At 40.2% G+C, this 243793-nt stretch overlaps 1 protein-coding gene across 1 annotated transcript; it reads right to left on the bottom strand.

The window, feature by feature from the left end:
• Positions 1-5428: 5428 nt before the first annotated feature.
• Positions 5429-178002, bottom strand: KATNAL2 (katanin catalytic subunit A1 like 2). Its single transcript, XM_053701085.1, has 16 exons — positions 177902-178002; positions 131915-131985; positions 113367-113533; positions 110545-110590; positions 109111-109240; positions 106946-107038; positions 65201-65299; positions 62892-62969; positions 61904-62002; positions 61492-61555; positions 60661-60779; positions 50733-50824; positions 21825-21935; positions 19919-20081; positions 6544-6646; positions 5429-5972 (listed from the first exon to the last, which is right to left on the bottom strand). The coding sequence occupies exons 1-16, from the start codon at positions 177950-177952 to the stop codon at positions 5833-5835; spliced, it is 1626 nt and encodes a 541-aa protein (XP_053557060.1). The 5' UTR covers positions 177953-178002; the 3' UTR covers positions 5429-5832.
• Positions 178003-243793: the final 65791 nt, after the last annotated feature.

Below are 243793 nucleotides of genomic sequence, written 5' to 3'. Positions count from 1 at the left end.
CTATCACTGCATTTAAGGCTTTACTTACATTAATCCGGTATCAGCAGTATTTTCTAGCAAATTCCATCCCTAGAAAAATATAACTGCACATACCTTATTGCAGGAAAACCTGCACGCCATTCCCCCTCTGAAGTCACCTCACTCCTCAGAATATGTGAGAACAGCCATGGATCTTAGTTACTTCTGCTAAGATCATAGAAAACGCAGGCAGATTCTTCTTCTAAATACTGCCTGAGATAAACAGTACACTCCGGTACCATTTAAAAATAACAAACTTTTGATTGTAGAAATAAACTAAGTATAAAACACCACACTCCTCTCACGACCTCCATCTTTGTTGAGAGTTGCAAGAGAATGACTGGATATGGCAGTTAGGGGAGGAGCTATATAGCAGCTCTGCTGTGGGTGATACTCTTGCAACTTCCTGTTGGGAAGGAGAATATCCCACAAGTAATGGATGATCCGTGGACTGGATACACTTAACAAGAGAAAAGGTCAGATGTCATCACATTTTGAATGGTCCTTGTGTGTAAAGGAAAGCTCACATATAGCAAGAGGTACGAACATATAAACTACACCTACTATCCAGTCCTGGTAATATATGGTTCTGTTACTTCATAATTACATAATAGATTTGTCATTGGTGTTTTCCCCATTCATTTCTATTCACATTATAAAATCTAGTGATTCCCTAGGCAGCTGCATGCTTTATGGAAAGGGACAATATGAGGCTAAACTCATTGCTCCCGTCATTCCATATTTTGTCCAGCTGCTGTACAGAGATTGTGTGTTAACTAATATATTTACTAGCTAAGAATACTGTAGTGTGTGCTTTTCATTCCACACTAATAAGGGATATTGATACAATTTATACATAAACTTTCATGAGTCTGAGTGTATAATTTAAAATTAAAAAAAATGTATTAGGTTTACATGGACACAGCACTAACCCCAGTCCTATCTTGAAGGGAAGCTACCCATTAAATGAATTCATTTTCTTCAGAGCACCCTCTTCACCTCCCAGTTACAGAGGCAAATAATGACTGGGGGAGTATGGGTAGTGGGAGGATACTTAACCCCTTAAGGACCACAGAACTTTTCCATTTTCTGACCGTTTGGGACCAGGGCTATTTTTACATTTCTGCAGTGTTTGTGTTTAGCTGTAATTTTCCTCTTACTCATTAACTGTACCCACTTTCTAACTCTCCCCCCACTCACTATTTGCTGCCATTTTGGGTGCTGGTTACCCACTTTTGAATAAATTTGCCCATTATATATATATATATATATCTTTTTTTTCTGTAGTGTAGCTGCTCCCACCCTCAATTATCTACCTCCTCCCAGACCCAGATCCATTTTTCATAATCATTTACCCCCTCCCACCATTCTTATATGCTCATATGAGCAGATCGCGTGCACGCGCACCTGTCCCGCATACACCGGCGAGTGAATTCACACTGCCTGCCGGAAGTTCACCATCGATGGTCGCCTCCCTGCAATGGCTACCACCCAATGATCGCGACCATCGATGGCCGATGCATCAGATGGCTAAAAAATGTTATGGGCGTGAAACGCGTCAGCTGTGAACAGTGTTGTGTGTGCTATGCCCTAATGTTGGACTTTTAACTGCTTATACGAATAAAGTTTACATTTTATTTTTCAAAGTCCTGGATTTCCTGATGTTCTATTTTCACCAGACACCCTGAATACTGTCATCTAATAATTTGCAATTTGTTATACGGAGGTCGAGGGGGAACCTTGACAGTTGGAGGTGAAAGCGGAAGCTGATTGGATACGATCGGCGCAAGGGAGAGGTAGTACGCAGCAGTATCTACACGCATTGTGTGCGCATACGGAGCACGGAGACCGCTTACGACTCACATGGTATGAGAACCTTCTGTGAGAGAGAGTGAGTGTCTCGAGTGTGTGGTGATACTAGCGGTAAGTCGTCTATATTCTTTCCTTTAATTGTGATGTTATGCTGGATGTTCTATTACTACAGTGGGACACGTTGAAACACACAGGAGACATATATATATACATATTCTGTTAAAAGGCAACAGACACAGTTAGCAGTTGCTTGAAGTGATCCTACTTAAAGACGGGATAATTGCTGAATTTATGCAAACCCTATTCTGTTAAAAAGTGAAAAATTTTATTGCAGGATGCCTCGATATCGAGGCATCACTGCATTAACATGAAAGTGGCTGGAAGCGACCACTTAAAAACACAGACGACGTACAGGGTACGTCCTTGGTCGCTAACGACCGTTTTTTGTAGGACGTACCCTGTACGTCGTTGGTCGTTAAGGGGTTAACCCCTTAATGACCACAGCACTTTTCCATTTTCTGTCCGTTTGGGACCAAGGCTATTTTTACATTTTTGCTGTGTTTGTGTTTAGCTGTAATTTTCCTCTTACTCATTTACTGTACCCACACATATTATATACCGTTTTTCTCGCCATTAAATGGCCTTTCTAAAGATACCATTATTTTCATCATAACTTATAATTTACTATAAATTTTTTTTATAAAATATGAGGAAGAAATGGAAAAAAACACACTTTTTCTAACTTAGACCCCCAAAATCTGTTACAGATTTACAACCACCAAAAAACACCCATGCTAAATAGTTTCTAAATTTTGTCCTGAGTTTAGAAATACCCAATGTTTACATGTTCTTTGCTTTTTTTGCAAGTTATAGGGCCATAAATACAAGTAGCACTTTGCTATTTCCAAACCATTTTTTTTTTTTCCAAAATTAGCGCTAGTTACATTAGAACACTAATATCTTTCAGGAATCCCTGAATATCCCTTGACATGTATATATTTTTTTTAGTAGACATCCCAAAGTATTGATCTAGGCCAATTTTGGTATATTTCATGCCACCATTTCACTGCCAAATGAGATCAAATACAAAAAATTGTTCACTTTTTCACAAATTTTTTCACAAACTTTCGGTTTCTCAGTGAAATTATTTACAAACAGCTTGTGCAATTATGGCATAAATGGTTGTAAATTCTTCTCTGGGATCCCCTTTGCTCAGAAATAGCAGACATATATGGCTTTGGCGTTGCTTTTTGGTAATTAGAAGGCCGCTAAATTCCACTGTGCACCACAGTGTATTATGCCCAGCAGTGAAGGGGTTAATTAGGGAGCATGTAGGGAGCTTTTTAGGGTAATTTTAGCTTTAGTTTAGTGTAGTAGACAACCCCAAGTATTGATCTAGGCCCATTTTGGTATATTTCATGCCACCATTTCACCGCCAAATGCGATCAAATTAAAAAAAACGTTAAATTTTTCACAATTTTAGGTTTTTCACTGAAATCATTTACAAACAGCTTGTGCAATTATGGCACAAATGGTTTGTAAATGCTTCTCTGAGATCCCCTTTGTTCAGAAGTAACAGACATATATGGCTTTGGCATTGCTTTTTGGTAATTAGAAGGCCGCTAAATGCCGCTGCCCACCACACGTGTATTATGCCCAGCAGTGCAGGGGTTAATTAGGGAGCTTGTATGGTTAATTTTAGCTTTAGTGTAGTAGAAAACCCAAAATATTGATCTAGGCCCATTTTGGTATATTTCATGCCACCATTTTACCGTCAAATGCGATCAAATTAAAAAAAAAACGTTACATTTTTCACAATTTTAGGTTTCTCACTGAAATTATTTACAAACAGCTTGTGCAATTATGGCACAAATGGTTGTAAATGCCTCTCTGGGATCCCCTTTGTTCAGAAATAGCAGACATATATGACTTTGGCGATGCTTTCTGGTAATTAGAAGGCCACTAAATGCTGCTGCGCCTCACACGTGTATTATGGCTAGCAGTGAAGGGGTTAATTAGGGAGTTTGTAGGGAGCTTGCAGGGTTAATTTTAGCTTTAGTGTAGAGATCAGCTTCCCATCTGACACATCCCACCCCCTGATCCCTCCCAAACAGCTCCCTTCCCTCCCCCACCCCACAATTGTCCCCGCCATCTTAAGTACTGGCAGAAAGTCTGCCAGTACTAAAATAAAAGTTTTTTTTTTTAAAAAAAGAATTATTTTTTATAGCATATTTACATATGCTACTGTGTAGGATCCCCCCCTTAGCCCCCAACCTCCCTGATCCCCCCAAAAACGCTCTCTAACCCTCCCCCTCTGCCTTATTGGGGGCCATCCTTGGGTACTGGCAGCTTTCTGCCAGTACCCAGTTTGCAAAAAAAAAAGTTTTTTTTGCCGGTTTTTCTGTAGTGTAGCTCCCCCCCCCTCCCCCACAGACCAACCCCCACCACCTAACTGATGGTTGTTTTTTTAATTATTTGTTTATTTTTCTAATCTTTTTTTTCATTTTTATACACTTTTTTCTGTAGTGTAGCGGTTCCCACCCGCTCCCTCCTTGTGCACGCGCCCGCCCCGTGCGCATGTCCGTGCGCGCCTCCGGCCATCCCCGCCCACGATCCCGACCCCCCTCCAGATCAGCAGGGCCATCGATGGCCGCCACCCGCCCTCCCATACCGGCTCCCACCCACCAACGAAAAGAGCCAACGATCTCCGGTGCAGAGAGGGCCACAGAGTGGCTCTCTCTGCACCGGATGGCTAAAAAATGTTATTGCAGGATGCCTCAATATCGAGGCATCCTGCAATAACCGGAAAGCAGCTGGAAGTGATTAGGATCGCTTCCAGCTGCTTTCCAGACCGAGGACGTGCAGGGTACATCCTTGGTCGTTAACTGACTTTTTTTTTGAGGACGTACCCTGCACGTCCTTGGTTGTTAAGGGGTTAAAGGAACATTAAACCCAATTTTTGTTCTTTCATGATTCAGACAGATAATTCAATTTTAAACAACTTTCTCATTTACTTCTATTATCTAATTTGTTTAATTCTTTAGATATGCTTTGTTGAAGAAATATCAATGCACATAGGTGAGCCAATCACACGAGGCATCTATGTCCAACTACCAATTAGCAGCTACTGAGCCTATTTAGATATGCTTTTCAGCAAAGGAAATCAAGAGAATGAAGCAAATTAGATAATAGAAGTAAATTAGAAAGTTGTTTAAAATTGCATGTTCTTTCTAAATTATCAAAGAAAAAAATGTGGGTTTCATGTCCCTTTAAGCTCTAGCTGGGGTGTTATTTGCCTCCTCCTGGTGGCCAGGCGGTTCCCAACAGTAATGAATGGAATCTTGGACTCTTCATGCCATTGGAAAGAAAAAAAATGTATTTACCCCTTTTTTGGTATCATTTTTTGCAACTTTCCATGAGAGCATACTGCGCACTATATGTACAACATTGTTACAAACATGCAGGCATTGCTGCCATATAGTGCACAAAACACGTGCACACTTCTGAGCCTACCTCTGAATGCTATCATGGAAAGAAGAAACAAAATGATGCTATGAGAAACAGGTACATTTGAATGGTTTTTACATTGTACGCACAATCTGAACCATAAAACTTTATTTTGACGTTCACATTATTTTAAAACAACTGGAGTATGGGGTTTCCTAGTGATATCCAATAGTGCTCATAAACACATGATTTGCAAAAGAAGATATTTTACCGTCAGTCATGAAAACATTCTTTAGTTTGTGACATTTTCTGAATATTTTTATAACCCCAGGACTGTCTCCGTAATCACAGTAACATTCTGCTAGAAAATGCTCAACCCCCTCATTTTCTGCCAGCGCAAAGCACTAAAAACATATTTTAGTATTTAATCTTATAAAAATATAATTTACTAGCTTTCTAATAACATTAAAAAAAGTCTTTGGTTGTAATTGCTCAAGAGATGGCAGTTTTTCTTTCATTCTTGCAGCAGCTCCACCATAAACACCCCAAAGCCTCTCACACAGACTCAAATTCCTTCTGCCAAGCGGTATATTTCTGAATCAGGTTCTTAGCGGAGGGCTTGGTGTGTGCAATGACTTCCATAAAGTCAGATGTGGTGACTGTGTCCAGACGGATAACCGGCAAGTCCTTGCTGCCTGAGGAAAGCATATACAGATTATAGGTGAAATATTTATGGTTATGTAGGAGGTTTTGTAGTGCAAAAATGGCATGCTATAATTTATTACTAATCAAATCAAATAAAGCGAGTAACTGTGATATATGTCAATCAAGTCCAAAGCTAAATCAAACACATTTTGTCATATGTCATATTAGAGACATGTTAATGAATAACGATAACTAGTGTTGAACTTCTTTATCTGATACATTAATCAAAATTGGTGAAAGATTCCAAGCTTATCAAATGAACACTACAATATTATAATGTAATTAAACTATCCTTTGGCTTTTACGCAGTGTTAGACAATTCCCACAGACAATCACAAGCATAACAACTTTTTTCCTTTGTTTTCAGCACAGAAACAAACCTTTTTTTTCTTAATATCAAAATTGTATTTAAAATACCTTGAATGTGATGCAACAAAACAAATGACAAAGTTATATAATCTATTCTGGCTAACAAGGTCCAGAACAGCAACATTCAGCTATTTTGACTGTGCGTCTGTGGTATATTCCATTGTTTTTAAATAACTATCTCCACCTTCTTACCCGGTTGGTGATTTTCAAGTGCATTAAAGATTTTCCTCACGGGTCTCATTGCTGCCTCTTTGCACACCAATTTTATGTCAGAACCGGAATATCCTTCTGTTTCCTAACATACACAAACAAAATTTATGCTTATCTCCTGGCCACTAAGAGGAGGTAAAGATTTCCAAAGCTCTAAGAGGACTTAATCCCTCCCACAAATTAATGTTCTAAAGAGTAGAAATTGTTTGTAGATATTGGATATATCCTAAATAAGGCTCTGATGATTGAAAGTGCCACGAAGGCAGCAAGATATTCAAAAGGGATCCGTTGCCATGTCGAGAAAAAGGCAGCTTTGTTGAGAGGCATTTTACTATACATCGCAATAGGTGTCGATGCTGGCAAAATATTCCAAACAAGCATTGCCACCTACATTGACAATGTAAAGTAAAGGATACCTTTTAAATATATCACCAATCCTAATAAACATACCTATTAACCCCTAAACTGCAAACTATCCCTACATTACTTAACCCCCTACCCACCATTACCCACTGCAAACTACCCCCAACATATTAACCCCCTAACCGCCAATACTCCACTGCAAACTATCCCTACACTACTTAACTGCCAAACATATCCCTTTTACAGTGTATACAGTATAACAGAGGGTAAAAGGTTACATGGAGTTGAAAGTCCAAGGTGAATTCGCTAAATAGAAATAGCAGCTATTACCACATAATAAAGTTTCTATAATTACTAGTCTAAGTAATAAAAGTGGAATTAGTCTGTAAGATGTGTATGTCCCATGTTTATGATGCACCTCAAAATTGGTGTACCTACTAATAGCCTGTGGGCTATGTGAGTGCAGGAAATGCCTGCACTTTAAGGGATAGTAAACACCAAAAATTTTATTGTTTAAAAAATAGAAAATCCCTTTATTTACCATTCCCCAGTTTTGCATAACCAACACTATTAATACACTTGTTACCTCTGATTTCCTTGTATCTAAGCTTCTGCTGACTGCCCCCTTATATTGGATCTTTTGACAGACTTGCATTTTAGGCAATTAGTGCTGACTCTTAAATAACTTCACATGCATGAGCACAGTGTTATCTATATGAAACACATGAACTAAACTAGCTGTGAAAGTACAAAAATACCATCAGAAATATTCATATTTTCATGTCGGGTTAGGGCACTTGAGAATATGTGATCTGTGCTCGAGTAGGGTGTTAGGTTCTCCCCATCCCCCCCCCTTTTTTTGCTCCATTGAATTCTATCAGGGAAAATGTTAACATGATCACAATATATGAAGTTTGGCTTTTTGCGCGCAAGTGAAAATTATTTACTTCTAGCAGAGTAAGTGCGCCAGTGAGAGCATTAAATACTGCTCCACTTGTCTTCTGGCCCAAAATGTTTAATTTAAGAAAATAAAACAATATTACAATATACTTTCATTATTATTTTGCCTGCTTTTATTGCAAAATACATATAACTTATTATTTCAGCCCCAATCCACAATCTAGAGTGCCTCTATTATACTTAAGTATGGTGACATTTATCAATATCTGCAACATCTTACACAGTGATAGGTTATCTCAGAGCACATGCTCAGACGAGATATTCTAAGAAGTCTCATCAGAACGGCAAGGCCCTTAAAAAAAATTTAGAAACACAAATTGTATCTTGAGAAATGTTTATGTTGCTTTGTAGGGTTCTTTATGTGAAACAGAGACTCCTACAATACAAGGTCTAAAAAAAAATTCAGAAACATTTTGTGGATTTCTCTCTATGCCTGCAAGGTTTTGAATATCAGATCCCCTAACACAGTAAATATGCCAGGATCATTAGCTTTATTAGTGACATTATACATTGTCATTGACTGCATTGTGTATGATCTCTCAATGACATAATCAGTGGCATCATCAATGAACATAATTTTAATTTCAAATTCTGAACCTTGGATGGGTTGAAACATATTTCTATCCTAAGAATATGGTAAGTCCACGGCATCCTCAATTACTGTTGGGACTATCACTCCTGGCCAGCAGGAGGAGGCAAAGAGCACCACAGCTAAGCTGATAAGTATCACTCCCCTTCCCACAAACCCCAGTCATTCTCTTTGCCTTCGGTGCAAGGAGGAGGTGAAGTTTTGGTGTCTGAAGAAGATTGGATTTATTTACACTTCAATCAAGATTTTATTATTTTGAAAGCCAGAGTAGGTTTACTCTGATCATTCTTTTCAAGATGGGTTAAGCGGTACTCCATGTTAGTCTCTTCAGTAGGGCGGGTGGTGGCTTTTAAGCAGTTAGAAACTTGTGGGTGTGTGCCTCACTGCAATTTCCTAACATTTTGCTGCCCTTGTGTAGAAAGAGCTGAAAAAAACAAAGACAGCGCATCCCATCTAAGAGTAACAGTTTTATTTAAACAGTGATAGCGCTTGCTAAAATAACACTTACAAGATAATAAGGGTAATCAGGCATTCAAAAAGAACATAGACAACCGCTCTGAGCCGTGCCGTGAGCGTATTACCAGACCGGACTGGGAGGTAGGTGGTAGCAGTCCCAAACGAGGTAGGCGCCAAAGTCTCTCGTGGGCTCTCCTGTCAGGATTAATTGGTTCAAGTGCGTGCGTGACGTCAGAGCGTTGATGACCTCAACGCGTTTCGTCCTATAACGTTAGGACTTTCTCAAGAGGGTGGATGTTAGAGGCTGCCGGGTGCACGCGCATATAGCTGGAGGTTACACCTGATTGGCTGGTGCTACAATTTGACCTTTGAACTGAAATACAATGTTCTCCGCTATATGCGACTGTACCCGGATAAATAAAATCCATAACAATAATAAAACACAAGTGGGTAAAATAGTACTAGTAAGCATAAAAAGAAATAATATATATGCACATATTGTCTAAAACGTACTTAAAATTCATCACATTGATCCTAAAAAACACAATATGTTGAATAAGTACCATACAACATAAAATATAATACATAAATACAATTCATCATTTGGAAATATATAGATAAAAATAAATATATATATATGTAATAAATACTGGGGACATAAAGTCAAGGGTGACCTAGAATTTATAAATATAAAATCTGATGTGTATGAAACCATAAAATAGATATTTTCACAAAAAGATGTTTTTACATAAAAGCATTCAAATCTAAGTCAATGTTTAACCCATTGGGTGTAAGTGTATTTAATTCGTGAATCCAGAATGTCTCTCTTTGACGGAGAGTTCTGAGTCTGTTCACGTGCTTGCTTGACGGTATCCCCTCAATAATTTTTACTTTTAGGCTATCTGGATTGGACCCATGATAGGTTTTGAAATGATAGGATACACTATGTGTCTCAAGCTCATGAGTGATGTTGTATTATGTTCGCTAAACCTCTTTCTCATAGTTCTCTTAGTACGTCCAATATAAATTAAATTACAACTAAGCATGTACACAATGTATGTAGAACTGCATGAGAATCTATTCTTAATTGAATATTTCTTCTCATTTTTGGAGTCGTGGAAGTAGTCTTGTTTACAAATATGAGAACACATTCCACACCTGGCTACTCCACATCTTCTAGTGCCTTTAAAATTACCTAACCAATTATTGCTCATACTATTATTTGATGGTGTCTGGGTGATAGGTCTAAGTTTCGAGGGGGGCCAAGATATTCTTAAGATCCCTACTTTTCTTGTAGGTAAAGATAGGTCTATTTGGAAGGGACTTTCCTAAAATAGGGTCTGCTTTAAGAATATCCCAATGGAAATTGATTATTTTTTCTATTGCTTTACTACCTTGATTGTAGGTAGTGATAAATCTAATATTATCATCTTTGTTTGTATCTTTTAATACTGGTTTAAGCATTTTGTGTCTGTCCATATTTTCTACCTGTATTTTTGCTTTCTCTAAAAGTCCTGGGTTGTAACCGTTTTCCTTAAATCTCTCGTCTAGAATGCAAACTTCTCTGTTAAAATCTGATTGTAGTGTGCAGTTTCTTTTAATACGTTGATACTGTCCTAAGGGTATATTCGGTTTCCATCTCGCAAGATGCCCACTATTGGTATTCAAAACCCATTTTTGTCAGTAGCTTTTCTAAAAAATGTAACCCGCTATTTTGTTATTAGTTGTTTTGAAAAGTGTGAGGTCTAGGAAATCGATATGCTCCTTTTGTGTGTTATGAGTGAACTTCAAGTTAAGGTTATTGTTATTAATGTGTTCAATGAAACAGTTGATCTGTGACTCTTCCCCTTTCCAAATAATAATTACATCATCAATATAGCGATGGTAATGGATGATGTTATTTCGGAATGGATTGTTCTGCCAAATATAGTTAGATTCAAATTTGCCCATATAGATGTTAGCCTATGATGGCGCAAAAGTAGTACCCATCGCGGTACCCTGGGTTTGTAAATAAAAGTTTTTTTCAAATTCAAAATAGTTATGATCTAATATGAATTTAATGCAGGACAGCAGGAATTAAAGTTGTTCAAACATCATTTCACTTATCATTAGACTGTCCCTGATGGCCTGTAGGCCCAGTTGGTGAGGGATGCAGGTATAAAGGGCAGTCACGTCACAAGTGAGCCAAATGAAGTTCTCCTCCCAATCTATTCCTTCAAATGTATTAATTACATGGGTAGTGTCTCTAATGAAGGAGGGGATATTTCTGACTATGGGCTGTAAAAAAAAGTCAATGTATGTGGACAAATTGCTGGTAAGGGAATTTATTCCAGGGATGATGGGCCTCCCTGGGGGGTCTGTGAGAGATTTATGGACCTTAGGAAGGTGATAGAATAGAGGGATACTGGGGTGTGGTTCGAAAAGGAAGTTGAATTCCTCCTTAGTAATGATGTTTTCCATTTTGGCCATTTTTAAGATTATTGAAAAGTTTTTTCGTAAAGGTCTCAGTAGGTTGAAGCTAAGTCTTTTGTATGTTGTTGTGTCATTTAGAATGTTAAAGGCTTCTTTGATATAATCAGACCTATTTTGAATAACCACCCCATTCCCCTTATCTGCGGCCCCTTATCACAATACTAGTGTCCGATTTAAGTTTAGAAAGAGTAAACTCTTTCCTAGCGGGTAAGGTTGTCATTAAATTTATTAACCCACTTTCCTTTGTTGTGTTCCCATAGTTTAGAAAAATCTTCATTAACTAGCTTGTTGAATATACTAATAAATTCACCTTTTGCACCTACAGGGTAGAAGGAAGATTTTCTTTTAAAATTTGTTGTGATAATCTTAACCTTATCTTCATGTATACTCCACTCCAAATCAGGCTCAGGGGAGATATCTGTGTGGGGCATTGAAGAACTAATAAGTGGGGGGGTGTTAGTAGGACTGTTATTTGGTCCCAAAAAGGGAGTTAGATTTGTTGTTTGATCCGACTCTATATTGTTAGATTTTCTATACTGAGTTGTATTACTAGAGTGTGGCGGATTTTTGATGAAATAGCGTTTCAATGTGAGTTTCCTAATTCAGCCCTTTGGCCAGAAGATTGGCTTCACATGTCTAATTTTCTATCAGATAAATTGTAAATATTATCTCTGTTGATCTTATTTTGTTTCCTCTTAGTTTTTATTGTCTGTAGTTTTCTTCCTGCTCTTGTTCCTCGCTTATTCTTTTTCTTTTTTGGTTTTGAGCTGGATTTGGGATCTGCTTTCTCCCTTGTTCTCTGATATATTTGGTGGTCTATTAGGGGGGGAATGTCCCTCTCTCTCCCTAAAAAATGTTGCTCATGCTGATTGTTATCGTTATATTGGTTGGGATTTCTATCCTGGTGAATATAATGTGGGACTCTTGGTCTTGCTCCCTGTTGGTCACAATGTGTATCGTGTTCTCTCTGGTATGAATGATGTTCATATCTATTATGAGCATAAGCACTGGTCTGAAAATTGATTTACCCTATTATATGGATGATATGAGTTATGATAAACTTGACCTCTAGGTGCTCTATTAGTACTAGTTGAATCATGCCTTAAATGAGATGGTCTGTGGGGTTCCAAATAGTTATTGTGAGGAAGTCGTGTTTGATTCTCATTCATTCTATTGCTAGAAATAACCCCTCCTCTATTGTCATGTACTCCTTTGTCTAGGGGTATGGGTAACCTATCTTTGTTCAATGTAATATGTTGTCTATTATTCTTGTAATTGTTATTCCTGGGAGTATGAGGATTAACATTAAGAGAGTTTGGTTTGTTAATTATGTTTATATGGCTAGAATCTACTGACCTTACCACAATTTGATGGACCAAAACGATAATCTGGAGACAATCTTTTGATATGGTACTGTGCCATTGTCACTGTGCATATTTCATATCATTTCATGGCTTATCTCATCACCTCTTGAATCATCAGCTATATCTGTATATCATTTGACCAAGACTGTCACTTTTTGTCCTGACTTGGGAAGCGCTGAATACTTTTTGTTTGTTTGCTTTTATGTCCCCTGTGTAGAAAGCCAGAGTAGGTTTACTCTATACTTTCTTTTTTCCACAGGTCTCTGTGAGGAGTGGCTTCCTCTAATGCCAGGTGCACGGTCTTCCTGCGAGACAGCTAGAGGTGCTGGTAAGTGCCACGATTTATCTTTTGTGTAGAGTCCAACTCCGTTGGTCTGAGGAAGGAGGTAGGCGCCTCAACTATACGCTGAGGTGTAAAGGGCTTGATGTATTACGGTTGTTTCTTTGCATAGTTAATTTGCAGACACTTTCCTGTTCTTTTTCACAAAATTGGGTATTAGTGTTACGCCTACTGAATGGGGTTAGGAGTACACAGAGTGTCCCTGGGGAGCGCAATTCTTACAGGGACAGTAATGTTTAATAAAATGTTTGCGTTTCAATATGGATCAGGAAATTTCCCCTATAGCTCAATGCAAACTTTGCTTAGATAGCTAGGTTGAACCTCCCCTGCCTTTCTGTTCCTCATGCATAGAGGACTCTACTACATAAGGATAGTATTTTTGCCTCTGAGCCACATTCTCCTCATAATGCTCTTCAGGCAATGCCGCAGCAGTCTCCTCCATCATCCCAAGCCTTAACGGCATCACAGGCAGTGCCCTGCGGTTCCTCTGAATCTCTGTGAGGAGTTTATATGAAAGCAGAAATTCCTGCCCAGGTATCTTCTGCAGTATCTACGGCATTAGCAGCTATTCCCTTGCTTCAGGGAAAACGCAAGAGGAAATTTAGAGATTCAGATGGGTTTCTGAGGTTACCCAAGTTGTTCTTTCTCATAAGTCTGATGAGGAAGATACGTCGGTAGACTCTGAGGGTGAACTCTCAGATTCAGACAGTGTAATTCCCTCATCTGATGCTGAAGTTGTATCCTTCAGATTTAAACTTGAACACCTCCATGTCTTGTTAAAGGAGGTTTTGGCTACCTTGGACACCTCTGATACTCCTGTTGGTGTCAACCCTAGGAAAGTATTTTGATGTTCCTTCCTCTGTGGAGGTGTTCCCTGTTCCAGACCGTGCTACGGAAATGATGGGAGAGACCTGGGATCCCTTTTTCACCATCTCCGATCTTAAAAAGATGTTTCCTGTGGCAGACTCCATAAAGGAGTCGTGGTAAACGGTGCCCAAAGTGGAAGGTGCGATTTCTTCTTTAGCTAAGAGAACTACTATTCCTATTGAGGATAGCTGCTCCTTTAAAGATCCAATGGATAAAAAGCTGGAGGCTTATTTAAAAAGGATGTTTGTCCATCAAGGTCTCCAATGGCAACCTGCGTTGCGCATTGCTACTGTGACAAGTGCGGCAGCCTATTGGTTCAACGCATTATCTGAGTCCCTTCAGGTAGAGACTCCCTTGGAAGAGATCCAAGATAGGATTAAGGCTCTTAAATTAGCCAATTCCTTTATTACTGATGCTTCATTGCAGGTAATTAAGTTAGGAGCCAAAATATCTGGCTTTGCTGTTTTAGCACGCAGAGCATTATGGCTGAAATATTGTACAGCGGCTGTTTCATCTAAGTCCAATCTTTTGGAGATTCCTTACAAGGGTAAGACCTTGTTTGGTCCTGGTCTGGCACAAATAATTTCCTATATTATGGGTGGTAAAGGGTCTTTTCTGCCACAAGATAAGAAGAATAGAATGAAAGGACGTCATAGTTATTTTCGTTCCTTTCCTAATTTCAGAGGAACGTCTTCCAAGCAGGAACAACCCAAGCCTTCTTGGAAACCCAATCAGTCTTGGAAAAAAGGGGAAACAATCAAAGAAACCCAATACTGAATCCAAATCAACATAAAGGGTTTGCCCCCGATCCGGGATTGGATCAAGTGGGGGGCAGACTTTCTCGGTTCTCTCAAGCCTGGATACGAGACGTCCCAGATCCTTGGGTCGCGGACATAGTATCCAAAGGTTACAAATTAGAATTCAATACCTTCCCTCCCAGGGGCAGATTCCACCTCTCAAGATTATCTGCAGACCAGACAAAAAAAAAAAGAGGCGTTCTTGAAATATGTTCAGGATCTTTCCTCACTGGGAATGATAGTTCCAGTTCAAGTACAGGAACAGGGTCTAGGATTCTATTCAAATCTGTTCGTGGTTCCCAAAAAAGATCTAAAGTGTCTAAACAAGATTCTCAGAGTACCATCCTTCAAGATGGAAACTATATGTTCCATTCTTCCTTTGGTGCAAGAAGGTCAGTTCATGACGACCATAGACCTGAAGGATGTGTACCTTCATGTTCCCATTCACAGGGATCATCACAAATGTCTGAGATATGCCTTTCTGAACACACACTTTCAGTTTGTGGCTCTTCCATTTGGCCTTGCCACAGCTCCCAGAATTTTCTCAAAGGTTCTGGGAGCTCTCTTGGCAGTAATTCGGTCTCTGGGAATTGCTGTGGCGCCCTATCTGGACGACATTCTGATTCAGGCGCCATCTTTTCAACAGGCAAAATCTCACACAGAGATCTTGTTGTCTTTTCTACGTTATCATGGATGGAAAGTGAATCTGGAAAAGAGTTCCCTTGTTCCACCCACAAGGGTAGTTTTCTTAGGAACCATAATAGATTCCCTATCGATGAAAATATTTCTGACGGAAGTCAGAAAAACCAAGATTATTTCTTCTTACCTCTCTCTCTATAGTCTAATGTTCGGCCATCAGTGGCTCAATGTATGGAGGTAATTGGTCTGATGGTAGTTTCCTTGGAAATCATTCCCTTTGCTCGATTCCATTTGAGAGCTCTGCAATTGTGCATGCTCGGGCAATGGAACAGGGACTATGCAGATCTGTCTCAGAGGATAGATCTAGATCAGTCGACAAGAGACTCTCTCCTGTGGTGGCTTTCCCAGGAACATCTTTCTCAGGGAACATGCTTTCAGAGACCTTCCTGGGTGATTGTGACTATGGACGCCAGCCTGCTGGGCTGGGGAGCAGTCTAGGACTCGTTAAAGGCGCAGGGACTCTGTACTCGGGAGGAGTCTGCTCTCCCCATAAACATCTTGGAGTTCAGAGCGATCTTCAATGCTCTAATGGCTTGGCCTCAGTTGTCCTTAGCCCGGTTTATCAGGTTCCAGTCAGACAACATAACCTCAGTGGCTTACATCAACCACCAAGGAGGAACTCTGAGTTCCTTAGCCATGAAAGAGGTGGCTTGGATTATTCAGTGGGCGGAAGCTCACAATTGCTGTCTACCTGCCATCCATATTCCAGGAGTGGACAACAGGGAAGCGGATTTTCTGAGCAGACAGACCTTTCATCCTAGGGAGCTAGAGCTCCATCCGGAGGTGTTCTCCAGCTTGACCCTCAGATGGGGGATGCCAGAGTTGGATCTCATGGTGTCTCGGCAGGATGCCAAGCTCCTGAGGTACGGTTCAAGGTCAAGGGATCCGCAGGTCACTCTGATAGATGCTCTTGCAGGCCCTTGGGAGTTCAGGTTGGCATACCAGTTTCCTCTGTTCGCTCTCCTTTCACGAGTCATTGCTAGTATCAAGCAGGAGAGGGCGTCAGTGATTCTAATAGCTCCTGCGTGGCCTCACAGTATTTGGTATGCAGACCAAGTGGAAATGTGGTCTCTTCCACCTTGGAGACTGTCTCTGAGGGATGACCTTCTACTTCAGGGTCCCTTCCTTCATCCAAATCTCGTTTCTCTGAAGCTGAATGCTTGGAGATTGAACGCTTAGTTCTGTCTAACAGTGGGTTTTCTGAATCGGTCATTGAGGCCATGATCCAGGCTCCCAAGCCTGACTAGGAAGATTTACCATAAGATATGGCATAAATATCTTTATTGGTGTGAATCCAAGGGCTACGCTTGGAGTAGGGTCAGGATTCCGTCTTTTCTCCAGGAAGGTCTGGAGAAGGGTTTGTCGGTCAGTACCCTGAAGGGTCACATTTCTGCCCTATCTGTTTTGCTACATAAGCGTCTGGCGGATGTGCAATCCTTTTGTCAGGCCTTGGTCAGAATCAGGCCTGTGTTTAAGTCCATGGCTCCTCCTTGGAGCCTTAACCTTGTTCTTAGAGTTTTGCAGCAGGCTCTGTTTGAGCCTATGCATTCCATAGACATTAAGTTGTTGTCTTGGAAGGTTTTGTTTCTTATTGCTATTTCTTTTGCTATGAGAGTCTCTGAACTCTCGGCTTTGCAATGTGATCCGCCTTACCTTATATTTCATTCCGATAAGGCGATTCTGCGTACTAAGTTTGGTTTTCTTCCTAAAGTAGTTTCGGATAGAAATATTAATCAGGAAATTGTTGTTCCTTCTCTATGTCCTAATCCTTATTCTCATAAGGAACGTTTGTTGTACCACCTGGATGTTGTGTGTGCCTTAAAATTCTACCTACAGGCGACTAAGGATTTTTGCCAGTCTTCTGCCCTGTTTGTCTGTTTCCCTGGGAAACGTAAAGGTCAGAAAGCTACCGCTACTTCTCTTTCTCTCTGGCTGAGAAGTATAATCCGTTTGGCTTATGAGACTGCTAGACAGCAGCCTCCTGAGAGAATTACAGTTCATTCTACTAGGGCTGTCTCCTCTTCTTGGGATTTCAAAAATGAAGCTTTTGTGGAATGGATTTGCAAGGCCGCAACCTGGTCTTCTCTACATACTTTTAGGTCTACCTGTCTTGTCCCTCCCTACTCCTCTGTGTACTCTGGCTTGGGTATTGGTTCCCAACAGTAATTGACTACGCTGTGCGTCACTTCTTTTTTCTCCATTTACCTTTGGTCGAATGACTGGGGTTTGTGGGAAGGGGAGTGATACTTAACAGCTTAGCCATGGTGCTCTTTGCCTCCTACAGCTGGCCAGGAGTAATATTCCCAACAGTAATTGAGGACGCCGTGGACTCGCCATATCCAGAGATAAATACATTTATCAGGTACGCATACATTTTGTTTTTCTGCTTTTTTTAAGTTGCATTTTTGGCTGTTTGGTTTACATTTGTTAATGTTCCTGTGGATGCTAAATTCATATACGTTTTTGTTACAAAGGAAAGTTTAAATCACACCTTGAAAGTATTTGTACATCACCTAAGCATTAATTTCTGATTGCAATAAAGTGTTTGAGATTTAAACGTTAATTAATCCAAACAATTTGAAATTATTATTTGCACACATCATAAATTAATATTCAGCGAGATTACAAGTTTTGCACTATAATGGGTACGTAAATAACGCAAAAAAATGACATTATCACACTTTCGATAGTGCTGCCATTACAAGTTAAGCCAAAACCTTCTTTTGTTGTTCGGTATGGTGCGATAAGCTCCATACCGCACAAAAGCCAAGGCCTGACTTTCAGTGCTCGTGCACACTTCCCCCCATAGACATTAATGGAGCGTATTAGAAAAAAAACAACTAACACCTGTGATCGCGGAATGGCGATCGCCGTAACGCAACCCCATTAATGTCTATGGGGAAAAGAAAGTTATGTAAAAAAAAAAAACACCCTAACAAAAACCCCTAGTCTAAATAACCCTAATCCGCCTTTCCCCGACACTAAATAAAGTGATTAACCCCATAATCCGCCGCCCACGACATCGCTGAAACTAAATAAACCTATTAACCCCTAAACTGCCAGCCCCAACATTGCTACTAATAAAATAAACCTATTAACCCCTAAACAGCCGACTCCCCACATCGCTACTAATAAAATAAACCTATTAACCCCTAAATGGCCGGCCCCCCACATCGCAGCCTTCTATAATAAACATATTAACCTCTAAATCACCGGCTCCCCCACATCGCAACACACTAAATTAAACTATTAACCCCTAAACCTAACCCCCTAATTATAAATACATTTTACAATATAACTATCTTCAAATAAATAAAAACTTACCTGTGAAATAAAAAAAAACTAAGTTTAAATTATAAAGTAACCTAACATTACTATTTTAAAACTCTAAAATTACGAAAAATAAAAAACAAAGATTACAAAAAAGTAAACAAAATTTTCCAAAATAATAAAAAATTACACCTTATCTAATAGCCCTATAAAAACAAAAACGCCCCCCAAAATAAAAACACCCCCTAACCTAACCAACTACAATTAGCCTTTAAAAGGGCATTTTGTAGGGCATTGCCCTAAGTTAAACGGCTCTTTTACCTAAAAAATACTAAATCCCCCTAAAGTAACCCCCCCACCCCAGCCATTTGTTTCTCAAAATCCATAACTACTGGTCTCAGATTGCAGAATGGATCAGGGCGGTATAGGCTATAACGCTAGCATTTTAGCCGGACCGCAGAACCTGTAATATGGCGTTATGGAAATCCCACACTCAAACGTAATTTTTTGAGTGCGGAATGGATCAATGTGTTAAGGCTAAAATGCTTGCGATATAGTTATACCGCAGCATCTTGTAATACGGGAGACCTGCCATTCCACGCGCAATTAGCCAATTTTTCAGCGGCGTAGCCGTACCGCATCATACGGCAAAACCTGTAATCTCACTGATTATTTGCTATGGAAACAGAAACACCTAAATTCAGACATATTAGGCAGTTATCATTAGCTTTAAATTAATCGTCTATCATGTTTTAGTTTTGCTTTCACTTCATTTAGCTTTTGCTTCCATGAAGTTCATTGCTGTGTGGCCTCTTAAATATGTAAATGTATTGTCTGTGGCCCTGCAGAGTAAACAAATGACACGAGAGCTGAAGAAGATGATTTCACATGTTGTAGGCAGCCTCACAACATAAAGAGGCATGAGATCTTGATGTGCTATTCTACATTAATGTGGACGGTAGCTTTTAATTGTTGGTAATAGTTTTGAAAGAAGGGGGAAAAAAAAGGAAAAGACGGTAAGCAGAAACAGGGGTCATAAAGCAATAGACTATGTATCTTATTGGACAGATCATTACCTTTAATAATGTAAGTGATATTATTTGACTTTAGTACCCCTTTAAGTTAGTAGTTGGGTGATGTATGTGAACCGATTCAAAGAGAGACTTCCCTCTGCACTTACCTCTCCGAGCTTAGTGTATTCCAGGTCTGTTCTTAGCTCCACTCCTCCGCTGTTACTTACAGGAGGCAGCCAGTGTTGGATCATTGCCTGCCGCGCTTCTTTACTGGGCAAGTCCACCAGTATCCTCTTCTCTAAACGTCTCAACATGGCATAATCTAGCTCCCTAGGGCAAGAAGCATATAAAGGTTAAGTGCCTTAAAGGGACATGAAAACCAACATTTTTCATTCCTGATTCAGACAAAAACGTGCAATTTTTTTTTAACAACTTTCCAATTTAATTTTAATCTAATTTGCCTGATTTTCTTAGTATACTTTGTTGAAAAGATTACCTTTGTTTTGCTTAGGAATGGCAATGAACTAATGGGTGGCTGCATATAAAATGCCTCGTTATTGGCTCACCAGTAGTGCATTACTTCTCCTTCAACAAAGGATACTAAGGGACAAAGCAAATTTAATAATAAAAGTAAATTGGAAAGCTATTAAAGATTGTACACTCTAACTGAATCGTGAATGAATACTTTAGTGTTTCATGCCCCTTTAAATCTCAGTATTATCAAAACGTTGCATCTCTGTGTGACTCCAAAAAATGTGCTTGTTAAGGATACACGTCTTTACTGAGTGATTAAATCAATTTTATATCTGTAAATTACAATTTGCCTTAAAGAAGCAGATTATGACAGACTTTGCATCACATCTGCAGATAATTGTTAGTACTAATGGTGCTGTTCAATTCTAAACTCCTTTCTGGACAAATTCTTATTTTGTCTCTTTTTGAATATGAACTCACAAAAGCTGTCCATATAAGTCAGTGCTACAGTAAAGCTTTAGTCAATGAAAAGCCCATATGAGTAAAAATATAGTTATATAGTTTTGCAGATCAAAGTATAAATCAAGCCATAGTTCATTCCTTTTTTTTTTTTTTTTAACTATTTATTTCTTTTTATTTAAATACTGTATAGGAAAAATGGGATAATTTGTGAAATGGTTAAATTGTGGACTTTTACAATAAAGATTGACAATGTTGATATTAAAATAAGACACATATAAATGATTTACCAATCAGTATTTTATTGCTTTGTAACTGGAGTATTATCTTTATTAAAAAATAACACTCTTTAAAGATACTATCCTTTTAAATATGGGCAGTAATCATACGTAAAAATCCACAATTTACGCTTCAGTTTAAGACATATTCCATCTTGAAAATCAAACAAATATCTTTGAGAGAGCGCAGTCTGTTAATTATAGATTTTTTTTAGAAAGAGAAAATTCAAGACTAAGTTGGAATGTCAGATAACTATTTGTAAAAATTATCATTATTTTAATGTGAAATCAGAGTCTTTAGAAAGCAAGGTATTGTAAATAATAAAATGAAAATACAACTGCATATGAATAAGCTGATGGTTTTATTTATCTCAGACTTAGTGTTTTTGTTGGTAAGAAGTACATAATATGAAGATTATACCGAGATCAATATTGTCAAAGTTCTTATGTGATGCAGTAAAAGATCAGCCATCTTTCCAACATATGCACTTTCCCTTAAACCAGATTAAAGCGTCAGTAGAAGCCATCACTAAATGTAGACAATGCTTTTCGGTGCTGGAAGGTTTAAGTACTTTATAGTTGAAAGTTAAAACCCTTCTTAGCTAAACCATAGTAAATAACTTGGCTATAAACGGAAAGAGAACATTTTAAATATTGGCATATGGTGGCTTTGAGTTTATTAAAGATTATTTTTTTTGACCCTGAGAAAAAAAAAGTGAAACAGTCAAAGGAGAAAGCTCACAATTAATCTTTAAATGCTTTAAGTAAAAGTGAGGCCTTTTCTCCTGTAGGCTAAATAAAATCTTTATCTGTGCTTAGAGGATCGTGGACATGTATTCACATAGCATTCGTCATCTCTTACCATGGCAAATTGGAAGCAGCTAAAACAAACACAAGATCATCAGATCGGGCCAAGCCATCCATCTGCACCAGTAATTCCGTTTTCATCCGTCGGCTGCCCTCATGTTCGCCCCTGATGGGATTTAGAAGAACGTATTTCTTTATGTATTAAAAAGAGGGCCTTTTTTTTTATTAAACACAATTTAACTGTGGCTACAAAACACATTTGGCTAGCTTACGAGTTTTTGTCGGTAATAGTGTGCGGTGCTAACGAGCCTTTTTTTCTTACCGCTCACTTAAGACAACGCTGGTATTACGAGTTTTCTGCAAGCCGGCGTTAGCTTCAGAAAAGTGAGCGTTGAGCAAAATTTAGCTCCACATCTTACCTCAATACCAGCGTTGCTTACGGTAGCGGTAAGCTGGCTGAACGTGCTTGAGCACGATTTCCCCATAGGAAACAATGGGGCTGAGCTGGCTGAAAAAAAAACCTAACACCTGCAAAAAAGCAGCGTTCAAAAAAAAAAAAAAAAAAAATTATGTCTACACCTAACATGAACCCAGAGTCTAAACACCCCTAATATTACACTTATTAACCCCTAATCTGCCGACCCCGACATCGCTCGCTACCTGCATTTTATTATTAACCCCTAATCTGCCGCTCCGGACACCGCCGCCACCTACATTATCCCTATAAACCCCTAATTTTACACTTATTAACCCCTAATCTGACACCCCCGACATTGTCGCCACCTGCATAATATTATTAACCCCTAATCTCCCCCCAACGTGGCTGCCACTATATTAAATTTATTAACCCCTAAATCTAACCCTAACACCCCCTAACTTAAATATAATTTAAATACATCTAAATAAATTTACCATAATTAAATAAATTATTCCTATTTAAAACTAAATACTTATCTATAAAATAAGCCCTAAGCTACCTACAATATAACTAATAGTTACATTGTAGCCATCTTAGGGTTTTTATTTATTTTACAGGCAACTTTTGTATTTATTTTAACTAGGTACAATAGTTATTAAATAGTTATTAACTATTTAATAGCTACCTAGTTAAAATAAGTACAAATTTACCTGTAAAATAAACCCTAACCTAAGTTACAATTACACCTAACACTACACTATAATTAAATTAATTACCTAAACTACCTACAATTAATTACAATTAAATTAAATAAACTAAATTATGAAAAAAACACTAAATTACAGAAAATAAAAAAGAAATTACAAATTTTTAAACTAATTACACCTAATCTAATACCCTTAATAAAATAAAAAAGCCCCCAAAATAAAAAATTCCCTACCCTATACTAAATTACAAATAGCCCTTAAAAGGGCTTTTTGCGGGGCATTGCCCCAAAGTAATCAGCTCTTTTACCTGTAAAAAAAAAAAAAAATACAATACCCCCCCAACATTAAAACCCACCACCCACACACCCAACCCTACTCTAAAACCCACCCAATCCCCCCTTAATAAAACCTAACACTATTAATAGCCCTATCAAAATAAAAACAGAATTTATGCTTACCTGATAAATTACTTTCTCCAACGGTGTGTCCGGTCCACGGCGTCATCCTTACTTGTGGGATATCTCTTCCCCAACAGTAAATGGCAAAGGGTCCCAGCAAAGCTGGCCATATAGTCCCTCCTAGGCTCCGCCCACCCCAGTCATTCGACCGACGGACAGGAGGAAATATATATAGGAGAAACCATATGGTACCGTGGTGATTGTAGTTAGAGAAAATAATTCATCAGACCTGATTAAAAAACCAGGGTGGGCCGTGGACCGGACACACCGTTGGAGAAAGTAATTTATCAGGTAAGCATAAATTCTGTTTTCTCCAACATTGGTGTGTCCGGTCCACGGCGTCATCCTTACTTGTGGGAACCAATACCAAAGCTTTAGGACACGGATGAAGGGAGGGAGCAAATCAGGTTACCTAAACGGAAGGCACCACAGCTTGCAAAACCTTTCTCCCAAAAATAGCCTCCGAAGAAGCAAAAGTATCAAATTTATAAGATTTGGCAAAAGTGTGCAGTGAAGACCAAGTCGCTGCCTTACATATCTGGTCAACAGAAGCCTCGTTCTTGAAGGCCCATGTGGAAGCCACAGCCCTAGTGGAGTGAGCTGTGATTCTTTCAGGAGGCTGCCGTCCGGCAGTCTCATAAGCCAATCGGATGATGCTTTTAAGCCAAAAGGAAAGAGCGGTAGAAGTCGCTTTTTGACCTCTCCTTTTACCAGAATAAACAACAAACAAGGAAGATGTTTGTCTGAAATCTTTTGTAGCCTCTAAATAGAATTTTAGAGCACGGACTACGTCCAAATTGTGTAACAAACGTTCCTTCTTTGAAACTGGATTCAGACATAAAGAAGGTACAACTATCTCCTGGTTAATATTTTTGTTAGAAACAACCTTAGGAAGAAAACCAGGCTTAGTACGCAAAACCACCTTATCTTCATGGAACAGCAGATAGGGCGGAGAACACTGCAGAGCAGATAACTCTGAAACTCTACTAGCAGAAGAAATTGCAACCAAAAACAAAACTTTCCAAGATAGTAACTTAATATCTATGGAATGTAAAGGTTCAAACGGAACCCCTTGAAGAACTGAAAGAACTAGATTTAGACTCCATGGAGGAGTCAAAGGTCTGTAAACAGGCTTGATCCTAACCAGAGCCTGAACAAATGCTTGAACATCTGGCACAGCTGCCAGTCTTTTGTGTAGTAAGACAGATAAAGCAGAGATCTGTCCCTTTAGAGAACTTGCAGATAATCCTTTCTCCAAACCTTCTTGTAGAAAGGAGAGAATCTTAGGAATTTTTATCTTATTCCATGGGAATCCTTTGGATTCACACCAACAGATATATCTTTTCCATATTTTATGGTAAATCTTTCTAGTTACCGGTTTTCTGGCCTGAACCAGAGTATCTATCACAGAATCTGAAAACCCACGCTTCGATAAAATCAAGCGTTCAATCTCCAAGCCGTCAGCTGGAGGGAGACCAGATTTGGATGTTCGAATGGACCCTGAACAAGAAGGTCCTGTCTCAAAGGTAGCTTCCATGGTGGAACCGATGACATATTCACCAGGTCTGCATACCAAGTCCTGCGTGGCCACGCAGGAGCTATCAAGATCACCGAGGCCCTCTCCTGATTGATCCTGGCTACCAGCCTGGGAATGAGAGGAAACGGTGGAAATACATAAGCTAGGTTGAAGGTCCAAGGTGCTACTAGTGCATCTACTAGAGTCGCCTTGGGATCCCTGGATCTGGACCCGTAGCAAGGAACCTTGAAGTTCTGACGAGACGCCATCAGATCCATGTCTGGAATGCCCCATAATTGAGTTATTTGGGCAAAGATCTCCGGATGGAGTTCCCACTCCCCCGGTGGATGGAATGTCTGACGACTCAGAAAATCCGCCTCCCAGTTTTCCACACCTGGGATGTGGATCGCAGACAGGTGGCAGGAGTGATCCTCCGCCCATTGAATTATTTTGGTCACTTCTTTCATCGCCAGGGAACTCCTTGTTCCCCCCCTGATGATTGATATACGCAACGGTCGTCATGTTGTCTGATTGGAACCTTATGAATCTGGCCTTTGCTAGTTGAGGCCAAGCCCTGAGAGCATTGAATATCGCTCTCAGTTCCAGAATGTTTATCGGGAGAAGAGACTCTTCCCGAGACCATAGTCCCTGAGCTTTCAGGAATTCCCAGACCGCGCCCCAGCCCACTAGACTGGCGTCGGTCGTGACAATGACCCACTCTGGTCTGCGGAAGCTCATTCCCTGGGACAGATGGTCCAGGGTCAGCCACCAACGGAGTGAATCTCTGGTCTTCTGATCTACTTGAATCATTGGAGACAAGTCTGAATAGTCCCCATTCCACTGTTTGAGAATGCACAGTTGTAATGGTCTTAGATGAATTCGTGCAAAATGAACTATGTCCATTGCTGCAACCATCAACCCTACTACTTCCATGCACTGCGCTATGGAAGGACGAGGAACAGAATGAAGAACTTGACAAGTGCTTAGAAGTTTTGACTTTCTGACCTCTGTCAGAAAAATCCTCATTTCTAAGGAATCTATTATTGTTCCCAAGAAGGGAACTCTTGTCGACGGAGACAGAGAACTTTTTTCTATGTTCACCTTCCATCCGTGTGATCTGAGAAAGGCCAGAACGATGTCTGTATGAGCCTTTGCTTTTGACAGGGACGACGCTTGTATTAGAATGTCGTCCAAGTAAGGTACTACTGCAATGCCCCTCGGTCTTAGAACCGCTAGAAGGGACCCTAGTACCTTTGTGAAAATCCTTGGAGCAGTGGCTAACCCGAATGGGAGGGCCACAAACTGGTAATGCTTGTCCAGAAAAGCGAACCTTAGGAACTGATGATGTTCTTTGTGGATAGGAATATGTAGGTACGCATCCTTTAGATCCACGGTAGTCATAAATTGACTTTCCTGAATAGTGGGTAGAATCGTTCGAATGGTTTCCATCTTGAACGATGGTACCCTAAGAAATTTGTTTAGGATCTTCAAATCCAAAATTGGTCTGAAAGTTCCCTCTTTTTTGGGAACTACGAACAGATTGGAATAAAATCCCATTCCTTGTTCCTTTATTGGAACTGGGTGTATCACTCCCATCTTTAACAGGTCTTCTACACAATGTAAGAACGCCTGTCTCTTTATTTGGTTTGAGGATAAGTGAGACATGTGGAACCTTCCCCTTGGGGGTAGTTCCCTGAATTCCAGGAGATAACCCTGAGAAACTATTTCTAGCGCCCAGGGATCCTGAACATCTCTTGCCCAAGCCTGAGCAAAGAGAGAGAGTCTGCCCCCCACTAGATCCGGTCCCGGATCGGGGGCTACTCCTTCATGCTGTTTTGTTAGCAGCGGCAGGCTTCTTGGCCTGCTTACCCTTGTTCCAGCCTTGCATCGGTTTCCAGGCTGGTTTGGGTTGTGAGGCATTACCCTCTTGCTTAGAGGATGCAGAATTAGAGGCCGGTCCGTTCCTGAAATTGCGAAAGGAACGAAAATTAGACTTATTTTTGGCCTTGAAAAGGCCTATCTTGTGGAAGGGCGTGGCCCTTTCCCCCAGTGATGTCTGAAATAATCTCTTTCAATTCTGGTCCAAATAGAGTTTTACCTTTGAAAGGGATGTTAAGCAATTTTGTCTTGGATGACACATCCGCTGACCAAGACTTTAGCCAAAGCGCTCTGCGCGCCACGATAGCAAACCCTGAATTTTTCGCCGCTAATCTAGCTAATTGCAAAGCGGCATCTAAAATAAAAGAGTTAGCCAACTTAAGTGCGTGAACTCTGTCCATAACCTCCTCATATGGAGTCTCTCTACTAAGCGAGTTTTCTAGTTCCTCGAACCAGAACCACGCTGCTGTAGTGACAGGAACAATGCACGAAATGGGTTGTAGAAGGTAACCTTGCTGTACAAAAATCTTTTTAAGCAAACCCTCCAATTTTTTATCCATAGGATCTTTGAAAGCACAACTATCTTCGATAGGAATAGTAGTGCGTTTGTTTAGAGTAGAAACTGCCCCCTCGACCTTAGGGACTGTCTGCCATAAGTCCTTTCTGGGGTCGACCATAGGAAATAATTTCTTAAATATAGGGGGGGAACAAAAGGTATGCCGGGCTTTTCCCACTCCTTAGTTACTATGTCCACCACCCGCTTGGGTATAGGAAAAGCGTCGGGGTGCACCGGAACCTCTAGGAACTTGTCCATCTTGCATAATTTCTCTGGAATGACCAAGTTGTCACAATCATCCAGAGTAGATAACACCTCCTTAAGCAGTGCGCGGAGATGTTCTAATTTAAATTTAAAATGTCACAACATCAGGTTCAGCTTGTTGAGAAATTTTTCCTGAATCTGAAATTTCCCCATCTGACAAAACCTCCCTCATGTCCCCTTCAGATTGGTGTGAGGGTATGACAGAACAATTATCATCAGCGCCCTCCTGCTCTTCAGTGTTTAAAACAGAGCAATCACGCTTTCTCTGATAAGTAGGCATTTTGGATAAAATATTTGTTATGGAGTTATCCATTACAGTCGTTAATTGTTGCATGGTAATAAGCATTGGCGCACTAGATGTACTAGGGGCCTCCTGTGTGGGCAAAACTGGTGTAGACACAGTAGGAGATGATGTAGTATCATGTTTACTCCCCTCATCTGAGGAATCATCTTGGGCAATTTCATTATCTGTGGCAGTACTGTCCTTACTTTGTTTGGACGCTATGGCACAATTATCACATAAATTTAAATGGGGAGACACATTGGCTTTCATACATATAGAACATAGCTTATCCGAAGGCACAGACATGTTAAACAGGCTTAAACTTGTGAACAAAGCACAAAAAACGTTTTAAAACAAAACCGTTACTGTCTCTTTAAATTTTAAACAGAAAACACTTTATTACTGAATATGTGAAAAAGTATGAAGGAATTGTTCAAAAATTACCAAAATTTCACCACAGTGTCTTAAAGCATTAAGAGTATTGCACACCAAATTTCAGAGCTTTAACCCTTAAAATAACGGAACCGGAGCCGTTTACAAATTTAACCCCTATACAGTCCCAGCTATAGCATTTGCTGAGACCTAACCAAGCCCAGAGGGGAATACGATACCAATTGACGCCTTCTAGAAGCTTTTCCAGCAAATTTCAGATCCTCACACATGCATCTGCATGCCCTGCTCTCAAAAAACAACTGCGCAGTAATGGCGCGAAAATGAGGCTCAGTCTACAACTAGGAAGGCCCCCTGACTGGAAAAGGTGTCTAACACAGTGCCTGCCGTTTAATAAAGTTCCCCAAGTTTATAAATGTGAATTGTCAGCATAAATATGAATAAAATGCCCAAATAAAGCAATCGATTTAGCCCATAAAAATGTCTACCTGTTTTTTAGCCCATATTAAGCCCTTTATTCTGTTTGTTTGACTAAGAAAATGGCTTACCGGTCCCCATGAGGGGAAATGACAGCCTTCCAGCATTACATGGTCTTGTTAGAAATATGGCTAGTCATACCTTAAGCAGAAAAGTCTGCTAACTGTTTCCCCCAACTGAAGTTACTTCATCTCAACAGTCCTATGTGGAAACAGCAATCGATTTTAGTTACTGTCTGCTAAAATCATCTTCCTCTCACAAACAGAAATCTTCATCCTTTTCTGTTTCAGAGTAAATAGTACATACCAGCACTATTTTAAAATAACAAACACTTGATAGAAGAATAAAAACTACATTTAAACACCAAAAAACTCTTAACCATCTCCGTGGAGATGTTGCCTGTGCAACGGCAAAGAGAATGACTGGGGTGGGCGGAGCCTAGGAGGGACTATATGGCCAGCTTTGCTGGGACTCTTTGCCATTTCCTGTTGGGGAAGAGATATCCCACAAGTAAGGATGACGCCGGACACACCAATGTTGGAGAAAAAATACAAACAACCCCCCAACAGTAAAACCCACCACACACACAACCAACCCCCCAAATAAAATATTAACTAAGCTCCCCATTGCCCTGAAAATGGCATTTAGATGGGCATTGCCCTTAAAAGGGCATTTAGCTCTAGTGCAGCCCAAAGCCCTAACCTAAAAATACACCCACCCAATACATCCTTAAAAAAAACCTAACCCTCTGAAGATCGACTTACTGTTCTGAAGACCGGACATCCATCCTCAAGGAAGCGGCAGAGGTCTTCATCCAACCGGCCGAAGTCCTCAACGAAGCCGGGAGAAGTCTTCATCCAAGCCGGGCGAAGTGGTTTTTTTGTAATTTAACTAATTTAATTTATTTAATTGTAGTGTAGTGTTAGGTGTTAGTGTAACTTAGGTTAGGTTTTATTTTACAGGTCAATTTGTATTTATTTTAGCTAGGTAGTTATTAAAACATAATTTATGTAAGAACTTACCTGATAAATTCATTTCTTTCATATTAGCAAGAGTCCATGAGCTAGTGACGTATGGGATATACATTCCTACCAGGAGGGGCAAAGTTTCCCAAACCTTAAAATGCCTATAAATACACCCCTCACCACACCCACAAATCAGTTTAACGCATAGCCAAGAAGTGGGGTGATAAGAAAAAAGTGTGAAAGCATAAAAAATAAGGAATTGTAATAATTGTGCTTTATACAAAAAAATCATAACCACCACAAAAAGGGTGGGCCTCATGGACTCTTGCTAATATGAAAGAAATGAATTTATCAGGTAAGTTCTTACATAAATTATGTTTTCTTTCATGTAATTAGCAAGAGTCCATGAGCTAGTGACGTATGGGATAATGACTACACAAGATGTGGATCTTCCACGCAAGAGTCACTAGAGAGGGAGGGATAAAATAAAGACAGCCAATTCCGCTGAAAATAATCCACACCCAAAATAAAGTTTAAATCTTATAATGAAAAAAACTGAAATTATAAGCAGAAGAATCAAACTGAAACAGCTGCCTGAAGTACTTTTCTACCAAAAACTGCTTCAGAAGAAGAAATACATCAAAATGGTAGAATTTAGTAAAAGTATGCAAAGAAGACCAAGTTGCTGCTTTGCAAATCTGATCAACCGAAGCTTCATTCCTAAACGCCCAGGAAGTAGAAACTGACCTAGTAGAATGAGCTGTAATCCTTTGAGGCGGAGTTTTACCCGACTCGACATAAGCATGATGAATTCAAGATTTCAACCAAGATGCCAAAGAAATGGCAGAGGCCTTCTGACCTTTCCTAGAACCGGAAAAGATAACAAATAGACTAGAAGTCTTTCGGACATTCTTAGTAGCTTCAACATAATATTTCAAAGCTCTAACTACATCCAAAGAATGCAATGATTTCTCCTTAGAATTCTTAGGATTAGGACATAATGAAGGAACCACAATTTCTCTACTAATGTTGTTAGAATTCACAACCTTAGGTAAAAATTGAAAAGAAGTTCGCAACACCACCTTATCCTGATGAAAAATCAGAAAAAGGAGACTCACAAGAAAGAGCAGATCATTCGGAAACTCTTCTAGCAGAAGAGATGGCCAAAAGAAACAAAACTTTCCAAGAAAGTAATTTAATGTCCAATGAATGCATAGGTTCAAATGGAGGAGCTTGAAGAGCCCCCAGAACCAAATTCAAACTCCAAGGAGGAGAAATTGACTTAATGACAGGTTTTATACGAACCAAAGCTTGTACAAAACAATGAATATCAGGAAGATTAGCAATCTTTCTGTGAAAAAGAACAGAAAGAGCAGAGATTTGTCCTTTCAATGAACTTGCAGACAAACCTTTATCCAAACCATCCTGAAGAAACTGTAAAATTCTTGGAATTCTAAAAGAATGCCAGGAAAAATGATGAGAAAGACACCAAGAAATGTAAGTCTTCCAGACTCTATAATATATCTTCCTAGATACAGATTTACGAGCCTGTAACATAGTATTAATCACAGAGTCAGAGAAACCTCTTTGACTAAGAATCAAGCGTTCAATCCCCATACCTTTAAATTTAAGGATTTGAGATCCTGATGGAAAAAAGGACCTTGCGACAGAAGGTCTGGTCTTAACGGAAGAGTCCACGGTTGGCAAGAGGCCATCCGGACAAGATCCGCATACCAAAACCTGTGAGGCCATGCTGGAGCCACCAGCAGAACAAACGAGCATTCCTTCAGAATCTTGGAGATTACTCTTGGAAGAAGAACTAGAGGCGGAAAGATATAGGCAGGATGATACTTCCAAGGAAGTGACAATGCATCCACTGCTTCCGCTTGAGGATCCCTGGATCTGGACAGATACCTGGGAAGTTTCTTGTTTAGATGAGAAGCCATCAGATCTATTTCTGGAAGTCCCCACATTTGAACAATCTGAAGAAATACCTCTGGGTGAAGAGACCATTCGCCCGGATGTAACGTTTGGCGACTGAGATAATCCGCTTCCCAATTGTCTATACCTGGGATATGAACCGCAGAAACTAGACAGGAGCTGGATTCCGCCCATACCAGTATTCGAGATACTTCTTTCATAGCCAGAGGACTGTGAGTCCCTCCTTGATGATTGATGTATGCCACAGTTGTGACATTGTCTGTCTGAAAACAAATGAACGATTCTCTCTTTAGAAGAGGCCATGACTGAAGAGCTCTGAAACTTTGCACGGAGTTCCAAAATATTGATTGGTAATCTCACCTCCTGAGATTCCCAAACCCCTTGTGCTGTCAGAGACCCCCAAACAGCTCCCCAACCTGTCAGACTTGCATCTGTTGAAATTACAGTCCAGGTCGGAAGAACAAAAGAAGCCCCCTGAACTAAACGATGGTGATCTGTCCACCACGTCAGAGAGTGTCGTACAATCGGTTTTAAAGATATTAATTGAGATATCTTTGTGTAATCCCTGCACCACTGGTTCAGCATACAGAGCTGAAGAGGTCGCATGTGAAAACGAGCAAAGGGGATCGCGTCCGATGCAGCAGTCATAAGACCTAGAATTTCCATGCATAAGGCTACCGAAGGGAATGATTGTGATTGAAGGTTCCGACAAGCTGAGATCAATTTTAGACGTCTCTTGTCTGTCAAAGACAGAGTCATGGACACTGAATCTATCTGGAAACCTAAAAAGGTTACCCTTGTCTGAGGAATTAATGAACTTTTCGGTAAATTGATCCTCCAACCATGATCTTGAAGAAACAACACAAGTCGATTCGTATGAGATTCTGCTAAATGTGAAGACTGAGCAAGTACCAAGATATCGTCCAAATAAGGAAATACCACAATACCCTGTTCTCTGATTACAGACAGAAGGGCACCGAGAACCTTTGTAAAAATCCTTGGAGCTGTTGCTAGGCCAAACGGCAGAGCCACAAACTGGTAATGTCAAGTCAAATAAATGTTTGAATACATATATTTAGAACTTTTATATAAAAGTGCCCAACCATAGCTTAGAGTGTCACAGAAAATAAGACTTACTTACCCCAGGACACTCATCTACATGTAGTAGAAAGCCAAACCAGTACTGAAACTAGAATCAGTAGAGGTAATGGTATATATAAGAGTATATCGTCGATCTGAAAAGGGAGGTAAGAGATGAATCTCTACGACCGATAACAGAGAACCTATGAAATAGACCCCGTAGAAGGAGATCATTGAATTCAAATAGGCAATACTCTCCTCACATCCCTCTGACATTCACTGCACGCTGAGAGGAAAACCAGGCTCCAACCTGCTGCGGAGCGCATATCAACGTAGAATCTAGCACAAACTTACTTTACTTGTAAAACTGATTTGTGGGTGTGGTGAGGGGTGTATTTATAGGCATTTTAAGGTTTGGGAAACTTTGCCCCTCCTGGTAGGAATGTATATCCCATACGTCACTAGCTCATGGACTCTTGCTAATTACATGAAAGAAATAGTTAATAACTATTTAATAACTATTCTACCTAGTTAAAATAAATACAAACTTGTCTGTAAAATAAAAATAAACCCTAAATAGTTAATTATAGTAATTTTCTTTAAATTGATTTAAATTATATTTAAGTTAGGGGGTGTTAGGGTTAGACTTAGATTTAGGGGTTAATACATTTAATATAGTGGCGGCGATGTTAGGGGCGGCAGATTAGGGGTTAATAATATTTAACTAGTGTTTGCGAGGTGAGAGTGCGGCGGTTTAGGGGTTAATATGTTTATTCTAGTGGCGGCGATGTCCGTAGCGGCAGATTAGGGGTTAAAAATTTTATTATAGTGTTTGCGATGTGGGAGGGAGTTTATGGGTGTTAGTGTACTTTTTAGCACTTTAGTTATAAGTTTATGCTACAGCGTTGTACTGTAAAACTCATAACTACTGACTTTAGAATGCGTTATGGATCTTGGAGGTAGAGGATGTACCACTCACTTTTTGGCCTCCCAGGACAGACTTGTAATACCAGCGCTATGGAAGTCCCATAGAAAAAACAAAATTTATGCTTACCTGATAAATTTCTTTCTCTTGTGGTTCATCCGTTACTTGTGGGATATTCTCCTTCCCAACAGGAAGCTGCAAGAGGACACCCACAGCAGAGCTGTCTATATAGCTCCTCCCTTAACTGCCACCCCCAGTCATTCGACCGAAGACAAGCAAGAAAAAGGAGAAACTATAGGGTGCAGTGGTGACTGTAGTTTACACCTGGATAAAAACACCTGGATACACCACAAAAGAAAGAAATTTATCTGGTAAGGTGTATCCAGTCCACGGATTCATCCATTACTTGTGGGATACCAATACCAAAGCTTTAGGACACGGATGAAGGGAGGGACAAGGCAGGCACTTAAACGGAAGGCACCACTGCCTGCAAGACCTTTCTCCCAAAAATAGCCTCCGAGGAAGCAAAAGTATCAAATTTGTAGAATTTAGAAAAAGTATGAAGCGAAGACCAAGTCGCCGCCTTACAAATCTGTTCAACAGAGGCCTCATGTTTAAAAGCCCATGTGGAAGCTACCGCTCTAGTAGAATGAGCTGTAATTCTTTGAGGAGGCTGCTGGCCAGCAGTCTCATAAGCTAAACGGATTATGCTTCTCAGCCAAAAAGAAAGAGAAGTTGCCGAAGCCTTTTGGCCTCTCCTCTTTCCAGAGTAGACGACAAACAATGCAGATGTTTGACGAAAATCCTTAGTAGCTTGCAAATAAAACTTTAAAGCATGAACCACGTCAAGATTGTGTAACAGACGTTCCTTCTTTGAAGAAGGATTAGGACACAGTGACGGAACAACAATTTCCTGATTGATATTCCTATTAAATACTACCTTAGGAAGAAACCCAGGTCTGGTACGCAAAACTACCTTATCTGCATGGAAGATCAGATAAGTGGAATCACACTGCAAAGCAGATAACTTTGAAACTCTTCGAGCTGAAGAGATAGCTACTAAAAACAGAACTTTCCAAGATAAAAGCTTGATATCTATGGAATGCAAGGGTTCAAACGGAACCCCTTGAAGAACTTTAAGAACTAAATTTAAAATCCATGGCGGAGCAACAGGTTTAAACACAGGCCTGATTCTAACCAAAGCCTGACAAAACGCCTGAACGTCTGGAACATCAGCCAGGCGCTTGTGCAAAAGAATAGACAGAGCAGAAATCTGTCCCTTTAAGGAACTAGCCGATAATCCCTTTTCCAATCCTTCTTGGAGAAAAGATAGTATCCTAGGAATCATGACCTTACTCCACGACTAACCCTTGGATTCACACCAATGAAGATATTTACACCATATCTTATGATAGATTTTCTTGGTGACAGGCTTTCAAGCCTGAATCAAGGTATCAATGACCGACTCGGAGAAACCACGTTTTGATAAAATCAAGCGTTCAATCTCCAAGCAGTCAGACGCAGAGAAAACAAAATTTATGCTTACCTGATAAATTCCTTTCTCCTGTAGTGTAGTCAGTCCACGGGTCATCCATTACTTATGGGATTATATCTCCTTCCTAACAGGAAGTGCAAGAGGATCACCCAAGCAGAGCTGCTATATAGCTCCTCCCCCCTACGTCATATCCAGTCATTCGACCGAAACCAAACGAGAAAGGAGAAACTATAGGGTGCAGTGGTGACTGGAGTATAATTTAAAATTTAGACCTGCCATAAAAAACAGGGCGGGCCGTGGACTGACTACACTACAGGAGAAAGGAATTTATCAGGTAAGCATAAATTTTGTTTTCTCCTGTTAAGTGTAGTCAGTCCACGGGTCATCCATTACTTATGGGATACCAATACCAAAGCTAAAAGTACACGGATGACGGGAGGGACAGGCAGGATCTTTATACGGAAGGAACCACTGCCTGAAGAACCTTTCTCCCAAAAACAGCCTCCGAAGAAGCAAAAGTGTCAAATTTGTAAAATTTGGAAAAAGTGTGAAGTGAAGACCAAGTCGCAGCCTTGCAAATCTGTTCAACAGAGGCCTCATTTTTAAAGGCCCAAGTGGAAGCCACAGCTCTGGTAGAATGAGCTGTAATTCTTTCAGGAGGCTGCTGTCCAGCAGTCTCATAGGCTAAACATATTATACTACGAAGCCAGAAGGAGAGAGAGGTAGCCGAAGCCTTTTGACCTCTCCTCTGTCCAGAATAGACGACAAACAGGGAAGAAGTTTGTCGAAAATCTTTAGTTGCCTGCAAATAAAATTTCAGGGCACGGACAACGTCCAGATTGTGCAGAAGTCGTTCCTTCTTTGAGGAAGGATTAGGGCACAATGAAGGAACAACAATCTCTTGATTGATATTCCTGTTAGTGACTACCTCAGGTAAGAACCCAGGTTTAGTACGCAGAACTACCTTGTCTGAATGAAAAATCAGATAAGGAGAATCACAATGTAAGGCAGATAACTCAGAGACTCTTCGAGCCGAGGAAATAGCCATTAAAAACAGAACTTTCCAAGATAACAGCTTGATATCAATGGAATGAAGGGGTTCAAACGGAACACCCTGTAAAACGTTAAGAACTAAGTTTAAGCTCCATGGCGGAGCAACAGTTTTAAACACAGGCTTAATCCTGGCCAAAGCCTGACAAAAAGCCTGAACGTCTGGAACTTCTGACAGACGTTTGTGTAAAAGGATGGACAAAGCTGAGATCTGTCCCTTTAACGAACTAGTGGATAAACCCTTTTCTAAACCTTCTTGTAGAAAAGACAATATCCTAGGAATCCTAACCTTACTCCATGAGTAACTCTTGGATTCGCACCAATGCAAGTATTTGTGCCATATTTTATGGTAAATTTTCCTGGTAACAGGCTTCCTAGCCTGTATCAAGGTATCAATCACTGACTCCGAGAATCCACGCTTTGATAGAATCAAGCGTTCAATCTCCATGCAGTCAGCCTCAGAGAAATTAGATTTGGATGTTTGAAAGGACCCTGCACCAGAAGGTCCTGTCTCAGAGGTAGAGACCATGGTGGACAGGACGACATGTCCACTAGGTCTGCATACCAGGTCCTGCGTGGCCACGCAGGCGCTATTAGAATCACCGATGCTCTCTCCTGTTTGATCCTGGCAATCAATCGAGGAAGCATCGGGAAGGGTGGAAACACATAAGCCATGTTGAAGACCCAAGGTGCTGTCAGAGCATCTATCAGAACCGCTCCCGGGTCTCTGGACCTGGATCCGTAATAAGGAAGTTTGGCGTTCTGACGAGACGCCATGAGATCCAGATCTGGTTTGCCCCAACGCCGAAGTATTTGGGCAAAGACCTCCGGATGAAGTTCCCACTCCCCCGGATGAAAAGTCTGGCGACTTAGATAATCCGCTTCCCAGTTATCCACGCCTGGGATGTGGATCGCTGATAGGTGGCAAGAGTGAGACTCTGCCCAGTGAATTATCTTTGAGACTTCCATCATTGCTAGGGAACTCCTTGTCCCTCCCTGATGGTTGATGTAAGCCACAGTCGTGATGTTGTCCGACTGAAACCTGATGAACCTCAGAGTTGCTAACTGAGGCCAAGCCAGAAGGGCATTGAAAACTGCTCTTAATTCCAGAATATTTATGGGAAGGAGACTCTCCTCCTGAGTCCAAGATCCCTGAGTCTTCATGGAATTCCAGACAGCGCCCCAAACTATCAGGCTGGCGTCTGTTGTTACAATCGTCCAATCTGGCCTGCTGAAGGGCATCCCCTTGGATAGGTGTGGCCGAGAGAGCCACCATAGAAGAGAGTTTCTGGTCTCTTGATCCAGATTCAGCATAGGGGACAAATCTGAGTAATCCCCATTCCACTGACTTAGCATGCACAATTGCAGTGGTCTGAGATGCAGGCGTGCAAAGGGTACTATGTCCATTGCCGCTACCATTAAGCCGATTACCTCCATGCATTGAGCCACTGACGGGTGTGGAATGGAATGAAGGACCCGGCAAGCATTTAGAAGTTTTGTTAACCTGACCTCTGTCAGATAAATCTTCATTTCTACAGAATCTATAAGAGTCCCTAGGAAGGGAATTCTTGTGAGTGGCGATAGAGAACTCTTTTCTTCGTTCACTTTCCACCCATGTGACCTTAGAAATGCCAGTACTAACTCTGTATGAGACTTGGCAGTTTGGAAACTTGACGCTTGTATCAGAATGTCGTCTAGGTACGGAGCTACCGATATTCCTCGCGGTCTTAGTACCGCCAGAAGAGAACCCAGAACCTTTGTAAAGATTCTTGGAGCAGTAGCTAATTCGAAGGGAAGAGCTACAAACTGGTAATGCCTGTCTAGGAAGGCAAACCTTAGATACCGGTAATGATCTTTGTGAATCGGTATGTGAAGGTAGGCATCCTTTAAATCCACTGTGGTCATGTACTGACCCTTTTGGATCATGGGTAAGATTGTCCGAATAGTTTCCATTTTGAACGATGGAACTCTTAGGAATTTGTTTAGGATCTTTAAATCCAAGATTGGTCTGAAGGTTCCTTCTTTCTTGGGAACCACAAACAGATTTGAGTAAAACCCTTGTCCGTGTTCCGACCGCGGAACCGGGTGGATCACTCCCATTAGTAAAAGATCTTGTACACAGCGTAGAAACGCCTCTTTCTTTATCTGGTTTGTTGACAACCTTGAAAGATGAAATCTCCCTTTTGGAGGAGAAGTTTTGAAGTCCAGAAGATATCCCTGAGATATGATCTCCAACGCCCAGGGATCCTGAACATCTCTTGCCCAAGCCTGGGCGAAGAGAGAAAGTCTGCCCCCTACTAGATCCGTTTCCGGATTGGGGGCCCTCACTTCATGCTGTCTTAGGGGCAGCAGCAGGTTTTCTGGCCTGCTTGCCCTTGTTCCAGGTCTGGTTAGGTTTCCAGCCCTGTCTGTAGCGGGCAACAGTTCCTTCCTGTTTTGGAGCAGAGGAAGTTGATGCTGCTCCTGCATTGAAGTTACGAAAGGCACGAAAATTAGACTGTCTAGCTCTTGGTTTGGCTCTGTCTTGAGGCAGGGCATGGCCCTTACCTCCAGTAATGTCAGCGATAATTTCTTTCAAACCGGGCCCGAATAATGTCTGCCCTTTGAAAGGTATGTTAAGCAATTTAGATTTAGAAGTCACATCAGCTGACCATGATTTTAGCCACAGCGCTCTGCGCGCCTGAATGGCGAATCCGGAATTCTTAGCCGTAAGTTTAGTTAAATGTACTACGGCATCAGAAATAAATGAATTAGCTAGCTTAAGGGCTTTAAGCTTGTGTGTAATCTCATCCAATGGAGCTGTGTCAAGGGTCTCTTCCAGAGACTCAAACCAGAATGCCGCCGCATCCGTGACAGGCGCAATGCATGCAAGGGGTTGCAATATAAAACCTTGTTGAACAAACATTTTCTTAAGGTAACCCTCTAACTTTTTATCCATTGGATCTGAAAAAGCACAGCTATCCTCCACCGGGATAGTGGTACGCTTAGCTAAAGTAGAAACTGCTCCCTCCACCTTAGGGACCGTTTGCAATAAGTCCCGTGTGGTGGCGTCTATTGGAAACATTTTTCTGAATATAGGAGGGGGTGAGAAAGGCACACCGGGTCTATCCCACTCCTTGTTAACAATTTCAGTAAGTCTTTTAGGTATAGGAAAAACGTCAGTACACGTCGGTACCGCAAAATATTTATCCAACCTACATATTTTCTCTGGGATTGCAACCGTGTTACAATCATTCAGAGCCGCTAACACCTCCCCTAGTAATACACGGAGGTTCTCAAGCTTAAATTTAAAATTTGAAATGTCTGAATCCAGTTTATTTGGATCAGATCCGTCACCCACAGAATGAAGCTCTCCGTCTTCATGTTCTGCAAATTGTGACGCAGTATCAGACATGGCCCTAGCATTATCAGCGCACTCTGTTCTCACCCCAGAGTGGTCTCGTTTACCCCTAAGTTCTGGCAATTTAGATAAAACTTCAGTCATAACATTAGCCATGTCTTGTAAAGTGATTTGTAATGGCCGCCCTGATGTACTTGGCGTTACAATATCACGCACCTCCTGAGCGGGAGATGCAGGTACTGACACGTGAGGCAAGTTAGTCGGCATAACTTCCCCCTCGTTGTCTGGTGAATTTTGCTTAACATGTACAGATTGGCTTTTATTTAAAGTAGCATCAATGCAATTAGTACATAAATTTCTATTGGGCTCCACATTGGCCTTTGAACATATTGCACAAAGAGATTCCTCTGTGTCAGACATGTTTAAACAAACTAGCAATTAGACTAGCAAGCTTGGAAAATACTTTTCAAATGAATTTACAAGCAATATAAAAAACGTTACTGTGCCTTTAAGAAGCACACAAAAAAACTGTCACAGAGATAACAATGAACCGGTTTAGTTATAGCAATCAATTTTTCACATGAAATGCATTAATTTAGCAAAGGATTGCACCCATTAGCAAATGGATTATTAACCCCTTAATACCAAAAAACGAATAACAAATAAAATATATATGTTTTTATCACAGTCAAAGCACAGTCTCACAGGTCTGCTGTGAGTGATTACCTCCCTCAAACTAGTTTTGGAGACCCCTGAGCTCTGTAGAGACGTCCTGGATCATGCAGGGAGAATAAGGAAGACTGTGACTGAATTTTTAATGCGTAGTAAAAGCGCCAAAATAGGCCCCTCCCACTCAAAATACAGCAGTGGGGAAGCTCAGTAAACTGATTTTATTCAAAATAAACGACAGCCAAGTGGAAAATAATGCCCATAAATTTTTCACCAAGTACCTCAGAGAGAAAAACGATTAACCTGCCAGTAAACGTTTTAAATATATGAAATGATAATAAAAGCCTGTTGCTAGTCGCTATCACTGCAGAAAGGCTATAAGTTATATGTATACAGTATTTTCTTAGTGAAGTGCCATTCCCCAGAAATACTTTAGTGCCAACATACATACATAACAGCCTGATACCAGTTGTTACTACTGCATTTAAGGCTGTACTTACATTATATTGGTATTAGCAGTATTTTCTCAGTCAATTCCATTCCTTAGAAAATAATATACTGCAACATACCTCTTTGCAGGTGAACCCTGCCCGCTGTCCCCTGTTCTGAAGTTACCTCGCTCCTCAGAATGGCCGAGAACAGCAAATGGATCTTAGTTACGTCCGCTAAGATCATACACAAACTCAGGTAGATTCTTCTTCTAATACTGCCTGAGAAGAAACAACACACTCCGGTGCTGTTTAAAACAACAAACTTTTGATTGAAGAAATAAAAACTAAATTTAATAACCACACTCCTCTCACACATCCTATCTATTAGTTAGGTGCAAGAGAATGACTGGATATGACGTAGGGGGGAGGAGCTATATAGCAGCTCTGCTTGGGTGATCCTCTTGCACTTCCTGTTAGGGAGGAGATATAATCCCATAAGTAATGGATGACCCGTGGACTGACTACACTTAACAGGAGAAATTAGATTTGGATGTTTGAATGGACCTTGGAGTAGAAGGTCCTGCCTCAGCGGCAGAGTCCATGGTGGAGAGGATGAAATGTCCACCAGATCCGCATACCAAGTCCTGCGTTGCCCCGCAGGTGCTATCAAAATCACGAAGCTCTCTCCTGCTTGATCTTGGCAATCAGACGAGGACGGAGAGGAAACGGTGGAAACACATAAGCCAGGTTGAAGGACCAGGGCACTGCTAGAGCATCTATCAGCGCTGCCTGGGGATCCCTTGACCTGGACCCGTAACAAGGATGCTTGGCGTTCTGACGAGACGCCATCAGATCCAGTTCTGGTTTGCCCCAAAGTTGAATCAGCTGGGCAAATACCTCCGGATGGAGCTCCCACTCCCCCGGATGAAAAGTCTGCCGACTTAGAAAATCCGCCTCCCAGTTCTCTACTCCTGGGATATGGATAGCTGAGAGATGGCAAGAGTGAACCTCTGCCCATAGAATTATCTTGGAAACCTCCATCATTGCCAGGGGACTCCTTGTTCCCCCCTGATGGTCGATATAGGCTACAGTCGTGATATTGTCCGACTGAAATCTGATGAACTTGGCCGCAGCTAGTTGAGGCCAAGCCTGAAGAGCATTGAATATCGCTCTTAGTTCCAGAATGTTTATCGGAAGGAGGCCTTCCTCCTGAGTCCACAAACCCTGAGCCTTCAGGGAGTTCCAGACTGTCATTATAGTCCACTCTGGCCTGCGGAAACTCATTCCCCTGGACAGATGGACCCGAGATAACCACCAGAGAAGAGAATCCCTAGTCTCTTGATCCAGATTTAACAGAGGAGACAAATCTGTGTAGTCCCCATTCCACTGGTTGAGCATGCAAAGTTGCAGTGGTCTGAGATGTAGGCGGGCAAACGGAACTATGTCCATTGCCGCTACCATTAGGCCGATCATTTCCATACACTGAGCCACTGATAGCCGAGAAGTGGAATGAAGAGCACGGCAAGAAGTTAGAAGTTTTGATATCCTGACTTCTGTCAGAAAAATTTTCATTTCTACTGAATCTATCAGAGTTCCTAGGAAGGAAACTCTTGTGAGAGGAGAGAGAGAACTCTTTTCTATGTTCACTTTCCACCCGTGAGACCTCAGAAAGGCCAGAAAAATGTCCGTATGGGACTTGGCGATTTGAAAAGTCGACGCCTGAATCAGTATGTCGTCTAGGTAAGGGGCTACCGCTATGCCCCGCGGCCTTAGAGCCGCCAGAAGGGACCCTAGAACCTTCGTAAAGATTCTTGGTGCCATGGCTAACCCGAAGGGAAGAGCCACAAACTGGTAATGCCTGTCTAGGAAGGCGAACCTGAGGAACTGATGATGATCTCTGTGAATCGGAATATGGACATAAGCATCCTTTAAGTCCACGGTAGTCATATATTGACCCTCCTGGATCATAGGGAGGATGGTTCGGATTGTCTCCATCTTGAAGGATGGGACCCTGAGAAATTTGTTTAAGATCTTGAGATCCGAGATAGGTCTGAAAGTTACCTCTTTTTTGGGAACTATAAACAGGTTTGAATAAAAACCCAGCCCCTGTTCCTCTCTTGGAACTGGGTGGATCACTCCCATAACCAGTAGGTCTTGAACACAACGTAAGAATGCCTCTCTTTTTATCTGGTTTACAGATAGTTGTGAGAGATGAAATCTCCCCTTTGGAGATGAACCTTTGAATTAAAGAAGATATCCCTGGGAAACAATCTCTAGTGCCCAGGGATCCTGGACGTCTCTTGCCCAAGCCTGGGCGATGAGAGAAAGTCTGCCCCCTACTAGATCCGGTCCCGGATCGGGGGCTACTCCTTCATGCTGTCTTAGAGGCAGCCGCAGGTTTCTTGGCCTGTTTCCCCTTGTTCCAAGCCTGGTTAGGTCTCCAGACTGGTTTGGGCTGGGAAAAATTACCCTCTTGTTTTGCATTAGAATAAACTGAGGCTGCGCCACTCTTGAAGTTTCAAAAGGAACGAAAATTATTCTGTTTGGTCCTCTTATTGGACCTATCCTGAGGAAGGGCGTGACCTTTTCCTCCAGTAATATCAGAAATGATCTCCTTCAGACCGGGCCCGAATAGGGTCTGTCCCTTGAAGGGGATGTTAAGAAGCTTAGACTTTGAAATAACGTCTGCTGACCAGGACTTAAGCCATAGCGCCCTACGCGCCAAAATGGCAAAACCTGAATTCTTAGCCGTTAGTTTGGTTAACTGAAAAACGGCGTCAGAAATAAAGGAATTAGCTAACTTAAGAGCTTTAATCCTGTCTAGAATGTCATCTAGCGGAGTCTCCACCTGCAGAGCCTCCTCAAGAGACTCGAACCAAAAAGCCGCTGCAGCAGTAACTGGGGCTATGCATGCAAGAGGCTGGAGAATAAAACCTTGATGAATAAAAATTTTCTTAAGGAGACCCTCCAATTTTTCATCCATAGGATCTAGCAAAGCACAACTGTCCTTGACGGGGATAGTTGTACGCTTAGCTAGGGTAGAGACTGCTCCCTCCACCTTAGGGACCGTCTGCCACGAGTCCCGTACGGCGGCATCTATGGGAAACATCTTTTTGAAAGCAGGAGGGGGAGAGAACGGCACACCTGGTCTAACCCATTCCTTAGTAATAATTTCCGAAAACCTCTTAGGGACTGGAAAAACATCAGTGTGAACAGGCACTGCAAAGTATTTGTCCATTTTACACAATTTCTCTGGAACCACAATGGGGTCACAATCATCCAGAGTCGCTAAAACCTCCCTAAGCAATAAGCGGAGGTGTTCAAGCTTAAATTTAACGCTGTCATTTCAGAATCAGACTGAAGCAACTCCTTCCCCGAGTCTGAAATGTCACCCACAGATAGAAGCTCACCTGCCTCGGCTTCTGAGTATTGTGAGGGTATATCGGACACAGGCATTAAAGCGTCAGAAAGCTCTGTATTAGATCTAGCCCCAGAGCTGTCTCGCTTTCCTTGTAACCCTGGCAGTTTGGAAAATACCTCTGTGAGGGTAGCATTCATAACTACCGCCATGTCCTGTAAGGTAAAAGAATTAGACGCGCTAGATGTACTTTGCGTCACTTGAGCGGGAGTTATAGGTTCTGACACATGGGGAGAGCTAGATGGCATAATCTCCCTTTTTTCAGTCAGAGAATCCCCTGGAGATAAATCTTTAAGCGCCATAATATGGTCTTTATAGTTTATAGAGATTTCAGTACATTTGGTACACATTCTAAGAGGGGGTTCCACCATGGCTTCTAAACATATTGAACAAGGAGTTTCCTCTATGTCAGACATGTTTAACAGACTAGTAATGAGATAAGTAAGCTTGGAAAACACTTTAATAAAGGTGAAACAGCAATTAAACAAAAACGTTAATGTGCCTTTAAGAGAAAAAAAACTAACACTTAAACTGCAAAACAGTGTAAAAATATAGTAAAGTCTTTTAAATTGTTACAGTGTGTGTAAGGGACTAAAGCAACATTGCACCCACTTGCAAATGGATGATTAACCCCTTAGGCCCCAAACCGGATTTAAAAACGTTAAAAAACGTTACAAGACAGTTAAGCACCCTGCCACAGCTCTGCTGAGGCTCCTACCTGCCCTCAAGTACGATTTTGTGCAGAAATAAACCCCTTATAATGGTCTTCAGGTGCCAGAGGACTACTCCAGGGAAGCTGGATGTCTCAGTCTGAATTAAAACTGCGCATTTAGAGCGCTAAAATAGGCCCCTCCCACCATGTACTGGATGCCAGAGGGGCCTTAAGAAAATACTCCTAGGAGTATCTGATTAGCCATGTGGAAACTAGGCCCCTAATAAAGAGTTATCTCCCTCAGAGAAAAAACGTCCTATTTTTGAATTCATGTAAATGTTTAACTGTCACTAAGTAATAAGAGTATTACCCTGTTTTGTAAGCATGATCCCAGTCACTGTTAAATCACTGCATCAGGCTTACCTCAAATACACAAGGCTCTGTCAGCATTTTCTAGCATAGAATTCATCTCTCTAGAAATAAATATACTGAACATACCTCAAAGCAGGTAAACTGCAGACCGTTCCCCCAACTGAAGTTGTCCCATACTCTTCAGTTATGTGTGAGAACAGCAATGGACCTTAGTTACAAACCGCTAAGATCATCAACCTCCAGGCAGAACTCTTCTTCTAATTTCTGCCTGAGAGTAAAACAGTACAACGCCGGTACCGTTTAAAAACAACAAACTTTTGATTGAAGGTAAAACTACACTAAGTCACCACATATCTCTTGATACTTCCTATCTTGTCGAGAGCTGCAAGAGAATGACTGGGGGTGGCAGTTAGGGGAGGAGCTATATAGACAGCTCTGCTGTGGGTCTCCTCTTGCAGCTTCCTGTTGGGAAGGAGAATATCCCACAAGTAATGGATGAACCTGTGGACTGGATACACCTTACAAGAGAAAAGGGTGTACGAAGTTTACGTAAGTCGGTTTGCGGTAAGGCCAAAGAAGTGTGCGGTGCCCCTAAACCTGCAAGACTTGTAATAGCAGCAGTAGTGAAAAAGCAGAGTTAGGACCTGTTAACGCTGCTTTTTCAGCTTAACGCAAAACTCGAAATCTAGCCGAGTGTTTGTTAAAGGGAAGGTAAATACAAAATTAAATATATATACTAATAATATATACAGCAGAATTGCATAATCAACAAATGCATCATAAATAGACTATGCAATAACATTTACTTTTTTCGAACACATTTCAAATTTTCCTTCAACTTCCTTGTCCCTTTTGTCATGTGAGAGCCATCAGTCAATTACAGACTCCAACTTAAACTATGAAACTTGTGTATATATATATATATATATATATATATATATATATATATATATATATATATATATATATATATATATATATATATATATATATATATATAGTAAATGCAATCAATTGTTTATGATCACAATTAAAGTGTCAATCACAATATATCAGCTATCGGCTCCCGAAAATACTGGTTGAATTTGGAGCTGAGTTTTTCAAGTGATCACAATGCTATATTGCATAATTTTTTTTTAAACCCTGTTGCCACAAACAAATTTCCAGAAGAAAAGTTCCCGAAAAGGACTTTGAATACACTCAGGTTAAATTAAATTTTCATGATTCAGATACAGCATGTAATTTTCAACAACTTTCCAATTTACTTCCATTAAAAAAATGTGCACAGTCTTTTATATTTACAATTTTTGAGTCACCAGATCCTACTGAGCATGTGCAAGAATTCACAGACTATACGTATATGCATTTGTGATTGGCTGATTGCTATCTCATGGTACAAGGGGAGTGGAAATATACATAACTTTGAAATTTGTTATAAAAAATTCTACTACTCATTTGAAGTTCAGACTAAGTGCTATTGCATTGTCTTGTTATCTTGCATGTATTGATTATGCAAATCTAATGTGTTGACTGGTCCTTTAACAAACAATCTTTGAAATGGAAACTGAGAGCTCTTCCGAAAAGGACACATGCAATAGCCTATAATACAGCAAAGCTCTATTCATGTAAACCCTTTATTCACTCAACAAGGAAAATACTAATTTACATGTGTGACATTCACCTAATGAGGCCCATTTATCAAGCTCCGTATGGAGCTTGAAGGGCTGTGTTTCTGGCGAGTCGAAACACAAGTTATGGAGCAGTGGGCTAAAGACCGCTGCTCCATAACCCTGTCCGCCTGCTCTGATGAGGCGGACAGGAATCGCCGCAATTCAACCCGATCGAATACGATCGGGTTGATTGACACCTCTCTGCTGGCGGCCTGCAGGGGGTGGCGTTGCACCAGCAGCTCTTGTGAGCTGCTGGTGCAATGCTGAATACGGAGAGCGTATTGCTCTCCGCATTCAGCGATGTCTGTCGGACCTGATCCGCACTGTCGGATCAGGTCCAACAGACATATGATGAATTGGCCTCATTATCTTAACAATGCATCCTCAACACGTATCTTAGCAGGATGGGCATACTTCTATAGACACTTGAAGACAAAAACCATCTACAAAATGACGATTTTATTTTTCATATTTGATTATATTTCTCACTGGCAGGATTGTCACTAACAGTACAGGCGTTATGAAAATTAGGTTTTGAAAGGAATCCTGTTTCCATCCTCACCTCTGCTAACCAATCTAAATCTTGTAGGTTATCTGGATGGGCAGACTGCACTGTTTATCTATTGCTAAATAGGCGTTTGACAACTTTCACAAGGATTCTTTTCAACTATATTTATTTCTCTAGTTTGTTAAAGGCCCGGTTCCATTTTGTCATGAACAGTTAAATAGATGGGGGATACCAGTTTATATGCAAAAGACTTATACATTTATTTTTTATTATTTTACAGGATTTTCATTTAAACATGATTGCACAATTGTGAATGTGTTTTTATAAGGGACAAACCTCCATGCACGCCAAGTCAAAACTCGTTCACGGCAGTGCATATATTGTTGAATTTGTAATCTTGAACGAGCATTCGTGACCATGAGTTTAATAATATATGCACTGTAGTGAATGAGTTTGGACATAGCGGACCTGGAGGCTTGTCCCTAATAAAAACCCGCTCACGATTCTGCAATCTCATTTAAGGGTCTCTTAGAAAAATACAAAGCAGCAAGGAAGCAGGGTCACGAATTACAGGTTTTAAGAAGTAAAAATTCTGGAAAAAAAAACAACAAAATAAAAGTTGTCTTTTCCACCATAGAAGCATATCTACCATATTGTTTACAGTTCACAACAAAATGAAACAGGACCTTAACAAGAAAACGAAATATAGTTTAAAAAAATCCTTGTCAAAATGTTAACACCTATATATGATAGCAAAATAGTGGACTTTCTGACCATCCAAATAGCCTAAAATATACATTTAGATGGGTTAGCAGTGGTGAGAATGGGAACAGATTGCATTAGTTTACTATGAAAGCTGCGACTTGGCGATCTCTTTTAAAAACAAGATTTTCATAACCCCTGTAATGTTTGTGATAACCAACACAGGGCTTGTTTCCACTGAGCCGTAATTAGGTTTGTGTGCGCTCGCAAACCGTTAAATATACTGTCAGAAGCAATATTGTTCACCGACTGCTTCCAACGGCACTTTATAACAACTCCGGCTGCCAAAAACATTTTCGTGTCCCATAAAAAGTATCAGAACCCGCAAATCCTTAAATAATATCAAGTTTCCAATGACAGCGGAAACCGTTAATACACTGTCAGAGGCTGCCGATATATTAACAAAAATTACAACCAGCTCAACTTGGTGTAAAATAGGAAAAAGGAGCTTTTTAAAACCTTTCCATTCCCCCACATCGCAAATAACAATAAAATGTATTAACCTCTAAACTGCCACTCCCCCACATTGCAAAGTACCTATTTAAACTATTATCCCCTAATCCGCCATTCCCCTACATCGCAAATAACTGATCTAATCACTTAGCCCCTAACCTAACACCCCCTAAATTAACGATGAATACAAGGAAACAGCCGCACCACTTGTAATATCCAACTCCTTTATTCCATGTCAAAGAATAAAAAAATCCTAAATTACAATTAAAAAAAATCCTAATATTGCTTTAAAAATAAAACCTAAGATTAAAATAAAATAAATCTTAAAAGTGTGCGGTGACGATCATACGAAGAGGATTCTCCACGCTGGATGGCTCCGTGGTTGCCGGTTCTGTTCCACGGTTACCTCCGCTCTGGATGAAGATAGAAGAGATCCCCGCATGGAAGAAGACCTTCAGCGCCTGGAAGAAGACCTCCGCCGAACTTCAGGAACTGTAAGTACCTATTTGGGGGTTAGACTTAGGTTTTATTTTTTGGGTGGGTTTTGTTTTTAGATTATGGATTTTTTTTATTTTTTTTTAATGGGCTGCAAAAGAGCGGATTGTCCTTTTAAGGGCAGTGCCCATACAAATGCCCCTTTAGGGGCAATGGGTAACTTAGTTTTTTGGTGTTAGGTTTTTTATTTTGGGGGGTTTGGTGGGTTGGGGGATTTACTGTTAGGGGTTAATTTGTATTTTTAGGTAAAAGAGATGATTGCTTTAGGGCAATGCCCTACAAAAGGCCCATTTAAGGACTATTGGTAGTTTAGTCTTAGATTAGGGGTGTTTTTATTTTGGGGGGTATTAGATTAGGTTTAAAAAATATATATTTTTGATAATTTGGTTTATTTTTTTCTGAAATTTTAGACACAATCAAATATGAAATCACACAATTTATAGATGTAGGTGGTCTGAAGTGAGTTTTCCTGCAGATCCCCATAGCTGTATATGATATCACGTAGTCTTGACATTTATAAGTCTCTATACATGTAAAATATGTGCCCTGTTGACTGCATACAGTCTCTCCAATAGGGATGAATGGAGCTTTAATAAATCAGTACCACTGAGACTCTAGAATGTCTCCAGTGGCCATTTCAGAGTGTTTGGTGCAAGCTAAAAGACGGTTTGGAAATGGCTGTGAAAAACAGGTGCCCTAAAAGCCCCTCTAAGGACTCATCAAATGTATAGAGGTGCCGAATTTGATAAGCCAAAACTAGAGATGAAAAGTAGTTGAAAAGCAAGACCAAAATATATTGAGGTAGCAGAGTAGTTTTTGGCTCCATATGGTAAATAGAGTTTTTTTCTAGCAATAGAAAACCTGTCTGGTAGTGCGAGAATCTACCAAAATCATGCTATTGTGATTGTGACAAATCGAAAAGTAGCCTTTTTCACCCAAAAAAACTACTGAAAACGTGTCTCCGACAGACCGTGATTGTGACAAATCGAAAAGTAGCCTTTTTCACCCAAAAAAAACTACTGAAAACGTGTCTCCGACAGACCGTGATTGAGGCCCTAAAGGAACAGGAAACCCCAACATTTTCTTTCGGGATTTGGATAAAACACAATTTTAAACAACTTTCCAATTTACTTTGATTATCTAATTTGATTAATTCTCTTGGTATCCTGAAATAACAGCAATGCACTACAGGCAACGAGCTGAACACTTTTAGTTAGCCAATCACAAGAGACAAATGTGTGCAGGCACCAATCAGCAGCTAGCTCCCACTTGTGTATAGTATATGTGCGTATTCTTTATCAATAAGAGATATCAAAAGAATGAAGCACATTTGAAAATAGAAGTAAATGTAAAAGTGTTTTAAAATTAAATCATGCAAGTTTCAATTTGACTTTCCCATCCCTTTAATGTTTTGAGGATTCAATATTTTAATAGTTATCAAAATATGGAACTAATTATCTGTCAAATCGTTCTACCTTTTGGCCACGTATCTTTGTGAAGGTTATTACAAATAAATAACAAACAACCTGGGAAAGACAAAAAGAAATGAAACCCAGGACATTTTGGTCAGTTGGATCATGTTAGGATCATGCAGGTACTTAGCCGACAACAACTTATTCTGCATTTAGTGAAATAGATAAAAATTGATTTTGGATAAATTGCAGAGAGTTGGGTGTTTTTATACAGCTGTGGAACCATAACTGTGCGATTCATGCTTCATTTATCTTCCAATTGTATTTTGGTATTTTTATCAACACAGACAACTAAGGTAAAAAACAAACTGCTCTTACCCAGGGCCAGTTCCCCTCTGACTCATCACAGACTCTAATTCATCCAGGAAAATGGTGGAGGGTGCATGATATCTAGCAAGCTCAAATAACACCTGGGTACAGAGAATCAGATAAATACAGTTACAAAGCTAGTAGACCCGTTGCAGCCTTATTCCTGTACAATAATGTATACAAAAACCGGCTTACTGGTTTACACAGTGTTCTCTCCAGGGCCCATTTAATGGACACACATCCGGCTGATTTTACTGACCAACCATCAAAAACGTAATACTGAGCTAAAATTAGCTGATGTAAAATGTTTTAAATGTTTGTTGCTCAAACTATCATTAAATCAATTTATGTTAAATTATGCAATTAATGTGTGCTTTGCATAGCTTAAAGTGAAGGTCAATTTTGATGAATTAGTGCCCGGTTTGTAATAATCCTATTAAAAACATGGGCACTTTAATTAATCAAAATTGACATTCACTTGTTTTCTTCAAAAACTTACCTTTTAATCCTGGCAGCCGCTCTAGCGATTCCCCTGGCCGTCGGAAGCCTCTGCAGACGTCAGAAATGACGAATCCGGCTTCCACCAATCACGGCTTTTCCCCCCCCGGGGGAATCTTGGCCTGATGCAACACCGTGATTGGAGGAAGCCGGATTCGTCATTTTGGACCCGCGAAGACGGCTTGCGACGGGCGGAGGAAGGAGCGACTGCCAGGATTAAAAGGTACGTTTTTGAAGTCAACAAGTGAAATGTCAATTTTGATTAATTAAAGTGCCCTTTTTTTTTAATAGGATTATTAAAAACCGGACACTTATTCATCAAAATTGATCTTCACTTTAAGTAACATTTATAAATAGAAAAATAGATTATAAAATTACGTAGTATTACACTGTCCCCACCCAGCTACTTCATAACACCACCTGGCTGGAAAACACTGCTTTGTATGAGGGCTCATGAGCTTGATCTACCTACAATATAGAACTTAAACAAACTAAGAACCTAAATTGTTGCCCTACAATTTTATTAAAGGAACACAAAACCCTATTTTTTCATTCATGATTCAGATAGACCATGTGATTTTAAACAACTTTCCAATTTATTTATATTATCACATTTGTTTTGTTCTCTTGATATCATTTGTTGAAAACATAGGTAGGCTCAGGAGCTGCCGATTGGTGGCTGCACATATATGTCTCATGTTATTGGCTCACCCAATGTATTCAGCTAGGGCCCAGTAGTGCATTGCTGCTTCGTCAACAAAGGATACCAAGAGAATGAAGCAAATTAGGTCATAAAACTGTAAAGTTTAAAATTGCATTCTCAATCTTAATCATGGAAATAAAAAACAAAATTTATGCTTACCTGATCAATTATTTTCTTTCCCGGCATGGAGAGTCCACAAATCCATTCTAATTACTAGTGGGAATTCAACTCCTGGCCACCAGGAGGAGGCAAAGAACACCCCAGCAGAGCTGTTAAATTTTTAAATTGCTTAACCTTAAAGGGACATTAAACCCACATTTTTTCTTTCATGATTCAGATAGAGAATACAATTTTAAACAACTTTCTAATTTACTTCTATTGTTTAATTTGCTTAATTATTTTAATATTCTTTCCTGAAAAGCATATCTAGATAGGCTCAGTAGCTGCTGATTGGTGGCTGCACATAGATACCTTGTGTGATTGGCTGACTCATGTGCATTGCTATTTCTTCAACAAAGGATATCTAAAGAAAGAAGCAAATTAGATAATAGAGGTAAATTGGAATGTTGTCTAAAATTGTATTCTCTGTCTGGATCATGAAAGAAAAATTTGGGGTTTAATGTCCCTTTAAAGGACCAGGGCTATTTTTACATTTCTGCAGTGTTTGTGTTTAGCTGCAATTTTCCTTTTAAGCATTTACTGTACCCACACATATTATACACCGTTTTTCTCGCCATTAAATGGACTTTCTGAAGATACCATTATTTTCATCATTTCTTATAATTTACTATAAAAAATTATAAAATTTGAAAAAAAAAAAAAAACACTTTTTCTAACTTTGACCCCCAAAATCTGTTACACATCTACAACCACCAAAAAACACCCATGCTAAATAGTTTCTAAATTTTGTCCAGAGTTTAGAAATACCCAATGTTTACGTGTTCTTTGCTTTGTTTGCAAGTTATAGGGCAATAAGAACAAGTAGCACTTTGATATTTCCAAACCATTTTCTTTTTTCAAAATTAGCAATAGTTACATTGTAACACTAATATCTAGGCCCATTTTGGTACATTTAATGTCACCATTTTACTGGCAAATGCTATCAAATAAAAAAAATTGTTAACTTTTTCACTAACTTCACAAAGTTAAGGTTTCTCACTGAAATTATTTGCAAACAGCTTGTGCTATTATGGTAAAAATGCCGCTGCACACCACACTTGTATTATGCTCAGCAATGAAGGGGTTAATTAGGGAGCTTGTAGGGTTAATTTTAGCTTTAGTGTAGAGGTCAGCCTCCCACCTGACACATCCCACCCCCTGATCCCTCCCTGACCCCTCTCAAACAGCTCTCTTCCCTCCCCCACTTCACAATTGTCACTGCCATCTTAAGTACTGGCAGAAAGTCTGCCAGTATAAAAATAAAGGTGTTTTGTTTTTCAAAAATTTTTTTATATATATTTTTTTCTGAGGTGTAAGATACCCCATAACCCCCCAACCTCCCTGATTCCCCCCAAACAGCTCTCTAAGCGTCCCCCTCAACCTATTGGCCACCATCTTAGGTACTGTCTGCCAGTACCCAGTTTACAAAAAATGGGCCCCTGTTTTCTGAAAAAAAAAAAAAAAAAAAAACATTTTCTGTAGTGTAGCTTCCCCCCCCCCCTCTCCCTCCCGGATCCCTTTCCAAATTTTTTTTTCCTTTTCCCGACTCCCTCCTTTGGCTGAATATTCAATTTGATGTGACCGTGCACGCACACACGCGAGCGCGCTATTGAGCCCTGCCCCCCCCCCCTGTGCACTATCACGGACAGGATCAGGAAGTTGCTCCGGCGATGGGCCGTCCACCCGCCTCCCTGCTATAGCTCCCACCCACCAATGATTGGCACCACCACTGTAACCCTGCAAATCTATTTCTGCAGTGCCCCATTCGTGAGGCATGTAGAAATAGCGCAATCTCGTAATTTTGAGCAAGATCGCAGCAGATAGAAGCCCAGGACTGCAGTGACTTACAGGGTACATTGCTGGTCCTTAAGAGCATAACGGCCAGCGTCATACAGGGTACGCCGCTGGTCGTTAAGGGGTTAGGTATCACTCCTACTACCCATAAGCCCCCAGTCATTCAGCCAAAGGAATATGGAAAGAGAAGCTGACACAAGGGTATGGAGGTGCCTGAGGTTTATACAAAAAGCCGTCTTAAATCAAATTAAGGGCGGGTCGTGGACTCTCCATGCCAGAAAAGAAAAGAATTTATCATCAGATAAGCATAATTTTTTTTTTCTTTCCAATGGCATGGAGTCCACAAATCCATTCTAATTTCTAGTGGGAACCAATACCCAAGCTAGAGGACACAGAAAGAATGGAAGGGTGGGAGAACAAGACAGGCAGACCTAAACAGAAGGCACCACCGCTCAGTGGCGTAGCGTGGGGGGGGGGGGGCACAGGGGCGGTTGCTCCGGGCACATAATTCTTAGGGGCGTAGAATTTCAAAAGAAATTTACGCCCCTAAGGAATTTTGTTATAAAAATCGCAAGTGGGGGTTGCTTGTGAGGAAGTCACCTGCCAATTGCATCATGTATTTGTGTATCAGTATGGGGGGGGATCTGTGCAGGCTGAGGCTAGCTGCTGGTAAGCTGAAAGAGCCATCTCCTTATGAGGTGCGCTCCGCCGCTCTCACTGTCTCACATGCAGGGCCGGCGATCAGCATCAGCTCATTGCATCCAGCAAGCATCAGCTGACAGCCAATTGCCGGCTGGAAACCTCCACTCCGCGATGATTGATTGCTATTAACACTGCATGTAAGATGTTTCCATACAACGTTAAGCCAAATTGGAAACACGCCTCCCTTTCCATGCACCCAATCAGCTGCTAGTTGCTGCCAGCCAATGGCTGTGCTGTACAGTTTAGCTTGCAACCAGTGGCACAGTTTAGCTTCAGCCAATGGCTGTAGCCTGACTGTAGTTTAGTGAGGTTGAAACTCAGGCAGTGAGGCGACAAGGTGTGCTGACTGCCTTGCTTGAGAAGAAGATTAGTGCTACTGCTGCCTGTAATAAAAAATATATGTGTTTGGTAAGTGACAGTCTAAATTTGACTTTGTACTTTGAAATGACTTTGAAATTGTGCTGCAGTAAAATTATTCAAAATACACAGGAAACAACTTCATGAATCAACTTCATGCTCATGACGTTTGGTTCTAGTCTACTTTATTTGTAAATTTAAGATCTGTTAATTTTGTCGTAAAAATAAAGCTTTGTTTGTTTAAAAAAAAAACAAAAAAAACTGTCTCCTAAGTTGTTTACCTGGCTCCTAGATTCAAAGCAAATTTGCCAATCCTACTGTACTGGTGGAAGAGACTCAGTCAGTGCTAATGGGTTAGGGGGCGCAATACTTGCCTTGCCCTGGGCACTGACAACCCACGCTACGCCACTGCCACCGCTTGAAGAACTTTCCCAAAAGAAGCCGAAGCAAAAGTATTAAATTTGTAGAATTCGGAAAAGGTATGCAAAAAGGACCAAGTTGCCGCCTTGCAGATTTGTTCCACACAAGCTTCATTTTTGAAGGTCCAGGAAGAAAAGACAGCTTTAGTAGAATGAGCCGTAATTCTCTCAGGAGGCTGTTGTCCAGCTGTCTCATAAGCTAACCGGATAACACTTCTCAACCAGAGAAAGAGTTCAGACACCATCTTCCATTTCCTCCTAATGTATAAGGCAAATAATGACTGGGGGCTTATGGGAAGTTGGAGTGATACTCAACAGCTCTGCTGGGATGTTTTTTGCCTCCTCCTGGTGGCCAGTAGTTGAATTCTCACTAGTAATTAGAAAGAAAGAAATGTGGGTTTCATGTCCTTTGAAGGTTTTTATTGTAACTGGCTAATGCCTGTACTTTTGTGAGACCTGACCAAAATCCAGTACTATATCATTAGTCTTAAAAAGGGCACACGCACACACACACATTAGCTTATCATTAAACACTGAATAAACTGTCCTAAATTCTTTTTATGCACCCCCAGGGTATAATTAGGATAACTTGAGTGCTAAATTATAAAAGAAACACAATTTATTAATAGCAAACAAATAATAAAAATTATAGGAAATAATCAGCAACAATAAAACAGTAATTATGACAAATCTTTGGACAGCATCAGAATGTAACGAGTGTAATAATACAATTAGCAACCCGTTTCCTAAAGAAAGATAATACAACAAAAACTATTAGTATCAGAACTTGTAATATGCAAAGCAAATATAGAATCATATTTGCAATAGTTTTATAAAAAATACCAAGCAAAACAATAACATGTACAAGGGTCTATGTACTTAGGAAATTAAGATATATTTAGAAGTGAATCATTGCTTCATTCATTTCTATAATTTGCTATATGAAATATTTTTTTTTAAGTGTATTGTGTGTATCCTCTTGATATGAGAAACTTGTATGTAATTGTTAGTCTCATTTTTTGAACTATTCAAAAATATTATCTTGTAAAAATGATGTTCTAACCAACACATAATCTGTAAAGCAATATGGCAATATTATCCAATACACAATTATGATGAATCCTTTGTTTATAATTAATGGTAACTTTTTATTTCCAGAGTAACATCTGACATCTGGGGCTGTTAGTTTGGGTATTTGGGCTGAAGAAAAAATGTAGAACTTTAAACCACAGCCAAGATCTTACTATCCAATAAGAAATACCATCTGGTCTAAGGTTCTTGGATGATGAAGAGTCTCTATCACTGGTAAAAGTAGGTCAGCTATGACTTAGGGGAGAATTTATGAGTATCAAAGCTCACCAAACCAAATTGAAAAATATGAACTTAAAGAAAATATTAGAGGAAATTGAAAACTTAGAAGGAAACCTCCTAAGAGACCCTAGCAACCCCACCATAAAAGAGAACTTAGAAATACAAACAAACAAAATCAAAACCCTCCTAACATATGAATATAAATCCCAAGCGCTTAAATTACAACAAACATATTATGACGGGGATAATAAATGTAGTCGCTTATTCGCACGCAAACTGAAAGGTAAAACATATAAATCCTTTGTGCTAGACATTAAAGGCAAAGATAAAAAAAAAATATTCCACAACCGAACAAATAGCCGAAGCCTTCAGAACATACTATGAATCGTTATATAACCTGACACTCTCAGACACTATGGCAGGAATTGACCCTCCCCAGATTAAACAGCAGCAAATAGACACCTACCTAGACAAACTTAAATTCCCCCAAATCTCTAAAGACCAATCTGATTCCTTGGATAATCCCTTTACCTGTGAGGAGCTGGAGAGGGTCATTAAAGACCTTCCGTCTGGTAAGGCCCCCGGACCAGACGGGTTCACCAATTATTATTACAAAAAATTTAAAGAACACCTGATCCCTCACCTCTTACCAATCTTTAATTCCATCTCAGAGACCAACCCATTCCCCAAACTAGCACTTGAGGCCCACATAACAGTCATCCCAAAACCCAGAAAAAGCTCTGATAAGGTAGAAAACAATAGACCAATATCCCTACTGAACTCTGATGTGAAAATTTACACAAAACTTCTTGCTGTCCGTTTGAACCACATTCTCCCAGATATCATAGTAAATGACCAAGTAGGATTCATACCCACCAGAGAAGCCAGGGATAACACTATCAGGGCCCTCCATATTATCGATCAAGCATCATCTAACCAAAACCCCCTAACCATAGTGTCAACGGACGCGGAGAAAGCTTTCGACCGCGTCTGTTGGCACTTCCTCAAGTCTGTACTGTTTAGATTCGGACTAAGCGAATTCGTAATCTCTAAAATATTTGCCCTATATGTCAACCCAGGTGCTAGGGTTAGGGTGAATGGATCCCTCTCCCATTTGTTTACTATCTCAAACGGCACCAGACAAGGATGCCCCCTATCCCTGTTACTTTTCGCATGCCTGGTAGAAGCATTTGCTATACGGATACGTGCCCAACAAGATATTAAGGGAATACAGATTAAAAACACTACCCATAAGATAATGTTATACACAGATGACATTTTATTTTTTCTCACAAACTCATCCACCTCCATATTCCTCCACTCTTGGACGCCTTTACTGAATTCAGAGTAGTTTCCAATATTCTAATTAATGAATCCAAGTCGGAAATCCTTAACATCTCAATCCCATTTGAGGAAATACAACTGATTAAACGAATATGCCCCTTTAAGTGGCAAACAAAAAAATTGAAATACCTGGGTATTTTTCTAACACCTTCCTTAAATGACATCTTTGAGACCAATTTTAAAACACTACAAAAAACCCTGATAGCTGACATGTCCTTGTGGCGCTCTCGTAATATATCATGGTTAGGGAGAATAAATGCCTTTAAAATGAACATACTACCAAAAATTCTTTATCTTCTACAAACACTACCAATCCCCCTGCCTCCCCTCGTTCCTTAACACCCTCCAGAATCAAATTCTAGACTACATATGGAATTAAAAGCCTGCAAGAATTAATAGACACATCATGAGTTTAACCTTTAGCCAGGGAGGTCTAGGAGTCCCTAACCTAATTAGATACAGACAGTCTATCTTCTTACAGAGGATATTGGACTGGTTCTCTAACTATAACCAAAAAGCCTTGGTTAGCCTGGAGCACGACTTAGCAGGATACACACATCTAGGTGCCTTATGCTTGGGACCAAAAACCAATAAACTAACTACCCTACAGAAAAACGTAATCATACAAGAAACTTATAATATGTGGGAAAATATGCTAAAAGAATACCCCCTCCTCTCTAGTAAACCGTCCCCTCTGACCCCTCTTACCGATAACCCAGACTTTACCCCTGGGATAGGACAAATAGGACACGCAAAAAAACAAACCATAGGTCCTTAATGGCATACCAATTAGGCAACGAACAAAGATGGTTCACTGTTGATGAGTTAAGAGAAAAAGGGCTTACCTTCCTACAAGACTGGTTCAAACTCTACCAGTGCCACTCATACATAAACAACCACCCAGATAAGAGAAACATAATGAGACCACTCACCCAATTCGAATCATTATGCAGCAAACATACCCCAATAAATCATGCTTTATCACATATGTACGCCCTTTTGCAAAATCAATATGTTGGCCAATCTCCTTACTATATAGACAGGTGGGAACATGAACTCGGAATAGTTATCCCCCCGTCAGAAATTAAATGGATATTTTCCAACATTACCAAGACCTCCATCTCTAGCAGAACGCTCGAAATGAACATTAAACTAATGCACAGATGGTATCTTACCCCAGCCAGATGCCACAAATTATTTAACACAACGAGTAATCTATGCTGGAGATGTCACTCCCAGACGGGAACAATGTCACATATATGGTGGCAATGCCCAGATATCGCCTCCTTCTGGTCAGAAGTAAAAAAAGGAAACTACCTCCATCTTAGGCCCCAAAATCACTGATGACCCCCTTTTGTGGCTATTTAATCTCACTCCTAAAAAACTCACCATCTGTCAATCTAAACTCCTACATATTCTGATTAATAGTGCAAAAACACTGATTGTCAAGAATTGGAAAACACCCACAACCCCTTCCTTGGCCCAATAGATTGCCCAATGTGAAAATGCCTTAAACTTAGAAGAGTACCACTACATGAAAATTAAACACAAAGACGTATATTTAGAAATTCATGTACACATTTATAAATGTCTCTTCTGCAAATATTGTGGTGTCTAATTTCATGGTATTCCTGTATCTATGTTGTTTGATGTGGCAACGATGAACACTATTGTCAACTTCTGTTATTTCATTTGTTGATTTACTGTTTGTTTTGTTGATTAATGCTGTACGATGTATTTTCAAAATCAATAAAAACAGATTATAAAAAATAAAAAAAAAAGTAGATCAGCTATGAATGCATTTAACTCTTACTGCTTATAATACATGAGTATAAATTAATAACAATACATGTGCATATGTATGTGCATATATAGGTATATAATGGACAAAAACACAACATACATGATATCATATGCATTACATCAATATACAAACAGCTGTTCTCAGATTTTTAACCCTATAATTCTGCAATAGTGCTCATGCCTGAGCCTCTCATTGAAAGGAGATAGAAAAAGAACAAAAGTAAGTAAATTTGATAGTTTATCCCCATTGAACTTCCATGGTTCAGCCTTTTACAATTTTGACTGCCATCTACCTTAAAGGGTTATCCTGTTGTATATCTCAAAAGTGTAAAATGTTTCTAATCCGCCTTGACACTTAAAAGGCTATAATACAAAATAAAAATGGTGTTCTATCTAAAATAAAACGTTTCAAAATGTATTACAGTGCTTTGTTTTTTTTTTAAAAAACAGAGTCTGTGCTGAAACCAACTTTTTCTCTGTGAGATTTTCCTATCAACCAATGAGCAGTGGAGTCCGAGGACTCATACAAAACCATTTTTAAGATGTTTAACTGATACTCTTTCATATAGCCAATAGACAAAAATGTTGAGTACCATGTCATTTTAATAGTGATAAGAGCCTGTATGGTTGAAGATGTCCTCCATTGCGGTCTGGCTTGGCTTACACCTGCTGTACACACTCCTGTAGACCAGGTCATATTATTTCAGAATCAAACGGATACCAATTCCTTTTAGTTTAATTTTAACTACCAAACAGACAAGATAGTATTTGTCCCCAGGTTTAATAATTATGTTAATTTTGATAATAATGTTAAAATGAATCATGTTTTTATGAAAAGCATTCCTACCCGCACAAGTTTCTCTGAATCCCCTCTCCACTTGCTGACAATAGTAGAGGCTGAAATGTTAAAGAAAGTGGTGTCGCATTCCGTGGCCACAGCCTTTGCAAGTAATGTCTTTCCAGTACCTGGAAGGCAGAATTAAGCTGCATAATTACAATTTGAAGACTTTACGCTCTATATAAAACTACCAGTTAGCTAAAAAGCTGCTTAACCCTAGAGGGTCAATAACAAGGCCTACAGTGATTGCTCGCAGTAAATATTTAGTTACTAGATTACACCAACAAATTACATTTCATTATTTAAATTGACTAAAACCCACTGTAAATGTAAAGGGAGTGTATATAAAAAAAAGTATCTGTAAACTGATAATACACAAATATTCTGCTGGCTCCTGATTTGAAATACATTTCACAAAATATAAAATCACAATTACATTACAAATAAACAGTGCTTTTTTGTGTTTTGTAAAACATAATCACATATACATTATTAATGTTAAATGTGTAGATACTGTAGGTCAATGAGCAGTGTGTTTTATATGCAGATGCTTAAAAGATTAATTCAAAATTACATTCCTCATAAAACATTTCATTAGGAGTAGCTAAAAAGAAATTTGTAATGAGCATTCATAATTTATTTTGCCTGCTTTTCCTGTAATTTAGTGTTAAATTTGTGCTCCTTAATCAATGGTCGTAGCATCTAGTTTGTGGGCATTTAAATAAAATCTGACAAGAAAGATGACATTTTCCAAAGCCCTCTGGTTTGGCAAGATTATCTTAGAAGTCTCGTCAGTATTGCAAAGTCCCTCACATTTTAGAAAGGCAAATTTCTGGTTACCTGGTGGTCCATATAGCAAGAGCCCCTTCCAAGGAGATAATATTCCTGTGAACAGCTGAGGATACTGTAAAGCAAACAAATAACTACATTTAAATTAGTTTATTTCCAGTAGGAAAGAAGATTTCAGTTATACATCTATATCCATTATGCAATATAAATACGCCTGTGTAAAGGGAACAGTGTAGTAGTAAATGTGAGTTATATAAATCATTTTCAGATAAATCACATGTAGTCTTTGTTTTCAATGCCATTTTCTTTCTTGTGAACAAACCATTCTTTTCAACTACTTTTATGAACCACAAGGTATATATTGAACACTAATGAAATAAGGATTATTGATATTGGGACTCCAAAGAGAAAATTGTTCTCAGTAGACTGTGATACCTTATATTACTATAGTATTGGTCCTTACCCTAATAGGATACACAACAGCTTCCTTCACCAGTCGCTTTGCTTCATCAAGCCCTATGATATCGTCCCACCTCACATTGGGGTTCTGGAGATAAATATCCTATAACAACATTAAAAGGGACATTGTACACTAGATTTGTCTTTGCGTAAATGTTTTGTAAATTATCCATTTATATAGCCCATCTGGGAATGTTTTGTAACAATGTATAGTTTTGCTTATTTTTTTATAACATTGTGCTGATTTTAAGACTCCTAACCAAGCCCCAAAGTATCAGATGTATACCCAGGTCTACTGATTTCTGCTGCTATTGTTTGTGTAATCTGTCTTTTCATATACAGGGAAGGGGGGAGTGTTTGCTCTTCCTGATTTCTCAGTGGGTGTCCCAGCCTAACCTCATTAACAGTGCTAAACTGGTAGCTCTAAGTAAGTTTTTAAAAGGTTTTATACTGGATGTTTAGATCAGCATCTATGCATAATTCTTATTTATAGTAGTGTCTATTACATGCAGCTATATGAAAATTGGTGTACACTGTCCCTTTAATAAATTACTTCTACATACGATCATGTCTCATAGGATTAAATGTTCTTATATAAACAATTTCTTAAAAATTTAAAGGGGCATGAACCCCCAAAAATTTTCTTTCTTGATTCAGATAGAGCATGCAATTTAAAAAAAACAAAACAACTTAATAATTTACTTTTGTTATAAAATTTGCTTACTTTTCTTAGTATACTTTGTTGAAGGAGCAGCAATGCACACGTGGGAGCTAGCTGGACACATAGGGTGAGCCATAGGGTTAGCAGCTAGCTCATAGCAGTGCAGTGCTGCTCCTGGGCCTACCTAGGAATGCTCTTTCTGAATCATAATCTTGACTTTACGGTCTCTCACTTCTTCAGCTGCAGGTTTGCATAGCAATATCGAGTAGGGGTTTGCACTGAAAACATTTAATATTAAATCATTTGCAAGCTATAATGCAGAGAATCTTACCCGGCTAATGACTGCAGCTAGTTCTCTCATCTCGCTGTTTGCGCCAACAAATGCGCTAACAGGTTTTATTAACCTCTCCTGGTAACAGAAAAAAACAGATGTTAGAAACAGAATAATTGATATAGTCATAGAAGAATGAGGAGTAGTGAGGTACAGTAATGATGCCCATTCTTACCTCAGATTTGTATTATGATTTATTAAAGGGTCATAATACCCAAATGTTTAAACACTTGAAAGTGATGCAGCATAGCTGTAAAAAGCTGACTAGAAAATATCACCTGAACATCTCTACGTAAAAAAGAAAGATATTTTACCTCAAAAGTTCCTCAGTAGCCACATCCCATTGTAAAGGACTTCTAAGCCACATATTAGTATGTCTGTCCTGGGAAAGCTAAGGGGATGAGCCTCGTGCACTCTCATATTATTTTCCTATTCAGGTTAAAGGAAGCTTACTATGAAATCTCATGAGAGTTAAGTCAAATCTCATGAGATCACAGTAAAAGAGTTCATTTTTTTTTTTACCTGCAGCTGGGCAGCAGCTGAGTATAACATTTTACACAGAACTTACTCTGCTGAGCTGAGGAGATTGTGAGGTAAAATATCTTCCTTTTTTTAGATAGAGATGCTCAGGTGATATTTTCCTGTCAGCTTTTTACAGTTATACTGCATCAGTTTCAAGTGATTTAGCATATGAGTATTATGTCCCTTTAATACAAAAAGGGCTCCATTGATCTAGCTGCATATTAAGCTTTGGAGCACCTTTGGTGCTGGCATATTAAATTCACCTCAGACAAGTCCGAATAGGGTGATTGACAGCCCCTGCTCTCGCTCGATTCGCCTCACATGAGCAGGGGGTGGCATTGCACAAGCAGCTGCTTGTGCAAAATTACATGCGAGCAGCATACTGCTGCCCACGATGCCAGAAGGACAGGTTTGCAGAAGTGAACCTTGTCCGTCCGGCAATTGTTAAATAGGGCCCTTAATGTTTAGAAATACAGAAAAATTAACAGGTCTGTTTGTTGATACCAGTATAATAGTCAGTGGTTCAAAGCATGAACTGTAGAGATTTGCTAATAATTTTCCAAATATAAAAGTGGAAAATATCAGAAGGAAGTTAGCTCAAAATCCAAAAATAAAATAAAAAATCAACTCTTGATCAGTTAGTGGAGTATATACAATTAGTAGATATATTTATTGTGAAACCAAAATGTATACAATAATACAGATTTCTAGGAAAATGCAGATATTATTTATATTGTATGTGTTAGGACATTAAACTGCTGGGTACAACTACAGTAGTACGGTTACTGCTCACTGTGAGACTGTTTTTCTTCCTGTGTCTGCAGCTACTCTTATTTTAGCCTCTGGCAGGTGCTGGTTAGGGAAGATCCACATCTTTATACAGGGTACCGCCATCTTGGAGCTTAGTTCTTCTCGCACCCAGTGACAGAAGTGCTGCGTATTCACAGATTAGTGACATTAGAACAGTTTGACGAGAGTTGCAGGAACATAAGAATAAACAATAGTACTGTAGTGCTAATCCTGCTATATCATTATGCCCAGCAGTTTAATGTCCCGTTAAACTCAAACATATGAAAAAGCACAATTTAAACATTTTGGAGCACAATTGATAGCGTAGGGTATATTACTAGTGGATGGTTAAAAACATGTAACCAGAGCATCTTAACGTAGCCAAAGCTTTTTTAGCGCACCCTATCATTTTAACGGATAGTGCAGGGAGTGTTATTAGCTCACTCAATGCGCTTGCATTACAAGTGGTGAGTTAAGTGTTGAGCTTGAGTGCAATCCAAAATACAGCTATAAAATGTAGCACTTTTTGAGACCTGAAGTAAACCATTTTTATTTATAGTATAGCACTGATCTACATAAAGAACGCCGTTTCTTGCACCCCATACACTCATCCGAGTGCAAAAATAGAAGCACTATTGATTGCAATGTGATGTTAACTCACAATATTAATTTATTTTTGTGCTCCACTTGTAATCTTGGCCTTTTTTTTTATGTAAATTTTTCTTATAAAGTGTTGACATATTTTTTAGACTAAATGAGAGAAGCTTACTGGCTAATAAGGCCAACTCCCACAGAGGATAGGGAATTCCATTGGGAAGAAAATAAAATGCAAAGAAAAACTACTTTGAGTGGCTCCTTAACGAATATAGAGTTAAAAAATATCAAACATAATTTAAATCTTTAAAAAATAAAAAAAAGTCAAAGGACATAAGAACAACACACAGCAAAGTTTCTTTGCTGTAGAATTATCGACAGTGAAGGGCTTAGATGTAACTTACAGAAGGGTTAGGGTTGCAGCTCAGACTATTCAATGCTATTTCATTTGATGCTCCTTTTATTGCATCTTGGATCATCCCACGAAAGTCAATTATTTGCCCCTAAAAAGATAAACAAACGTGTTATTTAGCTAAGGAAACCCCCCAGTCATACAGCACTCATGTATATACTGTATCACATGAACAGATCAATTTAAAGGAAAAAGAAATCAGAAAACAAACACACATTTTAAATGTAATAAATTCACAGATGGTTATCACAGATCTCTGTGTATAGAAGTAATGGTTCTATTAAAGGAACATGAATCCGAAAATGTTTCTTTCATGATTTATACAGAGCATACAATTTTAAACAACTTTTCAATTTACATCTATTATTTAATTTACTTCCTTCTCTTGTTATCCTTTGCTGAATGGTTTATCTAGGCAAGCTCAGGAGCAGCAAATAATCTAGGTTCTAGCTGCTGATTGGTAGCTGCATATATATACCGATTGTCATTGGCTCACCTATGTGTCCAGTTTGAAACCAGTAGTGCATTGCTGCTCCTTCAACAAATAATACCAAGAGAATGAAACAAATTAGATTATAGAAGTAAATTAGAAAGTTGTTTAAAATTGTATTCTCTATCTGAATTATGAAAGAAACATGTTTGTGTTTCATGTCCCTTTAAGTCTGGAGATCTTTGTACTGAAGAGCCTATTTGGAGCATAGTGTATAATATTTTTTGGAAAACCGTTTGAAAAAACATAATTTTAACTTACTTACCTGATAAATTCATTTTTTTCATATTAGCAAGAGTCCATGAGCTAGTGACATATGGGATATACAATCCTACCAGGAGGGGCAAAGTTTCCCAAACCTCAAAATGCCTATAAATACACCCCTCACCACACCCACAATTCAGTTTAACAAATAGCCAAGAAGTGGGGTGATAAAGAAAGGAGTAGAAAGCATCAACAAAGGAAATTTGGAAATAATTGTGCTTTATACAAAAAATCATAACCACCATAAAAAGGGTGGGTCTCATGGACTCTTGCCAATATGAAAGAAATGAATTTATCAGGTAAGTTCTTACATAAATTATGTTTTCTTTCATGTAATTGGCAAGAGTCCATGAGCTAGTGCCGTATGGGATAGCAATACCCAAGATGTGGAGTCTTCCACTCAAGAGTCACTAGAGAGGGAGGGATAAAATAAAAACAGCCATTTTTTGCTGAAAAATGAAATCCCCAACCAAAAGAATACATTTTTCTTATAATTGAAAAGAAAAAAAAAAAAAAAACTTAAAACATAAGCAGAGGAATCAAACTGAAACAGCTGCCTGAAGAACTTTTCTACCAAAAACTGCTTCCAAAGAGGCAAATACATAAAAATGGTAGAATTTAGTAAATGTATGCAAAGAAGACCAAGTTGCTGCTTTGCAAATCTGATCAACTGAAGCTTCATTCTTAAAAGCCCACGAAGTGGAGACTGATCTAGTAGAATGAGCTGTGATTCTGAGGCGGGGCCTGGTCAGACTCCACATAAGCCTTATGAATCAAAAGCTTTAACCAAGATGCCAAGGAAAGGGCAGAAGCTTTCTGACCTTTCCTAGAACCAGAAAAGACAACAAATAGACTAGAAGACTTCCTGAAATATTTAGTAGCTTCAACATAATATTTCAAAGCTCTTACCACATCTAGAGAATGTAAGGATCTCTCTCTAGGATTAGGACACAAAGAGGGGACAACAATTTCCCTATTAATGTTGTTAGAATTCATAACTTTAGGTAAAAATTTAAATGAAGTCCGCAAAACTGCCTTATCTTGATGAAAAATCAGAAAAGAAGACTCACAAGAAAGAGCAGATAATTCAGAAACTCTTCTAGCAGAAGAGATAGCCATAAGGAACAACACTTTCCAAAAAAGTACTTTAATATCCAAAGAATGCAGAGGCTCAAACGGAAGAGCCTGTAAAGCTCTCAAGACCAAATTAAGACTCCAAGGAGGAGAGATTTATTAAATGACAGGCTTAATACGGACCAAAAGATAAGAGGATAAAAAGGGCGACTCCTGGTGCAGATCATTGATGCTTTTAGAGCCCAATATTGACCCAAGTATATAAGGGTACTCACATTTATCAAAGCACCCAATGGTGCATATGACACCTACTGGACTATTTTAGTGGCCCAGTGCACATAAACTTCGGTATCCTTGGTGTACTATTCCAAAGCGCCTCCAGTGATCATAGGTGGTAGGTAGAACAAAGAGACTCATAAAAAGTGCTTAATTAATAAAAAATGGAGTTTATATTAAAAAAAGCATAACAATGTAACATAAAAACAGAAGTACTATTTGCTACGCAATTCTCTGCGTCTACTGCGCCGTTTCCTCAGGCATATAGTACTCACAGCACTTTGAGTCTCAAATATACAATAACCCTACCAATCGTAAACAAGTACCCTCCCCAGTTAACAGGTGTCTAATTAACAAGCAGTATTCACAGCATAGATCAGAACCAAATACACAATGTGATGTTGTCTGAACAGTCCAATCCATATAAACAAAAGCATTACACATATTGTGATCCTAGTAAGTAAATGGGAAACCGCTTATAATCTGTTTGTAATAGAATCACCTACTTGATTAAAGCTGGACCTAATATAAGATCTAAAGTCTAGACTCTACAAAAATGTTTGTATCAATAATTGCAAATGATAATTCGAGCCTGTTATACAAAATAACACTTTGTGCCCATATTACTCGAGGACAATAGCATATTAAGCAGAAACAATATATATACAAACTTTCATTTCCAATAGAGTTAGCGATAAACAATACAATGTGATTAAATGCACTAATGATATGGTAGTAATAGATGACGTGTGTGAGACCCTCCCGCCCAAGTGGATGACATCGTCTCCATACGAAACAGTAGGGACGGAGCCAAAACAACCAATAGCGTCTCTCCCTTGCAATATACATCCACCAGGATGACTGGGCAGCACACCGCTATATAATTGAATAGAACAGCACCTGTTGAAACGGTCAGCGCTTCCTATAACACTATATGTGATTCTAATATACACACACAGTTGTTAACTACGATCATTGAGTCAGATCTAGTTGTATGTTTTGAAGGAGATATCTCGATAAACTCACATTGTGTCGAGACAGTTCCAAAAAAATTTGATTTAACAATTTAGACTGTAATATAAGAAATATAATAATACGATTTACACCATTAGTCTGATTACTAACCAGAAAACAATATAAGCCCGCAGTGTATGCTGCATCACTAATGTGTGATTGCATGTAGACCTGTCATAAATCTAACATAGATTAGATTCAATAATATAAATGTAATTTAAATAAATACTATATAGAATGTATAAAGAATTAAATGAAGTGATGACTATAGCAATTAACCACTTAAGGACATATGACGGAATTTTTCCGTCATAAAACAATTGAGCAAACTGAAAGCTGTGTCCTTAAAGGGTTAATATTAATATATAGTGAAGTGGTGAAAAGTCTAAAGATGTGTTATTAATGTTTAAGTGATCAGGATCAATAATTTGAAAAATGTTGTGATAAGAGGTATTATGTGATATTATATCTGTATTAATACGAACCAAAGCCTGAACAAAACAGTGAATATCAGGAAGATTAGCAATCTTTCTGTGAAATAAAACAGAAAGAGCAGAGATTTGTCCCTTCAAGGAACTCGCAGACAAACCTTTATCCAAACCATCCTGAAGAAACTGTAAAATTCTATGAATTCTAAAAGAATGCCAGAATTTATGAAAAGAACACCATGAAATGTAAGTCTTCCAAACTCGATAATAAATCTTCCTAGAAACAGATTTACGAGCCTGTAACATAGTATCAATCACTGAGTCAGAGAAACCTCTATGACTAAGCACTAAGCGTTGAATTTCCATACCTTCAAATTTAATGATTTGAGATCCTGATGGAAAACCGGTCCATGAGACAGAAGATCTGGTCTTAAAGGAAGTGGCCAAGGTTGACAACTGGACATCCGGACAACGTCCACATACCAGAACCTGTGAGGCCATGCTGGTGCTACCGGAAACACAAACGAATGTTCCATGATGATCTTGGAGATCACAATGCAAACAGCATAGCCCTCTGAGCATAGAAAAAGGCAAGAGGCATATAAGAAGTGGGGTTTAAATAATAAAATTATTTGGCGGCAAGTATGACGCACAACGCAAAACAACATCAGGAAATGACGCAACTCGCGTCATGGCAGACGCAACCTTGTGCAAGGAAACCTGGCGTCAACTAAGACGCCGGAAATGGAGAATTTGCGTCACTGAATGTACCTTCGCACCAAAAAAATACTCACGCCAAGAATGACGCAATAAATATCAGCATTTTGCGGCCTCGCAAGCCTAAATTTTGCCCACGAAAATGAATGAAAACAGTCAATTTTGAAGAAAAGACCCCAGGTAAGAAAAAATAACTTCCTAAATATGTTTTTCCCAATTTGAAACGGATAGTCTGCAAAAGGAAAACATAATTTATGCTTACCTGATAAATTCCTTTCTTCTGTTGTGTGATCAGTCCACGGGTCATCATTACTTCTGGGATATAACTCCTCCCCAACAGGAAATGCAAGAGGATTCACCCAGCAGAGCTGCACATAGCTCCTCCCCTCTACGTCAGTCCCAGTCATTCGACCAAGAATCAACGAGAAAGGAGTAACCAAGGGTGAAGTGGTGACTGGAGTATAATTTAAAAGATATTTACCTGCCTTAAAACAGGGCGGGCCGTGGACTGATCACACAACAGAAGAAAGGAATTTATCAGGTAAGCATAAATTATGTTTTCTTCTGTTATGTGTGATCAGTCCACGGGTCATCATTACTTCTGGGATACCAATACCAAAGCAAAAGTACACAGATGACGGGAGGGATAGGCAGGCTCATTATACAGAAGGAACCACTGCCTGAAGAACCTTTCTCCCAAAAATAGCCTCCGAAGAAGCAAAAGTATCAAATTTGTAAAATTTGGAAAAAGTATGAAGCGAAGACCAAGTTGCAGCCTTGCAAATCTGTTCAACAGAGGCCTCATTCTTAAAAGCCCAAGTGGAAGCCACAGCTCTAGTGGAGTGAGCTGTAATTCTTTCAGGAGGCTGCTGTCCAGTAGTCTCATAGGCTAAGCGTATTATGCTACGAAGCCAAAAAGAGAAAGAGGTAGCGGAAGCTTTTTGACCTCTCCTCTGTCCAGAATAAACGACAAACAGGGAAGAAGTTTGGCGAAAATCTTTAGTTGCCTGCAAGTAGAACTTGAGAGCACGAACTACATCTAGATTGTGTAGAAGACGTTCCTTCTTTGAAGAAGGATTTGGACACAAGGATGGAACAACAATCTCTTGATTGATATTCCTGTTAGTGACTACCTTAGGTAAGAACCCAGGTTTAGTACGCAGAACAACCTTGTCTGAGTGAAAAATCAGATAAGGAGAATCACAATGTAAGGCTGATAACTCAGAGACTCTTCGAGCCGAGGAAATAGCCATTAAAAACAGAACTTTCCAAGATAACAATTTTATATCAATGGAATGAAGGGGTTCAAACGGAACACCCTGTAAAACGTTAAGAACTAAGTTTAAACTCCATGGCGGAGCAACAGCTTTAAACACAGGCTTGATCCTAGCTAAAGCCTGACAAAAAGCCTGGACGTCTGGATTTTCTGACAGACGCCTGTGTAATAAGATGGACAGAGCTGAAATCTGTCCCTTTAATGAACTAGCTGATAAACCCTTTTCTAACCCTTCTTGTAGAAAAGACAATATCCTAGGGATCCTAACCTTACTCCAGGAGTAACGTTTGGATTCGCACCAGTATAGGTATTTACGCCATATTTTATGGTAAATTTTTCTGGTAACAGGCTTCCTAGCCTGTATCAGGGTATCAATAACTGACTCAGAAAAACCACGTTTTGATAAAATCAAGCGTTCAATTTCCAAGCAGTCAGCTTCAGAGAAGTTAGATTTTGATGTTTGAATGGACCCTGTATCAGAAGGTCCTGTCTTAGAGGTAGAGACCAAGGCGGACAGGATGACATGTCCACTAGATCTGCATACCAAGTCCTGCGTGGCCATGCAGGCGCTATTAGAATCACTGATGCTCTTTCCTGTTTGATTTTGGCAATCAATCGAGGAAGCAGCGGGAAGGGTGGAAACACATAAGCCATCCCGAATTTCCAAGGTGCTGTCAAAGCATCTATCAGAACCGCTCCCGGATCCCTGGATCTGGACCCGTAGCGAGGAAGTTTGGCGTTCTGGCGAGACGCCATGAGATCTATCTCTGGTTTGCCCCAACGTCGAAGTATTTGGGCAAAGACCTCCGGATGAAGTTCCCACTCCCCCGGATGAAAAGTCTGGCGGCTCAAGAAATCCGCCTCCCAGTTCTCCACTCCCGGGATGTGGATTGCTGACAGGTGGCAAGAGTGTGACTCTGCCCAGCGAATTATCTTTGATACTTCCACCATTGCTAGGGAGCTTCTTGTCCCTCCCTGATGGTTGATGTAAGCTACAGTCGTGATGTTGTCCGACTGAAACCTGATGAACCCCCGAGTTGTTAATTGGGGCCAAGCCAGAAGGGCATTGAGAACTGCTCTCAATTCCAGAATGTTTATTGGAAGGAGACTCTCCTCCTGATTCCATAGTCCCTGAGCCTTCAGAGAATTCCAGACAGCGCCCCAACCTAGTAGGCTGGCGTCTGTTGTTACAATTGTCCAGTCTGGCCTGCTGAATGGCATCCCCCTGGACAGGTGTGGCCGATGAAGCCACCATAGAAGAGAATTTCTGGTCTCTTGATTCAGATTCAGAGTAGGGGACAAATCTGAGTAATCCCCATTCCACTGACCTAGCATGCACAATTGCAGCGGTCTGAGGTGTAGGCGTGCAAAAGGTACTATGTCCATTGCCGCTACCATTAAGCCGATCACCTCCATACATTGAGCTACTGACGGGTGTTGAATGGAATGAAGGGCACGGCATGCATCTTGAAGCTTTGTTAACCTGTCCTCTGTCAGGTAAATCTTCATTTCTACAGAATCTATAAGAGTCCCCAAGAATGGAACTCTTGTGAGAGGAAAAAGAGAACTCTTCTTTTCGTTCACTTTCCATCCATGCGACCTTAGAAATGCCAGAACTAACTCTGTATGAGACTTGGCAGTTTGAAAGCTTGAAGCTTGAATTAGAATGTCGTCTAGGTATGGAGCTACCGAAATCCCTCGCGGCCTTAGTACCGCCAGAAGGGCACCCAGAACCTTTGTGAAGATTCTTGGAGCCGTAGCCAATCCGAATGGGAGAGCTACAAACTGGTAGTGCCTGTCTAAGAAGGCAAACCTTAGATACCGGTGATGATCCTTGTGGATCGGTATGTGAAGGTAAGCATCCTTTAAATCCACTGTGGTCATGTACTGACCCTCTTGGATCATGGGTAGGATTGTCCGAATAGTTTCCATTTTGAACGATGGAACTCTTAGGAATTTGTTTAGAATCTTTAAATCTAAGATTGGCCTGAAAGTTCCCTCTTTTTTGGGAACCACGAACAGGTTTGAGTAGAACCCTTGTCCTAGTTCCGACCGCGGAACCGGATGGATCACTCCCATTGTTAACAGATCTTGTACGCAGCGTAGAAACGCTTCTTTCTTTATCTGGTTTGTTGACAACCTTGACAGATGAAATCTCCCTCTTGGGGGAGATAATTTGAAGTCTAGAAGGTATCCCTGAGATATGATCTCTAGTGCCCAGGGATCCTGAACATCTCTTGCCCAGGCCTGGGCGAAGAGAGAGAGTCTGCCCCCCACTAGATCCGGTCCCGGATCGGGGGCTCTCGGTTCATGCTGTCTTTGGGGCAGCAGCAGGTTTCCTGGCCTGCTTGCTCTTGTTCCAGGACTGGTTAGGCTTCCAGCCTTGCCTGTAACGAGCAACAGCTCCTTCCTGTTTTGGTGCAGTGGAGGTTGATGCTGCTCCTGTTTTGAAATTCCGAAAGGGACGAAAATTAGACTGTCTAGCCTTAACTTTGGCCTTGTCCTGAGGTAGGGCGTGGCCCTTACCTCCCGTAATGTCAGCGATAATTTCTTTCAAACCGGGCCCGAATAAGGACTGCCCCTTGAAAGGTATATTAAGTAATTTGGACTTAGAAGTAACATCAGCTGACCAGGATTTTAGCCACAGCGCCCTGCGTGCCTGTATGGCGAATCCTGAGTTCTTAGCCGTAAGTTTGGTTAAATGTACTACGGCCTCCGAAATGAAAGAATTAGCTAGTTTAAGGACTCTAAGCCTGTCCGTAATGTCGTCTAGCGTAGAGGAACTAAGGTTCTCTTCAAGCGACTCAATCCAAAATGCTGCCGCAGCCGTAATCGGCGCGATACATGCAAGGGGTTGTAATATAAAACCTTGTTGAACAAACATTTTCTTAAGGTAACCCTCTAATTTTTTATCCATTGGATCTGAGAAAGCACAGCTATCCTCCACCGGGATAGTGGTACGCTTAGCTAAAGTAGAAACTGCTCCCTCCACCTTGGGGACCGTTTGCCATAAGTCCCTAGTGGTGGCGTCTATTGGAAACATCTTTCTAAATATTGGAGGGGGTGAGAACGGCACACCGGGTCTATCCCACTCCTTAGTAACAATTTCAGTTAGTCTCTTAGGTATAGGAAAAACGTCAGTACTCGCCGGTACCGCAAAGTATTTATCCAACCTACACAGTTTCTCTGGTATTGCAACGGTGTTACAATCGTTGAGAGCTGCTAAGACCTCCCCTAGTAGTACACGGAGGTTCTCCAATTTAAATTTAAAATTTGAAATATCTGAGTCCAATCTGTTTGGATCAGAACCGTCACCCACAGAATGAAGCTCTCCGTCCTCATGCTCTGCGAGCTGTGACGCAGTATCAGACATGGCCCTAGCATTGTCAGCGCACTCTGTTCTCACCCCAGAGTGATCACGCTTGCCTCTTAGTTCTGGTAATTTAGACAAAACTTCAGTCATAACAGTAGCCATATCTTGTAATGTTATCTGTAATGGCCGCCCAGATGTACTAGGCGCCAAAATATCACGCACCTCCCGGGCGGGAGATGCAGGTACTGCCGCGTGAGGCGAGTTAGTCGGCATAACTCTCCCCTCGCAGTTTGGTGAAATTTGTTCACATTGTACAGATTGACTTTTATTTAAAGTAGCATCAATACAGTTAGTACATAAATTTCTATTGGGCTCCACCTTGGCATTGGAACAAATGACACAGATATCTTCCTCTGAGTCAGACATGTTTAACACACTAGCAAAAAAACTTACAACTTGGTTATAATCTTTTTTAGCAAAAAAACGCACTGTGCCTCAAAGAGGTACTAACGATTAAATGACAGTTGAAATAATGAACTGAAAAACTGTTATAGCATCAAACTTTAAAACAACACAACACTAATTAAATTTGTACATAAGAAAATAAAACAACGTTTTTATTCACAGTCACTATAAGGATTCTCACAGCTCTGCTGAGAGAATTTACCTCCCTTCAAAGAAGTTTGAAGACCCCTGAGATCTGTCAGAGATGAACCGGATCATGCAGGAAATATAAAAGTAACTGACTGGAATTTTTTGATGCGTAGCAAAGAGCGCCAAAAACGGCCCCTCCCTCTCCCACACAGCAGTGAAGAGAAACGAAACTGTCACAATTAAAGCAAAAAAACTGCCAAGTGGAAAATAATGCCCAAATATTTATTCACACAGTACCTCAGCAAAGTTAAACGATTCTACATTCCAGCAAAAACGTTTAACATGAGAATAGTTATTAAAAGGATTAATGACCTTTAACAGAGTAGTTCCGGTGAAATACCATCCCCAGAATACTGAAGTGTATACATACATGTCATTTTAACGGTATGGCAGGCTTTTCTCATCAATTCCATTCAGAAAATAAAAACTGCCACATACCTCAATGCAGATTCATCTGCCCGCTGTCCCCTGATCTGAAGCCTTTACCTCCCTCAGATGGTCGAGAACAGCAATATGATCTTAACGACTCCGGTTAAAATCATAGTAAAAATCTCTGTCAGATTCTTCCTCAAACTCTGCCAGAGAAGTAATAACACGCTCCGGTGCTATTTTAAAATAACAAACTTTTGATTGAAGTCATAAAAACTAAGTATAATCACCATAGTCCTCTCACACATCCTATCTAGTCGTTGGGTGCAAGAGAATGACTGGGACTGACGTAGAGGGGAGGAGCTATGTGCAGCTCTGCTGGGTGAATCCTCTTGCATTTCCTGTTGGGGAGGAGTTATATCCCAGAAGTAATGATGACCCGTGGACTGATCACACATAACAGAAGAAATATACATAAAACTGATTTATGGCCAATATAAGTACAATACATATATTTAATACTTTACATTAATAAAGTGCCAAACCATAGCTGAGAGTGTCTTTAAGAAATAAAAACATACTTACCGAAAGACACCCATCCACATATAGCAGATGGCCAAACCAGTACTGAAACAGTTATCAGTAGAGGTAATGGAATATGAGAGTATATTGTCAATCTGAAAAGGGAGGTAAGAGATGAATCTCTACGACCTATAACAGAGAACCTATGAAAAGAATTCAAGCGAGGAAAACCATGGAATTCAATAGGTGATACTCGCTTCACGTCCCTCTGACATTCACTATACTCTGAGAGGAATCAGGCTTCAAAATGCTGAGAAGCGCATATCACAGAAGAAAATCAAGCACAAACTTACTTCACCACCTCCATAGGAGGCAAAGTTTGCAAAACTGAATTGTGGGTGTGGTGAGGGGTGTATTTATAGGCATTTTGAGGTTTGGGAAACTTTGCCCCTCCTGGTAGGATTGTATATCCCATATGTCACTAGCTCATGGACTCTTGCCAATTACATGAAAAAAAATATAGATTAATTTCCTTTATTCCAATCAACACCAGGAAAGTTTGTATGGGGAGGCAGGGAGGCTAATATAAAGATAAATTTCCTTTATTCCAATCAACACCAGAAAAGCTTGTATGGAGAGGCAGGGAGGCTATTATGCAGTCCCTATCTCCTCCTTTGTTTTACTTAAAGAGAGATTAGACCCCACATATGAAAGCAGGAAATTCCCTCTTTTGAATGAGGTGTGCACATTACACTTTACTTTGCAAGTGGTTACTGCACTAATGCTGATCACATGCCCAATGAGCTTTCCAATGTGGTGTCTCATACCCTTGTCATTAAAAGGGGAGCTAAATAAAAATGGCAATAACCTACATAATGTATCTACTATAGGGGTAGAGGCTATAAAGAGGCCCTTGCCAATAATACAGCACACTCACAATTTCTCTCAAATGAAGGGTCTCATACCCCTCTAGATAGCAGGTGATTGATATAGACTATCACTCATCTACTACCTGACTTTAAGTTTCCTCTGAGCACATAAAGAGAGCTAAGCACCCCATATATGCACTAAAACTTTTTTAAGAAAGATATGAGGCCCCTCTTTCAAATGAGCAGTCATGTGTTCAGGTGGCTATCAGGTGATCACTTTATGCCCCTAAAATACACAGTGGGATATAAAAGATGTAATCCTGCTCTAATAAGTGGCTCTATGTCCATCCAGCTTCCAGGTGTTTGTTGTTTTCAAGGTTCACAGATCCCTCTTTCTTCAAGCTAATAAAAGAATGCAGGAATATAGATTAACAGGAGAACTGAGTGTTTAGTTTTTTTCTAGAAAGGCTGATGTTTGGTAAATAATAATAATAATAATAAATATATATATTTATTATATTTATTATTTTTATGTGAATATGAATAGGAGTAGGAGCATACTGCATTATCATCCCTCTGTGAAATGTATTAATTTAAATTTTGTTGGTAGATCTTTAATTTCTACTTTGTTAAACTGTAAGATTATGCAAAAAAGAAAATTTATGCTTACCTGATACATTTATTTCTTTTATGACACGATGAGTCCACGGATCATCTTAATTACTAATAAGACACTCACCCCCCAGTCAGCAGGAGGAGGCAAAGAGCACCACAGCAGAGCTGCCAAATAGCTCCTCCCCTCCCTCCCACTCCAGTCATTCGACCGAAGTTAGGAAGAGAAAGGAAAAGCCAAGGTGCAGAGGTGTCTGAAGTTTACAATAACCCACAGCCTGTCTAAAAGAATAGGGCGGGCCGTGGACTCATTGTGTCAAAAAAGAAATACATTTATCAGGTAAGCATAAATTTTCTTTTTTAAGACACGATGAGTCCACGGATCATCTTAATTACTAATGAGAATCAATACCCAAGCTAGAGTACACAGATGATATGGGAGGGACAAGACAGGTAACCTAAATGGAAGGCACCACTGCTTGAAGAACCTTTCTCCCAAAAGCGTCCTCAGCCGAAATAAAAATATCAAATTTAAAGAACTTTAAAAAAGTGTGAAGAGAGGACCAAGTTGCAGTCTTGCAAATCTGTTCCACAGAAGCTTCATTCGTTAATGCCCATGAGGAAGCAACAGCCCTCGTGGAATGAGCCTTAACTCTCTGTCCAGCAGTCTCATATGCAAAACGTATGTAATGGTACTCATTTTATCGACCTTGGAAGGATGAAGGGCTGAGTCAGCCCAGCTGGGACCTTTGGACAGGCTTTTGTAGTCAGGGTATTTTACCAACGGAGCCACCTGACTGGATATACTCTTCAGTCAAAAAGAAGAGAAGTAGCCGTAGTCTTCTGTCCCTTACATTTTCCTGAGAAAACAACAAAGAAAAAAACTGACGAAAATCCTCAGTCGTCAGCAGGAGAAAACTTTAAAGCATGGACCACGTCCAGATTGTACAGAGTCGTTCCTTCTGAGAAGAAGGATCAGGACACAAGGAAGGAACAACAATCTCCTGATTAATGTTCCGATCGGAAGTAACCATAGGAAAAAATCCTAATGTAGTACATACTGCAATGTCGAGAGTTCTGCCACTCTACAAGCAGAGGAAATATCAACAAGAAATAAATCTATCCAAGATAACAACTCAATATCTAAGGAATGCATAGGCTCAAACGGAGCCCCTTAAATAACCTTAAGAACTAATTTCAGACTCAATAGAGGAGTAACCGATCTGTACACAGGCCTGATCTTGACCAAGGCCTGACAAAATGATTGTACATCTGGAACATCCGCCAGACACTTGTGAAATAAAATAGACAAAGCCGAGATTTGACCCTTTAGGGAACTTATCGATAAACATTTCTCCAATCTTGGAGAAAAGACAAAAAATATATGAACCCTAACTCTACTCTATGATTAGCCCTTGGAGTCATACCAATAAAGATTTTTACGCCATATTATATGGTAAATCTTTCTAGTTACAGGCTTACGAGCCTGAATCATAGTCTCTATGACCGAATCAGAAAAACCTCGCTTGGATAGAATTAAGCGTTCAATCTCCAAACAGTCAGCTTCAGAGAAACTAAATTTAGGAGAAGTAAGGACCCTTGAATTAGAAGGTCCTTCCTCAACGGAAGTCTCCAAGGTGGCAGAGAAGACATTTCTCCAGATCTGCACACCAAATCCTGCTAAACCAAGCAGGGGCTGAATCAGCGATGTCCTCTCTTGCTTGGTTCAAGTAATGACCCGAGGAAGAAGCGCAAACGGAAGAGACAGGAATGCTATACTGAAAATCCAAGGAACCACCCAGGGGTCCCTGGACCCTGCCCCGTATCTCGGGAACTTGGCATTCTGTCAAAATGCCAGGAGATCTAATTCCGGCTGACTCCACTCGAGAATCAGGCTGGAGGACACTTCCGGATGGAGTTCTCCCTCGGATGAAAGGTCTGCCTGCTCAGGAAGTCCGCCTCCCAGTTGACCACCACTAGGGTGTGGATTGCCGACAGGTAGCAAGAATGGGCCTCCGCCCACTGAATTATCTTGGTAACCTCTGTCATTGCCAAGGAACTCCTCGTTCCTCCCTGATGAGTGACGTAAGCCACTGAAGGTATTGTCCGACTGGAACCTAACAAACTGGAGCCAGGCCAGAAGAGCATTGAAGATCATTCTCAGTTCCAGGATGTTTTAGGAAGAACTGACTCTGACTGAGTCCAAACACCCAGAGCCGTTAGGGAACCGCAGACAGCTCCCCACATGAGAAGACTGGCGTCTGTTGTCACAATCACCCGAGACGGTCTGCGAAAGCAGATTCCCTGGGATAGATGAGCCAGAGACAACCACCATTGAAGAAAGGTAAGCATAAATTCTGTTTTCTCTTACATTGGTGTATCCGGTCCACGGCTTCATCCTTACTTGTGGGAACCAATAGCAAAGCAATAGGACACGGATGAAGGGAGGGAACAAGTCAGGTAACCTAAACGGAAGGCACCACTGCTTGTAAAACCTTTCTCCCAAAAATAGCCTCAGAAGAAGCAAAAGTATCGAATTTGTAAAATTTGGCAAATGTATGCAGTGAAGACCAAGTCGCTGCCTTACAAATCTGTTCAACAGAAGCCTCATTCTTGAAAGCCCATGTGGAAGCCACAGCTCTAGTAGAATGAGCTGTAATTAGTTCAGGAGGCTGCCTTCCAGCAGTCTCATAAGCCAGTCTGATGATGCTTTTCAGCCAGAAAGAAAGAGAGCTAGCAGTTGCTTTTTGACCTCTCCTCTTGCCAGAATAGACAACAAACAAGGATGATGTTTGTCTGAAATCTTTAGTTGCTTTTAGATAGAATTTTAAAGCACAAACCACATCAAGATTGTGTAACATTAGGACACAGAGAAGGAACAACTATTTCCTGGTTAATATTCTTATTGGAAACCACTTTAGGAAGAAAACCAGGTTTGGTACACAAAACAACCTTATCTGTATGGAACACCAGATAGGGTGAGTTACACTGCAAAGCAGACAACTCAGAAACTCTTCGGGCAGAAGAAATAGCTACCAAAAACAAAACTTTCCAAGATAGTAACTTAATATCTATGGAATGCAAAGGTTCAAACGGAACCCCTTGAAGAACTGAAAGAACTAAATTTAGACTCCACGGAGGAGCCACAGGTCTGTAGACAGGCTTGATTCTAACTAGGGCCTGTACAAACGCCTGAACATCTGGCACAGCTGTCAGACACTTGTGTAACAGAATAGACAGAGCAGATATCTGTCCTTTTAAGGAACTAGCTGACAGCCCTTTCTCCAATCCTTCTTGGAGAAAAGACAATATCCTTGGAATCCTAACCTTACTCCACGAGTAACCATTGGATTCGCACCAACAAAGATATTTTCGCCATATATTATGGTAAATTTTCCTGGTGACAGGCTTTCTAGCCTGGATCAGAGTATCTATAACTGATTCAGAGAACCCACGCTTAGCTAGAATTAAGCGTTCAATCTCCAAGCAGTCAGTTGCAGAGAAACTAGATTTGGATGCTTGAATGGACCTTGGATTAGAAGGTCCTGCCTTAAAGGTAGCTTCCATGGTGGAGCCGATGACATATCCACCAGGTCTGCATACCAAGTCCTGCGTGGCCACGCAGGAGCTATAAGAATTACCGAAGCCTTCTCCTGTTTGATTCTGGCTACTAGCCGAGGGAGAAGAGGAAACGGTGGAAAGACATAAGCTAGATTGAATGACCAAGGCGCCACTAAGGCATCTATCAATGTCGCCTTGGGATCCCTGGACCTGGACCCGTAACGGGGAACTTTGGAGTTCTGGCGGGACGCCATCAGATCCAGTTCTGGAATGCCCCGTAGTTGGGTTAGCTGAACAAAGACCTCCGGGTGGAGTTCCCACTCCCCCGGATGGAAAGTCTGACGACTCAGGTAATCCGCCTCCCAGTTGTCTACTCCTGGGATGTGAATTGCAGATAGATGGCAGGAGTGATCCTCCGCCCATTTGATGATCTTGGATACCTCCCTCATCGCCAGGGAACTCTTTGTACCTCCCTGATGACTGATGTACGCTACAGTCGTGATGTTGTCCGACTAAAATCTGATGAATTTTGCCTCCGCTAGTTGAGGCCAGGCCTGGAGCGCATTGAATATCGCTCTCAATTCCAAAATGTTTATCGGGAGAAGAGATTCTTCCCGAGACCATAGACCCTGAGCTTTCAGGGAGTCCCAGACCACACCCCAGCCTAAGAGACTGGCGTCGGTTGTGACAATGTGTCAGGAATTCTGTTCCACCTTTACAGAAAGGCTGTAATCTCTCTATACCACCTTTACAAACTCAGGCCAACCCCTTACCCTATTTAAAGTTACTCTTGAGGCCAGCCAGGTGCTTAGTGATAAGAAATCAACCTAACTGAGCTCCCTGCACATGTTTTGTGCTCCAGCTATTTCAAACCTTAGAAAGTTTATTCCTAAATCTTTAACCTGAATTTCTACAAGGAAACTGGATTGCTTTCTGCCTAGGCAGAACTTGCTACTTCTGCTCCGCTACTGCTGAAGTTTATCAAGTGATTTATTGACACTACAACAGCGTGACCTGCTTGTCACAATTTGCAAGATTGATACTGTTACAATTCCCGGTAAGCTGTTTACCTCTAATTCAACTGCCAGTCTGCATTGCAAGTTTCAGCAAACACGGAGCTGCTCACAGCAAGACATTCCTAAGCAGTGACATCACAACTATTCCAGACGGCTCAGCTTACAAGCAGATTTCATATCAGCTGTTCTACCATTCTGTCTCAGCCTGTCTCACTGATTCACACACTCTGCTGCTACAGAACATTTTCCTGCTAATCTCTATATGCAGGTAGTGTGGTCTCAGTGGTTTCCTAAACATTTTGGCTGTACTTAGAATTATATTACCAGCATAAAATCTTCATTGCTATTTTTCCAGTGTGGAAATTTATACTTTATTATTTGCAAGTATAAACATAGTGAGAGATTCTTCACCTATTCACAGATTAATCCAAGTTTGTGAATTCAATATAAACTCACTTTGTGCCCTAAAATTAACATTTATCCATATGTTAATTTACAGCTAAGTGATACAAAACCTATCATCCACAGTTGTGATCCATACAAAGGATTGAATTGATACAGTGAATTAATTCATTACACAATGATCCACTCCGGTCTGCGGAAACTCATTCCCTGAGACAGGTGATCCTGAGACAACCACCAGAGGAGCGAGTCTCTGGTCTTCTGGTCCATTTGTATCTGGGGAGACAAATCTGCATAATACCCATTCCACTGTTTGAGCATGCACAGTTGCAGTGGTCTTAGATGAATTCGGGCAAAAGGGACTACGTCCATTGCCGCAACCATTAGACCAATTACCTCCATGCACTGAGCCACAGAAGGCTGAGGAATGGCATGAAGAACTCAACAAGTATTCGAAAGTTTTAACTTCCTGACCTCCGTCAGAAAGATTTTCATTTCTACCGAGTCTATTAGTGTTCCCAGGAAGGGAACCCTTGTGAGCGGGGACAGAGAACTTTTTTCTACGTTCACCTTCCACCCGTGAGACCTTAGAAAGGCCAGAACAATGTCCGTATGAGCCTTTGCTCTGTGACAGGACGACGCTTGTATTAAGATGTCGTCTAGGTAAGGTGCTACTGCAATGCCCCGCGGTCTTAGTACCGCTAGAAGGGACCCTAGCACCTTTGTGAAAATTCTGGGAGCAGTGGCCAACCCGAAGGGAAAGGCCACGAACTGGTAATGCTTGTCCAGAAAGGCGAACCTTAGGAAATGATGGTGATCTTTGTGGATAGGAATATGCAGGTACGCATCCTTTAAATCCATGGTAGTCATATATTGACCTTCCTGGATCATCGGTAAGATTGTTCGCATGGTTTCCATCTTGAATGATGGAACTCTGAGGAATTTGTTTAGGATTTTTAAATCCAGTATTGGCCTGAAAGTTCCCTCCTTTTTGGGAACTACAAACAGGTATGAGTAAAAACCCAGTCCTTGTTCTGCGGTTGGAACTGGGTGTATCACTCCCATCTTTAGAAGATCCTCTACGCAGTGTAAGAACGACGCCTGTCTCTTTGTCTGGTCTAAAGACAAGCGAGAAATATGGAACCTTCCCCTTGGAGGAGAGTCCTTGAATTCCAGAAGATACCCCTGGGCAACAATTTCCAATGCCCAGGGATCTGGAACATCTCTTGCCCAAGTCTGAGCAAAGAGACAAAGTCTGCCCCCTACTAGATCCGGTCCCGGATCGGGGGCTACCCTTTCATGCTGTCTTGGTAGCAGCAGCAGGCTTCTTGGCCTGTTTACCCTTGTTCTAGCCCTGCAAAGGTTTCCATGTGGGCTTGGGCTGGGAAGCGTTACCCTCTTACTTAGTGGCTGTAGAGGTTGAAGCAGGTCCGTTCCTGAAATTGCGAAAGGAACGAAAATTGGCCTTGTTTTTAGATTTGAAGGGTCTATCTTGTGGAAGGGCATGGCCCTTTCCTCCAGTGATATCTGCAATAATCTCTTTCAACTCTGGCCCGAATAGGGTCTTACCCTTGAAAGGAATATTAAGCAATTTTGTTTTGGACGACACGACCGCCGACCATGACTTTAGCCAAAGCGCTCTACGCGCCACGATGGCAAAACCAGAATTTTTCGCCGCTAATTTAGCTAACTGTAAAGCGGCATCTGTGATGAAAGAATTAGCCAGCTTCAGGGCGTGAATTCTATCCATGACTTCGTCATAAGAAGTCTCCTTCTGGAGCGAGTTTTCCAGTTCCCCAAACCAAAAGGCCGCTGCAGTGCTTTGCAAGTGTTGAAACTGCCCCCTCTACCTTAGGGACCGTCTGCCACGCGTCCCGTCTAGGGTCAATTATGGGGAACATTTTCTTAAATATAGGAGGGGGAACGAAGGGTACACCTGGTCTCTCCCACTCCCTAGTCACAATATCCGCCACCCTCTTAGGGATCGGAAACGCCTCAGTGTGTACCGGGATCTCTAAGAATTTGTCCATTTTACACAATTTTTCTGGGACCACCAAGGGGTCACAATCATCCAGCGTAGCTAAAACCTCCTTAAGCAGGACGCGGAGGTGTTCTAGCTTAAATTTAAACGCTATGGTATCTGGCTCTGCCTGCTGAGAAACTTTTCCTGAGTCAGAGATTTCTCCCTCAGACAGGCCATCCCTCACCGCCAAATCAGATTGTTGTGAGAGTACTACAGATAAATTATCCAACGCTTCCGATTGCTCATTTTCTGTATTTAAAACTGAGCTATCGCGCTTCCTTGGAAATACTGGCAGTTTGGATAAAAATGCTGCAAGTGAATTATCCATTACTGCCGCTAACTGTTGCAAAGTAATAGGGATCGATGCACTAGAGGTACTGGGCATCGCTTGCGCGGGCATAACTGGTGTCGACACAAGAGGAGAGGAAAGAGTACTATCCTCAATACCTTCTGCTAAAGAATCATCTAGGGCTACATTTCTCTTGTTAAGTGTATCCAGTCCACGGATCATCCATTACTTATGGAATATATTCTCCTTCCCAACAGGAAGTTGCAAGAGTCCACCCACAGCAAAGCTGCTATATAGCTCCTCCCCTAACTGCCATATTCAGTCATTCTCTTGCAAGCCTCAACATAGATAGGAGGTCGTGAGAGTCTGTGGTGATTTATACTTAGTTTATTCTTCAATCAAAAGTTTGTTATTTTTAAATGGCACCGGAGTGTGCTGTTTATCTCAGGCAGTATTTGGAAGAAGAATCTGCCTGCGTTTTTCTATGATCTTAGCAGACGTAACTGAGATCCATTTGCTGTTCTCACACATTCTGAGGAGTGAGGTACTTCAGAGGGGGAATGGTGTGCAGGTTTTCCTGCAGATAAGGTATGTGCAGTAAAATATTTTTCTAGGAATGGAATTGACTAAGAAAATACTGCTGATACCGAAGTAATGTAAGTAAAGCCTTAAATGCAGCGATAGCGACTGGTATCAGGCTTATTAATAGAGATACATACTCTTATAAAAAACATAATTTATGCTTACCTGATAAATTCCTTTCTTCTGAAGTGTGATCAGTCCACGGGTCATCATTACTTCTGGGATATTACTCCTCCCCAACAGGAAGTGCAAGAGGATTCACCCAGCAGAGCTGCATATAGCTCCTCCCCTCTACGTCACTCCCAGTCATTCGACCAAGGACCAACGAGAAAGGAAAAGCCAAGGGTGAAGTGGTGACTGGAGTATAAATTAAAAAATATTTACCTGCCTTAAAAACAGGGCGGGCCGTGGACTGATCACACTACAGAAGAAAGGAAATTATCAGGTAAGCATAAATTATGTTTTCTTCTGTTAAGTGTGATCAGTCCACGGGTCATCATTACTTCTGGGATACCAATACCAAAGCAAAAGTACACGGATGACGGGAGGGATAGGCAGGCTCTTTATACAGAAGGAACCACTGCCTGAAGAACCTTTCTCCCAAAAATAGCCTCCGATGAAGCAAAAGTGTCAAATTTGTAAAATTTGGAAAAAGTATGAAGCGAAGACCAAGTTGCAGCCTTGCAAATCTGTTCAACAGAGGCCTCATTCTTGAAGGCCCAAGTGGAAGCCACAGCTCTAGTAGAATGAGCTGTAATTCTTTCAGGAGGCTGCTGTCCAGCAGTCTCATAAGCTAAACGAATTATGCTACGAAGCCAAAAAGAAAGAGAGGTAGCGGAAGCTTTTTGACCTCTCCTCTGCCCAGAGTAAATGACAAACAGAGAAGACGTTTGTCGAAATTCCTTAGTTGCCTGTAAGTAAAATTTTAGAGCACGGACTACATCCAGGTTGTGCAGTAGACGTTCCTTCTTTGAAGAAGGATTTGGGCATAAAGAAGGAACAACAATCTCTTGATTGATATTCCTGTTAGTAACTACCTTAGGTAAGAACCCAGGTTTAGTACGCAGGACTACCTTATCCGAATGAAAAATCAAATAAGGAGAATCACAATGTAAGGCTGATAATTCAGAGACTCTTCGAGCCGAGGAAATAGCCATTAAAAATAGAACTTTCCAAGATAACAACTTTATATCAATGGAATGAAGGGGTTCAAACGGAACGCCCTGTAAAACATTAAGAACAAGGTTTAAACTCCATGGTGGAGCAACAGTTTTAAACACAGGCTTAATCCTGGCCAAAGCCTGACAAAAAGCCTGGACGTCAGGAACTTCTGACAGACGTTTGTGTAACAGAATGGACAGAGCTGAGATCTGTCCCTTTAATGAACTAGCAGATAAACCCTTTTCTAAACCTTCTTGTAGAAAAGACAATATCCTAGGAATCCTAACCTTACTCCAAGAGTAACCTTTGGATTCACACCAATATAGGTATTTACGCCATATCTTATGGTAAATCTTTCTGGTAACAGGTTTCCTAGCCTGTATTAAGGTATCAATAACTGACTCAGAAAATCCACGTCTTGATAAAATCAAGCGTTCAATTTCCAAGCAGTCAGCTTCAGAGAAGTTAGATTTTGATGTTTGAAGGGACCCTGTATCAGAAGGTCCTGTTTCAGAGGTAGAGACCAAGGTGGACAGGATGACATGTCCACCAGGTCTGCATACCAAGTCCTGCGTGGCCACGCAGGTGCTATTAGAATCACTGATGCTCTCTCTTGTTTGATTCTGGCAATCAATCGAGGAAGCAACGGGAAGGGTGGAAACACGTAAGCCATCCTGAAGTCCCAAGGTGCTGTCAGAGCATCTATCAGGACTGCTCCTGGATCCCTGGATCTGGACCCGTAACGAGGAAGCTTGGCGTTCTGTCGAGACGCCATGAGATCTATCTCTGGTTTGCCCCAACGTCGAAGTATTTGGGCAAAGACCTCCGGGTGAAGTTCCCACTCCCCCGGATGAAAAGTCTGACGACTTAAGAAATCCGCCTCCCAGTTCTCCACTCCCGGGATGTGGATTGCTGACAGGTGGCAAGAGTGAGACTCTGCCCAGCAAATTATCTTTGATACTTCCATCATAGCTAGGGAGCTTCTTGTCCCTCCCTGATGGTTGATGTAAGCTACAGTCGTGATGTTGTCCGACTGAAACCTGATGAACCCCCGAGTTGTCAACTGGGGCCAAGCCAGGAGGGCCTTGAGAACTGCTCTCAATTCCAGAATGTTTATTGGCAGGAGACTCTCCTCCTGACTCCATTGTCCCTGAGCCTTCAGAGAATTCCAGACGGCACCCCAACCTAGAAGGCTGGCGTCTGTTGTTACAATTGTCCAGTCTGGTCTGCTGAATGGCATCCCCCTGGACAGATGTGGCCGAGAAAGCCACCATAGAAGAGAATTTCTGGTCTCTTGATCCAGATTCAGAGAAGGGGATAAGTCTGAGTAATCCCCATTCCACTGACTTAGCATGCACAGTTGCAGTGGTCTGAGGTGTAAGCGTGCAAAGGGTACTATGTCCATTGCCGCTACCATTAAGCCGTTTACCTCCATGCATTGAGCCACTGACGGGTGTTGAATGGAATGAAGGGTGCGGCAAGCACTTTGAAGTCTTGTTAGCCTGTCCTCTGTCAGGTAAATCTTCATTTCTACAGAATCTATAAGAGTCCCCAGGAAGGGAACTCTTGTGAGTGGAACGAGTGAACTTTTCTTTTCGTTCACCTTCCATCCATGTGACCTTAGAAATGCCAGCACTAACTCTGTATGAGACTTGGCAGTTTGAAAGCTTGAAGCTTGTATCAGAATGTCGTCTAGGTATGGAGCTACCGAGATTCCCCGCGGTCTTAGTACCGCCAGAAGAGCACCCAGAACCTTTGTGAAGATTCTTGGAGCTGTAGCCAATCCGAATGGAAGAGCCACAAACTGGTAATGCCTGTCTAGGAAGGCAAACCTTAGGTACCGATAATGATCTTTGTGAATCGGTATGTGAAGGTAAGCATCTTTTAAATCTACAGTGGTCATGTATTGACCCTCTTGGATCATAGGTAAAATTGTCCGAATAGTCTCCATCTTGAACGATGGAACTCTTAGGAATTTGTTTAGGATCTTTAAGTCCAGGATTGGTCTGAAAGTTCCCTCTTTTTTGGGAACCACAAACAGATTTGAGTAAAACCCCTGTCCCTGTTCCGATCGTGGAACTGGATGGATTACTCCCATTAACAAGAGCTCTTGTACGCAGCGTAGAAACGCCTCTTTCTTTGTCTGGATTGTTGACAATCTTGACAGATGAAATCTCTCTCTTGGAGGAGAGTATTTGAAGTCCAGAAGGTATCCCTGAGATATTATCTCTAGCGCCCAGGGATCCTGAACATCTCTTGCCCAAGCCTGGGCGAAGAGAGAAAGTCTGCCCCCCACTAGATCCGATCCCGGATCGGGGGCCCTCAATTCATGCTGTTTTAGGGGCAGCAGCAGGTTTCCTAGTCTGCTTGCCCTTGTTCCAGGACTGGTTAGGTTTCCAGCCTTGTCTGTAGCGAGCAACAGCTCCTTCCTGTTTTGGTGCAGAGGAAGTTGATGCTGCTCCTGCTTTGAAATTACGAAAGGAACGAAAATTAGACTGTCTAGTCTTGGCTTTGGCTTTGTCCTGAGGCAGGGCATGGCCTTTACCTCCTGTAATGTCAGCGATAATCTCTTTCAACCCGGGCCCGAATAAGGTCTGCCCTTTGAAAGGTATATTAAGCAATTTAGACTTAGAAGTAACATCAGCTGACCAGGATTTTAGCCACAGCGCCCTGCGTGCCTGAATGGCGAATCCTGAATTCTTCGCCGTAAGTTTAGTAAGATGTACTACGGCCTCCGAAATGAATGAATTAGCTAGTTTAAGGACTCTAAGCCTGTCCGTAATGTCGTCCAGAGTAGCTGAACCAATGTTCTCTTCCAGAGACTCAATCCAGAATGCCGCTGCAGTCGTGATCGGCGCAATGCATGCAAGGGGTTGCAATATAAAACCTTGTTGAACAAAACATTTTCTTAAGGTAACCCTCTAACTTTTTATCCATTGGATCTGAAAAAGCACAGCTGTCCTCCACCGGGATAGTGGTACGCTTAGCTAAGGTAGAAACTGCTCCCTCCACCTTAGGGACCGTTTGCCATAAGTCCCTTGTGGTGGCGTCTATTGGAAACATTTTTCTAAATATCGGAGGGGGTGAGAACGGCACACCGGGTCTATCCCACTCCTTAGTAACAATTTCAGTAAGTCTCTTAGGTATAGGAAAAACCTCAGTACTCGTCGGTACCGCAAAATATTTATCCAACCTACACATTTTCTCTGGTATTGCAACTGTGTTACAATCATTCAGAGCCGCTAACACCTCCCCTAGTAATACACGGAGGTTTTCCAGTTTAAATTTAAAATTTGAAATATCTGAATCCAGTCTGTTTGGATCAGAACCGTCACCCACAGAATGAAGTTCTCCGTCCTCATGTTCTGCCACCTGTGACGCAGTGTCTGACATGGCCCTAATATTATCAGCGCACTCTGTTCTCACCCCAGAGTGATCACGCTTACCTCTTAGTTCTGGTAATTTAGCCAAAACCTCAGTCATAACAGTAGCCATATCCTGTAATGTGATTTGTAATGGCCGCCCAGATGTACTCGGCGCTACAATATCACGCACCTTCCTCTGAGCGGGAAATGTAGGTACTGACACGTGAGGCGAGTTAGTCGGCATAACTCTCCCCTCGTTGTTTGGTGAAATTTGTTCAATTTGTACAGATTGACTTTTATTTAAAGTAGCATCAATACAGTTAGTACATAAATTTCTATTGGGCTCCACTTTGGCATTGCAACAAATGACACAGGTATCAGCCTCTGAATCAGACATGTTTAACACACTAGCAAATAAACTTGCAACTTGGAAATACAATTCAATTAGAATAATATTAAAACGTACTGTGCCTTTAAGAAGCACAGAAGATCTATGACAGTTGAAAATTAATAAATTGAAACAGTTATAGCCTCAATCCTTGTAAACAACACAACTTTAGCAAAGGTTTAATCCCATTAGCAAAGATAACAAATTCTGAAAGCAGGAAACAAATTACAGAATAAACGTTTTTTATCTCAGTCAAACTATAATTCTCACAGCTCTGCTGAGAGAAATTACCTCCCTCAAAATAAGTTTTGAAGACCCCTGAGCTCTGTAGAGATGAACCGGATCATGCAGGGAATACAATGAGTTGCTGACTGAAATATTTGATGCATAGTAAAAGCGCCAAAAAACGGCCCCTCCCCCTCACACACAGCAGTGAGGGAGAACAGAAACTGTCAGAAAAACAGATTAAGCAACTGCCAAGTGGAAAAATAGTGCCCAAACATTTATTCACACAGTACCTCAGCAAATGAAAACGATTTTACATTCCAGCAAAAACGTTAAACATAATCTCTAGTTATTAAACAGCTTTATGTATTTCTTACAGTGTAATTCTAGTGAAGTACCATTCCCCAGAATACTGAAGTGTAAAGTATACATACATGACATTATATCGGTATGGCAGGATTTTCTCATCAATTCCATTGTCAGAAAATAAAAACTGCTACATACCTCTATGCAGATTCATCTGCCCGCTGTCCCCTGATCTGAAGTTTACCTCACTCCTCAGATGGCCGAGAACAGCAATATGATCTTAACTACTCCGGCTAAAATCATAGCAAAACTCTGGTAGATTCTTCTTCAAACTCTGCCAGAGAGGTAATAACACACTCCGGTGCTATTTTAAAATAACAAACTTTTGATTGAAGATATAAAACTAAGTATAATCACCATAGTCCTCTCACACATCCTATCTAGTCGTTGGGTGCAAGAGAATGACTGGGAGTGACGTAGAGGGGAGGAGCTATATGCAGCTCTGCTGGGTGAATCCTCTTGCACTTCCTGTTGGGGAGGAGTAATATCCCAGAAGTAATGATGACCCGTGGACTGATCACACTTAACAGAAGAAATGTGTTTTAAAACATTTGCTGGCATGTTTAATCGTTTTTTAACGTACATTGGTGATAACACTGTAATGTTGGTATAGCCTTAAATGCAGTAAAAGCGACTGGTATCAGGCTTATTAATAGAGATACATACTCTTGTAAAAATGTGTTTTAAAACGTTTGCTGGCATGTTTAATCGTTTTTTAACATATGTTTGGTGATAAAACTTATTGGGGCCTAAGTTTTTTCCACATGGCTGGCTTAAATTTTGGATAGAAACAGTTAACTGAAGCTTCCCACTATTGTAATATGAGTGGGAGGGGCCTAATTTAGCGCTTTTTTGCGCAGTTAAAATTACAAAATGAATTATCCAGATTCCCTCAGCAGTCCCATGAATACTACAGGACATTTCTAAAGGGCTAAAAAGACTTCCAAAATCGTTTTTAGGGAAGGTAATCCACAGCTCTGCTGTGGCAGTTTTGTTGTGTCTGTTTTTAAAAAAAAAAAACGTCTGTCGTTTTTTTTTTATCTGTTTTTTGCATTAAGGGGTTAATCATCCATTTGCAAGTGGGTGCAATGTTCTGTTACCTTATTACATGTACTGTAAAAATTTCGTTTGTTTTACTGCCTTTTTTCACTGTTTTTCAAATTTTGACAAAATTTGTTTCTCTTAAAGGCACAGTAACGTTTTATATAATTGCTTGTTAACTTGATTTAAAGTGTTTTCCAAGCTTATTAGTCTCATTATTAGTCTGTTCTAACATGTCTGACATAGAGGAAATTCTGTGTTCATTATGTTTTAAGGCCATGGTGGAACCCCATCTTAGAATGTGTACCAGATGTACTGATTTCATGTTAAACAATAAAGATCATTTTTTGTCTTTAAAAACATTATCACCAGAGGATTCTGTCGTGGGGGTAGTTATGCCGACTAACTCTCCCCACGTGTCAGACCTTTTGACTCCCGCTTTAGGGACTCACGCTCAAATGGCGCCAAGTACATCAAGGGCACCCATAGCGTTTATTTTACCAGGGGATTCTGTCAAGGGGAAAGTTATGCCGATTAACTCTCCCCACGTGTCAGACCCTTCGACTCCCGCTTCAGGGACTCACGCTCAAATGGCGCCAAGTACATCAAGGGCGTCCATAGCGTTTATTTTACAAGACATGGCAAAGGTGGTGAATAATACTCTGGCAGCAGTATTAGTCAGACTACCTGAAATTAAAGGAAAGCAGATAGCTCTGGGGGTAGATACAGAGCATACAGATGCTTTAAGAACCATGTATGATACTACCTCACAATATGCTTAGTCTGTGGGTGATTTTTTTTTTTTTTTTTTTTGACTCAGAGAAGATGATTTAACCTGATTCTGATATTTCTACATTTAAAATTTATGCTTGAGAACCTCCACTTGTTGCTCAGGGAGGCTTTGGCTGCTCTGAATGAATGTGTACAATCGCAGGGCCAGAGAAATTGTGTAGACTGGATAAATAATATGCAGTGCCGGTGTATACTGATGTTTTTCCAATACCTAAAGAGGTTTACGAAATTTTTTTTTAATAAGGAATGGGATAGACCAGGTGTGCCGTTCTCTTCCCCTCCTATTTTTTAGAAGAATGTTTTCTAATAGTTACCACCACGGGACTTCTGGCAGACAGTTCCTAAGGTGGAGAGAAGAGTTTCTACTCTAGCTAAGCGTACCACTACCTCTGGCGAGGACAGTTGTGCTTTTTAGATCCAATGGATAAAAAATGTTTATTCAACAGGGTTTTATCCTGCAGCCCCTTGCATACATTGCTTCTGTCACTGCTGCTGCGGCGTTCTGGGTTGAGTCTCTTGATGAGGCTTTACAGTTAGCGACTCCATTGGATGAATATATTTGACAAGCTTATGCTAAGCCAATTCCTTTGTTTTCTGATGCCTTTGTTCATTTGACTAGACTAACGGCTAAGAATTCTGTTTTTTACTATACTGGCGCGCAGAGCGCTATGGCTTATATCATGGTCAGCTGTCGTGACTTTAATAAATAAGCTACTTAACTTCCCTTCAAGGGGCAGACCCTATTCGGGCCTGGTTTGAAGGAGATTATTGCTTATATCACTGGAGGAAGAGGTCATGCCCTTCCTCAGGATAGGAATCAAGGGCCAAAAAAGGTCTAATTTTCGTGCCTTTTAAAACTTCAGGGCAGGTGTGGCATCCACTTCCTCTAAGGCAAAACAAGAGGGAACTTTTGCTCAGTCCAAGGCGGTCTGGAGACAATTGGACCTGGAACAAAGATAAGCAGGCCAAGGAGCCTGCTGCTGCCTCTAAGGCAGCATGAAGGAACGGACCCCTATCCAGTAACGGATCCTATAGGGGGCAGACTTTCATTCTTCGCCCGGGCGTGGGCAAGAGATGCCCAGGATCCCTAGGCATTGGAATTTATATCCCAGAGATAGCTTCTGGATTTCAAAGATTCCCCCCCCCCCCCAAAAAAAGGGGAGATTTCGCCTTTCACAATTATCTGCAAACCAGATAAAGAAGGAGGCATTCTTACATTGTGTACGAGATCCATCCAGTTCCAAGAGAGGAACAGGGACAGAGTTTTTACTCAAATCTGTTTGTGGTTCCCAAGGTGAGGGAACCTTCAGACCTATTTTGGATCTAAAGATCTTAAACAAATTCCTCAGAATTCCGTCATTTAAGATGGAAACTATTCGTACCATCTTAACTATGATCCAGGAGAGTCAATAGAGGACTAAAATGGATTTGAAGGATGCTTATCCTCACATTGTGATGCATAAAGATCACCTTCATTTTTCAGGTTTGCCTTTCTAGACAGGCATTACCAGTTTGTAGCTCTTTCCTTTGGGATATCTACAGCCCCAAGAATCTTTATGGAGGTTCTGGGGTCGCTTTGGCGGTCCTTAGGCCGTGGGGCATAGAAGTGGCCCCTTAGTTAGACGACATCCTGATACAGGCGTCAAACATCCAAATTGCCAAGTCTCATACGGACGTAGTACTGGCATTTCTGAGATCACATGGGTGGAAAGTGAACAAGGAAAGAGTTCTCTATCCCCAATCTCAAGGGTTTCCCTCCTAAGGACTCTGATAGATTCTGTAGAAATGAAAATTTACCTGACGGAGTCCAGGTTGTCAAAGTTTCTAAATTTCTGCCGTGTTTTTCATCCCATCCGCGCCCTTCGGTGGCTCAGTACATGAATGAAATCGGCTTAATAGGTAGCGGCAAGGGACATAGTACCGTTTGCACGTCTACATTTCAGACCGCTGCAACTATGCATGCTCAGTCAGAGGAACGGGGATTACACAGATTTGTCCCCCTGTTGATTCTGGACCAAGAGACCAGAGATTCTCTTCTCTGGTGACTATGTCGGGTCCATCTGTCCAAGGGTATGACCTTCCGCAGGTCAGCTGGGACAATTGTTACAATGGATGCCAGCCTTTTAGGTTGGGATGCAGTCTGGAACTCCCTGAAGGCTCAGGGATAGTGGACTTAGGAAGAGACCCTCCTTCTAATAACTATTCTGGGAGTGATATTCCATGCTCTTCAGACTTGGCCTCAGTTAGCAACTCTGAGGTACATCATACTCAGTCGGACAATATACACGACTGTGGCTTACATCAGCCATCAAGGGGGAACAGAAGTTCCCTAGTGATGTTAGAAGTCTTACAATAATTCACTGGACAGAGACTCACTCTTGTCTATCAGCTATCCATATCCCAGGTGTTGAGAACTGGGAGGTGGATTTTCTAAGTCGTCAGACTTTTCTTCCGGGGGAGTTTGATTTCCTCCGGAGGTCAAGACCAAGCAGGAGAGGGCTTTGGTGTTTTTGACAGTGCCTGCGTAGCCACGCAGGACCTGGTATGCAGATCTGGTGGACATGTCATCCTTTCCATCACGGTCTCTGCTTCTGAGACGGGTCCCTCTACCTCAGGGTCCTTTAAACCATCTAAATAGAATCAATCTGAGATGGACTGCCTGGAGACTGAACGCTTGATGTTATCAAAGCATGGCTTCTCCGAGTCAGTCATTGATACCTTAAATACAGACATGAAAGCCTGTCTCTAGGAAAATTGAACATAGATATGGTGTAAATATCTGATTGTTATGAATCCAAGGGTTACTCATGGAGTAAAGCCTGGATTCCCAGGATATTATTTTTTCTCCAAGATGTTTTTGAGAAAAGGGTTGTCAGCTAATTCCTTAAAAGGGACAGATTTTTACTCTGTCTATTTTTTTGCACCAGCGTCTGGCAGGTATTCTAGACGTTCAGGCATTTGGTCAGGCTTTGGTTAGATCCAAGCCTGTGTTTAAAACTGTTGCTCCACCATGGAGCTTAAACCTGGTTCTTAAGGCTCTTCAAGAAGTTCCGTTTGAACCTTTTTTGTTCCATAGATATCAATCTTTATCTTGGAAAGTTCCTTTTAGGTAGCTATTTCCTCGACTCGTAGAGTCTCCAAGTTATCTGTGTTACAATGTGATTCTCCTTATCTGGTCCTTCGTATGGATAAGGTAGTCCTGCGTACCAACCTGGGTTTTTTTCCTAAGGTGGTATCTAACAAGAACATCACTCAAGAGATAGTTGTTCCATGCTTGTATCCTAATCCTTCCTCAAAGAAGGAACGTCTATTACACAATATTGGACGTGGTTTGTGCTTAAAGTTTTACTTACAAGTTACTACAGTTTTCATCAAACGTTCACCTTGTTTGTTGTCTATTCTGGACAGAGGAGAGGTCAAAAGACTTCAGCAGCCTCTCTGTCTTTTTGGTTAAAAAGCATAATTCATTTAGCTTATGAGACTGCTGGACAGCAGCCTCCTGAAGGGATTGCAGCTCATTCTACTAGAGCTGTGGTTTTCACTTGGGCCTTTTTTAAATGTGGCTTCTGTTGAACAGATTTACAAGACGGAGTCTTGGTCTGCGCTTCATACTTTTTCAAATTTAACAAATTTGATACCTTGCTTCTTCGGAGGCTATTTTTGGGAGAAAGAGTTTTTTTACAGGCAGTGGTAACTTCCGTTTAAGTACCTGCCTTGTCCCTCCCATCATCCATGTACTTTAGCTTTGGTATTGGTATTCCATAAGTAATGGATGATCCGTGGACTGGATACACTTAACAAGAGAAAACATAATTTATGCTTACCTGATAAATTTATTTCTCTTGTAGTGTATCCAGTCCACGGCCCGCCCTGTCACTTTAAGGCAGGTAATTTTTTCATTTGAACTACAGTCACCACTGCACCCTATGGTTTTTCCTTTCTCTGCATGTTTTCGGTCGAATGACTGAATATGGCAGTTAGGGGAGGAGCTATATAGCAGCTTTGCTGTGGGTGGACTCTTGCAACTTCCTGTTGGGAAGGAGAATATATTCCATAAGTAATGGATGATCCGTGGACTGGATACACTACAAGAGAAATAAATTTATCAGGTAAGCATAAATTATGTTTTTTAAGTGTCACTGCATGGTCCTTAAAATGTTTAGATGCTATAGCACACTTTAAACATAAATGCAATGGGGGTACCGCCATGGCTTTTAAACACAAAGAACAAGGTCTATCTGAAGGCTCAGACATGTTTGACAGACTTAGACAGTACTATAATGCAAGAAAAAACACTTTTTGAAAAAACGTTACTGTGTCTTTAAATAATAAAAAGCACACACTTTTTTACCAAAACATCAAAAAACATCCGATCTTAATGAAATTTTCACCACATCATCCTAATGCTTTTAAATGATTGCACACAAATTTTCAAATCAATTAACACCTTAATGCTCAAACCGGAGCTAAAAGAAGCAGGCAACCGGTTGAAAACACTACAGCACGATGCCACAGTCTCTACTGTGGCTTTTACCTTCCTTAGGGATTATTTGAAGATGAAAATAAGCCTCTCTGAAGTCCTCACTGAAGTCTCTGGACTCTACACGTGAAGCTGCATGAACTGTCTAGTAAAACAACTGCGCAACTGAGGCGCGAAAATGAGGCCCCCTCCCTCTTCATTCCAGAGTGATGGGGCCTTCTGAGATAGATTAGGTGTCTAATAATATGCCAGGCGAATAAAAAAAAAAACAGAAAGTGTTTCATAAGTCTAAAAACGCTAGATTCAATATGAAATCATGCTAATAAGCAAACGATTTAGCCCAAAACAGAGTCAACCAGTATTTAAGCCCTTAACCTAAGCCATCCTTCTATACTGAGTCTCAGAAAATGGCTTACCTTCCCTCATGGGGATTCCTGTCAGTCTTCTAGCATTACTAGGTCTTGTTAGAAAAAATGACTGATCATACCTGAAGCAGTTAAGCCTGCAAACTGTTCCCCCCAACTGAAGTTCTCCGGTACTCAACAGTCCTGTGTGGGAACAGCAATTGATTTTAGTTACGAGTGCTAAAATCATATTCCTCTCAGCAGAAATCTTCATCACTTTCTGCCACAGAGTAAATAGTACAAACCGGCACTATTTTAAAATAACAAACTTTTGATTGAAGAAATAAAAACTACAAATCTAACACAACAAACTCTTTACCCTCCCGTGGAGATGCTACTTGTTAGAGGGGAGCTATATGGACAGCTCTGCTGTGTGCTCTCTTTGCCACTTCCTGTAGGGATTGAGAATATCCCACAAGTAAGGATGAAGACGTGGACCGGATACACCAATGTAAGAGAAATCTATAGACTACTGTCAGAAATATCTTCATTGATGGGATCTATTATTATTACTAAGAAAGAAACCCTTGTACTTGGGACTAAGGAACTCTTTCCTAAATTTACCTTTTATCCCTGAGATCTCAGGAAGGATAATACCATGTCCGTGTAGAAACTTGATTGTTGTAAGAATGGCGCCTGGACTAGTGATGTCGTCCAATTAAGGTGCCACTGCAATGCCCCGTGGCTGAAGCATCGCCAACAGCGATCCCAGAACCCTTTAAAGAAAGAGTTTTTAGTTGAACACAAGCCTCCTTACCTCCAAGGACAGCCATACATGGTACAATACAAAGTACCAGCACCTGGGGGTAGATTTGAAGAAACTTGTAATGACCCCAGTGAATAGGAACATGGAAGAACGCGTCCTCAAATCCACCATTGTCAATAAATTGACCCTCCTGGACCGAATCCAGACCCTGGTTCTAATTGGAAGAGGAATTATCACTCCCCGGTCGGAGAGGTCTCCTATGTAGAGCAAGAACGCCTCTCCTCTTGTCTGGTCTGCCGACAATCTTGAAAGCAGAAACCTGCACCTGGGAGAAAGTCTTGAACTCTAATTTGTATTCCAGGAACACAAAATTCCCAAGTGATCATGAACTCACAAACCCCAAGCTTGATCGAAGAAGGAAAAACCTGCTCCTTTACGTATCAGGCACACGCCCCTCATGCTGTCCTTGATTTAACAGCAGGAAACATGGGCTGTTTTCCCCTATTCTAAGCCTGGCTGGGGGTACCAGCAGGCTGAGACTGCTCCTGCTTGGGAGAAGGAGTGAAAGTATTTCCCCAGAAAACTCGGAAGAACTGAAATTATCTCTTCGCTTATTTCTTATTCTGTAGATGAGACAACCGCAGACCAAGATCTTGACCATAATGCTCTGCGGGTCAGTATGGTAAAGCCTGAATCCTAGTGCCCATCACTCCTCTATATTAAAGAAGATTACTCACTTAAAGGCCTTTACACTTTTCAGTCAAAGGGGAGAGTGTCTGTCCAATAGAATCAGACAACACATCAAACCAGTATTCCGCTGCACTGGAGACAGTAGCCCTACCAACCGCAGGTTATCCATTTAAACCTTCAAACTTCCCTTCATAGGGTTCTTTTCCTGCATCAGTTCCAAAAAGAACTACTATCCACTATGGGAATAGTATCTCCCTACTGCAAAGACTCTGTTATAGAGTCTACTATATAAAACATCCTAATTAATATAGGAAAGGAGAAAAAAGGTAATAACCAGATTCTTCGATTCCTCTGCAAATATCCTGATAGCCCTATCTGGTATAGGAAATACATCCACCATGAAGTGCGCGTCACAATATTAGTATAAGTAAACAGGACTCTCTAGGATAGACTACGCCGGTAGAGACGGAGTCGCCCATGGTAGCCAAAAACTTCTTTAAGTAATCAATAGAAGTAATCAAGCTACAACTGAAAGAAAAACAACCTAAGAATCAGATAGGGGAACTACCTTATCTGAGTCTAAGAATTCCCTCAGAAAAAGTAACTTCCTCTGTCAGGTTACAGGGAAAAAATCTTCGTGATAGCTACTACTAAACAATCATACGTAACTGATTGAAAATATATCCTCTTGCACTTTTCCCTACAGTGTGGGAAAAACAGAAAATGTTTGAAATGCAAGGTACCTCCAAATGGAGAGTGAAAGGAACCGCAGTGCACTGCATGTGGGCTATACATTTTTTGGTATTCTACGGGAGAAATTTGTGGCATAGCTTGACTCTTGACAATAGACTCCTAAACAGCATGAGCCTTAGAAGGAGAAAGTCTATTTTTATAAAATAATTTTCTCACCATAGATGAGAAAACATAAAGGAATGAAGGTACCATTATATATAAAGCTCAAGACAAGAAAGCCTCTTGGACCATCCTGTCTACAGGATGAGATAATCAAGTAAACAGTTTAAATTTTTAAAAGAAAAAAAATCACATAAAAATGTTACTGTTTCTTTAAATTTGAAAAATGTTACCGTTTCTTTAAATTTTAAAACACAATTTTTTATTTTCATGTGCAGCAGGAAGGTAACTTAGCACTCAGTTACTGTCAAACCTATCAACTCCTCAGCATACCCTGCTGAGGTACCTATCTGAAAACGTTACTGTTCCTTTAAATTATAAACACAAAAATAAAAAATTATGTGCAGCAGGAAGGTAACTTAGCACGCAGTTACTGCCCAACCTGTTAACACCTCAGCAAACCCTGCTGAGATACCCATCTGAACGTTACTGCTTCTTTATCCCTTTATTTTGTAAAAACGAAGCCCTTAGAGAACGATGTCAATATATTCTAACTGTCTACATCTCTAGGCATAAGAAGTCCTGAACGTAACTGTATACTTTGTCCGGCCCCCTGAAGCAGGAAAAACACTAAGTACATTGCTAAAAAGAAAAACTCCTCCTTCCGTTGCCTAAACTCGGAAGTGGAGAAGTATGCAGCCGAAATTGGCGCCACACGTAGCTCCACCCATCGTGTGCGTTACAATACAAAACTCCCGGTCGCCATTATGATAGTTAAAGCAAATAAGCCACCGGGAGCAAACTGACTATATGCGTTACTTTATGAAGTCTGGGGGCAGATAGGGCTACCGCTTGCTGGACAGCAGCTTAGCCTCTAAATGAAACCAACGTATCACTTCCCACTGAGAGTTTATCTTCCCTCAGCCCTAGTGAACATAAGGTCCCCAGATATAAAACAACTTATTTTTCTCCTCAGCCCCAGTGCCTGCTTATAATGTGCTGTCGCTGAAAAACCCCTCCTTTAGTATTTAGGAGATAAGTCCCAGATCAATAAGTGCTCCACTTCTACTGACACCCAGACCCAGAATAAAAAGTCAGCACTTACCTTTTGTATTCTGCCCGACAGCAAGGCAGCTCAGCAGGTTTAGGAGGTCCTCTCCCTCCCATAGCCCTGTGGAGAAAGATAAAGCCTGAGTAATCTTGCTTAGGCTATCAGGGTTAGGGCAGCATAAATATATGGGAGGCGCAGTGAGAATTATGTCCCACAAGTTCCCATTGCTCTAAAGCCACCATAGGCTCTACTGTAGAGACTGATATGGACTATGGCTACACCCTAGAACAAAGCAGCACACTCTGGCACTACTTTAAAAATAATAAACTCTTGATTGAAGAATCTAAAAACAGAATTTATGCTTACCTGATAAATTACTTTCTCCAACGGTGTGTCCGGTCCACGGCGTCATCCTTACTTGTGGGATATTCTCTTCCCCAACAGGAAATGGCAAAGAGTCCCAGCAAAGCTGGTCACATGATCCCTCCTAGGCTCCGCCCACCCCAGTCATTCGACCGACGGACAGGAGGAAATATATATAGGAGAAACCATATGATACCGTGGTGACTGTAGTTAGAGAAAATAATTCATCAGACCTGATTAAAAAACCAGGGCGGGCCGTGGACCGGACACACCGTTGGAGAAAGTAATTTATCAGGTAAGCATAAATTCTGTTTTCTCCAACATTGGTGTGTCCGGTCCACGGTGTCATCCTTACTTGTGGGAACCAATACCAAAGCTTTAGGACACGGATGAAGGGAGGGAGCAAATCAGGTCACCTAAATGGAAGGCACCACGGCTTGCAAAACCTTTCTCCCAAAAATAGCCTCCGAAGAAGCAAAAGTATCAAATTTGTAAAATTTGGCAAAAGTGTGCAGTGAAGACCAAGTCGCTGCCTTACATATCTGGTCAACAGAAGCCTCGTTCTTGAAGGCCCATGTGGAAGCCACAGCCCTAGTGGAGTGAGCTGTGATTCTTTCAGGAGGCTGCCGTCCGGCAGTCTCATAAGCCAATCGGATAATGCTTTTAAGCCAAAAGGAAAGAGAGGTAGAAGTCGCTTTTTGACCTCTCCTTTTACCAGAATAAACAACAAACAAGGAAGATGTTTGTCTGAAATCTTTAGTAGCCTCTAAATAGAATTTTAGAGCACGGACTACGTCCAAATTGTGTAACAAACGTTCCTTCTTTGAAACTGGATTCGGACACAAAGAAGGTACAACTATCTCCTGGTTAATATTTTTGTTGGAAACAACTTTCGGAAGAAAACCAGGCTTAGTACGCAAAACCACCTTATCTGCATGGAACACCAGATAGGGCGGAGAACACTGCAGAGCAGATAACTCTGAAACTCTTCTAGCAGAAGAAATTGCAACCAAAAACAAAACTTTCCAAGATAATAACTTAATATCTACGGAATGTAAGGGTTCAAACGGAACCCCTTGAAGAACTGAAAGAACTAGATTTAGACTCCAGGGAGGAGTCAAAGGTCTGTAAACAGGCTTGATCCTAACCAGAGCCTGAACAAATGCTTGAACATCTGGAACAGCTGCCAGTCTTTTGTGAAGTAAAACAGATAAAGCAGAGATCTGTCCCTTCAGAGAACTTGCAGATAATCCTTTCTCCAAATCTTCTTGTAGAAAGGATAGAATCTTAGGAATTTTTATCTTGTTCCATGGGAATCCTTTAGATTCACACCAACAGATATATTTTTTCCATATTTTATGGTAAATTTTTCTAGTTACAGGCTTTCTAGCCTGAATCAGAGTATCTATTACAGAATCTGAAAACCCACGCTTTGATAAAATCAAGCGTTCAATCTCCAAGCCGTCAGTTGGAGGAAAACCAGATTCGGATGTTCGAATGGACCCTGAACAAGAAGGTCCTGTCTCAAAGGTAGCTTCCATGGTGGAGCCGATGACATATTCACCAGGTCTGCATACCAAGTCCTGTGTGGCCACGCAGGAGCTATCAAGATCACCGAGGCCCTCTCCTGATTGATCCTGGCTACCAGCCTGGGAATGAGAGGAAACGGTGGGAATACATAAGCTAGGTTGAAGGTCCAAGGTGCTACTAGTGCATCAACTAGGGTCGCCTTGGGATCCCTGGATCTGGACCCGTAGCAAGGAACCTTGAAGTTCTGACGAGACGCCATCAGATCCATGTCTGGAATGCCCCATAATTGAGTTATTTGGGCAAAGATTTCCGGATGGAGTTCCCACTCCCCCGGATGGAATGTCTGACGACTCAGAAAATCCGCTTCCCAATTTTCCACTCCTGGGATGTGGATCGCAGACAAGTGGCAGGAGTGATCCTCCGCCCATTGAATTATCTTGGTCACTTCTTTCATCGCCAGGGAAGTCCTTGTTCCCCCCTGATGATTGATATATGCAACGGTCGTCATGTTGTCTGACTGAAACCTTATGAATTTGGCCTTTGCTAGTTGAGGCCAAGCTCTGAGAGCATTGAATATCGCTCTCAGTTCCAGAATGTTTATCGGGAGAAGAGACTCTTCCCGAGACCATAGACCCTGAGCTTTCAGGGATTCCCAGACCGCGCCCCAGCCCACTAGGCTGGGGTCGGTCGTGACAATGACCCACTCTGGTCTGCGGAAGCTCATTCCCTGTGACAGATTGTCCAGGGTCAGCCACCAACGGAGTGAATCTCTGGTCTTTTGATCTACTTGAATCGTCGGAGACAAGTCTGTATAATCCCCATTCCACTGTATGAGCATGCACAGTTGTAATGGTCTTAGATGAATTTGTGCAAAAGGAACTATGTCCATTGTTGCAACCATCAATCCTATTACTTCCATGCACTGCGCTATGGAAGGACGAGGAACAGAATGAAGTACTTGACAAGAGCTTAGAAGTTTTGATTTTCTGACCTCTGTCAGAAAAATCCTCATTTCTAAGGAATCTATCATTGTTCCCAAGAAGGGAACTCTTGTTGACGGGGACAGAGAACTTTTTTTTTTTTGTTCACCTTCCATCCGTGAGATCTGAGAAAGGCTAGGACGATGTCCGTATGAGCCTTTGCTTTTGACAGGGACGACGCTTGAATCAGGATGTCGTCCAAGTAAGGTACTACTGCAATGCCCCTTGGTCTTAGAACCGCTAGAAGGGACCCTAGTACCTTTGTGAAAATCCTTGGAGCAGTGGCTAATCCAAATGGAAGTGCCATAAACTGGTAATGCTTGTCCAGAAAAGCAAACCTTAGGAACTGATGATGTTCCTTGTGGATAGGAATATGTAGGTACGCATCCTTTAAATCCACGGTAGTCATAAATTGATTTTCCTGGATAGTAGGTAGGATCGTTCGAATAGTTTCCATTTTGAACGATGGTACCCTGAGAAATTTGTTTAGGATCTTTAGATCCAAAATTGGTTTGAATGTTCCCTCTTTTTTGGGAACTATGAACAGATTGGAATAAAATCCCATTCCTTGTTCTCTTATTGGAACTGGATGTATCACTCCCATCTTTAACAGGTCTTCTACACAATGTAAGAATGCCTGTCTCTTTATTTGGTTTGAAGATAATTGAGACCTGTGGAACCTTCCCCTTGGGGGTAGTTCCTTGAATTCCAGGAGATAACCTTGAGAAACTATTTCTAGCGCCCAAGGATCCTGAACATCTCTTGCCCAAGCCTGAGCAAAGAGAGAAAGTCTGCCCCCCACTAGATCCGGTCCCGGATCGGGGGCTATCCCTTCATGCTGTTTTGGTAGCAGTGGTAGGCTTCTTGGCCTGCTTACCCTTGTTCCAGCCTTGCATTGGTTTCCAGGCTGGTTTGGGTTGTGAAGTATTACCCTCTTGCTTAGAGGATACAGAATTAGAGACTGGTCCGTTTCTGCGAAAGGGACGAAAATTAGGCTTATTATTAGCCTTAAAAGACCTATCCTGTGGGAGGGCGTGGCCCTTTCCCCCAGTGATGTCTGAAATAATCTCTTTCAAATCAGGTCCAAATAATGTTTTACCTTTGAAAGGAATGTTAAGCAATTTTGTCTTGGAAGACACATCCGCTGACCAAGACTTTAGCCACGACAGAAAACCCTGAATTTTTCGCCGCTAATCTAGCTAATTGCAAAGCGGCATCTAAAACAAAAGAGTTAGCCAATTTAAGTGCTTGAACTCTGTCCATAACCTCCTCATACGAAGATTCTTTACTGAGCGATTTTTCTAGTTCCTCGAACCAGAAACACGCTGCCGTAGTGACAGGAACAATGCATGAAATTGGTTGTAGAAGGTAACCTTGCTGTACAAAAATCTTTTTAAGCAAACCCTTTAATTTCTTATCCATAGGATCTTTGAAAGCACAACTATCTTCGATAGGAATAGTAGTGCGTTTGTTTAGAGTAGAAACCGCCCCCTCGACCTTGGGGACTGTCTGCCATAAGTCCTTTCTGGGGTCGACTATAGGAAATAATTTCTTAAATATAGGGGGGGGAACAAAAGGTATGCCGGGCCTTTCCCACTCTTTATTAACTATGTCCGCCACCCGCTTGGGTATAGGAAACGCGTCGGGGGGCACCGGAACCTCTAGGAACTTGTCCATCTTACATAATTTCTCTGGAATGACCAAATTGTCACAATCATCCAGAGTAGATAACACCTCCTTAAGCAGTGCGCGGAGATGTTCTAATTTAAATTTAAATGTCACAACATCAGGTTCAGCTTGATGAGAAATTTTTCCTGAATCTGAGATTTCTCCATCAGACAAAACCTCCCTCATGGCCCCTTGAGATTGGTGTGAGGGTATGTCAGAACAGTTATCATCAGCGTCCTCTTGCTCTTCAGTGTTTAAAACAGAGCAATCGTGCTTTCTCTGATAAGTAGGCATTTTGGATAAAAGATTTGCTATGGAGTTATCCATTACAGCCGTTAATTGTTGCATGGTAATAAGTATTGGCGCACTAGATGTACTAGGGGCCTCCTGTGTGGGCATAACTGGTGTAGACACAGTAGGGGATGATGTAGTATCATGTTTACTCCCCTCATTTGAGGAATCATCTTGGGCAATATCATTATCTGTTGCATTACTGTCCTTACTTTGTTTGGACACTATGGCACAATTATCACATAAATTTAAATGGGGAGACACATTGGCTTTCATACATATAGAACATAGCTTATCTGATGGTACAGAAATGTTAAACAGGCTTAAACTTGTCAACAAAGCACAAAAAACGTTTTAAAATAAAACCGTTACTGTCACTTTAAATTTCAAACTGAAAACACTTTATTACTGAATATGTGAAAAAGTATGAAGGAATTGTTCAAAATTCACCAAAATTTCACCACAGTGTCTTAAAGCATTAAAAGTATTGCACACCAAATTTCAGAGCTTTAACCCTTACATTAACGGAACCGGAGCCGTTTTTACATTTAACCCATATACAGTCCCAGAATGAGGCTCTGTCTATAACTAGAAAGGCCCCCATCTGAAAAAGGTGTCCAACACAGTGCCTGCCGTTTTTCTAAACGTTCCCCAAGATTATAATACCAATAATTAGTTAGAATCTGCATAATATGCCTAGTAAAGCAATTGTTTTAGCCCAGAAAAATGTCTACCAGTTTTTAAGCCCTTTTTGAAGCCCTTTATTCTTTTATGTTTAACTAAGAAAATGGCTTACCGGTCCCCATGAGGGGAAATGACAGCCTTCCAGCATTACACAGTCTTGTTAGAAATATGGCTAGTCATACCTTAAGCAGAAAAGACTGCTAACTGTTTCCCCCAACTGAAGTTACTTCATCTCAACAGTCCTGTGTGGAAACAGCAATCGATTTTAGTTACTGTCTGCTAAAAATCATCTTCCTCTTACAAACAGAAATCTTCATCCTTTTCTGTTTCAGAGTAAATAGTACATACCAGCACTATTTTAAATTAACAAACACTTGATAGAAGAATAAAACTACAAAAAACTCTTAACCATCTCCGTGGAGATGTTGCCTGTGCAACGGCAAAGAGAATGACTGGGGTGGGCGGAGCCTAGGAGGGATCATGTGACCAGCTTTGCTGGGACTCTTTGCCATTTCCTGTTGGGGAAGAGAATATCCCACAAGTAAGGATGACGCCGTGGACCGGACACACCAATGTTGGAGAAACTAACACCTCACGTTACCTCTTCCTATCACTAACGTAGGCAAAGAGAATGACTGGTGTGTGAGGGATGGGTGGAGCTATTTGGCAGCTCTGCTGTTGTGCTCTTTGTCTCCTCCTGCTGACCGGGGGGTAAGTGTCCCATTAGTAATTAAGATGATTCGTGGACTCATCGTGTCTTAAAAAAAGAAATAACTATTTTCTTCAACTATTAATTTTATTGCACAACATAGGAATTTAATCCAATTTTTTACAATAACAATATGGCTTAAAAAGAAAAAAATATATATCATAATACATTGCTTAGGAATTAAAACATTAAAAGTTAAAAACTATTGTCAGAATGAGGTTTGTTTATTCACATACTGACCCTTTTTGGTTGTCCGCCTTCACCACTCTTGTTAATTGATGACACATTGAGACCAAATTCAGAGACCTCTGAGGAATTACTATATTCATTTTCCTGCAGAAAAAAATATTATATTTGAAAGAGAAATACAATAACAGAAATATAACATATACAGAATACATACAAAATAACTAAACTTGTACGAGGCATAGAAATTTAAGTGTTTGTTTTGTGTGTTTAGAAATAAAGTCATAATCTACAGTATCAGAAAAAGCAGCAGGCAAATGCCATATTTTTCTGTATATAAGGTGCATTAGAATATAAGATGCCTCAAATGGTTAAAGACTACAGATGTAAAATAAAAACCATAATGGATTTGGAACATTTTAAAATGACCATATATTGTAAGAAAATGCTTCATTAAGTTGAACTTTCTAAAGTTAACAGCAATTTCTGTAAACTGCAGACAAGGAATATAGAATGTAAATTATTTTCATGTTTTGTGGAGTTTTTGTATTATTTTTAATTAAACACACATTAACCATAATCTAAACTAGTTCTTTAAGATTGCTTATTACAAATATTTATACTCAATGCAAATGAAGTGGGAAACATTGAATGTGATTTCCACAGTTTAATAAAACACTAAAATGTTGTCTATAAAATATTTATGCATAGAAACAGTGCAGTTTACTGTCATTATTTATTTTGCCTGTTTTTAATTTTGAAATTACCGCTAAGAGTGGCTGCAGTACCTTGTGCAAAAGCACTGACCTTGCAACATTCTACTGAATAATTGCATGATCATTGCAAGAGCTCCTTTATATCTGTCCCTAACTGGCAGCAGTAAAGGAGATAAATACCAACGCACTTCCTTACACTGTCAGCCTCTCCCCTAATCTACCTTAAACGCTCCCTAAAGACATGTTTGTCCCTATGGGGAATAGGGCCCTCAATTCCTCCTGTGTTTATCAAATTTTGTCTTGTCTCTTACAAGTTTTGTAACATTGTTTTTTTTTAAGCTAATTGTACCCATGGCCAGCACTTCGGAATATGTTGGAGCTTATAAATAAAGTATAATAATAACATATTTAAACGTTTCACGCTGTTAGGACGTTCCATGCTGTCCTAAAAGCATTGGGCTTTAATGACATTAGGAAGGCATGAAACGTCCTACCTTATATGGCATCCTGCAGCCTACTCCTTTTAGGGAATGAAAAATTGGACTGGGGGACATGCCTAGCATCATAGGCAGTCCCCCATGATCTGATTGTGTGATTGCATCGACGATTGAGTGATTTCATTTTTCCAGCAAGTGTTTACATCAGAACTTCGGCATAAAAGGGTTAAGAGGCATGTCAAGAAGTATGATAATAATAATAATAATGTATATTTGGAATACTGATGTTTTGAAGGTAATATATTTAAAACCACTGCTTGAAAGGAACCTTAAGATTTATTTTTTTTTTATTTTTTTTTAAGTACCAGCCCTGTGGCCATGCGTGGCGCTAAAGATAGTTTAAATTATTAATTTGGCCCCATCAATTTTTTTAGGGTTCTAAGAGATGTAAGAAGTTGATATTCGGTTCTAAGAGATGTAAGAAGTTGATATTCTATATAGGCACTGACAAGATAAATATAAAGACAAGCATTGGACAGTGTAGACTCCCATTATGCACTTCTTGGATAAATGTCACCTTTTATTCAGTTCCAGAGTGATCACTTCACTTGGCACTCACAAGATAAATATACACTGTGTATGTCTATTGTGGTTTACAGCTCCTACCATGCACTACTACTTGGGTAAATGTCACTTCCAGTTTCTAGTATATCAAGTTTCAGAGCACTCACTCTGTTAAAGTGGCCCTTTATGGGAGAAGAACACTAGGCCAGTGGCCCCCGGATACAATGAGCTTGATACACCTGATTTAAAGGGATATAAAAGTTAAAAACGTTCATGATTCAGATAGAGCACGTATTGTTTTCTCATCGAGGGTAAACATTTCCTGCAATGACAAACAGGACACATACCTAGAACTTATACCTTTTCTCTGATGATCACATTGTTACCTGAGAAGCTCAGACAGCATTCAATAAATCTAAATAAGTTGGTTTAACTGATATTAAACTATACCCTAAGGACACCTGCAATCTGTGAAACAAATGACGTACACTAACCCATTCACCTGCTTAGGACTTTCTTTTTGAGGTGCTCTACGATGCTCTGACGATCTCGTGTTAGATGTAGACTTTGGTCTTTGCACTATACGATGTGGTCCAATTCTTGGAAGACCTTGAGATGCGTTACTACAGGTTCTGTGGCACAAAGTTTTTCTTGCATTAAAGTCAGCACAATAAAAGTGCTATCAAGTTGAGATGATAATAGAAAAACATGTCTGGTCACCAAACAAATCACTTGTCTGGAGGTTGAATAACACAATAAAATGTACAAATGATCAATGTACTGTACTAGGCACAGAATTAATGATGCATAAATGTTACTACGTACAGTAAGAATTTGTCACAAAAGCAAAACCGAGTCTGATATTTCCATACAAAGAGCAGCACATTATAAACAACAGAGCGTTAAACACACACCATTTGACTTCCAAACCTAACATTATACTACATATACAGTTAGCTAGTGAAGAAGTTATAGGTTAAGCACAAACATTCAGTTATAACCACATTTTACAAATGTTAAAACACTCGAGTTTATTAAACAAATTAGCATTTTATCATGGGCTCCTAATCACTACAAACCAAAAATATGAAGTAAATGGGTTCAGTAGTTTTTGAAATTAAGACCAAAAAAGGAGTAAACTCAGTTCAACCCCTCCGCTACAGGGACTTTCAGAGAAGAACTTTTAGCATCTTTGCTATCACTCCATTTAAACAGAAATAGAGCCTTGTTTTTTTATTTTATTTATTTACCTGTCAAAACTACATACATTTTATTAAGAAGACAACCCAAGGTATTGTTCAGAAATAGCAGCCTCAGTTTTTTGGTAATTAGAATGCCGCTAATTGCAGCTGTGCACCACACTCCTATAATTCTTAGCAGTGAAGGGATTAATCAGGTAACTTTAGTGTAGGGATTACCCTCCCACCCCCTGATCCCTACCTGATCCCTCTGAAACAGCTTTCTTACCTCCCTCACCCCCACTGGTCACCACCATCTAAAGGTACTGGCAGGAAGCCTGCCAGTATGTAGTTAGGTTGTTTTTTTTTTTATTGGTTTATCAATTGGAATTACATTACATCGTATATATGTTTGATGCACTGACTTGATGGAGCACATGCACTCGCAGGGGATTTATTATCTTACATCAGGCTTTACCCACAGCTGCTTGGGTAATATCCGTTTTCCCCAGGTAATCCAAGGATTACCCAAAATCTGACTTTACCCATAACACACACACACACTTCCATTACCAGGAGAGAAAAAATAAATAAAAATTATATATATATATATATATATATATATATATATATATATATATATATATATATATATATATATATATATATATATGTGTGTGTGTGTGTGTGTGTGTGTGTGTGTATGTAAATTAATCTATTATCACTTTGGTTGGTAAGGAGTGCAGTACAAGCATTACCTTCTTAGTTTTCCTCCACTGTGAGGCTTGTACTGAAGTCTGTTATCTAAAAGAAAATAGAATTACATTTAGAAAGCAGAGATGCATTTTTCCCCCTTTTTTTCTGTGTGATATGCAGGTGAAGTCCCGTATAAAGTATACAGCATGCCTATATTGCCAATATTACCCCCAAGCAACAGCACAATGACATGCTGATCATCTACTGTTACTGATTTAATAAAAAAATGAATAAATAAGGCGCTGAAAATGACTGATTTCAGCTGTCCAGCAGCAGCACTGCCTAGACATCATATAGGACAATAGAGGCAGGGTCTGAAGGCAAAGGAGACTTAAAAGTGTAAACAGTGTACTCAAGCAAGCAGCTGACCAGAGATGATTGTATTCAAAGAGGCTACAGGAACACCCTTTCAAGGGGGCTAGGCTTTTTCTCCTACTGGAAGGTTGATTTCTGCTCCTGTGTCTTGTTTACATCACGTTTCTACAGGGAGTGCAGAATTATTAGGCAAGATGTATTTTTGAGGATTAATTTTATTATTGAACAACCACCATGTTCTCAATGAACCCAAAAAACTCATTAATATCAAAGCTGAATAGTTTTGGAAGTAGTTTTTAGTTTGTTTTTAGTTATAGCTATTTTAGGGGGATATCTGTGTGTGCAGGTGACTATTACTGTGCATAATTATTAGGCAACTTAACAAAAAACAAATATATACCCATTTCAATTATTTATTTTTACCAGTGAAACCAATATAACATCTCAACATTCACAAATATACATTTCTGACATTCAAAAACAAAACAAAAACAAATCAGTGACCAATATAGCCACCTTTCTTTGCAAGGACACTCAAAAGCCTGCCATCCATGGATTCTGTCAGTGTTTTGATCTGTTCACCATCAACATTGCATGCAGCAGCAACCACAGCCTCCCAGACACTGTTCAGAGAGGTGTACTGTTTTCCCTCCTTGTAAATCTCACATTTGATGATGGACCACAGGTTCTCAATGGGGTTCAGATCAGGTGAACAAGGAGGCCATGTCATTAGATTTTCTTCTTTTATACCCTTTCTTGCCAGCCACGCTGTGGAGTACTTGGACGCGTGTGATGGAGCATTGTCCTGCATGAAAATCATGTTTTTCTTGAAGGATGCAGACTTCTTCCTGTACCACTGCTTGAAGAAGGTGTCTTCCAGAAACTGGTAGTAGGACTGGGAGTTGAGCTTGACTCCATCCTCAACCCGAAAAGGCCCCACAAGCTCATCTTTGATGATACCAGCCCAAACCAGTACTCCACCTCCACCTTGCTGGTGTCTGAGTCGGACTGGAGCTCTCTGCCCTTTACCAATCCAGCCACGGGCCCATCCATCTGGCTCATCAAGACTCACTCTCATTTCATCAGTCCATAAAACCTTAGAAAAATCAGTCTTGAGATATTTCTTGGCCCAGTCTTGACGTTTCAGCTTGTGTGTCTTGTTCAGTGGTGGTCGTCTTTCAGCCTTTCTTACCTTGGCCATGTCTCTGAGTATTGCACACCTTGTGCTTTTGGGCACTCCAAATGGCCAAACTGGTGGCAAGTGGCATCTTGGCAGCTGCACGCTTGACTTTTCTCAGTTCATGAGCAGTTATTTTTGCGCCTTGGTTTTTCCACACACTTCTTGCGACCCTGTTGACTATTTTGAATGAAACGCTTGATTGTTCGATGATCACGCTTCAGAAGCTTTGCAATTTTAAGAGTGCTGCATCCCTCTGCAAGATATCTCACTATTTTTGACTTTTCTGAGCCTGTCAAGTCCTTCTTTTGACCCATTTTGCCAAAGAAAAGGAAGTTGCCTAATAATTATGCACACCTGATATAGGGTGTTGATGTCATTAGACCACACCCCTTCTCATTACAGAGATGCACATCACCTAATATGCTTAATTGGTAGTAGGCTTTCGAGCCTATACAGCTTGGAGTAAAACAACATGCATAAAGAGGATGATGTGGTCAAAATACTCATTTGCCTAATAATTCTGCACTCCCTGTATAGCCAATACTGCAGTATTGAAATTTTCAATATATGTGGCGGATTCAGCAGGTAAAAACTGTTATTTCATATTACAAAATAAAGTTAAAGGAGCCGTTTATAAACGATTAATACACTCCAAAAGGTAAAATGGATTAATGAGAGCACATTAAAAATTTACAGTACAGTTTCCATTTAAATAACCCTAAACCGAACATTAAAGAGAAATGAAGGTCAAAGTTAAAATGTCCTGATTTAGATATCACACAGTATGCTCTCCTGGAAAGGAGCTAAGTATTAACAAAGATAAATAGGGGAGGTTTTATCTTTTTATTTTTTTAATTGGGAGTTTGGATTTGAAGGCTTGACCTTAGGTGTAGAGGTGGGGCACTGAGTGTTGGGGGATAATGCTGTTGTGTAGTGAGACCAGCACTTTTCTATACAAGTTATTACTATTACTTGAGCCAGGTAACATAAGGTTTATTGTAGTAGATGGCTGGGGAGGTTAAAGCTTATTGTGGCGGGTAGGTAGGTTGCAGAAACACACACACATTAAAATTATGGTGGAGATAAAAGTCTGAGATTAAAGTCCTCATATAGGCATTTAGGCGATGTGGAAAAAGGCAATATTTTACATATATTGTACTTTTACGTATTACAAATAAATTAATGCAAAACAACCTCTCTTTAATTCTTCTTTAATGTACTGTTTTTTAAAAAACAGGACTAATCTAATGAAACTCAGAGCTTGAACAAATAGCTTTATCAATAGAACACATAATAATACCAATAAATAAGGGGATTTAGGAAACTTACCATTATCTACAGCCTTTTTAGTAACTTTAGGGTATTTCTGAAATTTGATATAATAATAGCTTTCATATTCCATTAAAATGGTCTCGAGATCAATGTTGTCACAAACTTCATAACGCCCCAGACCAAGCTTGGTTTCTTGTTCTAGAGCATTTGCAGAATCCATGTACCTGGAAGGTGAAAGCAAAGCATGATCTGTAATTACGCCCAGTGTATATAATATACAGCTCCTACAGTAAGTGCCCCTCATGGCATAATACACACAGATGGGACAATGTTCATCAGTGCAGTTAATAAATATCCGTAAGAATTGATGCTCTTTTGAGGTCAAAGAGTGCTCACACCAAATATTAAATTCATTTAGATTTTTCTTCTGTTTAATCACTTTTGTTACACCAGCCTAAACCTTTTTCACAGTAGTGTATATATAACTGTGCTCTTACATTCTGATAGTCTATTGGCTTGTCTCACGGTCGTTGTTTTGAGATGCTACTTTTACCCATTAATAAAAGATTGATCTTTTTTTTATAAGGAACAAGGCTTATTCGTCTCTTTTGGAACTTTATTTTTTCACACAGTAAACCTTGTCCTGCAACCCCATATTTAGGCAAAACAAATGAAATAACTGGGAACCTCCCTTCCCCAAATATAACTGAGAACACAAAAATAATCAAAAATAATAAATCATTTATTAGGGCATACACAAATTAAATGTTCAGAGCCTACAACAGGGATCCCTATATAAAAAATATCAATGCAAAGATATCAATACAAATCTCATTCAATGCATGAACTAAAGTGGGCTGTCTTTACTAGAGTCCATTGTTGTAAAAAAGTCTCCTCCCACAAGTATGTGGAATTGTTACCATTATGATAACCCACATAAAAGTAAGTCTCAGTTGTGCAATTAGCACAAAGTAACAAAAACTTGCCAAGTGAGTGAAATTGTTGCCGTTCCAATAACCCACAATACACAAAGTTCCTTAGTGTTGCACAGGGATATATAACGTCCTCCCTTCACTCAATGTGTACATATACCCGGTATTGAAGTAATGTTCCAAATTAGCCTTGGCCCTCCTAGAGATCAAGCTCACTGGACCATGGTAGAGGAAAACTAGGGGGCTTACCAGCAGTAAGAGCTGGATGACACGCTATGAGCTAGCAATAACGTTTCAGCTTATTGTGTAGCCATATTTTCCTCGGTGTGGCAGCGCTATACCCTATTTTACTTATTACAATACATGCTGGTGACTGTGTGCGGACAGAATTGCCAAAAGAACTAGGGGACACCAGACTCGGTATTAGCAGCACAACCCAGTCAGTGACGGAACCGGTGGAAGCGGATGCACAGTACAGTTGTGACCTAGAAACTACAGACGCCAGTAACTGGCGAGAGAGGGTGAGAATCGGATGAACGTCATCTCGATATTCTGTTTAAACACCCGATACCAAGTTGGAGCTGGCATTGATATTGCTTATACAGGGTTCCTTGTTGTAGGCTCTGAACATTTAATTTGTGTATGCCCTAATAAACGATTTATTATTTTTGTGTTCTCAGTTATATTTGGGGAAGGGAGGTTCCCAGCTATAGTATTTGTTTTGCCTAAATATGGGGTTGCAGGACAAGGTTTACGGTGTATTACTTTTGACATTCATTTAAATTGATAAAAACCTCCATGCACCAGGACACCCATAACTTACTGTTTATATGTGGTGTCTTGTCCATAGCAATTTATATCCCCATTAGCGGGTGCTGCTCATTTTATCAACCTCGAAAGGAGGAAAGGCTGAGTAGACCTCCTTGGGGATCGAACTTGCAACCCTCGGTTTGCTACAATGCAGAGTAGCCACAGTGCATTAGTATGCTGAGCTAGCTTCCAGCTAGCATAAGGAACTCCAGAAAAAAAAAAAAAAAACTAAAAAGGGCACGAGTCCTAAATAAAAACACAGAGCAAAAACCTGAGAAACCGGGTCAGGCTAACAGAGACCCAACCAGTCTCATAGAAACAAGGGGAGGCAACACCCAGACCCCAGAAATACAGAAACCACAGGATAAGGCCGGGAGTATGAAACAGAGAGAGGATCTTCCCCTAACATAGTACAACCGCACTCTAGAAAGCAACTGAAGACAAAGGTCCCCAAGTCGCAAAAAGGTATCTCAGAATACCGAAATATTCAGAACGAAACCTCATGCAGCAACCTCATATAGGTCTGAAGAACAACACCTGAAGCAAAAACACTGCACACTGCAGTCATCTAAAAATGACTCTGAAACTGCAGGGCAAGTAGAAAGCAGCTGAAGATAGGATCCTTCAGATTGCTAAGTATCCACTAACCAGTGGATAACGTTGCAAGTTATCTAAGAGCCGCCAGTCCTTCCCACAAATCTTGAATGTGGAGAAAGAAGAAACATCAAAAAGGCTTACTGTACCTCGAACACTCCGAGGACGAAATAGCAGAGCAACAGATCTCAGATCCTGTTCCAAACCCAGACCAGCCCAAGCGACAGACATGTCTGATAGACAGGGGGACAGAAAGACCCCAACCACAAGCCCCCAGGGAATGGAAGAAAAAAGGGGGGACTCAGCCACCCCAACAGAGCTTGGGTGCCAACCCAATCCACTCCTCCAAAATAAGGCACTCCCAAGGAGAACCCCTAGGACCTGGAAAAGAGAAAAGTCCAATAGATCCGTAAGAAGACCTGTCACAACTCTCTTAGACAGTCTCTACGTAGAGAGATCAATTTCCAACAGGTGGAACAGAGCCCACAGAGCAGCAGATGCTGCCCCTTACAGAAATAAGCCACCTGATCCAACCTCCTACACACAGGGCAGGACAAAGACCCTCCAGAGAGAGAAAACCCCAACTCATAAGGAAGATAAACTATCCCCACCAAAGGAAAGGGCACAGATAAGAACAGCATATATGACCACAAAACATGAAGCCATAGTATGATCAAAACACGGACCGAATGAAAAATCATCCAGACACCACTGTTGACCCAACAGAGAAAAAAAAAACTTCCGATAGAGGAGCACACTCCGTCCAAAGGACAAGTTAGGCCTTAAAAGTTTATAACCAGTACCCGAAGATGGATGAGAATTCTGGCCTACCTGCTTGCAAGCCCAATGAGCTAGCCCATATGTCGCAACATAGGGTCCTTGAAAAAAACTGGGTTGTCCCGAACCAGTCTACCGGATCATAAGTCTCCAGACATCCAAGAAGGATCTAAGACAAGAACTCCGGACCCGGGACCCAGAATCATTCTAGAACGAACGACACCCTCAGGGAACACAAGATACCCCGATTGAAGCAATCAGACCTCACAGGGGATGAGAACCGGGAAACCTGGAGAACAGGTACAGGACTCACTCGTAATTCCCAGCCCAAAAGGGAAGAGAACACCCTTAGCCGGAGGTCAACACCCCCCCAGCAAGGTACTAGGCCGCGACAAAGTCACGCAATTTCTCTAGAGCCCAAAGGCCCCAAGGGCAGCATTAAGGGAAATGAAAACGAGAACAGGGTCACCCGAAAGAGAGTAGAAAGAAAGGCTAGTCTCCATAATCCTTTCAGATTAACGTTCCAGATAACACCTCATATCGCCCCTGATATGGAGACGACTAACTCCCGAAGGAAGACAGAGCCTCACGGCTTTCACTTCCTAATTAAGCAGCCAAAGCCGCCCGAAAAACCGGACAAAGTCCAGAAAGTCTCGACCCAAAGGAAGAGAACCTCTAAAAAGGAATAAGTCCTAAAAGGACACTTCCAAGAGACCGTGAAAGGCAAAACCGTAAGAATGGCAGTATGAAGGACCTAAATCCTCCAAGCCTTCAACCCACAATGGGAAGGAACACTCTAGTTCCCGAAAAATTCGGAAACGACTGAGCATGTCGCCACGGATCTCAACAGAGTGCCGGCCCACTAGATTGAAAGGGGATGAGGACTGAACCAATCCCCCATGCCCCTAAGCAACCATGGACCATCAAGTCCTCTCAGAATGCTAGTTGAAGCTTGTAAAACAAGACAATCACACAAATCATATTGTGATCACTAGGCGCCCTCACCGGACCAACCGGACATAAAAAGGTGCCACGTGTCTGAACTAGGCCTCAAAGACAGAAGGATTTGTACCCAGTCAGGACCAGCTTGAAACCAAGGGCCCCAGCACTGTCAATGCCACATAGAGAGTCTCCCCCAACGATGGAGGGATAAAGAACAGTCAGACAGACTTTTGTAAACAGAGCGACCACAAAATCACGAGTATCAATTCCAGAAGTGAAAGTTCACGAAGGAAACATCACACCACAACATGAGCTTTAAACCAAATAAAACTCATCCTCACCGGATGAAAATAAAAGATAAGGCAATCTGTAGGTTATCGCCCAGGAAGAACGGACACACCTGCAGGAACAGCTAAACAGGGGTCCGAGACTTCCAAGCTCAGAACTGGAAAAGGATACACAAATAACAAAGGACTATAAGAAGATTACTTCATCCCCTTATGTCTATGTATGCAAGCCAGTCGAAGAGTAAGACTGAGAATCCCCATACCCATTAAGAGTGGGATCCTCCAGCAATGCCAAAAACGTGCCTTAGTAGGACACGAAGGAGCACCAGTCTATATAATGAAAGGTGCAACATACTTCCACCGGGACAAAAGGAAATATCGGCCCCAAAGGTTGACCCCCTGAGGCCTCAGGGGCAGTCGCTCACCCAGAAAGCTGAACTAGACCAGGCGATCCCACTCCTGACGAGCCCCGGTTAACTAAACAAGGACAATATCCTAAGCACACTCCCGGGAGGTGCAGATGCCCCAGCGCCAAAGATATGGCCATGCGGAACCGTGTTGTTACCTCCGGTGGGAACAGGCCACACTCCCTAGAAAGGATAAGTAGCATTTGGGTTACCTGCATGCGTAGTAAAAGAGTTGAACGTAGGCAACACGTCTCGTGAGAAATAGAATAGACGGATGGCTAAGTGGGCACCCGATTCCCCGATCCCAAGGAACAGAGCACCCTAAAACGGCATTCGGAACATAATTGATGGGCATGTATAACCCGGGCCAATTCATATTCTTCGCAAGAAGCAGAGTCTGAATCAAGAGACATCCGTCTCCAAGAATCCTCCATAACTCGGACACTGCCGCCTCCAGAGAACCAGACACCAGTGGACCAGGATTTCTTCGTCGCCATGCGATCAGGAAAATGCAAATAGGGTCAAATGGTAAACCGTGCAGTTCATGCAAAAGCGCGCCTGACCAAAAATGCTGCGTTACTAGACATAGGCCGTTATGTTCAGAAATGGCCATGAGCAGAAGAAACACTACACAGTAGCAGACAGAATCACATAACAAACATGATTATAAACCCCCCTGTTCAATAACCCCCCTCAGGAGATATTAACCCTTGATTCCTAGATACAAAAAGGAGCATCACTGAGACCCTATGTTAAAGTTATCCCCAAAGGTTGTAGCCCCTCTCGTATAACCAGTTGAAATTACAATACATCCACGATGAAAGTAAAATGAAACGATCTTACCGGAATCTACGCCGTGGAACAGGAACACGGCCCTTCAAGTGTGACAAATAGTAGCGTCACCTCTGCCATGGACTTGAGAGAAAAAAGCAGGCAGCGAAACTCGTCAACGCTGACTGCTTGTGGAGCTGTTAATATGGGTCGGGATGGTTTCGCAGAAAGACTCTCCCTGCATCTCCGGACTCTAACTTTCACCCATGCTCTCACTGAGAGGCTGACAGGACTACTTAAAACTCCAGTCCCATGCCGAAGAGTACTACCTTCCATAAGAGACTATGGAAAACTTCTGAAAACCTCCTGGGACGAAAGACAAAGAATGACTGGGGGATGAGGGAAGTGGGAGGAGTATTTAAGCATTTGGCTGGGGTGTCTTTGCCTCCTCCTGGTGGCCAGGTTCTAAATTCCCAAAAGTAATGAAAGCAGCTGTGGACTCCCCTGCCCGGTCATTCATAACTGAAGGCTATAAGGACTGAAACAATCCTTTCCCGCCTTGTGAACCCACAGGTCCTCTCGAATGCTTAGTTGAACAGAAAAAAACAATGATAACTTGAGCACTCAGCGCTACTACCGATCCAGCAGAAACAGCGCCACGTGTCTGAACAGCCACAAGACTAAACGAACCCGACAGGGCCAGCCTGTACTCAGTGTCCTAACTGGCAAGCTGCATAAATTCTCCCACATAGGGGAAAAAAAAAGGAAAACAGACATTATTAAACATAGGACTAACATGTCCAAACAACTTCCAAAGAAGTAACAAAGAGTATCGATCCCAGATGGTTCCTGAAGGAAGCAAACACAAATAAAAGACATCCCATAGGATACAAAATAAAATATAATATAAGGCAACCCGAAGGTAAACGCCAAAAAGACACAGGTCAAACAAAACAAATGACAAACAGGAGATAACCCCACATGCCTGATGAGGTGCACCATTCGAATTATCAGACTTTAAGTCCCCATATCTGTTAACGATAGTGTCATTCAATAACTGAAAAAGATGTCTAAGCAACACGCAGGCGCGCAATCCTGTAACGAAAAGCACAACACTCCGGAACAGTTACACCCACAGGGAACTGTAGAGGCCCACCCCAAGGCGGAAGACCCGGGACAATAGGGCACAAGCACAATCTCAAATGAACGTCAGGACTCTGCAGACGGACCATCGCTAACATTATCTGGAAGCGAAAACGTGCTGCAACCTCCAGGGGGGAACACGCCACCCTGCATGGAGGAACCAAAGACTGGGTTATCCGCATATGTAGAAGTATGAATTGGTAGGCAGCGCATATGAATAGACCGGTCCGGTCGCCAATGGCGAGTAAAATTCCTGCGGGCAAGTAAAATTTACAATTTACCAGCCCGGCTGGCGATCTCACCATTGGCAGCTTTGCACTATTTTTTGGGGGGCATAATATTGTGTTCTATCTTTTTTTTTCATAATACTGCAGCCGCACTATTTCTTGCACTATTTTTTTTACAGCAGCGCCTTAATACTAGCGCAGCGCATTAATTCCATCTAGCTTGTCCGTTGTTAGTGATGTCACATCAGGGCGTACTATAGCATACACACTTTTATTTGGGAGCATTGATACAAGCTTGTGTTCCGGATCACATTGATGTCACAGCAAAGCTCCTTGTTAACGGCAGACGCTTTATGTTTTGTGGGGCACCTTGTTAGCGATGTTGAAGCTGATGCACAATTTTGTATGGACTACAATAGCAGCGGAAATAATGAAAGAAAGTGCTGCTCAGGTTTGCATTACTCTATATTTTTCTGACATACCGACCAGGCTTCTGGAAGTTACCTTAGCAATGTCACAGCATACGCACTATTTTTTGGGAGCAGAATACCGGTAGCAGACACTGCTGCTCAGGTACTGATAAATCCTGTTCCATTTCAAAGTGATGGCTATATGATGTGGCGCTATCTTAATAATGTCAGTGAACCATCAAAGAAGAAGAAGGTAGATGATGCAGAAAAGAGAGAAAGGGCCAGACAATATGAAAAGGAAAAGAGAGAGAGACAATTCAAAGACAGCTGGATGATTAATGATAAGGGGGAAAAGAGAGAGTGGCTTGTGTACAACAGCTCAAAACAGGTTATGCTATGTAGTGTATGCCAGGCATTTTCAAACAAATGGAATGCATTTGTGGAAGGTACCAGCACAATGAAACTTGAAGGTATTCGATCACATGAGCTTTCATCAGGGCATCTGTGGAGTGTCCAGTGTGAGTCAAACCGAAAATTAAAGCAGACTGAAACACCTGCTGGACAGGCAATCGCTACCATGACAAAGGCACAGACAGAGAAACTAAAACTACTGTTTTGCAACGCTCATCTCCTTGACATTAAATCGAGGCCTTTCTCTGACTTTCCAGATTTGTGCAAGTAAGTGTATGCTTTTATTGTATGTGTTTGGCTTTTCCCTAACTGTGTGCTTGGTTTATATTACTTTCTGTCCAAAATGCTAATTTTTATCTCTTGACTATTTTGTTTCTACAGACTTGACAAAATGAAGGTTTTGGATGTGGGAGATACCTATCTTAATGCCATATCAGCACGGTCATTTGTACACTTTATTGCACAGGAAGAAAGAAAACATACAAAAACAAAATATGCAGCTGCCAAGTTTCTTGCAGTCTTGTGTGATGGTTCAGTTGATAGTGCAGTGGTGGAGGAAGAAATTATTTATGCTAGATTTGCAATAGAAGGCAAGGTACACACAAGATTTGTGGCTTTGCAGTCAGTTGAAAAGGCTGATGCTGAAACAATTTCTCAGGCAGTAAATACAGCAGTTACACAACACCTTGAGCAGTTGTGGAAGGAGAAACTAGTTGCAATAGGCACTGATGGAGCAGCAGTGATGCTGGGAAAAAATGGAGGAGTTGTGTAGAAGCTAAAAGGACAGAGAAAGCATGTTGTTGCAATTCACTGCATGAGTCACCGCTTGGAGCTAAGTGTCAGGGACACAGCAGCCAATAATGAGAGTCATCAGAAGTTAAAGGATCTACTTCTAGGGTTATATTTATTTTATTACAAGTCAGAACTCAATCATGCAAATCTTAAGAACAGCTATGCTTCTTTGAAAATTAGGACACTATTGCCTACACGAGTAGATGGGACACGATGGGTAGGCCACTTCTGGCGTGCACTTGACCATTTCCTCAATGGTTATAAAGCAATTATACAACATCTTGATCAGGTATGTAGACCTCTGCCCCTTCCCTCTACTATCTCTATCTCTCCAGCCTTCCCTTGCTTTCTCCCCATGTCTCTCAAGCCCCCTTTCTCTCCCTCCATTTCACCCTCCCCACTCCTGTTCCTCCCTATCTGTCCCTTTCCCCCTACCTCTAATTCATTTTATCTCTCCTGTGCTGCTCTCATTCACTCTCTCTACCTCTCCCGTCCTCTCTCTGTCTCTCAAAATTGAGAGAGAGAAGAGGAGGAAGAAGAGGAAGAAGAAGAAATAAAAAATGAGAGATAAGCAGGGCAATTATGTATACTTTCTCTTTATTTCTAGGTCCAATCTCCTGATGCAAAAGGTGTGAGAGGAGAACAGCAAGCAAAGGCCAGATGCTTTTACAGAGCTGCTACAAGTCTGTCAATGGTCCAGTATGCTTGCTTCATGTATGATGTGCTTTTACAGCTATGCAACTTGTCCAACACTCTTCAGAACCGAAATGCAAGTGTTGCAGATGTCCACAACAGTTTGGAAGTGACAAAAAAAATACTGATCACTCTGAAAGAAAGGTATGTACTTTTTTGTTTTGCTGTTTTGTTCTATAAGAGGTTTTGTTCTTATGTTCATATATGTTCCAGGCCTGTACCTGGGTCACTTCATTCTATTCAGTATGATGAAGAAGGCTCAGCTAGGTTTGAAGGAGTTGAGTTGAAAGGAAAGAATGCCTTCAAGAGTTCAAAAAAGAAGTTTCTGGAAGCAATACAGTCCAGCTTTGAAGATCGCTTTGAAGACATTGAAGAAGGGGTTCTTCAGGCAACATCGGTGACATCCTTCAAAACATGGCCTGACAAAGAAAACTCAGAAGGTATTTCTACATTTAAAACGTAATTAGAGATGTTCTCTAATGTAAAATATTATTAGGACATATTAAACAAAAAGATGTTATTGAATTACATATATTTTGTTTAATATGTCCTAATTAGTATAGTTTATTTTTAGTAGAACAAAATAAAATGCATCAAACGTGTTTGCAAGGAATTTCTTGTTTTCTTTCTTCCAGACTTTGGCAACTCAACAGAGAATTCGGAGATAAATGTGGCCATCTTCTGAGTTTGATGGACTTGATCCTAACCTTGCCAGTCAGCACATCAGAATGTGAAAGAGGCTTTTCCAAAATGAAGATGATCAAAAGTGACTGGCGCTCCTCCCTCATAACTTCAACATTGTCAGATTTAATGATTGTAAACCTTCATTCTGCACCAGTAGATCAATGTGATGCAGTAAGGCATTGGGCAACAGCAGGACCAAGAAAGAGAAATGTCACATACAAAAGGTCTACAAATGAAATCTCAAATTTAGTAATTGCTGAGGTTGCAGAGGTTCCAATCCCTTTTGATCATCTTGAAAATGATGAGGACAAAGCAGAAGAGTTTGAGGTGTCAAGACTTAATGAGGTTTATGATTGTGAGTTGAACTTCCCAGACCACTCTGACTCAGATTGATATCTGTTAACAGTTTCAACAATGTTTCATGTGCAGCATAGATCAGTTACTTTCTGTATTGACTTCAATACAATGGCTGAGGCTCAGTTACTAATTTTATTTTCAAATTTGCTTAAAATATATCAATACTAGTTCACTAAAAGTCTAATTTTGCACTATTCCATAGTTCAATGATTGTATAATTGGACTAATGTCAGGAATGTATACAAAAATAAAGAATACAGGTTTGTGAGATTATAACAACAAGGTGTCTTTTGTCCTTTTTAATGTATAATGTACACATATGCAGATGCGCACGGGCGAGTAAATTTTCCTGCGGGCTGGTAATTTTTTTCAGTTACTCGCCCGGTGGGCGAGTTTATTTTTTGGGTAATCATAGGCCCTGGGTAGGGAACTCGCCTCTTGGAGGACGGGGCCCCCAGAGACGGATGGCTCAGCAGTCCCCTGATTCCCCGAGCCAGAGAAACCAGGCACTCTCATATGGCAAACGGAGCGCCTGGTTGTGTCAACGAGGCCAATCCAGAGTCATCATCAGACACAGAATCTGAAATTAAAATAGTCTTGGTATCAGAATCTTCCGTAACTGAATCTGAAATGAGCACAGTCTCAGCATCAGAATCCTCCATAACTGGATAAGGAACGATCAATATGGACTAAAGTATTAAAACAAAAACGCCACCTGACACCCACAATGGCTGGGGCACTCACCACCTCCTATGACCAGACCCCTGCGGACTTGAATATTTCCTTCGCCACGCTGTCAGTAATGCGCAAATGGGGAACGGAGCGTAATCACGCCCTTACACAAGGTGAACCGCACAATCCAAAAAAAGCGTACCAACCAAAAGGCCGCGTCACTTCCAAAGGCCTCAATGTTCCAACCACGAGCCCATAAACATCACACATAAGCAGGTTGAATCACATAAGAAACATGATTATAAACCCCCCTGTTCAATAACCCCCCTCAGGAGATATTAATCCTTGCTTTCAAGATACTAACAGAGATTCACTGAGACCCTCATGTCATATAGTTAGACCCACAAGGTATGTAGCCTCTCGGGAAAACATTCACATTACAGTACATTGACGATAAAGTAAAATGAAACGATCTTACCGGAATCTACGCCGTGGAACAGGAACAAGCCTTTCAAGTGTCGAAATGTGGCATCGCCTCCACCATGGACTTAAGTGAAGAAAGCAGGCAGCGGAGCGAAGTTAGACAACGCTGATTGCTTGAGGAGCTGTTAATATGAGTCGGGATGGTTTCGCAGAAAAACACTCCCTGCATCTAAATTCCCAAAAGTAATGAATGCAGCTGTGGACTCTTTCCATTCAAAAAAGTGAGGGGTGTACACACACACATATATATTTACAGAGAAGACACAGTTCTCCATAGACCACAATGTAAAGGCACTTTTCAGTGCCGTTATTTTTTTTTTTTTTAGATCACCCCACACTTGCCACTTTTTTTTTTTTTTTAATAAAAAACTATAAGTCTCTTAAATTTGGGGCCAATTGGTGCACTTTTGGAAAATTAAACAGAGATCTTAGTTCACGGTTCACTCCACTTGTAATCTTGCCCATTGTGTTGTGGTCTGACATGATTACCTAGAACCATCCATCTAAGTTCAGGTTTTAACAATTATTGCCATACATGTTCAGATCCAGGACATTTGGCTCAAGTCATTGATTATAGGAACAGTCTAGACAAAATTAAGCTTTCATGATTCAGATAGGGCATGCAATTTTAAACAACTTTCCAATTTACTTTTATCATCAAATTTGCTTTGTGCTCTTGGAATTCTTTGTTAAAAGCTAAACCTAGGAAAGGGTCATATGCTAATTTCTAAGCTCTTGAAGGCCGCCAATTATCTCAGGGCACTTTGACAGTTTTTCACAGCTAGACAGCGCTAGTTCATTTGTGCCCTATAGATAACACTGTCAGCACTGATTGGCTAAAATGCAAATCTGTCAAAAAAACAGAGGTAAGGGGACAGTCTGCAGAGTCTTAGATATAAAAACAGAATTTATGCTTACCTGATAAATTTATTTCTCTTGTGGTGTATCCAGTCCACGGATCATCCATTACTTGTGGGATATTCTCCTTCCCAACAGGAAGTTGCAAGAGGATCACCCACAGCAGAGCTGCTATATAGCTCTTCCCCTAACTGCCATATCCAGTCATTCGACCGAAACTAGCCGAGAAAGGAGAAACCATAGGGTGCAGTGGTGACTGTAGTTTAAAATTTAGACCTGCCTTAAAAGGACAGGGCGGGCCGTGGACTGGATACACCACAAGAGAAATAAATTTATCAGGTAAGCATAAATTATGTTTTCTCTTGTTAGGTGTATCCAGTCCACGGATCATCCATTACTTGTGGGATACCAATACCAAAGCTAAAGTACACGAATGAAGGGAGGGACAAGGCAGGTACTTAAACGGTGCCTGTAGAACCTTTCTCCCAAAAATAGCCTCCGAAGAAGCAAAAGTATCAAATTTGTAAAATTTTGAAAAGGTATGAAGCAAAGACCAACTCGCCGCTTTGCAAATCTGTTCAACAGAAGCCTCATTTTTAAAGGCTCAGGTGGAAGCCACAGCTCTAGTAGAATGAGCTGTAATCCTTTCAGGGGGCTGCTGTCCAGCAGTCTCATAGGCTAAGCGTATTACGCTCCGAAGCCAAAAAGAAAGAGAGGTTGCCGAAGCCTTTTGACCTCTCCTCTGTCCAGAGTAAACAAAAAACAGGGAAGATGTTTGACGAAAATCTTTAGTCGCTTGTAAGTAAAACTTTAAAGCACGGACTACGTCCAAATTATGTAAAAGACGTTCCTTCTTTGAAGAAGGATTAGGACACAATGATGGAACAACAATCTCTTGATTGATATTCTTGTTGGAAACTACCTTAGGTAAAAACCCAGGTTTTGTACGCAGAACTACTTTATCTGAATGGAAAATCAGATAAGGAGAATCACATTGTAAAGCTGATAACTCAGAGACTCTACGAGCCGAGGAAATAGCCATCAAAAACAGAACTTTCCAAGATAAAAGTTTGATATCAATGGAATGAAGGGGTTCAAACGGAACTCCTTGAAGAACCTTAAGAACCAAGTTTAAGCTCCATGGAGGAGCAACAGGTTTAAACACAGGCTTAATTCTAACCAAAGCCTGACAAAATGCCTGGACGTCTGGAACCTCTGCCAGACGCTTGTGCAAAAGGATAGACAGAGCAGAAATCTGTCCCTTTAAAGAACTAGCTGATAATCCTTTATCCAAACCCTCTTGGAGAAAGGACAATATCCTAGGAATCTTAACCTTACTCCATGAGTAATTCTTGGATTCACACTAAATGAAGATATTTGCGCCATATCTTATGGTAGATTTTCCTGGTTACAGGCTTTCGTGCCTGTATTAAGGTATCAATGACTGACTCGGAGAAGCCACGCCTTGATAAAATCAAGCGTTCAATCTCCAGGCAGTCAGTCTTAGAGAAATTAGATTTGGATGATTGAAAGGACCTTGTAGTAGAAGGTCTTGTCTCAGAGGCAGAGGCCAAGGTGGAAAGGATGACATGTCCACCAGGTCTGCATACCAGGTCCTGCGTGGACACACAGGTGCGATCAAGATCACCGATGCTCTCTCCTGTTTGATTTTGGCAATCAGTCGAGGGAGCAGAGGAAACGGTGGAAACACATAAGCCAGGTTGAAGAACCACGGTGCTGCTAGAGCATCTATCAGAATCGCTTCTGGGTCCCTGGACCTGGATCCGTAACAAGGAAGCTTTGCGTTCTGGCGAGACGCCATGAGATCCAATTCTGGTGTGCCCCAACGATGAACCAATTGAGAAAACACCTCCGGATGGAGTTCCCACTCCCCCGGATGAAAAGTCTGACGACTTAGAAAATCCGCCTCCCAGTTCTCTACACCTGGGATATGGATCGATGATAGATGGCAAGAGTGAGTCTCTGCCCAGCGAATTATCTTGGAGACTTCTAACATCGCTAGGGAGCTCCTGGTCCCCCCTTGATGGTTGATGTAAGCCACAGTCGTGATGTTGTCCGACTGAAATCTGATGAACCTCAGGGTTGCTAACTGAGGCCAAGCTAGAAGAGCAATGAATATTGCTCTTAAATCCAGAATATTTATTGGGAGGAGTTTCTCCTCCTGAGTCCACGATCCCTGAGCCTTCAGGGAATTCCAGACTGCACCCCAACCTAGAAGGCTGGCATCTGTTGTTACAATTGTCCAATCTGGCCTGCGAAAGGTCATACCTTTGGACAGATGGACCCGAGATAGCCACCAGAGAAGAGAATCTCTGGTCTCTTGATCCAGATTTAGCAGAGGGGACAAATCTGTGTAATCCCCATTCCACTGACTGAGCATGCATAATTGCAGCGGTCTGAGATGTAGGCGCGCAAATGGCACTATGTCCATCACCGCTACCATTAAGCCGATCACTTCCATGCACTGAGCCACCGAAGGGCGCGGAATGTAGTGAAGAACACGGCAGCAATTTAGAAGCTTTGATAACCTGGACTCCGTCAGGTAAATTTTCATTTCTACAGAATCTATCAGAGTTCCTAGGAAGGAAACCCTTGTGAGGGGTGATAGAGAACTCTTTCCCTCGTTCACTTTCCACCCATGCGACCTCAGAAATGCCAACACTATGTCCGTATGAGATTTGGCAATTTGGAAGTTTGACGCCTGTATCAGGATGTCGTCTAGATAAGGGGCCACTGCTATGCCCCGTGGTCTTAGGACCACCAGAAGAGACCCCAGAACCTTTGTAAAAATTCTTGGGGCTGTAGCTAACCCGAAGGGAAGAGCCACAAACTGGTAATGCCTGTCTAGAAAGGCAAACCTTAGGAACCGATGATGATCTTTGTGAATCGGTATGTGAAGGTAAGCATCCTTCAAATCCACTGTGGTCATGTACTGACCCTCCTGGATCATAGGTAGGATTGTCCGAATAGTTTCCATTTTGAACGATGGAACTCTGAGGAATTTGTTTAAGATCTTTAGATCCAAAATTGGTCTGAAGGTTCCCTCTTTTTTGGGAACCACAAACAGATTTGAATAAAATCCCTGTCCTTGTTCCATTTGTGGAACTGGATGGATCACTCCCATTATTAGGAGGTCTTGCACACAGCGTAAGAATGCCTCTTTCTTTATCTGGTTTACAGATAATCTCGAAAAGGTGAAATCTCCCTTGTGGGGGGGAAGCTTTGAAGTCCAGAAGATATCCCTGAGATATGATCTCCAACGCCCAGGGATCCTGAACATCTCTTGCCCACGCCTGGGCGAAGAGAGAAAGTCTGCCCCCTACTAGATCCGTTGCCGGATAGGGGGCCGTTCCTTCATGCTGTCTTAGAGGCAGCAGCAGGCTTTCTGGCCTGCTTGCCTTTGCTCAAGGCCTGGTTAGATTTCCAGGCCGGCTTGGATTGTGCAAAAGTTCCCTCTTGTTTTGTAGCAGAGGAAGTTGATGCTGCACCTGCCTTGAAGTTTCGAAAGGCACGAAAATTAGACTGTTTGGCCCTTGATTTGGCCCTGTCCTAAAAAAGGGTATGACCCTTACCTCCAGTAATGTCAGCAATAATTTCCTTCAAACCAGGCCCAAATAGGGTCTGCCCCTTGAAGGGAATGTTAAGTAATTTAGACTTTGAAGTCACGTCAGCTGACCAAGATTTAAGCCATAGCGCCCTACGCGCCTGGATGGCGAATCCAGAATTCTTAGCCGTTAGTTTAGTCAAATGAACAATGGCATCAGAAACAAAAGAATTAGCTAGCTTAAGTGTTCTAAGCTTGTCAAGTATTTCAGTCAATGGAGTAGCTGTCTGAAAGGCCTCTTCCAGAGACTCAAACCAGAACGCCGCAGCAGCAGTGACAGGAGCAATGCATGCAAGGGGCTGCAGGATAAAACCTTGTTGAATAAACATTTTCTTAAGGTAACCTAATTTTTTATCCATTGAATCTGAAAAAGCACAACTGTCCTCGACAGGGATAGTGGTACGCTTTGCTAAAGTAGAAACTGCTCCCTCCACCTTAGGGACCGTCTGCCATAAGTCCTGTGTGGTGGCGTCTATTGGAAACATTTTTCTAAAAATAGGAGGGGGGGAAAACGGCACACCGGGTCTGTCCCACTCCTTAGTAATAATTTCTGTAAACCTTTTAGGTATTGGAAAAACGTCAGTACACACCGGAACCACATAGTATTTATCCAGTCTACACAATTTCTCTGGCACTGCAATTGTGTCACAGTCATTCAGAGCAGCTAAAACCTCTCCAAGCAACACCCGGAGGTTCTCAAGCTTAAATTTAAAAGTAGACATATCTGAATCAGGTTTCCCCGAGTCAGAGACGTCACCCACAGACTGAAGCTCTTCCTCAGCTTCTGCATATTGTGACGCAGTATCAGACATGGGCATTAAAACATCTGCGCGCTCTGTATTACGTCTAACCCCAGAGCTATCGCGCTTTCCTCTGAATTCAGGCAGTCTGGCTAATACCGTTGACAGGGTATTATCCATGATTGCCGCCATGTCCTGCAAAGTAATCGCTATGGGCGTCTTTGATGTACTTGGCGCCATTTTAGCGTGAGTCCCTTGAGCGGGAGTCAAAGGGTCCGACACGTGGGGAGAGTTAGTCGGCATAACTTCCCCCTCGTCAGAATACTCTGGTGATAATTCTTTTAAAGATAACAGCTGATCTTTATTGTTTAAAGTGAAATCAATACATTTAGTACACATTCTCCTATGGGGTTCCACCATGGCTTTTAAACATAATGAACAAGGAGTTTCCTCTATGTCAGACATGTTTATACAGACTAGCAATGAGACTAGCAAGCTTGGAAAACACTTTAAATCAAGTTAACAAGCAATATAAAAAAACGTTACTGTGCCTTTAAAAGAAACAAATTTTGCCAAAATTTGAAATAACAGTGAAAAAAGGCAGTTAAACTAACGAAATTTTTACAGTGTATGTAACAAGTTAGCAGAGCATTGCACCCACTTGCAAATGGATGATTAACCCCTTAATACAAAAAACAGATTAACAAAACAAAAAATATGTTTTTTAAACAGTCATAACAACTGCCACAGCTCCTACTTTTGAAGCCTTTTGAGCCCTTCAGAGATGTCCTATAGCATGCAGGGGACTGCTGAGGGAAGCTGAATGTCACAGTTTGTAATTTTAACTGCACCAACTGTAACTTTTATACTATAACAGTGGAAAGCCTCAGGAAACTGTTTCTAGGCAAAAATAAAGCCAGCCATATATAAAAACGATTAAACATGCCAGCAAGCGTTTTATATTGCACATTAATCAGACTATATACCTCTGATAGCAAGCCTGATACTAGTCGCTATTAAATCACTGTATTTAGGCTTTAACTTACATTAATCCGGTATCAGCAGCAATTTCTAGCAAATTCCATCCCTAGAAAAACTTAACTGCACATACCTTATTGCAGGATACCCTGCACGCCATTCTCCCTCTGAAGTTACCTCACTCCTCAGACATATGTGAGAACGGCAGTGGATCTTAGTTACTTCTGCTAAGATCATAGAAAAACGCAGGCAGATTCTTCTTCTAAATGCTGCCCGAGATAAAATAGTACACTCCGGTACCATTTAAAAACAATAAACTTTTGATTGAAGAAAAAACTAACTATATTTTACCACTTTCCTCTAACTACCTCCAGCTATGTTGAGAGCTTGCAAGAGAATGACTGGGTATGGCAGTTAGGGGAGGAGCTATATAGCAGCTCTGCTGTGGGTGATCCTCTTGCAACTTCCTGTTGGGAAGGAGAATATCCCACAAGTAATGGATGATCCGTGGACTGGATACACCTAACAAGAGAAAAGGTAATCACAAAGGTAAAAAGTATATTAATCACATATATTGTTTTTCAATGGCCAAATGCCCCTCCAACTTGTCTTATTTAAAAGTAGCAATCCACACTTGTTATTAGAGTAGACAAGGCTAGCCACTGCCATTCTGATAAAATGTTGCATTGTTTGTTTAATATTAATCGCCTCTGCTGAGTCAGTTAGGCAACAGATATGTGGTAGGGCAAAGCTTTTAAAGTCTGCACTTTGCACTTCCAATTCTCAGAATTTTAAAACCCACACATTTCAGAGGTAAAACTACAGCAAAAGGGGGGCAAAATAAATAATGAAAGTATATTGAGAAGTTTTTTTACTATTCATAACAGAGCATTTTAGATTGCTATCTCAATGTGCTTCATATATAATGTGCACATATCCATTCCAAAATCTATATAAACCGTATGATCAGCCTCACACACACATACGTATCTAAATCTCTGGCGGAACATACCCTTCCTGCAGTAAGTAATGCATGATGAGTATGAGGAGGTTTTTACGTCGTGCTTCTGTACGCAGTTCTTCCTGCAATATAAGAAATGGCTTAGAATATGTGCAATTAACTAAGAAACAAGGGCATCTTATTTCAGATTACCTGGATAATACTTTGAAGGGACATGATTCCCAAATGTTGAAAGACTTGAAAGTGATGCAGCATAGCTGTAAAAAAATGACTAGAAAATATCAACTGAGCATTTATCTATGTAAAAAGGAATATATTTTACATCAAAAAATTTCTCAGTAGCCAAATCACATTGCAAAGGGGCTATAAGCAGCCAATCAGGATGTTAGCCCTAGGACTTGCAAGGAAGTGTGCATCTGTCATGTTATTTCCCTCCTCAGTTTAAGGAAGTTTTATCTTACAGTTACACTACATCATTTTCAAGTGATTTTGCATATGGGTATTATGTCCCTTTAATGTGCATTCAAAAAAGAATATCCAGAACTTGTCCCTGTCTGATTTCCCTAGTTTACGAATATAACACCCAACTAATTGCTCAGCTACCCCCATTATAATTTATTTGAAAGGCCTCTCCCATAGAGCTGGTACAACAATGCATGAAACATACATATATTAAACTTAAAGGGACAGTAAACTCAAAAAGGAGCAGCATTTAAACAAGACAAGTAATTTAGCATAAAAAAGGTTAAGTTAATGCTGCTCATTTTGTTATTGACACAATTAGGATGCGCAGATAAAGACAACTCCTACAGGTACAATGGTGGATTGCAACAAACCCCCTAAATTCAGATACTTTTGTCTTAGGACACAAACATCCATAAAAATGCAGCCTCTTAACCCTTTGACTGCTAAGCACTTTCCCACCTGGGTGCTAAGATTTCTTAAGTTTTTTGTTTTTTTTTAACACAATTTCTTTAACTTTTTTTTTTTTTTTCAGATCCCCAAGACTTACACTGTTGGAAAGGTTAGGCGGTTACCTTTCCAACGGTGGCTCTTGGGGTTCTGTAGCTGCTTAGATGCCTGAGATACAGGCTTCTAAGCAGCATGTCCCCTGCTCCTATATTTAACATTGTTAAGTATAAATAAAGTTGTGCATGACGTCACCGCACATAACGTGAAGCCCCGGTGATGCCTGTCACTATGCAGGCCCGATCGCCGGGGTAGGAGCGGGTGGGAGCCCCCAGATCTCCCTCAAGGTGGGAGAGTGCTAGCGACGGCTCTGAGCCGTCGTTAGCACTCAAGGGGTTAAAGGTTAAAGGATTAGAAACAATTGTGTCTTTTCTGGTTAAGACAGAGCATACAAAAAAATAACTTCTGTTATCAAATTTGCTTTCTTTCCTTTCTTTGCTGAAGAGATACCTAGGTAGCACTACATGACAGGAAATAGTGCGGCCGTCTAGTGCTCTTGCAAATGGATAACATTGTTATATAACTGCTGTCATATAATGCTACAGACACATGCTAGCGCCTGAGCTTACGGCACTGTTTTTCAATAAAAGATACCAAAAGAACAAAGACGATTTGATCATAGAAATTAATTAGAAAGCTGTGTGCTTTATCTGAATCATGAAAGAAATGTTTTATGTCCCTTTAAGCAAAATATCTGTATATTAAATAAAATGTTCTATAAGCAAGAAGAGGGTCACATCCTTTAAAAAAAAGTAGTATATTTTATGTTGTTATCTCCTTTGGTCACTTGTGCAGCTATAAATGAGCCCCTGCACAGATTCAGAAATCACTCTGTAGCATGTAGCGGGGTTAGGTATCTGAATACTGCTTGATGCAGCCTCTCTGAGGGCAGTGGAAAAGCCAGTTTGCAGAGTTAAAATAACAGGAAAAGCAGGCAAAATAAATAAATGAAAATACATTAAAGGATTTTTTTTACTAAACCTAAATATTTTATGGAGAATTTCTTTTTTATTTAATGTCCCTTTAATGACAAGACATATCCATCACTTCGTAAGTAAAGCAATATATTGTACAACCAATAAATGCACTTTCTGCAGTAGATCTAGAAATCAGGGGTGGGCAATTACCGGCCCTTCAGATGTTATGGACTACATCTCCCATGATACTTTGCATGCATTATGGCTGAAAGAGCATTATGGGAGATGTAGTCCATAACATCTGTGGGGCCGATAGTTGCCCACCCTGATCTAGATAGTGCCAATGACACATGCACACTACTGAGCATATATGGAAACAGTGTTTGCAACAATGTATAATATTGTAACAAAAATTGTAGAGCTGTGCAATTAATCACATGATGCAATTAATCGCAATATAAGGCTACGCAATGTCTAAATCGCACAAGGCTCAAAAAAAAAAGTCTGAAATGGCTTCCTTAACATGTCAGTCACACAAATGCCCCAGCCCAGCAACAGCACTGATCACATCCCCAGGGGGTCGGAGCAAGAAGCAACTATCTGTGTCACAGCACATAGCACAGTCCTAAAAAAAAAGAAGATATTTTAGCACCTTATTGTGCAGTGTATTGGCGGCAGCAGCAGCAATAACAGGCCTTGGCGTGGCGGTGGTCTGGTGGTGGCTACTATGTAACCACAGCACAGGCAGTTCATTTCATTTAAACTAGTTTTGTTGTTTGTATTTTAATGCTGTCAGCCTGTACTGAACAATGAGAAATATGTTGTTTTAAAATTCTATACATTTTATTGCATTTTTTTATTCAGAAATGTATGTTTAACAGTTATTTAAAAAAAAAATCACAATTGTGATATTTCATGGCCAAAATCACAATATTCGTTTCTTCCAATATCACACAGCCCTATACTGCGGCCATATAGTGCTGAAGACAAAGAGCACTTTTCTTTGGATACCTAGATATGATCTTCAACAAAGGATACAGAGAGTGAGAAGGTGCTCCCATCCTGCACCTTATCACGTTTATCGAACACATTTTTCTTTTTGGAATAATCTTCCCTTTATCCACCCAATCCATAGACCAGCTGATAAGGTCCCACAAGTTAAACATTCATAAAGACTTTTCAATTGATGTCTATTATCAAATGTACTTTTGTCTTGGTTTCCTATATCAAAAAGCAAATCTAGGTAGGCTCAGAAGCAACAGTACATTTCTAGAAGCTAGCTGGTGATTGGTGGCTACACACATCTCTAGTCATTGGCTCACCCGATGTGTTCAGCTAGCCCCCAGTAGTGCATTGCTGCTCTGGTGTGCACTTTAACTGGTTAACCACTTAATAGCCAATAATAAAATGATCCAACACATTTTTTTTTTGCAGCTTTATATCTTTGTAACAGCTTTCATGTAAACAAACAGTATAGATAAAGATAAAACGCTGATTGTTTAAATCGAAAGTGCCATTTTTAACACACAAAAAAAAATGTGTTAAAGTGCACAAAAAGATATAATGTCCAGGGGTCTTCTGTGAAAATGTCCTTAAAAAAAGGAGGAGGGGAAACAAATAATAGTGAAGTCCTGACTCCTGTATACAAAATGAAACAAGCACTGTTAATTCTGTAAAAGTATGTTGACTATTGTTTCAGGAAGCTGCGACTTCCAGTTTGTACCTCATAATTTGACAATAAAGTCGATATTAAAAAAACAAAAAAAACAAAAAAACAGAATTTATGCTTACCTGATAAATTACTTTCTCTTGTGATGTATCAAGTCCACGGATTCATCCTTTACTTGTGGGATATTCTCCTTCCCAACAGGAAGTGGCAAAGAGAACACACAGCAGAGCCGTCCATATAGCTCCCCCTCTAGCTCCACCCCCCAGTCATTCGACCGAAGGTTAGGAAGAAAAAGGAGAAACCATAGGGTGCAGTGGTGACTGTAGTTTAAACAAAAAAAGCTACCTGACTTAATAGCCAGGGCGGGCCGTGGACTCGATACATCACAAGAGAAAGTAATTTATCAGGTAAGCATAAATTCTGTTTTCTCTTGTAAGATGTATCGAGTCCACGGATTCATCCTTTACTTGTGGGATACCAATACCAAAGCTTTAGGACACGGATGAAGGGAGGGACAAGACAGGTACCTTAAACGGAAGGCACCACTGCTTGTAGAACCTTTCTCCCAAAAATAGCCTCCGAAGAAGCAAAAAGTACCAAATTTTTAAAATTTGGAAAAAGTATGAAGCGAAGACCAAGTCGTCGCCTTACAAATCTGTTCAACAGAAGCCACTGCTCTGGTAGAATGAGCAGTAATTGTTTCGGGAGGCTGCTGGCCAGCAGTCTCATAGGCCAAACGGATGATGCTTTTCAGCCAAAAGGAAAGAGAGGTAGCAGTCACCTTCTGACCTCTCCTCTTACCAGAATAGATAACAAACAATGAAGGTGTTTGTCTGAAATCCTTAGTGGCTTGTAAATAGAACTTAAAAGCATGAACCACATCAAGATTGTGTAACAGACGTTCCTTCTTCGAAGAAGGATTAAAACACAGAGAAGGAACAACAATTTTCTGGTTAATATTCTTATTAGACACAACCTTAGGAAGAAAACCGGGTTTGGTACGCAAAACCAGGTAAGGTGAATCACACTGTAAAGCAGATAACTCTGAAACTCTTCGAGCAGAAGAGATAGCTACCAAAAACAAAACTTTCCAAGAGAAAAGCTTAATATCTATGGAATGTAAAGGTTCCAACGGAACCCCTTGCAGAACTGAAAGAACTAAATTCAGACTCCATGGCGAAGCCACAAGTCTATAAACAGGCTTGATTCTGACTAAAGCCTGACTAAACGCTTGAACGTCTGGTACCTCTGCCAGACGTTTGTGTAAAAGAATAGACAAATCAGATATCTGTCCTTTTAAGGAACTAGCTGATAATCCTTTCTCCAATCCTACTTGGAGAAAGGACAATATCCTGGGAATCCTAATCTTACTCCATGAGTAACCCTTGGATTCACACCAAAAAAGATATTTTCGCCAAATCTTATGGTAGATTTTCCTGGCGAAGGGCTTTCTAGCCTGAATCAGGGTATCAATAACCGACGCTTGATAGAATTAGGCGATCAATCTCCAAGCAGTCAGACGCAGAGAAATTAGATTTGGATGCTTGAAAGGACCTTGTATTAGAAGGTCCTGCCTCATTGGTAGTGTCCATGGTGGGACATATGACATGTCCACTAGGTCTGCATACCAGGTCCTGCGTGGCCACGCAGACGCTATCAGAATCACCGAAGCCCTCTCCTGCTTAATTCTAGCAACCAGACGAGGGAGGAGAGGAAACGGTGGAAAAACATAGGCCAGATTGAAGGACCAAGGCGCTGCTAGAGCATCTATCAGCACCACCTGGGGATCCCGGGACCTGGACCCGTAGAGAGGAAGTTTGGTGTTCTGACGGGACGCCATCAGATCCAATTCTGGAGTGCCCCATAGCTGAGTCAGCTGGACAAATACCTCCGGGTGGAGTTCCCACTCCCCCGGGTGAAAAGTCTGACGATTTAGAAAATCCGCCTCCCAGTTGTCTACTCCTGGGATGTGAATTGCTGAGAGATGGCAGGAGTGATCCTCCACCCACCTGAATATTTTGGTTACTACAGTCATTGCTAGGGAACTCCTTGTTCCCCCTTGATGATTGACGTAAGCTACAGTCGTGATGTTGTCCGACTGAAATATGATGAATTTGGCCGCAGCTAGCTAACGCCATGCCTGAAGCGCGTTGAATATCGCCCTCAGTTCCAGAATGTTTATCGGGAGAAGAGCTTCTTCCCGAGACCATAAGCCCTGAGCTTTCAGGGAGTCCCAGACTGCACCCCAGCCCAACAGACTGGCGTCTGTCGTTACGATGATCCACTCTAGTCCGCGGAAACACATTCCCTGAGACAGGTGATCCTGAGGCAACCACCAGAGAAGAGAATCTCTGGTCCCCTAATCCAGCTGTATTTGAGGAGACAAATCTGCATAATCCCCGTTCCACTGTTTGAGCATTCATAGTTGCAGTGGTCTGAGGTGTATCCGTGCAAAAGGGACTATGTCCATTGCCGTTACCATTAGTCCGATTGTCTCCATACACTGAGCTACAGATGGCCGAGGAATGGAATGAAGGGCTCGGCAAGTGATTAAGAATTTTAACTTTCTGACCTCCGTCAGAAATATTTTCATTTCTACCGAGTCTATCAAAGTTCCTAGGAAGGAAACTCTTGTGTGGGGGGAGAGAGAACTCTTTTTGATGTTCACCTTCCACCCGTGAGACCTCAGAAAGGCCAATACAATTTCCGTGTGAGACTTTGCTCTTTGGAAAGTCGAAGCCTGAATTAAGATGTCGTCAAGATAAATAAACAGCAAAGTGGAAAAAGTTTTTGAGAGAGAGAGTAACCACGGCTTTGTTGGTAATATCAAAAAACAACTGGGAAATGATATATGCAATCAATTGATTCCCAGCTCGAGTGCACCCCGTAGATAGATATATACTGACAAATTACAGGATCACAGTCCTAAAGGGGTTTCCCCACCCCAACCAGGGCTGGTAAGGCTGGTATCCTACCGTTCTTAAGATGCACAGTAGATAGATAGGTGTGTAACTCTAATATTCAATGTTACTGAAGTCATCAGCTGTGTATTGTAAAGTTCACAAACTCATACCTTGCATCCGCTGCGGGACTGAGAGGGCAACCCCCGGAGGCTATAACGGTATCAACGCTCACCTTCATGTGCAGAAACCCTACGTCCACTTGCTCCCAGCTCTGTGCAGTGTCTGTAGTGATCTCCAATGTACACGGTAGGCAGCTCCTCCTTCCGTCGTCGTCCTGGGTGTTTGATGTGCTGTGCGGTCAGGAGAATCGTGCGTACCCGGCCACCGTGCTACACTACTTAAACCGGCCAATTGAGAACAAAAGAGGAAAAAAAAAGGAGCACAGGCAGCGGTACAATGCACTTAAAAAATGTGTTTATTACACAAATAGCGCCATAGCGCAATGAGTGAATACAGATACAGATACACGTATGTTAGGCAACAACCAAACATAAAAATAACGTGAGAAGGGATAAACACCCCGGGGTTAATACTGTGCTGAAAAAGTCCTTGACAGGCTGCAAACTAACAGGTATACGCGTTTCAGCTAACAGCCTTACTCATTACCTCATAATGAGTAAGGCTGTTAGCTGAAACGCGTATACCTGTTAGTTTGCAGCCTGTCAAGGACTTTTTCAGCACAGTATTAACCCCGGGGTGTTTATCCCCTCTCACGTTATTTTTATGTTTGGTTGTTGCCTAACATACGTGTATCTGTATCTGTATTCACTCATTGCGCTATGGCGCTATTTGTGTAATAAACTCATTTTTTAAGTGCATTGTACCGCTGCCTGTGCTCCTTTTTTTTTTTCCTCTTTTGTCGTCAAGATAAGGCGCCACTGCTATGCCCCGCGGTCTTAGAACTGCCAGGAGGGACCCTAGCACCTTTGTGAAAATTCTGGGAGCAGTGGCCAACCCGAAAGGAAGAGCCACAAACTGGTAATGCTTGTCCAGAAAGGCGAACCTGAGAAACTGGTGATGAGCTTTGTGGATAGGAATGTGCAGATACGCATCCTTTAAATCCATGGTGGTCATATATTGACCCTCCTGGATCATTGGTAAGATTGTCCGAATGGTCTCCATCTTGAATGGTGGGACTCTGAGGAATTTGTTTAGAATTTTGAGATCCAGGATTTCTGAAAGTTCCCTCTTTCTTGGGAACTACAAACAGGTTTGAGTAAAAACCCAGCCCCTGTTCCGCAATTGGAACTGGGCGGATCACTCCCATTGTATGTAGGTCTTCTACACAGCGTAAGAACGCCTCCTTCTTTGTCTGGTCTGTAGACAGATGAGAAATGTGGAACCTTCCCCTTGGAGGGAAGTCCTTGAATTCTAGAAGATATCCCTGGGATACAATCTCTAAGGCCCAGGGATCGTGTACATCTCTTGCCCAGGCCTGAGCCAAGAGAGAGAGTCCGCCCCCTATTAGATCCGGTCCTGGATCTGGGGCTACCCCTACATGCTGTCTTTGAGGCAGCTGCAGGCTCCTTGGCCTGTTTGCCCTTGTTCCAGCCCTGGTAAGGTTCCCAGGCTGACTTGGGTTGGGAAGCGGTACCCTCTTGCTTTGCAGCAGGGGAGGATGAAGCGAGACCGCTCCTGAAATTCCGAAAGGAACGAAAATTATCTTGTAGGTCTGAAATAATTTCTTTCAATTCAGGCCCGAAGAGGGTCTTTCCTTTGAAAGGGATGTTCAAAAGTTTGGATTTTGACGATACATCGGCCAACCAGGACTTTAGCCATAGCGCCCTGCGCGCTAAAATGGCGAAACCTGAATTCTTTGCCGCTAACTTAGCTAGTTGTGAAGCGGCATCTGTGATAAAAGAATTATCCAGCTTAAGAGCCTTAATTCTGTCCATAATATCCTCATATGAGGTCTCCGTCTGGAGCGCTTCTTCCAGCGCCTCGAACCAGAAAGCAGCTGCAGTAGTTGCAGGAACAATGCACGCAATGAGTTGGAGAAGAAAACCTTGTTGAACAAAAAATTTCTTAAGTAAACCCTCTAATTTTTTATCCATAGGGTCTTTGAAAGCACAACTTTCTTCAATTTGTATGGTTGTGCGTTTAGCAAGTGAAGAAATGGCCCCCTCCACCTTAGGGACAGTCTGTCACGAGTCCCGCATGGGGTCAGATATAGGGATCTATCCCACTCCCTAGTAACAATATCCGCAATCCTCTTAGGGACCGGAACACATCAGTGTAAACAGGAACTTCTAGGTACTTGTCTATTTTACATAATTTCTCTGGAACCACCATAGGGTCACACAGTCATCCAGAGTAACTAATACCTCCCTGAGCAATAAGCGGAGGTGTTCTAGTTTAAATTTAAAAGCCGACATAACTGAATCTGTCTGAGGAGAAACCTTTCCTGAATCGGAAATTTCTCCCTCAGACAGCACATCCCTCACCCTAACTTCAGAGCATTGTGAGGGTATATCGGATACGGCTACTAAAGCTTCAGAATGCTCAGTATCTGTTCTTAAAACAGAGCTATCACGCTTTGCAGGTAACACGGGCAGTTTAGATAAGAACTCTGAGAGGGTATTATTCATAACTGCCGCCAAGTCTTGCAAGGTAAAAGAGGTAGACGCACTAGAGGTGCTAGGCGTCGCTTGAGCAGGCGTAACTGATTGTGACACTTGGGGAGGGGTTGACGGCCTAACCTCGTTACCTTCTGTCTGAGAATCATCTTGGACCACATTTTTAAGTGCAACAATATGTTCTTTAAATGTATAGACATATCAGTACAAGTGGGACACATTCTTAGAGGGGGTTCCACCATGGCTTCTAAACACATTGAACAAGGATTTTACTTGGTGTCAGACATGTTTAACAGACTAGTAGTAAAACAAGCAGGCTTGGAAATCACTTTAATCAAGTAAAAACACACTTTGAAAAAAACGTTACTGTGTCTTTAAGAGATAAAAAAGGCACACAATTTTGCAAAACAGTGAAAAATGCAGCAAACTTTTCGAAATTTTTACAGTATGTACCTAAAGCATTAGTAAGATTGCACCACTAGCAATAAATACGATTAACCCCTTAATACCCAAACCGGATCGACAGTAAGCTAAAAGACTGGTTAAAAAACGTTCAGCACCTTGCCACAGCTTTCTGCTGTGGCCCTACCTGCCCTTAGGAACCAGATTTGTGGGGAAAAAGCTTCTTATAGGCCCTCAAACTGCAGCCGGACCCTCCATGTGAAACAGCCTGAACTTCTAGTCAAAATATAACTGCGCATCTGAGGCGCGAAATTAGGCCCCTCCCCCGCCTCACTACGGCGCTTGTGAGGCCTAAAGAAACACTCCCGAGTGTTTTAATAATAGCCATGTGGGTAACAACCCCTGAAAGAAAAACAAAGGAACCTTCAAAGTGTCTAAAAAAAACAACGATATTTTCAATAAAAACCGTTTGCCAAGAAAGTAGTGTCAACCAGCATAAACCAGCCCTGTTATGTAAGCTTGAAATTCCATACTTAGTCTCTGAATACAGCTTACCCTTCCCTCATGGGGATATTATCAGTCTTTTCTAGCATTATCACAGTCTTGTCTAGAAATAAATGACTGAACATACCTTATTGCAGCCTAACCTGCAAACCGTTCCCCCAAACTGAAGTTTTCTTGCACTCCTCAGTCCTTTGTGGGAACAGCAGTGGATTTTAGTTACAACATGCTAAAATCATCTTCCTCCTGCAGAAATCTTCATCTCCTTTCTGCTAGAGAGTAAATAGTACACACCGGTACCATTTAAAATAACAAACTCTTGCTTGTAGAAAATAAAAACTACATTTTTTACACCACATTCACTTTACCCTTCCGATTGCTTAGAGCCGGCAAAGAGAATGACTGGGGGGTGGAGCTAGAGGGGGAGCTATATGGAAAGCTCTGCTGTGTGCTCTCTTTGCCACTTCCTGTTGGGAAGGAGAATATCCCACAAGTAAAGGATGAATCCTTGGACTCGATACATCTTACAAGAGAAAAAAAAAAATGAAACAAGCAGGTGAATGGAGATGTTCTCACACAAACCAGAGCTATGGATTAGCTCTTAGTATTAGGGCTGCAACTAACGATTATTTTCTTAATTGATTAAATCGGCCGATTATTTTTTCGATTAATTGACTAATCGGATAAAAAGAGAATCAATAATAGTTTTCTATGTTTTAAATAACATCCACATAATGAGTGTTACAAATATAAACTTCAGACTAAAACTTTACATTAACACAACTGTTTCTTCAATTTTTAAGCAGAAGAGCACAGTTTTATAATTATACAGAACAAAACCACAAACTGTTTGAAAAGAGGTAGAACTAGAAAGAGTTAAGACTATCACTGTTAATAACATTCTGTTATTCACTCTTTCAGGAACTTTGCATTGAAATGCAAAAATCTCAACATGTCCACATGCTTCTGGCTAAGGCTGGTTCTCTGTTTGCAGCTATATTTCCTGCAGCAGAGAAAAGGCTGTTGAGTTGTATAAGTAGGGTTTTGCCAATTTCACCAAAGTGGGATATTTATCTTTGTTAGCTCTTCACCAATGCTAAGTGTTTTCTACCTTGGCAAGGGGCCTCTCAATAAAGTAACCCTTGACTTCATTCTAACATAAAAATATCTTGAATATCTATATGCAATGGTAAATAACCAGCTATAAGGTTAGGGGAAATATCTAGTCCGCTCTAAAAATAACAGATATATACTTATAAAGGTTGAATCTGGTACATATTATCACAATTTATTAAAAATATAAAAAAACAATAAAAAACTAAAACAGAAGTGCTAAGGACTGTATATCAATTAGCTGCGGTGATGGTAGGTGGCGCAAATAAATGCTGATTCCCTGTGGTGAAGCGTTAATTTCTCAATGTTTATTGTTAGTTACGTGAGTTCCGTGGTGAATTCTATTGGCTATGTTTGAATTAAGATAATGTCGATTTCTATTATTATTATTAATTTCAATTAATAATATACTCCTTATATGAATATAAATAAAATTAAAAATGCCTTAAGTTGGTAAATAAAAACAATTTATTTTCACAAATATTTAAAATGTATACACTTAATGTGCTATTGACACCGGTGTCGGCGGTAACTGTAAAAGATGCTAAAATTGGACAAGCTAAAATAAAACAAAATACAATTTAAAATAAACAAGATACAGTTAAAATGATATAATTTCTAGTTTACAACGATACTTTTACGTTGAGTATTCTTGTTACACTTTGCTAATTTCCACAGTGTGGCCTAATTTCAACGTTATGTTACACTATTATTGACATTCATATGCTTTAGCAGTGGACTGTTATTATTCACAGTCTTTTGACGAAATGACCTTATAGTGTTGGCCAGGTATAGGTGATAGTACACTATATTCTAGTAGTGCTGGTTGGGCTGTTTTAACAGTGCTCTAAAGTACCTTGAAATGTATCCGTCTGTTGTTGCTGTATCTGTTGGGGAATGTTGCGGTTAAATATATGCCGCTACTTGGTTCCCTTCAGTGTGTCTGTTTAATGACACGTTTTAAGTATGCAGCATACTTAAAACGTGTCATTAAACAGACACACTGAAGGGAACCAAGTAGCGGCATATATTTAACCGCAACATTCCCCAACAGATACAGCAACAACAGACGGATACATTTCAAGGTACTTTAGAGCACTGTTAAAACAGCCCAACCAGCACTACTAGAATATAGTGTACTATCACCTATACCTGGCCAACACTATAAGGTCATTTCGTCAAAAGACTGTGAATAATAACAGTCCACTGCTAAAGCATATGAATGTCAATAATAGTGTAACATAACGTTGAAATTAGGCCACACTGTGGAAATTAGCAAAGTGTAACAAGAATACTCAACGTAAAAGTATCGTTGTAAACTAGAAATTATATCATTTTAACTGTATCTTGTTTATTTTAAATTGTATTTTGTTTTATTTTAGCTTGTCCAATTTTAGCATCTTTTACAGTTACCGCCGACACCGGTGTCAATAGCACATTAAGTGTATACATTTTAAATATTTGTGAAAATAAATTGTTTTTATTTACCAACTTAAGGCATTTTTAATTTTATTTATATTCATATAAGGAGTATATTATTAATTGAAATTAATAATAATAATAGAAATCGACATTATCTTAATTCAAACATAGCCAATAGAATTCACCACGGAACTCACGTAACTAACAATAAACATTGAGAAATTAACGCTTCACCACAGGGAATCAGCATTTATTTGCGCCACCTACCATCACCGCAGCTAATTTGTATAAAACATTGGGATAAAGTTTTATAAGGTGTGCACCATTCCCGCCTTAGTATCAGTCCAACCACTATCAAAAACGACTGTATATCAATAACAGGACAAAGCCTTACACATGTATTTATACAGTACATATAATCAGCAATAGCAAGCAATACGCTAATAATTGTGCAAACAGATAATAGTGCACAACAATTTAAATAACTCGCAACAATCTAGGGCAAGGTGTAAATAACAAGCTTGGCACTATATCATAAAAAGCATAGTTCCGAAACACCAGATTTAATATAAACAATGCAAATGATGACTATTATAGCTGGGTTGCACATAAGCCAGGGGTAGTTGTAAACTTATACTGTCCTGAAAAAGTAAAAAGTAGACGTCCTTTAGGCTAAGGACATAACCATAAAACACAATACCATGTGCAGGAGTTCATTGGAGTGAAGCAGCTGGTGTTGTGCACAGACCAACTAATTGCAAACTAATCGATTAATCGATTATGAGATTCGTTGACAACTATTTTCATAATCGACTATTATCGATTATGATGATTAGTTGTTGCAGCTCTACTTAGTATAATAATGCCCATGATAAACCTTTAGGTATATAGAGTGGACTGGAGAGGCTTCCAACGGATTAAAAGATTTATTTAACAATAAAAATCAGACTTATAGAAGAACACAGCCGCATAAATTCAGCAAGGAATGATGACAATTATTTCATGATTCAGATAGAGCAGCAATTTTAAACAACTTTCCAATTTACAAAATGTGCACAGTCTTTTTATATTTACCCGTTTTGAGTCACCAGCTCCTACTGAGCATGTGCAAGATTTGGCTGATTGCTGTCACATGGTACAGGAGGAGTAGAAATAGGCATTACTTTGAAATTTGTCAGAAAAAAATTCAGACTAAGTGCTTTTGCATTGTATTGTTATCATGCATTTGTTGTTTGTGCAAATGTACTGGTCCTTTAAATAAAAATACACAAAACTAAAATATTAACAATCTCTGAATCAATTGCTTGAATACAATGGTTATGATCCTAGGATTATTTTGTTGCATCCTTTGTGTTTTTGCTGTAGATTTAGGAAGATTTCATTCTGTAGTGTAATGACAGTGTTTAATTGACTGGAAGTGCACGCCGTTAGTGATTATTACTATGTAAATAAACATTACAACTTTGAATGTTAAGTAAGATAAAAATGCATAAAGGCTAATAGCTCGAAATTAGGTAATTAAATTCCAAGCAAAGTGGTCTGCAAATAATTACTACAATACAAGCAAAAAGAACATCTCATTTACAAAAGCAATTAAAACTAATAAGTGCTACCATAATTGAGTAGCAAGTATTAATTGGAGAAACTTAAATTAAACCCTTTATTTACATGGAGCCGTTTTAGTTGTAAAATCTTTAGCAACTCAAGTTTAAAGGGGACATAAAACTACTAAAAGAAAATGGTCTAATGTACTACAGTATTTTATTACTGCACTGCTGCTTGCATGCAACTATGTGTTTAAAGGAACAGTGAGCAACTTGTAATTACAAGACATTTGCTATGGAATAACATATCAGCCAAGTCTAAATATTATTAAAAGGGACATCATTTCTGGGTCAAAATGTAAATGCACATAGATAAATTACATCTGTGAATAGAAACATATTTGTAATATACATGTACAGTATTGGCAAACATGCTTGTAAAGGTTATCACTGTTTTAGTGTTAACATTTTTCTATGTACGTGCATGTGAAGCATAGCTAGATATTCTCAGTGCACCAGTATTTTAAATACTGCAGCTGCTCAGAGCACCAGTGGGGCTTGTATCAAGTCAACAATTAAACTGTAATTACCAAATGGTACAAGCACTGAGCAAGTGCTGTGTTTAAAATGCTGGTGCACAGTGCATACCTAAAATATATAACTTTTATTAGAAGCATTTTTGCTAATACAAATATATTACAAAAATGCTTCTATTCAACACTAAGATGCATTCATGTGGATTCCAATTTTGGCTGGAATGTCCCTTTAAACCAAATTAACATCTTGTTTGTTAGAAGTAAAGGGACACTGCAAAAATGATTTAAAAAAATAAAAAGATTTAAAAGGAAAATCCTTTTAAAATTATGAATACATAGTACAATGATTTCTATTAAAGGGACACTGAACCCAAATTGTTTCTTTTGTGATTCAGATAGAGCATGACATTTTAAGCAACTTTCTAATTTACTCCTATTATCAAATTTTCTTCATTCTCTTGGTATCTTTATTTGAAATGCAAGAAAGTAAGTTTAGATGCCGGCCCATTTTGGTGATCAACCTGGGTTGTTCTTGCTGATTGGTGGATAAACTCATCCACCAATAAAAAAGTGCTGTCCATAGTTCTGAATTAAAAAGAGAACAAAGAAAAATTGATAATAGGAGTAAATTAGAAAGTGGCTTAAAATTGCATGCTCTATCTGTATCATGAAAGAAAAAATTTGGGTTCAGTGTCCCTTTAAGGATAAGACACTGCTTAAAGGATTACTAACTTTTGCATTTTTTACTCAAAACGAAAACACACATTTCAACACCTACATATACATAACCTCTTAAGGACATATGACGGATTTTTTCCGTCATAAAACAATTGAGCAAACTGAAAGCTGTGTCGTTAAAGGGACACTGAAACCAAATTTTTTCTTTCGTGATTCAGATAGAGCATGCAATTTTAAGAAACTTTCTAATTTACTCCTATTAGCAAATTTTCTTCGTTCTCTTGCTATCTTTATTTGAAAAAGTAGGCATCTAAGCTTTTTTTTGGGTTCAGACCTCTGGACAGCACTTTTTATTGGTGGATGAATTTATCCACCAATCAGAAAGAACAACCCAGGTTGTTCACCAAAAACGGGCCGGCATCTAAACTTACATTCTTGCATTTCAAATAAAGATACCAAGAGAATTAAGAAAATTTGATATTAGGACTAAATTAGAAAGTTGCTTAAAATGTCATGCTCTACCTGAATCATGAAAGAAAATTTGGGTTCAGTGTCCCTTTAAATAACTAACCTATATTCATTGTAAAACGAAGCTGAATAACGGCATAAAGACATATTTTACTAATTCATCCTGGCGTCACCTAATCCAGCTTTCCAATATGGGCAGTAAATTTCGAAAAGCACTAACCTATTGTATCTCCTTTTGCATATAATTAAGAGCCGATTACAGCATTTTGCGCATGCGCACTCTACTACATATGGAATTGTATCCTATCTCCTTCTTTTACATATAGTTTACTGCCGAATACGGCATTTTGCGCATGCACACTCTACTGCATCTAGAGCGGACATAACGATAGTGACGTAATGGATGACGTTGCGCCATCTTGCGCATGCACACAAGGAATAACGGTCGCCATATTCCAACTTTGGTTGTCAGCCGAGATTGGAAGAAGATAAAAACAATTAACGGAGTGGGTTTGGAAAGTGTTCAATTTTCCAAGCCAAATATCTTACAAACAGTAAATCATTTAAACAGATAGGGCACTGTAAATATATTTAAATTTGTACTTTCTTTTTAGCTGCGATTAGTTTATTTGTGCCTTCAGTGTCCCTTTAATGCTTTTTTTTGTTACTACAATGAAACAAGCTGTTTAAAATTGCTTAAATATATAAGTAAGTAAGTAATTGTCCCACTTAGATAGTCTTTATAAATGTAAAAGTGTGATTGGCTGCAGAATAGGCCGGTTAGAAGTTACTTCATTACATCCATTCCAATGCATAGAACAGAAGGGAGAGCCATCCTTACACATAGCTTATAAAACATACAAGCAAGCTCTGTGCTGCTGATGTGCCTGGTAGACGTTTGCCATTTATATGGTGTGTTATGTTATTCATGGGACACGGAACCCCAATTTTTTAATACACGATACGAATTGAAAGGTTTTTAAAGTTATACACTCTATTTAGGTCTTATGAAATGTACTTTGTTCTCTCTTTAGCCTTAGTTGAAAAGCAGGTAGGTAGAAGCATGGAGACTGATCATTTCTGTAGCTGTATTTGGCAGCACTTCTTTAACGTTGCTAACCATTGTGAGTGTAATGCTGCCATCTAGTGCTCAAAAGTATTATTACAAAACTTCTCCTTAATTTTCCTAACATTATCATCATCATTATCCTTTTATTTGTATAGAGCACTATAATTCTGTAGTGCTAGCTACCTAGGCATTCTCTTCAGCAATACCATGATTATTAACTAAATTTGATAAGACATAAATTGGAAGCTTTTTAAAACTGTTTGCTGTATGTATGAATAATGAAAACATTTTCAGTTTTATGTTCCTTTTGCCCTACAGAGACTAATGATCACCTATGAAATACAACATGCATTGTTTTTGTTTTTTTATATGCAGCATATTTAAATACTACATGCATATGCTTATTTCTAAGATTAACACATGTTAGAAATAGGTTGTATGTTATCACAACATCTCGCAGACAGGAAATGCCAAATAAGCTAATAACTTGTGCTCACTAGAAAAATGTAACACATGGCCATATGTATTACTGACAAAGCATAGCACAGAATGTATAATTCAGAAACAAAGAATAGTCATATACCACCTATCATCAGTGCTCACCTCCCAGCATCCCTTTTGGTAACCTAGGACCAGGAGGAGGAGTCAGGGCAGTCACACAGCATGGCTTGGCTGCTAAAGGTGCAGGTATAGGTTCCAGAAGATGAAATGGGATGATTATTTTTTTACAACAACCTCTGATTTTTGATCAGTAGAGGTTAACTCTGGATATGAGGGAGAAATGTAAGTACAGGCTTATTTTATAACTAGAAAGAGAATTATTCCATAAGGAGCAGTACTTCTGTAAAGGGCTGACTGGCTCATGAGTAATAATTTATCAGGCCATAGTTCTAGGGATCCACTACTGGATAATAAATATTTTTCTACCAGGAACGAACAACAGCTCATCAGCTAGTTCTATGTCGATTTACCACCCAGTAGCTGCCTTTTTTAGACCAGTGTGCTTTTTACAGAGGAAAACTTTCCAGACGTATATCAGTCTGAGCCCGCCAAGTAAGGTCAGTCCAGCACCGAAATACCAGGCAATTCTCCTCTGAACAAGGAACATGACAACCCCAGACGATCGTTTCGGCCTCCTATGGGCCTCGTCAGTGAGGGGCCACCACATTCCTCTAAGCACACTGGACAAGGAGTCCACGTCTGGTTTCCCCCATCACCCTTAGGGAGACTTCCCCAGGGTTATATTAATTTGCATACGAAGAGATAAATAAATCTTTTTCAACAGCTGGTAAAAAAAGAGCACTATCCTTGCTGGCCCAGGTGCCTCCTGGGTCAATATGCTAGTGGGGAAGTCAGACAAAGAGGGGAGAGAATTGATCAGCTCCAAACAAAATGGAAGCTGAAATACAACACATAACTGTGATCAACATTTTTTTGTGAAGTTAGACACTTTAATACCATCCTATAAAATACATGCACAAAAACTAAATTTATTCTTACCTGATAAATTTATTTATTTCCAGATATGGAGAGTCCACAACGTCATTCAATTACTAGTGGGAATATCACTCCTGGCCAGCAGGAGGAGGCAAAGAGCACCACAGCAAAGCTGTTAAGTTTCAGTCCTGTACCCATAATCCATAATAATAATAATAATAATAATAATAATAATAATAATAAAGGTGTAGAGGTGCCTGAGGTTTAGTAAAAAATAACTGTCTTAATAAAGGGTGGGGTCGTGGACTCTCCATATCCGGAAAGAAATACATTTATCAGGTAAGCATACATTTTGTTTTCTTTCCTAAGATATGGAGAGTCCACAACGTCATTCATTTACTAGTGGGAACCAATACCCAAGCTAGAGAACACAGAATGAACAGGGAGGGAGAACAAGAAAGGCAGACCTAAACAGAAGGCACCACCGCTTACAGAACCTTTCTCCCAAAAGAGGCCTCAGCCAAGGCAAAAGTATCAAATTTGGAAAAAGTATGCAGAGAGGACCAAGTTGCAGCCTTGCAAAGCAGTTCCACAGAAGCTTCATCTTTGAAAGCCCAAAAAGAGGAGACAGCCCTTGTGGAATGAGCTGTAATTCTCTCAGGAGGCTGCTGTCCAGCAGTCTTATAAGCAACCAGAGGTAAAGAGAAGTAGAAGTAGCCTTCTGACCTTTACGCTTTCCTGATAAACAAACAAACACGGCAGAAGACTGGCAAAAATCCTTAGTCGCCTGTAGGTAGAATTTTAGAGCATGCACAACATCCAAGTTGTGCAACAGACTTTTTTTATGAGAAGGAGGATTGGGACAGAGAGAAGAAACAACAATTTCCTGATTAATATTTCTATTCGAAACCACTTTAGAAAGAAACCCCAATTTAGTACGAAGAACTGCCTTATCCACATGAAAGATAAGGTAAGGCAAATCACACTGCAAAGCCGAGAGTTCCAAAACTCTCCGAGCAGAAGAAATAGCAATAAGAAACAAAACCTTCCAAGATAGCAACTTAATATCTATGGAATGCATTGGCTCAAACGGAGCCTGCTGCAAAACTTTAAGAACAAGATTAAGGCTCCAAGGAGAAGCAACAGGTTTAAACACAGGCCTGATTCTGACCAGGTCCTGACAAAAAGATTTAACATCTTGCAGATCTGCCAGACGCTTGTGTAACAAAATAGATAATGCAGAAAACTGACCTTTCAGAGAACTGACTGACAACCCTTTGTCCAGACCTTCCTGGAGAAAAGACAAAATTCTAGGAATCCTGACCCTACTCCAAGAGTAGCCCTTAGATTCACACCAATAAAGGTATTTACATCATACCTTATGGTAAATTTTTCGAGTAACAAGCTTGAGAGCCTGGGTCATGGTCTCAATTACCTCTTAGTCAGCTTCAGAGAAAAGAGATTTGGATGGAGGAATGGACCCTGAGTTAGAAGGTCCTTCTTCAGAGGCAACCTCAAAGGCAGCCGAGAAGACATCTTCACTAGGTCTGCATACCAGATCCTGCAAGGCCATGCAGGAGCTATTAGAATTACTGATGCTCTCTCTTGTTTGATACGAGCAATAACTAGTGGAAGGAGCTCAAACAGAGGAAACAGGTATGCTAGACCGAAATCCTAAGGAACCGCCAGAGCATCTATCAGAGCGGCCTGCGGATCTCTTGACCTTGAACAGTACCTTGGAAGCTTGGCATTCTGCCGAGACGCCATCAGATCCAACACCGGCACCCCCATTTGATGGTTAACCTGGAGAACACCTCTGGATGGAGAGCCCATTCCCGGGTTGAAATGTCTGTCTGCTCAGGAAATCCTCTTTCCAGTTGTCCACTCCAGGAATGTGGATGGCAGATAGACAACAATTGTGAGCTTCCGTCCATTGAATAATCAGTGCCTCCTCTTTCATAGCGAAGGAACTCAGAGTTCCTCCCTGGTGGTTGATGTAAGCCACTGAGGTGATGTTTTCCGACTGAAACCTGATAAACCGGGCTAAGGACAATTGAGGCCAAGCAATTAGAGCATTGTAAATCGCTCTCAACTCCAAGATATTTATGGGGAGAGCAGACTCCCCCTGAGTCCATAGTCCCTGCGCCTTTAACGAGTCCCAGATTGCTCCCCAGCCTAGCAGGCTGGCGTCCATGGTCACAATCACCCAGGAAGGTCTCCGGAAGCATGTGTCCTGAGACAGATGGTTCTGAGAAAGCCACCACTGGAGAGACTCTGAGACAGATCCAAATGGTCTCCGTTACATTGTCTGAGAATGCATAATTGCAGAGCTCTCAAATGGAATCGAGCAAAGGTAATGATGTCCATGGAAGCGACCATCAGACCAATTACCTCCATACATTGAGCCACTGATGGCCGAACAGTACACTGAAGAGAGAGGCAAGAGGAGAGAATTTTGGATTTTCTGACCTCCGTCAGAAACATTTCCATAGATAGGGAATCTATTATGGTCCCTAAGAAAACCACCATTGTAGCTGGAACAAGGAAACTCTTTTCCAGATTCACTTTCCAACCGTGGGATTGTAGAAAAGACAACAAGATCTCTGTATGAGAGTTTGCTTATTGAAAAGATGGCGCCTGAACCAATATGTCGTCCAGGTATGGCGCCACTGCAATTCCCCTGAGACCTGATCACTGCCAAGAGAGCCCCCAGAATCTTTGAGAAAATTCTGGGAGCTGTGGCAAGGCCAAAATGGAAGAGCCACAAACTGAAAATGTTTGTCTAGAAAGGCAAATAACAGGAATTTCTGATGATCTCTGTGGATGGAAACATGAAGATACACGTCCTTCAGGTCTATGGTCGTCATGAACTGACCCTCTTGGACCAAAGGAAGAATGGAATGAATGGTTTCCATTTTGAAGGACGATACCCTGAGAAACTTGTAGAGGAACTTTAGGTCTAACAGATTTGAATAGAATCCTAGACCCGGTTCCCTTACTGGAACTGAAACAATCACTCCCAGGGAGGAAAGGTCCTGAACGCAGTTCAAGAATGCCTCTCTTTTACATGGTCTGCAGATAATCTTGAGAGGTGGAATCTGCCCCTGGGAGGGAAAGTTTTGAAATCTATTTTTGTAACCCTGAGATACTATGTCCACAGCCAAAGGATCTGGGACATCTTGTCTCCACGCTTGAAAAAAAATGGAAAAGTCTACCCCCCACTTGATCTGAACCCGTACCGGGGGCCGACCCTTCATGCTGACTTATACTCAGCTGAGGGTTTCTTTGATTGCTTCCCCTTATTCCAAGACTGTTTGGGCCTCCAAGAAGACTTGGACTGCTCCTGCTTGGAAGAGGGAGACTTTTGACCTTTGAAGTTACGAAAGGAACGAAAATTAATTTGATGTTGTTTGTTCTTCTTGTCTTGTGGTAGAAAAGACTGTTTTCCACCCATAATATATATAAAAAAATTCTACCAGACCAGATCCAAACAAGGTTTTCCCCATGTAAGGAAGCGCCAGAAGCTTGGACTTAGAGGTAACATCAGCTGACCATAGGGATCAAAGTTCGGTTAGCCAGAGTAGAAATAGCCCCTTCTAGGCACCGTGCGCCAAGAATGTTTAATGGAGCCAGCAACAGGAAACATCGTTTTAAATACGGGAGATGGGGAGAAAGGAATCCCTGGCTTCTCCCATTCCTGTGAAATAACTTCCACAGAGGAAGAAACATCATAGTATTTATTAAGTTTACTAGACTTCTTAGGGTTGACAACGACAAAAGTATCTGAGTCGTCCAAAGTAGCCAATACCTCCTTTAAGAGTACACAAAGGTGTTCAAACTTAAGTCTGAAGTTTACTTCTTCAGTATCAGAAGAAGGAATAATACTGTCCGAATCTGAGATTTCACCCTCAGAGGCTACCGACGTATCCTCCTCATCAGACTTATGAGGGAGGGCAACCTGTGTAGCAGTAGGTGGAACAGAAACCTTACTATCTGAATGTCTAATTTTCCTCTTGTGTTTTCCCAGCATAGGAAAAGCATATAATGCCGCAGATACTGCAGAAGATACCTGTGCAGCAAAATCTGCAGGCAAATAAACTCCTACTGGAGGCCGAGAGGAACTGCAGGGCACTGTATGTGACACCATAGAGGCTTGGGACATTTGAGGAGAAAGCTGTGGCATTGCCTGAACACAGGGGCGTATTACCGCCTAGGCACACAAGGCACGGGCCTAGGGCGGCAGTTTTGGAGGGGCGGCACTTTTTGGAGCCTCAGTAGGAGCGGTGTTAGTATGTTACTAATTAAATCTGAATCTGAGTAGTGTCACTGTCCCAAATTGCTGTGCCATTGTCAGAGCGTGTCTAACAGATTTACCAAGACGCCCTTTGAAAAGGGCAGGCAGTGCGAACATATAGAGTACACACCCTGGCTGCCATACAAATGAAATGAGCTTTCCGTAATGAGCACCTCCTCATAACAGCAGCGCTTAAGGTTTAAAACGCTGTGAGATGCTGACAGCCTGACAGAGATACAGCGTCTGCTTATCTGCTGTGCACAGTGCAGCTGTACTTGTTGTTCCTCATCCTCATGCAATCTAACACATTTTAAAGTGCTGTTACAGAGGAATAGATCACGGACAGGCTCAGCCCATCTGCACATTCCATCTGGTGGGGGGGTGTGCACTCTATATGTTCGCACGGGCTGCCCTTTTGATTGACAGCTAGTGACCTATCCCCATGGCAACCAGAAAGCTTGTGCATTCTGTGAGACTGAGCCGAGGAAGTGAGGAAGGAACACCGGTATGCAGAGGAGAGCTGATCATGAGTGCACAGGGCAGGGACTTTACTGGCCCGCATTGTTCACAGCTTCTATCGGTCAGGCATTTAGGGCAGTACCATCTCACATTAAGGTATATATGCAGCCACTAAATAAGAAAAGATTATGAATATGTTGCTGTTTTGGCTGTCAATGAAATTTCAACCTATTTTTGCAATATAAACTCAAAAAAAAAAAAATAAGAAGAAAAACTACCCAGTATTTTAAATAGCACCCACATAGACTGTACAAACATAATAAAAACAAAATTGTTATGTACTGTCTCTCACTATTTCATTCCCTGTGTGTTTGGAGCCCCTATAACAATAACAGATGTTTTTATAGTGCTTTTATATATATATATATACATACACACATATATATATATATATATATATATATATATATATATATATATATATATATATATATATATATATACACACATATATATATATATATATATATATATATATATATATATATATATATATATATATATATATATATATATATATAAAAAAGTCCCATTACTCCCAGACTAAAAAATATTGACACAAAAAAAAGCCTAAAACCTAAGGGGGGGAGGGTTGGGGGGCAGCACAAAACCTAAATACACCACTGCCTGAACAGCATGATCCTGATAGACATTGGGCTCAGAGGGCAACAATTTAATCTTTAAATTGAAGTGTTCTAGCAACAATTTGTGCTTCTAGGCATAACAAGCATTTGTCAAAAAATACAGAGTCTTGGTCCATGTCCATAATACTAAATATAAAATTCCCCAAATTGTAGAAATGTTTTAAAATACACTGTCACTTTAAGAATTTTTAATACCACAATTTGACTGCCAGAAATCTCTAAAACGATTGTATAGTAGATTGACACTGAAGAGACTGAAATTCAATGATGCCGATCCACTCCATGAATATCCGACAGCAGAGAGAAATCACATGACCGCCAGAGAGAAGAAACTATGTAGCAAGTAAAAGGCGCGAGTTTCCTTTGCCTACAACATAAGATGCAAGTAGCTGCAGCTGGTTTCAAACTCAAGCAGTTTGCAAGTTAGCCTGCTCTAGCTAAGCAAGGAAAGAAAATCAACTGCCAAATTTTAAGTTTATACATAAATCCCTGTATAAAACATAAGCCCCACACACATACTAACAAAGTATTTCAACAAAATTAGCCCAAATAGGTAAAACGTCCCAATAAAGGGAAGATTAACCCCTAGTCTTAACATACATAATGTGCCTACCCAATGCCAAAGAAAATCCTGTATAAAGGATTTTAAAAATGTCCCCATCTACTGCATATGACATATTCTTCTGAAGTGCAAGTCTCCAAGACCTAGAAGACAAAAGCACTTACCTGCAGTCTAGCTGTCTGGCAGGAAGACAGCTCACAAGGCATGAAAAGACACAAACTCCTGAGTAACTAACTCTGGCTTTCTGTAACATGGGCAGCAATGTGTTTGGAAACAAAGCAAGGACTACCTCACAACTTCCTAACTGCTTAAAAGCCACCACTACTCTACTGAAGAGATTGATGTGGACTCAACTAAACCCAAATCCTTGCTTGCAGGGAAAAGTACCTGAAAAAGGAATTCATTTCATCAGACACCAAACTTCACCTCCTCCATTGACAGAGGTAAAGAGAATAACTGGGGATTATGGGTAGGGGAGTGACACTTAACAGCTTTGCTGTGGTGCTCTTTGCCTCCTCCTGCTGGCAAGCAGTGATATTCCCACTAGTAATTGAATGACGTTGTGGACTCTCTATATCTTAGGAAAGAAAAGTATGTGGACACCTGACCATCACAACTATTTTAGTTTATTGGACATCCTATTCTAAAATCATAGGCATTAATATAGAGTTGCCTTCCCACACACACACAAATTGAAGCTATAACAACCATTACTAATCTGGGAAGGCTTTCCACAAAACTTTGGAGTGTATCTGTGGGAATTTGTATCCATTCAGCCAAAAGAGCATTTGTGAGGTCAGACACTAATGGTGGATGAGAAGGTCTGGCTAGCAGCGTTCCAATAATTCCCAAAGGTGTTAAGTGGGGTTGAGGTCAGGGTTCTGTGCAGGCCATTCAAGTTCCTCCATACCAAACTATGCCTTCATGTGAATAGGGGCTCAAGTCAGTCATTCTGTAAAAGAAAATGGCCTTCCCCACACTGTTGCCACAAATCTGGAACCACTCAATAGTCGAAAATGCCTTTTTATCCTATAGCAGTAAGATGTCCCATAACTGGAACTAGCCCAAACCCTGAAAAATAGTCCCAGACTATTATCCCTCCTCTACCAAACTTTATAGTGGGGACTATGTTTTCTAGTAGGTAGAGTTCTCCTGGCATCAGCCACACCTATATTCTTCCATCAGACCTTCAGATAGTGAACAGTGATTCATCACTCCAGAGAACATGTTTCCATTACTCCAGAGTTCAGTGGAAACATACTTTATACCACTCCAGCCGAATCTTGGCATTGCACATTTTGATGTGAGGCTTGTGTACAGCTGCTTGGCCATGGAAACCTACCTCATGAAGCCAAAGTGTAAAGAAAGGAAGGATTGCCTTGTATTAACTTGCAGGTGTAGGAATCGATTAAGAGGATTTTGAGCAAACCCTTACTTGCATCTCTACTAGAAGAAGGCCAGGTAGAAACAGGTCTGCCAGAGAAAAAAAAATAGGCATGGGGCTGGTAGTAGTTTTAAAAAACAATTGTCAGTGGTAAGTTGAAGTCAAACCAAAAGAATAATTTAATAAAGCCGACATACACTACACAGAAAGCAGACAAAAAACTAAATTGCAATGAGGCTGTGAAGATCAAGTCGTAAATTAGTCCCAACATCAAGGCAAAAGTGGTAAACGGACAGAAGAATCCAGATACCAGCTAAAGGGTTCAGAGTCAGGAAAGCGGGTAACAAGACGTCAGGTAATCAGACAGAACTGTAGTGGACAGCCAAGATGAAGCACAAAGCAGGTCGCAAAGAAACAGTAGAGGGAAACCAGGAACACCACTGAGGGTATCTGGAAGCTGGGGAAACTAATGAACTGTCACTACAATAACCAAAAACTTTCTGAAAGGTGAATGTCACAGTGATGCAATAGTGTGATTGCTGATTGGTGGTTCAGTTATGGTACCAGCAATGAAGTAGGCTACAAAATGCGGCACAGCTTTGCTTAAAGGGACATTATACACCCAAAAAAATATGGCCTATTTAAATAAAGAATTCAAAGAAGATAAAGTTTGTAATTGGCATGTATTAGCAATTTTGCTGCTAAAGCTTCTAAAATTGATGATAAAGTGTCATTACCTGAGAATACGTTCGTAGGACACACTAGCTACAAAGCAAGACTTTTCTCCTCTCTCCCTATTGTCCTTACAGCCAGCCCCCATGCTGGAGCAGCTAATACTTGTCAATCTCCGAAGATCTATCTGTGAGCCGTGTTATTACTTTAGATGCAGAGATACAGTGAAGCAGTTAAACTCACAGCTTATTCTCATCTCTGCCTTCCGTTGTGTGTCTGCAGGAATTCCACACCCCTCCCGGTTACCACTGCATTTAACTATGTTATCCTGACACCGGAGCAACCTCTAACGCTGCTGAACCGGGAGGGGGGAAGGGGGGTGGAATTCTTGCAGAGACACAACGGAAGGCAGAGAGGAGAATAAGCTGTGAGTTTAACTGCTTCTCTGTATCTCTGCATCTTCTGCCTTCTGTTGTATTTCTGCAGGAATTCCACCCCCCTTCCTCCCCCTCCCGGTTACCACCGGAGCAACCTCTAACGCTGCTGAACGGGAGAGAGGAGGAAGGGGGGTGGAATTCCTGCAGAGACACAACGAAGGCAGAGAGGAGAATTGATATTCTTAACCCTCTGGCTGCCAGATTTTGATGTACAAAAAAATTGAAATAAAACACAAGAAAATAATGGAGCTCTAAAACGGCTGAATTTCTGAAAATGCTTTTTTTCTTTAAAAAAATATAAACAAATAAATAAAGGTGTGCATTAAGTATGCAGCTGCATACTGGAGTTTGACCCTTTTCCAAAAAAGTGACTGGAAAAAGTACAGTCTTAGATTACAATAGCAAGCTAGGGAACTGTGTTAAAAATAATCATAAAGCAGTTCCTTAAATACAGGATGGGATGCATAACTTTTTTTAAAGCATACAACACAGTACACTTTAAAATGCCTGTAAAATATTGTGTGTCTTATATTCCAAATCAAGATGGTCAGGTAGCCATACCCTATATTCTATAAATCAAAGCTGCATCCTATAGACACTTGCATCTTATATGCTGTAAAATGATCCAGTATATTATTTAGAATATAAAACTAAAAACCAATATGTGTTACACCATATTCAATATACACAAGGATGACAGGAAAACATCTACCCATCACAATGTTTTACAGTAGCGCATGCACATTGTCTAATGGGACAGTGGTTACATATATTAGACATAAATAGTGATTTATTTAGAACAGAACTGTGGGCTGAATTATGAATATTAACATTTTCAGGGATTTTTCTGAATGAGACTGTAAAATGAAATCCTAGAAAGTATGTAAAGAAAGGGTGTATAAATCATTACACAGATAGCTCCAGCAGGAGGGCTGTCAGTAAACACACTAGTTAGGGACTGAGGTAAAAGCTCTCTCTCTCTCTCTAAATAGTAGGTAGGATGATTGTCTCCATATGCAGTAAAAACACTGCAAGTTTCTTACCTATTTTAACTCTTTAGAAGTAAAAAAAATAATGCATGTCAATTGCAAACTTTGTACACATCAAGAGTTTTATTAAATTAGCCCAAATTTTTTTGTGTGTATACTGGCCCTTTAAGATAACACAGCCCCCAAAGTAAACCGGCATTCCATTAACACTGGCACAGCACCTAGCGTTCTGAAGCAGCCGACAGGTCCTACTCACTACTAGCCTACTCTGAGACACACCGTGATGGACCCATGGTAAGCGCAGCGCAGCTTCTGTCGTGCTGAGTTATCTTGCACAGAGGCAGTTTGGAACTCTGTAGTGAGTGATGCAAAAGATGATAGGAGGTCTTTACATGCTTCAGCAATCGGCAGCCCCACTCTGTGAGCTTTCATGGTCTACTACTTTCTGTCTGAGCGGTCGTTGCTCCTAGAAACTTCAACTTCCTTATAATAGCACTTACAGTTGACCGGGGCAGATATTTCATGAACTGACTTGTGTCTAAAAGGTGGCATCCTATGATAATGCCACTGAGCTCTTAAAGTGAAAGTCAATCCTAGTGTTTGTGAAAAGCTAGGATTGACCATTGGAACAAATAAAGGGGGCTTTTATTCATGAAGTATAAAATACTTCATGCAGAAAGCTACTTTATTTGTTTCAAGTGTTCGCCACACTGAGCTGCTCAGGCAGCCCACAGCAGAACGCTGTTTTGCTTCAGAAGTGACATTTTCATCTCTTAGCCAATAGTCGTGCGGGTAATCCGGCTGGCACTATGTGGCACCAGATTTCCTGCACGCTATTTGCTAAGAGGTTCACAAACGCTACAATTGACTTTCACTTTAAAGGGACATAAAACCCCCAAATATTTATTTGATTCAGATAGAGCACTGGTTTTCAAACCTATCCTCAGGCCTCCCCAGCAGGCCAAGTTTTCAGGATTACCTTGGGTGATTGAAGGTAATACCCAGGTTTACTAATCAGCTGATTATTTCCCCTGTGCTCCAGTTCAGTTATCCTTAAAATTTGTTCGGGAGGTCTGAGGACAGGTTTGAAAACCAGTGAGATAGAGCGTGCAATTTTAAATAACAACTTGAAGGGACAGGAAACCCCACATTGTCTTTCATAATTATGATAAAACATACAATTAACTACTTTTCAATTAACTTCATTCTCTTGTTATCCTTTAATGAAGGAACAGCCCTGCACTTCTGGCAGCTAGCTGAACACATCTAATTAGTCAATCAGAAGAGACAGATGTGTGCAGACACCAATCAGCAGCTAGCTCCCACTAGTGTAGGATATGTGCATATTCATTTTCAACAAGGGATACCAAGAGAACAAAGGACATTTGAAAATAGAAGTAAATTTAAAACAGTCTTAAAATGGCATGCTCTATCTGAATAATGCAAGTTTAATTTTGACTTTCCTATCACTTTAATTTACTTATATCAAATTTTCTTAATTCTCTGGGTTTTCTTTTTTTTTAAGGAGCAGCAATGTACTACTACTAGCAGCTAGCTGGACATATCTAGTGAGCCAATGAGAATAGGCATATGTGTGCAGCCTCCAATCAGCAGCTAGCTCCCAGTAGTGCATTGCTGCTCCTGAGCCTTCAAATTAGATAACAGGAGTAAATTGTAAAGTTGTTTAAAATTGTATCCTCTGTTTGAATCATGAAAAATAATAATAATAATTAAATTTACATTGTACAACCATGAAAACTCACATAATACAATGTATTTAATATGTAATCCTACAATACCAATATTCCACCACATCTCTCTGGAAGAGTCATTGGCTGATTAGTTTGACACCTTCTTAAAAACATTGGTTCTTTCATTTTCCAGTTTTCTATGTGACACATCTAATGTGCTATATATTCTAAATGAAAAAGAATTTATCGTAGCTTAAAGGGATTTCAAACCCAAATGTGTTTATTTTTTGATTCAGACAGAGAATACCATTAGTTTCCAATTTACTTATATTGAAATCAATGATTACGGCATCTTCTTGCCAAAACACGTCAGATCGAGCACGTTTGTCTGCTGTGTTTTAATCTTTTGTATACCTAATAAAGTTTTGATACTTTTACATTTTTGGAGCAGGAATATTTCCCTTTTTCATGCATTATCCAGAAGATGGGGACTTCCCTTTTTATTTCCTGCACCTTCTAACTCTGCTCATTTGAGGGTAAAGCAATGAAACCCCAGAGCTTATACTTTGTATTGGATTGTGGACACCCGGTATTCAGGACTCATTCATAGCCAGCTTTTGATTTCTATTGACAGCCGCATTGACACAGGAGTGGAGAGATGGTTCCATGGTGACTACACAACCACCTCCGGACACCAGTAGAGCAGGATGCCTGGTAAAGAAAATTAACTGAAGCTTTGAAAAGTTGTGTCTGCAGCAACATCTGCTCTTGAGAGTAAAACCGGTAGAGAGGGAAGGGACACAGATGCAATGGATGAGTCAACACCGAACAGATAATCTTGTGTCTCTGCAATTATTGTAATATTATGTTTGATATACCTTATTGTTTTCTTATGCAATTGCTACTGTAATACTGTGCCTTATGTGTTTAACTGGTTCCCTCTTTTGTAAAAATGCCTAATATCTTCTTATTCCTTTTTGCTGCCTTCTGTCTCTATAACAAACTACATTATTCAATTACTCCTTCTCCCTCTCCACCTGCACTGTTCATTAGCCCATCTCTCTTAATCTCACCTTACTTTTGTACTCATGAACTTTACCTATTCCTAAACACTCTCTCTCCCCCCTGCACCTTGTCTCAAAAGCAGTCTCACTACTGCAAATCTGTTTCTCATCTCATGTCACTCTCCCTCTTGCTTTTACTAACTGCTGGTGACATCTCCCCTAATCATGGTCCCCAACAACTGCCTAGCCATGCACATCCATGTATACCAACCCACAGACTCAAAAAACAAAACTCTGACAACCTTACTTACATTCCTCTTGCATCAAAAGCCACTTCCCCTTTCACTTGTGCACTTTGGAACTCTTGCTCTGTTTGCAACAAACTCACTTCTATACATGGCCTCTATCTCCCACTCCCTCAACCTTCTGGCCCTAACAGAAACCTGGCTCTCTCCCCTAGACACAGCATCTACTGCTAATCTGTCATATGGGGTCTCCACTTCAGCCACACTCCTAGGTCTGGTAATAGACAAGGAGGTGGTGTAGGTATTTTAGTTTCCTCTCGTTGCACCTTTCAACAAATACATTCCCTCACATTTTCCTAATTCGAAACCCACATGATTCACTTATTCTCTCCTCTTTCTATACGTGTTGCAGTCAACTCAATTTCTAGATCACTTGGCTACCTGGCTACATTATTTCCTTCCCTCAGACACCCCTTCCCTCATTCTTGGTGACTTCAACATCCCTCTTGACAATCCCACTGCCTCCTCTGCAAAACAACTTCTGCAACTCACTTCCTCTTTCGGTTTGTCACAATGGACTGATTCTACCACTCACAAAGAAGGTCACTCCCTTGACCTGATTTTTAGCTATCGATGCACCCTCTCAAACTCCCCCTTTCCTCTTTCTGACTACCATCTCCTTACTTGCAACATATCATCCCTCCCTACAACTCTCCCTCCTTCTGCTCCTCATACCAAACTTCACAGAAGCATTATGTCATTAGATCAACAACAGCTTTCTAATTCCCTCAAACCTCTCCTCTCATCCTTCTCATGCCCTGACCAATCTATCTGCCACTATAATTCCACCCTTACATCCGTCCTTGACAAACTCGCCCCTCTTACCATAGCTCGGAAATCAAACACTCATCCTCAGCCCTGGCATACTCCTCTGACACGATACCTACGCAGATGTTCCCGTAGGAACATCTGCATACTCTGCCCTTAATTTACATAAGCAACACTACTTCTCTACTTTTATCTCTAATCTTTCTTCAAACCCAAAACGTTTGTTCTCCACTTTTAATACTCTTCTCCGCCCTCCCCTACCTCCTAATACAACTTCTCTGTCAGCTCAAAACTTTGCCAACCACTTCAATAACAAAATCGACTCCATCAGAAATTAAATCAGCTCTCAACATAATTCCATTCTCTCACCCCCCTCAAATGCTCTCAATCATCCACAACCCACATAACCTTGAACTTAGCTCATTCTCCCCCTGTTACTGAGGAAGAAGTTTCGGCACTTATACTGCGCTCTCACCTCACTACCTGTCCCCTTGACCCTATCCCCTCACAGCTACTCCCCTCCCTCTCTGCCACCCTTACCCCTATACTCACACACACTTTCAACCTCTACCTCAGCACCGGTATATTTCCCTCATCGCTGAAACATGCACTGGTCACACCTATCCTCAAAAAGCCTTCCCTTGATCCTACCTCCCCATCCAACTACCGCCCTATTTCCCTCCTCCCTCTTGCATCAAAGCTTCTCAAAAAACTAGCTTATGCACGCCTATCCCATTTCCTTACAATAAACTCCCTCCTTGACCCATTGCAATCTGGATTTCATCCCCATCACTCCACAGAGACAGCAATTGTTAAGGTTACCAACGACCTACTTACAGCAAAAACAAAAGGCCACTTCTCTCTGCTTATCCTCCTTGATCTGCCCTCAGCCTTTGACACTGTTGACCACCCTCTCTTGCTCCAAACCCTCCAATCCTTCGGCATATGTGACACAGTCCTCTCGTGGCTCTCTTCCTACCTATCAAACCGTACCTTTAGTGTAGCCTTCTCTGGGGCCTCCTCTGCCCCGTCACCACTTTCTGTTGGAGTTCCGCAAGGCTCTGTCCTCGGTCCCCTTCTCGTCTCAATCTACACGTCATCACTAGGTTCCCTAATAAAGTCCCACGGTTTACAATATCATTTGTATGCCGATGACACCCAAATCTACTTCTCTGCACCAGACCTTTCTCCTTCCTTGCTAACCTGTGTCACTAACTGTCTTTCTCACATCTCCAACTGGATGTCCTCTCACTACCTCAAGCTAAATCTCTCCAAAACTGAGCTCCTTATTTTCCCCCCTTCTTCTAAACTCTCCACCCCCAATCTCTCTATAACTGTCGACAACTCCATCATTACCCCTACCCCGCATGCCCGATGTCTCGGGGTCACATTTGACTCAGATCTTTCTTTCACTCCTCACATTCAGTCATTGGCTAAAGCCTGCCGCTTCCACCTTAAAAACCATCTCTAAAATTAGACACTTCTTACACAAGACACAACTAAGATTTTAATCCACTCTCTCATTCTCTCCCGCCTCGATTACTGCAACTCTGTCCTCTCTTGTCTCCCCACCTAGCGCCTAGCTCCTTTACAATCCATAATGAATGCCTCTGCCAGACTCATCTTCTTTACACGTCGCTCTTCATCTGCTGCACCTCTCTGCCAATCTCTTCACTGGCTTCCTCTTGCCTCTAGGATCAAACACAAAATTCTCATTCTGACATACAAAGCCCTCAACTGCACTGCTCCCCCCTATATCTCAGACCTTGTCTCCAGATACTCTCCCTCCCGTCCCCTTCGCTCTGCTCACGACCTCCTACTCTCCTCCTCTCTTGTCACCTCATCACACTCCCGTTTACAGGACTTCTCCAGACTGGCTCCCATCTTGTGGAACTCTCTGCCTCGCTCCACAAGACTCTCTTCTAGTTTTAAAAGCTTAAAGTGCTCCCTAAAGACTCTACTGTTCAGGGATGCATACAACCTACGCTAACCTTTCTTTATACCAGTTCCTCTCCTCCATTGCTATCCCCTGAACCCCCTTAGCATGTAAGCCTAAGAGTCCAGCTGTTTGTCGATCACCTTCTCAAGAGCTGACTACAACAGTACAACTCTTGGCAGAGCCCTCTACCCATTTGATCCCTATAATTGTTTTGTTGTACTCTGCATTTGTTTATAGCGCTGCAGAATCTGTTGGCGCTCTACAAATAACCGATAATAATAATAAAAATAATAATAATTATGGAAGATAATGCCCTGTGTCTCTGCACTTATAGATATGCTTTTGGTTGAGTGCCACATAATTTTTTTAATTTAAAAAGTTTCAAATGTAGTTCCTTTATCCAATTTGCTTTGTTCCATGATATTCTGTGTTGAAGAGATATCTAGGTAGGCATCTGGAGCACTACATGGCAGGAAATAGTGCTGCCATCTAGTGCTCTTGCAAATGGATAACATTCTTGCACAACTGCTGCCATATACTGCTCCAGAAATGGGCTGGCTCCTAAGCATACGTCCCTTTTTTTTTATTTAAAGATACCAAGAGAACAAAGAAAATTTGATAATAGAAGTAAACTAGAAAGTTGTTTAAAATTGCTGCTCTATCTGAATCATGAAAGAACAATTTGGGGTTTCATATCCCTTTAATATTGATGTTGTTTCCTCTATTTCAGGATACTACACTAATAAGGGTGTTTACGCTATTAAATATAAAATTATAATTTTTAATGTTCTGAGTGGAACCTGTCCTGTAAAACCGCTGTATGGTTTTGCCCACCGTGCTGCAGCTTAGTTTCAGGGTATTGGCAATCTTCTTATAGTCTAGGCCATCTTTATGTAGAGCAACAATTCTTTTTTTCAGATCCTCAGAGAGTTCTTTGCCATAAGGTGCCCTGTTGAACTTCAAGTGACCAGTATGAGAGAGTGTGAGAGCGATAACACCAAATTTAACACACCTGCTCCCCATTCACACTTGAGACCTTGTAACACTAACGAGTCACATGGCACTGGGGAGGGAAAATGGCTAATTGGGCCCAATTTGGACATTTCCACTTAGGGGTGTACTCACTTTTGTTGCCAACAGTTTAGACATTAATGGCTGTGTGTTGAGTTATTTTGAGGGGACAGCAAATTTACACTGTTATACAGGCTGTACGCTCACTACTTTACATTGTAGCAAAGTGTCATTTCTTCAGTGTTGTCACATGAAAAGATGTAATAAAATATTTACAAAAAGGGGAGGGGTGTACTCACTTTGTGAGATACTATACATACATACATACATACATACAGTGGCTGCGTTCGGGCAGCGCTCCAAGCGAACCAGAACTCGCTTGGAGCGTTTTCCTCACACTTGCAAGTGAGATGTCTGGCGTTTTTTGAGCGCTCTGCTGACATAAGTCCCAGCCCTTCCAGCGTGCTGGAAAAACTGGGACTTTTCAGAGCAAGCTCAGATGCTTGGAAACATGGCAGCCTCCACACACGTGTTGCTGTGGAGGCAGACATATTTGTATATATATATATATATGAGCAAAAAAGATGAATGTAGGGATGGCGCAAATCTAAAACCTAAATCGACTTTCTTTCCTGTTCATTCTAAAGGTAACCATATTCCAGTTTTTTCCAAATTGGTACAAGAAGAGTTTGATGAGCTATGTAAGAACTATAAAATCAAAAAGGATAACCTAGATAAAACAGAGAAGGACTTTATTAAAAATTTGGAAAAAGACAATAATATCATAATCCGGGAAGCAGATAAAGGGGGAGGCATGGTAATACAAAACAGAGATGACTATTTAAAGGAGGCATATCGGATGTTAAGTGATGCAAACACTTATAAGAAACTCACTAATAACCCGACAAAAAAATATCTAACCCGACAAAAAAATATCTAATAGAATATAGCCATCTTTTGGATAACGCCAAATTTTCAGGTGTGATCAACAAAGAAGAATATAAATATCTCAACAATGAAACACCAACTATTGCAATACTCTACCATTTGCCCAAGGTCCATAAGGATCAAAAAAACCCTCCTGGAAGACCGATAGTATCCGGAATAGACTCATTAACTTCCAGGTTATCTGAATATATAGATATATTTCTTCAACCAATAGTATCCGAAATGAAATCTTATTTGAGAGATACTCCAGATACAATTGATAAATTGAGTAACATTACATGGGAAGAGGGCTACATCTGGGTTACACTAGATGTAAGTGCCCTCTATACTAATATACCCCATGACAAAGGATTGGAAACAATAGACTATTGGCTAAGAGAAAAAACAGCTCTATCAACGAATCACATAAATTTCATCCTAGAGTCAGTCAAATTTACTTTGGAAAAGAATTATTTTCTGTTTGAGGATAAATATTACCTCCAGATAAATGGCACAGCGATGGGGACGAAATTTGCCCCCAGCTATGCCAATCTTTATATGGGGGCATGGGAAGAGGAAACAATCTGGCACAACAATGACTATCTCCCCCATATTGTCATCTGGGGGAGATACATTGATGACATTATCTTCATTTGGAAGGGGAGTGAAATTTTATTGAATACATTCATAACAAAACTTAATACCAATGAATACAATCTTTCATTTACAGGCAAAATTAGTAATATGGAGATAGACTTTTTGGATGTAGTATTTTTTCAGGAAAATCAAAAAATTCAGACCAAGTTATACAAGAAAGATACAGATAGCAATGGCTATCTTCATGCCTCCAGCAGCCATAACCGTAAATGGATTAACAATATTCCCATGGGTCAATACCAAAGATTAAAAAGAAACTGCTCTAGAAAACAAGATTTTGACCAAGAGGCAAAAAACCTCACAGAAAGATTTATAGCTAGGGGATATAATAAGTACAAACTAAAAAATACACTCCAAAAGGTAAATCAGATGGATAGAGAGTCCTTATTAATTGTAGGAGAAAAGAAAGAACAACTAAAAGCGGCCAACAACACTAATCCGTATTCAGTCAATTTCATAACTACATACAACGAGGGATCTAGAGAAATCAGAAATATTATCACGAAACATTGGGAAATCCTTAAAAAAGATGAGTTTTTGAAACCTATTACTGAAATAGCTCCAAAAGTAATTTTCAGGAAAAACCGGAATCTGAAAAACATTCTAGCACCTAGCCAATTGAAAGATAAACCAGGTACAAATAAAAATTGGCTTAATAAATCCACAATTGGATTTTTCAAGTGCAACAGACGTAACTGTGTGGCTTGTGATCACCATTTAGGGAGAAATAAACCCACAAGGATGATCACTTCAGCTGTTACGAAAAAGAGCTATGAAATAAATTCATTATGTAACTGTCGCACAGAAAATGTGGTTTACATTTTAGAATGTGGGTGTGGCCTACAGTATATAGGCCGCACCACTAGACCCTATAAAAAAAGACTCTTGGAACATCTCAATAATATAGAAATAGGAGAAAAAAATCACAACCTCTCCGCACACTACCTCAAGAAGCATAATAAAGATCCTAGTTGTCTAAAAGGATCGATTTTAGAATATATACCTGAAAAGAAAAGAGGAGGAGACAGAGAATTGGACATCCGAAGGAGGGAAACATTTTGGATCTATACCTTTCAAACACTAGTTCCCAAAGGATTGAACAAAGATATTGATCTTGCTGCCTATCTCACTTAAGTCCATCCATCTATGCATATATGATACAATTTATTTCCAATGATTGTTCTTCCATTAAATAGAAAGGTTTTACCACAACTCTTTCCAATTTAATTTAATCCATTGAACTCACTTATATCCTAGTTAAACACCCAGACAATGAAATATTACTCAATCTCTGTTGGTATCTGTTGAAATCACCAATATGGACCACTGAAATTTGATAATTATACTATACTATGCAGTGATCCATAAATGGACCCATACACTGTCCCTCTATAAGTACAAGCCCCATTTAGCTCCTTATACAATTCTATTTTAGTATTACATAAAGTATTATCTATTCACATAACACGTATTCAGTGTTATGAATTTCAGTTTATATGATATTAAATTTAAATTTTACCTATTAATAGCAACAATAATAATTATGCCACTATTAACCATATTTTAAAAAAACATTTATTTTGGATTTTTTATACTAAAATCCTATAGCTCCACCCTCTTTTTTAAATAAATATTTAAATAAATTTTTAAATAAATTTTAAACATCATTTTCCATATAACATTACATCCACAGTATCAGTTATAGGATATACCCATTTATCTAGTCTCAAAAATAGAGGAGATGTTCAGTTCTCAATGATTCAAGAATTTCCAATAGTTTATTAGAATCTATTTATATATATAAATTTATCTAGTCCTAAAAACAGAGGCTATATATAGTTCTCAATGATTCAAGATTTTCCAATAGTGTATTAGAATCTATCTATTTATTTATTTATTTATATATTCTATTTAATTTTATTCTAGCGTATACAATTTATCAATTCATTTATTTATTTTCTAACACAAACAATTGTTATATTAATTTATCCTATTATCCAGCAAAAAATATTTTTTATTCAAAAAAAAAAAATATTTTAAATATTTAATTTATATAGTTTAAAATTTATTAAATAATAGAATATTTTCACACTCTTGAGATTTCTAGATATTTATGCTACAAAAAGGGCAAATGAATCATTTAATTTTTCACATTCTTATCTCTATAGCAAAATATCTCACAGTTTAGATACAACTAAACCAAAAAATCCGTCATCGCAAATATATTATTATTCTTTGTGTATTGTGCCCGATATACTTTTAACATCCTACACACTTTTACTTAAAACAAGCCACTACTACTTAAATGACTACACGAAACATATTTTAACAACATTATTTTAAGCCTTTCACTCGATTGGGTATTATCCGTAGTTCACGATGTTTCTATAGAAACAATATACACACTATTGAGATCCAATGGCATCAATGAAGTGCCACATGACATACTCACAACCGGAATCTAAACCAATAGAACAAACCAAACCGGCATGTGACCTTTAGAGACCAATGGCTACACTTACTAGCATCACGGGGCGTGCCGCCGCCCCGGCTTTTTAGTGTATTTAAGTGCAGCAAATGTATTAATCGGTAATTACCTCTGAGGAAGAAGGGCACAAAAGTTTTATATCCCTTCGAAACGCGTCAGGTTCCTTGTTTTTTACCAGTTTACCAGATTTTATGAGTATTTGTTCAGGAGTTAAAGAACAAAGAAAAAATATTTTTTACCAATGCTTTTAATTACCTCATATTATTGAGGTCTTTTGATGTAAGCGCATAATTGTTGTACAAATAAAAAGTGTGATATTTCCATACAATGTTGCACTATTGTATGTCCTTTCTCTTACATGATTGAGCCAAATTCGAGAGAGAGTACTAAAGAGATCTTTGGATCATAAGAGGACATCGCTCCACTATACCACAGACACCGGGAGGGAGAACTACCTATACACTGCACGGCACTTACCTCATCAGATTGAGGTAACGGAGTGTAAGTATACTCCAAACGGGCTCGTTGTGGAACGTGGATACATTTTTATATTTGCCTAAACATCTGCATAACTCGCATCTATTTACAGCTATTGAAGTTTTCCATCAATATTGGACTTATATTTTGAACTTTATTGAATTTCATTGGACTATATTTAGCGATCTAATTTCGATATTGAAATTGCTCTATCATTTTTATTATTATTTATTTTTTATCACTACATATGGTACGCTTAGGCTAATACAATATTCAAGTACCAAGCGTAGTCACATCTGCTAATATTTAGGTTACTCCTGAAGCAGATGGCAGCATTTTGATTTATACTCTTGTGTACCTAATCTGTCATACACTATTCAGTGGGAATCACACCAGTTACGTGGCTAGAACAACTATATTGTTAACTATATTCCATCATAGTTAACTGTGCATATTGTATACATTCATTTTTAGATACCATATGTTATTTAACTCTATAATAGCATTTAATAGTGCTACCAAACAACAACAGTTGTTCCTATTTCTTATCTACAGCATTTTTATTATTTGGATACCCAGACATATACATTAACCAGTTGTTTTATTCCAGCTAACTTGGTTTTTTACTCACTTATAAATAGATACCCATATCTAGGGTCTCACTTTTTGAGTGTTGCGCCATCTTGAATATTCCCCATTCCCCATTTTTCCTATTCCATTATATATATATATAAAAAAAAATATGATTTTTTGTGTGCTCTAGAGAATGTATTAACAAAAGAAGGACAGAGAAAGTGAAGCATATTGGGCACACTTATAAGGGTCAAAACCAATACTATATTGCAGTGTGGTGTGTCGTGTATTGATTAAAACTTAACTTTTATATTTAATTTGAATAAAAAAATTGTGGAGGTTCCCACCATTGAGTGTTTTAAAATTCTATTAAAATTGTGTCCGAGTAATACTCGGTACGCAAAGGCTCCTCTCAGGTTTGATACAGTGATCAGTCTGTATCACACTGTCCTGTTGGGTTAGTTCAACAGATTCAATGCTAATAACCTTAACTAAATATTATTCACACAGGATATTTAGTACCATAACCATTGGTTATATTATTGGATGATAACAAGTGCCAATTGATCATTCAAATATTACTCCATTCCCATATGTAAGGAGTGTGATGACGGTGTCAGTTTATTCAACCACTACTTGGATATATGTGGGAGTGTGTTATTACCACAGCATGATTATTTACGTTTTTTATAAAAAGCGTTATTATTTCAGTACAATTTTATTGATCGGTATCTGTGACCTTGAAGTTGTGACACAGTTCACTGATTTCTATTTGTATAGAGAACGACTCTTAAGGGATACGTATGTATCAAATTTGCTTTCCCATAAAAAATTATTCAGAGAAAAAATATATATCGCTTGTGGAAGTGTGATTGTTTTTATTCCCCGTGTTTTTTGTGACACTGTTAGCACTTCTATTTTTAATTAAGTTCAAATAAATGTTTGAACTGATATCGTATGATTCTAAGGTTATACAGAGTCAGGTGGCACTATACATGCTTGTAAATAGCGATAGCCTGAATTGTGTGCAATTGTATTATGAGGCTAAATAGCCAAAACCATTTAAATTCAAGCTATAAATATCGCTCCGGTGAAAAAGCGCTGTAGTTATACTAGACCATGAAATATAACCCAGAATCAATTGGTACTAAGATTGTCTCCTAGCGATAGCCTAAAGTTTGAGCAATATGCTCCGATACCAGTAAGGCTAACTTGAACCTAAATTGTTATTATTTACAGGCTAGTACTCGCTATGGTAGATGACCAGTGATTTAAATTAAAGTTTTTAAAGTTAAAGCTAAGGTGCCTAAAAGAGGCCAACAATTAATACTAAACCCAACGGACTGAGTGAGAGGAGCACTGCTCCTCTCACTCAGTCCGTTGGGTTTAGTATTAATTGTTGGCCTCTTTTAGGCACCTTAGCTTTAACTTTAAAAACTTTAATTTAAAGCTAAGGTGCCTAAAAGAGGCCAACAATTAATACTAAACCCAACGGACTGAGTGAGAGGAGCAGTGCTCCTCTCACTCAGTCCGTTGGGTTTAGTATTAATTGTTGGCCTCTTTTAGGCACCTTAGCTTTAACTTTAAAAACTTTAATTTAAATCACTGGTCATCTACCATAGCGAGTACTAGCCTGTAAATAATAACGATTTAGGTTCAAGTTAGCCTTACTGGTATCGGAGCATATTGCTCAAACTTTAGGCTATCGCTAGGAGACAATCTTAGTACCAATTGATTCTGGGTTATATTTCATGGTCTAGTATAACTACAGCGCTTTTTCACCGGAGCGATATTTATAGCTTGAATTTAAATGGTTTTGGCTATTTAGCCTCATAATACAATTGCACACAATTCAGGCTATCGCTATTTACAAGCCTGTATAGTGCCACCTGACTCTGTATAACCTTAGAATCATACGATATCAGTTCAAACATTTATTTGAACTTAATTAAAAATAGAAGTGCTAACAGTGTCACAAAAAGCACGGGGAATAAAAACAATCACACTTCCACAAGCGATATATTTTTTTTCTCTGAATAATTTTTTATGGGAAAGCAAATTTGATACATACGTATCCCTTAAGAGTCGTTCTCTATACAAATAGAAATCAGTGAACTGTGTCACAACTTCAAGGTCACAGATACCGATCAATAAAATTGTACTGAAATAATAACGCTTTTTATAAAAAACGTAAATAATCATGCTGTGGTAATAACACACTCCCACATATATCCAAGTAGTGGTTGAATAAACTGACACCGTCATCACACTCCTTACATATGGGAATGGAGTAATATTTGAATGATCAATTGGCACTTGTTATCATCCAATAATATAACCAATGGTTATGGTACTAAATATCCTGTGTGAATAATATTTAGTTAAGGTTATTAGCATTGAATCTGTTGAACTAACCCAACAGGACAGTGTGATACAGACTGATCACTGTATCAAACCTGAGAGGAGCCTTTGCGTACCGAGTATTACTCGGACACAATTTTAATAGAATTTTAAAACACTCAATGGTGGGAACCTCCACAATTTTTTTATTCAAATTAAATATAAAAGTTAAGTTTTAATCAATACACGACACACCGCAATATAGTATTGGTTTTGACCCTTATAAGTGTGCCCAATATGCTTCACTTTCTCTGTCCTTATTTTGTTAATAATTCTTATTATTTGGCATAAGGCACTACCTACTGTAAACACTCAGGTTCTGTTTCAATAGGTTCCAAGGGACAAAACCCCAAAACCTCCCCCCCTCTTTCCCTAGAGGTCATAGGGACTCCATACTCTAGAGAATGTAGCCCATTTCTTTTCACTTCATACGTAGTGTATGAAGTGAAAAGAAATGGGCTACATTCTCTAGAGCACATGAAAAATAATATTATATACACTGGATATAAAAAGTCTACACACCCCTATTAAAATGGCAGGTTTCTGTGATGTAAAAAAATAAATATAAATAATTTCAGAACTTTTTCCACCTTTAATATGACCTATAAACTGTACAACTCAATTGAAAAACAAACTGAAATCTTTTAGGTGAAGGGAAGTAAAAATAAAAATAATATGGTTGCATAAGTGTGCACACCCTTAAACTAATACTTTGTTGGAGCACCTTTTGATTTTATTACAGCACTCAGTCTTTTTGGGTATGAGTCTATCAGCATGGCACATCTTGACTTGGCAAGATTTGCCCACTCTTCTTTGCAAAAACACTCTAAATCTGTCAGAATGTGAGGGCATCTCTTGTGCACAGCCCTTTTCAGATCACCCCACAGATTTTTGATTGGATTCAGGTCTGGGCTCTGGCTGGGCCATTCCAAAACTTTAATCTTCTTCTGGTGAAGCCATTCCTTTGTTGATTTGGATGTATGCTTTGGGTCGTTGTCATGCTGAAAGATGAAGTTCCTCTTCATGTTCAGCTTTCTAGCAGAAGCCTGAAGGTTTTGTGCCAATATTGACTGGTATTTGGAACTGTTCATAATTTCCTCTACCTTGAATAAGGCCCCAGTTCCAGCTGAAGAAAAATAGACCTAAAGCATGATGCTACCACCACCATGCTTCACTGTGGGTAAGGTGTTCTTTTGGTCATATGCAGTGTTGTTTTTGCGCCAAACATATCTTTTGGAATTATTGCCAAAAAGTTCAACCTTGGTTTCATCAGACCATAACACCTTTTCTCACATGATTTTGGGAGACTTCAGATGTGTTTTTGCTAAATTTAGCTGGGCTTGGATGTTTTTCTTCGTAAGAAAAGGCTTCTGTCTTGCCGTCTACTCCAAAGCCCAAACATATGAAGAATACGGGAGATTGTTGTCACATGTACTACACAGCCAGTACTTGCTAGATATTCCTGCAGCTCCTTTAATGTTGCTGTAGGCCTCTTGGTAGCCTCCCAGACCAGTTTTCTTCTCGTCTTTTCATCAATTTTGGAGGGACATCCAGTTCTTGGTAATGTCATTGTTGTGCCATATGTTCTCCACTTGATGATGACTGTCTTAACTGTGTTCCATGGTATATCTAATGCCTTGGAAATTCTTTTGTACCCTTCTCCTGACTGATACCTTTCAACAATGAGATCCCTCTGATGCTTTGAAAGCTCTCTGCGGACCATGGCTTTTGTGTAGGACGCGACTAAGAAAATGTCATGAAAGACATTCTAGAACAGCTGAACTTTATTCAGGGTTAATCAGAGGCACTTTAAATGATGGCAGATGTGTGATGACTCTTATTTAACATGGTTTTGAATGTGATTGCTTAATTCTGAACACAGCTACATCCCATTATGCAACCACATAATTTTAGTTTTTTTTGTTTACTTCCCTCCACCTTAAAGATTTCAGTTTGTTTTTCAATTGAGTTGTGTAGTTTATAGGTCACATTAAAGATGGAAAAAGTTCTGAAATGATTTATCTTTGTCTAATTATTTTACATCACAGAAACCTGAGATTTTAACAGGGGTGTGTTGACTTTTTATATCCACTGCAGTGTATATATAAAAACATAATAGACCTGATGTTCAATTATTGTGCCTACTAACCACTATTTCCCTCACGGGGTGGGCTGGTGACGGTATTGGCAAAAAGTGGGGGTATTTTGTATTTATTCATAGTGAGACTTAGGCATAGTGGGGTATCTAATCACCGTTTCTTTCCGTGAATTCAGGGGTGGCAGGGCTACTTGAGTTTCGCTACACACATGCTCAACCCTCTGCAGCCCATTGGCTATTTATTAGCCCTATTTATTAATAAATAGCCAATGGGCTGCAGAGGGTTGAGCATGTTATACACAAGGGAGCTTAAACGTTCGCATGTGCTAAGTCCATTATTGTGAAGCAGATCCCTTTATGCATAGGCTTACCATAATTTTTAGAGGTGAAACTGGGACCACCTGGTGCGGTGCCAGTGGGGGTGTGGTCAGGAGCGTGGTCAAGGGGGCGTGGCAATTAACGGTCCTTTTAAAGTAGTAGCTTTTATGTGTGTAATGTTTCGTGGATACTCTACCCTTCTTCAGTCAAACAAGTGAATCACACAGTTTAAATAGAGCACAACACCACCCCCTAGTGAAAAAGACCCCATTACGTTGTCATGGCAAATAAATCATTAATCTAAATCTCAGATTCTAAATAATGCCAAACATCAAGCATAATTATCACTTTCATAATTATTAATTTCACAATTTAACATCTGCAGTGTAATATGTGTTTTATGTGTCTAATTAAGGAACAGAGCCAAATACTGATAAGGCATAAATACAATATTGAATGAAAGTAAAAAAGAAACACGTACCTGCTAAAGCTGTTTAAGAGGCTACTCTATACCATAATGCAGGACAATTACAGCCAAAATGCTATCCTGCATGAAGTAAAGAAAGATCGAAGCCAAAAATCCTGCCTGTCTGTACTTCCTAGTCATACCCATATGATTCCCCTAAGGGTGTATCACTGGCAATGTCACCAGGGGTTGGGGGGGGGTTAAATTCTTAGAAAAATAAACCAAGTAGTACTAAAAAATAAAAAATAAACTATGCTGCTCACTCAGTCGGTATTACTAAATGTAAACTTTGAAGGACACGAACGTTATGCTAAGCAGGGCTGTATGTAACAAAGTATCAGCATCCAACCATGCTGGAGAGCCACAGTCCAGTCATTTTGAATAATGTGTCTGGGTTTCAGGCGGTCTGAAACCTGGACACATGATTTGAAACCTGGAGGTGTCAACCCTACTGGGACAGAATGAACAACTGGGTGGGACACTGGGACAGCGCCTCCAAACCGGGACAATCCCAGTAAAAGTGGGACTTCTGGTAAGCCTATTTATGCATGCGAACATTTTCTCTAAGCTCCCTTGCCTGTGACGTCACCTAGCGCCACGTCATTGCTGGAAGCGAAGTGCCTCCACTAGCTCCTGAGCGCTGCCCGAACGCAGCCAGTATCTCACAAAAGTGAGTACATCCCTCACATTTTTGTAAATATTTTATTACATCATGTTGTGGGGAAAATAAGAAAATTAGATCTTTTTCTTATGTTGGAACAAATGATAAAATGATACTGTATACATCAGTAAACCACCAAGCACAGTCACATAGTGTTTAGTTATAGTTACATAAAGGTATAGAAGAAAACACGCACGTTCACTGCTAGTCATGCATGAGCACGTGAGCAGTAACGACCCCTACAAAAGCTCATTGCGCATGCACGGCCAACGGCGGAAGTAAATGGATGCATGTTGCGTTTCCATGACAACAAAAAACTTCATATAACTTTCGCTGTTTACGCTGCATTCAAAACATTATACCGGAAAGGTACCGGGCGGTGAGACAGATATAATTCTTAAGCAGGTGCTTTTACATCTCTCACATACTACTATAAAAACACCGCACAACACGGTCTATTACTAATGAATCGGTAACGCTCAGTACTTACCGCTTCTCGTGTCTGGTTTGCTGTCTTTATTGCCTGATATGAGAGCTCCATGGTACAAGCTCGGAATGCAAGTATCGGACAAAGCTAAAACACAAACCGGTACTGGGAACCAGCTGTGGGGCGAGCGCAACGCTGAGTAAGAAAACCAGCCAATCACAGCAGTTTATTGAAGGTGTCACTCACATTCTGCCCAGTGATACGAGAGCTGCAAATGTGAGCCCGCCCCCAGCTAGAGGCAAATGTGGTCGGGCTCTGTATAAATAACACTGTTGAGTGCGCGTGCTGCGCTATGTGTGACAGGGAAGGAACAGTTACAGTAACAGGTGTTAAAACAAAGGGATATTTAATTACTAATTACACTTACTGGATTACGTTTTAGAGGCACCATAGAAATAATATAATTAGCCGTCACCTAGCTCCCAGCTAAACTAAGTCACAGTATTTAAACAACGTTCTGAATTTCTTTTCACGTTTGAGTGAATGACATTAAACTCACAATGTAACTACTAATACAAGTGGAGAAAATAATGTCATTGTTCCTCCATTATTTGTCACTTTTAATGTATTTAGTTTTTTACTCAAATTGATTTTTTCACTACCAGGTTTGTTAAGGGGACACTGAACCCAATTTTTTTCTGGTAAAATCTTAGTTTAACGTTCTAAATCATTTTCTCAGCCATAGCTCATTATTTTCCTACAAAAATTGGCGTGGAGGTTCAGATGAGGGCTACCAACAATACTGCAGTGTTTGTGTCTCCAGGAACAAAAAGGGGAGCCCTATTTTGGGGTGTAAAGTCCCTGTTTTCCCCATAGACTTTCCACAGCCAGCCAGCTCTGCTCACCTACATGGATACATTGTATCAAACCCTCAGCCTACAGGTTTTATACATTTGTAACTGTTTACTGTACACAGACACTTAAAGCAGCCCTGTCAGTAACAACTGTACACACTGCTGAGGAAATAATGTTCACACAGCCTTAAAGGGCAGGATAGCACCTGTTCACACAGTCTTAAAGGGACAGACAACAAAAAAACACAGCCTTGAAATGGTCAACTAGCACCACACACACACAGCCTTAAAGGGACAGATCACCATAATGTGAATGCAGCGCAACCTTAAAGGGCAGCTCGACACCTGCGCACACAGCCTTAAAGGGACAGATCACAGTAATGTACACGCAGCGCAACCTTAAAGGGCAGCTCGACACTGCAGTATTGTTGGTAGCCCTCATCTGAACCTCCACGCCAATTTTTGTAGGAAAATAATGAGATATGGCTGAGAAAATTATTTAGAACGCTAAACTAAGATTTTACCTTTTTTCTTTCATGATTCAGATAGAGCATGCTATTTTAAACAACTTTCTAATTTACGCCTATTATCAAATTTTCTTCATTCTCTTGGTATGTTTATTTGAAAAGCAAGAATGTAAGTTTAGATAACCTGCCCATTTTTGGTGAACAACCTGGGTTGTCCTTGCTGATTGGACAGCACTAATAAATAAGTGCTGTCCATGGTTCTGAACCAAAAAATTGCTGGCTCCTTAGCTTAGATGCCTTCTTTTTAAAAAAAAAAAGATAACAAGAGAACGAAGAAAAATTGATAATAGAAGTAAATTAGAAAGTTGCTTAAAAGTGCATGCTCTTTCTGAATCATGATAGAAAAATTTGGGTTCAGTGTCCCTTTAAGTCAGATGGATTATAATTGCAGCAGAAATAATGGGGGGGAGGCTGCAGATGAGAGTTGGAATAATAGAAACAAACTTAGATCAGAAGTTGACAGGGTCAGGGAGGGTGGTTTGGGGGGTATATGGAGGTGGGAGATGGGTAGTTATAATAAAAGCATACAAACATAGGTCAAAAGATGTTCAAAGTCGGCCTTTCTAAAAGTATTTGGAAATAAGTGAGGGAATATAATTAGGTGTGAGGTTATTCAGTGGTTGGGGTGAATATTTTGAACTGTAATATAGAGCAAATTGGGAGCCAGTGTAGGGACAGACAGACTGGGGCAGCTGACATGGATCAATGGCGACTTAGGGCTTGTTTCCATTGGGCCACAATTAAATTTGTGCGAACTCGCAAAAGAAAAAAAACGCTGTTGAAAGGCATCAAGACAAACAGGATTACTTTAGAGACCATCCTGGAGTCATTTGATGATCATCAGACTACTTTCGAACAGTCATTGACACACAAGGTTTGTAAAGTCATCAGCTAAGGTAAAAAAAACTCTGGGTTATAACTTCAGAATGATTAGCAGATTACCTTACTGATTACTTCACAAGCATGAACAGCCTCTGAGCAAACTTCAGGATGGCTTCTGATGACTAGTCTGGAGTCATAGATTACGTCTAAAGGACTCCAGGCGATCATCCTGTTTGACGAGAGAATACACTTAACAAGTTTCCAAAGGTGCCTTTTCCACCATTATTGGCAGCGTAAGTCTGGCTGCAGAATACTTTTATGTGCCCCTTTAGAAAATAATAGAAGACGAAAATTGAAGTTTTACACCTGGTTTCTATTCAAGGTGACAACAGATAAAACTGTCGGGTGCTGTCATTAAAGGGACAGTTTACTCAAAAACGAAAATAATTTTAAACACAAGTTAATGAAATTGTAACCATAGTATTCCTTTTTTTTTTTTTTTAGTAATATAACGCACACAATTATATTTTAAAATTTCAGTTTTTAAAAATGAAGCGATCCCTATCATATTTTGTGGCTGTGCGGCCAGACCATCGCCACTGCTTCCCCTAAGCCTGCAAGTGTGAACACGGGTTTGCGCTGCATAAAAAGCGCAGCCGTGTTCATATGTGTAAAAAATAAATTTGGTGCCATATTTAGCATACTCTAATGATCGATACTTTAATATTGCACTACTAGTAAATGTGTGGCGCGGTTGGAAAATTTTGCGCATGTGCATACATCATTACTTATTCGTGCATCTAATTAATTGCACGCAAGTGATTGGATAAGGGGCAGGCTGTGAAAGCGCTGTTGCCCAATCCTTTCAACCAGGTGTTCCGGGAGCATTGAGGACTCCGTGTAACTAAGAAAATTAAAAAGGTAATATATTTCTACATATTCATTTTAATTATGTAGTACTACAAATCATCTGTATACATTGTGTTATTGCTTCAGGATTATTTGCCTAAATTGAGTAAACTCGTCCTTTAAAGTATCAAATATTATATACTATGCTCATCTATGTGTAAAAAAAATAAGTTTTTGAGGCCTCTTTTCCATTGAGATCTTAAAGTTTGCAAACAATGCAAGCTTTTCGCTTTATAATTTTATTTTTATATGTAATATTTAGTGATGTCCCAGACAGTTTAAAGTTAGGTTCTTAAATATATTTCAATATGTACTTACATATAAAATCATAATCAAGCACATAACTCCAATTAGATCTATGCCTGGGGCAGCACTAATATTACATATAAAAATAAATCTGACAATTAATAAAAACACAAAAAAATGGATGATCTTAATTTTAAATAAATTCTTTAAATTCTTTGATTATTTATTAGGTGAACAAATCACTCAACCTAGCTCATAAAACACCAAACTTCTAACACTGCAACTAACTACCGTGTCTTTCCCTCTCTAGCCGATCACAGGTAAGGAGTGCAAGCGCTATCATTTTTATAATCTAAGGTCGGGTTTCCATAGCAATGAACTTGTTATGGTGAAATTTTCAAGAAATCCCACTTTGGATGGAAGCGTTAACACAACGTTAACTGCACACACTGAACAATATTTCAATGGAAACCTGGTACTAAAATGGAGCTGTAAACTACTTTTAGCTGTCAGCTTTTTTGGTAAATTATGGCTCAATTTTTAACGATAATAATAGAAAAGAAAATAATGGAACTATTGTGACATTCTGAAAATAAATAAGGAAACGTAGTAAATAAAAACACACATATACTTGAACAAAAGTAAGTGACAAATAAAAGTATGATTATAAATGATGAAAAGGTTTTTATTATTAGGTTAGTATAATATTTGGGAGTATGGGGAGATGTATGTCAGGGGAGAAGGATGATATATTTATACACTGTAACAAAATTGCAAACAACATTATTTAGGGTTAATATAATACAATAAATGTACATAGGGCTCTACATAGAAAAAGTATACTGCTTACAAAGTGAGCAAGAAAAATTGTTTAAAAAAATTGTTAATAACATACGTTATAATTTTCTGGCCAATAGAATAAGAGCTAGGATTTTAAATAGGTGTATGTATTAAGCCTAGCCTATGGTTGCCACCCGTCCCTTAAAATACAGAACACTTATAAGTTACACATGCTGCAGGGTGCTGTCCAGAAACACAATACATGTTCCTCACTGCACACCCTGCAGCTTGTGTAACTCATATGTATCCAAGAAAACATGGCTGAGGTGGCAACCCTAGCCCTAGCCATACCAGTTATGAGTACGGCAGAAGGCTGAAACAGGTAAGCCATCTTTGTTATGGCGGATTTGTTAATGCAGCTCCTCCTGCTATGCTGTCTGTATTTTTAAAAAAGAAAATGAAATAAAAGTTATGTTTTAAGTGCTCCTCTTCACTCTTCGTTCCATTTTTAACGACTCAATGGAAAGGAGCCCTTAGTTGGATGGGTCAATGATGTTAGATTGAAGAGGGGGCAAAGACGGAACTTGGGAAGGACTTTTGGACACATTAAACGACAGTCTGGGAGTAATTTGTTTATTAAATATTTTAAACATACATTTTATGGTTTAATAGTTAGTATCCGATAAACTTTCTAAAGCAAAAAAAAATCAGGATTGCATACTTGTTTTTTGTTCAACAAAAAACTACTAATTGACAATCAGAAAATAAAATGTATTTTTTTTTTATCACTTTGCAACGTCTAGCAATCTATGCAGAAAATGAGTAGATCTAAAATATATAACCTTGAAAATATTAAATGCATGTTACAATAACACAAACCTCTGCTTTCACTGAAGGGTGAGTCCAAATGAATAAAGTATCCTATTTGTGACATCTTATGTTTATGGTTCTGTAATATATTCCTACTCATTGTCTAAATTGTAAGAATGTGCAAAGTGACACAATTATTTTCTATTATTACTATGGATGTATATTTTAGTGCAGGGTGATAGTAAATTGTTCTGATGTTGTATTGGAAAATGTAAATGTATAATTCTTCCTTTTGTGTTTCAGGAAGGTGAAATGATGCTAAGTAAAAATGAAAACAGCATTTGTACCCAACTTTTTTTTTTTTTTTATATGTACCCAACTTTCTTTTTTTTTTTTATATGTACCCAACTTTTTTTTTTTATATGTACCCAACTTTTTTTTTTTTTTTATATGTACCCAACTTTTTTTCTTTTTTTTTTTTATAATTTACTTTGCATTAAAAGGACATGAAACTTAAAATCTGTCTTTCATTAATCAGACAGAGAATACAATTTAAAAAAAAGTTTCTAATTTACTTCTATTATCAAATTTGCTTCGTTCTCATGTTATTCTTTGTTGAATAGATATCTAGATAGGTAGCATGCACATGCTTGAAGAACTACAACAGGAAATAGTGCTGCCATCTAGTGCTCTTGCCAATGTATAACATTGTTGCAAAACTGCTGCCAAATAGTACTAAAGATATGTACACACTCCTGAGCTTACATCCCTGCTTTTCAACAAAGGATCGCAAGAAAACAAAGACAATTTGATAATAGAAGTAAATTGGATTTTTTTTTTTTTTAATTCTTATTCTCTATCTGAGTCATGGAATAAAATGTTTGGGTTTTATATCCCTTCACTAGCAATTATGTTGCCACCATAAAAACACACTGGTACAGCATTGTTCCTATGTTTATTGAGTAAGTTGTTGTTTTTTTTTAGTTTATCATTTTTGTGCTTCTTGTTTTCAGATTTTAAAATAAGCCACCTGCTAGGTATCAAATTGCAGCTGCAGCAGATTACTGTTTGGCACAACTACTGTTACATTATAGAATAATCTATGGCCAAGTTAGAACTTGAGATATCAGGTGAGTTGAATTCTCTGTGTGTGATATATTTCCCCAGTGGGCTTGTGGTGTTGCATATGTAGAAGTTGCCATTTGTATCTGCACCATAGGTGAAAGTGAATTGGTATAGTTTGTATTATACAATCGTGTTATAGAACCAGCTTGAGGTCCCCATTATGTTGGAAAAGGCCACTAGATTTTGCAGCAAGGTGTGTCCCAGTAGGCAGCTATTGCTTTTTAAAGCCACTTCGACTCGTATCAAATCTGATATTCAGTTTTGTTCTATTTACAAGACATTGTTGCCCTTTATGTTCTTTCCAGTGTTTGTGAGACAAGTAAGGTGACAGTAGAATATCTGACAGTCTACTCACTTGCATGCAGTAGCACATTTTGTTTGTGTGCAGTTTCCAAGACACCTATTCAGAAACTGTAGATGTGAAAGATAAAAAAAGAAGGCGCCACCATGGTGCACAATCAGATGATTCAAACACGCCAAATGTACAAGTAAGACCGTACTTACAAGCTGTATGACACTTGAGAAGTGTCACAAATGCCTTCTGGACTGTTGGGAGTCGTCCAGCTAACTCACACTGATGGATGTCAGAGCAACTCTGGAACAAGGGAGCAACGACAGGCAAGCAGCATGCAGTAACCAGCCACAAGTTTAGCACCAAGCCGGATCGTCCACTTGTGTTGATGGATACACCAGTGACAGTAGATACACTATTGGATACAATGTATCAAAAGGACTCCAAATGTTAAAAAAGTTGTAAAGTATATGATTGAATAAAGATGATGATTCGTGGCAAAAGTCTAGTAAAAACAAACAGACTTTATTTACAGTATAGCAGCACAACGTTTCTCGGTCTTTCCTGACCGTTTCCTCAGGTGCAATATACCAAATGATTAAAACCACGAACTTTTATTGCCGAATTTTCGGCGTCTTCTAAAATGAACAGCGCATGCGTGGAGGTGTGACCACTACAAGGGCTACCATTGGTTGTCATTTATCCAATGTTAGGCCTCTATGAGAAGTATACAGCATGGGTAAAAAACTGCAACTCGTATTATATATACAAAAATCGTGCAGGATTATATTAAACGAGCACATTTAAGAGGAGTATTTAAAATGCACATAGATGAAATAAGTATATGTACATATATGTAATATAAATGCGAGTACGAAAATAAATAGTGATATACACAATGGGAGGCTCTTAGTAGTGACACCAATCGCATACGCAAAAAACAAACATAAAACAAATAAAACTAGAATATCTATCAATCTGAGTACAAATAGTACAATGTTTACAGAATAATACATCAAAATATTATATACATTAGCCTCATATAAGAGGCCTAAAGTAATAGATATCCATAGCATAAAACGTATATAATCCATATGAAATGTACACCTAAATAAAATGTGAGACTAAATAATTAAATGGGTGGTAAGGATAAAACCTACTGATAAAACATATTTGTAAATGGCCATCTGTACATGTATATATGCACCTATGCACGTTACATATCTAATGAGTATGGCTGAAACCACAACCCATAAAGTATCCCACATGGACTAAGATATATCGATCCCTCGTCATTCATGTCATATCTATATTAGTAATCACATAAAGTACAGATAATACCTACTTGTAAAACATATTTATAAAAATATGCAAATAAAATATCTAGCTTTACATGCATATATGCACCAATACACGTCACATATCCCATGAATATGGCTGAAACCACAACCCATAAGGCATCAAACATGGAATACGATATATCTATCCATCGCCAATCATGATATATCTATGTTTATTTCCACATAAGGCAATGGTAGTAGAAGTCACCATAAAGATACCATCAAAAATATATGTTAAAATATATTGAAAAACTAGTTAAAAGCTGCCATATCGATATTGGCATTGAGACCACCAGGGGACAGACTTTTGAGTTTCCAAATCCAAAAGGTCTCCCTTTGTCTCAAATGTAAAAACCTGTTCCTGCCCCACTTGGGTAGGATCTGTTCTAATGGGAATATAGAAAAACAATCAGTAGGTGAAGAGTGGCAAAGACTGGCATGTTTGGGAATACTATGGTTTTTGATATTGTTTTCGGGTATTGGTAATCTCACATGTAGTCTATCCGAATATGTGGATCAATTCCTAAAAAAATCAGTAGTCACTTTAACTTCATATATTCAAGACACTCCGGATCTCATTTATAAGATATCTAAAATTAAGAAGGGAAACAGGAAACTTTTATGGCTTACTTGTGATGTCTCGGCTTTGTATTCGAATATAGCCCATGATTTAGGCATTAATGCCATTGAATACTACTTAAAACAAGACATGTATATGCCAGAGAAACAAAGGAAATTTCTTTTGGAGTGTATCTTATTTGTCCTTAAGAACAATTATTTTGTCTATCAAGAAAAATTCTTTTTGCAGATCAAGGGAATGGCCATGGGGACCAGATTCGCCCCGAGTTTTGCCAATTTATTTATGGGCATGTTTGAGGACAGATACATCTATTCCTCTGACTCGGTGGCGAATCTGGTCTTTTATGGCCGTTTCATTGATGACCTCCTTTTTATTTGGGAAGGCAGCACTATAGAAGCCCAAAATTTTGTTGACAAATTAAATGATAACGATATGGGGCTGCAGTTTTCATCCAAAATGGACGAAACAAGTATGGATTTTTTGGATTTGATATTAGAATGGGACAATTTAGGTAACATCACTACCAAAACTTTTTTCAAACCAGTGGATGCAAACAGCTACCTTAATTTCAAAAGCAACCACCACTTACCGTGGAAAAAGAATATACCATACAACCAGTTCTGTAGGTTGCGCAGAAACTGCACTGATTTGAAAACTTTTGATATACAGGCTGACCTTTTAAAAGAAAAGTTTTTGGAAAAGAATTTTCCGAGTAGTCTAATTGAGACCAGCTTCCTTGAGGCCAGAAGGAAATGTAGAGAAGATTTTTTCTCTAAATACACAAGGGACAACCATGCGACTGATAAAGAAGTAAAATCCAAAAATCCCAGGGAGTCTAATAATACTGGGGTTAGATTTGTAACACAATTTAATAACAACCACAAAAAGATCAAAGGCATTTTAGAAAAATATTGGTACATCCTAGAGAATGATCCATTTCTTACCAACACTTTGAGTAAGCAACCAATATGTACTTACAGAAGAGCTCCCACCTTAAAAAATAAGCTGGCTCCCAGCAAGGTAGTCATGAAAGTACATCAGCCCAAAATAAATGGTTTTACCCCTAAAAATAGGGTTTCTACACTACTAGGAAAACCAGGTTTTTATAAATGTAATCGTGCACACTGTGGCCTATGTGTTTTCACAAATCCAAATAGAATTGAATTTAGTTCATTTATCACAAAAGAAAAATTTAACATTAATTCACATTTCACGTGTGATTCTCCCTTTGTTGTCTACCTATTAGAATGTGTATGTGGACTCCAATACGTGGGGAGGACCTCCAGGCCCCTAAAAAAGAGGTGGGGGGAACACAAAAGAAACATAGAAAACAATATCAAAAACCATAGTATTCCCAAACATGCCAGTCTTTGCCACTCTTCACCTACTGATTGTTTTTCTATATTCCCATTAGAACAGATCCTACCCAAGTGGGGCAGGAACAGGTTTTTACATTTGAGACAAAGGGAGACCTTTTGGATTTGGAAACTCAAAAGTCTGTCCCCTGGTGGTCTCAATGCCAATATCGATATGGCAGCTTTTAACTAGTTTTTCAATATATTTTAACATATATTTTTGATGGTATCTTTATGGTGACTTCTACTACCATTGCCTTATGTGGAAATAAACATAGATATATCATGATTGGCGATGGATAGATATATCGTATTCCATGTTTGATGCCTTATGGGTTGTGGTTTCAGCCATATTCATGGGATATGTGACGTGTATTGGTGCATATATGCATGTAAAGCTAGATATTTTATTTGCATATTTTTATAAATATGTTTTACAAGTAGGTATTATCTGTACTTTATGTGATTACTAATATAGATATGACATGAATGACGAGGGATCGATATATCTTAGTCCATGTGGGATACTTTATGGGTTGTGGTTTCAGCCATACTCATTAGATATGTAACGTGCATAGGTGCATATATACATGTACAGATGGCCATTTACAAATATGTTTTATCAGTAGGTTTTATCCTTACCACCCATTTAATTATTTAGTCTCACATTTTATTTAGGTGTACATTTCATATGGATTATATACGTTTTATGCTATGGATATCTATTACTTTAGGCCTCTTATATGAGGCTAATGTATATAATATTTTGATGTATTATTCTGTAAACATTGTACTATTTGTACTCAGATTGATAGATATTCTAGTTTTATTTGTTTTATGTTTGTTTTTTGCGTATGCGATTGGTGTCACTACTAAGAGCCTCCCATTGTGTATATCACTATTTATTTTCGTACTCGCATTTATATTACATATATGTACATATACTTATTTCATCTATGTGCATTTTAAATACTCCTCTTAAATGTGCTCGTTTAATATAATCCTGCACGATTTTTGTATATATAATACGAGTTGCAGTTTTTTACCCATGCTGTATACTTCTCATAGAGGCCTAACATTGGATAAATGACAACCAATGGTAGCCCTTGTAGTGGTCACACCTCCACGCATGCGCTGTTCATTTTAGAAGACGCCGAAAATTCGGCAATAAAAGTTTGTGGTTTTAATCATTTGGTATATTGCACCTGAGGAAACGGTCAGGAAAGACCGAGAAACGTTGTGCTGCTATACTGTAAATAAAGTCTGTTTGTTTTTACTAGACTTTTGCCACGAATCATCATCTTTATTCAATCATATACTTTACAACTTTTTTAACATTTGGAGTCCTTTTGATACATTGTATCCAATAGTGTATCTACTGTCACTGGTGTATCCATCAACACAAGTGGACGATCCGGCTTGGTGCTAAACTTGTGGCTGGTTACTGCATGCTGCTTGCCTGTCGTTGCTCCCTTGTTCCAGAGTTGCTCTGACATCCATCAGTGTGAGTTAGCTGGACGACTCCCAACAGTCCAGAAGGCATTTGTGACACTTCTCAAGTGTCATACAGCTTGTAAGTACGGTCTTACTTGTACATTTGGCGTGTTTGAATCATCTGATTGTGCACCATGGTGGCGCCTTCTTTTTTTATCTTTCACATCTACAGATCATAACATCTTGGGACACCAACAAGAATTTCGAAGAAGCAGCCTGCCATCTGTTCCAGACATTTGAATCTGGATTATGGACTAGACGAACTGTCCAAATTTCACATAACCACCATCTACCAGATTGGTTTGATTGGGACTTTTTATCACTCTGTATATTTATTTTGTAATGTTCACTCCCGCATTTATATATAGGGGTTTTTTATTATAGTATTGCACTATATGTTGACATCTTCACTTTTTATACACAGGTATTTGGCGCACTGGTTTTTTTTCACATTCAGTATTCAGAAACTAATTACATGGTACACAACCAACATCAAAGACAAATAAATGTGCAGTGATCAACACTTCCAATGTTTGACTGCACAGAAATTTAAATTTGGTAGTAGAATGAAATAGAAAAGTTGCATTCTCTATTTGAATCATGAAAGTTTAATTTTGACTTTACTGTCCCTTTAAAGAGATAGGAAAGTGAAAATTAAACTTGCAGGATTCGAAAGAGCATGTCATTTTAAGACACTTGTGATTGGCTCAGTAGATGTGTTTGGCTAGCCGCTGGTAGTGCAATGCTATTCCTTCAGCAATAGATCTACATTTAGCCACCAATCAGCAAGCGCTACCCAGGTGCTGAACCAAAGATGGGCTAGTAAGCTTACCTTCCTGCTTTTTTAACTCAAGATACCAAGAGAATGAAGAAACATTTAAAATAGGAGTAAATTAGAAAGTTGCGCTGGTATTACAAAGTGGAGCGCTTATATTGTTTGCATGCAAGCAATATTTAGCACTCTACTTGTAATCTGGCCCTATGTGTTTAACTCCCAAAAAAGAATTACACACAAAGTTAGTCATCTCAGGAGTGTCAATGTGCTGCTGATTCTACACGGCTGGTGAGCTAATTATGAGAAGCATATGTGTGTAGCCACCAATCGATGTCTGTGTTCGGCTCTGGAGAAGTACATTACTGGTTCAGAGGTAACTTAAACTTTGTTTTTATCCTGTTTGTGTGGTTAAACATATGCATATAGGCAAGCAATTGTGCAAAAAGAAAATGTTCTAACCGTCTAACACATCAAAGCATTTTCTTATTGTACACTTCATGCATTAATAAGAGTAGTAAAAATATTGGAATTTATAATGATTTATTTTCTCTGCTATTTATGCAATAACCTTTTGCTATTTGTGCAATAGCTTTAATTTTTAATGCCATGTTCTTCTCTCCTCAGGTGATCATTTGGGTATAGTGGAAAGAACATTAAACCTAACCTATCAGCAAGACATTTCTATTATCTAATGCAAATGAAGAAAGTCCAAGGATGTCAAAGAGAGTATAAACTTCACTTTTAATTGGTATTCAATAAAACAGTATTTTCGCCAAATAATAAAGCAGTCACCAGTACCACAAGTCTTGGAAGCGGACCAACAGCCTATGCGTTTCGTGCCGCAATTGGCACTTTGTCAGTGCCCTGACGAAGTGCCAATTGCAGCACAAAACACATAGGCTGTTGGTCCACTTCCAGGGCTTGATGGTACTGGTGACTGCTTTATTATTTGGCGAAAAACAAAATTTACACTTACCTGATAAATAATTTTCTTTCCTAGCATGGAGAGTCCACGAATCCGTTCTAATTACTAGTGGGAATTCAACTCCTGGCCACCAGGAGGAGGCAAAGAACACCCCAGCAAAGCTTTAAGTATCCCTCTCACTTCCTGTAATCCCCAGTCATTCAGCCGAGGAAATACGGAAAGAGAAGAGGAACACCAGAGGTATAGTGGTGCCTGAATTTAGAAAACAAAAATAAGCCGTCTTAAATATAGACAAGGGCGGGTCGTGGACTCTCCATGCCAGGAAAGAAATTAATTTATCAGGTAAGTATACATTTTGTTTTCTTTCCAATGGCATAGAGAGTCCACAAATCTATTATAATTACTAGTGGGAACAAGACAGGCGAACCTAAACTAAAGGTACCACCGCTTGAAGAACCCTTCTCCTAAAAGAAGCCTCAGCTGAGGAAAAAAATAATTTTAAAACGGTAGGACCATCTTCACACACCTCCATGATGTACAAAGGCAAAGAATGACTGGGGATTATGGGAAGTGGGAGTGATACTTAAAGCTTTGCTGGGGTATTCTTTGCCTCCTCCTGGTGGCCAGGAGTTGAATTCCCACTAGTAATTAGAATGGATTCGTGGACTCTATGCCAGTGTTTTTCAACCAGTGTGCCGTGAGAGATCCTCAGGTGTGCCGCGGCAGACTGACAACAGTGAGGGGGTGTCCCTCTTTCAAATTTTGAAATATTGGGAGGTATGTGACAGGCTCATCAGGCATCATTTACAACCATGACATTGACATTTATTCACAGACAATCATTATGATTGTTTGTGAATGAATGTCAATATGTCATGTATAGTTTGTAGGAGGCATGGCATGACAGCACAGTACAGTGTGTGTGTGTATATATATATATATATATATATATATCCTGTATTAGGCTACAATGTTTGATTTTGTAAAATTTTGGGATGGTGGTGTGCCGCAGGATTTTTTAATGTAAAAATGTGTGCCACAGCAAAAAAAAGGTTGCAAATCACTGCTCTATGCCATTGGAAAGAAATACTATTTTATTAAATAACAATTAAAAGTAAAGTTTTAACATCTCTTTCTTCATTTGCATCCACTTTGGAGCGGAGGTTGCTCCTGTCCATTTCTGATGACGTCACCATCTAGCGTGTCTCCCTATGGTGTCTTACAGCCATCACGGCATGATATAGTTAGTGATACAAGGTAGCGTTGATCAAGTTACTGAGGAGGACAGCACGCTTACCGCAAGTGAGTAAGAACTTCACCGAATGTTCATCGAAGTCTGAAGACGACCGATGGTGAGTGAACACATTGTGCTATTGCTTTAACAGTTCACATTTGAAAAATTACTCTCACATTGCGATATTTCACACAAGAGCTAAGATATATGTAAAGCTCGAACACTGTTATTACTACAAGCATTGGGTTACGCTATACTATACTTTGCTTTACTTGAAATCGTTACTGCCTACTAGTTGTGCCTCGATCACACAAAGGTGGCATATTGTAAACTGATTCGACTATAGAGGACTAATCTGGTCTGGTTGTGGCTATAGACTGATGCACATAAGTTCTCGTTGGACTGTACAGTTATTGAAACATAGTTTTGAATCTACATTTAGCTTTTAAGCTATTAGCTGTTCATTGAATTCACTATCTTATTCATATTTGGTGTATTGAAATAACTGTTCGAGTTCTGGTGTCTGATGTTTTAAAGTACTCTCCCTTACAGGTCATTAATATCACTGTAGTGTGTTGTTACCTCAACAACCCAGCACAGTAGCACTCTGGGCAACAGAAGGTCATGGGGCAGCCAGGTTTAAGACCAAGTGATACATACGTTCCTCCAAGGTAAATTACACAAAGAACATGTCATAATTTATGTGCTATGTACTTGTACTGCAATGGTATAGTTTCTGTCACAATACTTCTTGAAAAAAGATACACTATATGACTAATATCATGTGGTTACCTGACCATCACACCTATAAGAGTTTGTTAGACATCCCATTCCCAAACCATGAGCATTAAAGGGATACTGAACCTAATTTTTTTCTTTAATGATTGAGAAAGAGCATGCAATTGTAAACAATTTTCTAATTTACTCCTATTATCATTTTGTCTTCGTTCTCTTTGTATCTTTATTCAAAAAAGCAAGAATGTAAGCTTATTATTTGAAAAAGCAAGAATTGAAGCTTAAAGGGACTGTCAACAACAGAGTTGTTGTTGTTTAAAAAGATAGATACTCCCTTTATTACCCATTCCCCAGTTTTGCGTAACCAACATTGTTATATTAATATACTTTCTTTCGTATAGGTGGCAAGAGTCCACAAGCTAGTTGCTGATGGGATATACATTCCTACCAGGAGGGGGCAAAGTTTACCAAACCTCAAATGCCTATAAATACACCTCCCACCTCACTCATACCTCAGTTTTAAAAACTTTGCCTCCATAGGAAGTGGTGAAGCATGATGTGCTTGATTCTTCGGTGAAAGGCGCCTCTAAGCATATTGAAGCCCAGTTCCTCTCTAAGTGCAGTGTTTGTCTGAGGGATGTGAAGGGAGTATTGCCTGAAAATACCATGTTTTTGCCTATGGGAAGGCTTTTCATAAGGCTCTCTGTAAATCGGTAGCATAGATTCATCTACTGCCTCCCTTTATTGATCGACAATATACTCTTGTACCGTTACCTCTGCTGATATATTTCATTACTGGTTTGGCTGTATGCTATATGGGGATGGGTGTCTTACAGTGTAAGTATATACTTTTATTATATAAGACACTTTCAGCTATGTATTGGGCACTTTTTAAGTAAAGTTGTTATATATTGTTTGTATACATACTTTGAGTCAGTAATACAGTGTTCTTTTTTTAGCGACTTTATTTGTGGCTAAATATTTGTCAAGGTAGGTAGAGTCTGTGAAACATTAAGGTTTTTTTTTGGAGCTAGGAATTTATTTATAAATTAGGATGCTAAGTATTATGTTAGTCTGATGGAATTTTGATAATCACGTTTTATGCAGCTATAATAGAAGTATCCATTAGGCTTTATTTAGGTAAAATTTTTTTTTTTTTTTTTTGTATTTACAATCAAAGTTCTTACCTGCTTTTTAGAGTGAGAGGTGTATTAGAAATTCACTACAGCTTTGCATGTCGCGCATGTGATGATGCTATTTATGTCATAGCGTAAAAGTGTCATCATTTAGCGCCGCTTTTTTGGTGGCAAAAATTTCCCACCAAAATTGCCATTACAAGCTCCGCCCTCAGCTCATTCAGTGTTCTCAGAAAATACTTAGAGCGCTTTCATGCATCATTTTATGAATCAGTTTTCTTTCTTTTTTTTTATAATTTTTTGCTCTGTTTCCCATTCTCTCAAGCCTGTTATATATATCCTATATAGGAGCATGGATATAAATTTGCAGAATTAATTTTTTTTAAATTTAGGTTTTTTGCAATTATGTCTCAAACTGAACCTGCCTCTCATGTTACCATAGGATTTGAGCTGCCTGAACACGTATCTACCAAAGCTAAGTGTGTTTGTTGTAATAAAGCTGATCTAAATTCTTCAGCTCAATTATGTGGCTCTTGTTTTGACAAATTGTTAAATGCTGATAATATATTTGAGTACAAATACACCCACTGTTATTCCATCTGAGTTTAATGTACATAGCATTACTGCAGAAATGAAAGATTTATTGCTGCAGCTATAGAGAAGGCTATGACTGCTATATAGAGAAGGTTATGACTTATCTATAGGGAAGGAATGACTGCTATTCCACCTTCAAATAAACGTAAAAGGGTTTTGGAACATTTTCCTAAACCTAGTGAATTAAAGGGATAGGAAAGTCAAAATTAAACGTACATGATTCAGATAGAGCATGTCATTTTAAGACACTTTTAAATTCACTTCTATTTTCTAATGTGCTTCATTCTCCTGGTATCCCTTGTTGAAAAAGAATATGCACATATCTTACACTAGTGGAAGCTAGCTGCTGATTGGTGCCTGCTGACATTTTTTTCTTATGATTTTCTAAATACACAGGTGGCCCTCGGTTTACAACGGTTCAATTTGCACCATTTCAGAATAACAACCTTTTTTTCCAGTCATGTGACTGCTATTGAAAAGCATTGAGAAGCAGTGCATTGATTAAAATAGACAGTAGGTGGAGCTGTCCACTTGTGTTGCAGCAAAGCCAAGCAAGCTGAAATTAATCAGTTTAACCAGACCTGAGCTATCAAGCAGATTTCAAAGGAACAAGATCTTCCTGTCTATAAATCAGTCCAGATTGGAATGCATAGAAAGAACTGTTTGCAGAAAAATGCAAGTGAAGTCTGTGTTGTTTGATTATTTTATTAGGTTTATAATGCTGTTTAGCAAATGTTTTTGTTCATTTAACTTAGTTTAATTATATAGTCTGTGTTGTGTGATTATTTTATTAGGTTTATAATGCTATTTAGCATTTAAAGTCATTTCAAAGCTTTAAAAATAATGTATTAGCTGTTACTTATGACAAATTTGAGAGGGGTCTGGAACCCAACTCCCTCACTTCCCATTGACTTACATTATAAACTGGGTTTTAATTTACAACGGTTTCGATTTACAACCATTCCTTCTGGAACCTAACCCCAGCATAAACTGAGGGCTACTTGTATATGTGTTCAGCGAGCTGCCAGTAGTACAATGCTGCTCCTTCAGCAAAGGATAACAAGCTAATGAAGCAAATTTGATAATATAAGTAAATTGTAAAGATATTTTAAATTGTATGTTCTGTCTAAATCAAAAAAGAAAATGTTGGGGGTTTCCTGTCCCTTTAAGTTCTGACCTTCAGCATACTGATGTATCCTCTACTGATGAGGTTTACTCTGATTCAGAAAATGCCAATTCAGAGACAGATATAGACAAATCTTCTTTTTTATTTAACATAGAATATATTCGTTCTCTCCTAAAGGATAAGGAAGTTTTGTTTACTTTGGGTATTGAGGAGTCTAAACCTCCTGATGAGAAAGCTAGTAATCATCTAAATTCTGTATTTAAGACTACTGTTATTACTCCTGAAGTATTTCCTATTCCTGACGCTATCTTTGTTATTGCTAAAGAATGATCTAAGCCTGGTATCTTGTTTAACCCTTCTTCTAGGTTTAAGAAATTGTATCCTTTGCCTGTAGCCAATTTAGAACTTTGGGAAACAGTTTCGAAAGTTGATGGGGCAATTCCACTCCTGCTAAACGTACTACTATTCCTACGGAAGACCGTTTTTCTTTTAAGGATCCTTTAGATAGGAAGCTTGAATCTTATCCAAGAAGGGCATATTTACATAATGGCTATATTCTTAGTTATATATTCCTGTTATATCTATGGCTGATGTTGCTGCTGCTTCTACTTTTTGGTTGGACAGTTTAGCACAGCAGTTTCTTCAGAATCCATGTCTTTAGCCATTCTAACTAGAAGAGCTTTTTGGCCTAAATCTTGGAATGCTGACATGGTGTCTAAAACTAGATTATTATCTCTCTCTTTTCAAGGTAAAAATCTTTTTGGTTCACAATTGGATTCTATTATCTCCACTGTTACTGGGGGTAAGGGAGTTTTTCTGCCACAAGACAAGAAATCTAAGGGTAAATTTAAAGCTCCCAATCATTTTCATTCCTTTCGTCAGAATAGAGAACAGAAAACCACTCCTTCCCCTAAGGCCTCTGGCTCTAATTGAAGACCTTCTCCGAATTGGAATAAATCCAAGCCTTATAAGAAACAAAATCCTGCCCCTAAACCTACATGAAGGTGTGTCCCTCAAGCCAGTTCTTCTGGCAGGGGGCAGACTAAAGCTATTTCAAAGAGTTTGGACAGACTCTGTCCAAAATCAGTGGATTCAGAATATCATTTCTCAGGGGTATTGAATAGTATTCAGAATAAGACCTCCCTTGGGAAGATTATTTCTTACCCATGTACCAAAAAACCCAGTAAAAGCTAAAGCCTTTCTGAAATATGTTTCAGATCTAGAACTTTCAGGGGTAATTATCCCATTTTTACAGCAGTAACAAGGATTTCAAATCTATTCATTGTACCAAAGAAGGAAAATTCTTTCAGAGCAATTTTAGATCTGAAAACTTTATATCGTTTTGTAAGAGTCCCAACTTTCAAGATGGTGACTATAAGGACTATTTTGCCTTTTGTTCAGCAAGGTCACTTCATGTCCACAATAGACTTATAGGACGCTTACCTTCACAATCAAATTCATCCAGATCACTATCGATTTCTGAGATTCTCTTTTCTAAATAAGCATTACCAATTTGTCGCTCTTACGTTTGGCCTTGCAACAGCACCAAGAATATTCTCAATAGTTCGAAGTGCCCTTCTATCTGTAATCAGAGAGCAGGGTATTGCAGTGTTTCCTTATTTGGACGATATCTTGGTACTAGCTCAATCTTTTCATTTAGCAGAATATCACACAAAACAATTTCTGTTGTTTCTACAAAGACATGTTTGGAGGATCAATTTACCAAAGAGTTGATTCCTCAGACAAAGGTCACCTTTTTTAGGTTTCCAGATAGATTCAGTGTCCATGACTCTATCCCTAACAGAAAAGAGATGTTTGAGATTGCTTTCAGCTTGTCTAAACCTTCAGTCTCTTATAATTTCCTTCAGTGGATATGTGCATGGAAGTTTTAGGTCTCATGTTTGCAGCATCGTACGCGATCCCTTTTGATTTCATATGAGACCTCTAAAGCTTTGCATGTTGCACCAATTATACTCAGATATCACAAATGATATACTTAAATCCCAACAATCACCTTATTGTTCAAGGGGCCTCCTTTGTTCGTCCTACCTGGACTGTGATCACAATAGATGCAAGTCTCACAGGTTGGGGAGCTGTCTGGGGGTCTCTGACAGCACAAGGAGTTTGGAATCCTCAAAAGGCGAGGTTACCAATCAATATTAGAGCTCCGTGCTATTTTCAGAGCTCTTCAGGCTTTGCCTTTATTAAAGAGAGAACCGTATATTCGGTTTTAAACAGATAATGACACAACAGTGGCATATGTCAATAATCAAGGGGGGGACTCGCAGTCCCCTAGCAATGAAAGAAGTGTCTCTAATACTTTCTTGGGCTGAATCCAACTCTTGTCTAATCACTGCGATTCATATACCAGGTGTAGACAATTGGGAAGCGGATTATCTCAGCCGTCAATCTCTACAACCAGGGGAGTGGTCTCTCCATCCAGATGTGTTCTATCAGATTGTGCAAATGTGGGGTCTTCCAGACATAGATCTGATGGCCTCTCGTCTTAACAAGAAACTTCCCAGATACCTCTCCAGGTCCAGGGATCCTCAGGCAGAATAGATGGATGTTCTAGCAGTTCCATGGTTTTACCAACCTGCTTACATTTATCCACCTCTGGTTCTTCTTGTAAGAGTGATCTCAAAGATCATAATGGAACAATCTTTTATGTGTTTCTGATAGCACCAGCATGGCCTCACAGTCAACCTTCTGTCTCAAAGGCCTGTTTTTCCATCTAGATCTCAAATCTCTAAATTTGAAGGCATGGAAATTGAAAACTTAGTCCTTAGTCATAGAGGTTTCTCTGACTTAGTGATTCACACTATGATACAAGCTCATAAGCCCATTTTAAGGAAAATATATCACAGGGTTTGGAAAACTTATATTTCATGGTGTTCCACTCATGATTATTCTTGGCATTCTTTTAGAATTCCTAGGATTCTTCAGTTTCTTCAGGATGGTTTGGATAATGGATTGTCTGCCAATAATGACATCTCTGCTCTTTCTGTTTTATTTAACAGAAAGATTGCTAATCTTCCTGATGTTCACTGTTTTGTACAGGGTTTGACTCGTATCAAACCTGTTATTAAATCTATCTCTCCTCCTTGGAGTCTAATTTTGGTATTAGACTTTGCAGGCTCCTTCTTTTGAGCCTATGCATTTTTTGACATTAAACTACTTTCTTGGAAAGTGTTATTTATCTTGGCTATCTCTTCTGCTAGAAGAGTTTCTGAATTGTCTTCTCTCTTGCGAGTCTCCTTATCTGATTTTCCATCAAGATAAAGCTGTTTTGCATACTTTGTTTAAATTTTGTTGTGAATTCTAACAACATTAATAGGGAAATTATTGTTCCTTCATTGTGTCCTAATCCTAAGAATACTCTTGAAAGATCTTTACATTCTTTGGATGTGGTAAGAGCTTTGAAATATTATGTTGATGCTACTAAAGATTTCAGAAAGACTTCTAGGCTATTTGTTATTTTTTTCTGGTTCCAGAAAAGGTCAGAAAGTCTCTGCCATTTCTTTAGCATCTTGGTTAAAACATCTGATTCACAAAGCTTATTTGGAGGCGGGGCAGCTCTGTGTCAGAGAATAACATCTTATTCTACAAGATAAGTTGCCAGGTCTTGGGCTTTCAAGAATGAAGCTTCAGTTGATCAAATCTGCAAAGCAGCCACTTGGTCTTCTTTGCATACCTTTACTAAATTTTGCCATTTTTACATTTTTGCTTTTTCGGAAGCAGCTTTTGGTAGAAAGAATCTTCAGGCAGCTGTTTCAGTTTGATTGTTGTGCCAATGATTTATTTTTTTGAATTTTTAAGAAAACTTAAAGGGATAGGAAAGTCAAAATTAAACTTTCATGATTCAGATAGAGCAGGCAATTTTAAGCAACTTTCTAATTTACTTCTATTATCACATTTTCTTCATTCTCTTGGTATCTTGATTTAAAAAGCAAGAATGTAAGCATAGGAGCCGGCCCATTTTTTGGTTCAGCACCTGGGTAGCCCTTTCAGTCTAAATGTAGCCACCCAATCAGCAAGTGCTACCCAAGTTCTGAACCAAAAATGGTCTGGCTTCTAAGCTTACATTCAAATAAAGATACCAAGAGAACGAAGAAAAATTGATAATAAGAGTAAATTAGAAAGTTGCTTAAAATTGCTTGCTCTATCTGAATCATGAACGTTTAATTTTGACTAGACTGTCTCTTTAAATTATTTTTTTGGATTTAATTTCTCAGCGGAAATAGCTGTTTTTATTTTATCCCTCCCTCTATAGTTACTCGTGGACTTCTGCATCTTGGGTATTATATCCCATCAGTAACTAACTCGTCGACTCTCGCCATCTATATGAAAGAAAAACAAAATTTATGCTTACCTGATAAATTTATTTATTTATGGATATGGTGAGTCCACGGATTGAGTAATTACTGTTGGGAATATCACTCCTGGCCAGCAGGAGGAGGTGAAGAGCACCACAGTTAAACTGCTAAGTATCACTGCCTTACCCACAACCCCCAGTCATTTGACCGAAGGGAAATGAAAAAAAAGGAGTAACACAAGTCAAAAGAACAACGGTCTTAAAATAATGGGTGGGGCCGTGGACTCACCATATCTGGAAAGAAAGAAATTTATCAGGTAAGTATAAATTTTGTTTTTCTTTCCTAAGATATGGTGAGTCTACAGCTTGAGTAATTACTGTTGGGAACCAATACCAAAGCTAGAGGACACGGATCAATAGGGAGGGACAAGACAGGCAGTCCTAAACAGAAGGCACCACCACTTGAAGAACCTTTCTACCAAAAGAAGCCTCAGCCAAGGCAAAAGTATCAAATTTGGAAAATTTTGAAAAAGTATGTAGAGAAGACCAAGTTGCAGCCTTGCAAATTTGTTCCACAGAAGCTTCATTTTTGAAAGCCCAAGAAGAGGAAACAGCTCTTGTGGAATGAGCTGTAATTCTCTCAAGAGGCTGCTGTCCAGCAGTCTCATAAGCCAAACGAATTATATTTTGTAACCAAAAAGAAAGAGTAGTATCAGTAGCTTTCTGACCTTTATGTTTCCCAGAGAAACAGACAGAGGAAAGAGGACTGGCAAAAATCCTTAGTCGCCTGTAAGTAGAATTTAAGAGCACGTACAACATCCAAATTGTGTAAGAAACGTTTAGAAGAAGAAGGATTAGGACACAGAGAAGGAACAAAAACCTTCCAAAATAACAACTTAATGGCTATGGAATGCAACGGCTCAAACGGAGCCAGCTGTAAAACTTTAAAGAACAAGGTTAAGGCTCCAAGGAGGAGCAACAGACTTAGACAGGCCTGATTTTGTCCAAGGCCTGACAATAAGATTGCACATCTGGTATATCCGCCAAACGTTTATGTAGTAAAACTGATAAAGCAGAAATCTGACCCTTCAGGGTACTGACTGACAATCCCTTCTCCAGGCCTTCCTGAAGAAAAGATAAAATTCTAGGAATTCTAATTCTACTCCAAGAGTAGTCCTTGGATTCACACCAATAAAGATATTTACGCCATATCTTATGGTAAATCTTTCTAGTAACAGGCTTGCGAGCCTGAATCATGGTCTGAATCATGACTGACTCAGAAAAACCACGCTTAGACAGAATTAAGTGTTCAATCTCCAAGCAGTCAGCTTCAGAGACATGAGATTTGAATGAAGGAAGGGACCCTGAATCAGGAGGTCCTTCCTCAGAGGTAGTCTCCAAGGTGGGAGAAATGACATCTCCACTACGTCTGCAAACCAGATCCTGTGAGGCCACGCAGGGGCTATTAGAATCACTGACGCCCTCTCCTGTTTGATATGAGCAATGACTCGTGGAAGGAGAGCAAACGGAAGATACAGGTATGCCAACCTGAAAACCCAAGGAACTGCCACAGCATCTATCAGAACGGCCTGCGGATCTCTTGACCTTGAACCATACCTTGGAAGCTTGCCGATCTGACGGGAAGCCATCAGATCCAACTACGGCGCCCCCCATTTGAGGACTAAGCTGGAAAACACCTCCGGATGGAGTTCCAATTCCCTGGGATGAAATGTTTGTCTGCTCAGAAAATTCTTCCCAGTTGTCTACTCCTGGAATGTGGATGGCAGATAGACAGCAATTGTGGGTCTTTGCCCACTGAAGAATCCGAGTAACCCCCTTCATGGCTAAGGAACTCAGAGTTCCTCCCTGGTGATTGATATAAGCCACAGAGGTTATGTTGTCTGACTGGAACCTGATAAACTGGGGTGAGGACAACTGAGGCCAAGCCAATAGAGCATTGTAAATCACCCTCAACTCCAAGATGTTGATTGGAAGAGCAGACTCCTCCCGAGTCCAAAGGCTCTGAGTTTTTAACGAGTTCCAGACTGCTCCCCAGCCCAGCAGGCTGGTGTCCATGGTCACAATCACCCAAGAATGGTCTCCAAAAGCATGTGCCCTGAGACAGATGTTCCTGAAAAATCCACCACGGAAGAGAGTCCCTTGACGACTGATCTAACTCTATTCTCTGATATAGATCCGGATGGTCACCATTCCATTGTCTGAGCATGCTCTTGGAGAGCTTTGGAGAGCTCTCAAATGGAATTGCACAAAAGGAATGATGTCCATGGAAGCCACCATCAGACCGATTACATCAATACATTGAGTCACTGAAGGATAAGCAGTAGCCTAAAGAGAGGCAAGAGGAAATTATTTTGTTTTTCCTGACCTCTGTCAGAAAAATCTTCATCAATAGAGAATCTATTATGGTCCTTAAGAACATAATTTTCCAGATTCACATTCCATTTGTGGGAACGAAGAAAAGACAACAATATCTCTATGTGAGATTTTGCTTGTTGAAAAGATGGCACCTGAACCAATATGTCATCCAGGTAGGGTGCCACAGCAATTCCACGAGAACGGATCACTGTCAAAAGAGCCCCCAGAACCTTTGAAAAAATTCTGGGAGCCGTGGCTAGACCAAATCGAAGGGCCACGAACTGGAGATGATTGGTAGCGGTAAGGCACCTCAGAAAGGCAAATCACAGGAATCTGTGATGGTCCCTGTGAATAGTAACATGAATATACGCATCCTTTAGGTCTATGGTTGTCATGAACTGACCCTCTTGTACTAAAGGAAGAATGGAGCGTATAGTCTCCATCTTGAAGGATGGAACTTTGAGACACTTGTTTAGACACTTCAAGTCTGGAATGGGATGGAAAGTTCCCTCTTTTTTGGGAACCACAAATAGGTTGGAGTAAAACCCAAGACCCTGTTCCTGCACTGGAACTGGAACTATCACTTCCAGGGAGGAAAGATGTTGTAACATTTCAAGAACGCCTCTCTCTTTATCTGGTCTGCAGATAATCTTGAGAGATGGAATCTGCCTCTGGGAGGAAGTCTTGAATTCCAATTTGTAAACCTGGGATTCTATGTCCACAGTCTAGGGATCTGGGACATCTTGTATCCAGGCTTGAGAAAACTGAGAAAGTCTGCCCCCCACCTGATCCGATCCCGGATCTGGGGCAAACCCTTCATGCTGATTTAGAATCAGCTGCAGGTTTCTTTGATTGTTTCCCCTTGTTCTAAGACTGATTGGGTTTCCAAGAAGACTTGGATTGTTCCTGCTTGGAAGAAGAAGGGGAAGGCTTTTCTCTGAAGTTACGTCCTTTAGGCCTATTCTTCTTATCTTGAGGTATAAAATACCCTTTTCCACCCGTAATATCAGAGATAATTTCTGCCAAACCAGGTCCAAACAAGGTCTTTCCCTTGTAAGGAATCGCCAGAAGCTTGACTTTAGAGGAAACGTCCGCAGACCAGGATTTCAACCATAACGCCCTGCGGGCGAGGACAGTGAAACTAGAAGTTTTAGCTCCTAGTCTAACAACCTGTAAAATGGCATCTGCAATAAAGGAATTGGCCAACTTAAGAGCTTTAATTCTATCTTGAATTTCATCCAAGGAAGTCTCTACTTGAAGAGAATCAGACAAGGTGTTGAACCAATAAGATGCGCACTAGTCACTGTGGCAATACACACCCAAGGGTTGCTATTGGAGACCTTGATGAACATAAATCTTTTTCAAATAAGCCTCCAGCTTCTTGTCTATCGGATCCTTAAAAGAGCAAGTATCCTCAATAGGAATAGTGGTTCTTTTAGCCAGAGTAGAAATGGCCCCTTCAACTTTGGGTACAGTATACCAAGGGTCTTTAAAGGAGTCCTCGACAGGAAACATTTTCTTAAAAATGGGAGATGGGAAAACGACACCCCTGGTTTCTCCCATTCCTGTGAGATAATCTCCCTAGCACGGTCCGGCACAGGATAAACTTACAAAGTGGAAGGTTCATCAAAGAAACTATTAAGTTTACTAGATTTCTTAGGAGTGACAACGACAGGGGTATCAGAGTCATCTAAAGTAGCTAAAACCTCCTTTAACAAATACACAAAGGTGTTAAAGCTTAAATCTGAAGGATACCACCTCAGTCTCAGAAGAAGAAATTAGACTGTGTCTGAATCTGAGATTTCACCCTCAGAAAGTCCTGATGTATCTTCCTCCTCAGACGTATGAGAAAGGGCAACTTGGGAAGCAGACCTGAGTACAGGCACCTTCGTTTCTGAATTTCTAAATTTCCTCTTGCGTTTTCCCTGTAATCTGGGAATAGCAGCTAATGCCGCAGATAACGCTGAAGATACCTGGGCAGCAATTTCTAAAATACCCCTCAGGCAACCCCACACCTCAATTACTGAGGTGCCTTACCGCTACCAATTAAGACGGGATCACCCAGAAATGGAGAAAAACTACTTTTTCCTCAGAAACATTATGAAGTAAAGCCGGTCATGTGATCGCAACTGCCGAACTCAAATTACTGCTGCGACTCAGAGAGGCACTACTTCGTGGTACACGCACTACTTCCTGGTACACTGAGTACCAGAAATAAACCGTTTTTTCAAACCTGACAGTTTAAAATGTTGCATCGTTTTATTTTAAAGCAAAGGGAAAATGAATAAGCTGCTGAAATAGAAAATTCAGCCTTACTTTCAGTTTAAACTTGAATTGTTTTATCAAGTAAATATGTGTTAGAAAATAAAGCCTAATAAAAACATTTTACCCTTTCTTTTTAAAAGAGTTTAAATGTTAGTCTCTCACATGCTACAGTGCCTGCTTCATGCCCCAGTGTCACCCATACAACAGGATTATCTATGACCCAATAAAAAAGCAGTGTCTTTTAATTTAAGTGCATGGTCTCCCCAACTAGAACAAAAAGTACTTACCTGCTCCGCTGTCCAGCATGTAGACAGTTACAAGGTATGAGAAGGCACAGTTCCTCACAGAGACCTTTGAAAAAGAAAGAACAGAGTAGCCAACTCTGGCTTTCTAAACTAGGGCAGCAATTGTTAGGAAAACACAGTAAGTACCTCTTTACAAGTTCCTAACTGCTTTAAAGCCATCACTACCTGACTGCAAGGAATGACGTGGAATACAGCTATACCTTTAAAACTTGCCTGTAGATTAAATCAAAATTTTTCTTCAGACACCTAAACTTCACCTCCTCCATGCACCGAAGGCAAAGAGAATGACTGGGGGTTGTGGGTAAGGGAGTGATACTTAGCAGTTTCACTGTGGTGATCTTTGCCTCCTCCTGCTGGCCAGGAGTGATATTCCCAACAGTAATTACTCAAGCCGTGGACTCCCCATATCTTAGGAAAGAAAACATAATTTATGTAAGATCTTACCTGATTTATTTCTTTCATGGTCACGAGACCCACCTATTTTTTGTTTGGGTTATGATTTTTTGTATAAAGCACATTATTTATCCTTTTCCTTCTTTTTTATGCTTTTACTCCTTATACACTTCACTAACTTGGCTATATGTTAAACTGAGGTATGAGTGAGGTTGGAGGTGTATTTATAGGCATTTGAGGTTTGGGAAACTTTGCCTCCTTCTGGTAGGAATTAATATCCCATCCGTAACTAGCTCGTGGACACCATGAAAGAAATTAATTTATCAGTTAAGTTCTTACATAAATTATGTTTTTTACCTCTGTGATTAACTTGTATCTAAGCATCTTCTGACAGCCCTCTGATCACATGACATTTTACCCAATTGTCTAAAATATCTTTGTATCCTATAGCATTGAGAAGACCCTTCACTGGAACTAAGGGGCCTAGTCTAAACCCTGAACAAAAGCCCCAGACATTTGTCTCTTTTCAGAGCCGGATTTATCCTTATGAATGCACAGCACACAGATCTGTGCAAATGTAGATCTTAGTGTGTTGCACTTTCACAACATTATTTATTCTTGTCAAAATACAACACATTTAAATCTGAATTTGCACAGATCTTAGCGTGTTGCACTTTCACAAGAATAGATGCGGCTGTTAGATAGTGTGAGTCATCACACCAGAGAACACATTTACGCTGCTCCAGAGTCCAGTGGCAGTGTGCTTTACACCACTCAAGTCCAATGGTTGACATTGTACATGCTAAGGCTTTTGTACAGCTGCTCGCCCATGGAAACCCATTTCATGAAGCTCCCGAAGGGCAGTTCTTGTGCTAATGTTGCTTCCAGAGGCAGTTTGGAACTCTGTAGTGACTAATGCAACAGATGAATTATATACAATTTTACACACTTCAGCAATACACGGCATTGTCTACCTCCTCGTGGCTGGGCTGTTGTTGCACCTAGATGCTTTCACCAGTAGAGGACATAATGAATAGACTGGGCCCTGGCACAATGACAGACTGACAGCCGAGCTGGTAACTGTAAAAAGATACTGTAGGCATTGGACTGTAGGCATTGGTAATAAAACGAGTTGCAGACAAGATTAAACATGCAACATAACAGAAAACATAGCATGATAGAAACAGCAAAAAAAAACTTATTTCCTATCCCTTGTTAACTCTAGAGCTGACATTATCTATGTGTTTAACTCATTTGCAGGAGTTAAACACAGTTATATACAAGCAACAATGCAATGATTGAACATATTGCAGCATTTTCTTTTTGCACATTTAGAAATGTTACTAGTACGATCAGTATTGCTCATCTGCTGTATATTGAACATAAATTTCCACACTTTATATGTTCTATCAGGGAATAGACCCTAATGGGGAATGTGAGATGCAAAAGCAGATATGGAGATATGCTCCTGACATATGGAGTGCTGGATTTGTCCAAACTTAACAAGCAGGCAGAGTGTTTAGCAGCTAGCTGTGTATGAGTACACTTCAGGATCAAACTCATAACTGTTGTAAGTGTCCTACGCGGCTAATTCCTTGACTGCTGCAGCTGCTGCATTGAAATATGGGTACAAGTTTAACCTCTTGGTTGCTGTAAAGTTGTATACAACTCCACCTGCAGCTTTAACCCTTTGACATCTTCAGCAATATTGATTTGAATTTCATGCAGGAATAACCCCTTAGCTTCTAAATAGTTGTGGGCAACCTGCAAAGTAAACTATGGGACAATACATGAATACTTTAAGTGTATATGAGACATTTAATCCAATGGAAGCTGCACTGCTTGTGGTTGACATACAATAATTATCCCTCAGCATATGTAAGTATCCTAAATATTCAACCAATTGGATGCTGCAGTATAACATACTATTGTGTATGTATATTTAAACTAAAAATACTAAATCAATCGCATGTCTGAGCCACTCACTTCCCATTACTTCATAATGCAGCAATGGTAATTGTCCCATATTGATTTAAGGCACAATATTTCGTATCCTCTTATTATTATCCCCGCAACGAACACTGTGCACCCGCAGGCTCTACGCAAGATACTGCTGCAAGATCCACGCACACCATCCGGGTTTTTGACTGCAATCCCTGCAGCTGAGGGAAAGAAACAATTGTCCTGGCAGTTGGAGCAGGGATAGTCAGATTGTTCACATACACAGCAGGGCTGGCTGGCTTCACTATAGCTCACAAGCGGCTCTGTGAGTGCTTAATGCCCCAGGCCTGGACAACCGTGGTCTCCCCACATCACCCGCACCTGGATCATCTACAAAACAGGAGGAGGCAAAGAGCACCACAGCAAAGCTGTTAAGTATCACTTCCCTTCCCACAACCCCCAGTCATTCAACCAAAGAAAAAAGAGAGAGAGAAAATAACACAAGGTGTAGAGGTGCCTGGTTTTATAAAAAACTGTCTAAAACCAGGGAGGGCCGTGGACTCACTGTGTCAAGAAATAAATACATTTATCAGGTAAGCATGAATTTTGTTTTCTTTCTTAAGACATGGTGAGTCCACGTAATCAGAAATTACTGTTGGGAATCAATACCCAAGCTAGAGTACACAGATGATTAGGGAGGGACAAGACAGGTAACCTAAACAGAAGGCACCACCACTTGAAGAACCTTTCTCCCAAAGGAAGCCTCAGCCGAGGCAAAAGTATCAAATTTATAGAATTTAGAAAAAGTGTGCAAAGAAGACCAAGTCGCAGCCTTACAAATCTGTTCTACAAAGGCCTCATTCTTGAAGGCCCAAGAAGAAGAAACCACCCTAGTGGAAGGAGCTGTAATTTTCTCAGAAGGCTTCTGTCCAGCAGTCTCATATGCCAAACGAATAATACTTCTCAACCAGAGAGAAAGAGAAGTGCCAGTAGCTTTCTGACCCTTAAGTTTTCCAGAAAAGCAAACAAACAATGCAAAAGACTGACGAAAGTCACCTCTTCCTTGCACTGAAGGCAAAGAGAATGACTGGGGGTTGTCGGAAGGAAAGCGATACTTAACAGCTTTGCTGTGGTGCTCTTTGCCTCCTATTGCTGGCCAGGAGTGATATTCCCAACAGTAATTGCTAATTCCGTGGACTCACCGTGTCTTAAGAAAGAAATCAATGTTATATGCAGTTTTAATAAAATCATAAAAGAGCTTTTGAGTAGTAACCTTTTCCCCCTGAATGGTAAATAATGGTGATATCTTTTAAGCCCTTTTCAGCACCTTTTGGGTCTCATTTCACTGGAAGGGACATGAGATCTATCATCAAACCTACATTATATCTGTTATTATTTATATAGTAAGTATGAGGGCAGGGTTATTAGATTCAACAATACAAAGACTGTATAACCACACTGTTTGACCTAAAATATAGAGTTACACGTGTAGTGCAAATAACCATGCAGGTGAAAAGAAATAACATGACCAGAAAACCAAGCATTACACATTGTTAAGGTTGAAGAAATAACATTGTCTATACAGGGACTTAAAACTCTCAACCTATAACTAGTTAATAGTCTATAAGGTGTAAATCTCCACTGTTAGGAATTCTTTCTCTTTTTTTTTTTCTTTTACTTTCTGTGCTCCAAATTGTGTTTATTGAGATGACACAGACAGACAGAAAAGCAAAATAAACAGATTATACAAATTAATACCTGGGGGGATAAAAGAAGTGTGAGTTTCAATAATTAGTATCAAGTCTAAAAATGTAACTGTTTTGCTGATACAGAAGCAATACTACAATGACCACTAGATGTCCTCATAGTCAAAGAATACAGTAATGCATTTTGCAAACAAAAAAAATATGTGCCTGTTCTTCAGTTTTAAAGTGAATGAAAATTTTGATGCTAAAGTGCCCGGTTTTTAAAATTTTTATTAAAAACAGGGGCACTTTAATTCATAAAAATTTACATTTCACTCCTGTTGTGAAAAAATACTTACCTTTTTAATATTGACAGCCGCTCCAGCTTCCTCCATCCGTCACAAAACCTCTTCATGGGTCTAAAATGAGGAATCCGGCTTCCTCCAATCATGGCATTGAATCAGACACTGATTCCCCCGGGGCGGGGGGGAAGCCATGTTTGGAGGTTGACTTATCCATCATTTCTGACATCAGAAATGGCTTGCGCCGACCGGAGGAAGCTGGAGCTGCTGTCAAGTTTAAAAGGTAAGTTTTTCTTCACAACACGAGTGAAATGTAAATTTTGATGAATTAAAGTGCCCCTGTTTTTAATCGAATTTTTAAAAAATGGGAACTTTAGCATCAAAATTTACATTCACTTTAAGGTAAATACATAGAAATGGAAGTAGACATTACAGAAAATACTGATAAAAGGTCATGGTGAGAGTAACCTTAATCAGAAATGCTCGTAGGACCATATTTAACAAAGTCCGGTGGACAGTGGTGTACATCTTTGCCCTGTCCACCCAGCATTGCGCCCCCACAATTATCATTGCATACTACAGCTAGTGTGTAACACCGCTCCCTGCGTGCAAGCAGGGGCTGTCAAATTTATCTGGTCGGAATAGTCTGGAGGGAGTAAGATACGCCACATAACAGGTGGCAAAGTGGGTTATGAAGAAGCGGTCTAATGACCGCTGCTTCTTAATTCTCGGTAGCAAGTTTGCTAATGTGAGCCTGCAGCTGGATCCTTTGATAAATATGGCGCTAAATGTAAGATGATTATTCCCTTCTTAATATAGACTAAAGTGGGGTAGAACCATGAAAGCCCATCAATGTATAATATCATTTAACATAGAAATTATATCTACTAATGCATTTCAAGCTGGGCCTAGTGACCCATCCAGAAGATACTTATGAAAGAAGGGTGAATGGCTGCATCTATTTTGGGCTTTTAAAGGACTGCTGTATAACGTCATGAATAATAATTATAGGAAGTCTAGGCTTTTCAGTCATTCCTATAAATGTTAGGAGGGCTTTGATTGAAAAAAAACATAATTTATGTAAGAACTTACCTGATAAATTCATTTATTTCATATTGGCAAGAGTCCATGAGCTAGTGACGTATGGGATATACAATCCTACCAGGAGGGGCAAAGTTTCCCAAACCTCAAAATGCCTATAAATACACCCCTCACCACACCCACAATTCAGTTTAATGACTAGCCAAGAAGTGGGGTGAAAAAGAAAGGAGTAAAAAGCATCAACAAAGGAATTTGGAAATAATTGTGCTTTATACAAAAAAATTATAACCACCATAAAAAGGGTGGGTCTCATGGACTCTTGCCAATATGAAAGAAATTAATTTATCAGGTAAGTTCTTACATATATTGTTTTCTTTCATGTAATTGGCAAGAGTCCATGAGCTAGGGACGAATGGGATAGCAATACCCAAGATGTGGAACTCCACGCAAGAGTAACTAGAGAGGGAGGGACAAAATAAAAACAGCCATTTCACTGACAAAAATTAATCCACAACCCAAATATAAGTTTATTCTCGAAAAATAAAAATAAAAACTTAAATCATAAGCAGAAGAATCAAAATGAAACAGCTGCCTGAAGAACTTTCCTACCAAAAACTGCTTCCGAAGAAGCAAATACATCAAAATGGTAGAATTTAGTAAATGTATGCAAAGAAGACCAAATTGCTGCTTTGCAAATCTGATCAACTGAAGCTTCATTCTTAAAAGCCCAAGAAGTGGAAACTGATCTAGTAGAATGAGCTGTAATTCTCTAAAGGCGGGTCTTTACCCGATTCCAAATAAGCTTGATGAATCAAAAGCTTTAACCACGATGCCAAAGAAACGGCAGAAGCCTTTAACCTTTCCTGGAACCAGAAAAGATAACAAATAGACTAGAATTTTTCCTCATAACAACATAATATTTCAGAGCTCTCACCACATCCAAAGAATGTAAAGATCTCTTCAAAGAATTCTTAAGATTAGGACACAAAGAAGGGACAACAATTTCTCTATTAATGTTGTTAGAATTCACAACCTTAGGTAAGAATTTAAATGAAGTCTGCAAAACTGCCTTATCCTGATGAAAAATCAGAAAAGGAGAATCACAAGAAAGAGCAGATAATTCAGAAACTCTTCTAGCAGAAGAGATGGCCAAAAGGAACAACACTTTCCAAGAAAGTAGTTTAATGTTCAAATGGAGGAGCCTGTAAAGCCTTCAAAACCAAATTAAAACTCCAAGGAGGAGAGATTGATTTAATGACAGGCTTGATACGAACCAAAGCCTGTACAAAAACAATGAATATCAGGAAGTTTAGCAATTTTCCTGTGGAATAAAACAGAAAGAGCAGAGATTTGTCCTTTCAATGAACTTGCAGACAAACCTTTATCCAAACTATCCTGAAGAAACTGTAAAATTCTAGGAATTCTAAAAGAATGCCAAGAGAATTTATGAGAAGAACACCATGAAATGTAAGTCTTCCAAACTCGATAATAAATCTTCTAGAAACAGATGTACGAGCCTGCAACATAGTATTAATCACTGAGTCAGAGAAACCTCTATGACTAAGCACTAATCGTTCAATTTCCATACCTACAAATTTAATGATCTGAGATCATGATGGAAAAACGGACCTTGAGATAGAAGGTCTGGCCTTAATGGAAGTGGCCAAGGTTGGCAACTGGACATCCGAACAAGATCTGCATACCAAAACCTGTGAGACCATGCTAGAGCATCAGCAGCACAAACAATTGCTCCATGATGATTTTGGAGATCACTCTTGGAAGAAGAACTAAAGGCGGGAAAATATAAGCAGGTTGATAACACCACGGAAGTGTCAACGCATCCACTGCTTCCGCCTGAGGATCCCTGGACCTGGACAGGTACCTGGGAAGTTTTTTGTTTAGATGAGATGCCATCAGATCTATTTCTGGAAGCCCCCACATCTGAAGAATTTGAGAAAACACATCTGGGTGGAGAGACCATTGTCCTGGATGTAAAGTCTGACGACTGAGATAATCCGCTTCCCAATTGTCTATACCTGGGATATGAACCACAGAAATTAGACAGGAGCTGGATTCCACCCAAACAAGTATCCGAGATACGTCTTTCATAGCTTGAGGAACGAGAGTCCCACCCTGATGATTGACATATGCCACAGTTGTGATATTGTCTGTCTGAAAACAAATGAATGGTTCTCTCTTCAACAGAGGCCAAAATTAAAGAGCCCTGAGAATTGCACAGAGTTCCAAAATATTGATTGGTAAACTTGCCTCCTGAGTTTTCCAAACCCCTTGTGCTGTCAGAGATCCCCAAACAGCTCCCCCAACCTGAAAGACTTGCATCTGTTGTGATCACAGTCCAGGTTGGACGAACGAAAGAGGCCCCTAGAATTATACGATGGTGATCTAACCACCAAGTCAGAGAAAGTCGAACATTGGGATTTAAGGATATTAATTGTGATATCCTTGTATAATCCCTGCACCATTGGTTCAGCATACAAAGCTGGAGAGGTCTCATATGAAAATGAGCAAATAGGATCGCGTCCGATGCTGCAGTCATCAGACCTAAAACTTCCATGCACATAGCTACTGAAAGGAATGACCGAGACTGAAGGTTCCGACAGGCTGCAACCAATTTCAAACGTCTCTTGTCTGTTAGAGACAGTCATGGACACTGAATCTATCTGGAAACCTAAAAAGGTTACCTTTGTCTGAGGAATCAAAGAACTTTTTGGTAAATTGATCCTCCAACCATGTCTTTGAAGAAACAACACTAGTTGATTCGTGTGAGACTCTGCAGAACGTAAAGACTGAGCGAGTACCAAGATATCGTCCAAATAAGGAAATACTGCAATACCCCGCTCTCTGATTACAGAGAGTAGGGCACCGAGAACCTTTGAAAAGATTCTTGGAGCTGTCGCTAGGCCAAAAGGAAGAGCAACAAATTGGTAATGCTTGTCTAGAAAAGAGAATCTCAGGAACTGATAGTGATCCGGATGAATCGGAATATGGAGATATGCATCCTGTAAGTCTATTGTGGACATATAATGCCCTTGCTGAACAAAAGGCAGAATAGTCCTTATAGTCACCATCTTGAAAGTTGGTACTCTTACATATCGATTCAAAATCTTTAGATCCAAAACTGGTCTGAATGAATTTTCTTTCTTTGGGACAATGAATAGATTTGAATAAAACCCCAGACCCTGTTCCTGAGACGGAACTGGCATGATTACCCCTGATAACTCCTGGTCTGAAACACACTTCAGGAAAGCCTGAGCCTTTACTGGGTTCGCTGGAATGCGTGAGAGAAAAAATCTTCTCACAGGCGGTCTTACTGTGAATCCTATTCCGTAACCCTGAGAGACAATACTCTGAATCCAATGATTTTGGATCTCTTAAATGGCTTGGATTTATTCCAATTTGAGGAAGGCTTCCAATTGGAAACAGATTCCTTTGGGGAAGGATTAGATTTCTGTTCCTTATGTCGAGAGGAACGAAAACGGTCAGAAGCTTTAGATTTACCCTTTGGTTTTTTATCCTGAGGCAAAAAAACTCCCTTCCCCCCCAGTGACAGTTGAAATTATTGAATCCAACTGAGAACCAAATAATTTATTACCTTGGAAAGAGATAGCAATCTGGACTTAGAAGTCATATTAGCATTCCAGGATTTGAGCCACAAAGCTCTTCTAGCTAAAATAGCTAAAGACATATATCTAGCATCAAAAGTTGAAGCAGCTGCAACATCAGCCAAATAAATTGCAGGCCTAAGAAGATGACCTGAATATAAATAAGCCTTCCTTAGATAAGATTCAAGTTTCCTATCTAGAGGATCTTTAAAAGAAGTACTTTCTTCCGTAGGAATAGTAGTACGTTTAGCAAGAGTAGAGATAGCCCCATCAACTTTGGGGATCTTTTCCCAAAACTCCAATCTAACTGCTGGCAAAGGATACAATTTTTTAAACCTTGAAGAAGGAATAAAATAAGTACCAGGCCTATTTCATTCTTTAGAAATCAGATCAGAAATAGCATCAGGAACTGGAATAACCACAGGAGGTTTATAAACAGAATTTAAACGTTTACTAGTTTTAATATCAAGAGGACTAGTTTCCTCCATATCTAATGTAATCAACACTTCTTTTAATAAAGAACGACTATACTCCATTTTAAATAAATAAGAGGATTTGTCAGTGTCAATATCTGAGACAGGGGGGCCTAGTTATCAAGCCGTCAACCTCAAATACGCTGGAATTCCGCAGCGTATTTGTGGCGAGGCTGATTCGCCTTAGTTATCAAAGGCTTCAGACCGGCAAAAGTAGAATTTTGTGACGTAAGCTTCGATCCGCCGGACTCCGTCCGACACAGATCGATTCTTACGTCACTCCAGATGTTCCGCACACAAGTGCGGCACAATCTCACTACGTTTGCTAGTTATCAAAAAACTAGCAGGTACGCTCGGCACTTTTACGGCCCAGCGTACCTGGTTTTCAATCCGCCAGCCTGGAGGCGGCGGATCCCATAGGAATCAATGGGAGTCTGACCATAGCGAAAGTACAAGTTTGCTGCTGCCAGATATCCAATTGATTCCTATGGGAGCTGTCTACACCTAACACCCTAACATGTACCCCGAGTCTAAACACCCCTAATCTGCCCCCCCTACACCGCCGCAACTAAATAAAGTTATTACCCCATAAACCGCCGCTCCCGGAGCCCACCGCAACTATAATAAATGTCTTAACCCCTAAACCGCCGCTCCCGGAGCCCACCGCCACCTACATTATACCTATTAACTCCTATCCTGCCCCCCCTATACCGCCGCCCTCTGTAATAAAGTTATTAACCCCTATCCTGCTGATCCCGCACCTCGCCGCAAATAAATAGTTTAACCCCTAAACCGCCGCTCCCTGAACCCGCCACAACCTATCTTAAATTTATTAACCCCTATCCTGCCCCCCCTACACCGTCGCCACCTATAATAAATTTATTAACCCCTATCCTGCCCCCCACTACACCGCCGCCACTGTAATAAAATTATTAACCCCTAAACCTAAGTCTAACACTAACCCTAACACCCCCTAACTTAAATATTAATTAAATACATCTAAATCATATTTATATTATTAACTAAGTTAATCCTATTTAAAACTAAATACTTACCTATAAAATAAACCCTAATATAGCTACAATATAAATAATAATTATATTGTAGCTATCTTAGGATTTATTTTTATTTTACAGGCATCTTTCAATTTATTTTAACTAGGTACAATAGCTATTAAATAGTTATTAACTATTTAATAGCTTACCTAGCTAAAATAAAGAGAAATTAACCTGTAAAATAAAAACTAACCTAAGTTACAATTACACCTAATACTACACTATACTTTAATAAATTATTCCTATTTAAAACTAAATACTTACCTGTAAAATAAACCCTAATATAGCTACAATATAATTAATAATTACATTGTAGCTATCTTAGGATTTATATTTATTTTACAGGTAACTTTGTATTTCTTTTAGCTAGTTAGAATAGTTATTAAATAGTTATTAACTATTTAATAACTACCTAGCTAAAACAAATACAAAATTACCTGTAAAATAAATCCTAACCTAAGTTACAATTAAACCTAACACTACACTATCATTAAATTAATTAATTAAACTACCTACAAATAACTACAATTAAATACAATTACATAAACTAACTAAAGTACAAAAAATAAAAAAAGCTAAGTTACAAAAAATAAAAGTTACAAACATTTAAAAACATATTACAACAATTTTAAGCTACTTACACCTAATCTAAGCCCCCTAATAAAATAACAACCCCCCCCCCAAAATAAAAAAATGCCCTACCCTATTCTACATTAAAAAGTAAACAGCTCTTTTGCCTTACTAGCCCTTAAAAGGGCCTTTTGTGGGGGCATGCCCCAAAGTTCAGCTCTTTTGCCTGTAAAAGAAAAATACAACCCCCCCCAACATTAAAACCCACCACCCACATACCCCTAATCTAACCCAAACCCCCCTTAAAATAACCTAACACTAATCCCCTGAAGATCATCCTACCTTTAGTTGTCTTCACTCAGCCGAGCCACCGATGGAACTGAAGAGGACATCCGGACCGGCAGAAGTTATCCTCCAAGGGGCGCTGAAGAAATCTTCCATCCGGGCGAGGTCATCTTCCAAGAGGCGCTGAAGAAGTCTTCTATCCGGGCGAGGTCATCGTCGAAGCCGGGTCTTGAATCTTCATCCCGCCGACGCGGAACATCCTCCTTTCCCGACGAACTACCGACGAATGAAGGCTCCTTTAAGGGACGTCATCAATTCCGATTGGCTGATAGGATTCTATCAGCCAATCGGAATTAAGGTAGGAAAAATCTGATTGGCTGATAGGATTCTATCAGCCAATCGGAATTAAGGTAGGAAAAATTTGATTGGCTGATGGAATCAGCCAATCAGATTCAAGTTCAATCCGATTGGCTGATCCAATCAGCCAATCAGATTGAGCTTGCATTCTATTGGCTGTTCCGATCAGCCAATAGAATGAGAGCTCAATCTGATTGGCTGATTGGATCAGCCAATCGGATTGAACTTGAATCTGATTGGCTGATTCCATCAGCCAATCAGATTTTTCCTACCTTAATTCCGATTGGCTGATAGAATCCTATCAGCCAATCGGAATTGAAGGGACGCCATCTTGGATGACGTCCCTTAAAGGAGCCTTCATTCGTCGGTAGTTTGTCGGGAAAGGAGGATGTTCCGCGTCGGCGGGATGAAGATTCAAGACCCGGCTTCGACGATGACCTCGCCCGGATAGAAGACTTCTTCAGCGCCTCTTGGAAGATGACCTCGCCCGGATGGAAGATTTCTTCAGCGCCGCTTGGAGGATCACTTCATCGGATGGAAGATTTCTTCAGCGCCCCTTGGAGGATAACTTCTGCCGGTCCGGATGTCCTCTTCAGTTCCATCGGTGGCTCGGCTGAGTGAAGACAACTAAAGGTAGGATGATCTTCAGGGGATTAGTGTTAGGTTATTTTAAGGGGGGTTTGGGTTAGATTAGGGGTATGTGGGTGGTGGGTTTTAATGTTGGGGGGGGTTGTATTTTTCTTTTACAGGCAAAAGAGCTGAACTTTGGGGCATGCCCCCACAAAAGGCCCTTTTAAGGGCTGGTAACGCAAAAGAGCTGTTTACTTATTAATGTAGAATAGGGTAGGGCATTTTTTTATTTTGGGGGGGTTTGTTATTTTATTAGGGGGCTTAGATTAGGTGTAAGTAGCTTAAAATTGTTGTAATATGTTTTTAAATGTTTGTAACATTTATTTTTTATTTTTTGTAACTTAGCTTTTTTTATTTTTTGTACTTTAGTTAGTTTATGTAATTGTATTTAATTGTAGTTATTTGTAGGTAGTTTAATTAATTAATTTAATGATAGTGTAGTGTTAGGTTTAATTGTAACTTAGGTTAGGATTTATTTTACAGGTAATTTTGTATTTCTTTTAGCTAGGTAGTTATTAAATAGTTAATAACTATTTAATAACTATTCTAACTAGCTAAAAGAAATACAAAGTTACCTGTAAAATAAATATAAATCCTAAGATAGCTACAATGTAATTATTAATTATATTGTAGCTATATTAGGGTTTATTTTACAGGTAAGTATTTAGTTTTAAATAGGAATAATTTATTAAAGTATAGTGTAGTGTTAGGTGTAATTGTAACTTAGGTTAGTTTTTATTTTACAGGTTAATTTCTCTTTATTTTAGCTAGGTAAGCTATTAAATAGTTAACTATTTAATAGCTATTGTACCTAGTTAAAATAAATTGAAAGGTACCTGTAAAATAAAAATAATTCCTAAGATAGCTACAATATAATTATTATTTATATTGTAGCTATATTAGGGTTTATTTTATAGGTACGTATTTAGTTTTAAATAGGATTAACTTAGTTAATAATATAAATATGATTTAGATGTATTTAATTAATATTTAAGTTAGGGGGGTGTTAGGGTTAGTGTTAGACTTAGGTTTAGGGGTTAATAATTTTATTACAGTGGCGGCGGTGTAGTGGGGGGCAGGATAGGGGTTAATAAATTTATTATAGGTGCCGACGGTGTAGGGGGGGCAGGATAGGGGTTAATAAATTTAAGATAGGTTGCGGCGGGTTCAGGGAGCGGCGGTTTAGGGGTTAAACAATTTTTTTATTTGCGGCAAGGTGCGGGATCAGCAGGATAGGGGTTAATAACTTTATTACAGAGGGCGGCAGTATAGGGGGGGCAGGATAGGGGTTAATAGGTATAATGTAGGTGGCAGCGGTGTCCGGGAGCGGCGGTTTAGGGGTTAATACATTTATAAGACTTGCGGCGGGGTCTAGGAGCGGCGGTTTAGGGGTTAATACATTTTTAATAGTTGCGGCAGGGTCTAGGAGCGGCGGTTTAGGGGTTAATACATTTTTAATAGTTGCGGCGGAGTCTAGGAGTGGCAGTTTAGGGGTTAGTAACTTTTAGTTGCGGGGGGCTCCGGGGGCGCCAGTATAGGGGGTAGAACAGTGCAGTTTAGTGTGGGTGCTTAGTGACAGGCTGGCAAGAAAGCTGTCAAACAGCCGAAGAGCAGCGAGATTGGATGAGTGATAACTCTCACAGTCCGCTGCTCATCGCCCCGCGGCTTTTTGACAGCTTTTTTTGATAACTTAGGCGTATTTTTTCAGGTCCGCGGCGGCGATGTGAGGCGAGCTTAGGCGGGCGTATTGGGCCAGCGAAGTCAGAAAAGTTGACGGCTTGATAACTACCCCCCAATATCTTCTGAATCAGATAGATCCTCATCAGAGAAGGATAAATCAGTATGTTGCCGGCCATTTGAAATTTCATCAACTCTGAGAAGTTTTAAAAGACCTTTAACGTTTATTAGAAGGCGGAATGGCAGACAAAGCCTTCTGAATAGAATCAGAAATAAATTCTTTTAAATTTACAGGTATATCTTGTGCATTAGATGTTGAAGGAGAACAGCAACAGGTAATGAACTACTACTGATGGATACATTTTCTGCATGTAAATGTTTATCATGACAACTATTACAAATCACTGCTGGAGGTATAATCTCCACAAGTTTACAACAAATGCACTTAGCTTTGGTAGAACTGTTATCAGGCAGCAGGGATCCAACAGTGAATTCTGAGACAGGATCAGATCGAGACATCTTGCAAATGTAAGAGAAAAAAAACATATAAAGCAAAATTATCAATTTCCTTATATGGCCCTCTGACATAGAAAAAGGCAAGAGGCAAATAGGAATGGGGTCTTAAATAATGAAAATATTTGGCGCCAAGTATGACGCACAACAAACAGAAAAATATTTTTTGGCGCCAAAAACGTCCTAAAACGACACTCACGTCATAGATGATGCAACCTTGTGAAGGACTCAGCGTCAACTAAGACGCAGAAAATGACGAATTTGCGTCAACTGTTACTTCGTGCCAAAAATCTTGCGCCAAGAATGACGCGATAAACTTTGGCATTTCTAATTCTGCCTGCGAATTTAAAAGACTGTCAATTTGAAAAAGAGACTATACCCCAGGTAAGAAATACATTTTCATAAAAAAGCATTTCCCAGATATGAAACTGACAGTCTGCGAAAAGGAAATATACTGAAAACCTGAATCATGGCAAATAAGTACAATACATATATTTAGAATTTTATATAAATACATAAAGTGCCAAACCATAGCTGAGAGTGTCTTAAGTAATGAAAACATACTTACCAAAAGACACCCATCCACATATAGCAGATAGCCAAACCAGTACTGAAATGGTCATCAGTAGAGGTAATGGAATATGAGAGTATATCGTAGACCTGAAAAGGGAGGTAGGAGATAAATCTCTACGACCGATAACACAGAACCTATGAAATAGATCCCTGTGAGGAAAACCATTGCATTCAATAGGTGATACTCCCTTCATATCCCTCTGACATTCACTGTACTCTGAGAGGAATCGGGCTTCAAAAATGCTGAGAAGCGCATATCAACATATAAATCTTAGCACAAACTTACTTCACCACCTCCATAGGAGGCAAAGTTTGTAAAACTGAATTGTGGGTGTGTTGAGGGGTGTATTTATAGGCATTTTGAGGTTTGGGAAACTTTGCCCCTCCTGGTAGGATTGTATATCCCATACGTCACTAGCTCATGGACTCTTGCCAATTACATGAAAGAAAAGAAGATAAAAACAGAAAATGTAACTAGTCAATGACAATGGCCTTACTTCTTGTATTCAGAGTTTCAAATATTTAAGTATTAAAAAGAGCCAGTGTTAAATTGCTTAACTGCTGGTTGATTTTCATAATAAAGCTATATAGTTTATTCTTGTTTTTATTTTCTATTTTTTATTACCATAACGTAAATATTATATGTCCTTAGCTTATATATACAATCTACAAACCGTTATAAGTTATTGTGTTTCTGTTTTAATTGGTTTAATTGATTCTGTATGGTGTGATCCATGCAGTAAGAATGTATTACCTTCTTGTTCACTAATTGTTTTTGTCTGTTTAGATTGCTCAAAAGTGTCATGCCAAATGAGGAGGAGAGTCAGCAGAGGTACCACTTCTTTTCACCGACTTAATCGACCTGGTTTAAAAAATCCTAGACGTGAGACTGGTAGGAATTTTAAATTGATAGCTATTTCATGGAGATTTCATAATAAATATAAGCACATTTATACACTATAATAGATAGATCAGGATTTAAAAATTATTACTAAAATATTGGCTAATAGACTAAAGCAGATTCTACCGGGTTTGGTGCATCCGGACCAGGTGGGGTTTGTGATAGGCACCTGATAATATTAGATGCACGATAGTGATCATGACCCACCTGAATAAGACTAAAATGCCTTCTCTGGTCCTATCTTTGGACGCGGAGAAGGCGTTTGATAGAATAGACTGGTCATATATGTTCGCAGTGTTGGGTACTATGGGCTTTAAGGGACCCTTTATAGATGCAGTACAGAACATTTACTCAACACCCACAGCAGTGATTAGAACTATGGGATATCAATCTCAACCGATAGACATAAAAAACGGTACAAGGCAGGGATGCCCGCTGTCCCCTTTATTATTCGCCATCTGTATAGAACCGTTGGCGGCTTTAATTAGACAATCTCCTAACATTACAGGATTTAGGATTAAAAATAATGACTATAAAATATCTCTCTTTGCGGATGATGTGCTGTTGACACTAACTAAACCCTTGACCTCTCTCACATATTTGTATGAAATTCTCGGCCGGTTTTCTGCCATATCAGGTTACAAGATCAATTTAGACAAAAGTGAAGCTATGGCAATAGTGCTACCAAACCATACAAAAATACTTAGGAATTAACAAGCCAATATACAGACCTATACAATGCAAATTATATTCCCTTATATAAAGAATTGCGCAAAGAGATTAACAGATGGAAAAGTTGCCATTTTTCCTGGTATGGTAGAAGATCCACCATTAAAATGAACCTGCTCCCGAGACTTTTATATCTGTTCCGAAATTTACCTATACTGATTCCTAGAAAAGATATAAAAACTGTACAGTCGGAAATTACCCACTTTGTAAATGGGAAAAAGCAGTCCAGAATCCCCTTTCATACGCTTACTAAGCATTGTCAATTGGGGGGAGTAGGGGTCCCCAATGTCTTTGATTATTATGATGCTGCTAGACTAGCTCAACATATGTTGCTGGGATCTGTAGAGAAAAGATGTGATATGGCCCAAGCTAGAGTCAGACCTTGGAAACTTTGCCCCCCCAGAAGATCTCATCTGGGATAAGTCCCTTCACAAATCTATAGACCAAAATTGCCCTCAACCTACTAACTTCTCTACCCACCATTGGCAAACATTAACCAAAACCAAAAATATATTCCCGAAATACTTGGCTAAAATGCCAATTAAATATATTGTCCCAGTAGAGTACAGGAAGCAACTGGATAAATGGGAAAATAAAAGCTTTTACCGGGTGGGGCACTTATTGACTCAGGGCAAAATCCTACCCTTTTCTCAAGTACAAGCAGCTTTGTCCCCACTTCCTTTACCGTGGTACCTATATCTCCAACTTCAGTCGGCCCTAAGCAAGCTTATACCTAATATACCTAAACAACTTAGTAGTTGAGAGATTCTGTAGCACTAACACCAGACTGAAAAAGACGATCTCGCAGATATACATAACACTACAAACAATAACTAATACAACCAAATCTTCCATCATGCTTAAGTGGGAATCAGACACTGATAAAGTGCTAGACATACATGAATGGTGTGATTTACTACATTCAGCATACAGAGGTCTTCTAAATGCAGACCTTAGAGAGAATAGTATTAAAACCATCTTCAGATGGTACTTAACACCAACTAAAACATATCACTATGGGGAAGGAAAGAGTAAAAATTGTTATAGAGGATGTCACACGGAGGGCTCATATATTCACATGTGGTGGATATGCCCTGTGGTTGCCCAAATATGGACCAAACATGGTCAATGTGAACAAATCACATTGACCATGGAACAGGGTCTTCTCAATGCCCCATCACCGAGATTCCATAAACATATTAATACCTTCATAAAAATACTCTGTACAATAACAAGAACAACCATTGCAAGATATTGGAAGGAAAGACCCCCGACTTGGCGGGAAGTTACAGACAAATTTCGACTGACATACTCCCTACATGAAACGGCAGCGGTAATATTGGGGACAACGGAGGCGTTTCAAAGGGTGTGGTTTTACTGGATGATGCATCCATCGGTAGTTAACTCATCCTCCTTAAACATAAACAACGTACAGGGCGACCCACCTCCTAGACATAGAGAATAGATTATCTTAACAGGTAAGTAGGAACAAAACTTGCAGACGGTAATTCACTTACGCAATAATACAGTGGTGCTGCCTCTCTCTCCTCATGAATGATTCAGGATTTATTCTACTAATGCAGCATGGACACGATAATCGAACATATAGGACCGAAGGTTTATTATTTTTGTTTAAATGGTTTTGTTGTTTAAAAACTAACATAGAACATACACGGCTGATACTGACTTTATTCCAATACAAGATATCACCTGTTTTCTATTATGTAAGCCAAAAGGAGTTGACGAGCACCTTTCTGGTGAATTCTTGGAATACACTGTTTGTTTTCATTCCAGAGAATGGACAGATATCATGGGGAAATTTTGATGTGCAAGAAGACTATCTAACTCCAAAATACTTTTCTGTTTGGTGATTTGCTACCATAACCCAATGTATGTGATATAGATTTGTATGTTGATCCAGTTTCAATAAAAAAATATTTTAAAATAATAAAGCTATATAAAAATGTGATATGAGAGGAGCAATTTAGCTAATAGTATATAGCATTAAACACTGCCATACTTCAAAAAAACAGTCAATAATAACAATTCTTAATGTACATATGCAGTGTGTATACTAGAAAACTTTCACTGAACATGCTGAAGAGCAAAATAATCCTTGCTCAGCATCAAAGAAATCAGTCAAGGATCCAGCTCTATACATTTTCAAATGCATCTGTAAACAAACAATCTGAACATATATAACAAATAACTAAATAACGAATAACTAATAATAATAAATAACTCCAAAACATAACTATTTCTCATTTTAGCACCTAGCAAGGTTATGTTGCAACGTATGAGTAGAGTAAAATTGGTAATTACTAAATGGCTGCCAAAAACGTAATTGTAGGTGTTCATGTTGATACTGCAGCCACTGTAACTTACTTAAACACACTTCAACACACTCCTGTTTTCGTGATACAGTGTCCAGCATACTGAATAGTGGGGGAAGGGCCATAGTCCCTTAGCGAAAGGCTGAGCTTGCAAATATCGTATATATTTGGCCTGTAGTCAATGTTTTAAATACAAAAGCTGGAAAACCTGGAGAAGGTAACTTATAGAAATGCAGATTCCCGCTGCTGCATGTAGGAGTCGGCAGTGTGTTCTTGTAAATACAGTGCAGAAAACCCGCACCTCCATGCCCAAAATCAAGGCTGCATCTGAAGGTAAGGGGATCGATAATAGAGCCACAACAGACTCGTCAGCATTGAAGACTTGTGGCCGGGCTCTGTGCAGATGTTCTATACTGCAAGGCGTAAAGTATTGAGTTGCCAAGTCTGAGTGCATGTGTGTTTGAGGAACAATCCTCCACATAGGAAGGGAAGTTCCATATAGGAAGAGGTAGTCTCAGATTGATCATCCTGGTGGTCAAAAAGTATTATCAGATTATCACTGGCAGCTAAGCTCATGAGAGGGAACCGCAGCTGTGCTATCAAGTGCTGCATGTCCGCCTCCAAATTGTTCAATGTCCGAAGCAGTTGAATTGTGAGAGCAGGAACCATCGCACACCCTGGGTTAACTGGCTCTAAAGCCATTCTTATCTTAAGATACATCCCAGGTAAGCAGATGATACAATAGGAAAAGAAAAACTCTTATGCAACTATATAAAGTGTGAGAGCACAGAGCAGTTGTACACACATTAGTAAGTCAATTACAGATCAATATCAAGTATGAAACAACTTGAAGCATATACAAAAAAAAATATTGCCTTATGTTCACCATATAAAATAAACCTAATTTCTTTCCTAAGATATGGTGAGTCCACGACGTCATCATTTACTGTTGGGAATATCACTCCTGGCCAGCAGGAGGAGGCAAAGAGCACCACAGCAAAGCTGTTAAGTATCACGTCCCTTCCCACAAACCCCAGTCATTCTCTTTGCCTTCGGTGCATGGAGGAGGTGAAGTTTTGGTGTCTGAAGAAAATTGGATTTATTTCACTTCAATCAAGATTTTATTATTTTAAAAAGCCAGAGTAGGTTTACTCTGATCTTTCCTTTTCAAGGATTGGGTCTAGCTGTACTCCACATTAGTATTTTCAGTAGGGCAGTGGTGGTTTTAAAGCAGTTTGGAACTTGTGAGGTGGGCCTTGCTGCGTTTTCCTAACATACTTGCTGCCCATGGTATAGAAAGCCAAAGGTGGTTTACTCTGTTCTTTCTCTTCTACAGGTCTCTGTGAGGAAATGTGTCCTCTATCTATCTATCTATCTATCTATCTATCTATCTGGAACTTGTAAAGCGCAAACTAATCACCCTTGAGGGTCTCAAGGCGCTAAGGTAGATCGAGAAGAGGGGGGCATAAGGGAAGACGATTCAGTCAAAGAGGCAGGTCTTGAGGTCTTTCTTGAAGTTTGTAAGGGAGGTGGATTGTCTGAGGTGTAGAGGGAGGGTGTTCCATGTCTTTGCTGCCATATAGGAAAAGGGTCTTCCTCCGGCTGTTGCTTTTCTGATTCGGGGGATGACTGCGAGTGCTTGGTCATGAGATCAGAGTTGTCTGGGGGGGGGGTAGAAATTGACGCGGTGGTTGATGTATTCGGGGTTGATGTTGTGGAGGGCCTTGAAAGCGTGGGTTAGGAGCTTGACAGTGATTCTCTTGTTGACAGGGAGCCAGTGCAGGTTCCTTAGGTGTTCGGTCATGTGGCTTTGGCAAGGGATGTCGAGGATGAGTCTGGCTGAAGCGTTCTGGATGCGTTGGAGATGTTTTTGGAGCTTGATAGTGGACCCGGCGTAGAGTGCATTGCCGTAGTCCAGTCGACTACTGACGAGGGCGTGGGTGAGAGATTTTCTGGTTTTGGTAGGGATCCAAAATATTTTTCACAGTAGGTGAATTATGTGAAAACAAGTCGAAGAGATGGCGTTGATTTGGCGGTCCATGGAGAGTGGAGTCAAGGATGACGCCTAGATTTTGTGCGTGGAGGGTGTCTGAGGGCTGTGGGCCACCAGGAGTCGTCCCATGTGGATTCGGTGGGTCCGAGGAGGAGGATTTAGGTCTTGTCAGTGTTGAGTTTGAGATGGTTATTGTTCATCCAGGTGGTGATTGCTGTCTGTCCTTTGTGGACATTTTTCTTGGCCATGGGTGTCGTCGGTGTAGGAGACGATGCTGAAGATGTCGTCGGACGATGGTGGCGAGAGGGGCCATGTAGATGTTGAAGAGGGTGGGCTGAGTGAAGAGCCTTGGGGTATGCCGCAGCTGATTGCTGTGGGATTGGAGGAGAAGGGCGGGAGTCTGACTCTCTGGGTTGTGCCGCTGAGGAAGGAGGTGATCCTTTCCAGAGCCTTATTGCGGATGCCGGCATCGTGTAGGCGGGTGAGGAGGGTGCTGTGGGCTACAGTGTTGAATGCAGCTGAGAGGTCTAGGAGGATGAGGGCGGCGGTCTCTCGTTGGTCAAGCAGGGCGCGGATGTCATCTGTGGCGGCGAGGAGGGCGGTCTCGGTGCTGTGATCACTCCTGAAACCGGATTGGGAGGGTTTCAAGATGTGGTTGGTCTTGATTTGGTCAACAAGTTGTGCGTTGATTGCCTTCTCGATTACTTTGGCTGGAAAGGGGAGTAGAGAGATGGGGCAGCAGTTTTTAGGATCTTTGGGGTCTGCTGTGGGTTTCTTCAGCAGGGGTATCAGCTCTGCTTGCTTCCAGTCTTCTGGGAAAGTGCCGGTTTTGATGGAGCAGTTGATGGTGCGGCAGAGTTTGTGGGCAAAGTTAGTGCCTGCTTTGTTGAATATGTGGTACGGGCATGGGTCTGAGGGTGCTCCGGAGTGGATTGATTTCATGATTCTAAGTGTGTCCTCCGTGGTGAGGGGGATCCAGGTAGTCCATGGACGGTGGGGGGGTGGTGGGTTAGGGTGAGGTGTCGGTAGGTCGGTGGTGACGGGTGAGTTCAGGAGCTCGAGTCTGTCGTAGATGTTGATGATCTTGCGGTGGAAGTAGGTAGCGATGTTGTCGCAGAGGTCCTGGGAGGGTGGGTTGTCGTTGGTATTGCTGTTGGTTTTGGAGAATTCCTTGATGATTGTGAACAGCTCCTTGCTGTTGTGGGCGTTGGCGTGGACTCTGTCTAGGATGGCAGTTTTCTTGGTGGTTTTGATGAGGTGGTGGTGGGTGGTGATGGCTTCTTTATAGGCAGATTTGTCCGAGGGTGAATTGCTGGATCTCCATGTTCTCTCCAATCTTCTGCAGTGGCATTGGGAGTCCTGGAGGGTGGAGGTGAACCAGCTGGCCTTGTTGGTGGGCTGGCGGCTGGACGGTTTCTTGAGGGGGGCGAGGGTGTTGGCGCAGTCTGTGATCCAGTGATGTAGGGGGCGGCGGAGTTGGCATCAGTGGAGGTTTCTGGGGGGGGGACTTGATCAGGGTGGAGTACAGTTGTTCTTGGGTGATGTTGTTCAAGTTTTTGCAGGGCGGGTGGTGATGCCGGAGGTGCGTGTTGGGTTTCTTGAAGTTTATACAGTGGTGGTCAGTCCAGTGGAGTTTGGTTATGTGGTTGACCGAGATGTGGTTGCCTGCGGAAAAGATCGGGTCGAGGGTGTGTCCGCCTATGTGGGTTGGTGCGTTTACAAGTTGCTTCATTCCGGTGGTTCCAAGGTTTTCCAGGTTAGTGGTGTTATGGTCGTTGGGGTTGTCTAGATGGAAGTTGAGGTCACCGAGGAGGATGTAATCCTTTGAGGCGAGGGCGTGGGGTGCAAGGTGGTTGGTGATGGAGTCGCAGAAAGCAGGACGAGGTCCTGGAGGTCTGTGGATGAGGGTGCAGCAGAGGATGGTGTTGGGGTTGACCTTGATCTTGAAGTGTAGATGTTCGTAGTCTGGTGTGTGATCGTCGGAGGTGATTGTGACTTGGATGGAGTGTTTGTGGATGATGGCGATGCCTCCGCCGGGTCAGTTGCTGCGGTCTTTGTGGGAGTTTTCATAGCCGTCGGGGATGGCGATGTCTGGCACTGATGCGGGTTTGAGCCAGTTTTCGGTGAGAAAGGTGACGTCTGGGGAGGTGGAGTTGAGCAGTTTCCAGATTTCGATGGCGTGCTTGTGGATGGAGCGGGTGTTGAGGAGGATGCAGTTGAGGTTCTCGTGGCTGTTTGTGTGAGGGATGTTTGGTAGGTTTGAGGTCAGGAGGGAGGTGAAGGAGCCATTGCGGCAGGTGAATGGTCCTGTGGTGTTCGTGGGGGATGCAAGGTGGCATGCTGATGATTGAGAGCATGAAGGGTGCTGGCATCATATCAGTGGCGGGTGTGGAGGTCATGGTTCATGGCGCTAGGTGCGTTCCAGGCGCGGATATATAGAGGTGGAAGGGTTTGGAGCAGGGAAGAGGGCGGGCAGCGGCAGAGGGAAAGAAAATAGTCAGCAGGGCAGGGAGTCCCAGAGGGGACTGAAAAGATGCGGCAGCGACCGCAGATATATAGAGGTGGGAGGAGGGAGGGTTTGGAGCAGGGAGGAGGGCAGGCAGAGGGAAAAAGGAAAAAAAATAGTCAGCAGGGCAGGGAGTCCCAGAGGGGACAAAGAAGATGTGGCACCAACAACAGATATATAGAGGTGGGAGGGGGGAGGATTTGGAGCAGGGAAGAGGGCGGGCAGCGGCAGAGGGAAAAAGGAAAGAAAATAGTCAGCAGGGCAGGGAGTCCCAGAGGGGACTGAGAAGATGCGGCAGTGACCGCAGATATATAAAGGTGGGAGGGTTTGGAGCAGGGAGGCGGACGGGCAGCGGAAAAAAGTAAAGAAAATAGTTAGCAGGGCAGGGAGTCCCAGAGGGGACTGAGAAGATGCGGCAGCGACTGCAGATATATAGAGGTGCAAGGGGGGGAGGGTTTGGAGCAGGTAGGAGGGCGGGCAGAGGGAAAAAGGAAAGAAAATAGTCAGCAGGACAGGGAGTCCCACAGGGGACTCCTCTCATACTTTGTAATCTGTCCCCCTGCCGGATGGCTAGATGCAGGTAAGTGCTTTTGTCTTCCAGGGAGGAGATTTGCACTTCAGAGCTTTTTAATAAAATTTACAAAAGAAGGACATTTGTTAAGCTCTCTGCATTTTTCATATTGGGACTTAAAAAACAAGGAATCCTTAATTGAGGATTTGTTTTAGCAGGATGCAGGCACTTTTAAAGCATGTGGCAGGAGACTGAGAATTAATCCTTTTTATGGGCATGAAAGGGTTAAATTCTTATTGCGGCTCTTTACTTTTATTTAGCATCAAAGTTGTGGTAGACTTTTGCTTTCTTTTTGAAGAATTACCTGTCTCATAGTTTTATATTGTGACAAACTCTGCAATTTATAACTACCTTCTTCGTAACTGCTTTATTTCAAATAAGAGGCTTAGTTTCAATTTGAGCCGGCTGGGAAGCGCACAATTTACTTAATGGTGTCGCTTCTACCAGTTCGGTCATGTAACATCCCTCTTCTACTTCGGAGCAGTGTCGACCGCTTCCATGAGGGGATTTGGAATATGGTACAGCAAGTATCTTCTGATCAGAGTGTACTGCTGTTAAGTGTTAATCTTCTGTGGAAATTCCATTTTACAGCAGTTCCTTTTAATGGTGGCATGCTTCCTCCCCTTTGCTTTTCTTGAAAAAATTTCAGTACCTCCGTAACAGTAAGCACCTCGGTCTAATATGGAGTTGCAGAAGTGTTTTCACTTAAGGGCGCTTTTGCAATCTATATCGCTCTGACTGGTGTGATTTTTTTGTTTGTTTTTTCAAAATGCAAGAGGAGTTTAAATTAGAATATTTATTAATTTTATATTATTTTTATCATGCTGGTAACTATTATTATAGTCATGGAGCAGTGCATAGGTTATGCACATAAGTTCTCTTATGGTTAAGCCCTACAGACGTACCTTTTCTCACATTATATGATTATTTTAAAGTGACAGTACACATATATTAGATAGTGATAGTCCAAAGTCCTTAATAAATCATATGGACTTTGTTTATCTTACTTGGAACAAAGTTTTGTTCCTGTGCATTATGGATTTTATGTCACCCCCCAATTAATATGTTTCATTTTGTTTTACATGAGTTTTGTTCACAGAGCTAGAGCTCTGCTCCTATAGACACATGTATGCTCTGCTTTAATTTCTAAAATATTTATTAATTTAAAAAACATTTAGATAAAAAAAAAAAATTTTTAAAGGAAAATTCCTTTTTTTTTTTTTGATGAGCCTCATGTCTCTCAGGATGATGCTGTTCAGGCATTGCCACAGCTTTCTCCTTTAGCGTCCCCAGCCTTCATGGCATCACATGCAGTGCCCTGTGGTTCCTCTCTATCTCCTGGAGGAGTTTATTTGCGGGCAGAAATTGCTGCCCAGTTATCTTTAGCGGTATCTGAGGCATTAACTGCTTTTCCTATATTACAGGGAAATCGCAAGAGGAATATTAGAGAATCAGATAGTAAGGTTTCTGCTCCGCCTTCTACTACTCAGTCTTCCTCATAAGCTTGAAGAGGAGATGTCGGTAGCCTCTGAGGGTGAAATATCAGTTTCAGACAGTATAATTCCTTCATCTGATGCTGAAGTTGTGACCTTCAGGTTTAAGCTTGAATACCTTAGTGTATGTTAAAGGAGGTTTTTGGCTTCTGTGGGCGACTCCGATACCCCTGTCATTGTCATTGTCAACCTAGGAAATCTAGTAAACTTAATTTATACTAGGATTTCACTGTGGAAGTTTTTTTCCCCTGTTCCAGACCGTGCAAGGAGATTTTTTTTTTCACAGAAATGGGTGAAGTCAGGGATTACTTTTTCCCTGTCTCCTGTTCCTTTAAAAGATGTTTCCTGTCGCTCTCTCCATTAGTTATCATGTCGCATAGTGCCTTAAGTAGAAGGGGCCTTTTCTACTCTTGCTAAGAGAACTTAAATTCCTAAAGGATAGCGGCTCCTTTAAGGATCAATGGGCAAGCTGGAGGCTTATCTTGCTGTTTGGATGGCCATTGGGTCAAGTGCGGCATCCTTTGGGTGCGACGTCTTGTCTGATTCCATTTTGGTGGAGACTCCCTTGGAGGAGATCAAGAATGGAATTAAGACTCTTAAGATAGCCTATTCTTTCCTTTTGTTGCTTCCATGCAAGTCATTTGGCTGGGAGCCAAGATGTCTGGCTTCATTGAATTAGCCCGCTGGGTGTTGTGACTACTTTCTTGGTTGAATTTTTCCTTTAAGTCCAAGTTTCTGGCCTTTCTTACAAGGGTAAGACCTTGTTTGATCCTAGTCTGGCAGAAAAGTTTTCTGACATTACAAGTAGCATAGACCTAAAAGGACGCCAGAGTGGAACCCTGCAGCTGAGTCTAAGTCAGCGTAAGGGCTTGACCCCGATCTGGGAATAGATATTCAAGTTAGACTGTGGACATAGTATCTCAGAGTTCTAAGACCTTCCTCCCTGAGGCAGGTTCTGCTTCTCATGTTTATCTGTAGTCCAGATAAAAGAGAGGCAATTTTGAATTGCGTTTAGGTCCTATTCTAGACCTTTAGTGTCTCTAAGTTTTCTCAGGGTACTGTCCTTTAAATGTAAACCATTCTCTACATTTTTCCTTTGGTCCAGGAGGGTCAGTTCATAATGACCTTAGACCTGGAGGACATGTATCTTCAGTTTCTGAGATTTGCTTTTCTGGAAGACATTTTCAATTTTTTTCCCTTTGGCCTTGCCACGGTTCCCTGTATTTTCTCTCTCTGGGGATCAGGTTTCGGGGAATTACAGTGGCGCTCTTCCTGGACGACATATAGTTCAGGCGCCATCTTCGTAACAAGCTCTTAACAAGATCTTGCTGTCTTTTCCATGTTTCCACGGATGGAAAGTGTATCTGGAAATTGAGTCCCTTTGTTCCAGCTATAGGGGTATTTTTTTCTTTAGGGTCTATAATATTTGCCCTATTCATGTTTATATTTCTACCAGAGGTTAGAAAATCAAGATTCTTTCCTCTTACCTCTCTGAGGTCAATGTTAGGTCATCGGAGGCTCTATGTATGGACATCATTTCCTTGCTCGATTCCATTTGAGAGCTCTGCAGTTATGCATACACCGACAATGGAACACAACCCATTCGGATCTCTTTCAGAGGATAGATCAAGGTCAGCCGACCAGAGTCTCTCTGTTGTGTTGGCCTTTTCAGGAGTATCTGTCTCAGTGCACTTGCTTCCGGAGCCTTCCTGAGTGTGTGTGTCCATGGACGCCAGCCTACTGGGCAGGGGAGCAGGCAAGGACTATGGACTCGGGAGGAGTCTGTTCTCTCCATAAACTTTTTAGAATTGAGAGTGATTACAATTCTCTGATGGCTTGACCTCAGTTGTCCTTAGCCTGGTTTTTCGGGTTTCAGTCGGACAATTTTCTTTAGTGGCTTACATCGACTACCAGGGAGGAACTCGGAGTTCCTTAGCCATGAAGGAGGTTGCTCAAATTGTTCAGTGGGCGGAAGCTCACATTTGCTGTCGATCTGCCGCTCACATTACAGGAGTGGTCATCTGGGAAGCAGGCTTCCTGAGCAGACAGACTTTTCCTTCCAGGGAGTGGACTCTCCATCCGGAGGTGTTTTCCAGGTTAACCCTCAAATGAGGGTTGCCGGAGTTGGATCTGTTGGTGTCTTGGCAGAACGCCAAACTTCCAAGGTACAGTTCAAGGTCAAGACATCCACAGGCCGCCCTGATAGATGCTTTGGTGGTTCCTTGGGATTTTTGGCTGGCATTCCTGTGTTTCCTCTGTTTTGCTCTCTCTCCACAAGTCATTGCTCGTATCAACCTGGAGAGAGCATCAGTAATTCTATTAGCCCCTGCATGGCCTCGCAGGATCTGGTATATAGACTTAGTGGAGATGTCATCTCTCTCATCTTGGAGGTTGCCTCTGAGGAAAGACCTTTTAATTCAGGGTTCAGTCTTCCCTCATATCTCGTTTCTCTGAAACTGACTACTTGGAGATTGAACGCTTAGTTCGGTCTAAGCTTGGTTTTGCCGAGTCAGTCATTGAGACCATGATTTAGGCTCGTGAGCCTGTTACTGGAAAGATTTACCATAAGGTGTGGTGTAAATACCTTTTTTGGTGTGAATCCAAGGATTATTCTTGGAGTAGGGTCTGGATTCCTAGGATCTTGTATTCTCTCCAGGAAAGTCTGGAGAAGGGTCAGATTTCTGCATTATCTTTTTGTTGCACAAGTGTCTGGCGGATGTGCCAGATGTGCAATCTTTTTGTCAGGCCCTGTTCAGAATCAGGCCTGTGTTTAAGTCTGTTGCTCCTCCTTGGAGCCTTAATCTTGTAAGTAAAGGTTTTTTTTTGTTGTTTTTTTTTTTTATTGAGGATATACAGTACAAATATCTCCAAATATAGTGCAATACAAATAAGTTATATAGATCAACTCATATATATCATTACATTACAGATTGAGTATATATGTCTATACATAACTACAAAATCAATCATATTACAGTGTAACCACGTACAGTAAGAGGTACCAACAGAAGTCGTAGCTACTAAATTATATCATATCTTATATACCGGGTTAGACTTACTTAAATGAGGTTAAACATAATCTCTAGTTCAAACTCAATACCTATAGCATCCTTATTTTTATTTATAATTGCAAGTTAGATTGCCCTCCTCAAACTAAAGAGTCCACTCATGGGTCTCTATTAACTATAAGATACATTTTTTAAAGAAGGCAAGCAAAACTATCAACTATGTAATACTATCCTGTTCATGAGCAAGTACAAACAATCAATATAGTAAGCTTTTCCAAGTTGGCATACCATCAAATGTGGATATGACACAAAATTGTTCAAAAGGAAATATATAACACCACTGCACAGAAAAACATGTTCAAATGCATAAATGACTCAAGGTGAAATGGTCTGTACAGAAAGGGTAATAAGCACATAATTTAACTCATAACTATAGGGGGAAGAGGGAGTATTGTTGTGGAATTACCATAAAGCATCTAAAAAAATTATTTATTAACCATCTAGGGCATAGCAGTACTACTTATAAATAATAAGCAATAAGATCAATATCCAGCCTCTTTTATACTTAAATCAACTATTTCCCTTTACAATTGATGGCCACACTGTCTAGAGCCATTAATATTAAAAATAAGGGTAATTGGGGTTAATATTGCTGAATATTATTTAACTGATTGGACTACAAGTAATAAGTATATACTCAAGGTATTGTAGTATACCATATAATATAACTAGGAACAGAGTTGTTGAATATTATTTAACTGAGTGGGCTACCAAAGATAAGTATATACTAGGTGTATTGTAAGATATTATATAACAAATATTTGAGTCCAGTATAATTTATCATCTTGTATTTGAGCATAAATATTTCTAGATATCTGACGTGAGGATGTCTAATATCTCTGAACCCTTTAATTTAAACTAAACTAATTTGAAGAGAAAAAGGAGGACAAAAATATACCAACGTGAGCCAAATAATGGACACTAGATGTCAAATGTCTCAGATCCCGTTATAAATCTTCTCAGTGAACTATATCTAATCCTATATAGCCATCTAGTGGTGGAAAGTGGTATATAAACTTTGTAACTGAAATAGATTAACTTTAGTCTGAAACCTATTAAAATGGTGATTGTATCAATAAAAGACAAAAAGCATGTTTATTTGTAATGAACTGTATCATCTGAGGTAATAGCATAGATAGGTATATGTAGCAAAGGGTGTCAGAGACCTGAAAGTGGATACGGAGCAATACAATAAATATACAAACAGACTTCCTGTATGTTTCCAGGTAGAAACAACAGGAATATCTGAGATATATAATATAGCCCGTATTTGTAAGAATTAGAAAATGAGGGTATAACATGTGCATAGTCTGAAGGAACATGGGCGGAATATAACATTACTTAACTTAGAATCCTCATAGAGAATGTAGTCTCATGTAGGTACAGTAAGATGACCTGCCCCACTCCCGCTATCAGTAAAAGTCATAACAATAAAATGGTCATCATAGTGCCTTGCTGATTCTACATATAACTGACATGAAACATACGTGAAAAAAGTAAGAAAACCCAAAATAACAAAGGGGTCATTTATACATGTGTGCTAGATAGTAGAGCAAAGCTAGTCCTGTAGCATAACCTTATTTCTCAGCAATACAGTTTAGGCATCAGACCCCTAAGTCATCATGTGTAAAGGCTTCCTTGCATAGCGGATTTGCAATTTTGCAGCAGTTCAAGCAGGCAATCAGTCCACTCCGGTCTTTGTAGATCCAGCAGCAGTATAAAACAGCAGTGTATGGTGTATCTGAGCAGGTGGGTATGCTGCCGTATTTGCAAACATCCAGATAGCACCTCCCGGGTCAAAAGTACTAACGCTCTTCCACATTAGTAGTGGAGTAACAGGTAGACCTTCCCTCTCCACAAAGCTCTTGTCTGGGATCAAAAGGTTGTTATAAAATGAGGGCAATCGACAAAGACCAGTGCTGAAATTGTCCGTGTTCCGCTCAAATGATCCAGCAGTAACACTCCAGACATGTTTGATGCTGTGGCTAACAAACCGATCCAGCCGAGAGGTTTCTCCACAACAGATGGACGCGGGTCTCCGGTCAGTAGAGTGGGCCAAATGCTTCACTACAGTGGAAGCTAGGGGTTTCTGTAGGTTCCCTTGCAGCTCCAAAGCAGGGAAGTCGGTCTGAACGGTATCTCTCATCTTAATCTCTCTTTCAACCTCTTCAGATCTTTGTTGCTGTGAGGTATAGGTCGGCTGCAAACTGCCTTTTGTTAGATAAGGAAGGATGGAAGGCTTCATGTAGTTCTTCTGATATGGCTAAGTAAAAAGCTTCCAATAATCTGCTTAATGGGATCAGGATAGCGGTCTCCATAGTAGTGCAGCACTTTTCGCTGCCAATGATCTTGCAATCGTAAAGGGGAAGCGTGCCTTAACAACTTGAGGGATCAAAGTCACAATGCAGGTCTCCCTGCCACGTGGCCAGTCTCCAAGAAGTTGAGCTGAGGAACATAGGAAGATCCACATTCATGAAAGTACTCACAGACCTCTCTGGGGTTTCTCAGGACACCTTAGCAGGTATCTTTAGTATAGTAATGCAATTTTAAGAAGGAATAACCCCTACTTGTCCAGCAGATATCAGGAGCTCCCCACAAACACGTCCTTCTGCAACAGCTATAGGCTCCGCCCCCTTGTTCTTAAAGTTTTGCGGTAGGCTCCGTTTGAGCCATGGCATTCCATAGATATTAAGTTATTATCTTGGAAGGTTTTGTTTCTTTTCCTATCTCTTCTGCTAGGAGAGTTTCGGAAATCTCGGCCTTGCAGTGTGATTCGCCTTTATCTTATATTTCATGCTGATAAGGCGGTTCTTCGTACTAAGTTGGGTTTTTCTTCCTAAAGTGGTTCTGATATAAATATAATCAGGAACTTCTCTATGTCCTAATCCTTTCTTCTCATAAGGATCATTTGTTGCACAACCTGGATGTTGGGCGTGACCTAAGAATCTACTACAGGGCACAAAGGATTTTCGCCAGTCCTCTGTCCTGTTTGTTATTTCTCAGGAAAGCGTAAGGGTCAGTAAGATTCTGCTACTTCTTTTTTTCTATGGTTGAGATGTATAGTTGTTTGGCTTATGAGTCCTATGGGCAGCAGCCTCTTGGGAGAATTACAGTTCATTTAGGTTGTCTCCTCTTCTTGGATTTTCAAGAATGAAGATTCTGTGGAACAGATTTGCAAGCCTGCTATTTAGTCATCTTTACATACTGTATCAAATTTGATATGTTTGCCTCGGCTGAGGTTTCTTTTGGGAGAAAGGTTTCAAGCGGTGGTGCCTTTTGTTTAGGCCGGCCTGTCTTGTTCTTCCTCCCTAGTCATCTGTGTCCTCTAGCTTGGGTATTGGTTCCCAACAGTAAATGATGATGTCGTGAACTCACCATATTTTAGGAAAGAAAACTAAATTTATGCTTACCTGATAAATGTATTTATTTCCGGATATGGTGAGTCCACGACACCACCCATTTTTCTTAAGACAGATATTTTTAACTAAACGTAAGGCACCTTTACCCCTTTGTATTATTCCTTTTTCCATTTCCCTTCTGTCGAATGACTGTGGTTTGTGGGCAGGGAAGTGATACTTAACAGCTTTGCTGTAGTGCTCTTTGCCTCCTCCTGGTGGCCAGGAGTGATATTCCCAACAGTAAATTATGACGTTGTGGACTCACCATATCCGGAAAGATATTTATCAGGTAAGCATACATTTTTTTAAATGGAAAATATGTATAGTTAACCCCTGACAGAAATGTACAAATATTAAAAAAATAGAATTCCCAATGATAAATAGCGGCCAAGAAAGTGTTTCATAGAGTGAGCTGTTCATTTCTGAAAGAAACCCTTATAAAAGTGAAATTTCTTTGTATTCAGGGCCAAATGCTAGGATCAAAGTGAATAACATACTATCCCCATTTTCCATATACCCATTTATGATATCAAACAGGATAAGGCAGAGTTGTCCCCTGTCCTTGTTATTATTCGCTATATCAATAGAAGCATTGGCTAGCAATATAAGACAGAATGATCTCATAAAGAGGATTAAGACTGAGTCTGCCAAGCATAAACTAGCCCTGTACGCAGATGATCTATTGTTCACTATAACAGATGTGGAGTCCTAAATCCCAGCGGTACTTGGAGAGTTTGAAAGATATGGGGAGATTTCAACTTTCTTCTCAACCTCTCTAAATCTGAACTTTAAAATATCTCATTGACCGAGGCTTCCACTGACTAGTGGAGAGCCCACTGTTCTTTTATCATCAAGAACACTACCTTAAAGTACCTAGGAGTCATTCTATCTGCTTCATTGTCAGACACCTTCGACTCCAACTATGCCCATTTAAAAGGGGAAATAAATGTGACCTATCCGTTTGGAGGACTATGTCGATCTCCTGGATTTGGAAGAATAGGGATGGTCAAAATGAATGTTCTCCCTAGGATTCGGTATCTCTTGCAAACTACACCAAATCTCCTCCCTCACACATACTTGTCCTCCCTTCAAACTTTATTGGAAGCGTATATCTGGAAAGGGATTAGGCCCAGAATAAACAGGCACACCCTCTATCTGCCCAGGGAGAGAGGGTGGTTGGGTATTCCCAACCTCCATCTATATAGTCAGGCCATACTACTTCAGAGAATAATCGAATGTTGCCACCACAGCGATCAGAAAGCCTGGATACAACTAGGTACACACATCCTTCAACAAATCAATATTGGTTCACTGGCATGGACAACAAGAAAACATAGGCTGACCAGCATTATTAATTGCTCACTTCTAAGGGAGCTTGTCATAGAATGGGACAAGATTACACATACAGCTGCTCATATTTCCTCTCCATATTCGCCCCAGTTTTCGGTAAACCTGAACTTGAGTTATACTCTATACAAAAAAAAAACTTCCCTAAGCTTCAAATAGAATACTACTTGTAATATGCGTACACAGGGGAAACTTAAACCCCTACAGGATGACTTCCTGAATCTTAAGTTCTCCTGGTTCAAATATGCGCAACTTAACCACTTTCTCACGACACACAGACACATTGCGTATTTTACCAGAGACACTACACCGTTTGAGATAATATGAACTATTTCTAACCTAATTTCAACGTTTTATAGGCTCCTCCAAACACCCACGGAGAATACTCTCCCAACATATGTCTCAGGGTTGCACAGAGAGTTAGGAAAAACTTTTACATTGGCAGAATGGTTGACAATTTTTAAATCAAGGAAAAGTAATTCAGTATTGGCCACAACATAGGAATCCCACTATAAATACTTGAGTAGATGGTACCTTACCCCATCTAGACTGAAATTAATATATCCATCTTCCAGTGGCAAGTGTTGGAAGGGATCTGGATCTAAAGGAACACTTTTGGTGGGGATGCCATAAGTTACAGACCTATTGGGGTGATGTTTGGGCAGAATACTGGAATTTGAACCACAAAAAGACCCTGCTTTATTACAGTTTCAATCCCCTTTAAATTTTAGAACATAATTAAAAAGACCCTATTGTTAATTATGCTCACTTGTGCCAAGGGGCTTATCCCAGTACATTGGAAAACCACAAACACCCGACATTACAGGAGTGGAAAGCAAAAGTTTAGGCTACCTTACAATTTGAAAGATACCATTATATCAAGACTGGTAAATTTGAGGTACATGAATCAATGATTCAAATGTGGTCATCCAAGACTGCCACACAATAACTGGCTCAGCAGTCCTACCTCATTTAATCAATCCCTCACCCACTCTACTCTAAATAAAGTGTGTGCGCAATGACAACCATGGAACACCTACCACACCCACTATGTTCAGTGATGTTCAATGACTGATAAACGTCAGCGGAGAAAATAACACACCTATGATGATTTTCCTCCAAAAAAGACAAGTCCTACCCATTACCAAATCACTGCTCAACTTATTGCTGATCACTACAAAAATAAAACTGAAGAAATTAGAAAACACATAGAAGTAGTAGAAGTCCAGTACATAGGAACCCATAGCTGTACCCTGTTTTTGCAAAAAAATAATTGTCTTGAAAGAGGAAATAAGTGAGATATAAAATAATCTCTAATATCTGGAGTATAAAATCGGTTTGCCCTTAATTGTATAATCTAGCGGAGGTCAAAACATATTTTACTGAACTTATACCACTTTCATGTTCAGTGGCATATTTAGGTTTTATGCTTCCCTAGGCACTCAAAATTCTGCTGCCCCCCTCAAAGGTTTTAGGCCTTTTTTTCCCCCTTAATATTTTTTGGGTCAGTGTTTTTTTCTCATAACAATTCAAAAGAAAATGGGCTAGCAAAACATTTGCGTACAGGTGGGCTGAATTGCATGCATCTCATACCATTTTCTTCCGGAGAGAAAAGAAGGGAAGGGGAGAAAAGAGAGGGAAAGAAGGGAGGGAGAGAGAGAAAGTGGGGAGGGAAAGAAAGAAATGAAAGAAGGGAGCAAGGGAGGAAGTTGAGAGAAAGAAGGGAAGGAGGGAAAGAAGGGAGGGAGTTGAGGGAGGGAGTCAAGGGAGGAAGGGAATAAAGGCAGAGAGGAAAGGAGGGAATGAAGAATACACTTTGAAACAATCACTGCCCTTTACATGCAACAACATACAGTAATTACCATCATTCAAGTAATGAAAATTTTGTCCGTTTACTATTTACTCCATGGATTAGACATCACAAGCTGATCTAAGCAGTGCTCAGACGCATCCAGTCTCTAAGTTACTAAGATCTGCAATAAGCACTGTGCTCGCAGACCCACCACAGCTGAAAAGGGGAGGCAGCATATCGGCACAAGGTCTTCTCCTCCAGCCTCACCTTGTAATCATATACCCGGGCAAGTTTCTCACCAAGAACGCTTCCACTGCAAAAATGCCGGCGGCTTTAAATTAAGCAACGGTTTAAAGGAGCACTGCCTGTAAAGAACAACCTTAATCAGCGCACATGCCTTGTCTTCTCTGTAAAAGCCTGCACTTTATCGCTCATTGTACTGTGTGCTGGCTTTTAGAGAGAGGATAGGGCAGATGTGCTGCCCCTCCCAAATCTGCTGACCTAGGCACCGGCCTTGTTGGCCTAGGCCATTATACACCCCTGTGTACAGTAGATGTATAAAGACTCTCTGCGTCTAAGCTGAACAGGATAAATTTATAAGTATCAAAATTCAATGCTTCAATTTTCTGCAAAAAGTCACTAGTATTTTTAACAAATGGATTCAATTGTTCCACAAAAGGACAATCATGAATACTGTGAGAAATTTGAACAGATTTTAAATAAATGTTCTATGGATATAATGGTACTCACATTAGAATGTGTATGAAAGGAGATGAATATACAACTTGAAATCAAACAAATGGTAGATGAATTAAAACAAATGCTGAAAGAGAATGAAGCTGATAAAATATAACCAAAAGTTAAAGAGAACATGTCAGCACTGCTTAAGCAGATTGAAGAACACAAGAGTTATAAATTTAAGAGGGATAAGGACTATTCCTCTAGAACAGGGCTGCCCACACTTTTTTGTATTGGGATCTTCTTTTCAAATGACCACCTCAACAAGATTTACCCACTAAAAATGGGCTGGCTCCTAAGCTTACATTCCTGATATTTCCAATAAAGATACCAAGAGAATGGAGAAAATTGATAATAGGAGTAAATTAGAAAGTTGTCTAAAATTGCATGTTCTATAGCTGAATCATGAAAAAAAATTAAATGTGCGTTTCATATCCCTTTGAGGTTGCATGATTTACCAACACATGGATGTGAATAAGCATAAAGATACAACAGATCCTGACGACAAAAGTAGCACTGACTTTAATTCGGGTTAACAGGAGCAACCCCTTGTGCCATGTTACAAAACACTGCATTCAAATTACTGCTGCTGGGCTTGGCTGATATGACCCAGTGAGGCTTACACAAATAAATTTTAATAGTGCGTCATGCAGACCATTTCTTACCGGGTCATCACGTTCATTTGCCAGAAGTCAATAAGAGACTTGTTCCTTTAGCATAGCACAGCAGGCTCCACCTTTACTTTTTCTATCTATTGACGTTTACCCCCCTAACTATACTATACCGCCATATCCATTGGTAAAGTACTCACTCAACCATGCTTTTGATAGGCCAATTGTGTAGTTGTTCAAAAAATCATCTACATTGAATGGTTAAAATCGATGTCCCTCAAGATCCAATCCTGTAGAACTTTTCGTGTCCGACCATCAGACTGTTTAATGACCTTCCACTTCACACACTGCTGTAGATAAAGCGGTATCCCTAGAAACCATACTTTACTCACGCCCCAGTGTTGAGATTACGTAACTTGACCACATCATTTTGATCACGAGATCTACCAGCAGTGCCATCGGGATCTACTGGTAGATTCCGATCTACCTATTGGGCACCCCTGCTCTAGGTTACAATCAGAGTGGCACAGAGAGATGGGATACTCCTGCCAATAGAAGACTCCATGAACACCGTAGTACACAGAGTACTACTAGCTCAGATGCATCTGATTTTTCTCCAGCCTATTCAGATGCAGGCATGGAGGGAGGAAGCACCACCACTCACAAACAGATTGGCTAAGCAAATGTCACGGAAGCTATGATCCTCATACAGAGCACACCAGAACCTGAACAGGAAACAGTTATCAATATTTCTGAGACTGACATTACCGAAGATAAATGTAAGGTGTTACAGAAAAGACTCTACAGAAAAAAAAGTTGAGATTTCTTTCAGTTAAAAAAGACCTTTATTATTTCTTTTGTAATTAAAATTGAAGGAATGGTTCTCTAGGCAATCAAGACCAATAAAGATGTGTTAAAGGGACACTGAACCCACATTTTTTTTTTTCGTGATTCAGATACAGCATGCAATTTTAAGCAACTTTCTAATTTACTCCTATTATCAGATTTTCTTCCTTCTCTTGGTATCTTTATATGAAATGCAAGAATGTAAGTTTAGATGCCGGCCCATTTTTGGTGAATAACCTGGATTATTCTTGCTGATTGGTGGAAAAATTCATCCACCAATAAAAAAGTGCTGTCCAGAGATCTGAAGCAAAAAAGAGCTTAGATGCCTTCTTTTTCCAACAAAGATAGCAAGTGAACGAAGAAAAATTGACAATAGGAGTAAATTAGAAAGTTGCTTAAAATTGCATACTCTATCTGAATCACTAAAGATAAAATTTGGGTTCAGTGTCCCTTTAAGTTTACAAAAACTAGTTCTTCGCAATAAAAGTAAATTTGAAATAAGTCATTCAAGCCGGATTACAAGTGGATTGGTATTTAACGCTCCAGCACTAACTCTGGTGGAAGTAAAGCTTTTAAGTGCATCGGGTAGCACTCGTTGAAAATAAACTGTTTTTGCACAAGCTCTAATCCGATGCACGAAGCCGAACTTAGGATATCGCACACATGTTAACGTATTCCCCCATAGAAGTCAATAGAGCAAAAAAAGTGTGGGGGGGAATACCTTACACCCTACTCGCGCATAAACCTGATTGCATATTCTCAAGTGCGCTAACCTTCCATGAAAATATATTAATATTTCACATTCCAATGTTCTTCACATAGCAGAATATGTTCTAGTTCTATTTATTTATAAATACTTATTTCTACATACAGTATATCTGATATTTATTTTTACATATACATATATATATACATAAGCCCCAAATGTATTCGCACTCACATCTCCAATATCCAGTGGCGTCACTAGGGGGGGGCGGGGGGGGGGGGTGGGCCACACCCGGGTGACACCCACCAGGGGGTGACACCAAAAAAAAAATTTTTTTTTTTTTTTTTAATTTTATTGAAATTCAAAGAAATACAATGTTGAGATGCAAAGATTTTTTTTTATTAGAGGGGCTGGCATTTGTGAACATTGGTGGGACTGGGGAAGATGTAGACACACAATTTTTTTGCCCCTTGAGCCAGTGCTGCAATTTCAACAAATAGTTTTCCCGGCTGCTTTTACTTGTTTGCACTTTGCTTCTCCCCTGCCCAATTTCACTATGAATGTTGTGGGCATGCCGTGGGGCTTGCAAAGTTGCGCTGCTAGCCTAAACCTGCCTGCCTATCTGTGCTCACTGCTCAGTGACATGTGGAGCAGTGGAGTCACTCACTGCTGTGCTGTCTCTCTAAACGGGAACTGGCAAATCATGAGGGGATGCCTGGCACCTGACCGCATGACTGTTTGACACTGTCTTTAAAGTGAAGGAGCCACGTATGATGCCCACCAGACCATTACGGTTACGGTACACTAAGTGCACACTGAACAGGTAGGAGGGCGGGCGGGGGTCTGGGGGTGGGCAGAGTGCAGAGGTGATTGGCCATAAGAAGC

Source organism: Bombina bombina, chromosome 2 (assembly GCF_027579735.1).
Source record: "Bombina bombina isolate aBomBom1 chromosome 2, aBomBom1.pri, whole genome shotgun sequence".
NCBI lineage: Eukaryota > Metazoa > Chordata > Amphibia > Anura > Bombinatoridae > Bombina > Bombina bombina.
Note: the sequence above shows the minus strand (reverse complement) of the source record. Positions and strands in the feature narration are given on the sequence as shown.

Coding starts and splice junctions, on each gene's coding strand:
- KATNAL2 (XM_053701085.1), bottom strand. CDS start 177,952: ATGGAGCTCTCATATCAGGCAATAAAGACAGCAAACCAGACACGAGAA. Junction 113,534..131,914: donor CATTACTTACTGCAGGAAGG/GTATGTTCCGCC, acceptor TTCACCTTCCAG/GTACATGGATTCTGCAAATG. Junction 21,936..50,732: donor CAGAGGGGAACTGGCCCTGG/GTAAGAGCAGTT, acceptor AAATCCCATCAG/GGGCGAACATGAGGGCAGCC.